The following is a 259,629-nucleotide window of genomic DNA, read 5'->3' as shown; positions in this document are numbered from 1 at the left end:
AAAAATCTTCATAAATATTCATGTGCTTATTAAAAATTAAAGCGGAGTGCCGTTTAGAACGACAAAATGTAAGAGAAAGACAACGTTGCCAAGTGTTTAGAGTCCTTTTCACCAGATTTACTTAAAGGTTATTTGAATTTTGACCCAAAATGCTTAGAGCTTAGAAAGCTTTTAAGCAATACCAAAAATTGATCATTATTTTAACAAAGACGATTGGGCTTAACTCATTATTTCAAGTATTTCCTGCGAGTTACAATAAGTTGTAACATTGGTTACAAAATGGGTTAAGACCTATCTTAAGAAATAAAGTATGTTCTTGGGCTTAACATTGTCTTTAACTTTTTAGATGTTTCACAAAGTTTTGATCAGATATACAGGGTGAGTTTCCTACGATGTTCTCTATGGGTATCTCGGAAACTACTGGAGATAGAGAGTCGGTTAAATAGGGAAAGAATTGTAGTTTTGTGGGGTCATAAATATGCGCCTTTCAGATTTTTGAAGAAGCTTATGGCTTACTAGATATTTCGAAAAAAAAAAATTTCGGCTGTTTTAAAAATTATCCCTAATTCCATTATAATCTATTTTAGACAAAAAGTTTTCATTAGAGAAAAGTTGTAGATAATCACATCCTTAATAAGATTGTGTCCTCCGCTTTTTTCTAAAGTCTGTCATTTTTGACATATGACACCTACAAACATATGCTTTCTTAAATGAAAACCATAGTTGGCTATGACTTCATAAACAGCGCCATTTTTTTAAGCTTTTTAGCGATATAAGCTATAATATGTTTTTTTCGAAAAAATTACTAGTTAATTAAAGTTACGAGTTATAGCCAATTCTTACCATTTTTAAACAATTTCACTTAGTTAGCCATGGAAACGAAGTTCAATCGAAGTTGCTCTCAGAAATGTGAAGCTGTCACATCCAAACTTTGTAAATTAAAATACACAAAAATTTGTTAAAATAAATTTTTCCCAATCTCGGGTAATATACCCACAGCTAAACAGTTCTCGAATAGTCTATTAGATCATTAGGTGCATAGAGAAGGTTTAGAATGTTCTCGTATGTGCGCCTCCATTCCATTGGGACTCGATTGTTCTCCAACGTTCGATAGATTATTACGGTGTTCCTTCTTTAATGCTATTCCAGGTCATATGGGGGCGCCACGGTGGAGTATTAGCATGAAAAAGGTGATCGAAATTCGAAAAAGCAAATGAGATTTCCCCAAAAAAGATAAATGATAAGTTAAATCAGGTCTGCCATGAATGGCGTTGCTATGGGTGTGTTTAGTTGCATTCATTTGTTTCAACGAAATGTCAAAGTTGTTATTTCTCACAGATAAGAGGTAAATGGCTAAATTTTATGTTTAAAATTATAAATTGTTGTTGTTCTTGTGCTCCTTTTAAGATTATATTATTGTTTTGATTGAAAATGGCTCAGCAAGCTGCAGGTATGTATTCTGCAAAAATATATTATTTATTTTGATATTCTCTATACCTACTAACGATTTTTTTTGCAACTAAAAGTTAGGCGTTCAGAAAATTTTATTAAATTTGTGACATTTTTATTAAACTTAGAGATTTAGTTGCGCATTTTGAAGAATTCAGCATGTTGTCTATATACGTTTTACTTAGTAAACATTGGGATTTCATAAAGTAAAATTAAATACTGCGACTTTTTGCGACTTTGCTGGTAAAATGAGAAAAACATTCTTGGTTTCCTCCAATTTGCATATCAGTGATATACTAATGCGCGGTGTAAACCGTGATGGCATTGTTGTGTACAAAGCGATCGCATTAGTGCCATTAGAAATATAGCACAATTTTGCATTAATAGCGGCTTTAGTGGTATGGGCATTGGTCGCGGGTCAGTCGCATCACTAGTAGTATTAGTTGCGATATTACTACTGGCATTAGTGGCATTGACCGTGGAAACACTGGAACAGTGATTTTTCTTTCCTTTTTTTAGAATCGACGAATTATCCTTTATTTTGTTCATATTATTTCGGTGTCAAATACCCCACTGTGGGGCGGGACATATTAGTAAGGTTAGGCCGAGTCCACACGGGTCCGCAACAATATTAAATACTATCCAAAAAAATCCTTATGGGTTTTTTTTTAAATATTAATACTGTTTTGCAAAATTACATTTTTTTGTGAAACTATGTAAAAATATCTTATTTTTACAAGTTTCTTAATAAAAATACTATAATATATCAATATTTTTTTTGTAAAATTACTTACATATTTTCATTGTAAAAAATTGGTATATAAACTATCCGCATGTCTAAGATATTATTTCCAAACTTGGCACCACCGTCACGAGCAAAAGAGAGACCCACCAACTACAGACAGAGACATAGAGTAAAGAAAGAGGACTGAGCGATCAAACGGCGCTGGAGTGTTGAAAAGGGGCCGCTTTTCGACGCGCCCTTTAAATTGGATCCCAGATAAAATTTGCACTTTCTCGTCGAATTAGGCGACGTTTCTGTCAGTTTTGCATGTCAAACGGGCGACGGGCTTTTGAATTTCTTCGGGGGACAGACCGAAGTCGAATAATTTATTTACGCAGCCTAATCAGCACGGTTCTCGGCTTTAGGTCTCCGGATGTAATGGCGGTCGTTTCTGAATTAACAAGGAATATTGATAAGCTGTTATGTTTTCATTGAGTAGAATTTTAGTTTGTCATTCATTACTAACAACTTGAGAAAACTAATAATATAAAATTGTTTAGATTTTTTAATGGGGCTATTGATCTATTACGCTACGACCTTTACAGGTTTACTGTGATCACCTTCTTATGACTCTTGTTCATAGTTAACGAGCCCCAGCTGTGGCCATTAAACCAAAATACTACTACATCTATATCTCTGAATACTACTAACTGCTACTAACCAACAATTTGTTTTGTGTGGTCTGTAGTCTGTTTTTATTTAAATGTTTTGTTCAATATTCATGTTGGGGATTTATTTTTAAATGTTAATCGTTAGGCAACTAGCATTTCTTTTGCATAATCAAAATTGTCATTCTAACTCGCTGTCTTTTTTAGACAGCTATTACTTGTCTTGTCATTATTCAATTCCTTATTCGAATTCTCAGAATGTTATTAACAAAAGTTGGAACACCCTCAAAAAGAAAATTCTACTTCTCCAACTCCCAGTGGATGACATACCAAGAATTTACAACTTTGAGAAACACCTCACTGTAGTATTGAGTAATATAAAGGATTGGGAAGAATACTCAGCATATAAAAGACCATACCATCACGTGGTATACTGATGCTTCCAAAACCAAAGCAGGGACAGGGATAGGAGTATTTGGACCGAAAACCTAATACTACGAACCAATGGGCACATACCCCAGTATCCTTCAGGCAGAAATTTACGCTATCGAAAGATGCGTTAAATTAAATAGGAACTATCGAAAACAGGAAATTGCCATCCTATCCGATAGTCAAGCAGCACTTAACGCGATCAACTCAGTAACAATCAATTCGAAGTTGGTCAAAGAATGCCTAGAAAAGCTCAATAAATTAGGCAAAGAAAATAAAGTCCTCCTACTCTTGGTGCCTGCTCACCAAGGGATAGAAGGCAATGAAAAAGCAAATGATCTAGCTAGAAAAGGAGCGAACACTCCACTAACTGAACCAGAACCGTTCTGTTTTCCAAACAGGCACCAACTGAAAGCGGAACTGAAGAATCAGGAAGACTCCATCCGTAACTTGGAATGGGTGTCCTCCAACGGTCCAAGACACTCGAAAAAGTTCCTCAGAACTTACAACCGAGAAAAATCAAAAGTTTTCCTTGATTTAAGTAAAAACAATCTTCGGATTGACACGGGGTTTCAATAGGACACTGTCTCCTCAACAAACACCTCATTAGGCTGAAGCTGAGAAACAACGGCGAATGCAGATTTTGTAGGGAAAATGGGGAAACACCAGAACACCTTATCACTGAGTGCGCCGAGACTACGACCATTCGTGCCATGAACCTTGGTACGTTTGATGTCGAGGATGGAGAGCTGGCCTCTGTGGAGCCGTCACAGATACTGGCTTTTTATAACTCGCTATAACTCAAGAAAGGGAAACACACATTAGATCTATAAGGTCGCGGTGATTAACTCCCCTCCTAAACATTCTACATTCTAACAAAAGTTTCATCTAAAAATACAATTTTAATTAATCACAATTATTTATCTCCATCATTTACTGGATTAATAATACAGAAATTACAGTTCAATTACAAACAATTCATGATATATAGTTATTTACAGTAATTTTATCAAATTATACGAACATTCTCGTTGATTATTTGGTTTGAAATAAATATGACAGTCCTCCAATGAAAATGCGAGTTACTAACTCTAAATTCTAATTCTGATCTGGCAAATGATGAGCTAGATACTTTACCTAGACCGTTATTCAGAAGCTACAAACATATACAGTGTGTCCACGGATTGACTCCCAAAGAGGGAAAATTTTTTTATTCGTGGGTTTATGAAAAAAAGTTATTCTTCATAAAAACTCCTGCTTGAGCTTAAACGACCAACAGGAATATTATTTTTACAAATGTATATACTGAGTGTTAAAAAGTCTAAAAAATATGGAAAACGCTAAGAACAAAGTACTTGTATATGTAAAAATACGATAAAAAGTTATTAATAAAAGTTCTAGGGATTGAAAAACTACACCACGTTACCAAATTTTATCTCACTACCTAAAACGTACAGGGATTGGTAAAAGATTCCTCTCCATATAAAATACCATTTACTCTAAATTAACTTAATTTCTTTTTGAATAACTTTTAAATCCTTGTTTACCTTTACGCAAGATCGTGATTAATCAATAACCAGATTTTTGACACCCTGTATACATTTTAAAAATCTTAAAATAACATAAAAAACAAAACCAAATATACGTGTTTAGCGTTTTCGGAAACTTGACGGTTTTTAAATAAAAAATATAATATTTGAGGGTGGTTTCACCCCCTTGGAACTGGAATTTCCGAAAATCCCTTCTTATCGAACTTCTACACCCTAGAATCGACCTGTATGCCAAAATTAGGCTTCTTACGTTGAGTGGTTTGAGCAGGATCGTGATTAATCAGTGGGACAGTCACTTAAGAGTTTCATGTATTAGTAGATTTTATTAATTTTTTTAATAGATATTTTTTTTTTTTTTTTTTTTTATGTTTTTTATTACCCTGTATAAAACGGGAGAAAGGAGCATGCGTTTAAATTATTAGGCTTGAAATCCTTGTAAATAAAGTAGACTTCATCATTTGTCTGCTAACAAGAAGGTGACGAACATAAATTTACTGTCTAGTAAGATTCTAGTAAGTAAGTAAGTAACTTTGCTTTCCATTTTCCATTGTTTTCAGATAGTTGATTATGCAAACTAAATACTTAAATATATTCTACAGCACACTCTTTTCTAGCGTTATCCCGTTATGTAACACAAAAACTCCCCCGAATTTTCCAAATTATTTTTATGATACCGCACGCAACTCCAGCGAGAAACACACGACGCTTATTCTCAAAACTGGACCGTATATAAGTTTTTCATATCGTATAATTCTACTATAAGTGCCCTGAACCTAATAATTTAATAATAACATACTTTTATGATTATGCGACAAACTTTCAGGCGGCTGGGTTGGACTAGCGCCAGTTTTGTTCATTAGAATGTATATGGACCACCAACTGTAATAAATTATTATAAGCGAATTAGGTTTTCTTGATTTATTTCGGTATATGTCCATGTATATTTTTATGATCATATTTTATGATAACATATCTAACTTTATGTATAATAATTGTATTATACTGTTTTTTATAATTACTTCAATAATTTATTGAAAAAATTGTACATACCACCCAGTACAATTTTTCAGTACAACCAGCCTTTTAATATATTGGTTTAAATAAAATAATTTGTCTTTTTAAAAAGAATTGAGTATCATGTACAAATAAATTATGTTCTTTTTGATTGCGATGTTCTCAAAAAGGGCAAAATGACCAACCAAACGAGAACTATAACCTCTAAAATCAAAGTTATTCGATTACAGTTATATTTTTTAAATTAATAGTAGTATCGTCTGATGTCTCTTTAATATAATAATAATAATATTAGCTCCCGTATATAGCGTTTAACGCCTTGTGAGTTAGCTTTGTATATGGTACAGCTTGCCATACTTGTGCCGTTCGGTATACAAGAGGAAGGTAATGTGGCTAGCACTACGCTTAACCGCCTATTATTACCTCAGGATCGTGAATCCCAAGTACTCATTTAAGGCTGAGTCGACCTAGGTACCCAAACTATTTTTATTTTAATAAAAATAGTCGGCTGATGAAATGGCGTGTGTAGGATTCGAACCCACACCTTGAGATTGGTAGACGAGAGTCGGTACCTCTGCGCCACACGGTGGGGTATTAGCATGAAAAAGGTGATCGAAATTCGAAAAAGCAAATGTGTTTAAGATATCTCAAAAATAGATAAATGATAAGTTAAATCATGTCTGCCATGAATGGCGTTTCTATGGGTGTGTTTAGTTGCATTCATTTGGTTCAACGAAACAAGTCAAAGTTGTTACTTCTCACAGATAAGAGGTAAATTACTAAATTTTATGTTTAAAATTATAAATTGTTGTTGTTCTTGTGCTCTTTTTACGTTTATATTATTGTTTTGATTATTACATCAACAAACCGCATTATACAAAAACGTATTATTTATTTTGATATTCTCTATACTAACGATTTTTTTTGCAACTAAAAGTTAGGCGTTCACAAAATTTGATTAAATTTGTGACATTTTATTATATAGAGATTTAGTTGCGCATTTCGAAGAATTCAGCATATTGTCTATATACGTTTTGCTTAGTAAACATTGGGCTTTCATACAGTAAAATAAAATACTGCGACTTTTTGCGACTTGCTGATAAAATGAGAAAAACATTCTTGGTTTCCTCTAATTTGCCAATCAGTGATATACTTATGCGAGGTGTAAACCGCGATGGCATTGTTTTGTACAAAGCGATCGCATTGGTGCCATTAGCAGTATAGCACAATTTGGCATTAGTAGCGACTTTAGTGGTATGGGCATTGCTCGCGGATCAGTCGTAGCATTAGTAGTATTAGTTGCGATATTACTACTGGCATTAGTGGCATTGACCGTGGAAACACTGGAACAGTGATTTTTCTTTCTTTTTTTTAGAATCGACAAATTATCCTTTATTTTGTTCATTTTATTTCCTCTTTAATTGAAAATATCAATAATTTATATAAGATCTACATAAAAAAATTTCGATCAACTATCTGTGTCAAATACCCCACTGTGCGCCACCGGGCACCATGTCTCTTTAATTATGTTCTAAATATGTAGAATGGAGAATATCAAGTCTTAGTAGACAGGGTGTCCCAGGCTGAACGTGTATTTGAAGTTTCTAGAGAACTACGATATCTAGATCGGAGATTTATTACTGTTTCACAACGAGATTATCGATTAAAAGTATTTTCAATATGGCGGCCCTTCCGGAAATACCGGAAGTTGACAACAACTTTCTTATTTTAAATGGGTACACTCATTTTTTATTACACATTTAAATTATCTGTAAAGTTTTATGAATTTTGATAACACTCTATATCTAATATTAACCGTTTTTGAGAAAAATAATATTTAAAATTTTTGGAGGAAAGAAACTGCCTCTCAAAAAATCGGTATAGCCTAAACGACAAATTTAGTGATTACTACAGCCCCTGTGGCATAAAGAGAAGATCTGTGGCTTTTTTTTAAATTAAATTGTTCGAATGTCATATAATATTGCCGTAGCTGTCATGGAATTGAGTGGATAAAAAATTATCGGCAAATCCGAAATAGATAGCCTAAAGGTAATCACTAAATTTGTTGTTTAGGCTATACATGTTTTTTTGACAGGCCCAATTTCCTCCTTAAAAATTTAAATATTTTTTTTATCAAAAACGGTTAATGTTAGGTATAGTGTTTGATATCAAGATTCATAAAATTTTATAGAGAATGCTGTCAACTTCCGGTATTTCCGGAAGTGCCGCCATATTGAAAATATTTTTAATCGATAGATCGCGTTGTGAAACAGTGATGTGCAAAAAATCTCGGATCTAGATATTGTAGTTCTCAAGAAACCTTTAATGCACGCTCAGCCTGGGACACCCTGTATACTTGAGAGCATAATTTATTTAAAGCTAAATAGGGCACAGTTCGAATCTCATGAAGATGCGTGAATATATACAATTCCAGGAATAAGAAAAATATAGTTATAACATATTGGAGGCTAAGGAGGTGCCAGAGTGGCCAGGGGCATTGGGCGGTAAAATTGTTTAATGCTCTTCTTGAAGATATCAGAGAACTTCCTCTTTCAAGGTTGAAATTCAAAGTCAAAAATATACTTTTTCAAAATGCCTTTTATACCTATGAGGAGTTTTTGGCATTCAGTTATTAACCTGAGCTTGTCACGCAGAACCTCACTGTGTTTAGATTAGAATAGATTCTTAGAGGTGACTTTCGGCCTGATCCACTGCGACCTTCTCAGATCTATTGTAGTCCTCTCCTGATCCTTAGATTACATTCTCCAGTCCTATCCTTTTCACAAAGTTTAGCAACTTGGAGACTGAACCCTCCATGTAGCTCCTTGGCAATGGCCTATCATTGCCTATTACCGGGAACCGCACATTTGCCAGGCTGTCACACCGACATAAAATGTGTTCTGACGTTTCTTCTTCAGATTGGCAGAACCTACACATAGCTTCGTCTGTCAGTCCCATCAGCTTTAGATGCCTATTTAGCTTACAATGCCCTGTTAGTAGACCTACTACAGCTTGACTGTCTTTCTGTCCTTGCTTATCAAGTCTACCGTGAATTTTGGCGAATGTTCTACAATGAACCTTTTCGCCTGTCTCTGCCCTGGTGAGTTTCTCCACCGTTCTAGAGATTTGTTGGCCACCCATCGTTCCGTAGCCATTCTCGTGACCGCCTTTGCAACGCCGCAGAAGGGTTCTGGGCCTATGAATGGCATTGATGAGCCTTGCTTGGCCCTTTGATCGGCCTTTTCGTTACCCTCATGCCCTGGCACCCAGGTCAACGTAACAGTGCTACGTTCGCCAGAAGTATTCAGGGCACGCACACAGTCCCACACTAGTCTACAATTGACCTCCGCGGAGCCGAGTGCCTTTAGCGTCGCTTGGCTGCCTGTGAAGATGGCCACAGAACGATTTGTTCTTTGTTGCCTTATTATTTCTTCTACACAATAGTGGATTGCCGTTATTTCTGCCTGGAAAATTGTGACATCCCTGGATAGGCTTACGTGAAAGGATCTCCCTTGTTTCGGCCCTACTATCCCAGCTCCTACGCCTTCTGACGTTTTTGAGCCGTCTGTATACCAGGTTGCCTCAGCTTGAATGGGTACACCTTTACTCCAGTCTTCCCTTCCTGGTATGGTTATATTAAATTTGTTGTTGAAGCTATACCTAGTAGCTGTTGCATCAATTGGTAATCTCAATACTTTGTCTGCTTTTAGCTCTTCGATTAGCTTCTGGTTTGCAGCACTATGCGTTTGGCTTATGTGCTGCTAACCGTGAATTAACCTGTGCATGACAGATCTGGCTTCGCCTTGTATGAAAATATGTAGTGGTGGTAAGTTCAACAAGACTTCCATCGCATTTGTAGGAGTGGTTTTTATGGCCCCAGTTACACCCAGGCACGCAAGCCTTTGTGTGGAACTTAACAGCCTTAGCGCACCCACTTGCGATGTCTTTGTCCACCACGCCACCGACCCGTAGGTTATCATGGGTCTTACTACCCTTGTGTATAGCCATAGAGTCATTTTAGGGTTAAGTCCCCAGTTTTTTCCACACATCCTTCTGTACCTACCTAAAGAGATGGCAGCCCTCTGTGTTGCTTTCGCTATGTGAGTATTCCAACCTCACTGTGTTAGTGCTGTGTAGCAATTCTAGTGATTCTGTGATTTTATATTTATAACGATTTTGTGATGTAAACTGTAAGTAATAATTTTATCAGAATGTTTTTTGAAAATTGTGTATGTTTATTTACAAAATTATATTATTGTTTATTCTGTATATTTGACGTATGTAACCACTGGACTAACATGCATAAGAGTAAATAGTTATTTATGGTACCAGTGTGTTATCTTACATATAAGTCACGCTGGGAAATGTTTAGCTATGTGGGCTAATTTTCTCAAGTAACTTATATGTTATAACACGCGAGTGCTATGCAAAATTTTATCCAACAGCAGAACTGTTTCATGTCCAATCTCTAAAGAATAATTGATTTAAAAGGATCTACCAGGTGCGTTTATCTTATTATGCAATATAGATGTGCGTTTTGTTTTTTTGTAAATAATAAATAGCACTGACATTAAGACGTCATTTAGATAAATCGCGATTTTTTCGCGAATTATCAATCAACAAGTCAGATTTTAAAGAAAAATGATTTAGGAAGATCTTCCGCAAGAAATTATTAACCAGGCAGAGGCTGATACAGCACAAATACTGCCAGAAAAGTCTCGTGGTAGGATAACGTATATGATAGGGAATTCAAGGCGTTTAAAAAGTGGATGAAAGTAAAACATGTCAAAGGTATAAAAGAAACTATCTTGCTTGCTTACTTATTTGAACTACAGAAGACATTTTTTCCATCATCCTTATGGACTAAGTATTCAATGTTCAAGTCAACTCTACAGATTTATAAAAATATTAATACGAGCCGTTGTAATGACAGAGCCTATTTAAAGCGGTGGGTTTATATTCAAGGTTATTTACAAGGTTTTACAATTTCTGAATCTACAAAAAAATGTCATTTAATGTTAACGTTAATTAAAATAAATAATTGAATTAGTAATTCATGAATAAAGCTTAATAATTTCTATAAAATGGTGTGGCACTAGTGTGTTATAACTTCAAAAACTCACGCGTGTTTTATTATTTATTTTATATGCATGTATACATATTGTGAGTAATGTCTGTATATTAGTGGCTGCTGGATAAGTAAATAAATAAATAAACGTAGAATGTATGGGAGGGAGGTTAATCACCGCGTTTATAACTCATCATACAGTCTTAGAGTTTTGACAAAACCAGTACCTGAGACGGTTTTACAGAGGTTAGCAGGTTAGTTCTCCATCTCCGATATCAGTCATACCAAACTTCATGGCACGAATGGATGTCGTGTCTGCGCCCTCAGTGATGAGGTGTGTGATGAGAAACGAATTGACTTTCTAATATAAAAATTTGACCTTGTATGGTGATGTTTTTAATAATAAAAAAGGTTATATAATAATCTAAGTAAAGTAAAAATGGTAAATAACCCGAGCAAATATTATGCAAGTTGTTTAGTCATGGTTTTTTTTCCCTGATTTAATTTTGTGATATGCATTAATGGTCGTGAGCAATTCTGCGTCGGTTATTAAAATTAAAATACATGTTTCGCAATCGGAAGTGCAACGTCATAAATAAAATGGGTGAATAATGTACGCACATGTAGGTCAAAACTCACTGACCCTTTAATTGGAATTATTTGCAAATAACTCCCTCGCATATATTACTATTATTTTATGTCGTAATGGCTCAAGAATGAAATTAATTTTTTATTACGTTGAATATTTCATTTTCCTTCTTTATTTAGGTTGAAAATCGTGAGATGATAAGTTTTAATGCAATAAATTATTTATAATTTATCCCCCTTTCTTTATAAAACATAAACAGTACAAGTTTCGTTCAAAAACGGCCGCGTCTGTCCATAACAGAAGACGGTCGATATGTCGAACACCTGTAGCAAAATCTCATGTCTTGGTTTGCTATTTATTTTTATTGTTATTAGATTTAGTTTAAATGTGTTGATGTTGGTTAAATATAGTTTAAATTGTTATAAAATTCTGCATCTCTCATAGCAAATATTATTTTCGTTTTAATTGATGCTCACAGCTAGATTTTTTTTGCATTACAATCGGCGCCATTCAAAGCCTACTTGTTTAAAGTGGGCGAATTTTTATAAACTCTATATCTCGAAGAGGAAGCGAGAAAAATATAAGTGTGCTGTATTTTTTTATACTTAAACCATTAAATTCTACGTATAAAGGTGCTTTGGAAATGTTTTTATAAAAATACAAAATTTTCCATGGCAAAAAAGTTACAGCGATTTGTTAAAAATGCACATTTTTGAAAAACACCCCGTAACTCCGAAACAGTAACAATTATCGATATGCGGTTTTCACCGTCTTGTTTTTGACAAAAACATGATGAAATGTTGAAGTTACACATGAAAGTTACAGCGATTTGTTAAAAATGCACATTTTTGAAAAACACCCCGTAACTCCGAAACAGTAACAATTATCGCATTAATGTGCATTTTTAACAAATCGCTGTAACTTTTCTGCTATGGAAAATTTTGTATTCTTATGAAAACATTTCTGAAGCACCTTTTTACGTAGAATTTAATGGTTTAAGTATAATTTTTTTAAAATTAATAATTTAAGAATTATCAACAGAAAATTCGATTTTTTATATGGGACACCCGGTATATTTTTACTTTATTCAAAATAATTTAAAATTACCTTTCCAAAAATATAACACGCTTGATATTTTGTTCGATTCCTCTTCGAGATATAGAGTATATAAAAATTCGCCCGCTTTAAATAAGTAGGCTTTGAACGGCACCGGCTATAATGCAAAAAAATTCTAGCTGTGAGCATCAATTAAAACGAAAATAATATTTGCTATGAGAGATGCAGAATTTTATAACAATTTAAAATATATTTAACCAACATCAACACATTTAAACTATATCTAATAACAATAAAAATAAGTAGCAAACCAAGACATGAGATTTTGCTACAGGTGTTCGACATATCGACCGTCTTCTGTTATGGGCAGACGGGGCAGTTTTTGAACATTTCTCGTGGTATTCATTAACTCAGTGGGGGTGAAAGATACCCTCTCATAACTGCTAAGTATTTTTAATTCTTGTCTAGATTATACGGAAGAATAAGGAACCTTTATTCTTCCGCAAATATATTCATCGGATTAGATCCATGGGTACTAAGTCAGGCGGCCTCGATGGCCAACGGCTGAGATCTTGGTTAGCTATCCAATTATTCTTGAAAGTGGCTGCAAAAATTTGCTGATAACTTCAGCGTTCAGAGGCGATGCGTCGTCTTGCTGGAAAAATATGTTTTCGAGTTCCATTAAAGGCATATCATCAATAAGGGATCCAAAGCCTAATAGTTAAAAGTGGCGAGCTTTTAAAAATTCTGTATTTCGAAGGGGATTATAACAAAATATCAAGTGTGCTATATTTTTGAAAAGGTAATTTTAAATTCTCTTCAGTTAATTAAAAATATATAGGGTGTCCCAAATAAAAAATCAATTTTTCTGTTGATAACTCTTAAATTATTAACTTTAAAAAAATTATACTTAAACCATTAAATTCTACGTAAAAAGGTGCTTTGGAAATGTCTTCATAGAAATACAAAATTTTCCATAGCAAAAAAGTTACAGCGATTTGTTAATAATGCACATTTTTGAAAAACACCCCGTAACTCCGAAACGGTAACAGATATTGATATGCGGATTTCACCATCATGTTTTTGATGAAAATTGAGCTCCAGACACCGATATTAGTTTTCGTCTATCTCCTATAGAAAAGGGTGTTTCCATTTAAAAGCGTCGAATTTGACCCACCCTGTACACTGTACAATCCAAAAAATAGTACTGTTTATTTTTTTATAAAGAGAGGGGACTAAATTAAAAACAATTCATTGCATTAAAAGATAATTAACGATACTTCCCGTTTATTTAAATTTGCTATTTTTGTTTTCAAACTTCTGAAGCTATAGTCTATAAAATGAATAACTTTGAATTTTGACCGTTATTTTTTACCAACATGGTAAATATAAAATCCCTCTGTCAAAAAAGTTACTGATATTCTTTAAATTGAGTGCCTGAACAAATCAGATAGGTAACTCTTTTTTCTTTCGTGAAATAGAAAAGGAAAATAATAAAACAAGTGACAGTTCTCCCTCTTCTTGCAAAAATCAACTCGAAATGTCATAATTGACAAAAGTAAAATGTCGTCAGCTTTTGACATTTCTAAATATTAGACCAATGCCGTCTCTAATAGAACAGCCACAGAGCGAGATTTATGACGTCACGCTAGTTAGATACTACGGATTAATAAATATGTTGTAGAATACATGGAAAACATAATTATTCCTCGTATTTTTGGTTTGTATTTTAAAAATGATATAGTTTACATGAAATATACACAATATACAGTTAATAAATAAAATATAATATATACCTATTTATAGTAATAAATACTTTGGCAAATAAACTATGAACCATACAAATGCAGCAAATGTTTTACAATATACAAATAATGAATAGGTGGTACATAAGATAATGGGTAAAATGTAAAATATATATATTTTAAATTTTGGGGTTTGAAAATCGATCTAATTTAACAAAAAACCTTCAATATCTACTAATAGTGATGTATTATTATTGGCATTCACAAAATTTATTTATATATTATAATGTTTACTGCAATTAATAAACTAATATAAACTTGTCAAAAGATGACCATATATTTTTTTAAATTATTATTCTTAACACAAAAACTATCTACATTGACTATGGAGTACGATTTGAGCCATATTGTAAAACATTTGCTGCATTTGTATTGTTCATAGTTTATCTGCCAAAGTATTTATTACTATAAATAGGTATATATATATATATATATATATATATATATATATATATATATATATATATATATATATATATATATATATATATATATATATATATATATATATATATATATATATATATATATATATATATATATATATATATATATATATATCATATATATATCAATCATATTTTTAAAATACAAACCACAAATACGAGGAATAATTATGTTTTCCATGTATTCTACAACATATTTATTAATCCGTAGTATCTAACTGGCGTGACGTCATAAATCTCGCTCCGAGGCTGTTCTATTAGAGACGGCATTGCGTCAGCATGGCCGCAAGTTGCTAACCTAATAAAATTAACACTAGAAAAGCCCGCGGGAACTGTCAAATTCAAAGTTATTCGTTTTACAGACTATATATAGAATTTTCTTAGCCGTCAATCAATGTACGCAAGTGAGCAGCTCGTGCCGAAATGTCCAACCTATTTTTGCGCATTTTCAAGATTTACCGCATGTTTCCTCGCGTGCATTTGATCGAAGCGAGACAAACCACACGCCACTAAATGTTAAAGTACTATGTAAAGCAATACAGGTTGAATTTTATCGCTTTAGTATGAATAAAGCATCCTATTCATATGTCAGATCAAACCTACTATTAGCACAAAAGATGTACAGCACTGCCAATTGGATTTAATGCTTTTGTATGTTTACAAAGCTTAATATTTTTAAATTTTGCATAAATTTTATTTTAGGTTATAATTAAAACAGATATATAATATTACAACTTTTAATATTATTTTTATTATAAAGATTAAAAAGTACCTTGGTTGGTTGGTTGAAGTGGCGAATACACAGTACGAGAGCTTGCCGAACTCCAATTTACGGAAATGCCGTTTTGATACCATTCACTCTCAGATCCTATCGCTAGGGATGGTACACTTGCATTTTTATTTATTTATAACTATTCAGTGGCATTGAAGAAACGGATCACTGCTGTTGTACTCTTACCGGCAACATTTTCGACATTTACAAAAACATTTTAACAAGGAGAAAAAATACTATATTATAAATATTAGTTAATAATAATTTAAGATATTAGTTATCTTAGTAAGAAGTGCGTATCATGGTGGGATAAATTATGTTTTAGTAAAAGAGTAGAAACCAACTAATTTCAATGTTATTACCTATAATATACAAATATTATAATAATAATAAATAACGCCTTTTATTGTACAAAAAGTCAAAATAGCTTCATAGACAAAGCATTTAAAAAACAAACAAAAGCACAAAAAATATGCAAATAATAAAAAATATAGAAATCAAATCATACAATTCAAAAAAATTTACGTCATTAAAATAATTACAAATGGAACATACATGGACATTGCAGAACACAAAAAAGACGTATCAATAAAATTTTACAATAGGAAAATTGTAAATGGATATAATCATTTAAGAGTTATAAAATATTAAATACTAGATTTTTAACCAGTGTGTGATATGATCAAAATTTTAAAATTCAAAATTCTTTAAGATTAAACATTACAACAACATCAACAAATAGTCGTTTACCGCATATTATAGGGCTCTCTCCAGTAAGCATGACTTCAGAGCTTTGCGAAATGCGGGAAAGAATGAAAGCGACTTGATATCCAAAGGCAGATGATTGTATATTTGTTTGGCATTGTAATTATTGAGCCTTTAACTAGTTCTGAGCTCGAAGTTGCCAGATAAAAATCGTGCTCCGCATATTCCTAAGTGGATAGTTGTGAGGTGGCCTTTCGGGAATAGCAGATATGTGCTTGCGGATTAAGCAAACAGATTCAAAAATGAATAAAGAGGGAAGAGTCAGTCAATTTAAAAAACTATAATATTTGTATGCACACTTTTAACACAATGAAATGGTAACTTTATGAAAACTTACGGTTTTTAATTAAATTTTGAAAAATTGAATTTAATTTTTATCAGCCTCTCTGTGATATATTTATCAAATCGCTTAAAAAATAATAAACTTGATCTTTTTAAAATTAAGGACCATTATAATTATTTATAATATTATCTAAACCGCAATTGTATTTAATATATGTATACCATAAAAACACGACTAGTTTTTTTTAGAAATTTCATATGTGAAATTATATTGGCAGAATCGTCATTTCTAAACAACTAACTTAAAACTTAAAACCGTTTTTTCAATCGTACGTACTTTGAAATATAAACATATTCATGTTAGCTTTATCAACAATACTTAAGAATAAAAATACTGTACTATAAAAATCTTGTAAACATGAAATAAGTTCTAATACACATATTTTTAAATCTTGCACACTATATGCACGTTAAACTACAATTTAAACGTGTAATCTTGGTAATGTGAGTCACTTTCCCCTTAACATATTTTCAGATAAATAGTCAACGCAACTAAAATTCCATGTAAAGGTCAAGTCTCTGATATACACAAGTTGCAGTTCTTGGAATTATTCCTTGTTTCCCTAGCGATATATTACCATGTGTAATTCTTTTAATAAAAAATTAACATGCATAATTCAGATTTTAATACACTTAAAACAAACTGTTAACATAAAATAATTAAGAATCTATCGAAAAATATCTATAAAACCCGATATAGGTAATTGTTGCATATACGGTTTTGTTTTGTTGGTAGACGGTTTCAGAAAATTTTTATATATTCACATTCTATTGACCTTAGAGATTGTAAATATACTAGGAGAGAAGAGAAATTGTGTTACTTTAAGTATTTTTTCAACCAAACAAACTTACGGGACCGGGGAGCGAATAGAGGTGCTGGGCGGGGTAAAAACAATATTCTGATTAAAGATACTCATAACACAACCATTTTACAATCCTTTAATTAAACTTTTAATGTAAAATTTCTTCAAAAAAACTATGAAGAACTGTTTTATTCAGAAATCATTGGATGATCATTGGCAGGTTATATTGAAGGACATGCTGACAGTAGTGAAGGTTGAATTTTGACAAACATTGTGAATTGATGCATAGTTGCCAAATCAACTAGTAAATTGTCCGGAATTTCATGCATCCTTTTTTTTCAAAGGGAAAAATGATGTCATAGGTTTTAAAATGTTTTTATTTATTTTTTTTACTTACTTTAGTTTAACTTATTGGCTAAATCGCCACCAGCGGTATGGAGAATTGCTTAGCTATAGCTCTAGCAATGAAAACACACTGAGCGGTTTGGTTTTGGTTGGTTTGATTCTTTTTTTTTGTATGTTAGAAAAATTTTTCTCTTATTTTACCAAAATTGCATTTTTCCTCAACTCAAGCTCTTTATGTTTCAAAATTATATCCACCTAATATTTAGCTTTGTTTATGTAACGTTATTTTGGTTTTGTTTTTTGTATTTTGTTAGTTTAAGGTTTTATTGTTATAATGGTTTATGAAACGTTATTTTGTTTTTTTATATTTTGTTAGTTTAAGTTTATTTCGTCAAAATAAAATATATTATTTTCATTGTTCAATGTTTGTTTTATTTAAATTAAATTTGCTTTATTTGGGTTAGTTTGATTTTTGCTACAGATATAAGAATTTTAAAGAAAATTCAGTGGGACTGGCAACATTGCTTTCCCTTCTGTCGGTGTCATGTCAAATCAAGTGTTAAAATTCTCATAACGTCAAATATGTGTCAAATATTAAATTAAAGTCATAGATAAATGCAACAAGTTTAGATTGGAAAGCCCGTAAAAATTTTAGGTCGCGAAATTATTTTGGGTCGCGACCGTTATATGCGTTCTGGCGCTGCTACAGCGGTTGCTAAGAACAACGGCAAACAAAAACAGAAGTAATTTTCTCTTGTCAAAGTCAGAATATTCAAAAATCATAATAATATTTCAAAATCTAAACCGCTCTCATTAAAGAAATTCCGAAAAGTGTTTATAGCGTCCATTTTCAAAGTAATTATTGCTATCTTGTGAGTTTAATTCAAGTTTTATTTACTCCAACCGGTGATAATTGTGAAAAAATGGCATTAAAAACTTAAAAAGCTGTGCTGTGAACTGTGAACTGCAAAAACCATCGTGGATCGTGGCATAACGTCAGTTTGCAATGTTTCATAGGTATTTCATACATGCATCCTTATATAAAATAAAGTTTCTTGTATGCAACACACTGTATTTTATTTATAAAATTAAACGAAAATAATAATAAATTTGAATAAACAATATTTGGCGATATAATTCCGGAAAAAGCCGAACCGCTCCGAAATTTTCAAAAGTTTTGGGTCGCGACCGTTGCAAGAATAGCGCCAAATAGTGTTTACATTGTCCTTATGGGCACTTTCCAATCTAAACTTGTTTCATTTATCTATGATTAAAGTTTTTTGAAATTCCGTGCATAATCTATATTTTCTCAATTTTTTTAAATGGAAAATGCGATTTTTCTATATTTGTATGTCATGTTTTACCAGTTGGTGCGCTGTTATCCCGCCTAGCACCCCTATTCACTCCCCGGACCCGTAAGTTATAATAGCTATAGCTAATATCTAAAAACATATTTTTTTCGAAAAAAGTCTGACTACGCCACTGCATTCTACACAGAAAAGTGATTTTAGAATGTTTAATTCATGTTTGCGTAGTTGCTGAAGTAAACAAACTATCGAACATCTTCAAAAAGTACAAAATTTGAGAATCCCCCTGTAGCTTCAAAACCGATCAAGATAGCCACGATCCGTTTGCACCATTGTGATTTTTTCAAAAAAAGAACCCGAGACTGCAGTATCAAAATTTGAATATTTCTCACGGTTTCCTAGATACCCTATAGAAACAACCAAAATCGTCCACCCTGTACTTTTAAACACTGGACTCGCGTATCACTAATCATATTAGCATCATCGACAGACGATTAATTTTTTTTGGGGTTTTAATAATCTGCTGATAATGCTAATCATGGTTAGCAAAACGCGCGTCCAGTATTTAAAAGTAGTGTTTTTGATGTATGTTTGTGGTGAATTATGTAGTGTTTTATTTTGCTGTTGTAACACCAAAGCTTTCAAGCTCCAACTGTAATCTAAGTATAAGTGGTGATTTGTTTGGTTGGTTGAAGTGGCGAATACACAGTACCGACAGCTTGCCGAACTCCAATTTACGGAAATGCCGTTTTGATACCATTCACTCTCAGATCCTATCGCTAGGGATGGTACACTTGCATTTTTATTTATTTATAACTATTCAGTGGCATTGAAGAAACGGATCACTGCTGTTGTACTCTTACTGGCAACATTTTCGAGATTTACAAAAACATTTTAACAAGGAGAAAAAATACTATATTATAAATATTAGTTAATAATAATTTAAGATATTAGTTATCTTAGTAAGAAGTGCGTATCATGCTTGGATAAATTATGTTTTAGTAAAAGAGTAGAAACCAACTAATTTCAATGTTATTACCTATAATATACAAATATTATAATAATAATAAATAACGCCTTTTATTGTACAAAAAGTCAAAATAGCTTCATAGACAAAGCATTTAAAAAACAAACAAAAGCACAAAAAATATGCAAATAATAAAAAATATCATACAAATCAAATCATACAATTCAAAAAAAATTACGTCATTAAAATAATTACAAATGGAACATACATGGACATTGCAAAACACAAAAAAGACGTATCAGTAAAATTTTACAATAGGAAAATTGTAAATGGATATAATCATTTAAGAGTTATAAAATATTAAATACTAGATTTTTAACCAGTGTGTGATATGATTAAAATTTTAAAATTCAAAATTGTTTAAGATTGTTGTTGAAATAAACATTACAACATCAACAAATAGTCGTTTACCGCATATTATACGGCTCTCTCCAGTAAGTATGACTTCAGAGCTTTGCGAAATGCGGGAAAGAATGAAAGCGACTTGATATCCAAAGGCAGACGATTGTACATTTTTTTGGCTTTAGTGTTTTATTTTGCTGTTGTAACACCAAAGCTTTCAAGCTCCAACTGTAATCTAAGTATAAGTGGTGATATTAAAAAATAAATTATTTATCATTAACCAGGTCAAATCAATTAAACTGAAACAGTGTACTAGGTATTTTTACTGCATATTTCATATAGTTTTATACCGCAACAAGAAAAATAATGTCATACATGGAAGTATTATAAAAATAAAAGAGCGATAACTGGTTATTTTTGGGGCACTAATATTGCTAGCAAATTATGTCGAAATTTTTACAGGAAACATGGAAACATAACATAGGTTATATTTATAGCTTATGATTAACTCAAACCTATAGAGTGGTCTAATTGCATTTAACGAATATTGTAGCTTTTGAGATAAAATAAATAGTTTTGCTAGGTTTTTAATATAATGTAATTCAAAACCTAATAGTATATAAATAATCTAACTACTACAATATTTCCAAGTTTAGTTTTTTTATTATATTCTAATAGCCAATTTTATGATAATTTTTTTTTAAAAATAGTATATATGGATCTAAATTTATCCAATTACCATGGCTAACTTGAAAACAATACATTTTTAACACTAGTGGATATTTTACTGAATTTTCATAAATCTATTAAAAAGAAAGAACATGTATTATATCCTTTTTAAATCAGAAAAACTGTGACGACTTTTTCTGTCTTTACCCAAACAGAAAGAAAGCTATTGCTCAGGGTTAGAGGAAAGCTGGGTTCGTAGGTAAGGCTTCTGGCTTGCGGTGACTTTCTAATGTTAAATATTAAAATAAAAAATGATAATATTTAGGCTGCAAAGATTTTAATACTGATGTTAAGTATTTGTATAGATATGGTCAAAAGACAGTAAAAAGGGCGCCACATACTTTGTTTATGAAAAAGGTAAAGTAAGAAACCAAAAGGAAGAATATTTTATCACAAAATAGCTAGAATACAGTAATCAACAGCAATAAGGGTCTATTATCTTCATCAAGAATAAAAGTCAGAGATAACTATCCTACATTAAACATTTATTTAAAAACGAACACAAGTACCAGTTAGTTTCAATGATCTCAATAAAACTGTAAGTTATTTTAAATAAATTCGAATTTAGTAACTGTATTCTTCGAACTATGCTACTTAATATAAAAACAGGTGAAATTTATGTATATATCAATACGATGATGTTTCGAAATATGTTGTGTACAAAAACCTTCAAGAATGAATACGTGTTAATAATTTTCATATAAAATATCATAACAAAGTAAAAGTATACTGTTTGAATCAAATTATAACTTATAACGTGAAAGGTAATTTTGACTATAATATATGGGATAAATAATAATAATTTACAGAGATATTAAACTGTTGTCTCAAAAATTGGTAAAATAAAGGAATATATTGTGTATCGAACTTAGGACTTATCTGTATAGTTTCTTATGATGTTGTAAACAGGTAGATAGGTAGTCTCTAGACTAACAGAAGTGGAAGCAGAAATGGCAGCAAGTGGAAGCAGAAACTATGGCAGCAGAAATCTTCTATATCAGTAAAAGAACAAACGTAAGGTCATGAATGCTGTCTTAAGGTCTACGTACACGGAAAAAAAGCTAAACTGACTTAAAGATTATTAATCTTGAACCAACGATATGCTAGTTTCCCCATTCCGCAAATCTAGTTATACTTCTTTTCAAGAAAATCTTATCCTTAGAAGCTAAGAATATATATCTTTTATTTAAGATTTACCTAGTATTGAAATTAAGATTATAACTACACTCCAGACAATTCTAGATAAAATCTTGTTTCGAGTACTACTTATACTTATTTGTAAATTAGCAAATTACTGCATTAAGTATAGAAATGCTTTGTGTACATGTAATAATTACTTACAAGAAGTTACAAGAGTTAATGTCTAATGATTAGTTTATAAAGTTTTTTTTATTGTTTGTGCTTGTGATATATGAAAATGGAGGGACCTTCTTCAGGCATGGGAGATGACGGATTTGATCCCAAAATTTCAAGGTAAGTTTAGCAATAATCCTACATTATTTGACAACATTTGTTGGAGGTTAGGGGGCTCCATTTTAATATGCACTATTTCGGAACCGAACAAACCCGATTTTAGAATAAACTAGGTTTTCCTAGGCCGAATATTAAGCGGGTTCGAAAAACTATATAGTTTTCATAAAATTCGGTAATTCGGCATAATAGTTTTTCAAACCCGCGCCTCTTTGGATACCCTGATTTGGCCTAAGAAAAATTAGTTTATCCTAAAATCGGGTTTGTCCGGTAACATACATGAATATAATCGAGTTGGTACATGCTAAAAATTTTAATTTCCATTTACAAAAGGTATGGAATATTAAAATATCACCAAAATAACCCCGAATACGGTTAATATTTTTTAAATTAGATTAGCCAAACATCACCTACCAAATTATATGCTTTTCGTAATAATAAAATACAATAAAACTGTGTAATTTCCCAATATAAGTAGATATTGAACAGCGGCATCGCTAATTAAAAACGAGAAACGATAATAAAAATTATTAAAACATAATTGAATCATTCCAAACGCGTACGTACCTAGTGTACCACCGGTGTATAAGAAATAATGCCTATTAAAATGGAGTCCCCCTAACCTCCAACCAATATCATCAAATAATGTAGGATTATTGCTAAACTTACCTTGAAATTTTGGGATCAAATCCGTCATCTCCCATGCCTGAAGAAGGTCCTCCATTTTCACATATAACGAGCACAAACAATAACAAAAAAACTTTATAAACCTACCCGACTAGTCGCCGCGTCTCCTTTCGCATGAGTGACTACAATCAAAATCCAATGAAATGAAGGTATAGGTTGTTGTTGGGGATGGTCACTTAATATAAGAATAGTAACTTTTGGAAATGGGGTGTTATTCTCGCGCCGAGAATAATACGATTATTTAAAGTATATACCGATTTCAAGTAAAAGTTTTTAAAAAGTTAAGAATACTTATTATATAAAAGTATTTATACTTCATTTAATAATAGTTTCTTCTTTGCTAAATGATTTTTATTCACTTGATAGTAATATAAGTTTTTCTTAAATATAAGTCATTTTATTCTTTTTTTTAGATTCAAAATTACTTAAAGTGACTATAACTATATTTAAAAAGCAAGTGTAAAAGTAAAATAGATCGAAATATTTGTTGTACTCATGGAAAGAATACTATCCTTAAAGAAAGTGTAAAATTTTAAGTATATGATTGTTCTTGAATATAGAAATTATTTTTTTCCGTGTAGGTCCATACAAAATGAAAGTGGATGAAATTTAAGCGGAATACAATTACTGTGTCCCATATAATTACTATGTATCATATAATTACTTAGATCCATATAATTACTCCATAAATAGAAGAGATAGTTCTCATAACAGACGCTTAACACAAAAAAAGACTTTATGGTCTGAAATTCACCTTTACATAAACCAAAATATATTCAAACCATATGCTGATCCAAACCAGTAATTAAATATTAATCAAAACCTTATCAAAACAAATCAAAAAACGGGAAGAACTGAAATAAAATTTAGTTAGTTATAGCGATGCAAAATGGCGGACACACTTACGGTGATATATTCCAAGAAAAAAACAACAAATACGAACTATACTCTGAACTGCATACTTTAAAAAGGTCTTCAAATCTCCAGATCGGATACCCATGCAATTACAGTCAAAAAGCGGATTCAGAGTGCTTTTTATTGAAAGATCTGTATGGACGCCGAACAACGGGTCCAATCTCTCAGAAAAAAGGCCTGCTTCTTCTTTTTCACCTCAGTTTACCTTCCTTCTTATATTTGTACGGAAATGGAAGATAGAATGACAAGTGACATCACTATAACAAATGACCGAGAAAAGTGAACAGTAATATATGAAGTTTAGCAAGTTCGACATGTAGCGAATAGGTGGCGTTAGAAAAAATATTAAAAATCTAAATATTTAAATTTAATTTTATTAGACAAGAAATAAAAACGTTACAAAACGTATAATGCATGTCTAATATACAAGGTATCCCATTTAAAAAATATAGGTTATAACAATAACTGTAACATACGATTTCGTATGACATTGGTGACAATAAAACTTTACTACAATTTGTTTTTTTAAATGTTCTATTTCAAAAATAAAAAAGTTACCCAGTTAAAAGTGGGACAAAATAAAGCTAGTGTTGTGCCTTATTACTTTCTGCGACTCAGATTTTTAATGGGGTTTGCAGTAGCTTGGGAATTATAACACTACTGGTATAATCTTCTATTTGTCTCTATAAGTTTGAAAAAACCCTATTTTAAAGCACGAATATAATTGCTGTTGTAAATTTAACCGACTATTAATCACGTCTTCATCGAATCTCAGCCACAAACAAACGATTTATTTGTGTCACACGGTGTAGAACAGGGATGATTGATGCCGTACAGCGCACAAAGTATGAACGTATCGCGTGAGACTGCTCTCTTTTACTTTATTTCTATTTTTTATGCAGTACTTGCCGAAGTGGGACATAGATTATCGTATCAGCCGTTTACGATGAAAAATTTATGCGTGATTATGCCAAGCTGGCAGTTTGCGAGGGCCCAAATAAAGACTGATTTCATTCCTGGCGACGCGACACTAAAAATGTACTTTTAATTTTTCATAATTTTCCGATATATGATATACATATCTTTATGTCTAAAAATATTCTATACCTTTTAGCCGCTGTGTTGAATTTAGCTGTATTAATTCTAACTTTACTACTTTATGTAAAGTAAACTTTAAACAATTTTATTTCCCTACATGCATGTTTGTTGACACGTAGACAGAATTCTATTTAAAAGACTGATTTTGTACACAACACTTTTTCTAATTACTCTATTTGGGCTAATGTGTTCTTTAACAGTTTTTTGTTTCAAAAATATGAATGTTTTAATTATTATTTTAATCAATTTTAAAGATTTTAGATATAGAGTGTTTAGCATTTTGTTGAGTGTTTAGAAGGTTTTAAGGAGTTTTAGGAAGAGTTTAAGGGAGCAAAAAAACACATCAGAAGTAAAAACTACTGAAATTTTTTTTAATAAACATACCATAAATAATCATAACCAAACATAGGTAAAAATTAAAAACAAACGAAAAATAATATACAGAAAGATTAAGCTTTTGGTTATACCTTATTAAGTAATTGCACTTTACTTATATCTTATATATTTTCGGTTATATTAAAGTTATTTGGGGTAAATAATAACGATTTAAAAATTTGTTTTTTATTATTTAAGTAATTTTAATAATTGTTGGCAATTAAAGAGACTGAAACAAAAAGAAATGTGTTTTTTTTGAAGTTACCTTTATCATAATCATTTGAGATCGTTGCATGTGCGATAGCCATCTAAAATATGTTGCGGAAACAAAATACGGGTCACCAGAGGTCAGTGTCGGGGACAAATAAAACGATAGCCAGTAGATCATAAATCCTCATAATAACCATATTGAACGGCACTGATAGACCAGTATTATACAATATTTGAGCTCCTTAATCCTGTTATTCAAAGGCCTAATAGATTATAAAACCCCAATGTTTCTAAAACGTACAGTGACACCTCGTTAGGTCTGAAGGAGGGAGAGCATAACCTCCAAATAAAGAAATATCTATTAGCTTTACTATTTTTAGTACCTACATCAAATATATCTTTGATCGTGTAAATACTATACTAGATTTCACTAAGAGCACGAGACTTCTTTACATTTAATAATTTATTTGGTACGGCCAAAACAAAGAATTGGATACCACATCACCGAAAGAAAAGAGATCGCCCAAAAAGAACTTGGCACGAGAAAGTTTGAAAAGCCATGAGAGAGAAATTTAGACAATAGCCAATGGGAGGATACAAAACAATGAAGCCTAGATATCCAACAACGTCGTTCTTCTAGACGAATTAAATATATACAGGGTGTCCCAATATACCGTGGACATAGAACTACTAAGTATTTTTGGAATAAAAATAAATTCATTAGATACCTTCAATTTATTTCTATACAAAAGTGACTTAACTCCAACGGACAAATACAGCACTTTTTTATAGAGGTAAGTTATGTCCAATAAACTTATTTTGATACCATAAATACGTATAGTTCATATCAAATAAACTTTTAGTCACGTGATTAATCTTGACCGGCACAGTGTTGCCCACCTTTCGATATTTTCTTTCAATCGAAATATTTTAGGAAACAAATTTAAATTAATCCAAATATAGTAGTTCTACGTCCATGGAATATTGACACACCTTGCATAATATATAAATTATATTTATTGACATTTTTAAAAGAATTCGGATTATATTTTCTCTCTATATTAATATAATAATCTAATACGAATATATCTATAATAATGAATATTAACTTCTACTTAAAGTAGCACGTTCTTAAAATATCATCCAGTTTATGATGAAACAATTATGAAAAAATGAAAATATCCGCGCCAATGGGCCTTATTATATTTTACAATCAATCAAAGCAATATCGACTTAAATAGACTGATAATGATCTAGAATTCAAAAACTGCCTGCCTTTTGCATAAGCTTGTAGCTGTGATATTGATAGGAACATTAGTAACAATATGTGACTTTTATTCCAACGGAAACGTCATTAAACATAACTCTCTGTAAAAGGTCAGCACAATAATTATTGTTTATCATTACTTTACTTGATAACCAAGTCTGTTGCAAGTTAATGAAAATTAAATTTTAATTGAATTAAAAAACTCCATTTTGAGTGATTTAAATTTTAATATGTAAGTTTTAATAATCAAAAAATAGCAAAAATCAAAAATACTTATACAGAGTTTTTGACGATAAGTATTGAACAATATTAATACCGTATGATCGAAAAAATGATATCCAGTTGGCTTGGAAATGAAGATATATGACATTCCCCATATAAATGTAAAATTATATGGGGAATGTAAAATAAGATAAGATTTTCTTTTAGTTAAGACAACACTAAGATGTAGATTATTTTTAAAATAATTATTATTTTATTTTTGACGTTTTAAAAATAATTTAACCCAAAAATGATAAAATTTTGAATGATATACTCGTATATCTCTTTGTATTCATTAAAGACTTGATCCCTCTATTTTTTAAAAGTCATTATATCAATATTTTGAAAATTCAAAATTGAATCAGTTTATTCCTTTTAACTGTAAAATTTGGTGTAGAAACTATTTTTGTTCTCTCAAATACTTTTATTTGTTTTGAAATAGCTGAATAATATTTTTTTGTTTTTAATATTAAAATCTTTTGTAATATACTTTAGTTATAAAAAAAACGTTAAACGCTAAAAAACAATAAAAAAACAGCAGATAATATAGAGAAGCTAACAGATAACACAACTTCAAATAAAAAATGCGTTCACTACCGAGAATATATTTTTTCAAACGTCACAAAAGTATTAATTTTTGCGACGTGATTGACAGTATAAAAAGTCATTTTAGCGCCTAGGCATAAAAGTACGAAAATATATTATTAAACTGAAAAAAAGTGTAAATTCAACGAGGGTAACCATAGTTTCTCGATATGTAATTTCTTTTAAATATTTTTATAGTATTTCGAACGGTTTAAAATTGTTTAAAAATTATTTGTCACGTTAAAAAAAATAGCATGTTCTATTCGGAGTAAAAATGACTTTTGTACCTTGCCTGTAATGTCAAACGTACGGCCTTGCCAGAAAAAGTATCATTTTTACTTCTAATAAAATAGTATGCTATTATTTATTACCCTAAGAATATGTTACTAATAACTCTGTTTACATATTTACGATCAGCAAAATCATCAAGAAAGAAAACTTTTGTAGAACTAGCTTTTGTAGATTTCAAAAACTCATCTACCTCAGATAAAAATTCTACCTGCCTTAGAGCAGTATTTGTTTCTTATCAACCAAAATGTGTCAACAAGTAGGGTTTTAAAGTGTCCGAATTTCTTCAAAGCTTAACTATCAACATTATATTATTATCAAAAGTATCAACATTATATATCGAAACAACAGCGAATGCAATTTCTGTGGGGAAAATCGGGAAACACCCAAAATACCTTATCACTGATTGCCCCGAGACGACAACCATTCGTGCCATAAACTTTGGTACTACTTATACCCAAGCAGCATTTGGACGTCGGGACAACGTTGTGTCACGCGACCAAACGTCGGGGCGCAACGTCGGCACAACCTCGTGCCAACCCTAGTCTGCACTAGTTTGGAGAATAATTTTTGGGTCGAAACGACGTTGGATACCGACGTTGGCTAGAAGCCTAATTTAGTACAAACTGCAACGTTGTTTAAAATCCTAATTCGCAGAAATACAAAACTAATATGGCGTCTAAGTCGCGTTTTATCCTAAATTGGGATAATTATAGTAAAAATATTATTTTTATGATTTAGGTAGAGACATATGTCAGATGGCAGTGAAGGAAGACAAAACAAAAGTTTTTAAGTGTGGAGGATGTTTGAAGATCATAATTATTGAAACACTTTAACCAACTCTGTAACTCGTTACCCAAGGCAAAAAAGTTAAACGCAAACAACTTTATTGATAAATGTATTGTTTCTACTTTGAAAAATACTAATGGGCCTTAAAATTAAAGAAGTTTTAAACATTTTCTTGAATTTTTTTTTAGTAAAATGAGAATAATTTATTCGCAGTCGAAAAAATTGTTTCCGCGTAATATTTAGGGTCAAATATTTCAAATTAATGTATTCAAAAAGCAGGAATTGCTATTTTAGGAACGAAACATTTTCTTATTTAACAACATGGCGGTTTTCACTTTGTTGTTTTGGGAGATTAAGATGGAGTAGTTCGAGTAGTCGCATACTGGACTAATAAAGTCGCAGTTCGGCCTTAACAGGTAGTATACTAATCGCAAGATTGCCTAATTTAGTCATCCTAGAATCTAGCTTGTGCCGCCTTCTATAATCTAAATAAACGAGGGAGTGGATAAACTATCGGTAATATATGTCGATGTATATTTAAATTTAGTTTTATATGTACCTTTCTTATGTCCCATTTTAATTAAGTTTTTTTTATAAAATAAAATCAGCACTGAACTGTCTGACTGAACAGAACAATGAAGTGAAAATTTAAGATTTAAGGTTATGGTTCAATACAGTTGCAAAAAGGTAGTGACTCGACGTCCTACCAACGTAAGAATAAGGAAATCTAAACAACGTTGGAATTAGTAAAACAGACGACGTTTGCATAACGTTGGAATAGGTCCTGAAACTGACGTCGGAAAACTCTATATTGTCCAACGTTGTAACTACGTTGTCCGAATCACCTAAAGATCACTTAAGCAAAAAAGGTTACAAGACAACGTTTATTTGACGTCGCAGAAGCTTCTACTTTGCTGTAGTACTAGTCCAACGTCGGCACAACGTTATAAAAACGTTTAAATTTATTTTAATACCCAAGGTAGGGAGCTAACTATTTTTTGTAACTAATCCAACGTTGTGTTTAGTAAACATGTGGTCGCAAGTCGTGAAAATGCTACTTGGATATCGGAGATGGAGAACTAACCTGCGTAAAACTATTTCGGATACTGGCTCTTATCAAAGCCCTGAGACTGTATGATGATAACTCAAGAAAGGGGGACAATAATGGGGAAACAATAGACCTGTAAGGTCGCGGTGATTAAACCCCCTTCAAAACATTCTACATTCTACAAAAGAGAGGCTTCACCGTAATTTAATTGGTAGAATTGTGCTTTATATGATGAATATGAAGATCCATAAGATACGCTAGATATCAATAAAAGTATATTCAAGTTTGTTTAGAACAAAATTATACACAAAATGTTCCCTACAATTCCTCAATTCTACGCCACTGTCTCTTGGAACGCTGGCAAAGAGGCCAATCATCCTCGAACTCTATTGGCCGCAACCTCGCCGTCAAGGACCAATCGGCGACGGTCCCCGTCAAAAACGCCACCCCGCCGGCCAGAGTCAATATTCTGAGCCGCTCTAGCCGGCAGCGAGCAACAAGTTTTATTTGGCTAGAGCGCTTTTATGCGATAGAGACACACACACTCGACGCGACGACACTCCGGAAAAACGAGTAGTCGTTAAAGATTCGCGGTGCGGTCAAGCTCAAGGCGAACCCATCCGGCCCTTCTACCAAGATTTCGATAATTGTAAAGCAAATATTTTTTTTCTGTCTTAAAATAACAGCGATACAGTGTATTGTTCGCTGGATTGTAGTCGATGAGCGGTTAGTGACCCGAGTTTATGGTAATAGGCGGCAGAAATCGAGGTTATTTATGGAAAGGTATGCAGTCGGTGTGAAGGTGTATCGCCGTTTTACCTAGTGTCGTTGAACGTTTAAAATAATGGTAAGTTTGTTTTGCTTTTATAGCGGTGGTAATTTTTATTTCTAATGGAAAATACAGTGTCAACTTGAATGCGACGTTTAAGAAACGTGTATCGTATTGTATTTTAAACACAGTATAAATTTAGAAAAATTAAATTTTAAATTAAAATAAATATTATAATATGATGATCATATGCCAATTAGTTATGAAAAATTCATAAATCACAAATCTTTTTTATTCTATTGTTCGAAATAATGGATATTTTGTTTTGTATTTAATGTGGTAATAATTTTATTTAGTATATATACAAGCAGTGCTGTTTTTAAATCATGTTTGAAAAGTATTTTTGCTTATAACTTTAAGAAATTTATTTACCTTTAATTTTTTTGCATTTAATATTACCAATTTCGTATTTTGAATTAAGCAAATATTAACAGAAATTAAATTTTAGTTTTAAACATGAAAATACATATTATAATATAGTAACCAAAGAGCAACCAGCATTATACATAAAAAATAAGTAAAATAAGTTTCCTTTTCTATGTTCTACAAAATACTGGAAATTTTAAATAAACTTATTGGAGGGTTTATTTCTGGAAAACACTCGTCTGCGTATTTCGTTATTGATAAAATCTACGAGTTGAGTATAAACAGAATAGTAAAATGCCAATGGATTGTGAATCTAAACGGATTTTTTCATTGACTATTTACTTGCATATCAAATTTGTCTAACCAATCAAAACACTTAACATTTAAGGATATAAAGTAGGAATAAAGAATAAACTAAATACAAATATATACAAAATTTTAGGATATATATTCAAATTCAAATAGTTTATTTACCTTTTTTTAAATATTAATAAAAAAATTAAACAAAGCAAAAAAATAGGTAAAAGGGACTGTGTCGCGATTATAAATATCTTTTTTGATTAATAATATAACATAAGAAAAAATTATAAACAAAAAATAATCGTATACAGAAAATTTGAGACTTTTTGGCTTTACAGGTAGTAATTTTTTTATACATAGAAAAATTTGCTTTAATACTTTTTTTAATTTTATTACCTTATTATATTACATTTATTAATAAATAAAAACAACAAAATTAAAAATATTCATTACTTTATTTTACTTAGCTCAATTTATTAAAAACGGTATATTATGAAAAAAACTAATTATTAATAGCTACTGTCACTAGAAACTTGCCATGACGACATCAGCCCTCTTGGTTGTCATTTTATTAAAAAATTGATCTTTATTCAAAATCTGAGCTAGATAGGTATAGGAAACCTAACATAGTTTGAAATAACATTTGAATCTGTTTTGGTTATTTTAAAAAATACAGGGTGTTATACTTAAAATAACAAAGTTTTTATATAAAATAAATATTCAAAAGGTGCCCGGTGGCGTAGAGGTACAGGCTCTCGTCTACCAATCTCAAGGTAGTGGGTTCGAATCCCACACCCGGCATTTCATCAGCCGACTATTTTTATTAAAATAAAAATAGTTTGGTTACCTAGGTCGACTCAGCCTTAAATGAGTACTTGGGATTCACAATGCTGAGGTAATAATAGGCGGTTGAAGCGTAATGCTAGCCACATTACCTTCCTTGTATACCCAACGGCTCTAGTATGACAAGCTGTACCTTGCTACTCCCAAGGCGTTAAACGCTGTATACGGGAGCTATTATTATTATTATATATAAATATTCAAAATAGACCAGCTATTTTTGATACTCCTGTATACATTAAATGAAGCAATCAAATTTTTCAAAGTTTATTTCTCTAGCTTACAAATCAGCACAAGAATTAACTCTGAAAAGCAATGTATAGGGTGTTGACAATTTTTATTGCTATAGCATGCAAATTTAAATATCTCTGAATATCTCAAAAACCAAAGCTTGTAAACATATTTAACCCTTATAATAAATGCCTTATTTTGTGTTCAAGGATCCCAATATGAAATAAAATACGGGGTGTTCTACAAGAAAAAATATAACTTTGTTGTGGTTTTTGTTTCTAAGATCTTTCCGTTTTCGTAGGATTTTCCGAGGCGAACGAGGTGTGCCGCCCTGTATAATATATTGAAGAAATTTTATTATGTACAGATTGTCCCATTTTAGTGTTTTACAAAGTTTCTCGTTTATGAGCAGAGGTACAAAAATGCTGTTTTCACATTACTTTGCTACATTTTTATGAAACTAAAAATGATACATGCCCTAGCCTTCTCAGTACGCGAATTACAGAGCTAATTTTAAAATTTTGCATTTTTATAGCTACTTAAACAATTCATTAAGAACGGAGCATCATAGAATAACGAATTATGCAAAAAATCTGTCGTGTTTCTTAAATAATAGTGTTAACTACTTATATTCAAACAGCTGTTCTAAACTCAGGTATTTACACCTATCATTTAAATTAATACACACTAACGAGATGGTTATTTTTAATCTACACCTCCAAAAAACAACCCTATCATAAAATTAATGATTTATTAATTAAAACTAATAACCTTCTGCTTCTAAAATTAGCAATTTATCGATTCATATTTCTGTTACGTCTTTCGAAAACATTAATTATTACGTTTTTGAATTTGAGCCAACACATGAATGCAAGTAAAAAAGCCTCGTATTTACATATATGAGGCGGTCTATTTACATTCGGAATTCTAACCTATAAAGTCGAATCCCTGTTGGCATAAATCGGTTTAATGTCTCCATTTCTGGACAGGTTTTTTATTATTTGCGATAGAGTCGCGTGTGCTTTAATACCGTGAACGATTAAAAAGATTTTATTACTCTTAATTCTGTTCTTCGAAAGGGATTTCCTCATTACACCAGTTTTTAATATACTCTGGCATGTGCCATATTTTACTTGTTACACAGTTTAATAGACTATATTTTAATATAGGTTATATTTATGTTTTTACTTTGTTCGATACTATTTATATCATGAAGTTATTAACTAAAAATAGGTTAGTTACTTAAAAATATGAAAAGATTGGATTTATAGTTTTGAGATATCAAATTTTATAGGCTTAGTGCATTTTCCGCTGGTGCTGCCACCAGCGGAGAATATCGTAAGCAGCTGATATATACAGATACATGGGTTTAAATAGCGAGTATACGAAAAATGTATTATATAATTATTCTAAAAGTGTTAGAAAATATAATTTGTGAAAATTCTAAAGAAAAAATAAAAAAGTAAATATTTTGATACCTTCAGGGGTCTTGTATTATAATTTATTATTTTAGCTATAAAAACTTTTTAGATGAGTTCAACTACGGTAGCGAGCTATCACCGGTTTTGCTAGTGGGGCATAATTGGGGCTATTTCGGCTATAACGAAATTATAATATAATAATTATATTATAATATAATAATGGTACATAATTGTAATTTTAGAAGATGTTCATAGCATTTAATCACTAATTGATTAAAAACAGTATACCATTAATATTGCCCCCAAATTATATTTTATTCTCTCATAGTATATGTCTATTTAATTTTTTGGTTATGTAACGAGCACTTTGTTTACTCACTTGTGTTCAAACAATTTTGCCTTAAAAACAACCTCCTGCAACAAAGTATATTGTCGGTAAAATGGGATAAATTGCTAACTCAATTTTTCCTAATTTTCGAGGAGAAAAAAGAAACAGTACAAAAAATATGTACACATTTAGCAAATATATTCAAGCGTTAATATGATAAAGAGATAACAATACTATTTGTTGGGGAACTATAAAACTCAATATTTCGTTAAAAATTTTAAGTAAAAATGATGTATAATAATACTTTAATTTACTTAAAATCAAAAATGGAGTTAGCAGGTTATCACGTTTCACTGACGATATAGGTAATATACCCTCCCTTTGTTTTACTTAACTCAATTGATTAAAAGCTGTGACTCAAAAGCAATCTAATTATGTAAAAATAAATCTTAAAAATGCCATGTAAATAATGACAGTGTTGTGAGCTATCGCTATATTTAGATAAAGAGAAATAAGTTATCATAAGAGTAAGAATTGTTGTTGACGAAGATAATAGTATCTATATAGTAATAGTAATATTATCATATTCTTTCTTTTCTTTAAAATTTGTTTATTCAGAACCAGAGATATCAACAATTGAATATAAAAATGTTTAACCTTCCCCCACCACTAAATTTTTAACAATAGTGAAAAATGATCTGAAAGTACATTAATGATTGAAAAATAATAACACTCAATCAGGAAAATTTAAGGGAAAATTGAGATATTTTGTGATGAACCCTATTGACCAATTTTTGAACTCGAAATTTCCAGCATTTTCCTGCAGTCATTTTAATAATATATTATTTTCCTCAAGTTTTTGCGTCAAATACCGAGTACTTTTCTTATCAGAACACCCAGTACATATAAAAAAAAAATGTTTTACCTTATAAATACTTTATTGGACTTTTCTAAGTTTACTTAGGTATTTTTCTGAAGTTGATGTATTATGTATTACCATTCACAAAATTATTTTATCTCTGTATTCTATGGAAATTCAGATAGAGATCTAGATTAATGTTCGGTTGTTAAAATATGCAGTTTTCTGTATATATTCAGCTCTGAGCCCTTATTTATCCTTTAGTTATACAGCAATAATGTATATATGTATATTCATTACGGGCGATTAAAACAAACTGCTGGGAAATTATCTACATACTGTAGCACGTAAGTTTCAAGCAAGGAAAATTCTTAGTTACAATTTAATGGGAATATAATCAAAGTAATCGTTTAAACAACAGAGGAAAATATAAATTTAAAGCTAACACTGTTCTGAATTATTACTAAATATATTTATATTAGGTACATAAATGTATTGAACAGCTTGTCTTAATCATTTTTAAGTTATTAATAACTGAAATGAGGTGCAAAATAATCTAGCTAGAGAAGGATTATAACCAAACACTCTACTAACTGGACCAGTTCTGCTTTCAAGTGGAAACCAACTTAATGCAGAACTGAAGAATCTGGAAGACTTAATCCGGAAGACACTCGAAAAAATTTCTCAGCATTTACGACCGAAAAAATTTAAGAATTTTTATTGATTTTAGTAAGAAAATTCCTCGGATTGTCACGGGGTTTTTAACAGGACATTGTCTCCTCAATAAACAAACATCTCCGCAGATTAAAGCTAAGAAACAACGGCAAATGCAGATTACGGCAAACACCAGATGAAGAACACCAACTAATTTTGGAGATGAAGAACTAACCTCTGTAAAACCGTCTTAGATACTGGCCTTTCTCAACGCCCTGAGTTTGTATGATGAGTTAACTTTCCCCCTCCCATGCAATCTACAATCTACAAGAACTGCAATAAACGAGTTTTAAAAACCTAACGCCTTTATTGGATAAAACTACACAAAATTCTAGTAGTCTAACAAAGGTTTATTTTTCTAACTTTTGGCAATTTTCCACCTGGTATGTATCATCGCTGAAAATGTAAACCAATTTGGATCACGCAAAACATAGACACAAAAGAAAAAAAAATGTCCCAAATAACCAGTCTTAAGCATATAAATACATAAATATAATCTGACAAATTAGTAGGCAATTTGTTTAAAACTTACCGTTTGTGGAATATTATAATTAAGGCTTATCTAACGAAGGTTTTAAATGTCATAAAAATATAATTTAGGCTAAAGCTAAATCACGTTCTTACTATGGTAGTCACGCAGTGTTTGTTTAATATCTGATTCAACTTAATCAATATGGAAGAATATAAAATGCAAAAAGGTAAAATAAAATATATAATTTCTAGGCAAAGTACTAAAAATCTGAGTATTTATCTATAATCTTTGTAATAAAATTAACTTAATTAATTTGTCATATTAATAATATCTATTAGTAATATGATTATACATTTAAAGTAATAATTCAACTCTTAACTGGGCAGGTAGAACTTATAAAACATGTTTCTGTCGACGATAGCGATAGATTCAGTAGTAAATCAACAACCATAAATCTAAAACAACCAAATGCGATATTCTACAAAAACATTATTATTATTATAGTTTATCGTTTTCTTTTTTCTGTTTGAGATTTTTGCAATTGTCCTCTTTTGTAATATTTTTTTTTTCAAAATCATAACAAACTACACTAAAGATTTATAAATACGTTGCTCAAACCATAAGTTAGAAAAAGTGAGTTTCTTTGTGACGAGTTCATTTCTTGAAAAATTTTCTTCAAAAATAAAGTTATTTTTTTGAAAAATACGAAGATTTTCCTTGATTTAAGAAATATCGGAGATGGAGAACTAAGCTCTGTAAAACCGTCTCTGATACTGCCTTTTGTCAAAGCCCTGAGACTGTATGATGAGTTATAACTCAAGAAAGGGGGACACAATAGATCTATGGTCGCGTTGATTAACTCCCCTATACAATCTACAATCATTTGCATGAAGTTAAACTTTTAACTAACAATCACTACCTGATCACAATTACCTGTAAAATTAAAAAAAATTCTATATGTGAAATATTTTTTTAATTTTTAATAAGATTTATGCTATGTGGTGTTGCTTAAAAAATAAAGAAAGCGATAGCCATATATTACTAATTACTAGTTTTGTAGTTTTTTTATTTAAAAATAAATCAATTTCTATTTTTCCTATTTTTGTTTTATTTTCTGGGACATTTTAAAATAAATACTAGCCAAAAAGGCAGTACATATATATTATTTTTTTATTTATAGAGAATTGTATAATTATTGTCTGTATATAGTTTTTTTATTTAATATATTTTTTTATGGGATCAATATTTATCTGTCATACACATTTTAAAAATTAAAAATAATATTATTACATTACAATAAACTTAAGAAAAAATAAATCAAAATTACTTTAAAAATAATTTTTACATAATTTGCATGGATACGATTTACCTTATTTTTCAACATGAACTTTTACTTGATATATTCTTCATATATTGCCAACTATATACGCTAGCATTTTTCTGCCTTTTTCTTGTGAGTTTTTTAAAGATAATTACGGGACGCAATTATTATGGATCCAATCGACCCAATGTTTGATTGCATTGCGTAGCCTTAGGTTATACTCCGACAGGCAATTTTTAATCGGCCGACTATTTAGTTGCATATTTGTAACCAATATATTCCTATAGAGCCGCGCTCACATGCTATCAAATAGTCGGCCAATCGGCTCCATAAGTATGTATTGTTTTCACTTTTGCAACTAAATAGTCGACCAACTAAAAATTACAGGTCAACGCGTAGGCTTATTGTTTAAGAGCCGCGCTCACATGCTATCAAATAGTCGGCCAATCGGCTCCATAAGTATGTATTGTTTTCACTTTTGCAACTAAATAGTCGACCAACTAAAAATTACAGGTCAACGCGTAGGTTTATTGTTTAAAATTTCCCTTCACAGTATCCAAACTTTTTATGACCGTAAGTAAGGGAATTCAAAGTGTCTTATTTTTCAACTTAATATTTTTTTTAGAAAATATGCGATAATTGTTTTCAGTAGTTTATTTATATAGAAAAATATCTTTAGAAACTAATCATTTTATTCATTATAATAGTGCTAAAATCTATGTAAACAACAATTTTTAACTAATAAATTAAATTAGAAAAATTACTTAAAAAATCCTCATATACCCGCCAGTGTTTTAACTGCAATTCCTCCCATATGTTCTGCAGTTAAGACGTAATTCTAATCTAACTAATTAAATCCCTACACCAACAAACGCATTATATTTATTGCTTTTCAAAAGCAGAGAACTGCGTAATTAACCTCGTAAGGTTCTATTTCTCATATTAATAAACAAAACAATTTATTTTTCATATTTATAGATATTTCTTTTTTTACGTAATTGTATGTTAGAGAATGTAAGTAATGGGGGCAGTTTTAAACTTCATAGCTCTTTTAAAATAAAATTCATAAGTTTTCTTTTCGATTAAAATATCAAGGTTCACGTAAGTTGAAGATTTTTAATGTAATTTTTAAAATAAATGGATTTAAAGTTGAATTTATAATTGGATTCTAACTCTCTATCTTCTGTATTCTTAAAATTAAAAAAGAATATATTATCTACGTCAGAGAATAGAAGTTATATTGACAGTCGTCGCTATTTTAAAAGTGAAATTTGCACGATTGAATTTCATTAAAATATCAAGGTTCATGTATGTTCTTGAAAGGATAAATTACGTCGATAAATCATATAATTACGTGTTCCAGTATTCCACGTTATTATGGTGAATCATCGTTTTTGGCGAAAATACAAAATTGTTTTCAATTACGTCCTACGTAAACATACTCGTTAAAATCGTTAAACTGGATTGCTTTTGAAAATTACAGAGAGTTAAAAATTATCAGGAAATTTTCAACACAGCAGTTATTGTAACATTTACAAAACAATTAGATATGTAGGTGCTCACAGAGTGGCAACAATGGTAGTAGAGTAGACCATATATTAAGCAACACTTAATATATGGCCAAAGCAATATTCTTAAAAAAGTCAATTGAATCTGTAGCTCTAAAAATTATGAGTTGCAAGAGTTATTTTTATTCAATCTCTCGCCATGCTGCAAATATTTACACATATGTAATACCAATTAAACTTTTAGTTACATTATAGAGGGCGCAAACATTTTTAAACATAAAAATGTTAAACATGTTTATCGGTTTCACAAATATTCTGGTACGTAAATATTTCTTTTCTGTACGAACTAAGAGGGTCAGCAAAAGACACATTGTTGCCAGATTAAAAATTTTATTAAGCATTGTGACGACAGATGAACATTTTTAAGATTTTAAGTAACGTGTGTAAAAAGAGGACTTAATAAAACTGTACTATAAAAAAGAGGAAAGAACCCTAATTTATTATAGGAGTATTTTGTTAAAATTGATGGCTGGCAATATTTAAATAGTTTTAATGTACTTACAGCAGTAAAGTCTGTCCAACGACAGTGATAGATGTGTTTGTCATTTTAATTTCAAAGTAGTTTATTTTATTTTACAAAGAAATAAGTTGGTACAACTGGAACGCATAGCAGGAAATTAATATATTTAAAATTTGACTGATAAGTGATTACTTCAAAATATTGTGAAAAAAACTGTACAAAACTGAAAAAATGTAATCGAGTTATTTTATTAAAAAAAAACGGTATGGGGAATTTAAACCAAACCAAACCAAAAAAATATAAAAAAGAACTATTTCTTACTGTCAAGCTTCAAGAAACTTCCCGCATTTATTATTATATTTATCAATATAACTTATGTACAAATACAAATTTGTATTATTCCACAGGAGTAAATAAAACGACATAAACAAAATAAACTATTTTATTAATAATAACAATTACGCTTTAATTTTATATCTTAAAGGTTGATTAATTAACTTTAATCTTAATTTTGTTAGATCAGTACCTTTTGACATTATTTTTCTGCAGTACTAAAACCCATTATTTATCTATCGTGTGATGTCGATATTTTACAGCTACTCCAGTAGTATATGTTTAGTACGATCTTTGTAGCATATGCGAGATGCACTTATCTACGACGAGATGGTATACATCAACTTTATTGATGGTAACTTTAAGGGTGTAAAGATTTTCTGCCTGGGCAGCGAGTATTAACTATAAATTGTGCTCCGGGTCTACAGTTAATTTTCCCTCGATTTTTCATTCACTTGACTTCAAAAGACACAAATCACACGTAATAACACGAATCAAAATGCATCATCTTCCAAAACGCAGATATTTTACATAAGTTGACTAAGAATTGTAACTTATAATTTGGCAAGACTTTTACAAGCCCAGGACAAGCCTCAAAAATCTTAAGGCGAGTTCATACGCATCGGCGTCCGTTTGTCGTTCATCGTTCCGTCAAACCAATAAAATTGAAACATGGTCTGTCATTTTTGAAATAAACCAATAAAACTGGTTAAAACAACAAGAGACGACGCATGACGGATTTATATTTAAACTCATCCATAGTTAACTTAAAAAATATTAGAAACTTTTTTTAGTAAAATAAATAGATTGGTATGGGACGTCATCCGCTTTTCTTCTGTCATCGTCTGTCAAAATCTTACCTGAGAAAAAAACAGAGTATATTTTATGTCTCTATAAAAAGAAATATCGTAAACTTGCCACCTCTGTGTTACTCCTTACTTCATTCTCATCAATCTCCGAAACGATTTCCCTGATTTTCTCCCTTATTTCGCAGGCGGTGGCTCCATCTCGCGCGGGCAGCCGCATGCAGCAGTACGACGACGCCGGCCTCCAGGAGGCGGTCGCCGCGGCCGCTCAGCAAGGCGAGGGTGGCGCCGCCACCGGCGCCGGTGAGGACGCCGACGTGCCCGCCGCCCCCGATCCCAACGCCCTCAGTCTAGTGCCGGCCGCTGGCAATGGCGCGCAGCACAATCAGAGAGGTAAGTGACGTTAGCAGGGGAGGGGGTAAAAACGTGGAGCGTAGTTGGCTGTGGTTGCATGTAATTGCTTGTTGTTATTTTTTATATTGAGTCAAGAGGAAAATAAACAGTTATTTGTTGAAATTAATTAATGGTTATTATTATTATAAATTTTGATCGTTTCAACTAAACTGCCGTATATGTTTTGTTTAGAAATTTAGTTCTTTTTGTATTTTGTTCTGATTTTATAAATATACAGGATAGTCCGAATTGTGTTTGGGAAACTAAAAAAGTTTGTATAAATATATGTCTTAAAATGCTTCGTTTCGGAGATACATGACATAGAAGTTTAATATTTATTTTGATTTTTTTTTCAAATAATTTCTGAACTAACGGCGTTATTTAGATGAAAATTGATGTCTGGGAGTTTCCTGACATGAGAAATTTGAGCCCGAGGTCAATATGACTCCTACTTGTAGGGGGCGCCACCTACATTTTTAACTGGTTTGAAGAGTAATGACTTTTCGTCTGTACCTGTATAAAACTACTGAGTAAAAAAAATTACGGATTTTTTTTTCGCAAAAAAAGTCCCTTATATTAAATACATGTCATCATTAAAAAAAATTTAGCATGTTGACTAGATAGTTAGACTGAAATTATAAAATTGAAATATTTTTCTGGCGAAGGTTCAACAGAAACTCTTTCATCATCATTTTTTCTCGAAAAATTTTTAATTAATTTAAAAAATTAAGAAGTTCCCAAATTTATAACTTCAGTCAAATAACTGTCTAGCCAACATGTTTATTGTTGCTCAGTAATGACATGTATTGATAATCTACATTCCAAATATCTTTTTCAACATTTTTTCACTCAGTAGTTATATATGGGTACAGACGAAAAATTACTACTCTTCAAATTAGTTAAAAATTTGTAGGTGGCGCCCCCTACAAGTAGGATTCTTATGGACATTGAAATCAAATTACCGTGTAAAAAAATACCCAGACACCAATTCCCATCCAAATATTGACATAGTTCAGAAATTATTTGAAAAATATCGAAATAAAAATGAAATTTCTATACCTTGTATACCCAAACGAAGCACTTTATATAACTGTATACGAACTTTGTTACCTATTTTTATCGGTAGAATATGCTCACGAAGTTTTCCGAATACAATTCCGACTACCTTGTATATTTGTATTTGAAACATACATATATCACTTACTATCTTGTTCATAAATCATTTTTTGCCCGATACAAATTTTATTTAAACAAAATAACATGCGAAAAATAAAAATAAATTATTTAAAAAAACATGATTATTTGTATCGTCTATATCAAATTTTGAGCATACTCAATTCTACTATTTTACCTATTAAGCATTTAAGTATAGCTATTGTAACTTAAGAACTTGGTTCTATTTAAAACACATTTTTGCAAGATTTCATTATAGTAAAGTCTATCCAACGAATCAGGGAATATTTCTATAGATGACGTCCAAAAAATGACAGAAAATACAATTTAATAAAGTAACTACACTTTATAGATATGCAGAAGGCATTTTGTTAAATTAAAATGACAGTTCTATGTCAAATGAGTTTACTTTTAAGCAACATTTTCTTTGATACTTTGAACATTTTTGTAATCTACCACCATGACGGTTCTCACATGTCAAAAAAACACTATGACATACTACTATGTCATAGTGTTTTTTTGTTATTGGGCATGCGGAATGGGTTCCTCACAAACTAGCGGATTCTAGTGGTTGTAAATTCATCTTGAAAGTTTTCACAATGTTTTCGCAAAATGGTTTTTCCGATTTTTAAGTGCTGCTCGGATATTTTGCTGCTCGGCTATTTTGGATTTCTTACTTTAAAATAACTTAACCTGGTTAATTATTTCGAAAAAATGCAAATAATAACAATAATCTATTAAAAAATGTAAATAAATAAAACAAAATATAGCACCTAGTTCTTAAATATCTGTATGTGCTATAAAAACAAACAAATTTGCGAAAAAATCATAATTATCTAAAGAGAGAGCATCTGTTGTGCTTTAAATTACCATGAAAAGAAAGTAATTGCATGTTTTGATGATATAAAGTCGGTTTTAAACTGTCAATTTTGTTTAGACGTAAGCGACGACGAGGACGACGACCATCCGGTAGCCAACGGAGGTGGCTATTGGAGGCAAGGGGCGGCCACCCGCCCCTCCAGTCCTCCGATGGCGGATAATGCCAGCGACGCATCTTCTATGCAACCCCCAGCGCCCAGATCAAAAAGCCGAGTAGAAATGGCAACCAGCAGGTTGGTATACTATTTAGTGTTTATGATTCACTTTTTTTTCATTCATTTTTTTATTTTTTTATTATTTTATTTTATGATTCATTTTTTTTAATTATTTTATTTTGTTTTTTTAATGTCATTGTCTTTGAAAAATCATACTATTATTGTCTGTTGGGCAGTTACTCTAACAGATATGGTTTTAAGTCTAAAAGTTAACCTCTACCATGATCAATTAAGCAGCAATAACCGATACTTTAGAACTTAAAATCATCTCTACTAGAGTATACGTCAATAAATAATAAGATGACTTTTCAATGACAGTAATATTACAAAAACAATATACACTATTTCATAAGTGTGCTGATGAGGACCCAAAATCAATGCTAAAATTGCTGTAAATCGTTTTTGTCTTACTCAAAAGCGAATATCTCCAATAAAAATAAAGGTATTGAAATAAACAAAAAAATAGACTATCGGGAAAAGACATACCTAGATGATAAAATGATTTTTAAATTCCTTGCATTGTTAACATATCCCACAGGGTGTTTGAAACTTTCACCAATATATTAACATTTTGTTTTCCCTCGTATAATTGACAGATAAGAAATTTCAGACACTAAAAAGTTAGATAATTTAGCTGCAAATTGCTTAAAAAATTATCAAAATTGGCCCACTAGAACAAAATATATTAAACTTTAAAATACATCAATATTTTGAGTGAGTGTATTTTGATATTTGAACATAGAAAACCTTCATTGATATTATTTTATTTTTTTTGCTGTAGTGGTTTTAATAAGTTGATTAGAGATATTTTGAACAAACAATAAAAATATTTTAAAAATACTTTAATAATAAGCATTTTTTTTTCAGATATTCTAATTTGGGATATTGGAAAGCTCGTAGAGTACTTTTTTACAAAAATGGCGACCCATTCTTCCCCGGAGTTGAATTTAGATTTAAACCAGGACGTGATATTGTTAGTTTGGAATCTTTATTGGATAAATTGTCACTTAGAATGGATCTTCCAAGAGGAGCAAGGTATAAGAAAATTACTTACGTCTCGTCTGTTTTATAGTGACATTCAAAAATTTAAAGAAACTACAACTACTTTTGGATAAAAATGACAAATATTAATTGCAATTGTCATTTATTCTCTTGGTGTACAAACTATATTCATAATCTATGTCTTTTTGAAGAAACATTATATTTTTTACCACATGATGGCTATAACTTGAAATTGAAACTTTTAATTTATAAATTAGATATCAAATTGAAATAATACAGATACAATCGAAGTGTCTTACAGTTTAGAACTAATATATCTATTATAAATTTATTCATTTGTAGTTTTTCTTTGAAAAAATGGTGTAATTAAATTGGTGAATTTATTTGTAAATCTAAATTACGTAAAAACTTATTTTTATTTACAACCACATATATAATACTGACATTACTGACTTATAAAAAATTTGAAAGTGTCAAATTATCTACATTTCTTCCCTCTTCCATTTCCCTCACCCATTTCCCCCACTCGGTTTTTCTTATTTCTCGCCTCATTTAATTAAGCAAAATATTCTTGTAATATCTTTTTTAAATAATTATCTAACATCAACAAAAATAAACAAGAAGATTAAGAATAATAATTGAAGATTTTAATACATTTATTTGTTGAAATTAGTGGTCAAGTTTGACAGTGGATGGTGTGTTTCACTCAGTGACATGCTGTACGTAGTCCAAAGAGTAGATGGCTTTTTCTGCCTTGCCATATCGCTAAAATATGCCATCAAGACTGTCTCCGAAGCAATATTCTTAGTATTTCTTTCGGCACACCATTTTTCGTTTACTTTCAATGCTATTTCATATCGCCCCCTACTTTTCTCTGGAAGTAAACTGGCTTCTGCTCTTTTTGCAGCGTCTGTAAGTTCTGGTGGAGTACCAATATTAAAGTAGTCTTCATTATCAGAACTTTCCGACAACACTTTGGCTTTCTATGTTATATAAATTCAAAAAAGCGAACAAGAAATTCAAAACTGTCACTTAGTTGTTTGTTTTGCTGTTGAAGGTTTGCGCCATAACAACCACTGGTACCGGTAACTATAGATATGGAAATGCCAAATCAGAAAACGACAAATTTTCGCATATTTATTTTTTTTCAAAATAAAATACTGTCCCTATTTTTTAATTAATGATGTGGTTGTAAATAAAATAGTATACAAACCTCGGAGGAAAATTTTCATTATCGTCTCGATTTAGTTAATCTCTCGACAGTAATGATGCACTTTCCTCCTCGGTATGTAATATACTATTATTCGAGAAAAATATAATTTAAAAAATAGGTCAAATAATCATAATTTAATGATGTACGATTTACGTTTCTTATATTATGTCTTATTTTTTTAAGATATATTTTTTCTATGGATGGAGATCGGAAATACAGACTAGATGAACTAGAAGATGGAGCTTCTTATGTCGTTTCGTCATATAAAACGTTTAAGGTAAGTGAAACAAATATTTGGATGAAAGCTCAGAAAAGAAATACACGCATATAATATTTTACCTGTTCTTGTAGTGATATTCATGACTACAAAAAATATCCTTTATAATAGTAAGTTTACGTAAAGTTTTTTTTCATAAAGTTGCGTGTTTATATTATGAATTAATGCGTCCTTATTGAAAATGGAATGTCAAGAAAATGAATTTATTGTGACAGAAACCTAAAAAATAATTTTGCAGAATAATTTGATTTATTTTTAAAAACGTTCTTAATATTTTTAATACTTGATCCTTGTGATTTACTAGCTTTTACAAGTACATTTTAAAAGTTTTATTTTCTATTTTGAATTTTTAATTGTAATATTTGCTTTTTGCTTGTCATTATTTTAATTTGTTCTAATTGTGTGTAAAAAGCTTTATATTTTAAAAAAAAATCTATAAAGCTTCAATATCAAATAAATAATATAGACAACATATCAGACAATTATCAATTATCAATTCACGTGTCAATTTTTGACAGATTCGCATATGGTTTATTTGAAATTGAAATATGCTGTTCATACCGACAATTTGACACGAAATACCAAGTGTGTGATACCAAATTATTCGTAAAAAATGTTTTTTTTCCAAATATGCGAATGAGTCACCCACGTTCCATTGGAAAAGATTGAGATATGATTAAAATACAATTTAGGCATCTTTTAACCGACCAGTACAGGACACTAAAAACATTAGACGATGCCTAACCAACCCAAATCTATTTTTCAAAGGCTCCTTGATTAAAAATTTATGTTTTTAACACAGCCAGAAGACTCTAGATTGAAATTTAAAACACGTTTTTAAGCGAAAATGTCTAAAGTGTTGACATATGATATGTCATTCTATCCAGACTGTCATTTTCTATATAATAAAGTAAAAAAATACCGAGGGTGCCATTTAAAAATCAAAAGTTATAGTCATTTCCGGCGAAACAGGAAGTGACTAAAAATAATTGAATACATCAATCAATCCTAATTTATACACAACATACCATATCTCGTTTTTTTGCGCCACTTTTGAGACGGACCCAGTATAAGAATTTTAGGTAATTTTGGGTAGTAATTAAAATTAGAAGTACTTTTCATTGAAAAATAAGGTATGAATATTTAAAGTACGCTATTTTTAAAATTAAAAACAAAACAACAAATATGTTTCCAGAAGAATATAATTTTTAATAATTATATTTCAGAAAACTACACGGTTATAAAAATAAAAGAAAACACAACTAAATAGGAAAAATATGAATAGTTTTATTCAAATATATAATTGATGTGGAGTTTATCAGGCGCATCCTTTTAAACGCACCCTTTATTAGACCGCCGCTATTTGTCCGCCGTGTCACCATATTATGACAAGGGGGATGGGATTCACCAGAGAATTATACGTTAGACGAACCGTTATTATTGGTTGCTAGGTTTTATGTTATTTACTTGGGGTGGAGCCTAACAAACCTTCCGCTCTGCTGCGGTAGGATATTGAAAAAATTATAGCCAACCGGAAACGAGAATAGGCGGATACATAGACGCAGAATCTGTCGTAAGAATCTCATTATAATTAAATACAGAGGTTATTTTTGTATTTTATCAAATTAAAAATGTTTTTGTCACAATTTTTCTTTAAAGTTTATAGGTTTTTTTATTGATAAATAATGTTTTATTTGTTTCTCTATAAATAATTCATAATATAACTCAGTTTGACAAAAATATAGTTGTTTATATAAGGCGTTAGAATTTTGGCATTGTAGGTATACGTTTTTAATGAATTCGAAATTGAAATGTTTGAGTCTTATTTTTTTTATGAAAAATATGTATTTGGACGATGTGAGACATTCCTTTTTATCAAAGTAAGACAAAAACTTTGTACAATGGAAGTGCATTATTTATGGAAATTACAACAAAACATAATCTTCATATGGCATTTTTCACAATAATTTTTTATCAAAGCCACCCAATGATTTTTCTCTCGTATTTTACCGTTGAAAGAGCTATATTATGAAATAATACCGCGAAACTCTCTGGTAGTATCTATATAGGTATCTGCGAAACCGCTAAAAATTTTGAAATACTCTAAATACAAAAAATGTTCCTTAATTCTCCATCTAATAAAAAAATAATTTATAGGGTGTACCATTTAAAAAACGAAGAAAATTATTTTATATTTTAGAAAGTTTGGAGTAGAATTTTGAACACCCTGTATGATTTAAGATTACGATATTTATAGCAAAGTACAGACAATCTAAAGTAAATATCTATTATAGTTTTGATTTCAGGACAGTTCTTGTATTTTTAATAATTTGTTTAAGAAAGGCTGAAAAATATGTATGTTTTATGTATTTATTAATATATCTAAAAGTATTGAAATATATTTACTCATATCTTAGAATTATGTAAAGTGGTCAGAAAATAGGCCAAAAATTCAACAAAATACAGGGTGTTCTATTTAAAAAAAATCATCCCGATCCACTCAGACTTTTTTGAGCCGCCGCCTTGTAGAAGTTAAAATATTTTCCTGAAATACATTCTAGTACATACTTTAGGTTTGCACTTGAATAAAATTCCCAAGTTTTTTATTCTAGGAGCCCGACACATTACTGCCGGACCCTGTATAATTTGCTTTTTTAAGAAATAATCTCTAAAAATAAAAAGTTGCGGTCAGTTAAAAGTGCGACAAACTAAAACGAAAGCACTGTACATAGGTTTAATAAATAAAAATTCCAAATATTTTATAATTTATCTTGCCTCAAAAAAGCCTTTCTACTAACGATAGTTGCGCCTCGGTGGTACGAAAGTAGTACCATTGCAAGCAGGCTGCTATCTCCCGTGCAGGACTTAATATCTAACCGCCACTTTCCGACAAGTCCGAATTAGGTACTCTGCGCTGTATTTGTCATTTTGTGGAATCGACTAATGATGGGATAACTCAAGCGAAAATTCGCTCTCAAGTACTCGATTATTAAAATAACCGACATCGCTCGACTATGAACGAGCGATGCAAGTGACGAATACCAAGCGACGAACGCAAACGATCCTAGAATGAAATAAATTGAAATACGATTTTAATGTGACATACTCGATAAAAAGCCGATGAGCGAATTTTCTACATACATTGCAGGTAGCAAATTTATACGACGCCGATTTATCCGTTGCGTATCTGAGGGACAAAATTTTACGACCTACATCGACAATGATTTGAAATAAACTACATCAAGTGATCAAGCGAATCGCTCGCCGCTTGCTACTTGTCATTCTTTACTGCGCACGCAACTTACTGCTTGGCGCTTGGCGTTAACGAGTACTTACAACAAGCGACGGGTGAAAAACCGTATTTTTAAATACGAGTGATATTTCGCTCGAGCGATCACTTGGTTATTGCAATCGCTTGAAACTCGAGTACTCGATTATTGAAATTAATCGGTTTTTCCCATCACACTATGGTTTCTAGAAGCTACTTTTTTGGCCAAAATTAAACAACTTACATTTAATAGAAAATATTGACTGTAAATTTGTATTTTGAATAAAATACGAATAAAATGAAGTTATTTTTAATCTTCTCATTCAACGTGTGATTAACTTTTACCTACGAAGCATCTTTTGTATCTAGTTCCAAAAAAGAAAGTTGACCAATCATCAAATTACTGCTGCAAAAAAAAATCTTCTTTAGAAATATCTTCTTGCTCTTCTTCTGTTTGCATTTCTTCTTCTTGCTCTTCCTCCTCGTATTCCTCTTCTTTTTCATGCTTCTCTTCAAATTGTTCTTCATTTAACTTCTTTTCGATAAAGTCAGGTACACGAAATAGGTTAAGTACATCGGCAGGATAACTAAATTTACAAAGCAGCCTGCACAAGTAAAGTATTTTGCAGCCTGCACAAGTAAAGCCCAATCCTGCCTATGTTCCTCGGAAACTTTTGAGGCCGTTCTTCTCTGGGTTCTGGAAGACTGCTCCGAAAAAGGTAATCATGGGCAGCCGACAGATGATGTGGATGGAAGGGGTTCATTTAACTCAAGGATAAAATCCTCCTTTAACCAGTCTTCATTTTGTTTTAAAAATAAATCTTTAAGCCGCGAAGCCACCTGCCATCTTCTTTCAAAATTTATACAAAGGCGATTTATCTTTTTTCCATTGTGCCTGATAGTTCTTGTTCATTATTCTGAAATTTCTGTCTTACAAAATTTGAAACAAACCCGTTTTTCTCAACTTTATCGGCCCCTTGTAGCCATTTTTCCAAAATATCTATTTTTTTCAATCGATACATAGGAGAAAAAAAATTCTTTTAAAAAAAAAGTTGCAGCTAGTAGCAGTCAATTTTTTCTGTGATATGTTCACAAAGGATTGTTTCAAATTTTACAATAACATCTAGCATGGAGAAACATGGAGAATTTTTTATAAGTCAAACTAAACTTTTAACTTTTTATTTATGTTCTGTCTTAAACTCATTATTTTTAATTAATTAAAAAATAATAGACGCTGATTCTTATGTACAATTGTTAGTGATTTCTTAAAAATACATACAATAAAGTGTAAAAATAACAGTAATCCTTTTTTATATCCCACTGAAATATATCACTTAATATTCACCAAAACTCTTCCGAAAATAAACAACACTGAATAGGCACAAATACTTCACTAGAACGTCTAAATATAAATGCTGATAAGGAATAAAAATGAAAACTAAACAAAAATATACGCATGTGGTCTTCTTCATTTGTATATCTGCTTGCATTCCACTTACAAAAAAAGTCCATATACAGTGGGTCTAAAATATGTATTTTGGCCAAAAAATAGCTTCTAGAAACCATAGTGCATCATTAGAATCGACTCAAGCTCACCTGACAATGGAGTAGAGCTCCGAAACCCCGGTAGTGAGAGCAAGTAGATCTACATTATGACAAACACAGTGTGGAATTAAATTTCTATATCAGCAGTTAAATGGCAAGAATTCTTATATACTTTATGGTATAATAAATATAGACATTAAAATATTTCCTTTTTGTAAGTTAAGGTAAATAAATTAGCTTTTTTTGGCGATACAACACGAAGCGTCACACATTTCCACAAATAGTCTGCCCCCAAAATCGTGTTAATTTTAGACTCCAACCCAGATCTGGCTGGATTATTATGAATGAGGTTTTTTCGCGACCAAACAACCTACTTTTTCACTTTAAACGCAAGGAGGAGATTTTCGACGACGATATACAAGAAATCGACGGTAAACTGCCCGCTAACATGTCATTCCACTTCTTTGTTCACGTGAGACATATACAGAGTTCGGCACGCACTCCCTACTTTAATAAATCTAGTAAACTGTTCATTTGGTGCAAAACTTTATCTAGGTCAAAGAGAAATTTCAACAAATAATTTATTAACATAATATTTTTACAGCCCAGGTTTTTTAATATTTGTAAACGCTAATTTCGCGCCGTGCTTCAGTGGCAAGTGTGTCTGCCTTCTATCCGTATGGTCGCTTTGATTCTTTTTAAATAAAAATATTTATTTATCTTTAATATTTCGCCACATACTTACCTCTCATCGTTGACATAAATTAAACATTTGGCCTAAATAGTTATTAGACTGAAATCATAAATTTGAAATTATTTTGTGCCAAAAGTTCAACAGAAATTGTTTTTTCATCATTTTTATCAAAGAAAAATTTATAATTAATTTAAAAAAAATAAAAAGTTCCCAAATTGATAATTTCAGTCAAATCACTATTTACTCAACATTTTATATTCTTTGTCAATAATGACATGTATTGACTGTTCCCATTCTAAATATCTTGAGAACGGTTGCTCGTAGCGATTTTCACCAAGGGACATATTTTACGTAAAAAACACGGAAATGTATATTTTTTCACTCAGTAGTTTTATACAAGTACGGACAAAAAGTTATTACTCTTCAAAACAGTTAAACAACATGGAGGTGGTGCCCCTTACAAATAGGAGTCATATTGACATCAAAATCAAATTTCTCATGTCAAAAGACTCCCAGACACCAACTTTCATCCAAATATTGACATTACTTCTGAAATTATTTGGAAAAAATCGAAATAAAAATGAAACTTCTACACCCTCTATCTCCGAAACTAAGCATTTTAGGACATACATTTATACGAACTTTTTTACATATTTTTATCTGCAGAATATGCTGCCAAAGTTTCCGGAATACAGTTCGGACCACTGTACAAATACAAAAACTGTCCTGAAATCAAAACTATATTAGGTATTTACTTTAGATGGTCTATATTTAATTTGCTATAAATATCGTAATCTTAAATCATACAGGGTGTTTAAAATTTTAAGCTTCAAAATTCTAAGCCAAACTTTTTAAAATATAAAATAATTTTTCTTTGTTTTTTTTTATGTATATTATTTTTTACTAAATGGAGAATTAAAAAATTAACATTTTTTGTATTTAAAGAATTTCAAAAATTTTAGTGGTTTTGCCGATATACGCAGTATTATTTCATATGGCTCTTTCAACGGTAAAATACGAGAGAAAAATCATTGGGTGGCTTTGATACAAATTTACTGAGGAAAATGCCATATATGAAATATAAAACTGCGAATATCTGCGAAAAATTATTTTATATTTTAGAAAGTTTGACGTTGGATTTTGAACATCCTGTATGATTTATGATTACCATATTTATAGCAAAATAAGAACAGATCATCTAAAGTAAATCCCTAATATCGTTTTGGTTTCAGAACAATTCTTGTATTTTTTTTAAATATATATTTTATTTATTTTTCTCTAAAACTATTATTAAATAAATTTACTCATATCTTAGGTCTATGTAAAGTGATCTGAAAGAAAGCTAAAATTGCAATAATATACAGGGTTTCAATTTAAAAAAATCATCCCGATCCACTCACACTTTCTTGAGCCACCCTGTAGAAGTTAAACAGAAAAAATCTTTTCTTGAAATACATCCTTGTACAGACTTTAGGTTTGCACTTAAACAAAATTTCCAAGTTTTTTATTCTATATGAGCTACAGATGCCCGAAGCACTATTGCTGGACCCTGTATATCAAAATCCTAAAGTACTTCTAGATTGTGTGTCTATGATGCCATTAAAATAAACACACTATATATCAGTAACAAAAAAATGTCTTATAAAATTAATTCAGTTTTTTAATAAACCTGCCGACATTTTTTACGACTTTAAGAAACCAGCTTATGTACAAAGTACTTAAAACAACCCTATTATTAAATAAATGAACTAACAAAAAAGAAAGAAACGAATGTTCGCCATAAATTTCAAGCTCCACTTAGACGGTGAATAACGGTTTTGCGAATACTCAGCTAAATTAAATCAATGACAAACCGCGCAGAAAAAAGTGTTAAATATTCATGAAGAGTATTCTGCAAACGCTAGTTTTAAGAATGGACTGGTCAGAAATCGCCACAGTTCAAAATCGATACTCCGTACTTCAGAGTAATAAAAAAAACAAATTTTTGAAACAAGAAATTTCGAACTTTTATTGTCTCTATGTATTTTAATTTATACAAAGTTTTGGTCAGATGTTTCAATAATCGTTATCAAGTTGTTATTTAAAAAAATATCTCTTATCCGGAATACTAACACATTTCTTACAGTGTGTAAAAGCCTTCATAACAACAACAAGTCCAGAGTGTCACATCATGGATGATTGAGCGATCCCTTCCTAACAAATACAGGAGTTAGGCAGAGATGTGTCTTAGCGCCTCCCCTATTCAATATATCAACATATCATGGCAGCACTCTATTATAGTGGACAGCATCTGTAGAAAAGATGATTGGACATTAAATACAGATACGACAGAGGTCTGTTCAACATAAAGAGACTCAGGGCAAAATCACGTATAAAATTCATCACAGAACTTTAATACGCTGATGACTGCGCTCTAGTTTCAAAAATGTTACAGCAATTACAAGAAATACTGAACATAATAGCTTACTTTGGGTTTCTCTTATTACCGATTCTGAACCGTCCTAGAACTGTGATGCGTATGCGCAGAAGGAAATATGAAGACATTATTTCATTTGCGCATGCGCTGCAGAGTTCTAGGACGGTTTGGTTTGGTTTGGAGAACCCGAACAAAGCTTATATATACTAAGGGCTGGCAAACGTTAGTCTTGGCTCGAGATTTCCGTATGTAAGAAGAGTATCCCGATGTGTTGATAATGTACTGAACAAAGAGAGAACAGCAAACACATTGCCAAACGTACGAAATAAACCGAGAAACTGCGCCAATTGCTAAGTGTCGTGGAAGGGGATATAGCAGATTTTGTCGCAGTCCACCGGTCGACCCAATCTGTACCTCTGTCAGTACTTAAAGTTCTAGGGAAAGGTGTACATCATGCGTTCAGCTTCACGATTTAATTACGTCTGGCGTTACTTTATTTGTTTATTTATTAACGAGTCGTTGTAATTTTTCCTATAGCTTGAAAATTTTTAAGTGCAAGTTAGAAACACTTGCATTTTTGGTAAAAATAAGTGGATCTGAGTTGGTGTTCGACAGTGGTTGCGCTATTAGAACTCTGAATTGAAAATGAATCGATATCTCAAAATCTATTAAAAATAATTGATTGTAGTTTTTTCAAAAACTTTCTTAACATTTCTGCTATATTTTCTTCGCAGGCAGTATGTGAAAATCTTTATAAATAAAAAAATTATACGATTGCTGAAAATTGCTATGCACTAAAAGAAAATGGATGGGTTGTTTAAAATTTTTGAATGGAAAAAAACATTATCGAAATTTTCTTATTTAAACATATTGTAAAAGATCCGATCTTCAAAATAAAAAAAGTTTCAATATCTAAAGTGGTTCTTAAGTTATAACGTGTTATGTGTTAAAAAGTTGAGTTTTTAAATTATCGCGATTACTGACGTTTTATCGTTGTAAAAAAATGGACATCCTAACCATATCCTTATCATTCATCAGATGCTCAGAAACATATTAAGTATTTTACCTAGTTAGCTTTTCGAAAAAAAAGTCGTTTAAAAATAAACGGTTTCCGATCGTGATTTTACTTTACCTGATAGGGAAAGGCGTACCGGCAACGCCGCAACAGCACACCGTCGCATTTCTCTCACTCCGTCTTAATAAGATCCCTATGCGATTTACTTCCACACATGTAAGTACCGACCAAAAAGTAACAGTTGCCAGCACGGTATATACCTGGCCATACGAGGCTTTGGGCCTTAAGTTGAACATCCATAAAACTAAAATAATGTGCACTTTCCCGGAAAATAATAACAATGCTATAAAAATCGAAGAAGAACTATTGGAATATAGTTATTATATGCATTCAATTACCTTGGCAGTTTGATTTCGGAAAATGCCAATATCAACTAAGAGCATTCTGGAAACTGAAAGACAGGGTTTTCTGCAACCATGAAGAGCGCAAAAAGAAGAACAACTTAAAGGGAATAAGCATGCAGAATCAGTGGGAAGAGAGAATAGTTTCTGACCAAGGATAGATAGAGTTGCAGTACCGCGCGTGTAATAAAGAAAGAAGATAATAGCACCTCCCTTTACAACATGTTTTTCTAATCATTTACTTATCCACCTAAGTGTATATGGTCTAGGGTTTATACATATTTGAATTAATCTACGTTTTTGTTACTCTGAGGTGAGTACACAACCGAATAGAAAGTCTGTTTCAGTGGTATTCACTTTCGTTCTGGTCAATTTAATGGCCTTTTAATGGGGAAAGGTCGCTTGGGAAAAGGTGAAAAATGGAAAGTATTTTGCAATTCTTAATGAGATATAGTTTATAACTGCGAGCACATTTTCCATGTAAACATCGTTGACTTAAAACAAAGCACCTTTTTTAAGTAAGTAATAAAAAAGGTAAAAGTTTGTATGGGGTTTCTCTATAAAATTAAGTAACTAATACGATCTTATCTAAAAACGTATTTATCCAAAATAAACAAATTATTCGTTTAACCTACATTTTTGAAATATTTTATCACTTTAATCAAAAACATTTTTGACTAAATGTGTTTTTAGAGAAACATCACATGGAAATTTAAAATATTTCTTCATCTGCATATTTTTGAGAAAAATCCTGTTTTCTGATTGGTCACATCACAGATGGGCCTCTAGCGTACATTTTTCGAACTTGAAAATAATTTCCAGCGATATCTCTTGGTCGTTTTACTTATAACAATTTTTCCTTGAAGTTATATGATAAGTAGTTTTTAAGATACAATCGGCGTCCATTCTTAGTTGGCCACCTGATACATACATTTACTTCACACCAGCTTCACGCAGACTGGCATAAAATAAAGACATAATTATATTGTTTTTTTTGTTGAAAATTTAAGTAAATGATACTCATATCTTAATAAGTTATGAAAAACAAATGTTTTTAATCATTTTAAAAAAGTAGTATTAATATTTGTTCCGTACATTATTTTATTAGCTTTACCCTGATTTAAGCTCACCTATATTTTCTCAATTTGAAGCCCAGTGAAAGTTTCTTGGAAAAGTTCGATTATGCAGGTACGTTAGATATTATTCTAGGTGTGGTGGATTATAATGGTATTGGCTCGTTCTAACGATATTTTAAGACTTTAATGGACTGAAGATTATCTGAATTCTTGCCGTTTTCCATTATTTATGGGCGGTTACGATCGAAAAAGTATTTACAGAGTATATTAAATTAGCATTACATAAAATCAAACAATGGAATATTTTTAATAATATAAGATGTAATAAAATAAGCAGAGTTGGGTTTGGTTTGGTTAGGTGATGTCGATGTTGTCAATATCAACAATGTCGACAACTAATAATTTGTATAGTTCTATATTATTGTACAGGGTGTCGCTTCTGTGAGCATACGTTGGTTAATTCAGAGCACTTTTTAAAAATATAGAGAGTTTTACAGGTTGTACTCAAAAAAAGTTACATATCAAAGTTATTTTTTTTTGTAATGAGACACCCTATATAAAAATTGATTTTCGGATTCTGGGAGAAAAGTAAAGGTAAGTTTTATAAGAGAAGTATATGACTAAAATGTAAGGTTTTTGACATATTTAACATTTTCTAGAAATAAAAAACAATTTTTAAATTACAATAAAAGCTACCTAAATTGGAATTTACCCGGTATAGCCTAATATATAGTTAAATTAACTATTGTACTTTAGATCAAATTAAAACTTGATACAAAAAGTTATACAGGGTGATACAAAATTAATATTGAACATTGATCACCTTTAAAAGCATGTTACTCTTTTACCCAGTATATTATTCCGAAATTAAATGGAGAATTCATGTCTCTTCAAAATACTATTAAGGTTGCCTACCCCTTAAACAAAGATTTTCCTAAATATTTTCATTTACATGAATTGATCTCAGGAGATCTTTATTATTTAATAAAATCTAGGTGGCTGTGATATGTCTGATGTTACTTCAACATAGCTGTCTAATTAGTCCAAATTTAACAACTAGTTACTATTTTGTGTCAGTTAAAACAAAAAAAATTCTCAGAAATTTGCCGAAAATCCAAACTTATCCTACATCAGAAAGAATTAATAGAATACTTAAATTCTCTTGATTTTATCTAGTCTTTTGTATGGGGATATGACAGCATTTACAAAATTCGACCAACTATTGTCGACAACATGAAAGAACTTATTGTAGCTGCTTTTCGAGGTAGAACTCCACATATGCCTTTTAAAATGAAAAGATTCTTTTGAATAGACAATTATTTTATGCAGTTAACAGGAAAGGAAGCATTTTGAGCATTTGATTTTATCTGGCTAATTTTTTTCACAGCTCATATGCAATAGTTCATTTCTTTCTATCATGCCAGTACTTCTTGAATAAGTTAATTGGTAGTACTACAAAAATATTCGGTTAAAAATACCCCCCCCCTACAATATTCTTGTGTAGTTATATAAAAAATAAGAGAGTTGACTAACAATTTATTCTACTGTTTTACTTTATAAGATTATTTCCTACCCAGGCTTCCTAAAATTTGTCGCTATTTCTCTTAATTTTTTAAAAATTATTTTTTCAGTTGATGAAAAAATAAATAACTTAAAATCACATCAATAATGATTTTGTAGCAGGACATTCGTTATTGTCATTACAGCAAATAGTAAAACAAAGTCTTAATTTTTGCCATTAAGACAGAAATTAAAATGTTAAAGTGATATATGATTTTAAGTTCTTATATTTTGTCCTTAATGTTGCTCGTAAATTACAATGGGGTAAAATTGCTTCAAGCCTTTTTTTAATTTTCTTCCCCTTATGGCTATGTGTTTTAATGCCCGTATCATTAATATGCAGTTTCGTATTATAACCGTAAGTTTAAAAAATGTGTTAGTAGATCAAAACCTCGCGCACTGATTTTATGCAAATTGTTGTTAAGTTCCAGTTCAGCCAGGGTTAGCAATTTATGTGCTAATATTAAAGAAATATTTTTGCTTCATTATCAATTACCATATTTCTTTCAATTTATTTTCATGGTTCTTTGCGTTAGATTTTTCAATATATGTGACTCTATCTAAGATCGATTATTATGCTAATACATTTTATATATATCATAAATTCAACTTATATACCGAGAAAAATCAAAGATTTTCGTTGATTTAATAATAATAATAATAATAAATAGTTTATTATTCAACAAAATATAAATACAATACGTATTTGTGCTGCAAAAAAAATATTGTTAAACAAAAGGCAGTGCAGACATCTCAATCAGTAGTTGATAGTCTGTTGAAACCTACAATATAACTAAAAACATACTAAAAAACTACCACAATACATTACTAAAAAAATTTACATTAAAAGAAAATTGGCATCATGAATGACATTCAGCTTCTAACAAGTTTTAAAGGGAAAAAAGGAAAGAAAGAAGGGAGTAGATGTAATTAACTAAAGGGGTATCGTATATATAGCATATCAAAACAAAACAAAATGAACCATTTAAGTCTCATGCCCCTCCACGCAACGAATAACGGAAAAGACAAGGTTGCCACCTGAGGCAACATCACGACGTCACTGCTGGAGCAACAGCCCCAGCTTAATAGACTTCTTAAAGACTGGTACAGACTGTATATTGATGGTAAGACCGCAGGCATTTACAAGTTTTGTTACATTTGTTACATTATATCGATAAGATCTTTTGAAGATTTCTTTTCTATGCCTAGGCACTTTAAGAAGCCCTCTCGTGCGTAAATCATAACTGCCCAAACCTTCGTTAAACAGAAGCTTGGAATATAAATAGTTTGGTAATTTCAACCTGAGAATTTTATAAGCAAAAAGGGTGGTATGCAATCGGAGTCTGTTATACATATTCAACCACTTTGACCTAGTTAGAGATGGGGTTATGTGATCTCTCCGTCTTACACCATATATCAATCTTAGGCATGAGTTTTGTACCTTTTGAAGCCTGTATTTGTCTGATGCATCAAGACAAGGAAAATATACGATGTAACAATGCTGCGATAAAACGAGACTCTCACACAGAATTTTTCTGGTATCAATTGGCAGGTATTGTCTATGGCTATATATAAGTTTCAAATTTCCATAAGCAGACTTGAGTTTTTGTGTTAAATGTTCTTTGAAACGAAGTCTGGAGTCAATCACTAAACCCAAAACTTTACATATTTAATTTATATTTAAGACCCTATAATTTGCTTTTCTAAAATTTTTTCCATTATTTTAGAGAGCGTTGGTAGAATACTAATGCATCTTAGATCACTGTAATATGTTGGATTTTTTACTTTGGCTAGAGGAATAATTTGCGCTTTTTTCCAAGCCGAAGGAAAATAATTCCTTAAAATACATTCATTAATTATATTAGTGATTATTGGAATTATGAATGGAGTCGCAAGACTAATCATGGATATATTAATCTTCAGTATGGCACGGGGTTTTTAACAGAACACTGTCTACTCATTGAACACCTCAGTAGATTGAAACTAAGAAACATGGCGAATGCATATTCTGTGGGAAAAATGGGGAAACACCAGAACACCTCATCACTGAGTGCACAGAGACTACAACATTCGTGTCATAAACTTTGGTACGACTTATAATGGAAATAGAGAACTAACCTATGTAGAAACGTCTCAGTTACTGGCTTTTGCCAAAGCCCTGAGACTGTATGATGAGTTATAACTAAAGAAAGGGGAACACAATAGATCTATAAGGTCGCGGTGATTAACTTCCCCTCTCCCATACAAACTACATCTATCACATACAAGGTGTCTCAATATTCCGTGGATATTGTAAGTCAGTTGAATACAATTCCGTTAGAGGGACATCGGTCACTTCCTGTTTCACCAGAAATGACTCCAATTATGATTTTTAAATGAGAGCCTGGGTATTTTTTGCTTTATTTGAAATGATATTGTGAATAAAGTGACATATGAATTCAATTTAGTCAACTTTTGACATTTTCGCTTAAAAAATGCTATTTTAAATTTCAACCTAGCGTGCAATGGCAGTCTTCATAATGACAATTTGACTCGAAATACCAAGTATGCGGTACCAAATTATACGTAAAAAATGCTTTTTCCAAATATGCTAACGAATTACGCTCAAACCATTTGAAAAAATTGAGTTATAATTAAAAATACAATTTGAGTATCTTTTAACCGGCCAGGAAAAGTCACGAAATACAATAAACAATAATTATTTATCTTTGATTAAAAATTAGCAGTTTTAACACATTTATGGCCACTTTAGATTGAAATTTAAAATACTATTTATTTTTAAGAGTAATTGTCGAAAATTCTTAAAATTAAATTTTACAGTAGACCGAAAAAAACGTCTTTTGGTGTAATCTAACAGTCCTTAGTCAGTTACGACACTGTGATCGTAACTGTAACAACAAAGGCTCTTATGCAAACAAAATAAATGGCATATCTAACAAAAGTTAATTTTTAGATCGTACTAAAAGACGTTTTTTCCATCAAAAATAGTAGATAAAATAGTACTTTAACCGCAAGGGTAGATTAAATGATACTTTAACAGCGAGGATAGGTTAAAAACTTTATTTCTTCTCGCACGTTTTTTAAATGCTTCCAATTTTGAAAATTTTTGTATTCCTTTTCATAAGTTATTCGGGATTTAAATGGAAGTACTTTGGATATGGCGTTTGTCGCCTCAGCCTGAATATCTGTTGGTAATTTACTTATTTCGTTTTGAGCCATTTCTGGCTCCAATTCGATCAGAGAAGAGAAACTGTAAATTTTTTAAAATGTCAGTTATGACATTTTGTGTAGAGGCGGCGATATGATATACCCATAGATAAAAGAAAATAATCTTCTATTAAGATAGATATGAAACTTAATAGTAAAATTTTGGGTCAAAGCGCCCCTCCGTGTTCTTAGTAGAGACTACATTTAACCCAGCGCCTTCGCCTTTTCTGCTGTAAATATATTTTATGTTATATTTGATTTAAAAGGATTTAGTTTTAAAGTTACACTGATATATTAGTATATCAGAGTAACTTTAATAAAACATAAGAATATATATATATATTTTACAGTTTATTAAATATAAATTTTGACTACAAGGTAGAAAGTAAATCACAATATTTGATAAAACTTATAAGTATACCATTTTTACAGTTAATAAATAATAAAACTATTTCTGACTATGATATTTAAAATTTAGATAGATAGAATATTAAAAAACATACCGGTATTCGCAGACGCAGGCCCAAATTCAATAAAAACCAAAATTTTTCCTGCGAAAATCGGGCTTTTTTTACAGAAAAGGTATTTTTTGATTTATCAACAATCATTGTCAAGTTGACAATATACAGGGTGTTTTCTAATTAGTCTAAAAAATTGTGGTGTGATTCCTCATGTGTTCTTAAAACAATTTTTATATAACCATTAGGTCTAAAGTACTTCCTTTCTGATCTACAGGGTGTTAAAAATTAAAAAAAATCGATATTTTGCTTAATATAAATGGTACGCTACTGCTTTTTTAAAGAAAATATATATTTTTCTTGACTGGCCATCCTTTTTCAACAAAATTGATCTTTTGAGTTTTTCTTGTTCATCAAACGGTTGTCGAGAAAAAATAAATATACTTATTAAGAGCCCGCCTTAAGCGATTTTTATTTTTTAGATTAATTAGGAAACACCCTGTATATGCATATCACAGGCAACCATATAAACTAGTAACCTCTAAAACATATTTTTCCTACCACTAGCGACATACCGTGTTTTTAGTGAGTACTAAATTATTTTATCAAAATTTCGCCATATAAGTTTCCAGGCAATGGATATACCATTCTATTCAGGATGTCAATTTCTATATATACCAAATGTATCATTTAAAAATCAAAAGTTGTAGTCATTTGGGGTAAAACCTTTGGGGTAAAACAGAAAGTGACCGAAACTAATTGAATATATCAATCAGTCTTGATTTGTGAAATACTAATGTATGAAATCAAGTATTTTTATCTAAAAAAAACTAAAAAAGGTACAGGGGTTAGCCGCTTTTATAAAACACCCGATATACAGGTGAGTGTAATTTTCACCCTCCTCGTACTATTTCTGTTTTTTTTTTGAAAGCCAGATGTTAAATAATTTAGTAAAACATAGATACCATACAGGGCGTCTCAGATTTTAATCGGGAAAATTTAATAGACGACAGAACTTTCAAAAATAAAACAAAAAGTTTATATCAACTTGTAAGATTTAAAGTTTCCTTTTCGAGATACAGGGTGTTAAAATTACTTAAAAAAGAAAAAAAAATTAAGATATTTGAAAAACTATTTAATCGATTTTGATATAACTTGACCCGTTTATAATACTTACTATGGGACTTAATTTGATGTAATTAGATTTAAGTTTAATGGCCAGGGGCGGCGGTGGGGCATCACTGTTAAATTATTTTAAAAGATAAAATAGGCACGCCACTGCTTTTTTAGAAGTTTAATATTATTTTTGGATTTAGTAATTAAAAATATTATTTTTTTGTCTCCTGACTTTTTTGTCTATCTTGCTTACTTCTTGCGAAAAAAATTAAATTCATTTATTCAATCCACTCTGGACAACAAATTAAATAATAATGGTTAGGTTATAGACAAAAAAGTCAGGAGACAAAAAAAATACTTTTAATAACTAAATCTAAAAATAATATTAAACTTCTAAAAAAGCAGTGGCGTGCCTATTTTTTCCTTTAAAATAATTTAACAATAATGCCCCACCGCCGCCCCTGGCCATTAAACTTAAATCTAATTACATCAAATTAAGTACCATAGTAAGTATTATAAACGGGTCAAGTTATATCAAAATCGATTAAATCATTTTTCAAATATCTTATTTTTTTTATTTTTTTAACTTTAACACCCTGTATCTCAAAAAGGAAGCTTTAAATCTTACAAGTTGATATGAACTTTTTGTTTTATTTTTGCAAGTTCTATCGTCTATTAAATTTTGCCGATTAAAATCTGAGACACCCTGTATATCTCATTCAAATCGAAATATTATATCTCTCAAAATTTAAAATGAAATATTAGCGCTTAGAAAAAAATGTAAATTATATAAATAAACTACAAGATATTTTTAAAGGTACGCAGTTTTGTAGCTGCGATAAATTATATTGTAACAATAAAATGTTTTAACAAAGCTAAACTGCTCTTTTATAGCCTTTTTATTACGAATTTCAAACTGGGTTATCGTGCATTTCAGTGTCCTCAAGTCAATAAGCAAAGGACACGTGTATCGGATTTATGTAAATTATGACAATTTAGCCGAAGGTTAAAGATGAATTTTTGTGCTAATGAAAATGGAAAAAACGTAGCCCAAAATGTAGCATGTTTATCGGGTCAATATCGCTGTCCACGTCTAAGACGCCATTGACCTCAAAAACACCCGAAAGCACACAGTCACTTTCGACCTTGGGTCAATATAGGCGTAAAAAGTGTTTAATCTTAAGGCTCTAAAATAAAATAAACTATCGTAACAAAAAAAAACAACGCTTTATTGTACAAAAAGCCAAAACAGCTTCATCGACAAAGCAAAACAAAAAAAGCACAAAAACAAATATACAAATAATACAAAAAATGTCATACAATACAAATCAATTAAAAAAAAAATTTACGTCATAAAATTACAAATAAAACATATATGGACATTGCAGAACACAGGCGTATCTAGAAAATTTTACAAAAGGAAAACTGTAAATGGATGAAATCATGTAATAATAACATAAAATCAAGAATTATAAAATATTAAATACTAGACCTTTAACCAGTGTGTGAGATGATCAAAATATTAAAATTAAAATTCTAAATTGTTCGTGATTAAACATCAACAAAAAAGTCTCCAGTAAGTATGATTTCAGAGCTTTGCGAAATGCGGGAAAGAATGAAAGTGACTTGATATTCGAAGGCAAATGATTGTACATTTTCTTGGCATTGTACAGTATTGAGCCCTTAACTAGTTCTGAGCTCGGGGTTGGCAGATAAATATCGTGCTCCGCATTCCTAAGTGGATAGTTGTGAGAAGGCCTTTCCGGAATAGAGAATATGTGCTTGCGGATTAAGCAAACGGATTCAAAAATGAATAAGGAAGGAAGAGTCAGTATTTTGAAATTTTTAAAGAAATTCTGGCAGTGAGTTCTACTGTTTAGTCCCAATAAGTATCGAACTGCTCTCTTTTGAAGTTTGAAAATACGATCAAATTTTGTCGCGCAGCAAGTACCCCAGAATGGAAGGGCATAACGAAGATGCGACTCAAAAAGGGCATAATAGACCATTCTAGAGGTTGATGAGTTAAGTTCCTTAGACACTGATCTTAGCGCAAAACAGGCAGAGCTTAGTTTCTTTGATAAGGCTTCGATGTGCAAGTCCCATTTTAAAGAGTTGTCCACAACAAGTCCTAAGAATCTCACAGAGTCCACGACGTCAATAGTGGTGTTATTAAGTACAAAAGGTTGTACAGTACTTTTATATGACAAAACTTTAGTTTTTGAAAGGTTGAGACATAGGAGATTAGAATCGCACCAATATTTAATGGTGCGTAAGTCACTGGATATAGTATCATATAGTGCCAAACCAAACATCTGGGCCGCTCCAAGTGAAACTAGTATCGTCCGCAAAGAGGCAGATTTTACCGCTAATGTCTAGATTTGCAATGTCGTTGATAAACACCAGAAATAAAATAGGGCCAAGTACTGAACCCTGAGGGACACCACATTCTACAGGCTTACAAGAAGACATAGACGTATCAATCCTCACAAGCTGCCTTCTGTTGCCAAGATACGACTTAAGCCATTCGAGCGGCACTCCCCTGAATCCATAGTTTTGCAATTTGTTAATTAAGATATTATGATTTACACAGTCGAAAGCCTTAGAGAAATCACAGAAAATTGTAGCTGTAGAGTGATGGTTATTCAGGCTAGAGTATACATTATTAAAAAGGTCGAACATAGCATCATTTGTGCAACTGTTACTTAGAAATCCAAATTGATGGGTAGAAAGTACTTTATATTTAAGGAGAAAAGATAGAAGCCTTTTTTTAACCAATCTTTCAATGATCTTAGATAATGTGGGCAGGGGAGCAATTGGGCGATAGTTCGAAGCTGGATCTTTATCTCCTCCTTTATGCAGAGGAATAATTATTGCTGTCTTAAGGCAGTTTGGAAAAACTCCTTTTTGGAATGACTCATTAATTAAAGTAGTAAGATAGATTAATGTGCATTCCGGAAGTTCAGAGAACATTTTGAGAGTAAGCCCATCAGTCCCAGATGAGAATTTATTTTTAATACTTTTAATTGTACTACGGAGCTCATCTAATGCTACGGGCGTGAAGAAGAAACTGTGTAAATTCTCATTTGCTTTAGAGAGATATGAAAGTGAATCATGAGAAGGAGTTATGGTGTTCACTAAATTTTTAGCCACATTAACAAAGTAAGTGTTTAAATCTTCAGGTGAATTAAAGACTGTGCCAGACAAAGAAGTCTTATTCCTTAAGTCATTTACAATAGCCCAACAGATATTTCTATTTGTTTTCTATTTTTGTAGTTGTTTAGAAAAAGTAGTATTTAAGAAAATTGAAACAAAAGGTATTTTTCCATTTTAAAAAAATTACTGAATGAATTTTGTATGTATGTCCGGTTTTACAGCGTCCTTCGTCGCCCTCCAATCTCCATGCGCCACCTCCGTCTATTGTCCCAATCTCCTGGTAGTAGGTTCCTTTCCGACATGGCTCTGTCGATTCCTTGATTCCAGGAAAGTTTAGGTCGACCTCGTTTACGTCTGTCTGAATGGGTCCACTGCAACACTTGCTTTGGTATTCTATCGTCAGCCATTCGTTGTACATGGCCGTACCACTGCAGTTGTTTTTCTTGTATATCTTGTACAATGTTACCCTCCACCTTCATTTTTTCACGTATTCTCTCGTTCCTAATTCTGTCTAAACGAGAGATTCGGGCTGATCTTCGCCAGAAGTCCATTTCGGTCGACAACAACTTCTTTTTATGTTTTTCGTTTAACTGCCATACGTCAGAGCCATATAACATTACGCTTTTCAGAATCGCGTTATAAATCATTTTTTTTTCTCTGATCCGAGATATCTGTAGACCAAAGCACCGAGTTCAGCGCTCCTATCACCTTTCTGCCTTTACCAATCCGTTCTTCGATTTCATTTTCGCATCTCCCTTTGCTTGCGATTGCAACCCTGTTTTAGACCTTTTGATATTGGGAATAATTCAGATAGAGTTGAGCCTATTTTAATTCTTGCGGAACGATTGCAATAAAGTTGCTGTAGCGCTTTTATTAGTGTTATATTTATTGGGCTTTTTTCGAGAACTTCATGGAATCTCATGGGGACTAAATTCATCTTCTATTAGGGTTTTAAATATTTTTCCGTACAGTCTGCTAAGAGTGTCAGACACAGCTATACATCTGTAGTTAGTGCACATACCTTTCCTTCATTTTTTGTGGATCGGAGTTATCTATGACGTTTTCCATGAATCAGGTATGGGCTCCCCGTTAATATATGTAGTGAAAATACAAGCGAGAATTTCTTTCAAAATTTTCGGTCCGCATTTCAGAAGTTCCGCTGGTATTCCTTCAGGACCACCAGCATGAATTTTGCATCTTGAATTTAAAAAAATATTAAGTTCACGTAGAATAGTCTTATCTGATTTGATTGGTAGAGGGAGGGCTATTGAAAGGCATGCATCACCTAGAAGTCATTAGACATTGAGTGAGCGGAGCAATGTTATTTTAGTCTGAGTACCAAGGCATGAGGGTCACAAGTGTAACGAAAAATTGAAAGCTAATTCAAATGAATATCGTTTTTTAAAATATCTTAAAAATGTATTTATTTTTTAAAAATTGATGCCTTCTAACAATCAAACTAAGTACTTTTCTATAACGGTAAAGTGTGTTCAATTAACTTATTTTTTGATTCCAAAACCACCAGTAGTAGTTGTATATCCACGAAATATTGGGACACTCTGTATAAAAGGTCTATTTTATATACTTGAAGTAAAAGGATTTAATAAAAATTATAGTTTTATTACCTTTTCGGATCTTTATTTCATTGGATTACTACTGATCTTAATTCTAAATTATAGATTTGTTTATTATTTGTTATTCTATACATATCTATTGTACTAAAGTATTTGGTTATTCGCAAATATAATAATATTTGTATTATTCTATGTGACATTAATTATATAGTTACGTGTACTACTTCATTAGCGATTTGATAAAAATAATTTAAAGAAATGTAATATAAAATGTATAAAATTAGTGTCATTTACAGTAATTAATTTTAATGAAAATTAGCATTTTGATACCAGATAAGATTATTTGGTTATAATGTTTCTTTTAATTGAGGTCAAACAGTTTTATATAAAGTGAACACTAAAGGAAATACATTCTGATATCCTGGGAAATGTCACATAGGCGTAAAATTATGAGGAATTTGACCCAAAAAATTATGACTAATGTACAAAGATGTAATGTATAAAAAATAAAATTGAATATGCATATTTCAAGAAAACGTGTAATAGAAACCAGAAATAACTCACACGCACAAACACTACAATTTTTTTTCCGTACATAAAAAATAGTAGGAACAAAGAAGTTGATATTATTCGTTTTTCTTAAAGTGTGTTAGAAGGCAGTTACTTTCTTCTAATAACGATAGCTAATAAATTATTAGTTAATCATCATAATAATACATATTTTTCCTTTAACACTTAAAAAATTAAATAATACATTAGTAAATATGCGTTCTATACTCTACATTTTTTTAACAATATTCGTTAGAGAGCAGAGACCATTCCTACAGATATAAAAATTGTAAAATATTTTCTTCTAGTTTGTTCTTAGCGAACAGACTTTTATGAAAATGGATATAAAAGTTAAAAAATAAAGAAGTGTGGACCATATACAGTAAAATTGCGTATCACTAAAGCATTATTAATTTCTAAAGATAAAGAAGGTACTTTTACTCATTTAGTATTTACGAGTTTGTACCGTATGATCGAATAAAAACGGCGTCAGCGATGGATATGAAATGAAGATCGCTGTCATTTTATATGTAAATTTAAATGGGAAATATCATCGATCGTCATTTTCAAGCCAACTGGACGCCGTTTTTATTCGATCATGCGGTATTTATAGTAGAATATTTATATTGGTACACTCTTTTTCGTATTAATAGCCTTTGTACTGTAATATAAATATTCTAAATTCTTTTTTAATCGTTAAGGAAAATACACAGTGTAGAAGTACCACTTTAGTGATACAAACAGATATATTTTCTATAATTTGTTTCAGACTGTACAGGTTATCTCAAATATATTATAAGAATGTATTGCTAGTGAGGAACAGAAATTGAAGGCAAATTGAATATCCTTTTCGTTCAACAGCTTTGAACTACGCAAGCGTGAGAAGTAGTTTTCTAAGTTTATTTACCACGTAAATCAATTTAGCGTCTGACTATTCGCTCCTTTACTTATAAATTTAAATTAAATCTCTGACATATTTAAAGAAAAAACATGAAACGGATAGATATGATGAATATCTAAAATAACAGGTTGAAATAATGCCATTGATATTCCTAATTCTTTTCATTGGCTTCACTTTCCACTCATTGTGTAAATACGGTACTAGCAATATAGTCTTATAATATATTTGGGTTATCTGTACATGACCTTCCTCCTCTATAACCACTCGGTTTTTCTTCAGCAAGATCTCTATAAGAAAACATTTCTAGGCAATCAAAAGGGATCCCTACACTAGTCGCTCTCTTTTACTTAGAAGGGAATATCAAACTATTAATAAAAATTGCACGTTCAACTAAAAAACGTTTTTAATAAACATATTTAATCACAATCGTAAAATCAACTGGGTCACCGGTAACCACCTAACAAACCAATTCCAATTTCTAAATACCAGGTCAGCCTCAGGGCCATACACACAACTTAAATAAGGAACCCGTAACAACGTCCCAATTAAAATAATTTCATTTCTATATACGATTTTTCCGGCCTGCGACGCGACGGCTTACATGCAAATAAGGCGGAAAACGCCACTGGATTGGTTTGTCGAGAAAAGGAAAAACTCAGGGGCGTAGGTTAAATAGGACATGGTCACAAGGAGAAAAGGAAATTGTGCCACTGATACGTTACCGAGCTTGGCTAATTAATATTTATATGTTCCGTAATGAGTGCTAAGGAGATTTAATCAGGAGAATAAATCAGGTAACTGTTTAAAAGGAAATTCCACACTTTTTCTTTAGCGATCTGCAAAAAGATAAATAGGACATGTTTAAATACTTTGCAAACATATTCTGCGTTCAGGCACCTATTTAAATTATTCCTTTTTTTTTAATACTACAGTATCAAAGCAAAACAGAATAGAAAATATACGAGTATTGTGAGTTTTTTATTATTATCTTGGGTCTTGTAGATCTACTATGTCCCCCTTTCTTGAGTTATAACTCATCATAAAGTCTCAGGGCCTTGACAAAAACCAGTACCTGTGACTGTTTTCCATCTCCGAAATCAGTCGTACCCGCACGAATGTGGTTGTCGTCTCGGCGCACTCAGTGATGAGGTGCTCCGATGTCTCCTCATTTTCTCCCTGCATTCGCCGTTTTTTCTTAGTTTTAATATATTTAGATGTTCATTGAGGAGACAGTTAAATAGTCCTGTTCAAAACCCCCTGACAATCCGAAGATTGTTCTTACTTAATTCAAGGAAAATCTTTTATTTTTCTCGGTGGTAAATCCTGAAAAATTTCTTCGAGTGTCTTAGACAGAATTAAAATATTAAGAAATCCACATCAAATATTTAGACACGGAATGTTAGGAAGATGAGTCAAAAATGTATAAAACAAAGAGGTATGCATCATATACAATTAAATTGTGTAGTATTAAAACAAATATGTATATAAAATTACATTACATCAACATTAGACCATTTCTGTATTCTGTTATTTTATTTTGTAATACTTATAAAATTCTGATGATTTTTTTGCACTAGTATACAAAGATTTAGACAAAACTACTATTATAATAAAGAACTACTATTAAATAATGAGTTAAGTTAACGATTACATTAAAAAATATAGATATCATTTCGATTTCATTTAACCAAAATTCCTTATGTACTACAGCACAACATTTTCATAATCTTGATATTTGTAATTGTTTTCTATCATTTTTATTCCATTATAAGGAGATAAGATAAACAGGAAATTTCTCTACAGTATGTCGACGGATTGTCTTTACAAAAGGAAACACTATTTTATTATTGATATTTTGAGTAAAATGGTTAATTCCGTTTATATTTTTCCAAATTTCTATACTGTTTTAAAGAAAATTAAAAAAAAACATAAAAATACGGTTGAATTTTCAAAAATAAAAAAAAATAAAAAAACCAACTGCGTTTCTATGGTAATATAATTTCGTTTTCATTCTTTAACAGATTGTTAATGATATAATTTTAATTAACGTCATATTTTTTGCTGTTTTAAAATTTTAAAGAAGCACAAAATCCATTTAGTTCAATGCTACGGAAAGGGTGATAATAGTTATCGGAAAATGTGATACTTTAACATCAAAAATATGACGTTAATCAAAATTAGTTATAACCATAGGTTATAACGATCTATCAGAGAATGAAATCGAAATTATATTACCATAGAAACGCCTTTTAATTTTTAGGACTACATTTTTTTAAAAATTCAACTACATTTTCATGTTTTTTTTAATTTTCTCTAAAACGGTATGGATATTTGGAAAAGTATAAACGGGATTAACCGTTTGAGAACAAGCACACATTTTTATGAAGAATGAAATTTTTCTCAAAATGTCAAAAATAAAAAAGGTGAAGAAAAAAAGAAAGCAAGGAAGGAAGTTACGTTACGCTAAGTGAACAACTGTAAACTGGAGCTGTTCTCTGATAAACATGGCACAGTGACTGCATCATAATTTTGCCAATTTCAATTCAATATTACATGTGATATGCAGTTACTATTTATTTATTTATTTGTCCTATCTATCCCCCTCTATTTTCAAATCATGGATAGAAAATATTTATGTGCATATTTAAGATTTATTTTGAGATTCACGAAAACATTTTTGAAATGATATTTATTCTGATATTTCTAGGGATAGGATTGAAATATTGACTTAATAGTTTTAAATATTCAAAGAGTTGCTACCATTTGTATTATACATTTAAAAGTAGGACAATGCCACTAAAATCGTGTCAATTTGAGGTTAAGATATGCAGAATTAGATTTCAAACTAATGCAAACTAAATAGTAATGTAAACCGTATATATTTGAAATTACTATTAAAAATTTTTTATATCTTTATTTCTTCAGTAGTAGGTAAGAATCTAAGCAGTTTGTAAGATCATTAAAAAATCTTTAAGTCTTACTAAAAGCACAATAAATGCAAAAAAATTGTCGGTAAACCTGTCATAGATAAATTAGATATTCAATCAGTAAAAATAAATAATACACATTATACATGTTACGGTTAAAGTCCAATGTCCGGTTAATGTTGACATTAACAGGTTAATGTTTGGGTTAGGTTATGTTTTTAGTTGTGTGTTATTCTCGATATTAACCGGTCAATGTCGATATTATCCGGACATCGAACCATAACTGTAACATACACATATTCAATCAGTAAAAAAAATAATACACTAAAACACAACATTAATTACATAATTTAATTCTTCTAATTAAAATATCTAACTTAAGAGAAAATAACAAAATCAACGTGCTAGAATTACAAGAATAAAATTATTAATTTTGTTCAATAAAAAAATTCTTAAAGGCATATTTACAAATATTGCTTGCTTATTTAATATAACAAATAAACAAATACTTTTATCAGATATTATTCCATTCATTTATATCGTAGTAACCAAAAATGTAAATTAATGAAAAATAATAATAGAACGTTCATGAGGGCTTAAGAAATTATGAAAAATAATTGCACTTTATAAACAAGATTAAAAGCTGTTATTTATTTGTATTTTAAAGTATATGCAAATGACTTAATGTAGTTTCATGCAAATACGCCGCAGGCGAAAATTCCCAGGGCGCCGTAAGAAAAAATATAACCAAATTTTATTTTTTGTGTATTTACTCTTAATTTGTAATAAATGATTTAAAATTAATATGATATTGTATATATTTTTCTAATTTTGTTGTTCAAGCTTTCAGACGCTGTTTTAGTGTCAATGTTTCAAAATAAACCAATTTTAGATGTTTACAGAAAACCCACAAATACAGATAGATACTTAAATATCACATCTAATCACAGTATAAGTGTAAAAAAAGTTGTTATAAAAAGTTTATATGATAGGGCAAAAATAATATGTTCAGACGACATTTCACTAAACAGAGATATAAACCACATAAAAAAATATATTAATAAAAAAAGACTATCCACTATATTTTATTGACAAAACATTAAACGAAATACAAACCCCAAATCATATACACAATGATAACAAGGCACAATATATACAATTTACAATTCCATACATAGGAGGCGTTTCGGAAAAAATAAGAAGGATAAGAAAACAATATAACATACGAACATCTTTCAAAACACAAAATACACTTAGATTCATTTTATCACATACTAAACCAATGAATACAGAACAACAAACAACAAATGTAATATACAAAATACCATGTGAATGCGATAAATTTTACATTGGTGAAACATCTAGACCCTTAAATGTTCGAATTAAAGAGCATAAAGATTATTTAAGAAAGGGAGATTTTCACAAATCTAAGATTTGTCAGCATTCATGCGACACAGGGCAGAGAATAAATTTTAATAACGCCAAAATTATAATGAAAGAAGCGATAGCCTCTAAAAGAAAAATAAAAGAGGCTTTTTTAATACAATCTAATAAAAATAAATGTATTGCTCATGCATCTGTAGATGTTAGTAATGTATGGCAATCGCTTCTTTGATTTTAAAGAACATAACATAAATAAACATAACATACGTAAAAATTAAAAACAAATTAAAAAATAATCATACAGAAATTTGGAAGCTTTTTTATATTGCTATGCGCTATTTTTTTAAAAAGAAGCTGCAATGTTACAGAAAACTTAAGTCTTTTTATATTTAAATCATTTTAATGACTTAAGTCATTTGATTTCAAGTCATTTTTCGAAATAGAAAAGGATTTAAGTTTTTTTAGAAAAATCTTTTTCTACTTCGGTATAAAGATTAAATCTCAAATAATTTTCAAAAAGACTTAAATTTTAAGTCAAAAAATGACAATAAAATACAATAAAATCAAATGTCTTAAGTCATTAAAATGATTTAAACCAAAAAAAGACTTGAGTGTTTTTTAACTTAAGAAACGCTTAAAAATGGTTCAAGCTTCTTCTTCGAGGTTTGGAATCGACTATTTTCCCCCTACTCACACCGTTTAGCGACGCCACTGCCTACGTCCGTGCAGCCATCGTCATGCGAGCCGCGCCGCCGAATCCCTGCCGTCCATCCACGATCCTTCATATTTGACCTTGAGGGACTCGAGTCTCATTCCCCGGCCCCCCACCGCCGCAGACCGGCAGCCGAGCGAGCCGCTCATTAGCACAAATCATTCGCGGCCGCGAACGTAGGTGGCTCATTACAGCCGCCCAAATCGTCCGTCGTCTTCATACGAGCTTGGAGATCGGGATCGTTCGTATCGCGAGAGTGTGAGAGGTCCAGATTTGAAAAAGAGAAACTGTATATTATTTCTATCAACCGTTGTTTTTATTTCGTTCGCCATTTTTTACTTGCCAATGTTCAATTTTGAGTTTGATGAGGATACGTCGTTCGCTGTCGTTACCGTACCCAATATGGTAAGAATATTTATTAACTTTAAGTTGATTATCTATTTAACAATAATTATAAAATAACAAACTATATAGAAATACACTATTATATTTATAACAAAAAATGACAAAACGCAAGGGAGATACCAATAAATCATGTATTCATAAAAACACAGTTTACACATATTTTTCATCATATTATATTATTATTCTTTTAATAAAAAAAATTGTAGGCGTAGAACATGTATTAATAATTTGATCACGATTTTTTTTTAATTTTCTCTTTCTTATTTTCTATATACACTTAAATGCAACACAAAAACGCAACGGAACATTTTTTCGTCAAGTTTAAAATTATTTTTTTACTTTTAGCCCTATTTTCATGAATTTTTTAGCAAACTGTACATAAATTTATGACCTTTAATTCATTAACTCAGTTTTATATAAACTTTAGTACTTGGCTTATTATACAGGGTTAATTGAAGGGTTGTTTTTTACCCTAACTTTATAACACACTGTGCAATAATTTCATAAGTAACTTTTCCTAAACTATTATTTATCGATCAGAGCTATATCTCCTAAGCATTTTGTTTTATGACTCATGTCAACACATGTCTTGGTTAATTTTTAAGAGCGAAATGAACTTGCCACCAAGAATTTGCAATTTTTTCAACTATCATTACATCATGATGTTATTTTTTAATATCACAAAGTGGCTTTGGTGACTATTGTCGTAATGTCATATGATACTGATTAGAACTATATATTGAAATTTAGAAAACGTTAAAAAGTAACGATGCAGGCTTGGTTTTAAAAAATGTTAGTAACTCTAACAGAACTAAGGATATTAAAAAAATAACAACAAATGTACAAATAATCAAAAAACTTGTAAAAAATAGTCTAATACTTTGTATTGCCTCCTCCGGCTGCTATAACTCTATGTAGACGTCGCCGTCGGTTCATACTGTTACTGAGGCTGCAAATATATTTTGTTATGTGTTTTCATTCTTCAAGAACCAAGAGAATATTTATAATTTTGGCCATCTTCAACAAGATCAATGACTTTTGCACAACCTTCGACACTAAGAACCATATTCAATCGCACACAACAATAATCACCAAAGTCACCTCGTCATTATGAAGAATAACATCAAAAAGTAACGATAATTGAAAAAATTGTAAAATGTTAGTGTCAAGTTCATTTTGCCCTTAAAAATTAACCAAGGCATGTGCTGACATGAGTCAAAAAACAAAATATTCAGGAGACATGGTTCTGACCGAAAAATAATGTTTTAAGAAAATTTTCTCACGAAATTATTGCACAGGGTGTTTTAAAGATAGGGTAATAAACAACTTTTCGATTAACCCTGTATAATAAGTCAAATACTAAAGTTTATAATAAACTGAGTTCATGAATTTAAGTTGATATATTTATATACAATTTGCCAAAAGAATCAAGAAAATAGAGCTAAAAATAGAAAAATATAACATTTTAAACTTGACCACAGATTTATCCGTTGCGTTTTTTTGCATATGAGTGTATAAAATAAAAAGTACTATTGATGTAAATCGAACTATATTACTAATAAAAAATTAAATTTTCTTCACAACTAAGTACAGTACAAAATAGAAAACAGAAATTTCATATAATTAGAATTCTGTATTTTTTAATTCAATCCTTTAATAATTTAAATTTAAAATTCTTTAATCTATTCCCTTCTTATATCTACGAAGTTCTAATAAAAAATATATTTTATGTAAAAAAATGTTTAAGAAAATGTAGATCAGAGGCAGTAAAATTATGGAAATTATTATGAAATAATTCTTCTTCTACTTATTTGAGATCTAGTCTGTTAGTTTTAAGGTTGCTTCTGTAGGAGTTCTTGGGAGATGGACTGCGGGAACTCTCTTTCTATCTATTTGATCTTTGGAGGTCTTCCCGGCTGTCTCTTACCCATGGGTTTTCCTTCAAGAACTATGTGTGGTAGCCTGTTTTCTTCCATGCGTTTTACGTGTGTGAACCATTGTCTTTTTCTTTGCCTACCCCATCTGACTACGTCCTGTATTCCACATTGTTGTCTGATATTTCTGTTTCTAATTCCGTCTCTTTCAGTCTTTCCCATTATGGTTCTTAGGTTCTTCATTTCAACGACCCTTAACATGCTTTTGGTTTTATTTGTTTCCTCTCGGATGTCTATGCCCATTATTGGTCTGAAGGGGTTTATCCACACTATTTGCCTCACACATCCTGACATAGCCGTTTCTCTGTTTATTTGTCTCCTCAGATCTTTCTCTGGATCATGGTAGTACGACACATCTATTCCTAGGTATCTATAAACTGTGATACTTGCTCAATAATTTTGTTTTCTACTACAAGTTTGCATCTTACCTTACGTAAGGATAATCATATTTAATTCTCCGCTTACTTGATAGAATTTATGCTGTCTCTGCATATGGTCCTCTTGTCTCCACGATAATGGCAGCCTCATCAGCGTAAGACACCACTGCTAACTCTGTTGTGTCCCATACGATAACCGATATTCATCGAGGTCACCTTTTCTATGATGATGTCCATTTAAAGATTGAATAAGACGGGGCTAAGGCTGTCTCCTTGTGTAATGCCTCCTGGTGTTGGTATGTCTCGTGTTAGATTATTCCCTGCTTTTACTTGAATTGTGTCATCGATATTTAGCTTTGTTATGATTTTCACTATATTATCAGGCACTTTTTCTCTTTTTTTTTAAATAAAAATAATTCAGTTCTATTAATCCCTGCTAAAAGGAAAATAAGAATTATCTTTCAATAAAAATTATCTTCAATCTGCAAACAAAATTTCAAATGATTCGTTTCTTTGAAATTTTGTTGTTCCATTTCTTCTTTTCTTTATGTATTTGACCTGCTGCTCGACCCCATTGTAAGGAATCAAGCCTAATAAAATTGTAGCATTTGAAAATGTTTTGAATCCACGAAACGTGTATGTTCCTTTGTCCTATAATTTATAGATCAGGTTTTCAGCATGCACCTTCCTAAAGACCTATTCATTTATTTTGTTTATTTGAAAATTTGTTGTTTTGGGCAGTTTTGTATTATTTTTTATGTTAAAATGTTACACTATTCACAAAAAAATCGTCAATACGTCAAAACACCCTTTTGACGTATAATACGAATCGTATTATCAAAAAATAAGCGTTAAGATGACATGGAAATGACGATCGATGACATTCTTTATATAATTTTATATATAAAATGACAGCGATCTTAATTTCCAAGCCAACTCTGATGCCAATTTTTTTTTGGATCGTATGGCATTCTAGTTTGTTGACTTACTCTTTAGATGACTTACTTATAGGCCTCTACAAAAGCAAATTATAATTTTTAATTTGCTTTGCTTCAACTTTTAAAAAACAATATGTTTTGTATAAAAATCCACTCTAGTATTGTAATATTAATATTCCTAGAAGATTTCAATTATGTATTGATTTAGTTGCAGTATATCAGAATGCAACAAATAATTGAATCACAACACTTTATGGTGTAATATATTTTAAGAAAGACATTACTAAAACGGCAAAAAAAAAGTTATGATATTTAATGTTAACACCTTTGGTTAACACTTCATCCCTGTCGTATAAAAAGTCTATAATTTGTTTTATTTTCATCTATTGTGTCAAATATCGAAAATTTTAATTTAAATCTTTTTTTAACAATTATCAACTGAAAATATTTTGTTAATTTTAGGCTGCTAGTTATGGAAAGAAAAATGGTATCTGGTATGCCGCGCCAGGAGGTCAAGGTTGGAGCAAAGCTACCAGCAGGAAAGCCTCCATAGTAGAGACCGACGTCCCTCCACCAGGAGGTGGAACCATCAAACCTTCTTCGGGCAGAGTCATTCGCATTATTAATAATATGGACCATACCGTTCAGGTATGTATGAAATGATAAATGTAACATTATAATTATTGTACAGTATTGCAATTAATGGTAAAATACTTTAAGTAAAAATCTCCTTTTTACTGCTAGGGCTAACCTAGCCGACCATATAATGGCCTAAAAACTTAGCGCGCATCTAAATCGGTCTATAAATAGGATTAATAAGATTTGTAGGGCCATTTCATCTGCCTTTTTTATGTCCTTGTGATACTTGTGCTCAGATACTCGAGCTAACATAACATTGTTGCGTCCCAATGTATTCAGAGCACGCACACAATCTCACGCTAGTCTAGAATTGACCTATGTAGATTTCTTTCTTCTACACTAATAAGGATTGCGATTTTTCTCCCTTGTAAAATTATAATATTTTTGGATTGGCTTGCAAGGAAAGATATTCCTTGTTTCAGCGCTACTATTCCAGCTTCTACGCCTTCTGATATTTTTTAGACATCTGTATACCAGGTCATGTCAGCTTGAATGGGTAATAAATTTATTGTTAAAGCTATACCTTGTGGCTGTTGCATCTATCGGTACTCCTAATACCTTGTCTGCTTTTGGATCCTCAGTTAGTTTTCGATTTCCAGCACTGTGCGTCTGGCTTATGTCCTGTTTATTCTGAACTAACCTGTATATGGCAGATCTGGCTTCGCCTTGTGTGAAAGTGTGTACTATTGGTAGATTTATCAGGGCTTCCATTGCAATTTGCCCACTGATTTTACGGTCCCCGTTACATACAGGCAAGCAATCCTTTGTGCTCATTTCTCCTTCTTCATTTGAAATTATTCAGATCTTCTCACTACCATAATTTCTTGTATTTCATACACAAAGTAGCCCATATAATTTGAAAAGCATTTAACAGCCGTACATCTGCTGAAGTCGTCCTGATGATGAAGTATAACTCCGAAACCTATCGACAAATGGGTGGTCTCCTTGTAGTTCTTCATTATTGAATTTTCATTATTTTTTAAAGCTAAATATTTAAAAAAAGAACAGTTATATGGCAAGAAATATCTTTATTTTAAATATTACATATTGATACTGCAAGAACCTTTTACTTTTTATTAATATTCAATTGATTACAATTTTTGGGACTGTACAGTATGTCCCCGGATTTGTATTTACTAGAGAAAAAACTTTTTTATTATTGACATTTTGAAAAAAATGCATTCTCCATAAAAATTTTTGCTTGTTCTGAAATGGTTAATCCCGTTTATACTTTTCCAAATTTCCATACCGTTTTAGAGAAAGTTAAGAAAGATATGAAAATATTGTTGAATTTTAAAATCAACTCCTAAAAATCAAAAGGCGTTTCTATAGTAATTTCAATCCGATTTCATACTTTGATAGATGGTTATTAATAATTATAATTAACGTCATATTCTTTGCTGCTATTAAAGTACTAGATTTTTCGATAACTATCATCACCATTTCCGTTGTATTGAACTAAATAAATTTTGTGCTTCTTTAACATTTTAAAACAACAAAAAATATGACGTTAATTAAAATTCTATGAATAACAATCTATCAAAGAATGAAACCCAAGTTATATTACCACAGAAACGCGTTTTAATTTTTAAGACTTCAACAATATTTTCAACAATATTTTTATGTTTTTCTTAATTTTCTCTAAAACCGTATAAAAATCTGGAAAAGTATAAACGGAATTAACCATTCTAGAACAAACAAAAATTTTTATGGAGTCAGTAAGTCAATTTTTCTCAAAATGTCAATAATAAAAAAAAGCTTTTCCTCTTGTAAAGACAATACGGGGATATACTGTATATGATTCCAAAAAAATCCTGTATGCGTATTTCGCCACTGCACTGCAAGAAAATCTACAAGATAAAATAATTATTTTTTGTAAACACTTCTGCGTTAAACCTAAACGGACGCTGCTTGTCAGAAGTTATGTTTACGGTAATATAAATTGTATTAACGTTTCGGAAAGTTATCTGTTTCCGTCGTCGGAAGCAAAAAAATACAAAGTATTCTTTCTATTTTTTTGCTTCCGACGACGGAAACAGATAACTTTCCGAAACGTTAATACAATTTATATTACCGTAAACATAACTTCTGACAAGCAGCGTCCGTTTAGGTTTAACGCAGAAGTGTTTACAAAAAATAATTATTTTATTTTGTAGATTTTCTTGCAGTGCAGTGGCGAAATACCCATACAGGATTTTTTTCGAAAGATGAATCCGCCACATAGGTATAGACATTTTTTACTGTATATGATAATTTTTGACCCTAATACTGTGGCCAAATTGTAATAAATATAAATATTTTTATTACATTTTTCATATTTTTATAATTTCATGTAAAATGTATAGGATCACCGCGACCTTACAAATCTATAGTGGCCCCCTTTTTGAGTTTCTTAATAACTCATCATAACTCACGGCTTTGTCCAAAACCAGTATCTGTGACGGTTTTACAGCGGTTACTTCTCCATCTCGTGTCGTCGCACTCAGTAATGAGGCATTCTGGTATTTTCCCATTTTCCTCACAGAATCTACATTTGCCGTTGTTTCTTACCTTCAATCTATTGAGGTGTTCATTGGGGAGACCTGTTAAAAACCCCGTGACAATCCGAAGATTCTTCTTCTTCTTCTAGTGCAAATCCATTAATGGATGTTTGCGATAACATTTTCCATTGCTTCTCTGTTCCGGGCGGTGTGTATTAATGACTGAACATCGAGTAGCCCCGTCCACTGTCTGATATTCCTCAGCCAAGACATTTTCTTCCTTCCGATACCCCTTCGGCCTTCGATCTTGCCTTCTATCAACAAATGCAAGAATTGATATTTGGGGTTTCGCATTATGTGTCCCAGGTATGCGGTCTTTTTCTTTTTAATCAATTCAAATAATTCACGCTCTTTGTCAACGCTCTGAGAACTTCCTCATTTGTCAATCTAGTCGTCCAAGGTATCTTCAGGATTCTGCGATATGGCCCCATCTCAAAAGCCTCCAATTTGTTGATGGTAGCTGCTTTCAATGTCCAACCTTCCATACCATAAAGGAGCACAGATCACACATAACACTTTACGAATCTTAATCTAAGGCTAAGGTCAAAATCAGAACAGACAAGTATTTTTCGAAATCTCAAGAATGCCTGCCGAGCTTGTTCGATGCGACATTTAATTTCCTTGTCTGATGTCCAATTTTCGGAGAGCCAGATGCCCAAGTACTTAAATTTATCTACTCTTTCTATGGGCCTTGAGTTAAATGTTAGGATGGAGTTTATAAACACATCTGGATTTCTGGATATAATCATAAATTTGGTTTTCTTGATGTTGATGTTTAAACCCATTGCTTTGCTCTGTTCTCCTACCTTGTTGACCAGTTGTTGTAGGTCGTGTATATTGTCTGCAATTAAGACCGTATCGTCGGCATAACGAATATTATTAATCCACACTCCATTAACTTTGACCCCCATTTCCACGTCCTCCAGACCTCTTGAAAATAGCTTCTGAGTATAAATTAAATAGGAGTGGAGACAGCACGCAACCCTGTCGCACCCCCCTTCTAACTTGTATGGGATTGGACATGGTATTGGACAATTTTATTTGTGCTGTTTGGTTCCAGTATAACTTCTCAATGCATTGGATGTCTTTATGATCTATATCAAGTCTTTCCAGGAGCTGCATTAATTTGTGGTGCTGTACGCGATCGAATGCCTTTTCGTAGTCTATGAAACACAGGCACACATCCTTTCTCTGATCGTAGCAGTTCTGGACAAGCACCTGTGTTGCAACTATCGCTTCCCTGGTGCCTTAACCCTTGTCTGAACCCCATTTGCGAATCGCTCATGTCCCTTTCACATTTTTTGTAAATTCTCTGGTGTATTATTTTCAAAAATATTTTTAGGGTATGGCTCATCAGGCTGATAAGTCTGTGATCTTCAAACTTTCTGGCATTGGTCTTCTTAGGCAGGGGTATAAAAGTAGAACGCAACCACTGTTTGGGGTAGTGACCTGTCTCATATATAATATTGAATTAAGTATTTCTGCTTAAGTATTTCTGCAGGAATTTCATCTGGCCCAGCCGCTTTGTTATTTTTCGAATTAAGTATGGCTTTTTCAATCTCATCTTTAGTGATCGATGGGCCGGTTAGTGAGTTATTGATATCAGTTGAGGGTCTTTCATCGTCAAAAAGTTCTTCTATATACTTTTCCCAAACATTGTTCTTTTCTATGCTTTCGAGGACAATCTGGTTGTTATTATTGACTGTCACAGTTGATCTCATTTTTTTATATATGCCAGCAGTCTCCTTCAGCTTTTTATGCAGATTAAAATTGTCATGTTGATTTTGCAGCTGTTCTAATTCTGAACATTCACGTTTAAGCCATTCGTTCTTTGCTATTCTAATCTTTGTTCTTATGAGTCTTTGAATATCTTTGTACATGCCATCTGTTTTGTTCTTTTACTTTCGACGTTCATCCATTAACAACAATATCTCATCCGTCATCCATCTTTGCTTTTTGTTTTTTGCTTCATATCCTAACCTGTTTTGCATTGAATTTGATACAATGTCCATTATCTTTGTCCAAGATTGTGTTGGTTCTTCTTCCATATTCGGTATTCGAAGATTGTTCTTACTTAAATGAAGGAAAATCTTTCATTTTTCTCAGTCGTAAGTTCTGAGAAATCGTATACAATCAAATAATTTCATAATTTCAGCATTTTCTTATAATTATTAATTTTTGAGACACCAAATAGTAGGTATGAGTAAATATTTTTATATATATATTTTACTATTTTGAAATCCAGAATTTTTGCGTGAGCGACCTGATTTACTCAACTTATTGATCATAACATGGTATATTTAAACATGTTAATTTTCGAACCGGTAAAAATATTAATATCTTCATGCATTTAGACCAGAAATAATCCTTTCAGTACGTGCGATATAGGCGTTGCATGATTTTAATATGCATATGGCATACATTTTTCTCTAATATCTCGCGCTAGCTGCCATATAGAAACGTAATTTCGAAAAAGCCTTCGGACCTTTATTAAGGCCATTCCGTTTAAAAACTATTCAGGCAAGTCGGAGCTGTGGGCTAGAACGCAACGTGCTGTGTACGATGCGTGTCTATAAACTTGGCCCTTATAAATTATTCATATTTCTGTAATGTTCCCTAACGGACGAAAGTCCGAAGAAAATTCGGCAAAATACCAGAAAAATACTAATCGAGAATGTATTAATTTATTATTTGGTTTAACAAAAAAAAAACTATAACAATTTATTCATTCTATTAAAACATAATATACAGTGTTCTGCTATAGTGCATCGGACATCTATACTGCCGTGTTAACAAAAAATACCTTATCTGGGGTGTTGAAAAATATAATTTTTTGTATGTTAATATTTGTAAATAGGACATTTTTATATAATGTAACCGTCGGATTTACCCTTAAGGTGAAACTACACTCAGATGTAAAAAACGCAACGAAACAATTTTTCGTCAGATTTAAAGATTTTTTAAAGATGCTTGGCAGTTCAAAGTGCTATATAATTCACAATAATTACCAAAGTCACCTCGTCATATTGAAAAATATCATCAAATGATAATTGAAAAAATTGCAAATTGGTCGTGGCAAGTTTATTTCACTCTTACAAATTAACTAAGGCATGTATTAACATGATCCAAAAAACAAAATGCTCAGGAGACATGGTTCTAACCGAAAAATAATATTTTAGGAAAATTTGCTCAAGAAATTATTGCACAGATTGTTTTAAAGTTATTGTAAAAAACAACCCTTCGATTAACCCTGTATAATAAGCTGTATAATACTAAAATTTATAAAAAAAACTGAGTTTACTAATTAAAGTTGATATACAGTTGCTACACAACTAAAAAATTCATAAAAATAAAGCTAAAAATAAAAAATATAATACCATAAATTTGACGAAAAAATATTCCGTTGCGTTTTTTTGCATCTGCGATATTTTTGCGTTTTCATGGCAATACAGTTCCTATGAAAAAGAAAATACCGTATGATCGAGAAAAACGGCGTCCAGTTGGCTTGGAAATGAGCATCTATAACATTCCCCATATAATTTTACATATAAAATGACAGCGATCTTGATTTCATAGCCATCGCTGACGTTTTTTTTTCGATCATACGGTATATTCCTTACATATTGAAAACAACTTCATACCATTATAACGTGCTTATATTTTAGACAACGTGGTTGTCAGATTGTAATATAAATATACCTACTTTTTAACTTTTTTCAAATATTTTTCATAATTTTATTGTATATTATTGTCACTTTACTATTTTTTGTATTAATTAGGCAATAATAGTACAATAATAAGTGAAAATGTTCTTTAGTTTGGAAAAAAATAAACAACTCTACTACTAGTACTTTAATAAAACTTAAAGAATGTTATGATAAGGTTAGAAAGATTAGTTTTAATCACAGGGTTGGGCGACGTTGAGAATGCCACGTCGACAATTAAATTGTTGATGTCAACGTCGACAATGTGGACAGCTAATAATTTAGTACAAAAAGTATAGCTACAGTTAGAGTAAAACTCTATATGATTAAAACTTAAAACCATAGAATAAGCATTCTCAGCTAAGCATAAGATATAATAAAATAATCTTTATCCACGACTCGTCTATAATTTGATTATTATACATGAGTTTATGAAATAATAATAATATTCATTATTCACCGCTTCCACGGATATCTCGATCCAAACTCCAAACAAGAGCTGTGCTCGATCCAAACCGGCTTAGTTTTGTTTTAATTAGTTAAAGCTAAATTAGTTAGCTACCTCCTTAAAGAAAATTTCAATTTTTTGTTTCCATGTTTCCACTTAAGCTTGATTTTCATGCATCCGTTATCCGTTGATACGATTTAGAATTTTTAGAATGAGTGGGAGGGGGGTTAATCACTTCGACCTTACAGATCCATTGTGTCCCCCTTTCTTGAATCATAACTCATCATACAGTCCCAGGGCTTTGACAAAAGCCAGTATCTGGGACGGTTTTATAGAGGGTAGTTCTCCATCTCCAATATCAGTCGTACCAAAATTCATGGCACGAATGGTTGTCGTCTCGGCGCACTCAGTGATGAGGTGTACTGGTGTTTCCCCATCTTCCCCACAGAATCTGCATTCGCCGTTTCTTCTTAGTTTCAATCTACTGAGGTGTTCATTGAGGAGACAGTGTCCTGTTAAAAACCCCGTTGATACGATGGTCCGATATTAATTTTATTGGTTGACTTTAAAGACTTCAATTTGTTAGAAAAGATTATCCAATCGAAGTCTTTCGAAATTCAACCAATAAAATCAATATCGTATCGTCGGACAACGGATTCATGAAAATCGAGCTTTACTCGTTATACTCGTTCAATATTTTTTTGACATTAAAAATAAAAACTTATATTAATATTATCTAATTTTTTTGATAGTCCTGGATAAAGTATAGTGTTCTACTCGCATATAATGGCTGTTATTCACGTGGATGAAGTTTATGACACGAGCCGCAGGCGTCCCAAGTGTGTCATAACTTAAATTAACAGTGACACTATTGCGATTTATCGAAAAACACTAAAATAGTTGGTTGTACAGCGTGCGGTAGATCTCGGTCAAAAATCGAGGAAAATAATAGAGGAACTTTTCACTGATAAGTGACTATATAATATACGTTACATGTAGTAAGCCGATCATTAATGAAATTCACTTAAGATACATTCAGGCTGAGAGCGTCGAGCGTCGCGTCGCATTTGCGTCGCGTCCGACCCATTGAACTCGAACCCCGACGCTCAGCGGGCGCTAGCGCAACGCCAAACGCGACGCTGGCTGTCTGCATGAACGGTCTAATTTAAGTTAAGTGAATTGATTCCATTTCGACACGCGGACGCGACGCAAACGCGACGCGATGCTCGGCGCTCTCAGCCTGAATGTACCTTTAGAATTAACTATTTATAGGTTATGAAATATAAAGTTGTGTTTTATCAATGTATAAAACAAATATAATACAAAACAAACGCTGAGAAAAAAATGGAATAAAATAATTACAAAAAAAGGAATATGGAACATGTAAATTATTCGCCTTAATTGTACAGCTCATTATACACAAAAGAAAATAAACCGCATACATCAGATTATTTCTTTATACCCTACTTTATACACTCTTATAAACTTGATATTATATTTATGCGACTCGGAGTACGTGTTTATAATTTCATTTCGCCAGGAATCTGATTTGCAATTCAAATCGCGTTTGAGGACTTTCTTCTTGTAACACCTATTACCTGCGGCAACGATGTATACGGTTTTGTTTTTATTTCTTTTGTAAATACTCGCAGTGTTGCAAAATCTAAGTATATCGCTACAAAAACACAACATATAAAAAGAAAAATATTTTTGAAAAATTACACTGTGTATCTAAGTATTATCTGTATAATTCAAGCTTCGAATAAAAAAACTATTTTAAATTAGTCTCCTTTTTGCTGCTAAAGTTAATCTGACAAAATTGATTTTGACTAAAACAGTTTTTTTTATTTCTGTGCGTCCAGCCAAGTGTAAAACAGCGTACACACTATGCAAGAAACAATGCGAAACATGTCAAGGTCGCATTTCGTCGCCCAACTTTGACGCATTTCGATTTATTTCCAGTTGTCTTGACACACTTCGGTTTGCCTCGACTTACTTTCGATTCTTAAAAGCGCCTGAAAACTACTCGTGGGGGATTGGCGTTTTTTGTTACCTCTTTCAATTTTGTTTTGTTTTGTGCTGTTTCCAAAACGTGGCGGTATCTGTATCCAAGGCAAAGGATTTTTTTTTCATAAATCTCAGTGAAATAAGTAAACCTAGACGTTTCTAAAATAGCTGTTGTTACGATGATATTTCGTTAATTACATCTCGTTTTATGCTATATCGATATATATATATATATATATATATATATATATATATATATATATATATATATATATATATATATATATATATATATATATATATATATATATATATATATATATATATATATATATCACAGTATTATTCTATGCATAGTAGATATTCAGGAACAAAACTTATTTAAATTTATATATTTAATTTAATTTTTTAAATTAAATTTATTATAATGAATTAGTATATAAAATTGTATATGATATGTTTGTTTACGGCCTTTATTGATTAATATAAGAGTAGTATTGCTTGATGACTAATACTGGTAACATTATCAATATATCTGCTTGGGAAATTATTAATTGACCCGATATCAACAAAAGTATGGTCTACGGATATTATTTAAAAACAATGTTCTTCGATACTGGTAACATTATCAATATATCCGTTTGGGAAATTATTAATTGACCCGATGTCAACAAAAGTATGGTCCACGGACATTATTTAAAAGCAATGTTCTTTTATTGTTCTTAAGAGAAATCTGTAAATGACACTTTTATTGGCACCCAGCATGGTTTCATATAAATCCATTCAACCCAGATTAACAATAAAAAACAAACAACCAATCACGGCGCGTCTCGATGAATTTCAGGAAACGTGGGAACTAATTTTTATAACACAGGCTTATATTTATCGTACTATTTTCAGAAATATTTTGCGAAATGTTTCACGAAATATTTCCAGAAATATTTCGTAAAGCATTTCGGGGATAGTGTAGCAGCTGTTTAACAAAAACACTTTATCTGAATAAAAACACTAAACATTTTGTTAAAAATTTGTTAATACTTACAGTGTCGCGTGCTTCTAAACTTGAGGACCTCGCAACCGTTCGAAGAAGTTCTAGAGGATTTAGGACAAGTACTGAAAATGAACGGGGCTAAGAAAATGTTTACGGTCTCTGGACAAGAAGTGAGAAGTTTTTCGCAGCTGAGAAACGAATTTGCCGACGAGGACACATTTTATTTAGGTAAGTTATTAATAATTATGTTATTATTAAGGGTATTAATATCAAATCTATTTCCAAATATAGTAAATTTGAAATATTAACCTCATTTCATTAGGTTAATATTATTTATTAATAGGAGTAATTAGGGTTTAAATAATAGGGTGACAACATTTTATGGTGCTTTTTTTTAGTTTTTGTGCGAACTTGTTCTTGAATAAAATTTATTCAATAAATAAAGATACTGTAAATCCTGTACTGCATATACCATTATTTCTCTCAATTAATCTGAAATATAATATTTTAAACCAGAACATCCACCTTTCATGCAAAAAAAATCAATAACACCAGTTATAGAAAAATTTAGAATAAATTTAGACCATAAGAACTCAATTAAAAATGTAGGATAATAGCCCAAAATTAGTTATATATAAAGTAGTACATTTAAAATAATTGCAAGGTTTGCGTAGCCATAACATTATACTTAATATTATTAAATTACAATGACAAATTTAAAGAATACATACTTAATGAAAAAAACTGACTTTTAAAAGATTGTTGAAATAATAGAGCATTTAATTTAAAAGTGATTTTTTAACGATCTTATATAATAATATTTCAAAAGCTGGTAAATCATATTCTGATAAATTATGAACAGGTGACAATCTGCCATGGAATAGAGAGCATAACATAAAGTATTTTGGTATATTATAGTATTATTGCTTGGTATCTTTTTTGCTTTTCTAAATTTTCTAGGGTAAATGCCAGCTCTTTCTCTAAGACTAACTTTTGCCATAACTTTTAAACTAACCAAGTTGATCAACAATGTTCAGTATTCAGTTACTAGAGTTCAGAAAATGTCACAGCTAACAAACTATTTATGTGATATAATAAATAAATCTTCGTCGTACTATAGATATTATCGAACGCACAGTGTTTTGGAAATTGACATGTTGATACACTTTTTTAATTATTTTAACATTATTTTCATTATTTTATATTCCAATTTTAATTTTGCTTGTTTATGAAAATGTAATTCTAGCGAAGCTTTGTAATTAGTCATTTATTCTTTTTAGGTATTGGTAGTGTTGGTGCTGTTGCTGTTGCTACTGCCAGTCCTGGCGTGATGCTTTCACCCGTAAGAAGAGGGCGTTCCAGAGCCCAACAGACTGCCATTGTAGAGGACATGAGTAAACAGCAAAGAGCTAGGAGTAAAAGTAGACCTAGAGCTTTGTACGCGCCGGAGAGTGAAATTGTTAGAACAAATGGTATGGAATATATCATATATCTCAAAATATTCCTTAAATTCAATTGAAATTTTTCAATATACAATATTGATAAACAATTCCTGCTATAATGTTGGTGTTTTTGAACTTTTATTTTGTCGTAATTTTTTTTTAAATGTCGTATTTTGTCGTGTTTTTGTTGTAAATATAAACTTTTTAAAAACATACTGTATATAATATATTATGGTACTTCAGATATTTGAAATATTGGAAGGGAACTATTTAGAGAAAAAAGTTTTTCCAGATTCTTTTTCAAAAATGTGTCACTACCTCATGAAACTGTAATCATCTAACCAGAATTTAAGTACATTGATTTAAAATGAAGCTTCAAATATGTTGTGTTTTTCCAAATAATTTTTGAAGTAACGTCAATATTTAGATGAAAATTGATGTCTGGGGTGAGTTTTTTGACATGAGAAATTTGATTTTTATGTCAATATAACTCCTATTTGCAGGAGGCGCCAATTAGATGTGTTTAATTATTATACAAACTTTTTTACTTATTTTTATCTGCAGAATATACCGTATGATCGAAAAAAAATGGCGTCCAGTTGGCTTGGAAATGACGATCGATGACATTTCCCATATAATTTTACATTTAAAATGACAGCGACCTTCATTTCATAGCCATCGCTGACGCCGTTTTTATTCGATCATACGGTACCACCGAAGTTTCCGAAACACATTTCGGACCACCCTGTTATTTGAGTTGCATGGTTTAAACATTATTTTTTTAACGATATTATTTTGTACTTTCATGAATTAAAATACAGAATTGAAAATTGTCTTGGTAAATAATTTTTAAGAGGTTATCGTTCAGAAGAAAATGTAACGATATTATTACGAAATAAAACTGTTTGACAGCAGCTCACTAGATTCTTTATCTAAAAATGTTTTTTGTCCTGACATATAATGCTTTACATTTTATTTTTTAATTTCAAATCGGTGAGTTTTATCAAATAAACGCAAGAGATAAAAAAGTTTTTAAACAAACCAAACTATCCAAATTATTTTTTTTGCATGTGTTTGATAAGATTTTTCTTTATATTTCGTTAACAAGAATGATAGGGGTAGTTTATTTCAACCCCTTTCACTCATTTTAAAAAAGTGAGAAAATTATCAGAAAGTGTGTTTTCATAACAGTAATGCTAAATTTCATTAGTCTATCGCTTTTCGTTTTCAAGATAAAAATAAAAACTTTTTTTTCCGCCATCTTTGTACCGCGATATCTCCCTAATGGTTGACTTTTGACCCAACGTTTATAAGGCAAACTACCCTTTATTTTGAACAAGGATTCACCCCCTGAAGTTTTTCGCATTTGTTTTGAAACACCCTGTAGAAACTACCTTGATATTGATATTGCTAATATTTCAGATTACACATTATTAGAAGTTTTAAAAGAAGAACCAGTTAGAGTTACAATCAAAGGCCTCCGAAGAACATTCTATCCACCAATTCATCATGCTCCTATGGACAACGCCCCTCCAGAAAAGAAAATGCTACTAGAATGGGTGTATCCTTTTTTACATACTTTATTTCTACTTGAAATAAAATTCAGACAATATTTAAAAATACTTATAAAAAGAAAAACAATTAAAACATTATCATACATTTTCATTCATGCAAATGAAAGGGATATTGAGGCAATTTGTGAACGGCAAGGTTAATTTCTGGGCCTTGCTTTAATATGAAAACTGGAGGTCGATATGATAATATACCTAAGTTCTTTATTTTTCCATTAATACGAGACCGTTAAAATGTCAAATTTTGCATTTTTGGTAATAAAACACTTCTGAACTATTAACATTAGTTTTAGGTAATGAATGAGTAAAGTATTAAGAATAATAAGTAAGTAGTTTTATGATTTATTCTATAATTTTTTAATAAGAAATCCAATTAAGCTATTATATGAATGAGCAACATAGACTAATGTCACGTGATCAGCAATAATATATTTATTTTTTCCATAGCAATTGTTAAAATTCCTTATATCTATCAAAAATAGTAGATAAAATAGTACTTTAACCGCAAGGGTAGATTAAATGATACTTTAACAGCGAGGATAGGTTAAAAACTTTATTTCTTCTCGCACGTTTTTTAATTGCTTCCATTTTTGAAAATTTTTGTATTCCTTTTTATAAGTTATTCGGGATTTAAATGGAAGTAGTTTGGATATGGCGTTTGTCATCTCAGCGTGAATATCTGTTGGCAGCTGTTGGTAATTTACTTATTTCGTTTTGAGCTTTGAATAAGGTTTTGAGCCATTTCTGGCTCCAATTCAAACAGCAATCGACACGAAAGAGAATTAAAAAATATTGACTCAAAACTGACAACTAAAGAGACAGCTTTATTTATTTCCACAAAACATCCCCCTTTAGAACTTTTTCTTTAATGGTCATAAGCGGGAGTAAAAGACCAACCGCCCGAACAAACACTAGAGGCGCCACCGGTCATCAAATGGTGTAAAAATTGCGAAAATTTAATCATCTAATTTCGATACAAGGGGTCGCGCTTCACTTTTTTAATTTTTATTTTAATTTTAATTCAATATTCATTGTTTTCAAACTATAACTATTATTAGACTTTGTTGTATTTTGTGAATGTATAAATGTTTTCTTAGTATAAAGTTGCATTATATTAACTTAAATTATATTACATACATATTAAAAATTTAAATATTATGACATATATGTATTTATGTATGTCAACAAATCGCTTGCCCAGAGTTACACAGTTGTATGTACACTGGGGTAAATTGTTCAGGAGAGGCATTTGAAATTTGGGGTGTCTCGACTAGGCACATATGATTTGGAAATAATCATGTTACCAAATTCCTGCTTTAGTCTGATCACCAATATGTGTATTTAACAGACAAAACAAAGAAAAAGCGGTTTTTAATGAAAATATCGTATATTAAAAAAGTAACATACAATTTGGTTACTCTAGATACCATAGGAAAAGGTATTTATTGGTACATACAACTAAGTTAAAAAAAAAACTAGGAACAGTAGAAAACATAACATAACATCATTAACCTAATAAAATTGAGCAGTTAAAACAGTTCAGTTACTACTATTTAAGTTCACAGCTTCAAAATGGTAGTGTAATATTGCCTATCAACTTCGGGCATATGGTTCATCATTGCTTTGATGGCAGATATTTTCTCTGCAGATATAGAGTTTTTTACATCTGCAGGTTTTGGAGTTGGTACAATTGATACACTAGCTGTCCTCGTACGAACAGAAGACTTTAGATTGATTTTGGTCCAGTTTTTATCTATGTAGGAAGTTTTGTATTCCAATTCAAAAAAGGATTGAGTAAATTTCAAGCATTTAACTTTGGAATACGGAACTTTCTTATAATCAAGTAACCCTGTACATGCCTTAAAGTCTTTAAAATGGCGAGCCTTCATCTGAATTATACAGTATGGTTTTCTGAGGTTGACTTTCAAGAGAAGTCGTATCAATGACACTGGAGAAAGGTACTCACTTTTTTTAAGGACTCGTTCAATGGCACTATGGACACTATCTATCTCCTGGACACAAGAATGCCCAGGTGTTGAAAACTTCATGGTAATGATGCCTAAGTTAGGGTGCTCTTGTAAAAAATATGATACTGCGTAGGACATCAAAGAGTTTCTGTTTTGTGGAACACAACTATCACTCCACAATACTAAGTTGGTGAGATTTGGATTGTCATCAAATACCCTTTCCAAGATTGTTACCACAGCACTGGCAATGTCATTGCCACTTCGTCCCATAAACATTTCGTGCCAAACAGCACAGTATACTTTCTTTGTACTTGACAGGATAGCTGTTAGATTATATACATTAAACTTCTCCTACAGTAAAACTACTGATTTCTGCTCGAGGACATGACAGAACATTTTGTAAGTCAAAACATAAAATAACAGTGTTTTCATCTTCCTTGTCAGTATTTTTTTCATTTCTGCATGCTCCCTTTTCTATGGAATGTCTTGAATACTCTTCATTTTTCTCAGTGGATAGTCTGTTCTCTATTATTTGTAGCTTTACTTCCTCACACAAGTCACATCTGTCCTTCTTTGGTGTATGGAAAAAAAGATTATATTCGTTGCTAAAAACATGCCTATAAAATGACTCCTTAACAGGTTGCTTATTTTCTGACTTGCAGAGATCCACATAGAGCGAATACATTTTTGCAATGCTAAGGTTTGATTCTAGGTACTCTCTACTACTATTTGCCCGGCAGTAGTGAGATTCCACTTTGGGGAAACTTTCGATGTGCCTTTTAAGAAATGTTTTGTCATCATCATTGATACTGTGTTTCACATGTCTTCCTTGCCTGCTCTCTTTAGGTGTGTTCGACACGATGTCCTTTCCTAAATGTACATTATATATTGGAGTCTGACTAATACATAACGTCCCCAGATAAAATAGCTTGCACACCTCAATCCTTTGATCCGAGACGTTAAAATAATAGCGAAAAGTATTTTTCCGGCGACTGTTTTGTGCATTTTTTCCTTTTCTATGCCTCTCTACCAAAAATTTTTGGAAAGTGGTGAGCAAAAATAATTTCTTTGCCTGTTCATCAAGGGTATAATAGTTTTGAAATATGATGTTTCTCTCTTGATCAGAAATAAATTTTTGGCATCCGTGAACGCAACTAGTTAAACAGTTCTTTTTGGTCAGCACGCCTTTTGCAGGAACTAGTTTTTTTCGTACAGACATGTACTCTTTTCCTTCATCATGAGCTTTTTTACTCACATTGCACGCCCAAGACTTTGGATTCCTTGTCCTTTTTCGAACATTTTTCTTCCCCTTGGTTTCACGTTCACCATCTTCTGCTGTGATAATATGGCCCCTTCCTTCCATAATTTCTTGGTCTGAGCTACAAACACATAAATTAAATAAAAAAATAAAGATTGATGATGATATTCAAAATAACAAACCTGCTAGTGTCTGGCGATGAATCTGGAAGATATTCCTTGTCTACATCAGAATCATCACTGCAGTCAAATAATCTAGCATTTTGTGAGCTCTCTCCCATTCTAAAATAATATTATCTTATAATACCCTGATTCTATAGATTTGAAAAAAACTCACGTGTCTTGTTGAAGTCGACGTTTCTCTCGCATTTGAATTGTTTTGAGATCATCCTCACTATCTGAGAAACTATCCATCTTTAAACTACTACTGATTCACCCTTCAATCACGTATGCTTCGGCAAATGAAACTATAACATAACCTAACTATTGAAAAAGTTGAAAACACACATACAACTATGTAACTCATGTAGGTACTTATCCCAGAAATTTTCAGTGTGACAAAATTGTATGTGGCACATACAACTTTGTGCTATTATTTTATATGTTTAAATACATACACTTATGTATTGCTGGTTGTCTAACCCTGAACATTTCAACATACGACTTTGTTATACCAGGTATAGATAGACACATGCACATACAACTTTATAATCCCAAAATCTCATTTTTAAAAAAAGTGGCGCTTACAACTGTGTAACTCTAGGCAAGCGAAATGTCTTGAAAACAAAAAGTTAGTTATTGTCAGAAATAGTTAAAATCATGTTAAAATATTAAAATTTACAAGTTATAATTAGATATTTTATATTATTTCAAAAACAAAAACATAATGGTACCGCGTAATGTTGATATGCAGGTCCAAAACAAAAAGTGCCGTTATATTTTTCAGTTTTCGTTGAGCCGCGGAAGTTTCAGTGATTTTAGTGTTGTCGGATATTTTTACTTGTGAAATAGAAATAATTGCGTTTGGATTGCAAAACTAAAAGTGGAAGTTTTATTGCAATGTAAGTAAGCGTTTGTCCATTTTATATTTTACTTTTTTCATACCTAAGACAAATATACATTATATTGAAATTTTATAATTCGTTTTATTTAAAAAATGTTAGAAAACAAGCTTGTAATCCTGTTATTGGCATAATTGTTATGTAATATATTCCATTCAAATGTAATATATTACTTTACAATTAAAAAAATGTAAATATAAAAAATATATACAGGCAATAATTGAAATTTTTAGTGTGCGAATAAACACGAGAGGCGCTTTATTATTTACTTTCATTTCTTAACATGACAGACGAAGTTCTAAAGGGGGATGTTTTGTGTTTATTTGTCAAAATACATAGAAACCAACGCCAACCCAGCACAATATTTTTTTCTACTCGTAATAAGTTCCTTGAAATAATAATTTCTGAATATTTTTTAAAACGTAACTCGCTATGGAAAAAAATTAATTCACTCGCGATTTCATCGCCCGTGAATTAATCTTTTCGGTCGACGAATACAATTTTATCGTCTTGTATAAAAAATAAATATTATTGTAAAAAATAATAACGATTTTTTATTTTATAGAATGAAATGAAAATTTTATTATTTACCTTTAATTTGAATAGGACAATGTTTTACAATTAATAAATATATTTAAACATTCAAAAGATAGATTGTAATGTGATATATGTATGAATAATGTAATATATTAAAACATAAATGATTAAAATATTTTTATTTTTTTTAAAACATTTTCTTTAACATCTGAATCATAGTTATGGATATCGAGGTACAGATTCCAGAAAAAATCTCTGGGTACTTCCCACAGGAGAACTGTTGTATTACGTGGCAGCTATTGCTGTCATGTTCGACAGAGACGAAGAAACACAAAGGCATTATACCGGACATACCGAAGACATTCAATGGTATGTGTATGAACTATTTATTTCAACACCGTGTATATTAATAACGTGTTTTAGTATGGATCTACATCCATCGCGAGAAATGGTAGCATCGGGTCAACGAGCTGGTAGAAATAGGAAGACTCAAGCTCATATTAGAATATGGAGCACAGAAACGTTACAGACACTGTATGTTTTTGGAATGGGAGAATTTGAAGTGGGAGTAGCGGCAGTTGCTTTTTCAAATTTGGTAAGATTATGTTTAATTTAAAATCCAAATAAACAATACCAATCTTAATTTAAAATTAGATAGCTCAAATAAAATCTTCCTCGCAACAGTGCAACGCATTGCAACCTTTTGCAATTAATATATTGAATAAAAAAATTATTTTGTTGTAGTTTAGATTTATTTTGAATAAAAGTTTTTTTCGTTTATTTCTTACTTTCAATACTTTCGGTACGACTTAGTTGTATGCTTATTTATATTTCTAGTCTTTATTATGTTTTAAATCAAATTTAAATATACAAACTAACTAAAAATATGAAACTCCTTTTCAAAAGTTATTTATTATTCTTAGACTTCCTTGGTTTATGTTTTTTTTTCTCTCCTAGTGTTAGCTGCTTTCCCTAAAACTTTAGCTGAATGTTCCTCTTTTTATATAATTTCTCTATCCTCCAAAAGCTTTTATCAATAGTTTGTAATAAATGAACAAAAGGATGCAGTAATGACGTCCATAGTAACATATTAACAAAAAAAAATACTTTTTAGCGCATAGCATATTTATAAAATTTTGAATAGTTTACGGTTCAAATGATATCCGATTTATGTGTTTTTTAGAATGGTGGAAGTTATGTTCTTGGTGTTGATGCTGGTAGAGAAAGTATACTCTCTGTATGGCAATGGCAATGGGGCCATCTGCTAGGAAAAGTTGCAGTAAGTATTTTTTCTAATAAAATATCATTCATGATATAGTCACCAAATTCAAACTATAGTTTTGTCTCTGTTTTTTTTTAATTTTATGATAACAGAGTCATTCAATAACTTGTAAATGTACATATTCTTATTAGTAGGAATCTACAGTGACTAGTGATGGGTTGTTATTTAACTATCTGTTATTTTATAACAATTATTTAGAAATAACATAACGCAACCGTTACTGCTTTTAAAAAATAACAGATATAAAATAACGACACGCAGAGATCGAGTGTTCGTGACACGAAGTCGGCGCTCTGCACCGCCACGAAATTCGATGCTGCTCGAAGCAATTCCAAAAAACAACTAGTATGGATGGAAAACCTATTATTTCGACAACCATCGATACAGGCGGCGAGATACAACGGACAACGGAGTGGGGTATGCGCTACGGCGCGGCGCGTCGTGTTGGGCTGACAACAGCTTAAAAATAATAGGATATAAAAAGAAGCAGCTTTTTTTGAAACAGTTGCGGGCAAACGCCTGGCTGTCGAGATAACAGGAGTGGGAAAGGAGCGCTGCTGCATCGGTCGATTGTCGATGGAGGCTCGCAACGGGTTGGAGAATAACGCATCAGTTGTTTTAGCTATGTTGTTTTTTTACCTGTTACGAGCATAACAGAACGGCGTTCGAGATAATCGGAGGTTTGAAACAGGTTGGAGAATAACGCATCAGTTGTTTTAGATACATATTGTTTTTCAACCTGTTACGAGCATAACGGGCGGAGGTCGAGATATTATGGCGCTGTATGTTTCAATACTTTGTTATTAAGTTTCAATATTTAAGTATTTATTTATTCTGAAAAATTTTCAGAATAATATTTTAAGATTTTTTAAAAATGTATACAGGGTGTTTTGAAAAATCTGGTCATTGATTAATCACGATCCTGCTTAAAGCCCTTGACGTAAAAAGCTGATTTTTGGAAAACGGATTGACTTTAGGGTGTAGAGGTGCGATAAGAAGGGATTTTTCGAAACTCAAATTCTAAGGGGGTGAAACCACCCTCAAATATTAGAATATTTTTTATTTAAAAACTGGTGAGTTTTTCGAAAAAACTCTTAAACACGTATATTTTATTTTGTTGTTTTACATATTTTGAGATTTTTACAAAATATATACAGGGTGTTTCATAAAATATGACCACTGAGTAATCACTATTCTGCTTAAACTGCTTGACGTTTAAAGCTGATTTTTGGTAAACGGATTGACTGTGGGGTGTAGAGGTGCGATAAGGAGGGGTTTCTCGAATCTCAAATTCCAAGAGGGTGAAAACGCCCCTCAAATATTACAATATTTATTATTTAAAAAACGGTTAGTCTTTCGGGAAAACGATTGGACACGCATAATTTATTTTGTTTTTTTACATATTTTGAAATTTTTTAAAAAATAATACAGGGTGTTCCAAAAAGTTGAGTAATTGATTAACCACGATTCTGCTTAAACTGCTCGACGTTTAAAGCATATTTTTGGCAAATGTGAGAAAATTTTATCCAGTTTGTATGTTAATGGAAATTCTTGCTTTGCTTTATCATCACCATTACAAATTAATAATTCGATGCGAACGAAGTCGCGGGTACAACTTAACAAGTATAGCTAGAGACGTGAGAAATATAAAATAAGAGACGCCCCCCGATGCGCAGTGGACATCCCACAAATTTGCTTCAATCAGATTTTTCGTAGCGTAACTGCATCTCTCTTCCGCCGAATGCGTTCTCTCTCTATCGTGTGCGCGACCGGTGCTATCCCCAAGTCTCTTCCTATATTTGTCAAACTGTACATGCTAGTTTAAGTGTAAAATTAATTCGAACTCTAGTGTGTAGTTGGTTTACTTATGAAGAATATACTACACATTTTCTTATATTGCTATTTTTTGACCGCAAATGGTAAAATCATAACGAAGAGCTTCTCGCCCGTCGAGTGAGATGCACCCTGTACACTGCTACGCAATTCAGAATCTACGCGGATCGAGGGGTAGGGCGTAGGTAGATCGGAATTTATAGATATAGACGAGTGGCGGCATTTTGGCTTTTTTATATCGCAATTTGTAAACAGCGCTTATTTGTAAACAACCCCCGTTTTTAGAGAGGTATTTTAGATAACAATCGATATTTAGAAATGTTATGACACCCTGGAAATACTACCACCGAGCACGTCTGCAACTGCGTTAATACGCCTGGCGGTGACCGCCTCATATTCTTTCAGATATTTAGCAATAAAATAAAGAAACCTGTTATTTTTAAGCTGTTATTTTAAGCTGTTTTTTATAAATAACTATAACAGTTTCAACTGTTATCTAAAAATAACAGTTTTGCCCATCACTAACAGTGACACACTTATTAGTGTGCTCGACCATGAATCTGCTTAACTAAAAATAAATTATTTAACTTATTATGAACAAGAATATCAAGAAATAGTAATTCAAGAATCAAAACTAAAATATAGAAAAATACTAGTATGTCAACAAGTATATTAAAGTAGTGTTAAAAAAGATTCCTTTTAACTTCATTGTTTTATTACTCTGAATCTGAAATGTTAGATCTGATATATTTTTTAAAAAATTGAGATAAAATTAAAGAATAAACGGGTACTATAAAATGGTGCTAAGATTGAACTATTCATAAAAACAAAAATATGTTAAAATACCGGATTTTATAGGAAAGATATACCAGGTGTTGCATCGTCGGACGGGACATAGAAAATCCCATGTAAATTTTAATGGGGTCAATTATTGGCTTCCCTAATTATTTTAGAGAATAATTCTATTTAGGTTTATCGAAGAGCACTAAAACCCACATTCAAAAGAATAACTTTAGATATTTTTGATTAGCTCGTTTACGAGTTATCGCCGATTTCTTTTTAAATATTTCTCCTTTCTTATGGCCCTGTATTTACTTATGAACACCAGTCAAGGTAAAAGATAACTGTCAAATGAAGTTGTCATTTCAGAAATTTACCTATTTAGTGCTTTATTATTATTGAAAACTCATTCCTACATCGGAAATCTTAAAGATGTATTTATAAATACAAATTAATATGAATTAAAGTAATCAATTACAAGGTTAATTATAGTATTATTACAAAATTCAATAACTTATTAATTTAGGTACTATTAAATTGTTAGAACTTTAGGATTTAAGAAGATGTTCAAATATTCCTCCATCGACTGCAAGACAATAACCCAGGCAATCATAAAATTCTCTTCTTACATTCGCTAGTTGGTAAACTGAAATTCTATTGCATTCGGCAGAAATAGCATTTTTTAACTCGTCTAGATTTGGGTATTTTTTATCCTTGAATATCCTGTTTTTTAAATGGCCCCAGAGAAATAAATCATTTGACGAAATATCAGGAGACCTTGCTGGCCAATTTACTGTATGATTTAGGCCAATAACGTTTCCGTTAAAACTATTGTCTAAATATTCCCGAACAACCAGGGTACTTTTTTTTCATTTGGTACCAAACTTCCTGATTTTCCCTAGCGGCATCATGTAAAGCAGGTAAAATATGATTTTCGAGTAGTTCCAAATAATATTCTGCAAATTTCGCGTAAGAAATAATGGCCCGATAATATTGTGTCCGAATATCCCTGCCCAAACATTTAGTTTCTGTGAATATTGCGTCCTTGTTTCGACAAACCTGTGTTGGTTTTCTTTGTTCCAATATCGATAATTTTGAACATTGGGTTCATTATTTAAGGTAAACGTGCCTTCGTCAATGAAACATATGTTTTTTAAAAATTCCCTATCCGTGTTTGCTCTTTCCATCATATCAATTCAAAACGCCTGCCGCATGCCGCCGTATTTCGTCCCCATCTCGTAGCTCTTGGTGCTTTTCATATTTGAAGGAATAGTATTTATGTCGTTTCAAAATTCGAAACGCTGTAGTGTAATCTATTCCTATTTCATCCTCAAGTTTCCTTGTGCTGATCTTTCCATCGTTCTCTTCCACGCACAATAAAACTTCCATGTCGGTATCATTTCTTGCATCTTCTCTTTGTTCTTGCCTTGCTTCACATCTGCAGTTATTTATTAGGGTACCTTTGGTCTCAAATCTCTGGATATTCCTTACGGTTATAGATTTTCCAGGTATCGGTCTATTCGCATACAGAGCAGCAAACATGTCCGACACCTGTTGATAACTATTTCCTTGATAATACCATTTAATCATCAATACTTTTTCTTCGGTACTGTAATTCATGGCTAATATTTTCGATGTAGGTATGAGTTTTCAATAATAATAATAAAGCACTAAATAGATAAAGTTCTGAAATGACAACTTCATTTGACAGTTATATTTTACCTTGACTGGTGTTCATAAGTAAATACAGGGCCATAAGAAAGGAGAAATATTTAAAAAGAAATCGGCGATAACTCGTAAACGGGATAATCAAAAATATCTAAAGTTATTCTTTTGAATGTGGGTTTTAGTGCTCTTCAATAAACCTAAATAGAATTATTCTCTAAAATAATCAGGGAAGCCAATAATTGACCCCATTAAAATTTACATGGGATTTCCTATGTCCCGTTCGACGATGGAACACCCGATATAGATAACTTATACAGCAAATCGAAATATCTCTTTCAATCTAAATAGTTTTAATTATTGTTAAGATTTATTAAAAATAAATGGTACAAAAATGGCTTCCACCCAAGAACGGTAAACTAATAGGATTGCTCATCCTTATAAGACGTACGTTCGCCTCTTCCCGCGCTTCAGCTGACAGTTGTGACGTCATTGTAGCCCTTGTCAAAGCTTTCGTGGCCTTGTCATGATAGTGTGTATTATTAGTTGCCTATGGTAAACTTATAAAAATAACAGCTGAGAAATTTTGAGTTAATTATTTTGTTAATTTTAAATATGAAAAAGGTGTCTTGAAAGTTTTTAGAGCTATAGAGTGTATAAATACGTTCATTTTGTGTTGTGGATTGTGACAAAGTGCATACTAAGTGCCCACGATTTTGTTTATTAATTATTTTAAAGCAAAATATGGAAGTACTCTAAAAAGAATGCTTGCAAAAGTGATGCTGGGAACTGCTGTTCTTAAAAATGCATTATCCGAGTATTTAATACGATTTATACAGTTAATTTTCTATACTGCATACATATAAGGTGTTTAAATAAATAAACTAAATAATGAACGTTTTGCATTCGGTAACCAATAATGCACGTGTGTGTATTATTGGTTGCCGGATAAGGACTAATAACCATGACAAGGGCTACAATGACGTCACAAAGCGAGTAGTTTTCGCATGCACCTGGCGGACACTTTTGGCTGAATGAGCAGTCGTATTAGGTTAACTGTTCTTGGCTTCCACCAATAGAATCTTGATACACATAATTCAAGACACTCTGTATATAGAGAACAATATTAGTAAAAAATAGCGATTGTTTTGTCATGACATATTCTATTTTTTGTACACCAATTTAATATGAAATATAATTCAGAAGGATGGTCATTTCTTAAATTTACATCTTCCTATCATTAATCATCAATATCCAGCGATCATTATTCGACACGCAATCCAAATTCTACGTAATCCCTCACCTTGTACTTCGAAATATGAAACATTTTGCACAGTCATTCCCAAGAAAGTTTTTCTGGCAATTAAAATATCATCAGAACCGCCCACAGCAAAGTCCGCCTATTAAGGTATGTTTATAAAATTATTTTTTGTAATTTGAGGTTTTTATTTATCTCTGATAAAAGGAAGTTTGTTTAGTTAGGTTAATATAGTAAATTTATAAATCTAAATATAATTAATCGCGTAATAAATCTGTTTCTGTAATAAAGATTGATAATTTTAAATACTGAATATAAACACTGACACTGAAAATAGAAAAATGCATATCATGATTACATTCTTAAAAATAAGGAATTTATAGTCATTCATTTTATTTTGACCCAGTTCTATAAAATCACGTTAAAACAACAGAATTAATGTAAATTTCTTGTTGTAGAAAGTAATGTAATTATTTATTAATAATTATAAATTATACAGGGAGTCCCAATATTTTGTGGACGTAGAACTACTACGTATTTTTTGAATCAAAATAAGTTCGTTGGACACAATTTACCTTTATATAAAAGTGCTTCGTTTGTCCGCTAGAGGGCCATCAAACTTTAAATAAATAAACACACTTCAGATATTTTAAGAACCCTTATTCCGATTTGAATGAGATTTTTGGTGTCTATCTTTTGCTAAGTGCTTTTATATTTGACTTTCTTAAAAATCAAGAAAAAGTACGAGAAGGATGAAAATTACCCCCACCTCTACATAAATTTTACCAGAAGTATTTTTCAACTCCACCAATGACAGGTTTTTAAAAAATATGTAGTAGTTTTATGTCCACGGAATATTGGGACACCCTGTAAATAATTTAAATATGATTCAAAATCGGATAATATTTACTGAAAACCTTTTTAACTATTAGATATTTATTTGAGCTATGATACTACCATTTCTTATTAATCTATATTATTTAAAATTTTCTGTATGACATTAATGGCCGTATTACTGATATTATATGTCGGCTAAAACTTGACTAAGATTATTAAATTGCACAACAGCTCACGAACCCGTCTATTATGTAAATAAGGAAATGAAATATTTCGAGTTTGTGCCAGAAAAATACATTCCCCAAACGTGTACAGGTCCTTTGCTTGTTAAGTAGTAAAAAATTCCTTTCGCGAAGAAGGTGAAATATGACTTTAATTAGCAAGGGCCTTAAGTAGTACTGCAGAAGGTAAATAATCTAAGTAACCCTCTATGTAAAATAACGAGGGCTATAGTAAAAGTAGGTTAGACTGATTTGCTAGAAGTTATTGCTTGAAATTAGAAAATAAGAATGAAAAGTAAGGTTATATTATGATTTATATCTATCGATATAGGCTCTTTTCGGAATTACTAAGTTTCTTTAATACACTATATTTCTTCTTTCTATATTTCACAATCAGAAAATTTAAGTCTATCTACAACAAAAACTGTCTACAAAATATTACTTTTTTAAATATGCTCCAAAAAGTGGAATACTAGGTATAAAAAAACAAGTTATCAAACTGATAGCTCAGTGTCATCAGAATTCTTGTGTCAGTGTCACGTAATTTTTAATAAATGCCTTTAACTTCATAGCAAAAATCGATTATATTTACGCGATTAAGGGATGGGGTTCCCATAAGGGACATTGTAGATGCATTAGGGATAAACAAAAAAACAGTGTTGTTGGCTAAATCCAAAATTCAAGAACATGGAAGTATTGTGAGATATCCTTATATAGAGTTCTATCTGGGACTACTAATTCTTGTACTACTTTTTTTATCGCAATGGTACGTCAAACATCTACAATATAACAATACAGTGTATGCAACGAGAAGATGACTTGACATTGTTGTGTCTGTCATTTTTGTTGCATCTTCCCTGACTCGTTGGACATGCTTTTTTCATAATAGTATAAAATATGAGACGCATTTTATTTAATATTATTTTGCTTAACTAGGAATACAAATTTAGAAGAAGCTCAATAATAGTATGTAATTTTTCTTATATAATTTTAAGATATCAGTATAGATATACCTACAAGTTCATACCAAATACACTTTTAGTCACGTGATTAAGCTTGGCCGGCACAGCGTTGCCCACTTCTACATATTTTCTTTTAATCAAAATATTTTAGAAACAAAAATAAATTAATTAGAAATATATAAACAGTTATTATTTACATCAACAAAACTCACCTTCTTAACAGCACTTAAATGACATAAAGGGCCATTACTACCGTTTTCCCGTTCAAAATATTCTAATAAAGTTGCGATGAGTTTTTTACGGCTATTAAACTATATTGTACCCTTCGCATTAAAATAGGTTCTAAAAGAACAATGTTCGATTGCAAGGTCTGCTAGTAAACATTTTCAAGCTTAAAGTATCACAACACTATTTATTTAAACCAAAAACTCGTAATACAAAACTAAAGTGTCAAAACGAATGACAATGTCAGGAAATAAATAAATAAATGCAGCAATTTGACATATTTACAGCAGAGCTACCACCTCAATCTCCAGTGCGAAATTTAAATTCCAGTTAGTCAACACGGCGCCGAATATGTCCATGGTTGGCAACAATTAATTCAAAAATCGCGCGGTCGATTACGTAACTAAAAGTTTAATTGATATGAAATAAACTCATCGGCAAAACTCTTGCACCCCCTTACTATTTTAATAAAAAATTACATTTCAAACTAATTTTTCGTGGAAATCAGTAGATTCTAAAGTTATGTTAAAAAATAACACAAAAAAGAGAAAACTTTTACCAAGTTTAATAATATATTTTGACAAAATACAAAAAAATGCAAATTCCATAAAGACAAATGTTTGACAAAAAAGAGAAAATAAATAAATAAATAATAAATTATGACAAAATTAAGGTTGCTAATATAAAGTATTGCCTCTTCGATTTGTTATGAGTGCATCAAGTCGTCGGGGCATCCCCACTATAAGGTTGTTTATGGTTTCTTGAGGTAAGTTCTGCGATTCCTCTTGAACGGCAATGATCAACTCCTGACGATTTCTTGGTGGGTTATTTCTGCGAAATACAGCTCTGGTGATGTAGTCCCAGACATGTTCAATAGGATTCATGTCGGGGGAGAGTGGATGCCAGTCCAGACGAGTTATTTCCCCTTCATTTAATGCTTCCTGGACCATTCTAGCTCTGTGAGGACGAGCGTTATTATTCATGAGAATAAAATTATTGCTGATTTCTTCTCGCAGTGGATAAATTATTGGTCTGATTACAGTTTCCACATACAAATGGGTGTTCATCACCTCAGGAATATGAATGAGCTCTGTTCGCCTATTGTACATGATGCCACCCCAGGTTCAACATCAAGGTTCCTCCTTGATAAGGAGCAACAGCAAGGGCTGTATTCAAGCGATGCTGTCTCCCTGCCTCCTTCCACACTCGCCGACGATAATCATCACTGATCAAACCTATCCTGATTTCGCCAGTGAAAATTACGTTCCTTCACTGAGATAATAACCAGTTCTGGTGTTCTCTAGCCCACTGTAGCCTCTTTTGCCTACGGTGTAAAGTTAATAGAGGGACTGGCAGTGGACGTCTACGCCGCAATCCAGTATTAGAAAATCGCCTGGAAATGGTTCGGCTTTATATCACTCGGTGGTAAGTTTGTTGAAACTGAGATCGTAGCTCTCGAATTGGAACTGACTCGATTTGGAACTGTCGTTCAGTCGTTACCCTTATACGGCCCAACCTTGGACGAGATCTTACGTTTCCGGTGTCCATATACCGTTGTATAATTCGGCTTACAGTACTTCGCACTACCTTCTTCATGCAAAGCGATAATTGTGGCATTGTTGTCGCCTTTCACAACACTTACTACAAGATTGAACTCGAACTGAGAAACAAAATTTGACCGCAAATAGCTAAACCATACACATTCCATCGTTAAGGTTTTTTAGCCGACCATACCAATAGGTATGGTAGGCCATTAAGATCGGCAAAAAAAAGTTTTTTTAATTTCACTCAAAATGAGTTATTTGGGTCATATTTGGGTCATAAATGACCTAAATACAAAATATTTTTATAGTGTCTGTCTGTCTGTCTGTCTGTCTGTCTGCCGTCTGTAACACGATAATTCAAAAACCGCTGAACCGATTTTAACCAAATTTGGCACAAAAAAACTGTGGCACCCGAGAATCTGGCTATTAGTTTTTGGTGGGGGTGGGGGGTTGGTAAGGGGGTATGGGAGGGGGTTAAACATTTTAAAAAATCGTAACTCCAAAATTACAGTAGCTAGCGAAACGCGGTTTTCAAATTAAGATTAGGAATAATATTTGCAACAAAATTTGTAATAACATCAAAATCAGTCAAAGTTGCAGTTTTCGAGATATTAACATATTTTAGTATGGGCGGCTATACGTACGTCCCGGCGCAAATTTTTTTTTCATTGCTTTTATTACAATAATTAATATAAAAATAATACCAAAAACTTAAGAATTTGTAACGGTAAATTGCAAAAAAAACTGTCTTACAAAGATGTTGAAATATGATACATTTAATATATTATTGTGTCCGTGTTTTATACATCAATAAATAATTTAATATTAATAAGAAATAATTATTGAATATTTAATGATTTATCATATTTTACAGACTTTACAAGAAGAATTAACAGGGGCTGTGTTCCATCCTCTTGATGACAATTTAATGATCACACATGGAAGAGGCCACTTAACTTTTTGGAATAGAAGAAAAGATGGATTTTTCGAGAGGACCGATATTATTAAACCGGTAAGAACTCCCGAACACCCTATATAACATATTATATATAATCTTTGGCCAGTAAGATAATATATAACAGTGAGAGTTGTCATTTTAATTCAAAAGGATGTTAGTTTAATTTTTCTGATATTTTTTGGACCTTATCTGTCGAAATGAAATACTCTCTCACTGGTCAGAAAATATGAATTATTCTGTTGTAGAACAACACGGTAATTATATTAAATTTCAAAATTTTAGCCTTCCAGGACTCTAATTACTTCATTACAATTTGAACAAGATGGTGATGTTATAACTGCAGACAGTGATGGCTTTATTACTATTTACAGGTTAGATAGAGATAGACTATTATAAAAATTGCATTTTTTAATATTTTTATTTTAGCGTTGATGCCGATGGGGCATATTTCGTCAGAATGGAATATGAAGCTCATAATAAAGGTGTAGGGGCATTAGTAATGTTATCAGAAGGAACTTTGCTGTCTGGTGGAGAAAAAGACAGAAGAATCGCTGCTTGGGATTCTTTACAAAACTACAAAAGGATAACAGATACAAAAGTAAGTTTTCCTATTTCTGAAATTCGAAACACTATTTACAAAATTCTTTAACACTTTCCGACAACTCCAAATGATAATAAATAATCATCTAATATATTTTTTTAGCTTCCTGACATCTTTGGTGGAGTCAGATCAATCTATCCTCAAAGACCTGGAAGAAATGATGGTAATATTTATGTCGGCACGACTAAAAACAACATTTTGGAAGGCTCTCTCCAAAGAAGATTTAACCAGGTAACTGAATTCATAACTTCTATTTTGGTGATACTTTCATTCGTCTGTAAAGATAAAGATCTAAAAATTTAGTATCAAAATAAAAAAAAATTATCAGAACAATATGTTACTTACAAAAAAAATACGTTTCAAAATTAGAATATGATTATCAGAACTCACAGAGACAAATTTTAGAGTAGCTCTTTATTTGTAGTACACAAATTTGCATAACAATTAAAATCTGTTACAAAAATACACAACTTTACAGTCTATTCAATGAGACAAGAAATTATTTTGACAGGTAGCATTCAAAAATTGACAGTAAAACAATACTTTTAAACTAAAATGACAGAAAAAACTGCCATTGTCTCTATCTGTTATACAGGGTGTTTCAAAAAACATGTGCCATCTCTCGCGGGGAGATTCCTCACGTAAAAATATGATTTATTTTTCATATTAACATAGGTCCCATTCTGCTTTGTTTCGTAACTACAGGGTGTTAAATTCTTAATAATCTTTCGATTTATTATAATTTTCTTCCAAGTACTTTTAGTGATTCGAATGAAATTTTGAGGGTAAAAGTTACTATAAGTGCTACATATTTTAATGCTAAAAAATTTCGATAAATTCATCAGGGACGTTCATATGGGTTATCACTGGAACATTTTTCCAAAAAAAATGAAACATGTGCGCCACTGACTTTTTTCTTTTTATATCAAAATTGTATAGCCCGTTTAAGGCCAATTAAAAGTTAACTCTTGATATTTTGTCGAAGTCGATCTCCTTGATGAGGTAAACGCAATTTTATTAATCACAATTAACAAAATTAAAATAAAAATAAAATTAATAAATTATATATTTTACCTAATTTATTATGAAATATTATTAATATTAGTTATTGTTACTATTAATCCAACCTAGAGCAATTTCAAATAAAAAATAATGGTATTTAAGATAATTACAATAAAACTAATTTTAATAAGTTTTAACATCCTGTAACTCTAAAACTACTTATGTTTATAGGAACTTTTTTTGATATTTTTGATGGGGAATCAATAAGTACTTATTTAAAACTTTCGCAAGTTAATGATAATCTTGCTATTAGGTATTATAAAGGTTGCTATTAGACTTGGATCAAGGATTATACTATTTCGCTAACAAAAGAAAAAAAGTCAGTGGCGTACACATGCTTGTTTTAGAAAAATATTCCAGTGATAACCCAGTCCCTGGTGAACCTGTCGACAGTTTTTTAACTTTAAAATATGTTGCATTTCTAGTAACTTTTACCCTCAAAATTTCATTCTAACGCTAAAAGTACATGGAAGAAAATTATAATAAATCGAAAAAATATTAAGACTTTAACACCCTGTAGTAGAAACAAAGCAGAATCAGACCTATGTTGATATGAAAAATAAATCTTATTTTTACGTGAGGAATCTCTCCACGAGACATGGCACATGTTTTTTAAGACACCCTGTATATTCTTTCTCGTTGAACAGACTATACTTATCATGACAACTTGACTTTAGACTGAGATAATTCATAATTCTGATGGATATGATACTCAATTGGCTAATAAACCTATGACGGTCTACTACAGAACTAAGAAAATAATTTTAAAGAAAGAAAAGAAGAAGAAAATTTTAATTAAATTTTTTAAGAAAATTATAATTAAATTTTTTAAGAAAATTATAATTAAATTACCACACAATACAGTCAATATTTACCAATATTTTATTTCATGTCAGCCACAGACTACTTTCGTCAACCAAGAAGTTTTAAGGGGTGGGTTAGCACGTGAACGTAGTAAATTCAAATCGCGCCTTAAGGGCTACGACAACCCTCATTTCAGACAGGTTAGAGATAAAAATAAAAGTATCAACTCATTTTTGAATGCGAAACATTGATCGTTCTCTTCTTTCCACTCAATATAACGTAGTCATTCTAGCTCTATTTTTTGTGCTTGGTTTTATTTTTAAATTATTCAAGACATGTCATTACTTCATTGAATCTGTAAAATACATTTAAAACTCTCTTCTTTGTATAGAACTTTTTTCTTTACAAGTGGGTATTCTTTGTTAATCTACGTTATATTGAGTGTAATGCTTTCCTGTATTGATAGGGGATCGCATCAAGATAAAAGCAAGCCGCATGTTTCACTTGCTCCCATCCCTTGTTACGTCACTATTCAAACACCACGCTTTAATTGGATGACATGAGCAAAAACAGGAGATAATGTACCAATATTACTCATAGTACTTACATACTACAGTCAAAACACTCAGGAACTTTATGTTTACAAGCAACGATCGATTTCAAACTCAAAAATACATAAAGTTTCTTATCAAACACATAAATTCACAAGCATATTGTCAAGGGTTTTCACTCATTTGGTTTTTTGTTCTTATATCAAATTTTAAAGGCATTTTGCATATAATACTGTAACAAAAATTAAAGAGATTTTGAAAAGATTTAATTTATGCTATGCAACATTTTTCAATATACAGGGTTGTTCACCACATACGACACGGAGTATTGTAGCTAAACGATTAGATTCTATGATTGAAATAAAGATTAATTTGATTAAGGTTTATCACACTTAAACATTACCGTTTTTGAAATATTTTCAATTTTGTGAAATTGCAGTAAAAAATTAACGCTTCATTTCTACAAGGGTATCGAAGTTTTTAGTACTAAATATTTACTGAAGATTATTTATTGATCAGATATTGTGTTGCAACAATAAAAATTATACTACCTTATAGAGAGTGTCCAAAAATTTATATTAAATAATTACTAGCTTTAAACGGCAATAACTTGTTTAATTTAAATTGAACACCCTGTATATTTTACGAAAATCAGATGCACAATTTAATTGTCTTTGAAATTTTATTATACGATTTTTTAACTACCTCTTCAAGTTTTCATAGAAAATGCATTTTCTTATAATTTAGACCTCATTTGTCACTATACCCATGGAATATTGACATTTTTACTTTATTGGATAGAAAATGTCACTCTGAATAGAATGGCATATCATATGTCAACTTTTGACATTTTCGCATAGGGTTTATTTTAAATTATAACATGCGGTTCATAACGAAAATTTGACCCGCAATACCAAGTGTGTGGTATCAAATTATTGGTAAAAAAATGCAAATATGCTAATAAGCCACCCTTGTTCCATTTGAATAAATTGAGACATGATTAAAAATACGATTTGGGCATCTTTTAACCGGCCAGGACAACTAAAAACATTAGACGATCAAATCTATTTTTCCGAGGCCCCTTGATTAAAAATTAATGTTATTAACTTAGCCATGGCACTCTAGATTGAAATTTAAAATACAATTTTTTATTAAGCGAGTATGTCAAAAGTTGACATATGATATGTCATTCTATTCAGAATGTAATTTTCTATCGAATAAAGTAAAAAAATACCGATGGTGCCATTTAAAAATCAAAAGTAGTAGTAATTTCCGGTGAAACAGGAAGTGACCAAAAACAGTTGAATACGTCAATCAATCCTAATTTAGGTCATATACTACGGTATACCAAGTCTCGTTTTTTTATCTGAAAAAATAAAAAAGTTATAGGGGGTGAGCCACTTTTGAGACGCACCCGGTATATCTATGTCCAAAAATCAGATTAATGGTATAATTATGCAAATTTAAATAAAGTATGCCCAATTGAGGGAATAAAAAGTACGTTTATTTAAATTTCAGTTTCCTTGGATTCGGATTTGAAATTGATCTAAGCCAAAGGTTCTCAATTAAAATTTAGATTATTTATTATAATCCTTAAAAAATAAATGCTAATTAATTACTAAGAAATCATTCTTTTCGATTAATTTCTGAGTCACAAAAATAGGATTTCTCAAAAATGAGGTTGACAATCTATGGCTAAATCTACTAAAATCGAGTACGTTACAAGTATGGAAGTATTATTAAAGCACTCCGGTGGTTACAAGAAATAAGTAAATTAATGTCTGTATTTTATTTTAGGTCGTTTTTGGACACGGTAGACAACTTTGGGGACTGGCAGTACATCCTGATGATGAAATATTCGCTACTGCTGGACATGACAAAAATATAGCGTTATGGAGAAAGAACAAGCTTATCTGGACAACACAGGTATAGCAATATTCATGTTATTTTGTTTTTAATAAATATTTATATAACTGTCATATCTAAATGCTATCTTATTTTCGCAGGTATCATTCGAATGTATATCTCTAAGTTTCCATCCGTTTGGAGTAGCACTAGCCACCGGTAGTACCGAAGGACATCTTCTGATCTTAAACTCAGAAAATGGACAAATCGTCAACACTATACGTGTGTGTGGATCTCCTCTGAGCTGCGTTGGATTCAATCCGAGTAAGATTTTTTTAAGCTTCTTTGATAAAAAATTACACAAATCATCCATAATACACCAAAACACTTATTTTAAAGAATGTATGCACATTTCGCTATGCTAGGAAACTTTCCTTCTTTAGATTTGTTTAAAATATGTTTTTATTTTTTTTTTTAGAATTTTAGAATGAGTGGGAGGGGGGTTAATCACTGCGACCTTACAGATCCATTGTGTCCCCCTTTCTTGAGTCATAACTCATCATACAGTCCCAGGGCTTTGACAAAAGCCAGTATCTGGGACGGTTTTATAGAGGGTAGTTCTCCATCTCCAATATCAGTCGTACCAAAATTCATGGCACGAATGGTTGTCGTCTCGGCGCACTCAGTGATGAGGTGTACTGGTGTTTCCCCATCTTCCCCACAGAATCTGCATTCGCCGTTTCTTCTTAGTTTCAATCTACTGAGGTGTTCATTGAGGAGACAGTGTCCTGTTAAAAACCCCGTGACAATCCGAAGATTGTTCTTACTTAAACCCAGGAAGATCTGTGATTTTTCTTGATCATAAGCCCTCAGAAACTTCTTCGAGTGTCTTAGACCGTTGCAAGATTTCCATTCCAGGTTGCGGATGGAATCTTCCAAGTTCTTGAGTTCCGCCTTGAGTTGGTTACCACTTGAAAAGCAGAACGGTTCTGGTCCAGTTAGTGGAGTGTTCGCTCCTTTCCTAGCTAGATTATTTGGATTTTCATTGCCTTCTATCCCTTGGTGAGCAGGCACCCAGAGTAGGAGGACTTTGTTTTCTTTGCCCAATTTATTCAGCTTCTCTATGCATTCTTTGACCAATTTCGAATTGATTGATACTGAGTTGATCGTTTTTAACGCTGCTTGACTATCAGACAAGATGGCTATTTCTTGTTTCCGATAGTTCCTATCGAAGATAAGTTGTACGCATCTTTCGATAGCGTAGATTTCTGCCTGTAGGATACTAGGGTAAGTGCCCATTGGTTCGGAGTATTTAGCTTTCGGCCCAAACACTCCGATCCCTATTCCCGTATTGGTTTTGGAAGCATCAGTATACCAAGTTATGGTATGGTTTTTTAACTGCTGGGCAAGCGTTTCGCTCTTCCAATCCTTTTTATTGCTCAATACTACATTGAGATGTTTCTCAAAGTTGTACGTTCTTGGCATATCGTCCACTGGGAGTTGCAGGATGGTATTTCCTTTTTGAGGGTGTTCCAAGCCCCTGATCTGACAATTCTCCCAGTACTAATTCCGTTAGTGACCATTCTAATCATTGTCGCATTGGCATATCTACCAATGACAATGTGCAGTGGTGTTAGATCTAGAACGACCTCCATTGCTGCTGTTGGACAGGTTCTCATGGCTCCTGTGATGCAAACACATGCTAGTCTCTGGACTTTGCATAGGTTTAGCCTTGCCGTCCGTTGCTCTAGTTTTGTGTACCAGGCAACTGCTCCATAAGTAATCATGGGTCTTACTATCATGGTATACATCCAGCGCAAAATGTTAGGGGAGCAGCCCCATCTATTTCCGGCCAGTCTTCTGCATATCATGAGAGCCTTTATGGCTTTGCTGGTAGTGTTCTTAATATGCCTGTTCCACAGGAGTTTACTGTCCAGGGTTATTCCCAGGTATTTAACTTCCTGTGTTGGCAGTATTTCCTTTCCATCTAGTTGGATTCTTTTCAAGTTTTTCAGACTTCGCCTTCTGGTGAATGGCACTATCGCGGTTTTGTCTGAGTTGATACTCAGCCCGACAGTCCTACACCATCTCTCAGTGATACGGAGTCCTCTTTGGATAATATCACACAAGGTGCCTTCATGTTTCCCCCGAGCGATCATGACTATGTCATCTGCATACCCAATGCAGTGTATTCCCGCTAGAGTTAATTCATCTAGTAGTTCATCCACCACCAAGCTCCACAGCAAAGGGGAGGTTACTCCACCTTGTGGAGTTCCTTGCGTTGTTTTAACAGCTACAGTTTTGGTGCCCATCTGAGCCTCTGCTGTTCGTGTTGACAGCATTTCCCAAAACCAGCGAATAATAGTTCTGTTCACCCCTCTTGTTTCTAGAGATCGCCTGACCACCTTATGTGGTATATTGTCAAACGCCCCCGCAATATCCAAGAAGGCACAAATTGCTGTTTCTTTGCTATCCAGACTTGTCTGTATTAGCTCCGTTAATTGGTACAGAGCAGTTTCTGTGGATCTGCCCGTTCTATATGCATGCTGACTATCATGCAGTGGTTTAACCTTTAGATGATTTTCTCCAATATGGTTGTCAACTACTTTCTCCAGCGTTTTTAGTATGAACGATGTGAGACAAATAGGCCTAATGACTTGGGATTTGTCCAGTCAGTTTTGCCTATTTTGGGTATGAAGATTACTTTTGCTCTTCTCCATGTGGTTGGTATATATCCCATCGCTAGACTGCTTCTTGTAATGCTTAGTAGATGGTGAGTAGCTATTTGCTGACCTTCCTTTAGAAGGGCAGGAAAGATCCCATCCACTCCTGCTGCTTTATAGGGCTGAAAGGTGTCGATTTATTTTTTACTTCTACAGGTGGAGATTTAATAGCAATAGCATCCCAAAATGGCAGCATCTACCTGTTCAGAGTTAGCAGAGATGGTTTCTCTTATAAGAAATCTAACAAAATACGAGGTTCCCAACCTCTAATGCAAATGGACTGGAGTTCAGACAGCAATTACCTACAGACTGTAACAGCCGATTACGATCTTTCATTCTGTAAGTTGAAATCAAGTAATTGAACTGAAGTAATAAGTAACTAGTACAAGATGTTCCAAATTCGATAGTGGTCATTGTAATTATTTAAATTGTAATTACTTAACTTTTTTACCTCTTAAAGTTTCCGATAGCTCAACTATCATCCTCTAGTTTAGGACATTTTCTATTTTTAAGAATGGAAAATATAAATATAATATATCATTGTTGTGTTTCCAGGGGACGTAAAATCATTATCACCCGAAAAAAGTCCCATTGCCATGAAGGATGTAAAATGGTACACCCATAATTCTACAGTAGGATTTATGGTAGCAGGTAAAGACTTCATTGTGCCACAAAATGTGATATCTATGAAATATCGGAGAGATATCACGTTATTAAATAAATATTAATACACTACTCAAAACAATTATCGCATGTTAAAGAATGTGAAGAAAAGTAATTATTACATATTTCCTTTGAATAAGAATACTAAGGAAGGAGCATAATGCTATCCATGTATTCATGCATGGTGGGCGGAAAAAGTACCATAAAAGCACTCTAGGGTGGGGATCCTTGACAGTTCTGTTTGACGATTCATTTGACACATTTGAATTTGATTTGACATTTTGTGGATTTGTCAGTCTTTACGAAGCTTATTTTATGTTATTTATTATTTGTTCTGCTACTGATAGTTGTATAAAGGTAGTAAATCTAGATGGAAATTGTGGCAGAACTTAAATTAACAGTGACACTATCGCGATTTATCGAAAAAGACTCTAAAATAGTTGGTTGTGTAGCGTGCGGTAGATCTCGGCAAAAATTGAGTGAAATAATGGAACAACTTTTCGCTAGTAAGTGACTATATAACATACATACGTGTAGTAAACCGATCATTTATGAAATTCACTTAAATTAACTAATTATATATTTTTTCTTGCATTTTTGCTTTTATTTACTACTTGTCAAAGATTAGATGTCAAAGAATTTAGATACGTCAATTTGACTTACCTGCTTCAGTAGCGTATCGGATGTTTGTGTTAATAAATAATTATTAAAACTTATCTATTTTTATTAGAATTATATATTTTTATAACAATTTTAATAACTACCAACATTTATTCACAACGTAAAATAAAACAACAAATTATTGAGTCTACCCCACGTCTACCCTACATCATAGTTTTACATTTTTTAAATAAAATTAGAACGACACTGATAAACCGGAATTTAAGTCGGCCATATTTGAGGCCCATCGCGGTGTACCTAAGATTTTTGATATGCTCCTTCCTTAGTCTTCTTATTCAAAGCATATTTCTAAATTAAGCATGCATTTTTCTGCCTTTCTCTTGTGAGTTTTTTTTAGGATAATTAGGGTACGCACTGACATGTCATTTTTAATCGGCCGACTATTTTGCTGCAAAAGTGAAAACAATACATTCTTATGGAGCCATTTGGCCCAATATTTGATTACATTGCCTTAGGCTATGCGCTGACAGACAATTTTTAATCGGCCGACTATTTAGTTGCATGTTTGTAAACAATAAATCCTTATGGAGCCGCGCTCACATGCAATCAAGTAGTCGGCCGATCGACTTCATAAGTATGTATTGTTTTCACTTTTGCAACTATATAAATAGTCGGCCGACTAAAAATTGCAGCGCGTAGGCTTATTGTATCGAATTTTCCTTCACAGTATCTATACTATTTAAAATCGTAAGTCAGAGAATTCAAAGTGTCTTGTTTTTCAAATTAATATTTTTTTACAAAATATGCGATAATTGTTTTGAGTATTTAGTATCAAATTCCTCCACCAAGTATAAGAAGTACTGATGAACAAATGCAGGATCATGACCAAGACTTTCTTGGTCTTGGTCTTGTTCTTACAGGGTCCTCTAAAGTAATAAGTAGTCTTGGTCTTGGTCATTGCGCAAGACTCTTGCAAGTCTTGTCAACGTCGTGTATCAACTCGATGGGCAGATTATATATTTAATAAATATATGTTAAACTATTTATGAAAATTAAAATGTTTATAATTTCCATAAAAAAATATTCTAACAAAATACCAATATTCGTTTAGGTGTATGGAATAATCGATACTATCCAATGACTTCCATTATCAGTACAGCAAGCAGATCAGCAGCACATGACCTGCTCATCACTGGAGATACTGATGGATACTTGAGACTGTTTAGGTATACATAACACAATATTTTAAACCTTCTGACATAGTAAATTCAATTATAAATTATGTTTAAAAATTAATTATGTTGATTATCTAATCATATAGTATAGGTTCCGATCTTTTTCATGTGATATGATGCAATGTTTAACATTTTAGATATCCTTGTTTAACTCCCAAAGCTGAGTACAACGAAGAAAAAGTATACAGTGGAACAGTAGCTTGTGCCAGGTTCCTGTTCAATGACAGAAATATTGTGACAGTTGGCGGCACTGATGCCGCCTTGATGTTATGGCAGTTAACGGAAGAATAGGTAATTATACAGGGTGTAAACAAATAAGCACAGAAAAAAATCGAGAATAATACGAAGTGTTTTTGTTTAAGCAAAGGTTGTTTCTCTTAGAACATTTTTTAAGTTCGCGTTTTCTTACAAATTCTTACAAATACGCGAGCTTAAATAGCTAGTACATTAAACATTTATTGTAATATTATTTGAAAAGTATTAGCGTTGATTGAAAAAATTGGGAAGATACGCAACCTAATGAACGAATTCGTGACAAGGCTAATTTGATTTCCTCTTACATCTCAAGTGCTGTACGGTGGAGACACCAATCGTTCTGCAGCCAACGCATGAAACACTTATTTTCTCTAATTCGGCCAACGAAGGCATATCGAAGACGATGTGGATCTGAAAGCGACAGTGTTGCCATATTAAAATGTGTAATATCTGTAATACCTTTGACAAAAATATATTTGGATAAAAAGTCCGCGTTTATGTATTGAAAATTTAAATGTCGTTTAGTTGGCTTGGAAATAACGATTATTGACATTTACCATAATATTTTACATAAGAAATAACCGCGATCTTCATTTATAAGCCAACTGTGACGCACAAAAAACTAAATAGTTTTTTGTGCGAGATTTTCTATGCATCGTTCAACAAATACAAATTCACATTACATTCATTCACACCCTAAAAATATAACTAAAATACAATATGTTAATCGTTTCTATAATATAAGTCTGACCACTACTTATTTTTTCTTATTTTTCTATAACTTGCTACTGCTATCTTTCTTAACATTTTTCTATAATGCTTAAAAAAAATAATTCACAGAATAATTATCAACAAAAAAAATATAAATAATATAAACATATTAATCTTAATCTATAGTTAAAAATAATATCCTAATCTTTTTACAACGGTTTCACAAAAAAATAATTTATGAAGATTTGTTGTAATTCGCTCGCGTCCGATACGGAGGTGCTCGTTTCACATCCCTTTCAGTAAATATATTAGATATGTCTTGCACCTTGCGTTTTCTTTCAGAACCCGGTATATCTTCTCTTGGTAGATCATACATAATATTTCCAATATTATTATGATTTAGTAATTTTCCAGTTTTTTGAGTTTGCAGTTTTTCGACCTGTCTGCGATTGTGGATAATTGTATTCATTTCTTGGAGAAATGACAACGTTCTGGATCCGGATGCTTCTTGATAATACTTTTCTTTAAAATCGCCACTAGTATAACTAATACCATCAATTACTAATTTATTTCCTTTTAGCTTAGCGTTTATGTTTTGAGCTTTTGCTTCTTTCAATTTTTCGACTAAAACCTTTTTGTTCACTCTGTCTTCCGCTAATAAATCTTCGTCTATAAATATATTTGTTCCTCTGAGTTTTCCATTATTTTTAAGGAGTTCCGTCTTTTTTAAACAAGACACTAAGCTTATAAGGATAGGTCGATCTTTGGTTATATTTTTTCCAGTCTGAAAAGCTCCGATAAATCTTCTATCTTCAAATTTATATCGAGTTTTTCTTTTACAAGATCTATTATGGATTCCACAAGATGTTCACTATTTCTCTCTGGTATTCCATATATTATCAAATTGTTTTTCTTTAAAAGTTTTTGTGTGAGATATACTTGATGTTTTAATTTCTTATTTTCTGTTTCTAATACTTCAATTTTACTTTGAAGAGAAAAAAGCTGCTTATCAACTTTAGAACTGAGATTATCTAGGTCTGTCTTGATGTTATCAATCTTATTGCAAACATTTTCGTTAATATTATTCAAGAGCGTGTATAAATCCCCTAATTTAATTTCTTGGGTCATTTTATAAACAGCAGTAAATTTTGAGACACTTGACAACACCGTTGGGACGACTAGTAAGATTGCTTGCTAAATATTGCAAATTCTTTAAATTCTTCTATGTGATAGTATTTTAGAGATATTCAAAAACTACTTTTCGTGAAGTCTGAATCAACTGATTTTCACTCACCCGTTCTATCTTAATATACTTTATAACTTGTAATTTGAATTTTCTAATTTATTTCATAAATAACTCCACTTTTTGAATATATTTAACGGATAAAATTTTAATTCATATTAACACTTGCCCTGCGACGTTGCCACACATTATATAAATATAATAAATAGAAATTCTGTATTATTACCGTACTGTGCCCAAAATCAGTAAATCTACGAAATAATCAGTAGTTCTGGCAACGCTGTCTCCGGCAACCACTCACTCTGTCGACTAAAAGCAGAACTACGGTACAGTATTCTTTATCCGCAGCGCTGTAAACGATCAGGTATCAGCGCGCAGCGGCGCAGAGCTAAACTAATTCTCGGAATTCTCGGACAGGTTGACGGTAACGCCAGCTACATCTCGCACAGGTTTTCTGCCACGAAATCGCCCATAAGGTTGCGCATCTTCTTATTTCTTCAATCAACGGTATTAGTCAGCGCAATTTGTGAAAATTCTAAAAAATTAAAAAGGTAAATCTTTTGATATCTTCAGAATATCCAACTTGTATTACAGTTTATTATTCAAGCTAATAACTCAATACTACCACTAGTAACAACCAAAATACTTAAATATTATCACTTAGTTCAATATTATTTCAATGCGATCAGCATGAATGGTAACCGATACGGCGTGAAATAAAGTTAGTCGGACAGTTCTGATTTCTGCCGTACCGAGCGCTGCTGTTGGTATTTCAAAATCGGTTGATATGCTCCAAGCCTATAAAAAAGCAAAAAAAAAATAGCAGTAACAACTTATTTCTCTTCAGACTAAAGACGCTTTAAATATTGTTCTTTGTAGCATAAGCCCTCATCAGTTTACCTACCGGTTATAAGAAATACCCCTCAGCGAGTGAGGGGTTGGAGAGGCGAGAGAGTATATCAGAACGACTACGAAGAAGAAAGGGAATACTACGATTCCGACGTAGACAGTACAACCTTTGAAGTTTTGAATTTGCACTTCTAGCGACGTAAGGATTCTCGAAAATTGAGGTTTGCCATCTAGGGAAGATTTTTATCAGTGCTATAGATTTATAAATATCATATGAACAAGAAATGTTATACTTATAATAGATTGAAGTGCCGAAGGTTCACAAAGTCATGTTTCATACGAAATATTTTGTTTATAAAAATACTTTTTTAAAATTAGTATATATTAATATTTATAATTTAGTTTGAGAAAAAAAATTTGTTTATATTGTTAACATAATTCACACAAATTATAATATATTACTCTTAAATTCTAATTTAGTTTCTCATCATTCAATGGACAGGCAAAACAAATAAACTCTATTGTAGGTTATAAGACACTCTTAACTATGAAACTTTTCGATCATACGGTATGATTAGTTAACATACATTGAGAGTTCCTAAAATGATTTTGTTCACATGTAATTACTTAATTTTAACAAATACAGACGAATTCTGAGGATTTTTATAGGAAAATACCATACAATCCAAAAACGACGTCAGAGATGGCTTAGAAATGAAGATCTGTGTCGTTTATATATAAAATTGTATAAGAAATGCCATCGATCGTCATTTCCACGTTAACTGGACGCCGTTTTTTTTTATCAAAAAACTCGAAGAAACATTACTGACTACAAAGTTGGAAGAAAAAATCTTACACAAAACAATTGTTAGACTAATGTCAGAATGCCTAATATACAGGGTGGTCCGAACTGTATTTCGGAAACTTCGGCAGCATATTCTGCAGATAACAATAAGTAAAAAAGTTTGTATAAATGTATGTCCTAAAATGCTTAGTTTCAGAGATACAGGGTGTAGAAGTTTCATTTTTATTTCGATTTTTTCCAAATAATTTCTGAATCCAAATTTCATCCAAATATTGACGTTTGGTTTGGTTAGGATGATGAAAATTGGTGGCTGGGAGTTTTTGACTTGTGAAATTTGATTTTGATGTCAATATGACTCCTACTAGTAGAGGGCGCCACCTACATGTTTTTTTAACTGCTTTGAAGAGTAATAACTTTTTCGTCCATACCTGTATAAAACTTCTGAGTAAAAAATATACATTTACGATATTTTCTACGGGAAAAAGGTCTCTTGGTAAAAATCGCTACGAGTAATGGTTTTCGAGATATTTGGAATCGAAATTATCAATACCTGTCATCATTGACATAAATTATGTTGACTAAATAGTTATTAGACTGAAATTATAAATTTGAAATGTTTTTGTGTCAAAAGTTCAACAGAAACTGTTTTATCATCATTTTTTGCAGAAGAATTTATGATTAATTTAAAAAAATAAAAATTTCCTAAATTTATTCTACTCAACGTGTTTATTTTTCGTCAATAATGACATGTATTGACTATTTCCATTCCAAATATCTTAAGAACGGTTGCTCGTAGCGATTTTTACAAAGAGATATTTTTTACAAAAAAAGTCACAGAGATGTATATTTTTTCGATCAGTAGTTTTAATCAGGTACGGCCAAAAAGTTATTACGCTTCAAAACAGTTAAAACATATGTAGGTGGCGCCCTCTACTGGTAGGAGTGATATTGACATCAAAATCAAATTTCTCATGTCAAAAAACTCCCAGGCACCAATTTTCATCCAAATATTGACGTTACTTCCGAAATTATTTAGAAAAAATCGAAATAAAAATGAAATTTCCACACCCTGTATCTCTGAAACTAAGCATTTTAGGACATACATTTATACGAACTTCTTTACTTATTTTTATCTGCAGAATATGCTGCCGAAGTTTCCGGAATACAGTTCGGACCACCCTGTATATATTCACTGATATATTTTATTGTTAAATTATACAATAAATATGGTGCGCAAATTGTATTGCCAAAATTTAAAAAAAATTGTTAAAAAGCGCACAATCAAATTGTATAGTATAAACCATCTGTCCATATAGTAATTCGATTATAAGAATATATGACAAGGACATGAAATTTTCTTTCTAATTTAAAAGTAGGTTGTATTTTCTGTCATTTTATGGATGTCATTTCTTGAATTCATATATTCTCTCATTGGACAGACTGTATAAACTTTTCATTTCAATATACAATCATAATTATATACATGTGTTAAAAGAACATTTAAAACTAATATTTAAAATAATGTAATTTATACATCATATTGAGTTTACTTCTAGTACAGAAGACATGCGTAGCAATATCTGAAAATTCGAATATATACCGGGTGCGTCTCAAAAGTGGCTCACCCCCTATAACTTTTTTATTTTTTCAGATAAAAAAACGAGATTTGGTATGTTAGTATATGACATAAATTGGGATTGATTGACGCATTCAATTGTTTTTGGTCACTTCCTGTTTCACCGGAAATGACTACAACTTTTGATTATTAGATGTCACCCCCGGTATATTTTTACTTTATTCGATAGAAAATGATGTTCTGAATAGAATGACGTATCATATCTCAACTTTTGACATTCTCCCTTAATAAAAAATTGTATTTTAAATTTAAATCTGGTGCCATGGCTATATTAAAAACACTAATTCTTAATCAAGGAGCCTTGGAAAAATATATTTGATCGTCTAATATCCTTAGTGTCTTTTCCTGGCCAGTTAAAAAATGCCCAAATCGTATTTTTACCCATATCTCAATTTTTTCAAATGTAACGAGGGTGGCTCATTAGCATATTTGGAAAAAGCATTTTTTTACGAATAATTTGATACCACACACTTGGTATTTCGAGTCAAATTTTCGTTACGAACCGCAAGTAATAATTTCAAATAAACCATATGCGAAAATGTCAAAAGTTGACGTATGCCATGTCATTCTATTCAGAGTGTTATTTTCTATCGAATAAAGTAAAAAAATACTGAGGGTGCCATTTAAAAACCAAAAGTTGTAGTCATTTCCGGTGAAACAGGAAGTGACCGAAAACAATTGAATACGTCAATCAATCCTAATTTATGTCTTATACTAACATACCAAATCTCGTTTTTTATCTGAAAAAATAAAAGTTATAGGGGTGAGCCACTTTTAGACGCACCCGGTATATCTATTATTTACCATGATATTAAATATTACGATACTTTGATAAAATATCGTTGAGTTTATAATAATGCATGTTTAAAATACCTCAAAAATAAGACAAAATTAGAAACAGAAAAATAAATAAAAAATTGTAAATAGAATTTTAAATTATAGTTAATCACTTTATTTCAAATTTAATGTATTCTTAACACTTAAAAATAACATATCAAACTTGTTACAATATCTAAAATAAAAGAAAAACATTGCATGAGACATCAAACCAAATAAATACAATTAATTGTAACATTAATCTTGAATCAATTATTGCCATTTTATTCAAATAAATTTCCAACTAATTATATTTATATACAGTAACAACTGTTTTATTTTTAAATCTTTCATGCAATGCCCTTAAAATTTTGGATAATAATTAGAACAAGAATTGTAATTGATTAAGTAATTTAAAAAAAACTTTTACATATCCCCCTAGTAAGCAAATTTGTACAGTGAACTAATCTTAATCCAATTTAAAAACTAAAACACTTTGGATAGTGTATAAGTACACTAAAACTGCCATTAGATATAAACATCGCTTGAAAAACACCAACAAGAATCATACTAATAATGCTCTAGAAAATGCTTTGTATTTTTATAGATTACTAATTATCATATTTAAATTTGTTTACATGTTATGGAGAGATGAATTTTATATTGGTCAACATTTGTTTCGCATGCATAAAATAGTTTGAACAGTCCACACTATTTTAATAATCAAGTATTTTTTTTATAACGACGAATGTATGTATAAAGATACCAACAAATACTCTGCTTCCACATAAGAAATATTGTTTCATTTTATTAATCCTATTTTCTAAAAAAAATGTTAAATAAATGTTTTGACCTTTTAATCGAGAGTTGTTTTATTTCTAAAAATTAAGATTATAACATAAAAATGCCAACAACAGCAGACACACTTGCCACTGGCCAGCTACTTTTTTAGCATATATTCAAATGCGTAGCTATACCGGGTGCGTCTCAAAAGTGACTCACCCCCTATAACTTGTTTATTTATTCAGATAAAAAAACGAGATTTGGTATGTTAATATCTATACTAATACATAAAATCCTTAAGTGACTGACATACTGATTAATCACGATCCTGCTCAAACCACTCAACGTAAAAAGCTCAATTTTGGCATACAGGTTGATTCTAGGGTGTAGAGGTTCGATAAGAAGGGATTTTTTGAAATTCCAGTTCCAAGGGGGTGAAATCACCCCTCAAATATTACAATATTTTTTATTTAAAAAACGGTCAAGTTTCCGAAAAAAACGCTTAAACACGTATATTTTTATTTTGTTTTATTACATGTTTTAAGATTTTTTAAAAATGTATACAGGGTGTTTCAAAAAATCTGGTCATTGATTAATCACGATCCTGCTTAGAGCGCTTGATGTAAAAAGCTGATTTTTGGAAAACAGATTGACTTTAGGGTGTAGAGGTCCGATAAGAAGGGATTTTTCGAAACTCGAATTCTAAGGGGATGAAACTATCCCTCAAATATTAAAATATTTTTTATTTAAAAACCGGTGAGTTTTTCGGAAAAAACTCTTAAACATGTATATTTTATTTTGTTGTTTTACAAATTTTAAGATTTTTTATAAATTTATACAGGGTGTTTCATAAAATATGACCATTGAGTAATCACGATTCTGCTTAAACTGCTTGACGTTTAAAGCTAATTTTTGGCAAACGGATTGACTGTGGGGTGTAGAGGTTCGATAAGGAGGGGTTTCTCGAATCTCAAATTCCAAGAGGGTGAAAACGCCCCTCAAATATTACAATATTTGTTATTTAAAAAACGGTTGTCGTGACTTAGTCTTCCGGGAAAATGCATGGACAAGTATAATTTATTTGTTTTTTTTACATATTTTGAAATTTTTTAAAAAATCATTACAGGGTGTTCCAAAATGTTGTGTAATTGATTAACCACGATTCTGCTTAAACTGCTTGACGTAAAAAGCTTATTTTTGGCAAATGGATTTTTCGAAAGTCAAATTCCAACGAGATGAAACTACCCCTCAAATATTACCAAGTTATATAATAATATCGCCATATTGTTTTTTCTCATGCTGACATAAATGTGAGAAAATTTTATCCAGTTTGTATATTAATGGAAATTCTTGCTTTGCTTTATCATCACCATTACAAATGATTAATTCGACGCGAACGAAGTCGCTGGTACACGCTAGTATGATATAAATTAGGATTGATTGACGTATTCAATTGTTTTCGGTTAGTTCCTGTTTCACCGGAAATGACTACAACTTTTGATTTTTAAATGACACCCTCAGTATTTTTTTACTTTGTTTGGTAGAAAATGACATTCTGAATAGAATGACATATCATATGTCAACTTTTGACATACTCGCTTAAAAAATCTTATTTTAAATTTCAATCTAGAGTGCTGTGTTGGTTGTGTTAAAAACAGTAATATTTAATCAAGGACCCTTGGAAAAATAGATTTGATCGTCTAATGTTTTTCGTGTCTGGTTCTGGCCAGTTAAAAGATGCCCAAATCGTATTTTTTATTATATTTTTAATCATATCTCAATTTTTTCAAATGGAATACGAGGGTAGCTTATTAGCATATTTGAAGAAAGCATTTTTTACGAATAATTTGGTACCACACATGTTGTCATGTACTACACATGGTACTATACAATGTTCTTTATCAACAACATGTGTTAAGAAAAATAAATCTTATTTTTACGTGAGAAATCCCCCCACGGAGAGATGGCACAGGTTTTTTTGAAACACCCTGTATAAACGCTCAATCTGTAGATATTAGTTTAGTTTTAATCATCTGCTGATGATGCTAACATGGTCAGCGAGATGCGTGTCCAATGCAAAAGTAAAGTGTTTTGGTGTATTGTGGTGAATTAGTGTTTTATTTTGATCTTATTAAGTTCAGAAAAAATCTTAATTTTAATAAAGTCAAGCTCTGTTTACACTACTAATATCTTATTTTTTGCTTAAAAATACCAATTTTTTCTTTGACGTATAGTGCTTCACCACAATGAGAAGAATGTATTGGTACGGCTGATGTCGAAGATGGAGAGTTGGCCTCTGTGAAGCTGTCTCAGATACTGGCTCTTGTTAAAGCCCTGAGACTGTATGATGAAGTCTAACTCAAGAAAGGGGAACACACAATATAGTCTGTGAAACGCATTACTTTGAATTTGACAGTTCCCGCGGGCTTTTCTAGTGTTAATTTTATTAGGTTAGCAACTTGCGGCCATGCATTTCTCTTTGTTGTCTGATATTTAGAAATGTCAAAAGCTGATGAGATTTTACTTTTGACCATTATGACATTTCGTGTTGATTTTTGCAAGAGGAAGAACTTTCATTTGTTTTATTATTTTCCTTTTTTATTTCACGAAAGTAAAAAGAGTTACCTATCTGATTCGCTCAGGCACTCAATTTAAAGAAATCAGTAAAATTTTTGACAGAGGCAACATGGCAAATATGACAAACCAACATGGCAAATATGCAATGTTGGTAAAAAATAACGGTCAAAATTCAAAATTATTCATTTTATAGACTATAGATCTGTAACGTCGCGGTGATTAACCCCCCTCCTAAATATTCTACATTCTACATGGGAAGAAATAAAGTATATTTCAAAAGGTTGAGAATTAAAACACAGAAACGATTTCTAAAAGGTTTATAAATAAAAATATTTATACATATAAAATGACTGTTAATACTTTATTTTTTTCGTTCTAATATCGAAGAACAAAGGCGAATATATTACAATTAATCTTTTTCCAGAAAAAAATCATAACAATAAATATTTACAAAATGTATACAAAATCCGGGTGGCTCGATTACAATAGATAACATTATACTTAACTTTATCGAACTTTACAAATACGACTTAAGTATTATCCACGATTAAATTCTGCCGATCTGGCGTCCTTAACACCTTCAAAGTCGGACTACTCGAGACGTTCTTTTGCGCACTAATACTACGCACTTGACTGTTTTTATCTTTGTCTAATGACGTACTGTCATTGGTATTATCGGGAGTAGCTTCACTGGAGAGTCTATCGCTACAATCCATCACGGTTTTCTCGTTATTGTCGATATCACTCGATTCTTGGTTGTAGAAATGGTCGACATCCTCGTGGCCGTTGGACTGGTTCATTTTTTCTTCGCTTTCCAAGCTTTTCGCGATGCTTTCGTTGATTTCCAGATTGTCTTCCGCGCTTTCGCAATACCGTGGAGTCGGATGTAGTAACTTGGTGTAAACATGTTCTACGCAGTCGGCAGGTTGAGATTCGTATTTACCTGTAATTTCAAAATAATCATCTAGAATCATAAGAAAAAAAGTTAACTACCTCTTTAAAAGTTCTATTGCAGAACTGAATAAAAAAAAGGAAGGAGCATATCAAAAATCTTAGATCGAACGCGACGGGGCCCTAGAAGGGCCAACTTAAATTCCGGTTTGTCAGTGCCGTTCTAATTTTATTCAAAACGTGTAAAAATATGATGTAGGGTAGACATGGGGTAGACTCATTAATTTGTTTTTATTTTATGTTGTCCATAAATGTTGATAGTTATTAAAATTGTTATAAAAATATATAATTCTAATAAAAATAGATAAGTTATAATAATTATTTATTAACACAAACATCCGATACGCTACTGAAGCAGGTAAGTCAAATTGACGTTGATTGACGTATCTAAATTCTTTGACAAGTAGTAAATAAAGGCAAAAATGCAAGAAAAAATATATAATTAGTTAATTTTAAGTGAATTTTTCTCATAAATGATCGGTTTACTTCACGTATGTATATTATATAATCACTTACTAGCGAAAAGTTATTCCATTTTCCTTCGATTTTTGACCGAGATCTACCGCACGCTACACAACCAACTATTTTACAGTCTTTTTCGATAAATCGCAATAGTGTCACTGTTAATTTAAGTTCTGCCACAATTTCCTTCTAGATTTACTATCTTTAAACAACTATCAGTAGTAAAATAAATAATAAATAACATAAAATAAGCTCAGTAAAGACTGGCAAATCCACAAAATTTCAAATCAAATTCAGATGTGTCAAATGAATCGCAGAACTGTCAAGGATCCCCACCCTTGGGCCCTCTCTGCGTCTGCGGTGCATGAACACAAGGACAGCATTATACTCCTTCCTTAATCTTTTTATTTTAAGGTTCAATCTAACCTCCTATCCTCCAAACAGGGTTGAAAAAATAACAAGTCATTTATATTTTTTTTAAAATGTGTTTTTATGGTTTAAAACAGTTCTTATTGTTTTAAACGCCATTTTATAACACTCCAAGTTGTAATTATGTTTAAAAAATACTTGTTTTAAACAACATAATGTAAATGGCATTCAAAATTAAGAAGTAGGTTGGGTGAAGATAAGGCGGCAAAACTTATTTCAATTTTTTGAGAACTTAATCCGAGTTATAGTACAGAATAATTGTTTAAGTATTTAAGTACCATGTTTTTATTAGTACTGTTATCAGGGTTAAGCACTTTTTTTCTATTACAATGAGTTGATCGTTTTTTTTTTCTGAACAATATTAGACTGAGGTGTGATCAGTGCGAGTTTACGTTTACAGTGTGAGATTTTTATAAAATAGTTAAAAGAAAGTGCCTTTCTCATATTTTTTATTGAAAAAAAAACCTACACACCAAAGATTTTATTTTAATGCTTTAAACATGTCTTAAAGAGAATGTTAAGACTTAACAACCCTTTTTACAGAGCTGCATTTGTCGGAAGTGTTCAATCTAACACCATATCCCCCAATATTGTGACATTTTTTTTATAAAATTGTTTTATAATTTTTGTTTTAATTTGATTTACCTTCACATATAGTGCTATTCTTCAGATAATTGTTTGTTAAAAAAGTTTATTTGTAGAATATCTTTTTGTTATTAGTATTTTACTTATTATGTATTTTAAGTTCAAAATAAAAATAGACTTATGTAAAGATTGACAAAAAGTTAAATATAATTTTTTTTGTCAAAAATAAGTTTAATAGATTTTTTTGTTTTGTTTATTATTTTTTTTTGTTTCATAGAAAATTTTATTTACTTTCAGTTTAAAATAAATGAAGATATATGTATAAACTGATAAAAGTTACATATCCATACATTTATTTAGTAATTATTTCTAATACCAGACCAATAACAAACACTAAAGTGAATACAAGTACAATTAATATATTTAAAATTGATATAATTGCAATTAAGACTATATTAACCAGTTAAAAATCTATTAATTATTGATTATTGCCAAATGTCTGATAAGGATATGAACGATGTGTTCCAAAAAAATCGAATAACTGGCTATGTGCATTTCTTACCTGTGTGCATTGTCTTTGGATACGCAGAATCACTATATACAGGATTGCCAGGCGTCGCTTCTATCCTTTCACTTGGAAACATCGTGCTTTTTGTAAAAACCTAAAAAGGGTTATTTTCTAATCAAATGTCTTATTTTAAATAAAATTATTTTATGAATATATATTTTAGTTTTTAGGGTTCCGTATCCGAAGGGTAAAAACGGGAACCCTATTACTAAGACTTCGCTGTCCTTCCGTCCGTCCGTCTGTCAAAAAGGTCTATCTTATGAACCGTTATAGCTAGACAGTTGAAATGTTTACAGATAATGTATCTGTTGCCGCTATAAGAACAAATACTAAAAACAGAATTAAATAAATGTTTATAAATAAAAAAGTACTTTCACTAAACATTATCTTTTAAGTAAGAATTTTACATAGAATCTTTCAAGTCCTCGGTGGCCGCGTGGTTTAAGGCGTTAGGACCATTGCCTGGAAACTTATATGATGAAATTTTGATAAAATAATTTAGTACTCACTAAAAACACGGTATGTCGCTAGTGGTAGGAAAAATAATTTTTAGAGGTTACTAGTTTATTTGGTTGCCTGTGATATGCATATACAGGGTGTTTCCTAATTAATCTAAAAAATAAAAAATCCTTTGAAAACGGCTTAAGGCAGGCTCTTAATAAGTATATTTATTTTTTTCTCGGCAACCGTTTGATGAACAAGAAAAACTCAAAAGATCAATTTTGTTGAAAAAGGATGACCAGTCAAGAAAAAAATATATTTTCTTTAAAAAGGCAGTAGTGTACCATTTATTTTAAACAAAATATCGATTTTTTTTTAAATTTTTAACACCCTGTAGATCAGAAAGGAAGTACTTTAGACCCAATGGTTATATAAAAATTGTTTTAAGAACACATGAGGAATCACACCACAATTTTTTAGACTAATTAGAAAACACCCTGTATATTGTCAACTTGACAATGATTGTTGATAAATCAAAAAATACCTTTTCTGTGAAAAAAGCCCGATTTTCGCAGGAAAAATTTTGGTTTTTATTGAATTTGGGTCTGCGTCTGCAAATACCGGTATGTTTTTTAATAATCTATCTATCTAAATTTTAAATATCATAGTCAGAAATAGTTTTATTATTTATTAACTGTAAAAATGGTATACTTAAAAGTTTTATCAAATATTGTGATTTACTTTCTACCTTGTAGTCAAAATTTATATTTAATAAACTAAAATATGTATATTCTTATGTTTTATTAAAGTTACTCTCATATATTAATACATATATCAGTGTAGCTTTAAAACTAAATCCTTTGAAATCAAATATAAACATAAAAAATATTTACAGCAGAAAAGGCGAAGGCGCTGGGTTAAACGTAGTCTCTACTAAGAACACGGAGGGGCGCTTTGACCCAAAATTTTACTGTTAAGTTTCATATCTATCTTAATAGAAGATTATTTTCTTTTATCTATGGTTAGGACTTTACGTTGCTATGACGTTGGAGCCGTAGTAAGGCAAGTTTGAATCCTAGTAAAGGCGACTTTTTTTGAATCGTTTTTTTTTAATTTTTAAATATGTTTACATATTTATTTTTACTTTTTACATATTTATTATTGATTAATACAATTTTTAGTAATGTGTTTCTTCATTTTTTTTTAAATTACTTATACGCGCATTCAAAATTTCAGCTAAATCGGAAAAAAGTTTATAATAATACAGTGTCTAATGTTGTATAGATAATGAATGGTACGGAACCCTTCGTGCGCGAGTCCGACTCGCACTTGACCAATTTTTTTAGATATAATCTTACATACAAACTCTTTACCTAGTATTAAAATAAAATTTAAAAAATCTTAGAGCATGTTTTCCCTGAGTTAATAAGAAGATACTTACTTGTATAGGTCTCCTAAATCCAGAACTTTTATGCTGGGGATAACCAAGAATTTCACTCTTTGCAAAACCTACAGCGGGCGACAGAAGATATTCAGTAAACTTGTCAGGGAAGAACTCTATAGCTTGATAGTTCCTGTAGATGGTTTCCTAAAAAACACAAAAATTCAAAATATTTAAATATAAGAAAAAATTAACAATGAAGATTTCGTACCGTAAGATTTTTCTTATTTTTATAACTGGCCCAATGCTGTGGCTCTAAAATCAATCTTCCGCCAGGCCTTAACTGTTCGTACATCCTCCTAAATGTTAGTTTGAGACCGTTGTCGCCCCAGTTCATGTGAATCCATTTTGTGATGCTTAGACATAAGATAACGTCAAATTGGGGCTGTTCCAATGCGAGTAAATTTTCATCTTCTGGGACGTAGTTACACTAGAAATAATAAAATAATTTCGATATCAATTAAAAAAACTAAGAAAGAATTAAAATTGCGAATTTAAAAAATAATTGGTACCTTTTTCATATACAGAGTGTTTCAAAAAACATGTGCCATCTCTCGTGGAGATGATTCCTCACGTAAAAATAAGATTTATTTTTCATATCAACATAGTTACGATTCTGCTTTGTTTCGTAGCTACAGGGTGTTAAAGTCTTAATCATCTTTCAATTTATTATAATTTTCTTCCAAGTACTTTTAGTGATTTGAATAAAATTTTGAGGCTAAAAGTTACTATGAGTGCTACATATTTTAATGCTAAAAAAGTGTCAAGAAATTTATCAGGAACGTGCATATGGGTTATCACTGGAATATTTTTCCAAAAAAAAAAAAAACATGTGCGCCACTGACTTTTTCTTTTGATATCAAAATTGAAGGGTACGGGAGAAAACGGACTAAGTCAAATTTTACGATTTTGAGATTAGGCAATTTTAAAGTTCAAAACGCTGCAAAAAATACAATACTTCAATTTAAAATTTTTTTCTTTTACCCATATTATGTTCCCTATCTCGGATCTTTGAGTAATAAAGTTTTCGCTTTTAGAAAAAAAATTGAAAAATCAAAAATTTATTGGTAAATGGTTATGACGTTTTTTCCCTGAATTTATAAGACTTTTGTATTTTGACGTATTTTATTTCACTCAATAATCAGATTTATGCCTACATAAATAATATAGAGAAACAGAACAAAACTACAAAATAATCTTCGTTATTCTGGCATTGATCCGATCATCTAAAATGGAAAATTAATGTTTTGATTTGTGTAAGAAAGTAAAAAAAAATTTACCTTGAAATTTGTTTTATAGGAGAGAAGTCACCAATTTTCTCAATTAATTAATTATGCACCAGTGAGGTAAAATACTACTGAGCTTCCTTTCCACAAAACTTTTTCAAACTGTGCAAATTGGCAAAACGATTAAAATGGCGACCAGAACGCTATCGAATAGGCGCGTAAAAACACGACTTAGCCCGTTTTTGCTCGGTACCGTACGGACTTGTCACGTTATTCCCCTGTACGGGATATTCTTCTTGTTTAATACCTTCTGACTTATCGCGTTCTTGCCATAGAAGCTATCTTTAGAACAAAATTTAACATATTTTCTATCCGATGACATCAATATCACAATTTTGCTAAAAATTGACTTAGCCCGTTTTTCCCCTGTACTTCAATTGTGTAGGCCGTTTAATCCCAATTAAAAGTTCTTTTTATATTTTGTTTTTTCTTCTCGATATTTATCAATCTCTTGATATTTTGTCGAATTCGGCCTCCTTGATGACATTAAGGTAATTTTATTAATCACAATTAATAAAATAAAAATAAAATAAAATTAAGAAATTATATATTTTACCTAATTTATTATTAAATATTATTATTATTAGTTATCCTTAATATTAGTCCAACCTATAGCAATTTCAAATAAAAATCAATGGTATTCAAGATAATTACAAAAAATCTAATTTGACAAATTTTTAACATCCTGTAACTATAAAACTATGCATTTCCATACCCATGTTTATAAGAACTTTTTTTCATATTTTTTGATGAGGACTCAATGAGTACTTATTTAAAGCTTTTGCAAGTTAATGATATTAACATTTTTTAAAGGATCAAGGACTTGGATCAAGGCAAATTAATAAAATTGCGTTTATCTCATCAAGGAGGCCGAAATCGACAAAATATCAAGAGACAACTTTTAATCAGCATTAAACTGCTTATACTTCCCTAAAAGATAAAAGAAAGTCAGTGGCGTACATGCTTTTTTTAGAAAAATATTCCAAAGATAACCCATATACACGTCCCTGGAGAATATGTCGACACTTTCTTAACTTTAAAATATGTCGCATTTATATATAGTAACTTTAACCCTCAAAATTTCATTGGAATCGCTAAAAGCATTTGGAAGAAAATTAGAATAAATCGAAAAAATATTAAGACTCTAACACCCTGTAGCTACGAAACAAAGCAGAATCGGACCTATATTGATATGAAAAATAAATCTTATTTTTACGTGATGAATCTCCTCACGAGATATGGCACATGTTTTTTGAAACATCCTGTATAAATAGTTCTAGTGTCCCAAAATAAAAATAAAAACTTTTAATACCTTTACCAAAAAAAATAGTACCTATAGTCTGTCCAACGGGAGGATCCATGGCAGTAACATTTGTGCCTGTCATTTTAATTCATAGGTAAAGATTATTTCTGTCATTTTTTGGATGTCGTCCGTCGTAATCTTCCCTGAGCCGTTGGACATACTATAGTTGAATTTTCGTTTTTCTGGAGAATTATGCAAATATTTTCTGAAGTAATGAAAGCTAATTATATAAGTCATTTCATATGTAGATATACAATCAATAAAATATTCAACATAAATCCAGATAAAAATTTATGTTAAAAAAGAATAGAGTCTTTACCTGCTTAAATGTGACGTTGTACGGGAAGCCCCTGCCTTTTTGGGTCTCATTGAATCCTGGAATGTCAATTGGTCCATATAATATAGGCAAAGATATAGGGAAAAACTCACTACTACTTAATACATCTGTCGACGTCAGTTTAGAGCCGTTCGAGGTACGCTCTAGCCTCGCAGGCGAATTTTCCGTTTTAACATAGTGCTTTATGTTTTTACGGGCAATACTAATTAATTTCGGATCGATATCTATACCTGGAACAAAATCGAGATAGGAATTTAGTCAAGACAAACTTGCTTACACAGGGTGGTCCGAACAGTATTCCGTAAACTTCGGCAGTATATTCTGCATATAAAAATAAGTAAAAAGGTTCATATACATGTATATATGTATTAAAATGCTTAGTTTCGGAGATACAGGGTGTAGAAGTTTCATTTTTATTTCGATTTTTTCCAAATAATTTATGAAGTAACGTCAATATTTGGATGAAAATCGGTATCTGCGAGTTTTTTTGACATGAGAAATTTGATTTTGATGTCAATATGACTCCTATTTGTAGGTGGCGCCACCTACATGTGTTTTAATTGATTTGAAGGGTAATAACTTTTCGTCAGTATCAATTTTCATCCAAATATTACTGTTACTTCATAAATTATTTGGAAAAAATAAAAATAAAAATAAAACTTCTACACCCTGTATCTCCGAAACTAAGCATTTCAGGACATTTATAGGAACATTTTTTAATTATTTTTATCTGCAGAATATGCTGCCGAAGTTTCCGGAATACAGTTCGGACCACCCTGTATAAATAAATTCATAATGTATTTTTCGGTGTCCGAAATTAAAGAGCAAATTAAATTGAAACTTTCAAAGAACATCTCTCCAGTAAAATGAGATAACATTAAAAAAAACAATATTTTCTCATATATTCAGCTACAGATTTGCCGTTTTAATTGGCAAATTGCAGTATGTAGTGTAAATAGTTACTCTGCAGTATAAATATACCCAGAAAGAAGAATAACGTGTTCTGAATACCTATTAACAATTTGGTTCTTCTTGTTGTTCTAGATGTTCTCAAAATTCTCATTTTTTCTCAAGATAATAAGAAACAATAAAACGAAAAAAAAATCAAAATAAAATTTAAAAATTAACTGATTGGTTTCCCAATCTATTATCTTTGCGCTAATTATAAATCTCAACATTACTCGTTTTTGCTTGTTTATTCTCGGGTAGCGCTCACCAACAATAAATTCTCAAGCATTTTATAACAACACAGTAGATAAATTAGTTGAAAAGTGTTTGAAAATGGTTTTAAACAGTTACTCAGCATACAAAAAATACAAAATAATTATGAATGATTCCTACCTGTGACTGTTTTAGCTCTAAAATCTCTTGCTACGCTTAATGTAATATGGCCAATGTTGCAACCGATATCTAAAATATCTTTGCCCTCAAAAAGATATGGATGATGTGAAAAAACCCTCAACCTGTGATCAGTCTCATTATTGGGATTCCTATATCCATAATATCTAGAAATCAAGTAAAAAATATACTGTTACATATAACTGTAACTAATTAACATAACATGATACAATTAAATAATTGAAACAAAACATTAAAGCTAAAAATAATATTTATAAACAGTCTGGAATTAATTTTAGCTTTAAATTACCTTTAGTAATAAAATATTTTATAGGACGTATCTATATATTCGTTATTGACCCATTAAAAAGGTAATTTAAACTATTAAGGCTGAATTACTGTTTTAGCAGCCAAACACATATTTTACCACTGGCAACGGTAATTACTGTTAAATGTCCCAGTATTATTATAGTTTATAGAGAATACGACAAAAAAAACCATAAAATATATAACAAAAAAAAAACTTTGTTAACGTTAAGCAATAAAATACCGTGTTTTAATTATACTAATTAAAGGTCCGTCTACACTTAACGTTTTACCTGTCAGTCTTACCTGGTCAGTTATAATGTATCAAGTAAAACATTGCGTGTAGACGAAAAAAACGGACCGTTTTACATGAACTAAATTAAGGCTGGAGACCGTCTAAAGAACTAACGACGGGATCATTCAAATTTACAACAAAACTAACTGTTGTTTTGTCTACACTAAAAAAATATAAGTAAATTTACAAAAAAAAAATAAGCATATATTAGCATCTTTAACGAGCGACTTTTAAGAATCTAAAGGTGAGTTTATATGAGAGGCAGTCTTACTAAATACATTTAGTCCATTTTTTAAGATTTTCAAACAGAAGTGGCATTGCAAATTACATACACAGAGTTACATACGATACCAGAAACGACGTGTTAAATACATTTTATCCCATTCGAATTAAATGGAGAAAATACCTTAAGGACGGTCCACACTTGCTATATAACACTGCTATATAGCAAAGTTATATAACATGTTACATATTTTTTAGTTATATTTAGCAAATTTCGATGCTATATAACTTGCTAGATTCAAAAGATGTTTTGCAACATTGCTATTGTAACATGAAACAACGCGTCCACACTTGCTAAATTTCTAGTTTAGCCGCTCATATTTTCAGGGACGTGCGCGACAGAATCTTAGTGTAATGAGCTGATATTGGTTTGTTTATTTACTGGTCAATAATACCGTATGATCGAAAAAAACTGCGTCCCGTCGACCTCCCGTCCAGTTGGCTTGGACATGACAATCGATGACATTCCCCATATAATTTTCCATATAAAATGACAGCGATCTTCATTTCACAGTATTTGGAAAGAGAAAAAGTTGAGAAAAAAATGCGTTATCTAATAGGCCAGTTCCAGTGGGAACAAAAGAAATGCAAATCAGGTACTGCATGGTTTAAATGAAGTGGATAATTCAAAATGGTTTGCTTTTGCTTTTAAGTTATTAATGGTTTTAAAAGACAGAAACACACCACGAGAAACAGCCGAGGCAAGTATTGAAAAGATAAGCTAATTGAGTTCAACTGTATCTAGATCTTGCTGGTAGGCTATGGCGGACTCAAAGCCGCCTTTTTTTCTCGACTTTCTTTCTCTTTGTTCAAAAATAATTACGCACGCCGCTGCTGCGAGCTGAACCTCTTTCTCGCCAAAACGATTCATGACTACGAAAACTATAATGTGGACGGCTCCCGGTTTTTTAACATGTTACATGTAGCTTGTTAAATAGCAATGTTATATAACATGTTACTAAATGTGGACCCTCCTTTAGACTTTCTATGTGCTGTATGTCCATTGGCGGTAGACAAGCAAACAGAAATATGTCCACTGTGGAAATACTGCTGTTTGTCATTGCCAGATGAAGAGTTTTTTTGTACTATAACTTCTCTATTTTTTGAATAATACTACTTTAGGAACTAATTGTGAACCATGTAGTTTAAACATAGCAGAAAAATAAAGAGAAATTTCACGTCTAAAGAACAGTCAACAGTTTTTTTTTCAATTTTTTCAGATATCATCAAAACTAGATTTTTCAAATGTAGGTGTACTATTTTTATAATTTTTTATCCATTTTTCAAGTATACTAGTTTTTCGGTAAGTTTCTTGCAAAAAGCGTGAGTTTTTTTTGTTTGCCAAAATTCGAAAAAATGGATAAAATGCATCTAGAAAGTCTGCTCCTCATATTATATCCGTATGCGTCGTCCGCCGTTCCACCACTCCAATAATATTAAAGTATGAGTACTTTTGACGCGGTTAAGACGAGAGCCCCTCTACAGAGGTCTTCCATGTTAGCTCAGAGGCAGTTAACACAGAACCCGTTATGTGAAGACAGGGCTTAATAGCCAGCTATATTAACAAATATTTATTAAAGGATTTTTAATTTAGTTCAGAGTAAATTTAAAAAAAAACCTCTTTAACAAAGTCAGTATGTACGTTTATTGTAAGGTAATATCTCTCAGAGACCAGTGGTAACTTACCACACTAAACCAAAATGGTTTGGTTTAGTGTTGTTACAGTAAATAATTTAACATCATAGTAGAACAGTTTTTTACTATAGTAGGAATCGCAAAAGCGATTTTCACTATACTGCACTCCTGAAACCAAAGGTCCTATATGCAAAATTCAAAAAATTAGATTGTTATCCTAACTGGCTCATGAAAATAGTCCCTATATACACTTCTATTTGCAAAATTCCAAAAATTAGATTGTTATCCTAGTTGGCTCATGCATATAGTGCCCTAGATACGGTCCTGGACACTTTATCTCAGTGATCTGTATTTTAATGCATGCGACAGAGATAAATATAAATGACCAGTTGTCAGACAGAGGGACAAAATAAAAAGCGGCATACATCGTTGCTCTGTAAATTATGGATTTAATGTTTAAATATTTTGTCCTGAATAACAAAACTACACCTGATGCTAATTTAATTGTACTATATGATAAAACCAGCCTAAATCGTTTGATTATAGACAAGACCTTTGGTTTTAGAGGGCAGTATAGTGTGAGAAAATAAATATACCGTTACATCTCTTATAATACTACTCTTATAAGATAGTTACGTACCTGTTGTAGTTTCCATACTGAAATCGTTTATTCTTCTCTTTAAACATAGGCATCTTCTCATCTGTAGTTTTATTCGGCCTAGGCCTCGATATCTTCACTGAATTAGACCTTTTCAACCAAGCTCCTGGCTGGGGAACCACCGGACTCACGATTTTGTCCATAAAGCTCTTGAATTTTTTGGAAGCATGATTGGGATTTCCCTCCTCTGACCTAAAAAGACTTTTATTTGCACTAAAAAGTTCGTAACAAACGGAAAACATATCGATATTTTGAAGAAAAAGTTTATGAGAAACTAGTTTAATAGAGAGAGCGTTCTCTCTATTACGCGAACGCTCTCGTTACGCGTGAGCATTCGCGAACATTCACGAACGTCCAGGATTTTTCTTATCAATTTTCTTCTTTTTGTTGTAAATATTCTCAAATTTCTAATTTTTTCCAAAAATAAAACAAAATAAAAAAACGGCAAAATTCAGAATAAAATTGAAAAAATTAACTGATTGATTTTCCAACCTATTTTTTTTGCGCTAATTATAAATTTTCGACATTTCCTGGATTATTTTCGTTCATTATCTGGGAACATCCTCCAAAAATAAATTTTGGAGCATTTTACAACACTATGGAAACATGGAAACCAATTCAATAAGACCAATATCAAAATTGATGCTTTTAGAAACCCTATCATCTAATTGCGAGTCTAATTGCTATTTAGAAAAAATCTAAATAAAAACTTTCCGCTATCACAATAATCATAAATCATAGCTAATAATATTTCTGTGAAAAATAATCAATAAATAAATACCTTCGTTTTGGCTTCTCTTTCTTTTCTTTGCTTAAATCGATCGACAAATTTTTGCACACTTTAGATTTAGGCGGTTCCTCTTTCTCGTCCTTTGTTTCAACAGTAACATTCTCCGCTATACCTAGTATCGGTACTTCCGGTATCTTTGCCGAATCCGTGGTAGCTTCTGGAGTTTTGGCCTCGGAATTGCCTGTGATGTCGGCGTCACAACCCTCTGCGGAACTAGAGACGGTACGGCGTTTTTTAACGCGTTTTTTGCGACCTGAAATTTGACAATAAATATTTTATACAGGGTGATTAACGGTGACGGTAGGTTATACGGAGAAATATGATTGAAATATAGTCTGTCCAACGACTCAGGGAAAATTTCGACAGACGACTTCGAAAAATGACAGAAATTACAACTTGCCTGTGAATTAAAATGACAAACACAACTGTCACTGTCAGAGATCCTAGCGTTGGAGAGATTATATTTGGCTGTTCTGATTTTGCTCGTTCGATTGGCAACGAATTTAAGAAATTCAAATATATTTATTGGCTGTTATCACTAGAGGCCAAACAAACCAAAGATATATATAAATTCAATAATATGATTAATTTTTTGACAATATTTAAATTCGTTTTCCATAATAAGAGGCCAAACAAACCAAGAATTAAATAATATGATTAATTTTTTAACAATATTTAAATTCGTTTCCCATAATAATGTGAAACTAATGAAAGCGAGATGAGAAATAAGTAGGTTTAATCTGAAGGTTTTCTAATTTAATTATGAAATAAGTGTATGCATTAAAAAATATAGGTTAGGTTATGTGCACGTAATAAATTTTGATAATAAAACACATACTTCTTTACAACCTACTTCTTAAATTTAAATGCCATCTACACTATACCGAGTGCATCTCAAAAGTAGCTCACCCCTATTATTTTTTCAGATAAAAAAACGAGATTTGATATGTTAGTGTATGACATAAATTAGGATTGATTGACGTATTCAATTGTTTTTGGTTACTTCCTGTTTCACCGAAAATTACTACAACTTTTGATTTTTAAATGGCACCCGCGATATATTTCTACTTAATTCGATAGGAAATGACACTCTCAATAGAATGACATATCAGATGTCAACTTTTGACATTTCTGTTTAAAAAAAATCGTATTTTAAATTTCAATCTAGAGTGCGATGGCTGCGTTAAAAACACTAATTTTTAATCAAGGTGACTTGGAAAAATAGATTTGATCATCTAATGTTTTTCGTGTCTTGTCCTGGCCAGTTAAAAGATGCCAAATCGTATTTCTAATCATATCTCAGTTTTTTCAAACGGAACAGGGGTGGCTCATGAGAATATTTGAAAAAGGCATTTTTTACAAATAATTTGATACCACATACTTTATTTCGAGTTAAATTGTCGTTATGAACCGCATGTTACAGTTTCAAATAAACCATATAAGAAAATGTCAAAAGTTGACATATGATATGTCATTCTATTCAGAGTGTCATTTTCTATCGAATAAAGTAACAGAATACCGAGGGTGCCATTTAAAAATCAAAAGTTGTAGTAATTTCCGATGAAACAAGAAGTGACCAAAAACAATTAAGCATGTCAATTAATCCTAATTTATGTCATAGACTGACTTAAAAAATCTCGTTTTTTTTGTCTGAAAAAAAGAAAAAAGTTATAGAGGTGAGCCATTTTTAAGACACACCTGGTATAGTTTAAAACAGAATATAAAATAAGTTTGAAACAAGTTTTAGACACAATCCAGACATTAGAGTTTAAAACAATACAGACTGTTTTAAACTAACGATGGGAACTATCGAATGAATTAGACTATCGAATGGTTACTGAATGAATGATTTCAACTATCGAAGTAAATGCCAGTAAAAGTAAATAATATTATTTTTAAATAGTAATATAAAGCACCTAATATTTTTTATTTTATTTTATTTTTATTTTAAACTACTCCTTACAAACACCAAAAGAATAGTTGTTACAGGTAAGGGAGTTAAATCTAAATAAATTAACTTAACAAAACTAAAACTACTGTACATACAATGAATGCAATAAATATAAAAAAAAATTGTTGAATTGAAACTAAAATATACAAAGTAAAAAAAACAAAAATTACTGATTATGATTTAGGATCTTATTTATTTCTTTTACATTTGTATGGAAAATATCTATATTAAACTGACTTAACACTGCATTACATTCGTCCAGGATGTGGCACATATAAGAACTGACCGTATATATATTAAATGTTTTATTTGAATTTGTTGTGCGACGTAGGCTGATTTTTGGGACATGAAATTTGATATTATTATTAGATCTGAATTATTGAGTTTATAATTATTTATTATGTTATATAATATTATTAAACATTGTACGATTCTTCGGGCGTGTAGATCCTGGAAGTTGAATGAGCTTAACATGTTTTTATATGATACCAGCAGAGGGAAAACTGGATAAACACCATTTTGTTTAAAATATAGATATCTTAGAAATTTTTTTTGGATTTTCTCAATCAGATCGCGATTGCATTCCGCTGTAGGAGTCCATATAATTGATGCATATTCTAAGTGAGGCCTGACTAAGCAATTGTACAGTTTAGACAACGTACTAATTTGTTTGAAATGCTTAGAGTTTCTAATGAGAAAACCCAGCATTTGATATGCTTTATTAACCATGTTTCGATAGTGTAGATTAAACCTTAAGTTAGATTCAAACGTTATACCCAGATCTTTGATAGCCCTACTTTCAGTCAGAGTTTCACTATGTATACGATATTCAAAATTTATCCTGGTTGATTTACGTGTAAAGCTCACAAATGAACATTTTTCGATGTTAAGAAACATTTTATTGTTTGTAAACCAAGTCATAACATTTGTCAAATCACTCTGAAGATCAATACAGTCACTCTCGGAGGCAACATTTTTGTAAATCTTGAAATCGTCCGCAAACAAAAGACACTCGGAGTGCATTATGCATTCCAGAAGATCATTCACAAAAAGAATAAACAGCAATGGCGAAATGTTGCTCCCTTGTGGAACTCCTGAAGTGACAGTAAATGCGTCCGATGTTTCGTTGCCTATTCTAACAGTACAGGTCCGATCTGTAAGATAGCTTTTGAGCAGCTCGAAAGCCTTTTTGGAAAGACCAAAATGTATAAGTTTGTTAAGTAGTAGTTTGTGGCTTACTTTGTCGAATGCTTTTTCAGCATCGGTATAGATGACATCTAATTGCTGCTTATTATCAATCACAAGGGATGCTGAATTTGTGAAAACGCTTAAATTAGAAATAGTTGATCTATCTTTAAGGAATCCATGCTGTTCTTTCACAATGTGTTCATTGATTAAAAGTTGCAAATTCTCATGCAGTATGATTTCAAAAACTTTAGCAAGTGGACTAAGTAGATTAATAGGTCTGTAATTTTGAATTTTATCAATTCCGCCTTTTTTGTAAATTGGAACCACTATTGATTTTTTTAATGTATCGGGAAATACTCCCGTATTAAGAGCGCAATTGAATAAATGAGTCAAAGGCTTTGCTAGTATTTCGGCACATCCTTTAAAAATATAAGAAGGGATATTGTCAGTGCTAACGGACTTTTTCGATTTTAATTTCTTTATAGCTGCTAGAGTCATGTCATTTGTTATTTCAACGAAGTCAAAATTGTTATTTTTATTTTCATTTGTTATTTCAACGAAGTCAAATATAAATAATTTTGATTTCTAATTTTTTATTTATATTTTCCTTCCATTACACTGCATGCTTAGAAAATTAATAAATGTTGATATTTCATGATTTTAAAATTTGTTGTTAATATAACAAATTAGTTCAGTAATTATTATTTAAAAAATAACCGTTGCCAAAAAATTTAGAGTCTATATTATTTTTAAATAGGATCTAATATAAATAATTTTGACATCTAATTTGTTGTTTATATTTTGCCACTACTTAAAAAAATGTTTATATTAAATGATTTTAAATTTTGTCGTTAATAGGTATAACAAATTATTACTGTGATTATTATTTATTAAACCAATCTCTTTGCTTAAAAGCATTAAAAATCATTTTCCTACATCCAAAATAACAAGTATTATTGTAGTGTAACAACAGAATATTAATAAAAAAAATGCAAAATATATAGACGTACTATCCCTAACTGACTAAAGCCAGACAATAATATTCTTTGCTAATATCAACTAATACCAATATATAGCAACAGCGCCCTTCATAATGTAGTTTTTGTGTAAACACTAACACCTCAATAAAAAAATAATGTGTCCTTATCTACTCCGCAAAAAATCAAAGATGCCGCCTTCTTTCATAGCATTGCCACCGACCGCTGTCAGGTTTCTCGGAAAGAAACCTACGTCGCCGGGCGACAACTAAAATCCAGTTAATATTTTATTATAATCGATCATGATGAATAAATGAATTTCATAAACGAATGAATTTTATAAATGAATGGTTTTTGCTGCCGAATTACTAGAATACAATATTTCAAGGCAGATGACGCGCCTATTCGATAATTTTTATTCGAATAGTTTTCAACGAATGTTTTCTTACTAGCTATCGAATTATTCGAATGAATTGCAACTATCGAATGTTTCGATAGTATTCATTCGATAGTTCCCACTACTATTTTAAACCATAAAAAAACAAGTTTGGTTTAAAAATAAAAAGAACATGTTTTTTACCCAGTTTTTACCATTTTTATGACTAAAATTTCCAAAAAAATAATGGAATATCTCGATAGATGCCATACAGAAAATACAATTTACCTTTGAGTTAAAACGGCAGGGAATAACTGTTACTGTCATGTATCCCCCTCATTGAAAACACTATATCCGCTTTGATTTGTTTACCCTACTTCAATGACAGCCTGTGTACAAATACATAATTTATAATAAAAGCATGCTGTTGGTTCACACCTGTTGGGTTACTAAATTTAGACATCTCAAACCAAAAATATCCGTGTAAACAAATAGTATTTACAGCAAAAGGGAAATCAAATATCAAGGAATGTTGCCAAAACACTTTTCATATTTTTTAAAATTAATTGATAAAGCTCTGTTGGATAATATTTTGATAGTTTTGTTTAAACAAAGTTAGCTTCTAAAAATATCATTATTTCCTTTTAAATGTATTTATTTATAGAATGTCTTACACTGTACTAGTACATATAGAATTTTCCAGTATTACAAATAATTTTGTTATTAACTATCATTTTTAAGTACAGATTAAAAGTAATATATTCAGATTTATTTTTAAACTTTATAAAGATCCACATCCTGTCAAACTGCAAAAAATTACTAGCAACTAATGAAAGAAGCAAAAAACGCGGTTTAAAATATTCATATCAAAATACCATATAACCAAATATGTCACAGTAGGTATAGAAACATTACATGTATCATTTCATTTGATCATAAAGTGTCTATATATTAGAAATAATTGTACTCATAAATATGTTTAAAATGTTTATTTTTAAAAATATTTCTTATTTTATCAATAAACAAACATCTGTAATAAAACAAGGGACAACAGTTAACTAACTAATCATTACTATTTACCTTTTTTAACTGGAGAACAAAGGTGTTCTTCATACTCTTCGTCATTATCGCAGTCCATTAAATGCAAAGGATCGTGTGTATTTGGCGGTATCATTACCTAAAACAACAATATACAGAGTGAGTCAACGATAGAGTAAAGTCCATTATCTCATTTGTTTCGAGGTTTACAAAAAAAGTTTAAATATAAAGATTGTAGAGAAGGTTAAGATACAGATTTTAAAATTATTATAGAGTATACAAGGTGCTTCAAAAAAGTGTGGCGGATATAACATATGTTTTTTTAAATGCAACACCCTATTTTTTTTTATTTTTATATTCTGCGTAAAATTCCATAACTTTTTTATATATAATGTTATATACCTAAAATTAATAGTTTTTGTAATATCTTAATTTGTTTAAACAAATGTTAAATTGCAGTGTGGTAAAAAATTGTCAGTGGTGCCATTGTTTTTGAAGTTGGAGTACCAAAACTTGGTAGGAGAGTTTTATAGAGATGAACAAAAAGATATATATAAAGATATTTTAGTTAAATGATACAGGGTGTTCAAAATATATTTATGAATTTCAACTACTTAAAATTAAAAAATTTCAATTTTTTTAAATTTAAAACCCTATATATATATAAATTTTAAAAAATTTAAAACCCTATATATTATAATTTTTTCTGATAGATTTTACAAAACTCTTCAACTTTTATTAAGTATGTCATATATCTATTTTTAATAGTTTGGCGATTTATTCCAATTTTTTCTATTTTTTACCCATATTTTTAATACAATCTATACTAATATATAAAATCCTTAAGTGACTGACATATTGATTAATCACGATCCTGCTCAAACCACTCAACGTAAGAAGCTCAATTTTGGCTCATTTTTTTTTATACAGGTTGATTCTAGATTCTAGGTGTAGAGGTTCGATAAGAATGGATTTTTCGAAATTCCAGTTCCAAGAGGGTGAAACCACCCCTCAAATATTACAATATTTTTTTATTTAAAAAACGGTCAAGTTTCCAAACAAACGCTTAAACACGTATATTTTATTTTGTTTTTTTACATATTTTAAGATTTTTTAAAAATGTATACAGGGTGTTTCGAAAAATATGGTCATTGATTAATCACGATCCTGCTTAAAGCGCTTGACGTAAAAAGCTGATTTTTGGAAAACAGATTGACTTTAGGGTGTAAAGGTTCGATAAGAAGTGATTTATCGAAACTCGAATTCTAAGGGGGTGAAACTATCCCTCAAATATTAAAATATTTTTTATTTAAAAACCGGTGAGTTTTTCGGAAAAACTCTTAAACACGTATATTTTATTTTGTTCTTTTACATATTTTAAGATTTTTTATAAATTTATACAGAGTGTTTCATAAAATATGACCACTGAGTAATCACGATTCTGCTTAAACTGCTTGACGTTTAAGAGGTGTAGAGGTTCGATAAGGAGGGGTTTCTCGAATCTCAAATTCCAAGAGGGTGAAAACGCCCTTCAAATATTACAATATTTGTTATTTAAAAAACGGTTAGTCTTTCGGGAAAACGCTTGGATAAGCATAATTTATTTGTTTTTTTTTACATATTTTGAAATTTTTAAAAATATCATAACCACGATTCTGCTTAAACTGCTTGACATAAAAAGCTTATTTTTGGCAAACGGATTTTTCGAAAGTCAAATTCCAACGAGATGAAACTACCCCTCAAATATTACCAAGTTATATAATAATATCGCCATATTGTTTTTTCTCATGCTGACATAAATGTGAGAAAATTTTATCCAGTTTGTATGTTAATGGAAATTCTTGCTTTGCTTTATCATCACAATTACAAATTATTAATTTGACGCGAACGAAGTCGCTGGTACACGGTAGTTACCCTATAAAATCATAGTTGCCATGACAAAACTAACTATTTATTACTTAACAAGTTTAATTATTCTTTAACAAGTAGCTTAATAATTAGTTACAATTGCTGGTATTAGTTAAAATTAATTATCTTTACTCAAATAAACTAAAATCGCCGTCGTGAATTTTTTGGTGTATTTCTATATTATGAAAGATGACACTTGGATTTTCCGTCAGGGCGAATATCCCCAGATTAGGGTAATACTAGATTACCTAATTGTTGAAGACTACTGATATAGGAATTTTCTTCGACATACAGTAAAGTTTTTTTTCTCGTAGTAATTCTGGTTTATATTTCATTTGGTAAAGCCAATATTACTACTGCCGCGAAACCGTCCCATTACACACTGAAGATGTTTCCTAGATAATCTACATCTATTCTTATACTACTTAGCAAAGTACTATATAATATATAGTACTGAACCAAAAAATATATTTTTTTTGGCTTGTTTGTGTATATCAGTCACATTGACTAATTAATTTCAGGAAAATCTGTAACTATTATCTCTACAATTTATACTTATTACAACAAATTAAACTAAAATCCAAATTTTGTTCTTAACTTGCTTAACAGACAAGAAATTTTGATAATTATTACTTTTTGTTATAGCAACTATGATGTTATAGGGTAATTGTATTAAAAATATGGGTAAAAATAGAAAAAATTGGAATAAATCACAAACTATTAAAAATAGGTACATACATAGGTACTTAATAAAAGTTGAAGAATTTTGTAAAATCTATTAGAAAAAGTGATAATATATAGGGTGTACCATTTAAAAAATTTGAAATTTCTTAATTTCAAAGTCGAAATTCATATATATATTTTGAACACCTTGTAGGGCATCTAACTAAAATATCTTTACATAGGTCTTTTTCTATAACTTTAAAATTTTAGTTCTACAACTTCAGAAACAATACCATCACTGACAATTTTTTATCACACTGCAATCTAACATTTGTTTAAACAAATTTAAATATTACAAAAACTATTAATTTTAGGTATAAAACATTATATATAAAAAAGTTATGGAATTTTACGCAGAATCTAAAAATAAAATAAAAAATAGGGTGTTCCATTTAAAAAAACATATGTTATATTCGCCACACTTTTTTGAAGCACCCTGTATACTCTATAATAATTTTAAAATGTGTATCTTAACCGTCCCTATATTTTATATTTAATATTTTTTTGTAAACCTCGAACCAAATGAGATAATGGACTTTACTCTATCGTTGCCTCACCCTGTACATATAAATATGTACTAGATACTCAGAGAAATAAGTAAACATAGCGACGCTGTAAAATATAAATAGGCATTGCTTTGTATTCAAATGAAACATCACTTTATTAAAGTAAAATTAAACACCGACACCTGACTCTCCTCTAAGTTTACTTATTTTTCTGGGACTTATCAAAATTTTTTACCTCAATAGGCATTTTTCTGCGTGGCGGTGTTGGAACCGGTGAAGATTTTGGAGTGACAGCGTTCATAGCTCGGTTAATATCCTCATCCTGCAGACTGTTTAGGTTCAAAGGGTCGTTTATGTTCCCTCCCAATAAGAATTTGGTTGGTAAGACTGGTTTGGGGTTTAACAGGATGCCACAGCCGGAAAAACTACGAAAAAATAATTTAATAACAATCAGAAAAAACAGTAGGATGAAGTATTAACTAAATAGGTAACAAACAAACATCAATAACCTAGATTGAGTCAAGATCGCACGTGGAGTTTAACCTTGACCTGACCATTTAAACTACAATTAAAATTCTAAAGGAGCGCCTTATTTTATTCTAGGGATCTTCTGAAAACAAAAAGACTAAACCAATCACTTAAAAATCAAAATAATTGTCTGATGTACTGCTCAATATTTTCAATAAAAATTTTCAAAATATGTATACAACTGTAAATTACATTTTCAAAATATTATTTGATTATTTAATCCGATTTAATCTTACTTTTACTGTAAAGTTGTGGTTTTAAGTTCAGATTATAAAAATACTACGACTGAGTAGTTTTTGAATTAAATAACATTTTTGGAGATAATTTAAAATGTGTATAACATAAAGTTAGACAAAGATTTATGATGTATCATAATATAAAATACAGGATGTTTCGTTTGTAACAGTGCAGTAAAATACAACATTTAGTTTTAACCACCACCACAAGCCAAGTAATATAGCCTCAAGACAAAAAAAATCTCCAATTCAAAAACTTAGAACTTTAGTGTGAAAATATGTTTTAAACTACCCAGTATATTAAGAAGAACAGTTTTAAATGTTAAAAATGTCCGGTACCATAGTACAGATATTTTTTTTGCATAAATGGCAAAACTGGAGTTACAATTTCAAACAGGAAACCTGATATAGTTATTTTTAGATCAGTTAGTCACCCTGTATGGGTAATTGGTATATACAGACACGCCAAAGATTAAACAGGCACTAAAATTAATTGACGTGTCCTTGAATTAGTTTGCTTATACTTTTTACTTTTTTTTTTACTCTAAACAAAAAAAGAGTAAGAGTAACATTCACTAATTTCTTACTCTTACTAGAACATTGTCGCAGGCGTATCGAATAACTCGGCAATTTGCAAAAAGACTAGGCATATTATAAAACGCCAGGATGTTTAACAAAAGAAGAATATTTTACAAAGAGCCTATCTGTTTTCAGTCGTTTTGCAAAATGCCTAATGAAGACTAGTCAGATTGCACAAAACATTTTACGCGGGATTGGTTAACTAACCTAAATTTATCCAACGACATTCCTTGAACTTCTTTTTCAAAATTTGGAAATAATGGCACAAAAAGTGATAATTCTGTTAGAGTATGGTTGAGGATGATTATTATAAAGATCTAAATTCATTTTATTCTAAAAAAAGCAAAGTTCCACAAAGAATAGCAGCCCTGTACACATAATCGAATTACAGAGTATAATAATTAAATGAAATATTAATATTAAGGTTTTAATGTATTTTGTATTTAAAATTATGTTTTTTTAATTAAAATTTATGAAATAGGATTCAAGTTGTTTTCGTCTACAACACATAATAAAATTTTGACATAAATAATTATTGTTTTTGTATAGGAAAATACGGGGTATTTTTATTAAAGCGTAAATTATTTTGATCATTTTTAAGGTTCCGTACCCAAAGGGTAAAAACGGGAACCCTATTACTAAGACTCCGCTGTCCGTCCGTCCGTCCGTCTGTCACAAATGTCTATCTTATGAACCGTTATAGTTAGACAGTTTAAATTTTTACAGATAATGTATCTATGTTGCCGCTATAAGAACAAATATTACAAACAGAATTAAATAAATGTTTATATTAAATAAATGTTTATAAATAAAAAAGTACTTTCACTAAACATTATCTTTTAAGTAAGAATTTTACATAGAATCTTTGAAGTCCTCGGTGGCCGCGTTGTTAAAGCGTTAGGACTTTACGCTGCTATGACGTTGGAGCCGTAGTAAGGCAGGTTCGAATCCTAGTCAAGGCGACTTTTTTTTAATCGTTTTTTTTAATTTTTATATATTTTTACATATTTATTTTTACTTTTTACATATTTATTATCGATTAATACAATTTTTAGTAATGTGTTTCTTCATTTTTTTTTAAATTACTTATACGCGCATTCAAAATTTCAGCTAAATCAGAAAAAATAATTATAATAATATAGTGTCTAATGTTGTATAGATAATGAATGGTACGGAACCCTACGTGCGCGAAAACAAAAAATGTATAGTTCGGTTCACTAAAGAAGACTATCGCGTCATTTATCACCGTCATGCTTTGATTACTTAATTACCTATGATGCAATCACGGGTCATCATTCCTAGATCGGACTATATACTCGCCAAGTCGGTAGGCCATTGATAAATGACATTGCCGAGGACCGCGGTTTAGATTCCGCGTAATCCAAGTAGGCCCCGTCTAGATTAGCCTTAGCGCCAAAAAAGAGACTACTTAAAATACTTTTTACTTTTCATTCCGCATGTCTTTTGCGAATAAACATATTTTGACGCAATAGTCTTCTATTGCGAACAAGACTTTATATGCACTTCTAACTACAGTTAAGTATATATTGCTCACTAGTTATGGTAAATACTCGGTAAATATCTACCTTTTTGAACGTTTCCTAGCACCTCTGTCGTGCTTGTTGCGTCGCTTGTTGTTCTGCTGTTTGCTTCCGTAATTGCGACTGGTAACGGTGTGATTTTGAGTGGGTTTCGGCTCCGGCTTGGCCGCCGGAGGATTCGGAGGATTTAACACTTTTGCAGAAGACATAGTTTTTACCTGTAACACTAACAAAACACAAATTAAAATCTTTGAATCTAATTTACTATAAATAACTGGTATAGAGAATAGTAAAAAATTAAACAAAAATGTTACATCTGAATTTTTCCAAAAACCTGTTCTTTAAATATTTGCCAGAATTTAATTTAGATATACAGGGTGTCATACATGTGCCATTTCTCGTGGGGAGATTTCTCACGTAAAAATAAGATTTATTTCTTATATCAGCATAGGTCCGATTCTGCTTTGTTTCGCAGCTACAGAGGGTGAGTCTTTTTTTATTATAATTTTTCTCCAAGTGCTTTTAGCGATTCGGATGAAATTTTGATGACATATTTTAATTTTAATGCTAAAAATCTTTCATCACTAGAATATTCTTTCTTCATATTTTTTATTAATTTAATTTTAATTTTATTGTGATTAATAAAATTGCGCTTATCTCGGCAAGGAGATCGAAATCGACAAAATATCAGGATACAACATAATCGGTGTTAAAACTGTTAAACGGCCTGAGAAGAAAGTCAGGAGTGAACATGTTTTTTTAAATATTCTACTGCAACCCCTTGCCACCAATTCCACTGGCACGTCCCTGGTAAATCTGTCGACATTTTTTTAGCACTAAAATATGTAGCACTTATAGTAATTTTTACCCTCGAAATTTCATTCGAATCGCTAAAAGCATTTGAAAGAAAATTATAATAAATCGAAGAAAAGCGGAATCGAACCTACGTTGATATAAAAAATAAATCTTGCTTTTACGTGAGAAAGTAGTGAGAGTAATTAACGAAGTAATAATTTTACGAAAATGCATGCTAGTATGTATTTAAAATGAATAATTATCAGCAAATTGGACATAAATAAAAAATACACACAAAATACCGGGTGCGTCTCAAAAGTGGCTTATCCCTATAACTTTTTTATTTTTTCAGATAAAAAAACGAGATTTGACATGTTGGATATGACATAAATTAGGATTGATTGTATGATGTATTCAATTCTTTTCGGCCACTTCTTGTTTCACCGGAAATTACAACTTTTAATTCTTAAATGACGTTCTGAATAGAATAACATATCATATGTCAACTTTTGACATTTTCGCAGAAAACAAAATTGAATTTTAAATTTCACTCTAGAGTGCCGTGGATGTGTTAAAAACACTAATTTTAATCAAGGTGCCTTGGAAAAATAGATTTGATCGTTTAATGTTTTTCGTGTCTTGTCCTGGCCGGTTAAAAGATCTCAAATCGTATTTTTAATCATATCTCATTTTTTTCAAATGGAACGAGGGTGGCTCATTAACATATTTGGAAAAACCATTTTTTCGAATAATTTGGTACCACACACTTGGTATTTCGAGTCAAATTGTCGTTATGAATAGCATGTTGCGATTCATTTTGACATTGTTCAAATAAACCATATTCGAAAATGTCAAAAGTTGGCACACGATATGTCATTCTATTCAAAGTGTCATTTTCTATCCAATAAAGTAACAAAATACTGAAGGTGCCATTTAAAAATCAAAAGTTGTAGTCATTTCCGGTGAAACAGGAAGTGACTGAAAACAATTGAATACGTCAATCAATCCTAATTTATGTCATATACTAATATACTAAATCTCGATTTTTTATCTGAAAAAATAAAAAAGTTATAGGGGGTGAACCACTTTTGAGATGCACCCAGTATATCGCTTAAAAGTAAAAAAATCAACATTGACCTCAAATTAAACCTCATCTTTTCGCTTATCCGAAATAAAATTCGACTTATTTTGTCACAAAATGGATCAGCACCTATGAGACATCAGTTTATAATTTCAGAATAAACTTTCAAGGCTAGGTGCCATCTCAAAATAATTATTGTTAGCATACAGAGGCGTGTTTATTCCGAACTAATAATAATAAATTGCAGACAAAGTACCTAAGTATGTTTTTAAACATGTAATAATAGTATTTTAATGTGTAAATAGCTTCAGAATGTTGGAAATAACGAAACAAACATTACATATACTAAAGGACATGTTACATGTCGTGAAAATTATTATTTTAACGACATAAATCTAAAACATAATTACATATCTTTAAACGAATGGATTTTTGTCAGAAATATGAACAAGTAATTATTATCAAACTTGATTTATACAGAGTGAGTCTTAAATAAGTGAAGAAATTTTCAGTTCAAAATCAGAAACATAATACATATATTATCTTTACTGTTTTTGAATAAAATACTTCAAAATAACCGAGTTATTTTATTTAAATTAGAAAAAATTTTTTTTTTGGTTAAATTTTGAGAACCACTGGATATTTTCTGGATTTTCTTACTTGCAAATTTAATTTAAACTACCTGTTGCCATATTATCAAGATATTATGTTTTTTTAACTTAAAATTAATGCGTTTCCAAAAAATCCCAAATTTTCAAAAAAAAAATCCCACCCTGTATTGTCAAAATAATATTTCATGCGATGTATTCGTACTCTCACAATAATTATTTTGTATCTATTGTCAGTCTACAATAAAATTTGTGAAATAATAGCAGGAACTTTAATGTAGATTCTACTTCATGACACATGGTTACCACTTTCTCACATAAATTAAATAAGTAACTGCCAATTTGCTCATTTTACATAGAACTTCTTAAATATATACTGTATATGTACTGTAAACAAAAACAGTCTCAAAGACGGCTGGAGAATGGCAATCGATTATAATTTTGGCGACGTAAAGCCTTAGAGGAACTTGATCTGTTCTTAATGTTTTAACGGCACTTGCTGCTAGTTGCCTTAAAAAAATTGCAATTTATTTTTATATTGAGTAAAAATGATTTCTAAAAGGTTAGGTTTGGTTTGGTTAGTTGTGTGTCTGGAAGCGTTCTATCCTTTTTTAGAATTTCTATAATTAATGTTAATTTTGACCAGTTTTATGTCAATTTTTAGTAAATGACGTCTAGAGACTGACCGCGCGAAAATTATCATCGATTGTCATTACCCAGCCGTCTTTGACGGCGTTTTTTCCCCTAGTGGTCCGATTTTAATGAATTTTTAAGTAATTTGTAGCTCAATCAGTGTACTTTTTAATAGCATATTTTAAAAAATTAGAATGTTTTACTTCGATGGTTTTCAGTTCAGAAGTTGATCTCTAACTTGTTCAATTAAAGCAATATTAGTGAATACAACTTCTGGACTTCAAACCATCCCTGCTAAACTGCCTACAAACAATAATATATGCAATGTAATCAAAAAAAAAAAAAGAAACGGCGTCAGCGATGGCTTTGAAATGGAGATCGCTGTCATTTTATATGTAAAACTAGCGTGTACCAGCGACTTCGTTCGCGTCGAATTAATCATTTGTAATGGTGATGATAAAGCAAAGCAAGAATTTCCATTAACATACAAACTGAATAAAATTTTCTCACATTTATGTCAGCATGAGAAAAAACAATATGGCGATATTATTATATAACTTCGTAATATTTGAGGGGTAGTTTCATCTCGTTGGAATTTGACTTTCGTAAAATCCATTTGCCAAAAATAACCTTTTTACGTCAAGCAGTTTAAGCAGAATCGTGGTTAAGAAATTACCCAACTTTTTGGAACACCCTGTATGATTTTTTAAAAAATTTCAAAATATGTAAAAAAAACAAATAAATTATGCTTGTTCAAGCGTTTTCCCGGAAGACTAACCGTTTTTTAAATAACAAATATTATAATATTTGAGGGGCGTTTTCACTTTCACCCTCTTGGAATTTGAGATTCGAGAAACCCCTTTATCGAACCTCTACACCCCACAGTCAATCCGTTTGCCAAAAATCAGCTTTAAACGTCAAGCAGTTTAAGCAGAATCGTGATTACTCAATGGTCATATTTTATGAAACACCCTGTATAAATTTATAAAAAATCTTAAAATACGAAAAACAACAAAATAAAATATACGTGTTTAAGAGTTTTTCCGAAAAACTCACCGGTTTTTAAATAAAAAATATTTTAATATTTGAGGGATAGTTTTACCCCGTTAGAATTCGAGTTTCGAAAAATCCCTTCTTATCGAACCTCTACACCCTAAAGTCAATCTGTTTTCGAAAAATCAGCTTTTTACGTCAAGCGCTTTAAGCAGGATCGTGATTAATCAATGACCAGATTTTTCGAAACACCCTGTATACATTTTTAAACAATCTTAAAATATGTAAAAAAACAAAATAAAATATACGTGTTTAAGCGTTTTTTCGGAAACTTGACCGTTTTTTAAATAAAAAATATTGTAATATTTGAGTTGTTTCACCCTCTTGGAACTGGAATTTCGTAAAATCCCTTCTTATCGAATCTCTACACCCTAGAATCAACCTGTATGCCAAAATTGAGCTTCTTACGTTGAGTGGTTTGAGCAGGATCGTGATTAATCAGTATGTCAGTCACTTAAGGATTTTATATATTAGTATAGATTATATGAGGAATGCCGTTTTTTCGTTGTGACTTTTTAATAAGAGACATTACAAAAAAAACACTACAAGTATATAGCATGTGATGAGCATAATAATATAGTGTTTTGATTAGGATCAAAAGCAAGGCGTGCTTGCTGCAGTGCTAAAACTGCTGTAAATCGTTATTGTCTTCTTAAAACGCGACTATTTCCAACAAAGAAACAGCTATTGAGATGAATCCAAAAACAAACTATGGAGAAAAGATGCACCTTGACAAATAAAATGATTTTCAAATTTCTTGCTTTTTTAACATATTCCCCAGGGTGTTAGAAACTTTCCCCAAAATAACCATTTTGTGTGTTCTCCCATATAATAGACAAATGGGAACTTTAATTTTTAAGTTGAAGGGACAAGTCAGTCAAATAATTTATCTGCGAATTGCTTTCACTAGAATAAAATACAATAAGATAAAAAAAAACGGCGTCAGAGTTGGCTTTGAAATAAAGATCGCTGTCATTTTATATTATTTGTAAAATGGGATGGGGAATATATTCCTAGCGAACTAAACGCCGTTTTTTTTCGATCATACGGTATATTAAACCTTAAAATCCATTGTGTCCGTTTTTCGTTTATCGTGAGATTATATGAGTAGAGAAGAGTATATAAAAATCGATTATTTTAAATAAAAATCTGCTTTTTACTATTTATATTTAATTGTAAAGATTTTTGATCTTTAAACATGTAAAAATAACTGGATCTGTAATAACCAAAATGTTGAAAAATAATGTATATAAAATTTACCAAATAACGAGTTCAAGATAAATTAAATTTTTTTTTTCAAAAAGTAAATTAGGTAACTTAGTAGAGCCACTTAGTAGGTAAAAAAGTAATTAACTCTACAGACGTCTGTTTCTTCACTATGTAATTTATTAGTTACTAGATAGATACACATACCTATTGACGTCTTTTACCGCGTTTAAATACATTATTTCATTTGATTGACGTGATTTTTACATTAAAATTTCATTAAAAAATTAAAACATACTTATAATAATTACGAGTATAGGCAGGTACTCATATTCTAACATGTTTCAACAGGAATATTATGATTTCACTTCAAGATTAAATTTATACCATGATCTAAAAATGTCGTAGGTTGTACTGAACAGGGTGTCCCATTTTCGTGTGGGGTTTCTCGCTTATGAGTAGAGGTACAAAGATGCGGTTTTCACATCACTGTGCTAGTTTTTTATGAAACTGAAGATGCTACGCATAGATTTGTCCTAGCCCTCAAGTTCCTGAAATACAGGGTGAAATTCATCGGTTATCTTTTAAATTAAAAAAAAGCGAAAACTGACAGCCTCGTAGAGTAATTTACGTAGAAACCAGTGGCGTAACCAGTTTTTCGCTGGGAGCTGTCATTTCCGAAATATGACTCAAACATGTTTTTTTTTTAAATTTAAAAACTTGTTATTTTATATTTTCCTTGTCATTAGCTTTCTAAAAATATAATTTATTCTATAGATACTTATTTTCATAAACAAGGTAAAAAAAATTGGCGTCGGGAGGCACGTAAATAGCCGCCCATACTAAAATATGTTAATAAAAAGTTGGTAGGCAGTTCTTTTAGTTTCAAAGTAAAGAAATTTTTCCAATTTTGGTCCGCAGTTATTTCCCCTATCCGCCACCTGGGGTCGCGTCCGATGGGAGAGTTTGGAGTTCTCCACACGGATTTTCTCAAAAACGGACTACGGAAACATGGAATATCTCAAAAACTGCGACTTTGACTGATTTTGATGTTATTACAAATTTTGTTGCAAATATTATTCCTAATCTTAAATTGAAAACCGCGTTTCGCTAGCTACTATAATTTTGGAGTTACGATTTTTTTAAATTTTAACCCCCTCCCATACCCCCTTACCAACCCCCCACCTCCACCAAAAACTAATAGCCAGATTCTCGGGTACCACAGTATTTTTGTGCCAAATTATGTGGTTAAAATCGGTTTAGCGGTTTTTGAGTTATCGTGTTACAGACGGACGGACAGACAGACAGACACCATGAAAATATCGTCCTATTGCTGCCAAAAGTCACTAACATTTTTCGAACAACCTGAAAATTCAATCACTAACTATATTTTGAAGCGGAGAATCGATTGAGAAAGTAATTAACTACGATTTCTGGCTATGTTTTCTATGTTTTATATTTTAATACAACCGAATAGTTACTAACTATAACATCTTTATGCAATGCAGTTATTCATCTTTAGACGCGTTTTTCTCGGAAGTAATAAAAAGTAAGTTAGTGACTTTTGGCTGCAATGGGACGATATTTTGTATTTAGGTCATTTATGACCCAAATAACTCATTTTGAGTGAAATTAAAAAAACTTTTTTTGCCGATCTTAATAGCCTACCATACCTGTTGGTATGGTCGGCTAAAAATGCATTTTTGATTTTGATGCACTTGTGCACTAATTCGACACACAGAAACTAGCATGGAATAGTCAATAACCAAATTTGACGTCGAATAAGTTATTCGATTGTTTTGATTACCTAATTTAAACCGGCCGCCTATGTTAAAAAATTAAATAAATGCATTTTAATACCTTATCTGTGAAAATAAGTGTACCGGGTGCGTCTCGAAACTGGGTCACCCCAATAACTTTATTTTTGTAAAAAAAACGAGATTTGGTATGTTAGTGTATGACAAAAATTAGGATTGATTGACGTATTCAATTGTTTTTTGTTACTTCCTGTTTCGCCGGAAATGACTACAACTATTCATTTTTAAATGTCACCTTCAGTATATTTCTACTTTATTCGACAGAAAATGACACTCTGAATAGAATGACATAATATCATATGTCAACTTTTGACATTTTCGCTTAAAAACAAATCGTATTTTAAATTTCCATCTATAGTGCCGTGGCTCTGTTAAAAACACTAATTTTTAATCAAGGAGCCTTGGCAAAATAAAAAAAATAGTTTTGATCGTCTAATGTTTTTCGTGTATTGTCCTGACCGGTTAAAAGATGCTCAAATCGCATTTTTAATCATATCTCATTTTTTTCAAACGGAACAAGGGTGGCTTATTAGCATATTTGGAAAAAGCATTTTTACCAATAATTTGGCCCCGCATACTTGATATTTCGAGTCAAATTGTCGTTATGAACCGTATGTTACAATTTCAAATAAACCATATTCGAATATGTCAAGAGTTGACATATATGATAAATATGTCATTCTATTCAGAGTGTCATTTTCTATGGAACAAAGTAGAAATATACCAAGGGTGCCATTTAAAAATCAAAAGTTGTGGTCAAATAACTCCGTTAAATTTTTGTTAATTCTGGTGAAAGAGAAAGTAAAAGTAAAAAAAGTTTTTTATAAGCTCATAATAAGACAAAGGAAATTAAAAAATAATATATAGGGTGTTCCGTTTAAAAAAAACATAAATTACGATATTTAATTAACGATAACGATTAACCATTACGATATAATTAAATTAATACGAAATATGACTCTTTCGTAAATGACAGCGCTCAACGAAAAACTAGTTGCGCCACTGGATTCTACGTCAAAAACTCGACGGAACCATAGACGGAACTCAAAAGTTTCACAGACAAATCTGTGTATAGAGCCTTTGATAGAGCAAGGAAGGAGCATATCAAAAATCTTAGGTACACCGCGATGGGCCTCAAATATGGCCGACTTAAATTCCGGTTTATCAGTGTCGTTCTAATTTTATTTAAAAAATGTAAAACTATGATGTAGGGTAGACGTAGGGTAGACTCAATAATTTGTTGTTTTATTTTACGTTGTGAATAAATGTTGGTAGTTATTAAAATTGTTATAAAAATATATAATTCTAATAAAAATAGATAAGTTATAATAAGTATTTATTACCACAAACATCCGATACGCTACTGAAGCAGGTAAGTCAAATTAACGTATCTAAATTCTTTGACATCTAATCTTTGACAAGTAATAAATAAAAGCTAAAATGCAAGAAAAATATATAATTTAGTTAATTTAAGTGAATTTCATAAATGATCGGTTTACTACACGTATGTATATTATATAGTCACTTACTAGCGAAAAGTTGTTCCATTATTTCACTCAATTTTTGCCGAGATCTACCGCACGCTACACAACCAAAACAAATAGCAATAGTGTCACAGTTAATTTAAGTTCTGCCACAATTTCCTTTTAGATTTACTACCTTTAAACAACTATCAGTAGTAGAATAAATAATAAATAACATAAAATAAGCTCCGTAAAGACTGACAAATCCACAAAATTTCAAATCAAATTCAAATGTGTCAAATGAATCGTCAAACAGAACTGTCAAGGATCCCCACCCTAGAGTGCTTTTATGGCGCTTTTTCCGCCCACCATGCATGAATACATGGATAGCATTATGCTCCTTCCTTAGTCTTCTTGGTCTTCTTATTCAAAGGATAGAGCTTTAGTTTAAAAAATGTAGCACAGCACAGTAGTGAGTAGTGTGAAAACCGCATCTTTCTACCTCTACTCATAAATGAGACACCATAAGCATAAAATTTAGTTGACAAATAGCAATATTTCAGTATTTGCACTTTAAACACTGCAGTAGGTATAAATTATAAAAAAAACATATTTTAAATAATTAAGTACTTAACACACATTAGTGCAAAATTTTTTGATGCGAAGAAAGTTTGACTAACGCTGTATTATGTAGGTATATTATCATAAATAAAATAAACTTATTCTTTAATCCTTGTTAAGTCAATATCTAACATCGTATAAAACCCAATACTTTTTTACTTAAATATCGCTGACGTTGAATTAGGATTTATAGGTACATTTTATCTCGCATTTTTTAGTTACTTAATTTGTCTATTTCTCTTTATTAAGTAATTAAAAATCAAATGCTGACAACTATTAACTCCCACGAATAAGTCTAAATAGAAAGACAAAGACGCGAAAGTTTAGGGAAACAGCCTTTTTTCGTGTCATTTTCCTGCTGCATTTCCTTCTCCAATTTTGGATATTAACCCCCACCAATAAGAATACCCCAGTGGGGGATAAAAAGTAGGGCAAAATGATAATAAAAGCGACGATGTCGGATTGGTCAAACCAGCTTCAAAATTACCGCCGAAATAAATTCCCTCTTTTGTGCAACTTCTGCTTTGAATTAATAGAATGGTAACAATAAATCCAAACGTGATGAATTATTACTCAATAAATTAGCATATGTGGCAAACAACTACACAAAAGGTTATTTAGTAGAGATAAAATGTTAGAACTAGTATACAAATCCTAGAATTAAATACAATAAAGAAAGTGTATATCGTTAAAATAGCGATGAAAGAACAAGAAAAATATACATGACAAATTATTACTCAACAATTCAACATAATATTTAATGTAAAACTCCATAAAGTTATATTATTATGTAGGAGATAAGAAGTTAAAATTAGTGTACAACTACAGCAAGAGTTGTATATAATCGTTCCAGACACATATTTATAATTACAAAAGTAAACATACATCGTTAAAACCGCAGAAAACACATGAGAAAAAAAAATAGAAAAGATAATGTAGAGATTGTCCAGCAACATGAAATACTCCTTGTCCGACATGGCAACAACGTAAACCAATGCGGATTGCGGAGTCTGTAAAATTAATATTTTCAAACTGAAATTTATCCTGTTATATCCCATGAAATGTTATAATTTTACCTTTTTTGAATTCTTTGACGTTCACTCCATCACTTTGGACACTTTTCAGAAGTCTCTCACTTAAAAATCCGCTGACAAAATACGATTAAAATCTCAGGTTCGACTAGCACGATGTACTCTCACTGTTCGACTACAAATCGTTGGCGCTTGTAAACGGACGCCATTTTAATAATCGCGCGAATTGACACGATTACGGCCGGAAATAGGCGAGCTCTTCTTACTGCATTTCCGGATTTTTTTTATAACTATTTTTAAATTAATTAATAATAAATAATGTAACCGCATTTTATAAATTTACTTAGGGGAAAGTCATTATCAATATATAATAAATGTATTAATAGAATTTATATGTAAATAGCATTTTCTGTAAGATTTTAAAATCAATTTAGTCAGCGCATCTTTCAATTTCCGCGCCACTAAAACAAATGAATAAATTGAAATTGAAAAGCGAACAAGAACAGTTTTTAGAAGTTGTTAATTGAGTTTTCTTTGCAATTGATATTAGAAATTAAATTTAAACTTTGATTAATTTATTTGTGAACCGCCGCGCGGTTGGTAAGTTTTTTTCTGTTAACGACATTACTATAAACGCGCTAAAGATATTGTGAAAACAACACAGCAAAAATTATATCTAAAATTTTTTGGTCAGATCTTAGATTAAAAATTGGTCAGATTATGGTCATTATTAATAAAAATATAGGTGTACCGGGTAATTCAAAAATATTGTACGCTTAAGTTGAAGTTGGTAAATGCAATGCTGTAATTTTCTTTCTTTGTACCTATTTGCCATAAAATTCTCATTCTAAAAAGTAGGTAATCACAGTGACGCTTTTTTGGCACTAAAATATGTAGCACTTATAGCAACTTTTACAAAAATTCTTATGTTATTATATTATATTACTCAAAATTTCATTCGAATCGCTAAAAGTACTGGGAAGAAAATTATAATAAATCGAAAAAAAATAAGAATTTAACCCCCTGTAGCTACGGACCAAATCAGAATTGGGCCTATAACACCCTGTAGAACATTATTTTTTATCTTTACTTTAATTGGATAAATGTACCTACTTTATAATATACTGTCCTTTTGAAAACCAATATAAATTGTATGGTTATACAGGGGTGTGTCAAAAAGTATGCACGGTAGCGTTTTTTTTACAAGAGACAAAAAATGTAGTGAATTCTAGAGGGGCCATTTTACGAAAATAAAATAGGCCGTCAATGGAGTTGGAAAATACGTAAACTAAAATTTACATAGGAGTGGGGGTAGTTTTCACCCTTCCCGTATTTTTTCTTGATTTTTGTGAAAGTCAAATGTTAGAGCACTTAGCAAAACATACACAACGGACGGAACACAAAAACATACACAACAAATACGGACCCCATCACCAGAATATTCCAGATTCCATCACCAGAATATTTTATGCAAAAAAAATAAAAATGCAATACGGAATTTAATTGAGCTTCAAATTGCGCAACTTTGCCTCCATTTAACCGATCCTGTATCTCTTACGGTTTCCGAAATCCCAATGATGAGCGTCGAATTCGAGCCACCCTGTACAGAGTGTCCCAAACCCTTTATTTTGAGACTTTATTTTCATTGCGCCTCTTTTGTACTACAACATGATGTTTTTGAGTTGCTATCATCAACTAAAAAAACTAAATATAGATACCGTTTGATCGGAAAAAAACGGCGTCAAAGACGGCTGGGAAATGACAATTGATACTTTTGGCGAGGTCAAGCCCGGGGATATCATTTACTTGGCCCGTACTCTTCTTTATTTTTTAATGGTGCTTACTGCCAGTTGGCCTTAAGAAAGTTGTAAATTATTTTTAAATGGTGTAGTTGAAAATTCGAGAAGAAATAATTTGTTGGAAATAGATTTGTGTGTCTGGAAAGCCGTCTTTGACGCTGTTTTTTTTTTCGATTATACGGTATTATACGCTAACATATTTTGATTTTTAGATAAAATTACCGAAATGCCACTCTACAAAAAATCCAACTTTAAAGCCCACAGTAAAACTCAAAATTCATTTATATGTCCATTTGGAAACAAAAATGCCAGTTTCATGAATACTCTCAAGAGCGATTACGACAATTTAACAATCCCTACCAAGAAAAACATTATAAACAATTTAATAAACTTACCCAGTAGCGGAGACTTAATGTCAAAATTAAAAAAGAAGCCTTTTGAGAAAAATCATTCATATGAAGAAGAAAGAAAAAAAATTCATAAAACTAAATCAAACAACGAATTCGAAAAACTAGATTTAACTGAGAAAAATTTATCAGAATTGAGAGCCATGACCGAAACACCATCTTCTATAAGCAGTGCCTTAACAGACTGTGTATTAACAAATTTAAAATTGAACCAAAGCATCAATGCAGACGTTGCTTCTGTGATCAGTGACAGTGGAATTTCAAATGTCATCGAATCCAGCCAAAGTCTGTATAACGAAAACATTTTCAGCCAAGCCTTACACGATATGGTTGTTTCAAACATGAGACTATCACAGGATACGTTCAAAAATAACACAGCTAAAAAAACAGTGACAGAAAAATCACCGAAAAACAGGAATAAGTTTGATTTTTCAAAGAAAAAATCTGGTGAGTTGAAGAAACGACTGAAAAGCTTTAACAATTCTGAAGATGAAAATAATCGAAAAATTAAACAGAAAAAAAGTGATGTTAAAAATAATAAGGATGAATTTTCAAAGAAGAAGTCTGGTGATTTGAACAAAAAAATAATAAGCTCTAATTATTCTGAAGAAGAAATTAATCGAAAAATTAAAAAGAAAAAAAGTGATAACAAAAATAACAAAGATGAATTTTCAAAGAAAAAGTCTGGCGATTTGAACAAAAAAATAATCTCTAATAATTCTGAAGAAGAAATTAATCGAAAAATTAAAAAGAAAAAAAGTGATAATAAAAATAACAAAGATGAATTTTCAAAGAAAAAGTCTGGTGATTTGAACAAAAAATTAATACGCTCTAATAACTCTGAAGAAGAAAATAATCGAAAAATTAAGCAGAAAAAAAGTGATGTTAAAAATAATAAAGATGAATTTTCAAAGAAAAAGTCTGTTGATTTGATGAAAAAATTAATAAGTTCTAACAACTCTGAAGAAGAGAATAATCGAAAAATTAAACAGAAAAAAATTGATGCTAAAAATAATAAGGATGAATTTTCAAAGAAAAAGTCTGGTGATTTGAACAAAAAATTAATAAACTCTAACAACTCTGAAGAAGAGAATAATCGAAAAATTAAACAGAAAAAAATTGATGTTAAAAATAATAAGAATGAATTATCAAAGAAAAAGAAGTCCGGTGATTTGAAGAAAAAATTGATAAGCTCTAACAATTCTGAAGATGAAAATAATCAGAAAATAAAAAATAAAACAAACAAAACTAACAATAATACTTCTAAAGATGACAAGTCAGCTAGGGATAAGTCTGAACAAAAGAAAATCTCCAAAAAAACTGGCATTAAAAAAATGAATATAGATAACTTTATTGCAAAAAATGAAAAAATAGATACCTCCAAAAAACTAAAGAAAAAAAGCCGTACTGAAAAACATATTGAAAATGGTGAGAAGAAACAGAAAGATAAGAAGGAATCGATCGAAGACCATTTAGATGAATTAATTGAGTTACAACAAGATAGAAATGTTGGATTATATGTTTATTGTGACCTATGCGACAAGGTAATACAGGATGTTTTTATACAGGATGTTCAAAAAATAAACGGCCAAATTTCAGAGGTGACTCCGTCAAAAAATATTGGAAAAAAGTTCTCATAAAAATATTTCCGGAAATGTGGGTAGTTTTAGAGATACAGAATGTATTAAATTTTTAAAAAAAATAGGTTCTTTATTCTTTGTAATTATTTATGGGAACTTTTTTCATACATTTTTTCAATTCTTTGACGTAACTATGAACTTTTATATAATATTTTATTTTATGTAGAGTTTTTCTCTATAAGTTATCTCTATAAAAGTTTTTGATAATTTGTACAGGTACTTAGTAAGTTATTTTCATTAAACTGATGTTGTGTGAATTACAGGTTTTTAACATGAGAGAATGAAAAGCTCTACAAAAATGTCCTATGACATTTTCCCATAAAATTGATAGGTCAAAAAATTGAAAAATTGTGTCATCAGTCAATATTTAGCCTTGAATAACTTTGGAACCAATAAATATATCAAAAAATGATCAAGACCTTTTTTGTAGAGCGTTCAATTCTCTACAAGAATATGTTTCGACCCAACTATACCGGGTGCGTCTCAAAAGTGGTTCACCCCCTATAACTTTTTTATTTTTTCAGATAAAAAAACGAGATTTGGTATGTTAGTATATGACTTAAATTGGGATTGATTGACGTATTCAATTGTTTTTAGTCACTTCCTGTTTCACCGGAAATGACTACAACTTTTGATTTTTAAATGGCACCCTCGGTATTTTTTTACTTTATTCGATAGAAAATGACACTCTGAATAGAATGACATATCATATGTCAACTTTTGACATTTTCGTGCCATGGTTGTGTTAAAAACAAGGAGCCTTGGAAAAACAGATTTGATCGTCTAATGTTTTTCGTATCTTGTCCTGGCCGGTTGAAAGATGCACAAATCATATTTTTAATCATATCTCAAGTTTTTCAAATGGAACGACGGTGGCTCATTAGCATATTTGGAAAAAGCATTTTTTTACGAATAATTTGGTGCCACACACTTGGTATTTCGAGTCAAATTATGGTTATGAACCGCATGTTACAATTTCAAATAAACCATCTGAGAAAATGTCAAAAGTTGACATATGATATGTCATTCTATTCAGAGTGTCATTTTCTATCGAATATAAAAAAAATACCGAAAATGTCATTTAACAATCAAAAGTTGTAGTCGTTTCCGGTGAAAGGAGAAGTGACTAAAAACAATTGAATACGTCAATCAATCCCAATTTATGTCATATACTAACATACCAAATCTGTTTTTTTTATCCAAAAAAATAAAAAAGTTAGGGGTGAGCCACTTTTGAGACGCACCCGGTATAGTCCGAAAGCTCGTTAAAGAGTTAAAAAAATTCCAAAGTTGTAAAAAATATATTCAAATGGAAAATAGAAATTTCCGATGCAGCACCTCTTCTCTTAATATTAATATTTAAGAGTTGAAACTTTCACAGTATTTTTTTTTTCATTTCCAACAACATTTTTGGTATAATTAAGAAAAAAAACAGTCGATTTCTTTAAACAGTCTACTATTCATAGTATGTACACTTATTAAAGATAACAAGTTACTGGAAACAATATTGTATTATAAAAAATTGCACTGATCTGTTTGATGTGTTTTTTAGGTAAGGTACTTACCCGACTGTAAAGATCCTCTAGACTTACCCGACAAATGGTACTGTTACATGAATCCAGACCCAGAATACAAATCATGCGAAGATCCTGATTATCCCATAGAGCCAGAAAAGGAAGAACTACTTATCCATAATAGGGTGAATGATAAAATAAATTTGATTACATACAGGGTTTTCCTTAATAACATGCTAATACTTAAGAGTTTTTTTAGATCCTATTTAGATCTATTTTTTAATTCGCGTTATTTTTTATAGTTCAACGCTGGCAGTATTGTGTGGGCTAAATTGGAAGGGTATCCATGGTGGCCAGCCATGATTGACGATGATCCAGATTTTAAAAGCTACTTTTGGATGGATGATGAACACAGCATTAAACCAGTAAGTATCTGCAGGTCTTGTAGAGTGTTTTGGTTTTGAAGCGGGCCTTAATACAGGCGATCCACTTTTCTGAAAAAGCTCAATATCGTTGATCGAAAGAATTTGGAAGATGCGCAACCTAATGGGCGAATTTGTGACAAGGCTGATTTGATTTCCCCTTACGTCTCAAGTGCTGTACGGTGGAGACACCAATCGTTCTGCGACCAACGCATAAAACAGCGAAGGCATATCGAGGGCGGCGTGGAACCGAAGGCGACAGTGTTGCCATATTAAAATGTATAAAATCTGTAATACGTTTGACGAAAATATCTTTGGATGAAAACTCCGCGTATATCTATTGAACATTTATTCGTTTTAAACATACAATAAACAACAAAAATAAAATTCTTTTATAGACACTGAATATGTCGAATGATCGAAAAAAGTCGTTTAGTTGTCTTGGAAATGACGATTCTTGATATTTACCATAATATTTTACATATGAGATATCAGCGATCTTCATTTCCAAGTCAACTCTGACGCCGTTCTTCTTTAATCATATAATATTACATTAAATTGTTTAATGATAGAAAATCCGTATTATTAACGTACTGTACTCAAAATGCTACGGATCCTTTAAAATACGGATTAATCCGTGGTTCTGGCAACACTGTCTCCGGCAACCACCCATTCTGTCGACTGAAAGCACAACTACGGTACAGTAGTATTATTTATTCGCTGCGCTGTAAACTTTGAAGCTGTAAACGACTACCAGCGCGCAACGGCGCAGAGCTAAACTAAATCTCGGACAGGTTGACGGTAACAACAGCTACATCTCGGACATGTTTTGTGCCACTATCGCCCATAAGGTTGTGCATCTTCTTATTTCTTCAATCAACGGATTCCTTTGGTAAAAATAGCTACGAGCAACCGTTCTCAAGATATTTCGAATCGATATAATCAATACATGTCATTGGCAAAAAATAAACATGTTGTCCGATAGTTATTTAGACTAAATAATAAATCTGGAAATGTTTCTATTTCAAAGGTCCAACAGAATCAATATTATGATAATTTTTTCTAGAAAAATTAATTTTAAAAATTGGCGCCGGGAGGCACATATAACCGCCCATACTAAAATATGTTAATAATCAATTATCTCAAAAACTGCGACTTTGACTAATTTTGATGTTATTACAAATTTTGTTGCAAATATTATTCTTAATTAAGATTAGGAATAATATTTGCAACAAATTTGCAAACGCGGTTTTCAATTTAAGAATTGAAAACCGCGTTTCGCTAGCTACTGTAATTTTGGAGTTACGATTTTTTAAAATTTTTAACCCCCTCCCATACCCCCTTACCGACCCCCCACCCACACCTAAAACTAATGGCCAGATTCTCGGGTGCCACAGTATTTTTGTGCCAAATTTGGTCAAAATCGGTTTAGCGGTTTTTGAGTTATCGTGTTACAGACGGACAGACAGACAGACACCATGAAAATATTTAGGTCATTTATGACCCAAATAACTCATTTTGAGTGAAATTAAAAAAAAATTGCCGATCTTAATAGCCTACCATACCTGTCGGTATGGTCGGCTAAAAATAAACTGTTTCCGAATCATTTTAGTCAAATAACTATCTACTCAACATGTTTTACCAAGAGACCTTTTTTGTGTACAAAATAATGCCGCAAATGTATAGCTTTTCTCTCAGTAGTATAATACAGGTGCGGACGAAAAGTTACTACTCTTCAAAATAGTAAAAAAACATGTATTCTACATATGTGGTCTCCCTAAGTATGAATCACACTGATATCGAAACAGAATTTCTCATGTTAAAAATACAGAACCCAATTTTCATCCAAATATTGACGTCTGTTCAGAAATTATTTGGAAAAAAACCGACATAAAAATGAAACTTCCACGCCCTGTATCTCCGAAACAAAGAATTTTTAGGGCTTAAATTTATACCAACTTATTATAGTGTTTTATATTCAGATTACAATTCCAACCACCATGAATATTTTTTTTCATTAAGAATGAAAATTTCAAATAGGGAACCTTATATTGAGCCACTCTGTATAATACACACTCACTGTACCTTTATATTTTCTAGTCTTGGTACAACGTAACCTTTTTTGATACCGCCAAAGTGACGAGAGCTTGGATCAAGAATAAAGATTTAGAACCGTTTGAGATAAACTCAAGAAATAAGTATTTTTTGCCCAAAATCACCGACCATTATTACAACAGAATAAATACTGCAGTAAACGACGCTAACTATGCTTGCAAGTTACCTTTGGTCGATAGACTTAAGACCTTTAGTTTCATTGGCCGATATTTTAAAGATAAAAATAGCGATAGCAAAAAATACAACAAAAAATCTAAATTACAAAATCACAAAATAAGAAAAATTAAAAAAGATAAAAAATTAAAATCGAAAATTCTGGTTAATCTAAATGGAGTTTATTCCAAAGAAAAATCTGAGTTGGTTGAAGTACAACCTGATTGTAACATAAGTGAGTTAACATTCACTTCTGAAGATTTATCAGATATTTTGAAACCGAAAAAATCTGGAAAGTTCAGAATTTTGTCTGATGACGATATTCTGAATTCTATCGATTTGACAAGTTTGTGTGATGAGAAAAGTTTTGATAGTTATTTATAAAAATAACAGGTTTGCTACTGTTAGAAAGTTTACGTTAAAAAAATTGTTCTAATATTGTTTATTGTTATTACATTATTTTATCATTTTAAACATTTTTGCTGTTGCCATTTAGAAAAAGTTCGGAATCTTGGTTATAGATTCTTTTAATTGGTAAAAATGTTGTAATCGTTGTATTTTACGTTAAATTTTGAATAATTGTCAATACGTTAGATATTTTGTTATAATATTTCAAAATATATAATAAAAAATATTCTTGTTTTTCAATAAAAAATGAATTAAAATGTTTTTCATTTATTTGTACATAATAATACAGAATAGTTCACATAAAAATTCCTTGATAAGCAGCGTTATTAAAACATGACATTAATGCATTTTTGAAAAAATACATTTCCGAATTATTTTATAATACAAACTTATGTCACATAAACTTCAATTTTCAAACAAATTAATTTCTTTGATTCAATGCACAAAACATCCCCCTTTAGAATTTTGACTTATATGTCATGAAATGAAAGTAAAAGAAGCGCCCCCTTGAGTTTGTCCGGGCACTAAATTCATGAAATATCGATCCCTATATTTAATCTATTTTTTTTTGGAATATTATGGAAACATATTTTTAATTGTAATGAAATTGGTATATTAAAATTACATTGTATATTAAAAATTACAATTTATACAGGATGTCCCAGAAATAAGTGCAAGTATTTTAACTGGTCAACCCCAGAAACACGCCTATGAGGTTTTTTTCGCAAAAAAAAATTGAAAATTTTTTAATTTTTAGTTAAAAAACAGAAATTTCTTGATAATATGGCAACATATAGGTATTATATTAAATTTACAAGAAAGAAAATCCAGTAAATCCCATAAGTAAAATAACTCCGTTATTTTGGACTTATTTGAAAACCGATAAAGAGAAAATATGTTTCTTTTATCGAGATCCACCACCCCTTAAAATACTTGCACTTATTTCTGGGACACCCTGTATATACCATATAATTTAATTTTAATATACCTACTTTGTTACAATAAAAAAAAAATGTATATCAATACCCGATCTAACGTTTATAAAAATAAAACAATTATTGATGTTATTATAAATTATGTATTTTACATACCTATAAACTGAAAAAAAACGTACAAAACAATTCGAATCTTTCCTTGGATTTGGAAAACGAACAAAACTGCCATTTTTGTTTTTGCAATTAGGAACTCAAAACTGGCCCAAAATATACTAGAGGCAAAATACAGCGAAGAGCAGGGGTAATGACAAAAAAGGAACAGTCCGGCGTCTACTTGAGGAGATGCGTCCAGCGGGTCCAGGTAGACGTGGCAGGAACGAGGGGGTGACGTTTAGTGGGTAGTGTCCTCCAGGCAGCTTAAGGAGAGATTGAGTCCCACACTTCGTACGTAAAGGTATTTTACACCTCCCAAAAAAAAAATTAGGAACGCTACACTTCTTCACAGGTTTGCGTTCTCGGTTGAAAAAAGCCATTGCATTTAAATATGAATAATTAAAATAGAATGTATTTAGTAAAATAAGTACAAATACACCAGTAATTAATGAGAAAATTGCCAAAATCATACACCGAATATTCACAAAAAACAACGAAATAAAAATATTGACACATTTAAAAAACAAATAAATATTTGTTAACTTTTAGACTTTTAGAAGACTAGCAGCGCCTCTAGTGTTTGTTCGCCCCAAGCTTTTACTTCCAGTCATTGCCATTACAGAAAATGTTCTAAAAGGGGATGTTTTGTGATTCAATGTTATTTCTACTAGAGATTTGTGCACTAATCTTTTTTTTAAAATGTGGACAATTTTAATACACACTTTTAATACAATAAGATTATATTAAAAGTTTAAAAAAAAAACTACAAAATTCTAAATAAATTTATTCTTTATTGTACGATTAAAGTAATACATATAAAATTAAAATTATAATTTATATGAGAAATGATAGATTTTTATTGCCACAAATCAACGCCAACTGAGCGAGTAATATTTTTTTATCAAATTTTTATCGCAAGGAAGACGATACAAACAACGAATTTAAATTTTTCATTAACAAAAATATAATCTAAAATATATCATATAATTATTCTTAATGATAGAAAAGTTTCAATTTTAGACGAAACCATAGCTCAAGCTGATTGTTGAAAACTAGATATAGCAAAACTTATCAAATACAATTTTGAAAAATCCTACACATTTAAGAAAACCATGATACAACACCTTAATGGAAATTACTTGTGATCAGCCTATTTTGGATTTGAGATGCATATCAATTTATTACATTATAGAAATTTATGAAAACAATTTCTTACATATATTTTTGACGCCTATAATGTCAAATACAGATAATTTATGTCAGTAATTATACAAAAAATTAAAGCTACTCAAATTCAAAATGGCTAATCGTACTCTAAAGATCTGTCATAAAATGCAACACTTAATAATAAAGTGAAAAACATCTAATAAACAGTAGATCTTACCTTATAAACCTACATATAATCTAAAAAATAAATGGCATTTAGTATTACAATATACGAATATATTCTTATTCTGAGTATCACATGAACGGTATCATCTTTACATGACGTACACCTTCTCCACTTTCTTGAACGGAAATATTTCTTTCGTTTTGGGGCAAATAATTTGGCCATTGTTCTCTTTAGCCATCACTTCGAGAGCCTAAAATATATATACTTCGTTTTTATAACGTCGAATAGTGGCCGGCCGTAGCTCCAGCTTAGTGTGTCGGTCTGCGGAGCGGAAGGTACTGGGTTCGATACCGAGCCAGTACGGTCGCTTTATTTATTTCAATAAAAATATTTATTTATCTAAATAGAGCAACAAACGAGCCGCCACCTCAAGGAAGGTAATGGCAAACCACCTTGAATATATTTGCCTTGTACAGCCTCTAAAATAGTGCTGTTCGGATTCGGCAATAAACTGTAGGTCCCGTGTACTTGTGAAACACTGATAACACATCACAAGTACATGCGAGAGGTAGCCGACGCTCTATATAGAGTATGGCACTGTAAGAAGAAGAAGAACGTCGAATAACGTTATATAGTAACGTCGAATAACGTATGATAGAAAAACAGCGTCACAGTGTCCATTGAAATGACAATTTCGGATATTCAAGTGATTTATTGAAAACTAGCATAAAAGTTTTTCAAAAAAATAGATTTTACTTAGATTTACGTGTAAATGATTATCCTGTCTCGAATGTCCAAACGTTCATGTTGGCATCAATGATTATAGTTGTTCCACTATTATTTCTTGCAAAATAAACTTATATTATATTTCGACTATTAACAAATAACTCCTTTCAACATAAAATTAATATGTAAACCAATGATCCTACATTGTAAAAAGGGGTTGTTATTTAACGATCTGCTATTTTACAACTGTTATTTATAAATAACAGTTCGCGACAGCTGTCCCTACCAAAAAATAACAGGTATGAAAATAACAGCGCGCCACCAGTTCCAAAAAAAAATAGAAAAGCGGGTGTTATGTAACGATCTGTTATAAATAACAGTTTTTAACAACTGTTACTTCAACCACAGATTAGGTATCCTATAAGTATACAGATAAAAATCTTGTCCCTAATTCGTGGTACGAAAATTGTTTTTTATGACGATGTGCAAACGAGTCAAATTTCCTGTGCGCAAAAATAAACTCGCGTAAAATAACAATAAACAGCGTAATAGAGAGATATCGCTAAACCGAATAGCGTGCATGGACGTTAAAAAGGTCAGGTGTTATTTCCTTTACATGAGGTGGTATTAACTCTCTTCATTTATAGTTATCGGCGTTATCGGACCGGAAAGAATTCGGATCGCGGCGCGTCCGCTATTTAAACTTAACCTAACTTTGAATTTAAAACTTTGAAATTGTTTTGTTTACTAGGTATTTTAAAACTAAAGGGCTGCTTATTTCCAGTGCTTTATTGTTCAACGTCTGCCTGGGTTTAGGGCAACAAGCAACAAATTCTCTTAGAAGGGCTAAATCGTCATCTGCTGAAGGCCTAAGACTCTTTATAGGTTCTTTAGTATTGGAAGAGGTGGAATCCATATTTTGGGCCAATTAAAACTAATCGCAGCTACTTAAATATCAAATTACCTAATAAAACTAAGGCAATAATTCAAAACAACTCAAACATAACCTAAAATAAAAGATCTCGCCGGCCGGCTCCGGTTGTCAAATACCCGCACATGCCCATTTAAGCAATTTTTAAACGTTATTTAGAAATAGCGCTTGGTGTAATTGATCCGCACATTACGTCAGACGGTAACGTTATTAGCGGGTGTTGCGTTAAAAATTGACTCGCGCATATCGTAACCATGAGAAGGTACGCGTAAATACTGGATGACGTTATTCGGTTTTCCGATATCTCTCTAATAACTGTGCCGGTCAGGCGCTGTGCACAATTTTAGAGGCCATACGTGGGCGGGCTATGTGCGCAAACTAGTCACCTAACTAGTGGCCGATTCCGAAAATTGGAACCACGAAAAACAATAAAGAAAAAACAAAGATTATAATCTGTATAATCTGTGCTTCAACACTTATAACAGTATTTAACAACTGTTACTTCCAAAAAATAACAGGTATAAAAATAAGTTCCGCGGCTGCGATCACTCGCGATGTGATGCCGATGCCGCATCACGAAATTTTAACAAGCTAGTACAGCTCAGTCCACATGCTACCACTTATCATATGATATGTGTGCGTCGAAAAATGTTACAGATTAAACGGACCGACCAATATGTGTCTGCATTACAATGACATAAGATGACGCTGCTGTAGCTAAAACCTAAAATATGCGGCGAAAAATTTTAGAACAGGAAATGATTCAAAAGAGATAAATATCTGACTGAAAGCGCAGGTTTTTTCAACTGACATTTAAAAACCCTGTAACTTTTGTATTTAATTGTTTGCGGTACCTCGTATATTTTACCTAATCATCGACTGTTCCCATACATATCAGCAACCCTGTATTTAAAAATTACAGATTTTGAGGGTGTCTGTACTATCATAATAAAATCTTTATTGAAAAAAAAATCATATTTTATATTTAATATACTTATTCACTGTTTAACACTAAAATCAATAAATGACAGAAACCTGTTATTTTAAACTATTATTTATAAATAACAGCAACAGTTCCAACTGCTATTTAGAAATAACAGTTTTGCCCACTTCTACTATCTGTTCAATGAACTATGGAAAAAGTAGTGATAATAGAAATAGTTTAATTTTAATTTTTGAATTAAACAAGTTATAGTCCGATATTTTAAATCATGTAAAAATCAAAACAAAAAAAAATATTAAATAAATACGAGTATTTATACGCTGCAAACATAATGCCATAATAACTTTACCTGCTCCCCATAAATATAACCATTAGGTAACATCATAGGCTGGTTATTTTCGTTCAATGGTAGGCCAGTAATGTGACAATATAACCTAGACTGTGAGCAATGAGCAAATGGTAGAGGATCAGCCAGTTTATTTAAATCCTCTTGACACACTGGGCAAGCTGGATTCCTGTTTTCATTATTTTCCGAATAACACTGAGTGTTTTCCGTTAAGGAAATTAATCAACTTAAAAATTAATTTGTAAGTAACTCTATCACCTGGTTATATGTAAACTATGTATCCTTATATTAAAAAAATGTAAAGATGCACTACAATTTAGATGTAATGTAATTACAGTTGGGGGTTGGAACCTTTGGTGTTACACAGCAAAATAAAACACTAAATCACCACAATACACCAAAACACATTTACTTTTACACTGGACGCGTGTTTCGCTAACCATGTTAGCATCATCAGAGAGAGGAGTATTGATCATCTGCTGATGATGCTAACATGGTTAGCGAAACGCGCGTCCAGTGTAAAAGTAAAAGCGTTTTGGTGTATTGTGGTGATTTAGTATTTTATTTTGCTGTAATGTAATATATATGTTCAACTTAAAAATTAATTTGTAAGTAACTCTATCACCTGGTTATAATATGTAAACTATCTACCCTTATGTTTAAAAAAAATGTAAAGATGCACTTCAATTTAAATGTAATAAGTATAAAAAGGATATGGTGTCTTCAATGCTGACAGTCCAGCCTGAAGAGTGACTGTAAATACGGATTGCGAAGACAGCTGGAAAAGCTTGTAGTTTTCTTGCCTAAACTGCTCAATAAGTTTGTCCCATCTGCGCATGTCGAATAGAACTGCATAATCTGGCAAAGCTTAAGAAAAATATGTCTTACAGTACAAAAAAAAAGGTTAGAAAACTACACCAACAATGTAAAAAATAAGAGTAAAATAGAATAAGGAGTACTAATATTAATAAATTCTACTTACTAGTGCCTACTGAAAAAGCTAACAGAGCCATAACTTTCTGGATTGTCACCAGATGTTCGTCCTCAAAACTAGGGAAATATTTGCGTGCGTGCTTTATGGCGTCCATTCTACGGTCCTAGGTTAAGAATCAAAAATAATATAGAAAAAAAATGTATTAAAATAACACATTCTTTGATGATTATAGTAAAATATTTTAACTGGGATATATCCAAATAAAAGAAATATTTTAATTATATCATATCTCGAAAATTCTGCTAAAAGTAAGTAGCCAACAAAAATACAGGGTGACTTACTGATCCCCACTGAAAAGTTCTTCATTAATTTCACAATAAATTTTTCATTAAAAATATTAGTATTAGATATAAAAATTAGTTATTAAAACATAAAGTTGGATAAAAACTACGTTTTCTTATAAAATAGTGATCCATTTGAAATAATGGATAAAAACATCCAATTTTAATCCACCCCGTATACAGAGTGTTTCAAAAATTTGTGCCACCTCTCGTAGGGAGATTTCTCCCGTAGAAATAAGATTTATATTCTCCGATTCTGCTTTGTTTCGTAGCTACAGGGAATTCAAAATCTTCATTTATTTTTCGATCGTTGCGGTTTGGTTTGGTTTGGCAACCAGTAATAGGCAACCAGTAATACATTTTAGCGCTACATACACCTTGACAATATGTAGCACTTATAGTAACTTTTACTCTCAAAATTTCATTCAAATCACTAAAAGCACTGGGAAGAAAATTATAATAAATCGAAAAATTAACACTTTAACCCCCTGTAGCTACGAAACAAAGGAGAATCGGACCTATGTTGATATAAAAAATAAATTTTATTTTTATGTATCTCCCCACGAGGATGGCACATGCTTCTTGAAACACCCTGTATAAAATAACCGGGTTTGCAAAGTACACTGTTATAAAATATGTAATTCTCATAATTAAAAAATATCCATATTCTGCCATTCTATCATTTAAACAGAGTTTTTAAAGTATAGAAAATTTAGTCTAAAAATTAATTTCGAAAAATTCCACTGGTAAATTTTTTGAATTTGTTGTAATCGTTTTTTTTTAAATAAAGTCTGTCCAATGAGAGTAGACATAATAATGACAATTGACATGTCATTTTAATTCGCAGGTAAATTGTATTTTCATTAAATCATCCGTGGCTCGTTGGACAGACTTCAGACCTTAAAAACATGACATAAATTTGACATTTGCAAATTTGCCAATTTACCATTGTTGTCAAAAAGCATTATATGATTAAAAAGTTTAATGACCAAGCAGACTTTGACAATGACAGTTAAAAAACTGACATATAAAGCACACTTCATCATAAAACTTTTTGATTATACTATAATTTAAACCAACAAACCTTCCTGATAAGTTCTACAAATTCCTGAACTCTAATATTGAACTCCATAGTCGATTTGAGCTTGCGCAATTTGGATTTATTATCGTGACACCAGGCCAAACACTTTTGAGTTTCATGACTGGCTAAAGATTTCTCTACCTCGCGAGAATTCAAAAATATATCTACAATAAAGAATTAATAATAACTGTTTACGTTAAATTAATTGTTTAATTTAATTACCAATGTTAGTGTATTCTTTAATTTCGCTTCTTTCGGCCAGTTTAATAGCGGCATTGTAAAAACCATTGCGCAAGAAATATTCAACCACCATTCTATCTAGTCGTTTTTTCCTCCACTGATTCAGTGTACCTGTTATAATATAAAAAATTCTCAAAATCCAGTGGTACAATTTAAAAATTAATTGTAAAATTTTGAAGTATGATTGATGGAAAAAAACACTCTTATAAATAAATTTTTTTGAGAAACCTCAACAATTTGAACACACTGTATAAAATAATTGTTTTATTATGTAAATGAATACCGCAGAAGTTCCATTTGAAAGTCAAGGTTATTCGCGTTAACAGCTAAAATACAGGGTAGTACAGTTTTTTGTAAAAGGACAAATTTTAAGAACCTATTTTAAGATGGTGGCCGGCCGTAGTTCCAGCGTTAGTGTGTCGATCTGCGGAGCGGAAGCTCCTGGGTTCGATCCCCAGCCAGTACGGTCGCTTTATTTATTTAAATAAAAATATTTATTTATCTAAATAGAGCGATCAGCAAGCCGCCACCTCAAGGAAGGTAATAGCAAACCACCTTGAGTATATTTGCCTTGTACAGCCTCTCAAATAGTGCCGTTCGGATTCAGCAATAAACTGTAGGTCCCGTGTACTTGTGAAACACTGATGACACACATCACAAGTACCGGGTGGCCAACTAAGAATGAACGCCGGCTGTATCTCAGAGACTACTTATATAAATTTGGGAAAAAAATTCTAATAAGTAAATCGACCAAGAGAAATCGCTGGAAATTATTTTCAAGTTCGAAAAATGCCCGCTAGGGGGCGTTTCTCTAATAGCCATATTTAAAATACCTGTTCACCTGCATATTTTTGAGAAAAACCCTGTTTTCTGATTGGCTATTAGAGAAACGCCTTCTAGCGGGCATTTTTGGAACTTAAAAATAATTTACAGCGATTTCTCTTGGTCGATTTACTTATTAGAATTTTTTTCCCAAAATTATACGATAAGTAGTTTCTGAGATATAGCCGGCGTCCATTCTTAGTTGGCCACCCGGTACATGCGAGAGGTAGCCGACGCTCTATATAGAGTATGGCACTGTAAGAAGAATTTTAAGATGACAGTTTCATGTACAGTCTGTCCATAAAAAAGAATATTTTTAATACAGTATGACAGTTCTGTCTGTCTGCCATGACATGCAGGGTGTTCCAATATTCTGTAGACATATAACTACTATGTTATGAGTTATGGAATTAAAATAAATTCATTGGACACAATTTACCTCTATATTCGATACCAATTAAACTTTTAGTTAGTAATCGAACGCGCTATTTTTAAATTCATTGTTGCCAACCATGGACATATTCGGCGCCGGGCTGACTAACCGGAATTCAAATTTTCCGCTGGGGATTCAGGTGGTAGTCCTGCTGTAGAAAATGTCAAGTTGCCACATTTATTTATTTATTTCCTGACATTGTCATTCGTTTTGACACTTTAGTTATATATTACGAGTTTTTGGTTTAAATGAATTGTGTTGTGATATTTTAAGCTTAAAAAATTCTACTAGCAGACTTTGCAGTCGAACATTGTTCTTTTTAGAACCTCTTTTAGTGCGAAGTGTAGAAGATAGCTTAATAGCCGTAAAAAACTCATCGCAGCTTTATTAGAATATTTTGAACGGGAAAGCGGTAGTAATGGCCCTTTATGTCCCGTAAGTGCTATTAAGAAGGTGAGTTATGCTGCTGTAAATAATAACTGTTTATATTTGTAATTAATTTAATTTTGTTTGCTAAATATTTTATTTAAAAGAAAAGATGTGAAAGTGGGCAACGCTGTGCTGGTCAAGTTTAATCACATGACTAAAAGTTTATTTGATATGAACTATACTTATATACAGGGTGTCATTGAAATGGTGTAAAAAAATCAGGGGGTGATCAGTACATACTCCTAAAAATGGTAAAAAAATTTCCTATAAGTATAGGGCGGAACATGCATATTAAGGGAGTTCCCTAACTCCCAGAAAGGGTGAATTTAAAAAACGGTTGTTTTGAAATTGTAGGCTTAAAAAACGAGATAAAATTTCGAAAAAAAATTCTCTGCCATAAATTTTGACCCTAAATCAAATGGTGATACTGAAAAATTATTTGGAAAAGCGGAAAGGGTAGTTTTTGCAAAGGTAGGGGGTTGTTTCGTGAATAACTTTTTTGAGGTTATTTTTTTGCAACATGGGTTCATTTTTTGAAAACGATTTACCTACTTTTTCCTACAAAAAAGGCACTCTTGTTGCACATCGCCCAGAGCTTTCGAGAAAATTGAAGGCAAAGAGTTTGCTCTGATGGGTAGCTAACTGGTTAATCAACATAAACTTATGAAAGTTATGGCGGTTCAAGAGTAACCAAGTAGTTATCAAATAATTAATTGAAAAATTAAAATTTCATGATTTTTAAAACATCTTATTGCTCTAAAAAACGAAATAATCCACTAGATCTCTACTTCTGGGGCCACTTGAAAGCTTTGGTTTACTCAGTGCCGATTAATACTGAAGAACAACTACGGCAACGCATTATTGACTGTTTCGATCAAATTCGGACAACACCAAGAATATTCCACAGGGTACGCAGATCTTGGAATTGAAATGAATGGTGTGGTCACTATAAATATTTACTATGAATGAATTAAGGAATGCATTATTTTAATAAGGAACTTTGGTAATTGGTTTATTTCGTTTTTAAAGCAATAAGATGTTGTAAAAATCATGAAATTTTGATTTTCCAATTAATTATTTAATAACTACTTGGTTACTTTTGAACAGCCATAACTTTCATAAGTTTGTGTTGATTAACCAGTTAGCAACCCATCAGAGCAAACTCTTTGCCTTCAACTTTCCGCTTTTCCAAATAATTTTTCAGTATCACCATTCGATTTAGGGTCAAAATTTAAGGCAGAGGATTTTTTTTCGAAATTTTATCTCGTTTTTTAAGCCTACAATTTCTGTGAATGGGTTAGGGCTGTGACGTTTCGGGACTGGTATGACCGTCCATGTATGACAATTATGGCATTGTAATGTAATGATTTATGAAAAATGTCTCTACTATTAATATAGATAGTAAATCTGTCAAGAGGTATTTTGGAAAAGAATAAACTGTCAAGTTAAAATGTAAAATTTTATTTTACATCTTATGTTGCCTTACAGCAAACCCCATACCCTGACACTTGAATATCGTTTTGTAGTTTAAATATTTGCAGAGGTTGAAATAATTCAATTTTAAAAAAATACTACATATTTTTATAACAAAAGATGTGCTGTCATAAATTTATCTTTATTAAAAAAGTTTTTCAACATGTTGAAGTCTTAGCCCAAATAAAATGTTGGACACCCTGTATGCTTGTATAACATTTTTTAATGTACTCTAAGTCAAGAAATGACACAAGCAATAATATAAATTAACAATATTTTGCAATATTACATCATAGTTCAGTACATTATAATGATGTAATGAAAATATCAGAAAATGTTTATAAAATATGCATTGAAATCTGACTGTATCTTACCTGTTGAAACTGTGTTACTGGCTGTAACAGTAGCATGTTCTTTGAGATGTTCTAATCTCCTCTTGCATACATTAGCAGCTGTCAATTCCTCTAATATACTCTCATCAGCTTTGCGTTTTAGGACATGAAGTTTTTCAACCATACCACCTAGATGGAAATCAGTTTTAATTTTTATGTTAATGAAATAAATATTAGTTTTATCTACAGGAATTACCTAAAAGATTAGTGATATCTTTAGCCTTAACTCCACCCTCGGATGAAAGGCATTTTTCAACTTCACCCACTCCCTGTTGCACATGAGATACCTCCCTGTCCAAGGATTTTTGTGCCGTACGAAATTTCTTGTTTAAAATTTCATAAGGAACCTAACATATTATATATTATAATATACTAATTGAAATATATAACTAATAAATCTACTTAATATTTAATTAACAATTAAACCTCCTGCTATAAAATAAAAACAAACGTAGAGATACATTTTATGAATATGGATATGTTAGTACACCCTTGTTTGTCTCTTTATGACATCTTATCTCAACTTTATTTTTTTAATAGTTTACAAAATCTATTAAAGAATTATTAAAAATGCACATCAGTTTCCAATCAGTTTTTGCCACAGTTTATTTATTAGATTTGCTTCTTTTATAACTTTTTATGTCTACATTATATTAAACTACGCCATAAATAATGTGTATTTACTATACAACCAACCATAATTTATATTATTTGTTTTATACTGTACAGCAATAAGTTTACAAATTATGTACCTTTAAGGTGGGATGTTCCAAAGATTTCACATCTGCCATGATTACTACAAAATTCCAATAAGCAGAATACCCAAATATTTCCTTTTTTGATAAGAACCTGTAAGCCCAAACAGCTTTACGAAACTTCAACAATAAACAGCTGATTATGACAATTTACGACTGATTTTTGACAGATAATTCTCAACGTTGCCAAACTTTCTAAAAATATAAGTATTAATTACTTATCAATTTTATACAAAAACTGTTTTTATACAAATATATATTTATAAATATTCATTAATTTATGATTTATTGATCTTGTCAGATACAAAAATGCATGAGTAACCCTTTTATATCAATTAAAATTCGCCCACTGATTGTTAAATGTCATGGGGTCTCTCCCACCCACACCCTGCTCTGTCAAAAACTAACCAATCAATACAAGCTTTTAATTTTTATATTTGAGCAAGTGATTTATTATTTTCAAATATTTTTTACTATATATTTTATATGGAGTTTTAATCGAAACAAGTGTTTGCATCGAAAAATGCATCAATTTTACATCGACATGTTAGAAGACAAGTTTGATGTGGGTGGTTTAACTGCATAATATAACCTTTTAAATCGAAATTATTTCCGCAAAATCTGTGATGCCCGAGCAAAGTAACGACTACCGTGTGGTAGTTTTTGGAGCTGGTGGTGTAGGCAAGAGCTCCTTGGTGCTTAGATTTGTTAAAGGCACCTTCAGGGAGAGTTACATACCTACCATCGAAGATACATATCGACAAGTATGTAGAGACCAAGATATATACTGTTAATTTGTTGTAAAAGTCATAGATTTTATACTTAACTTTATTCTTTCGTACATTTATTTATGATAATGTTTTTTAAACTTAGTGTACATATTACTCTGATACCATATAGGTTCAATATTTAATACAAACTCTCATGTTTTATGTTCGTTAGAAGTATATTGATTTGAAAGGAGTATTGGTACTAGAAGTTATGCATTTGAATTTTTTTGATACATTACATATTATTCTTTGCCCATACTCATAAAAGTAAAGTTGAATCAGTAATATGCATTTATTGTTTTTATGTTTTATTTTTATATTTATCTGTTGCAGTATTTTTTGTTGCTTGGTTTGACTTGATGTGCCTTTTATTTTAGTTGATTTATTTTGGTAAGTGTATTTTTTTAATGTCATTATTACCTTTCATTTTATATATAAATTATAATAAATATTTCAGGTTATTAGTTGCAACAAAAATATATGTACTCTACAAATAACAGACACAACAGGATCACACCAATTTCCAGCAATGCAAAGGCTCTCTATAAGCAAAGGTAATACCATTTTAATAATATTCTTTACTTTTTTAAACTTTGGTTTATTATAGGACATGCTTTTATCCTTGTATACTCAGTATGCAGTCGGCAAAGTTTGGAGGAGTTAAAACCAATTTTTGAAGTCATAAAAGAACTGAAAGGACCAGACTTAAGTCAAATTCCCATTATGTTAACTGGTAATAAATGTGATGAAAGTGCAGAGCTGAGAGAGGTATGTATAAAAAGAATCAAATTTATGAATATTTGCTCCAGTGAAAGATTATCTGTCAGTGGAATTTTTTTTATTATAATTGAAGAATATACTTTTTCCTGACATTTTTTGGATGCCATCTCTCAGAATCAGATATGTTTTGCTAGGCAGATTATAGCCACCAGACTGATAACAACTTCACAGAAGCTATTCATAACTACATAGTTGTTATGTAACTTTTATCAATATAATGGAAAATGATTCATCAAAGGCAGTCAAAAGTAACCTGTCACTTTTCACTGTTATTTTTATGAAAACTGGTATTTTTAAATAACACTTTCAAATCTAGCCCTCATTCAATCCCTTATTCACTAGATTTTTTTCTTTAGTTGTTTATTACTGTTTTGTTTATTGCTGTTTGAAACATCATCATCATCATTATAAGGGTGTCTCAGAAATAAGTGCAAGTATTTTAACTGGTAGTATATTTCAAACCTAGAAACACGCCTACGAGGTTTTTTTGTGAAAAAAAAATTGTTGAAAATTTAAAATTTTTCTTGACATTTTCCGGGAAATTTTAAAAAACTTTTTAGTGCCACTTGTTTATTCACCTGATATTTCTCTACGGTGTATCATGGGTGTATCTAAACCTTGCAGTGTTGCAACCTCCTATGTTATCCACATTCTACATAGTTCTATATTTATAAATTGACAGACAAATTTCTACATAAAAAATTAGGAATGTTAAATTTAATCTTTTATCAGTGATCATTACTAATAATTCTTTGTAATAAATCGGTTCCATTTTCGTAGCGCCATCTCTCGTTGTAGCTGACATTTACAGGATAGCCAAAGGGGTGCGGGGCCGGGGGGAACAGGCGGGGATTGTAAAATACACGTTTTTATTTTAATTATTTTTAATCGCTATTTGCCATTTTATTTTTAAAACATATTATGTAAAACAATCACATAATATGTCTTAAAAATAAAATTACAAACGGAAACAAAAGGAATTAAATAATCTGAAAATCTACAAAGTTTAGTGATAAAAAAGTTATGCTATGCAAATTGATATATTAAGTATAACCTCTTTGGTATAACATTGTTAAACAAACTTTAACAAATCATAACATATCAGATCATAGAACTAAAAAAAGTACTATTACATAAAAACAGGTGATACAATACTTCAAAATGAATTTAACATAATATCAAAACCGAAAAATCAAACTGCAAACACAACCACACTTATCACAACAGAAATTAACACACACTTCCACAGCAATTGTCCAAGAAAGACTGACCGTTCTGATTGACCCTGGTCCGATCGTAGCTCACGTCGTATTGTCGGTAAACAAAATCCCTGTACAAACATTTTTACATGATTTTGACGATCAGCGCCAACAGTCGTCGTATATCGAAAACTTTTGCTGGAACCATTTTGAATATTTAACTTACATGGCCCTGGTGCCGCGTGTCAACTGGTTCTTTGTTCTTTGAGACTCAGAGCCGCGCCGCCGTGTCGAGCTTGCGTCATGCAACGATATTAAGCGAGGTTGCCGTAGTTTCAACAATTTCAAATTCCAGACATTTGAAGCAATTAAGTTCGTATTAAATTTTAAAAATAAAACAGAGAAACATGAAAGGAAACGAACAAAACAAAAATGAATTGATTATTGATAAGGTCACAAAAAAGAAATTTCTAAAATGTTTATCGTAATTCATAATTCAATATATCGAAAACAGCCCGACGAATTTAGAATTCTTAGATTGAAAGTAGTTCGTAAAGTGGCGATAAGAGACAATAATTCTCAACATTTATTCATTCAGAAAGGTATTCAAAGTAATGTGCGCTTTTCAAGGTGTTTTGTAAATCAGTGGTTTAAATTGTGATGAAGCCTATATGAAAAGAATTTAGAATTCTTAGATTGAAAGTAGTTCGTAAAGTGGCGATAAGAGACAATCATTCTCAACATTTATTCATTCAAAAAGGTATTCAAAGTAATGTGCGCTTTTCAAGGTGTTTTGTAAATCAGTGGTTCAAATTGTTATGAAGCCTATATGAAAAGAATGTGTTAGAAATGGGGACTGTTATTTTAGCAGTTATTATAATAGCATGTACAAGTAAAGCAGCATGGTGAAGTGTATTTTAGTTAAGTGTGTATCAAAAAAGAGAACTGTCACAGTTACATCGATCTGTCATAAGTGTCTTTTTTTAATGTTGTTTTTTTTATTTATTTTCTGTAATAATATCACAATCTTAAAAATGTAATGCATCTCTGCAATCTCTGCCAAACTTCTCAGGTGGTCTGATTTTATGACTTTTTTTAAGCATATACTTTCTTGTCCATATGGCCACACAGGTTGTTGAATTACCTGAGATGCGGGCTTGATTCGGGTAATTGGAGTAGTTGGCGATATCTGCCGTCGGTTCTCAAAATGTTGCTATTATTTTTTTAAATTTTCAAGTTAAATAACTCGGTTATTTTCAATTTATTTTAAAAATGGTAAAGAAAAAATGTGTTTTGTTTGACCAGATCTACCGCCCCTTAAAATATTTGCACTTATTTCTGAGACACCCTGTATAGGTAACTTTTATCAATATAGTGGAAACTGATTCATCAAAAGCAGTCAAAAGTCGCCTGATACTTTTCACTGTTATTGATACATTTCACTGTTATTTTTAAATGTGGAAACTGTTATTTTCAAGTAACACTTTCAAACCTAGCCCCCATTCAACGTTTTATTCACTAGAATTTTCTGACCAATCGAAGTCTTTAAATTCAACCAATAAAATTACTATTGTATCATCGTATCGTCAGACAACGGATGCATGAAAATCAAGCTTAAAGTGGAGCTGATTTAACCTGTGAACGACGAGTTTAGATAATCTATTACCTATTCACAGGTGTCAACGTCGGAGGGCCAAGCCCAAGCGGCCGAGTGGGGCATCAGCTCCATGGAAACCTCCGCCAAGACGAATCACAATGTAAAGCAATTATTTCAGGAACTGCTGAATCTCGAGAAGTCTCGAAACGTAAGCCTTAACGTGGGCGGCAAGACCAACAGCCGCGTGGCCAAGGACAAATGCGAGGTTATGTAAGGTTCTTCTGTTTGTCGAAAGAAAATTTTGTTGGTTTGGTTTATCGTAGTTCATATATATAACGGTAGATTTCCTAGACCCGCCAATAAGTGATAACAATAACGTTTTTATTTGAGGGCGCTCTTTTTGACACATAACTGGCCAACAATATTTTTTTGGCTTAAAAAATTAAATATATTTGTTACTAATGGCAATATTGGAAGATATGCGGGAAGATTTTGTACCGAGAGCGGTATTTTTAGAAACTGAAGTGGAATTACTTTTGAAAAGGTTTTTTCTACACATCTGAAACTCTTACAGTATTATACATAGTGGATCAAGTAGGATTTTTCAATTTTTAGTCGCTGCTGTTAATGGATAAGTTTTTATTTGAATTACTAGACATATCTGTTTAATTAAACAAAAAAAAAATTGATTATACTATAGATATTTACTTAGTAATCCTAGAAGTTTACTTTAAAACTTGTTGAATCAGTATTAAAGTAAACTTTCTAATAATACTAGATAAAAATTATATGAACAATTAATTGTTTTTTTATAAACAAAACAAATTTTTCTAACATTTTTATAGACTTTAAAACATAATAGATGCACAGGGTTATAATACAAAAAAATATCTCAATATCTTAAATTGTTTTATACCACTTTTGACTAGAATATTTTATAGAACACATTTATTCAGTACTTACATGTTTGAGAATGAGTACGGTTATGAAAAATGTGATTGGATATACAGGGTGGTCCGAACTGTATTCCTGAAACTTCGTCAGCGTATTCTGCAGATAAAAATAAGTAAAAAAGTTCTTATAAATGTATGTCCTAAAATGCTTAGTTTCGAAGATACAGGATGTACAAGTTTAATATGTATTTCGATTTTTTCTAAATAATTTATGAAGTAACGTCAATATTTGGATGAAAATTGGTGCCTGGGAGTTTTTTGACATGAGAAATTTGATTTTGATGTCAATATGATTCCGACTTGTAGAGGGCGCCACCTACATATTTTTTAACTGGTTTGAAGAGTAATAACTTTTTGTTCGTACCTGTATAAAATTCGGGAGTAAAAAAATATAAATTTACGACGTTTTTTACGTAAAAAATGTCTCTTTGTAAAAATCGCTACAAGTAATGGTTCTCGAGATATTTTGAATCGAAATTATCAAGACCTATCATCATTGACCTAAATTAAACATGTTGACTAACAGTTATTAGACTGAAATTATAAATTTGAAATGTTTTTGTGCCAAAAGTTCAACAGAAACTGTTTTATCATCATTTTTTCTCAGAAAAATTTAGATTAATTTAAAAAAATAAAAATTTTCCAAAATTATTATTTCAGTCAAATAACAACTGTCTACTCAACGTGTGTATTTTTTGTCAATAATGACATGTATTGACTATTTCTATATATCTTGAGAATCTGAGAATATCTTTCTATTTTAAATATCTTGAGAACGGTTGCTCGTAGCGATTTTTACCAAGAGACATTTTTCACGTAAAAAGTCACGAAAATGTATATTTTTCACTCAGTAGTTTTATACAGGTACGGACGCCCCCTACAAATAGGAGTCATATTGACATCGAAATCAAATTTTGCCAGATACCAATTTTCATCCAAATATTGACGTTACTTCAGAAATTATTTGGAAAAAATCGAAATAAAAATGAAACTTCTACGAGAAATTCTATCTATTTCAGAAACTAAGCATTTTTAGGACATACATTCATACGAACTTTTTTACTTATTTTTATCTGCAGAATATGCTGCCGAAGTTTCCGGAATACAGTTCGTACCACCCTGTATATTACAAGGAGGTAGTTACAAATTTATTTAACATGGTTAAAAATACATTTTTTAAAAGTAAATTTATGGACAAGGAAAGAATAATTATATACAGGACAATATTGGCCAGAACAAGTATTTGTCAAAGTCTTCCAAATTATAATTATTGTAATTATTTAGTAAGTTACAATTAATTCTTTTGTCAAATTAAAATTTTATCAATAAAAATATACTACAACTATAGTTTTCAATTTTTGGTACATTATTTAATATTTACATGTATTAAAAAAAATAAAAACTTAATAAATAATTTTTTTGGATAGTGAAAGATATTTTGTTCTTTATATAAATATTCTTTTTTTGTATATCCCAAGCTGTGACACAAAATTGACGTATGGAGTCACTGCGAGACCAAGCGCCCTTTAGTTCCCAGAAAAATGGCGCCCCCTTTAACCAAAGTGAACGATCGAAAACAGAAAGATGCAAAGGGTGATAAAAACAAACGAAACGTTCGTTTAGAACAGCGTTGTCAGAGCTAGTACAATTTATTGTAATAATCTTATTAGATTTATTAGAATGTTTTAGATTAATATCTAGTAATTGCATTTTTACGATGACTACAAATCAAAATGAATTAGGCAATAAAAAATAAATTACTTTTTCTCTTATATACTTAAAATCATAAATGAAATTTATTCTATTAATAATAATTAGTAAGTTCGTAGCAAAAATAAACGTTCTTTAAGCCGGGAAATTTGAATTTTCTTACTCTCGGTTTTTACTGATATTCTAGTAGTATCTGATATACAGTGTCGCTGAAAAAGTCCACATAATATAGGATTCTTTTTATTTATTTAGTTTTTGTTTTAAAATAAATTAACTAAAAAATAATTAAATATAATATAAATATTTACGCTCTTGCTGTCGGGTGTCTGTCAAATTTGACATTTAAAAAAATAAATGGCTAAAACACGGGTTTATTGGTAGAATGTTTCATTTGAAACAGTTATTTCTTTTTAATTTTACACAAGTGTACTAATTTTCAACCATCTAGATGAAAATTAAAATGAATTCAGTAATTTTTAACCAATATCTCTCTAAAACAAGTTCAATATGATGCGGACTTTCACTGTGACACCTATACAGAACTCTGGCAACGCTGGTTTAGAAGCAATCGTCATCAGAGAAGACGCGAGCGAGTTTCTTTGCTGTCCTTTAAAAGATAAGTGCCCACTTGCGGACAATATTTAGACATTTTTATTCCGTTTGTTGTTTAGACTTCTTGTACAATACGTATATAGTTGGGTATTGCACCTACCATGATGAAACACTTTCCTGAGAGATAAATGCTATTTAAACGTGAGAAGTCTCGGCACGCTAATTCAACAAAGTCATTTTTGCAGAAATTGTACTACATTTATCTATTATCTATGCTATTAAATATTGTTTGATTATTTTAAGGCAGACTTCGTTAACAAAAAATCATTATGATATTCTCAACTCATGGTTTGGTTTGGTTTGGGTAGGAAATTCACTGCTCTACAAAAATGGTTTCTTATGATTAGTCGCTTAAATTAACCGTTTAAAAGATATTCATCGTCAAACTTTAATGCACAGTAATTTTAACAGTTTTTGATTAATAATTTTCAGTTTCTATGAACAAAGAAATGTTTTAAACTTTTCTTCTAGTTTTTCTATTTAGTCCTAAGTATGTTTGGGTGCATTGAAAAATATAATTATGGCATTTTTTCTAACTTAGAGTCAGTGATTCATTAAATTTCTAGTAAATAAAGTTTTTGTGACAAATTTATAAGAATAATAAATTTGAAATAAATTTTCGAACAGAGAACTTCTATAGTAGTTACTTTCACGACAAAAATTTGTAAAAATTTTCCTGAAACTCATTCAAATTGAAATTGTTCGAATTATTAAGGGCTCTAACTCACTGACGACCAGGTCTATGTATGACCAGGATGTATTGCGTTTATAGCTGCGGCCAGATGAACAACCAGTTTCAACAGAGTTGTCAGATCTAACGTTTTTTTACGTTTTACCAATTAGAAAATATTGTTTCAGAGAGAATTAAGTTTCAGAAATGTTAAAATATCCGAATTAACTAAAAAGCGAAGTTGTTATTCATGAGCTTATTAAATGTTCTAATATTAAATAATGCATTTAAAATATTCTTGGATTTTTCGTTAATAAATACTGGTGTGGTAAATGGAGTAAGTAAAATCTCCAACCCCGACTACACGATAACATCGTTATTTCCATGTTTTTCAAATCCGTGATGCCTGCTGTTCCATCAGTCGTTTCATAACAGAATATTCTACATCCTACGTCTATGTAATTTAATATGTGTAGAGTGAGACATGTAACTCGTGAGATTTTCAGCATTATATCAATAAAGGACAAAAACAGTATTGTTCCTAAAGGTGCGTCCAGACTTTCGCATTTTAGCCCGAACGAACCGAGCGCGCACGAACAAGCAGAACAAATAGGCCGAACAAAAAGCATTGTGTACGCGCGACCGACAAAAAGGGAGATATTCTGTTTCTTTTTTCTACTGATATGGACTTCTGCTGATGGCTCTTATCGACTTTAGAAGTAAACATATTAGGGCCATCGTAAAAAAAGGTCGTCAGGCACATAAGCAGGTAGAAAATTTAGCTTCCAGTTATTTCAATGTTTACAATGTAAATTCCTCTTTTTTATTGTTACTGAGAATCTACAACAGTAAATACTTCTATTTTTATGAATGTTTAAGTTACTTTTACTCTTAATTTTTTTTTAAATAATGTACCTAGTAGAAATATAGTCTATTGAATCCTGTTTGAAAAACGTTAAATTAAATATAATATTTAAAATACAGTTGTCCTCCTTGTACATGACTACAATACAATACAAGTGGTTGTAGAAAAACTTTAAATATGATTTTTTTATTTTTTAACATCGAAACTCGAAGGTATAATAACAGGTATCATACCAACCATAAATAGAGTATGTCATATACAAATATTTTGAATTTTTACTAGAATCGACCCTTGATAAAAAAAAGGGACTAGATTTAAGTTTCCCTTTGATCCAGTCTGTATATTATTTCTTTGGATTTTCTGCACGTGTGCAAAAACTACACTAAAACACTATATCTTAAATATAATAAAATATTGCGCGTTGAATTTGAGGGATTTCATCTGAAAAATTATTAATTTGGAAGAAAACCGGCAACAAGCGGCAGAAAATTATAATATTTTAGTGCAGTCTACTGGTCGCAACGACCAACGGACGGCCAGGACGTTAGTGTGCGCGGTATCATTTGATTTAATGGTTTTAGAGGTAGCAGCGGCCTGGCCGGTGCGACCTGGTCGTCAGTGTGTTCGAGCCCTAATCAAAAACTGTTAAAATTATTGTACATTGAAGTTTGACGATGAATATCTTTTAAACGGTTAATTTAATCGACTAATCATAAGAATCCTTTTTTGTAGAGCAGTCAGTTTCCTACAAAAACCATGAATTGCGCCTATATATTATTAAATAGAAAAAAGTATCAAAAGTAATAAGAGGACAAGGAGTAGGTTTAAGCATTAAAGATATGCCGAGACTTTCTCAGCCGACTGCACACTTATTAATATCTCTCAAAATCTCAAGCATTTAAACTGTATGGTGGTAAAAGACCCATATTCATGTCAGCTGAATCTTCTGTAAATGTCACTACTAGAACAAATAGTTAACATTTCATTCTTTTTTCTTCTCGTTGTAATTTTTAAGTGTTCATTTTAGTGTTGATGTTTCTAGAAGGTCCAGCTGAAATAAACCCACTGGAAAGATATAGACATTACTTACCCACAGTCATGTCTCGATTAGTAAATACAAATTTTATCTCTTATATTAATATATCTAACATTTTTAATATCCTACTGTATGCTCTCCGACTGTTTTATGTAAATGTAACTTGTTTGTAAGGTGCTCATCTTTGCACTCCATCCGTTTTAGAAGTCGAGCATTTATACATAGTTATGGAAATACTTCTTTTGCCTAAGGATATTAACGCTTTAAACAGCAAAACAAGGGAACTTGTAGTTCGATCTTAACTATGCTGCAGCCCTATGATCGCCATCGACATAACTGTAGTCGGAGATATATCATTTCATGTTCGATTTTACTATGTCTAATGCTGAAGTACTTTACAGTGATAGTTTTTATAAAAAAAATACTGTTTTTTTTACATTCAAAAGGCGTAAATACAGAGAGACAAACTGATATTTATACACCCACTGTATTGTTTTTTAATCCGTTGCAATTTTTTTTAAATATGTGTTTTTTACTCTTTATACATCCCTGGTGATCCTAAATCCTTGATTTTAGCGTTTGAGATAATGATGAAGATAATCTAATGGTAAAATTAAACAGGTTAAAAAGAGACAAGTAGTAGGTTAATCCCATATACATATAAAAGAATATACTACCGATATCGCATAAATTGTTGTCCCAATGTTGAAGGATAGATATACTAAGGGCCGGCAAAGGTTAGTTTTGGGTCGAGATTTCCGTATGTAAGAAGAGTACAATGCGTTAATAATGTACTGAACAAAGAGAGAACAGTAAAAATGTTGCCAAACGTATAAAATAAACCGAGAAACTGTACACATTGCTAAGAGACATGGAAGGGGATATAGCAGATTCGGTGGCGGTCGACTCAATCAGTACTTAAAATTCTAGGAAAGGGTGTACATCATGCGTTCAGCTTCACGATTTAATTACGTCTCATGATACTTTATTTGTTTATCTATTAACGAGTCGTTATGTTAGTGTAATTATGGCTTGAAAAATTTTAAGTGCAAGTTAGAAACACTTGCACTTTTGGTAAAAATAAGTAGAATTGAGTTGGTGTTCGACAGTGGTCGCGCTATTAGAACTCTGAATTCAAAAATCTATATCTCGAAATCCATTAGAAATGATTGTAGTTTTTTCAAAAGTTTTCTTAATATTTCTGCTATATTTTCTTCGCAGACAGTATGTTAAAATCTATAAATAAAAAAGTTATACGATTGCTGAAAATTGATATGCACTAAAAGTACATAGGTGGGTTTTATTAAATTTTTGAATGAAAAAAAAAAACAAGCGTATCGAATTTTTCATATTTAAACATCTTGTAAAAGATCCGAACATCAAAATAAAAAAAAATAATTTCAATATCTAAAGTGGTTCTTGAGTTATCGCGTGTTATGTGTTAAAAAGTTGAGTTTTTAAATTATCGCGATTCCTGACATTTTCTGGTTATAAAAAAATGGACACCCTAACGATATCCTTATAATTCCATTTCAGGTGCTCAGAAACATATCTAATAATTTTATCTACTTATTAATGTTCGAAAAAAAAAATAAGCCGTCTACGATCGTGATTTTACCTTACTTGATAGGGAAAGGCGTACCGGAGCAATGTGGCAACGCCGCAACAGCACACCGTCGCATTTCTCTCACTCCGACCTAATAAGATTCCTATGCGAATTCTTTCCACACATGTAAATACCGACCCAAAAGTAAGAGTTGCCAGCACGGTATAATATAAATGCATTTCCCACGTAAGTCTATCCTTAAGTTAAAAGTTTTCTGCGCTTGCTCGATGCTGTGAGCACTTTGATTAGACAGTTTCAAATCATACGTTTGAAATTGAGGTTTAAAGCGTTCAAATAAATCCAAAGATATAAAGGGGATAACCACATCCATATCTTTGAATAAAACTAAAACTATCGATAAGCGACCTCGACGCTAATTCGATCAGTAGGAAAATAGCATTTTCGAGCAAGCGTATTACTTCCATCTCCTAAACAAGGACGAACTTATGTGCATAAACCATACAAACTCGATGTTCTTTCCTTCAATAGCACAATGCGCAGTAGTGAACGCAACGTCTACCGGCAGCCAGACGGCCCGCACGCTGTACCAGAGAGCATAGCAAAAGATATATTAAAGAGCCAGCTTTCTTAAAATTCTCTCTCGAAAACGTTGCTAGCTCTTAGACTATTAGTAATGAGAATAAAAGGAATACCAAAAAGTGTTAATTCTGTAGGCAATCGAATATTTTCATCGCATATATACACACCAACATTCCATTTACTTTTGTTAATATTTAATCGTACTTTTGTTTCACGTCACCAATAGCATATCAATAATCGTAGTTATCAAGTATAGAGGTTTAGTCTTAGATCAACCTATAGTTAATAAGACAAGATTCTGTAAAAGTGCTTCATAAAAACTCTTCTCGACACTTCTTATCTTCATCTAACGTAATAATTCTACCATGTTTCTCTCTAGTCTACTTCTTCATTATGGATTATTGTCGTTGCATTTAAAATATAAATTTTATATTTGATAACGAGTTTACATAGTATATTTAAACGAAACTATTTTTATATTAGTCGTTTATATTAGATCGGGGGAGATCGCTCTGTACTTTGAATCGTTTGTGCAACAGTTTGCGTCACACTAGCAATATGAACATGTAGACAGGAAATTTGACGTCAATGATTGATATTACAGGTTATAGTAAGCGAATGGTTGTGTACAAAATGTATTTAGTGGAAATTTCAGAGAGGTCAAATATATTTGCACTAGATTTAACTCAATAGAGACATAATGACATATCAATCGACCACAAAGAATAAACGAGAAGTTGACCAAAATGGAAGATATAGTAGTATAATTTTATTAGGGCTGTTATGTATTAATATACCCCTTTATTTTTTATTGGGGACGTAAACCTTTACATCACCAACTGGTTACTAACGAAACAGCTAAGATTGGCAGCTAATTGAAGATATTCTTGGATTGCTGTCATTGTTAAAACTTGGGGAAGCAGCGTACAAATGAGGCGCACACATAGCGGCGAAGCTTTTGATGTGGGTGATGCATCGGCATCCCTTCAAAATATTGTTATACATACGTTTTTATTTAAAAAGAGTTCTCCTATAATAAATTAAAATTCTCAGTAAATTTATTAAAATAACTAAATTCAATGCCAGTTATTTAATGTGTGTATTGGTCGAGCTTTATACAGAAAAAAAACGCAGCGGAGAAATTTTTGGTCCAATTTAAACTGTTATATTCTTGTTATTTTTAGCCCTATTTTCATGAATTTTTAGCAAACTGTATATAATTATATCAACTTTAATTCGTTGACTCAGTTTTTTATAAACTTTGGTAATTGGCATATTATACATCGAGGGGTTGTTTTTTATCCTAACTTTCAAACACCCTGTACAATAATTTCATGTGTTAAATTTTCCTAAAATATCATTTTACGGTAAGAACCATGTCCCCTGAGCATTCTGTTTTCTTGGATCATGTCAATACATGGCTTGGTTAATTTTTAAGAGCGAAATGAACTTGCCACCAACAATTTCCAATTTTTTCAATTATAATTTCTTTTTGAATTTTTTTTTTCATTATGACAAGGCAGCTTTGGTGATTATTGTGTACTATATACTACTATAAATTTCCCATCATGGTCGACGTTTGGGAAATGCGGGGCAGGAGGGTTAGAGGTCGCGAAGCGGTACCAGCTTCATTAAATGAACTTCGCTTGGTTCTTAAAGAATAATGGAAAAGCATAACGCAATATATATATATATATATATATATATATATATATATATATATATATATATATATATATATATATATACGCATATATATATATATATATATATATATATATATATATATATATATATATATATATATATATATATATATATATACATATGCAGCCTCAATGATAGTATGAACGGACGTATACAGGCAGTTATGGCAGCAAGGGGAGGCAATACAAAGTATTAGGGTATTTTTACAATTAATTTTTCTGTTTGTATACTTCAGTATTACAGATGTTTTCTTTAATATCATTAGTTCTGTTATCGATATTAATGTTGTTAAAACCAGGACTGTATCGTTAGTCTTTAGCCACGTACAGATCTGGATAGAATCGCTGGCAACATTGTCGGCCGACTGCATTTTTCTTGTCGCTCTCGAGTCGGCCGATTCGCCGCGGACACAACCACAACATCGGTCGGCATTTTATCAAAAGAATCGAGGAGTCGCTTGTTTTCCGTTTTTAATGGGAAACATCGGCAGGTCTTTACAGATTTTTTGATAGATACATCATTTAAACTAGTAAAGGGATGTTTTATTAATAGAAATTTGATGAATTAGTTTGTATTCATGAATCGGTTTAAGTTAAAATCAGCAAAATGTGGTCAACTAGAAACACGTGGCCGACCGTAGCTCCAGTTGGAGGAAAAAATCCAAAATGGAGGAAATAGCACGTTTAGCAGAAGAATTTTCCACCACTACAGAAGAAATTACAAAAAAAATGAAATCCTAAAACTAGTTGCAAATTAGATGTGGACGCGATACAATTGTTTCAACAGTCGGCCGATGTAACATCGGCCGACTGTTAAAAAGAGAAGCTATAAAGATACAATCGGCCGACATGTTGTCAGCGATTGTATCCAAGCCTGTACATGGCTTTTAACGTTTTTTTTTTAATTTAGTATAGAGTATCCGATGCAGAGTAATATGATATTACGACAATAGTCGCCAAAACCATCTCGTCATATTAAAAAATTATCAAAAGTAATGATAATTAATTGAAAAAATTGCAAATCGTTGATCGTGATCGTGATCGTGATGTATTGACATGATCCAAAAAACAAAATTCTCAGGATACATGGTTATTACCGCAAAATTATATTTTAGGAAAATTTTCACACGAAATTATTGCACAGGGTGTTTCAAAGTTAAGAAAAAAGAAACAACCCATCGGTCAACCATGTATAATATGCCAATTACTAAAGTTTATAAAAAACTTAGTTTACAAATTAAAGTTTATATAATTATATACAGTTCGCTAAAAAAATCATGAAAATAGGGCTAAAAATAACAAAAATATAACACTTTAAATTTAACCAAAAATTTCTCCGTTGCGTTTTTTTGCATCTGAGTGTAGAGCTATGCTAAAGGCTAAAAATAAAAATATACCGACAGCGCGATAATGCGACTGTCCTTGTTACATCTTGAACGCCCCAAACGCGAGCCGAGGTCAGCGAACTTTCCGGTCACGATTACGTCTTCCGTACCCTGTTTTAGTCGGTGGGTGATGCGGTTTCTGAAACACATCGCGGTATAAAATAAGAAAATATCGTCGCGGTTACCGATTCTGAGTGCGGCTGTAAAATCGAAATAATTTTGCAATCATCCTTCAGTTCTATGGTGTATTCAGAAAAATTAAAAACTATTGAAGAAGGACCTCCAAAGTAAATTTTGAATATTAATAGATAGATAGATAGATTTATTTTATTGTTCAAATATTGTAATTACAGTGTGGAACAAATGTCATATTATACATGGAAAAAGTTGCAACAGCAACAAAAAAAAAGAAACAATCCGAAAACCACAACTCAAAGATTACATAATCAGTAGTTCAAAAATACATAAAACAACCACAATAATCAATAATTAACCAAAATGCACCTTAAATAACTAATAAATGATTAAACATTAAACAAAAAAATTATCAACAGAGTAATCTAATAATAAAAAACTAATAAAATAACTAATACTAAATTAAAATCGCGTATTCGTGAAAAATGTATGGAATACTACCGGCTACGATGATTTATGATAAACATTGAAAGTTCATTACTAGAGAGTTCTTCTCCTTCATTTGAAGAAAATGTATTAGAAGTTTTCGCAAAGATGCAAATTAGGAGAATTGATGTTAATTTTAAAATTTAAAATCTAATGCCGGGTCCAGACCAAGCAGACAAAATAACAACGAGACACTAATGTCATATTAAAATAACTGGTCATAGAAAATAAGGGGTATATTAATCTCAATAAAGAACTACTATTTTTAAAATTATAGAAATACCATATTGTGATTAAATTATTTAATTTGTGTTCTATGTTCTATTTTATTAAATTTGGTTTCTCCATACTCTGTCATATAGTTTCTCCTCGCTAGTTAAAGTGGACCACGAAATCGTCGAAATATATATACGTATATATCATGTATGTTTTCCTTGTGAAGCCCTCTTACACGAATAAAAAAACTTTTAAAATATTAGACTGGGTGCTAATCGCAAAATATTGTTCATGTTATCGAATTTTACGTTGTCATAGTGTCGACTATAATTTGTTCAACAGACACTGTAGAATAATATTAAGTATATCTTTTTTTTTGTTAAAATATGTAGTTTATTGTATCTTGTTGTGGTGTTTTATTTTTCCAAACCTTTTGTGATAAAATCAACAAGTAATCAGTGGTACTACAAGTGGTAAGCGATATAATACATGTTTTATATAAACACATAAAAATTGAGTGGGAAAAGTTTTGGAGTTTACCCCTAAAACTAATATTTAATACATTATACCGTTGATTGAAAGAATTGGGAAGATACACCACTTAATGGGCGAATTCGTGACAAGGCTGCTTTGATTTCCCCTTACGTTTCAAGTGCTGTACGGTGGCGACACCAATCGTTCTGTGGTCAACGCATAAAATACTTATTTTCTCTAATTCGGCCAGCGAACGCATATCGATGACGGTGTGGAAATGAAAGCGACAGTGTTGTCATATTAAAATGTGTAATATCTGTAATACGTTTAACGAACATATCTTTGGATGAAAAATCCGCGTTTATGTATTGAAAATTTATTCGTGTTAAACATAGAATAAACAATAAAAATTCTTTTATAAGTACTAAATATGTCGTGTGATCGAAAAAAGTCGTTTAGTTAGCTTGGAAACGACGATTATGGATATTTACCATAATATTTTACATATGAAATAACAGCGGTCTTCATTTCCAAGCCAACTCTGATGCCGTTCTTTGTTTAATCATATACTATTATATTAAATTGTTTAATGATAGGAAATCCGTATTTTTAACGTACTGTACCCATAAATCCGTAAATCCGCAGATTAATCAGTAGTTCTGGCAACACTGTCTCCGCTCCACTCACTCTGTTGACTGAGAGCAGAACTACGGTACAGTATTCTTTATCCGCTGCGCTGTAAACGACAGAGCTAAACTAAATCTCGGAATTCTCGGACAGGTTGACTTTCTTCAATCAACGATTATACCTACACCAGTGCGACAAAGAAAAGATTAACTGATTTCATTCAACTGGCAAAGTAAAAATTGTTATATGTTTTATGATATAGTTTAAGGTGTGTCTTAAACAGATTTTATTCGACACTGGACAACGTAAGTTAAAACATATTTGTTATATTCACGCTTTATAGTGTTCACTATATGAACTGCAATTGTGATCCAATTTGTAAAACGTATTTTATGCAACGAAATATGTTAAATAATATTTATTAACAGTAGAAAATTCTAGATTCGAAGTTTGTAGATTCAAAAAGAAAACCGTAATATTATTTTTACTTAAAAACCAAGCAAAATCATTTTTCATATGCACTACATGCTAAAAGACTAAGTATCATCGAAATTGTTGTTGATATTATATTCTAATAAAAATGTGTAAGTTATTTATAGTACAACTGCATATAGAGTGTAGTTTTTAGGTAACAAAATGTATTTGGAAGAATATTTCAAGTTATTACAGGATACGTTTATGTACGACGTGTAAAACATTTTGACTCGTACTGTACTATATCTATCGTTAAAGTTCTTTACAGTGAGATTATTTAGTGATATAATAGTTGAAAGATAGTTGGCACCCTGTATATTGCAGTATACAGGATCGACAAGAGAGAGTTTTGAGTCGGTATTTATATGTCTAGGAGTGTATGTTACATTGTGTACATTATTTGTACGCTTACTTTGACGTTGTTTTTTTTTTCGATCATGTAGTATTATCTGGCAAAGATATTGAAAATATGCCTTTTCAAAAAAAAATATGATAATTCTGTTTGAATAATATACGGTTTTATTTTTGAATAGACTACTTAACGTACAACATAAAAAATGATTAAAAGTAATATTTCTGCTCTTTAGAAGCTCTTTATTCTTTGCATTACTTTCGTCAGCGAAAAGTCATTTTGATTTTTTAGTTTAAAGAATGACAAATGAAATATACTACAACACACATGAAAAAATTAAAAAAAAACGTTTCAGAATTTATTTAAATTGTTCATGAACTAAAAAACCATTTTGATGTACTTTCGACCGTTTTTAATATTGATAGAAATATTTTTGCTTAATTCGTAGTTATATAAACTTGATGTCAGTTATGAATTGTTTTTTGTTTATGTAATAATGACGAGATGCTGAGTAATAAAAAAGGGGCATTTATAACTGATTTCAAGTTTAATTAAAATTGTTATTATATAGTGAACTTATGGAACAAATTTGTATACTTGTAGATAATTTACCTAATGTTTACTCAAAAATACCTTTAAATTTATTAAACAATATTCCTACCAAGTTGTGTTTTATTTTCATTCTATGTTATTAACTCTAGACAAAGATCTCTATATATATCTCAATATAGAGTCTGTTCAACACGAGGCTCCCTGACAGTGGCAATTATGTCTGTCGAAATCTTCCCAGACTGGGTGGACAAACTTTAGACGTCTTCTTTGGTGAGTTTACCTAACCGAACAATTTGGTTAGTGCTGAGTCAGTATTGGATTTTTAATGTTTGAGATTGAATTTGGAAAGTTGAAGCATGAAATAATAATTGATTACAACTTTTAGAGGTTGGACAATCAGTAAAATAATAATTTTAGAGAAACCCCACTCTCACATGACAATAGAGTCTGTCCAACCAATCAGGGAAGATTTTAACGGAATACATCCAAAAAATGACAGACGCAAGTGTCAATGTCAGGAATCTTGTCGTTGGATAGACAGTATCTAAATTATCAGTCTAATAATTTGGAATCAACAAAAAAGGGGACAATAAAAACAAATTTATAAACGGCACGGCCTATTCATTACATTCAGGCATTTTAAGTCATTTAATAAAGACACTACTGGTCTACTTTTAATAATGAATGTACTGTCTCATATATCAGGATACTTGAATAGCTGTAGTGAATAAAAGTCCCGCACTTCTGTAAGGTGACAATAATAGATATAAATAAATAGCCTTGGAAAAAATAGTCTTGATAAAAATGTAATCTAATGCTGAAATTAACAATAATCGATATAATTATTGTACTCCATAATATTTTTGGTTTTGGAGTTCAAGCAGTTAACTTTTTAAGGAAGGTCAGACTTCATATTATAAACTACAATTGATAAGAGAAAGGCATGTTAAAACTTATACGACTATAAAATCACATATTTCCAATTTATTAAGAAATCTGTCAAAATTACAATTTTCATTGTCAATTTCAACAGTGTACTTGGCCTAGAATTGGTATATCAAAGATACTGAATTACTCAACTGTTATATTTTTTATTATGTCTTATACAGGGTGGGTCATATAGACAAATGCAAACATTTTCAGTTTTCAAATCTTTGACGTTTTTCAAATGAAAAATAGCCTTATTTTTGAAAATTAAAAAAAAATAGTTTTCTGTTTAAATTTTAAAAACCACTGTTTTTTCCTTTTTTTTCCTTCCTCTATACCGGGTGCATCTCAAAAGTATATAGGAGTTATAAAAATAAAAAAGTTATAGGGGTGAGCCACTTTTGAAACGCACCCGGTATATTATATCAACCCTATTTTAAGAAGACAATTTTAGGTCATTAGAAGTCCATAAAGGTTTGGTTTTGTAAATACTATTACCATTATTTTTTGCAATACCTTTATCTGTGAAGATTGTAGGCTACCATGTTCAGCATTCACCAGCAAGCAGTGCCGGCGTTGTAATATTTCACTACCATTAAATTAAAAAAGGACGGTCTTGCCTAAAATCATCTTGATATTTTTTTTTAATTTAAATATGAGGGAGGTATTGTAAAAATATCGATATTTTTTCAGCATTGCATGGTTGTACTTTTAACACTAAGCTACTAGGTTTGTTGTAAATAAATGTGTCTTCTTAAAAAAATTCTTTGAAAAACTACATCTCAGAAGTAAGAACAAGAACTACACCACTCTGTATATAATCAAATCGAAGGTTTTGTATACGTAAACAGTGTATCTTACATATTTTCATCTAATTTATAGGAAAACGTGATATTTTAAATATGTGCACTTGCTCCGATATCTCTAATGTTATTATTGTCGGAATACGGTCATATAAATTGATATGAATATTGTTTTATTTAGTAATTTATATTATCGACTAATTATCGTATTAAATTAATTGCTCAATTTATTTATAAACGACGTTCGTATGTCAGGATTCCGGAGTTTTCACATTCGTAAATAATTTTTTTCGATATAGCGCCAGTCTTAAGAAATGGAAGATTTTGATATTGTATTTGTATATTAATTAATTTTTTATCTCTTATTAGATATACTATTTTTTTATTCTGTATGTTTTTATCGATGTATATTAGTTTTGATATCAAATTAACCATTTTTTTAAATGCCTGCAGACTGCAGACAGTGGCGTAGGTAATGAATACCGATGGCTCTTATAATAATAGAACTTTTAAATCAACTAATAGATTAAAAAAAGCAATTATACATTAAGTTGTAACTTTTATTGTTATAACAGTAAATTAGAAGTAAATCCCCTTTTTATCGTCTTTAAAATTTAATAACATTGGTCCTAACCAATAACAATGTACATATCGTTAATTTTTTGTCGGGCCTCGGGTTGCCTCGGCGAGTGTGTACTTCCAGCAAGTAGGTAGTTCCAGACTTAAAACACTTTTAAGCCCGGACCCCATTAGCCAACACGCTACGCCACGTGATGCCGTGCTACCCCACGTCTTGAAGATCTGTGCGTATGTTTTTTCCATTTAATTACATGTATTGCGTACACACTAGGCAACACGCGACGCCATCCGACGCTATAACACGCTATGACACGTGTGATGGTCGATTCGTCGGTCCCAGATCTCACCGACGCGGCGTGTGTTACGGTGTTATGTTCCCCGCTTGCCTCTCTAGTCCCGCAGCTATCTACTTTTGTAGTTGATGTAGGGATGCCCCAAAAATAAAATAAATCGATATTTTGAATCGATTCAACATCGGATATAACAAGATAGGTCCAGAAAAAATCGGCAACAAAAGATTGATCCCCAAAAGATTGATTTAATAATATCGATATTCGATTCTGAATATATTGGTGTACTGGTATTTTGATTATAATCTAATATCGGTATGGATATCGATACTTCTAGTATTTTCGTAACCCCACTGATAACTTTTTTAACTCTAATAAAAATTTCAGGCGTGTTAACACGTGTTACCTAATGGGTACACCCATTCCCACGTCGCAACACGTGGGATAGCGTGGCATCGCGTGGCATCACGTCGGGTGTTCATCAATGGGGTTCCGGCTTTAATGTTATACTATTGGCTACATTTGGCTAATCGCTTGATCTTCTCTGATGTTCTTTTTATAATGAACCGTCAAGAGAGGGTTTACGCACCAATGAGTCTGTCAGTTCGCAATATCCTTGTCGAGAGACTTCTCAGAGTAACCATTCTAAAACAAATCTGTTTTATTATTAGTGATTTTAGCATTAAGAGATGGTCAACATAGATATATAATCTACTGATAATCTAATTACACACCAATGAGTCTGTCAGTTTGCAATATCCTTGTCGAGAGACTTCTCAGAGTAACCATTCTAAAACAAATCTGTTTTATTATTAGTGATTTTAGCATTAAGAGATGGTCAACATAGATATATAATCTACTGTAAACTATAAACAATTTTCAAATCAACGATTCTTATTATTTCTTATTCTTAAAAAACCTTCTGATGATTTTTTTGTGTCAAAATCTAAAAATACTTATTAATAAATTTATACAGCGATATATGTACCTATATACCGGGTACGTCTCAAAAGTATATATAACTTTTTTATTTTTTCAAGTAAAAAACGAGATTTGGTATGTTAGTATATGACATAAACTAGGATTGATTGACGTATTCAATTGTTTTCGGTCGCTTCCTGTTTTACCGGAAATAACTATAACTCTTTATTTTTAAATGGCACCCTCGGTATCTTTTTACTTTATTTGATAGAAAATGACACTCTGAATAGAATGACATATCATATGTCAACTATTGACATTTTCGCCAATTTGACTCGAAATACCAAGTGTGTGGTAACAAATTTGAAAAAATTGAGATATGATTTAAAATACGATTTGGCCATCTTTTAAGAGGAGGCAAGGACAAAACACTAAAAACTTTAGACGATCTAATCTTTTCCAAAGCTACTTGATTAAAAATTAGCATTTTTAACACAGCCATAGCACTCTAGATTGCAATTTAAAATACGATGTTTTTTTAAGCAAATACGTCAAAAGTTGACATATGATGTGTCATTTTAATCAGAGTGTCATTTTCTATCGAATAAACTAAAAAATACGGTAATGGTGTGGATCCGGTGGCTGACCTTGAAACGAGTTTTTGCTGCATATAGTCACAGACACTACGCATGCGCACATCTTTGATGTTGCCAGATTGCGAGTTATTTTGGAATTATTTTCAGTAGAAAACAAATAGGTATGTGCTTTTCAGTGTTTTTTTGTCAATATATACCGTATGATCGAAAAAACAGCGTCCAGTTGGCTGGGAAATGACGATTGAGGACATTTCCCATATAAAATGACAGCGATCTTCATTTCATAGTCATCGCTGACGCTATTTTTTTTTCAATCATAGTACGCGGTATATTATTATTTATATTATTATTTTAATATTTCGCACAACACGTGAACGCTTATTACATATGTATTATTATAGTCAATAAAATTATATAGAAATAAAACTCTAGATTCCTATCTAGATTATTATGCTACGTTTAAAAAGTGCTTTATTAAAAATTCGGGAAATTAAAAGGGATGTGTCCAAGTTTTTTTCTTTTTTTTTAATTTTTAAATGCTGTAGCTCCATGTCATGTTCATAATGGTTTTTTTAACATTCCATCACAACAACGGAGGCCTTAAAAGGCCTTTTAGCCTCCGTAATTAAAATTGTAGAATCAGCTTCAGCAATAGTTACCTTGTTTAATTCTGCTTATACATATATTGCATTAATTTTTCCGCTACATTAAGATTTCTCTATTCTTACACCTCATTTATGTGATTTTCTTAGCATATATGATTTATAAGCCATATTTTTCCTAATGGAAGGATGGAATAGGATATGCAAAATTAAGATATTTTAACATTTATTTTCCAGACCAAGCATAATATAGTATTAAGATTAAGACATAACAAATATTATAAGAAAGATCTTAATATAAATCACAAACTAAGTCTTAATTTTCTCTTGTATAAACACAGGTATAAAACTAATCAAAACTCAACCTTCACCATATTGTCAAGATTTGACATTATAGGAAACGAAATTACAGTAAATTAAGAAAATAATATCAAAGTACACGATATTAAATACTGTAATGTATTCTACGACACAAACCATCTCCCTTCTAAAGAGAAAAAAATAAAACATAAAGCTTATTTTAGTCTTATCAACACACTCTTCGATAAAATATATGTCTAAACAGGTCTAAAATTGCTATTAATCCACTAACTTGATATTTTTAAGAAATTATGATACAAACATTACAATCAAAGTATATTATATTAGTAACATTATAGGTAAAATATGTTACCTCTATCTCCCATTGACGTGTATTGTTCTATAAGACTCGTCATGGTAATTTCAAAACATCAATACAAATAATCAAAGCTATTGTTGCCTGTCTGTAAATAACTAGAAATTAAATAACTTGAAAGAAATAAAACAGTTCTAATAAGAAAAAATTCGTGTAAATATATAAATAAATGTTATTATTATTCAACCACTTCCATATCTCATCTGTGATTATTACAATAATTTTATATATTCATATTACTTTCATTTCACAATCTTCATTATCCTACTTACCTTAATTATGGATATTAAGATAAATCTGAAATTATAAAATTAATTATAGAATTTGTATTATTATTGATTAACACTCAAAAAAAATTTTTTCAACTGCAAATAATTCGAAAATAAACTGCAATTTGGCAACATCGACGATGTGCGCTTGCGTAGTATCGATGATCAAATCCAGCAAATATGGGCTTCAAGGTCAGCCACCGGATCCACACCTTTACCAAAAATACCATTTATTGCCATTAAAAATCACAAGTTGTAGGCATTTCCGGTGAAACGGGAAGTGACCGAAAAGAATTGAATACGTCAATCAATCCTAATTTATGTCATATACTAACATACTAAATCTGTTTTTTTTTATCTACGCACCTGGTATACCATACCAAAAGATAACTATTAAACATTTAATAAACATAACAATTCTTATTACACTAATTTTTACGTAGTTTCCCTTTCTGTTGAACTATTTGTTGTATCATCTAAATAATGTTTAATAAATCTTTAGTGCGCATATACATTGTTATTTCAAAATGCCTTAGAAAATAAGATTAAAAAGAAAACACTTTTAAGATCATAACAATTCTTATTACCCCAAATTCTTAAATAACTTTTCTTTCCACTCTTACAGGGTGGCCCATTAGTGCGAGAAAGTCCAATATCGTCTTTGTTGTCGAAGATATGAAAAAAAAAGTTTTATACAGATGTTGCATGGCACGGTTTATAATGATGCATATCCTTGAAATATTTTCTTGTATACAGGGTGACAAAAAAAAATTATGATAAAGTTTTAAGTTTTTTTTTAAATTGCAGTTCCTATTTTTCTGTAAACAACTGGATGTAACATAAAATTCTGCATATAGTACCCTATTTTACTTGACTCGCGCACGTAGAGTTCCGTACCATTCATTATCTATACCAACATTAGACACTATATTATTATAAACTTTTTTTCCGATTTAGCTGAAATTTTGAATGCGCGTATAAGTAATTTAAAATAAATGAAGAAACACATTATTAAAAATTGTATTAATCAATAATAAATATGTAAAAAGTAAAAATAAATATGTAAAAATTAAAAAAAAAACTATTAAAAAAAAGTCGCCTTGACTAGGACTCGAACCTGCCTTGCTACGGCTCCAACGTCATAGCAGCGTAAAGTCACGGCACATAAAACAATCGGCACGCCAACTCTACTCAGATTCCATTGTTTAAAATTTCTATAAAATTTGACCTTGTCGGCGCCATTATGGTTTCCTAGTCAGGGCCGGATTAAAACGTATCAAAACATTTCTCAGAAAATACGACAGGGTCGTATTAAAAAAATACTGTAATTGACTGAAACTGAATTTTATTTACAATACTTTTGTCCAAACAAATGAATCGTTAACCGCGCATACTTTTCGAAAAGTAAAAATGAAAAAATCAATTAAATATTTCACTGTAGAGAATAGACAATTAAAATTAAAAAACATGCAACTAACAAAAACATGCCAGGAGTTACAAACAAGAATTAAAAAAATACCAATAAAATATTTATTGAACAATATAAAGAGGCTACGTACAAATTATGCCCATCAAGGGGCGTAGCAAATTTTATTAATATTCAAATTTCACAAATTAATAAATCCACAATTTTTTTGAGAAACTTCTATTTTTTTCATGGCAGGAAACAAAGTAGGTACCGCATTGTATTTTATACGGTTACAAAGTGAATTGGTAAACATTTTAAATTCAAAGTGAACAGAACACAACCTGTACCTTTTCTGGGCCTTATTTATATTTTCAACCAAGTCTTCTCTATTAGATGCAATTGCCCATGTTCTTGCCCTAAAAATGTATTGTTAACTTATTTTCGATATACTCATTTTATTTATTTTTTATAATTATATTTAAATGCATAATATAATGATTTTTAAATTTAATTTTTAATGTCTAGATTCTAGATACAACATTAAATTTTATTTTACTAAATATTTAACATTAAATCTTACTAATATTAAAGTTTGTTAAGATTTTTAATTAGATCTACCTATTTAGCTGAATGTCCTAATATGTATACTACTGTTTTTTTAACTAAAATATGTTAAAATAATTAATCACATATGTATATACATACCTAATCGGATCTGTAGGAAACAGAAAGAAACTTTTATTGCAGTTTAGTCCTCTACTCGAGCAGTTTTTTGCTGCACAACTTCGCCCAGGCATTTTAAAAACACGTAAAAATTAACGATTTAAAAATGTTCAGAAAAACAAAAATAAATTATATAACACAAGAAACGAAAATAAACTAGAAAAACCAAATATATAACACAATAAACAAAAATAAAACAACAACTATAAAATATAACTCAAGAAATAAACAAAATAAATTAATCCGTACGCTACTGACTCGAATCAGCCGAAAGTGTGCGCAGTCGATGAAACAAACTACGACACTGGTTACTTTCTGTTGATGGAAACCCTAATGGCGGCGCGACGATATGCGCGTAGCGTTCCCGCCAAAGAGAGTTAAGGCGTTGTCGCCTATTCATTCCGCGGCGCTGGGAAGAGAATTTTTTCCGGCTGCGTAAAACTTTGTTGCCGCTATAAGCGCGCTTTTGAAACGCGGCAACGCATATTTATTAGTTATAGTCGAAGTGTTTTTTTACATTTATTGTAGTTTTCTTTTTAAAGCAATGAGTTCAAGTACGGACGAAAGCCAATTTTTTGTGAAGAAATTCTAACAGAGGAAGAGGAAGAGGGGTGAGAAAAGTTTTGACTCATACGAACTCTCAAATTTACGAAGTTTGGAGAGTTTTACCATCTTTTGTCAGATTTAAAAGACATAATCATTTTTTTCAGTATTGTAAATATAAAGGAAGTATTTTTCTCCTAATTGAGGGTTATAGAAGCAAAACACCGAGCATCTCTACTCATCATATTTTATTCAAAAGAGACAAATTACTAATACTTTTGATAATTCTTATTTATTCTGATGTGTATATTAAAATGGTCTTCTAGAATTTAAAATAACGTACAAGAGATTTTAAAATGATATTACATTATGAAACAATATTTTTAATATACCGGGTCGTCTCAAAAAAGTGGCTCAACCCTATAACTTTTTTTATTTTCAGATAAAAAAACAGATTTGTATGTTAGTAGGTATATGACATAAATTAGGATTTATTGACGTATTCAATTGTTTTTGGTCTCTTCCTGTTTCACCTGAAATGATTACATCTTTTTGATTTTTAAAGGCACCCTCGGTATATTGCTACTTTATTCGATAAAAAATGACACTCTGAATAGAATGACATATCATATGTCAACTTTGACATTGTCGCTTAAAAACATATCCTATTTTAAATTTCAATCCAGTTTTTTCAATCCACTAAGTTTTAATCAGGAGCCTTGGAAAAATAGTTTTGATCGTCTAATAGGTTTCGTGTCTTGTCTAGGCCGGTTAAAGATGTACAAATCGTATTTTTAATCATACATATGTCAATTTTTCAAATGGAACAAGGGTGACTCATTAGCATATTTGAAAAAGCATTTTTTTATGAATATATTGATACCACACACTTGGTATTTCGAGTCAAATTCTGTCGTTATGAACCGCGTGTTACAATTACAATTAAACCATATGCGAAAATGTCAAAAAGTTGACATATGATATGTCATTCTATTCAGAGTGTCATTTTCTATCGAATAAAGTAGAAATATACCGAGGTGCCGTTTAAAAATTAAAGTTATAGTCATTTCCGGTGAAACAGGAAGTGACCAAAAACGACTGAATGCGTCAATCAATCTAATTTATTTCATATAATTAACATACTAAATCTTGTTTTTATTTGAAAATATAAAAATTATGGGGATGAGCCACTTTTGGACGCACCCGGTATAATAAAGACAGTACCGAGTTAAATAAATGTAGTTTTATTTTATCCACTTCCTATCTACCTTCCTTGCTTTAATGGAACAGATTTATGTTTTCTCTAATTTACATAATAAGACATGACTTAACCAGAAAAAAAAATTACAATCATATTTTTTTATCTATTAGTCGCCGATTAGAATTATAAATTGGAATTGTCACTTTTGTTAAAAAGTTAATATTAGGGGTTGTAAATGTTTGACTACAATTAATAATTTATTATTAATTTCAAAAATTACCTAATTTCGATTATAAAAATCTCTTCTAGTAACGTGTAGACTTATTATTTTTTATCCTTTTGGACTCTAAATTGTTTTTGCCTAAATTTACCTTTAAAATACAATTCTAAATCTTGATACGTAAAAGTTTAAATACGATATAAAGCCAAATTTAAAAGAGCTTCGATTAAAAAAAAAATTACCCGGCTATGAGTACGCACAGTTCAGGCAACGCGCCAAAACGCGGGAGACGGAAAAGTTTCTAGAGAGTCGTCAGGACTTCTTGACGGAAATCCCGCGACGCGCTATCTATCGCTGCGCGCACTGTGCGTTTTGGTCCATTTAAATACATGGCAAGCAGACAAAAGAAATTTTGACATGACCGCAGCGCCGTTCCAGCGCTGCGGTCTAGTGGGCGACAACCTTTAGCCTGCCGTGTGATTTATATGCCGTGGTAAAGTCCTAACGCTTTAACCACGCGGCCACCGAGGACTTGAAAGATTCTATGTAAAATTCTTACTTAAAAGATAATGTTTAGTGAAAATACTTTTTTATTTATAAACATTTATTTAATTCTGTTTTTAGTATTTGTTCTTATAGCGGCAACATAGATACATTATCTGTGAAAATTTCAACTGTCTAGCTATAACGGTTCATAAGATAGACCTTTGTGACAGACGGACGGACGGACGGATAGCGAAGTCTTAGTAATAGGGTTCCCGTTTTTACCCTTTGGGTACGGAATCCTAAAAACCGGCTTGAATATAACTTTATTTACTTAGCTATATTTTCCTAAACATCAAGGATAATAGAATATATTCGCGAAGAAATATTTACATTAACTTATACAAGGGCTATACTAATAGAGAGTATTTTTCATGGCGTTTATTATAATTATATTAGTTATTTTGGCCTAGAAACATGTTTTACTGTAAATTAATACGATTTTCCCACATTTTTATATTATGTTTTACCCCAAAAAAATTACGTAATGATCTTTCAAAACCCCCTGCCTTCCCCACGTAAAATTTACTGAAATTTTACTTGAACCCCTCCTCCCTTGATTCCCTCAAGTAATTTTTGTACGCCCCTTTGTAGAAACATCCTGTATTATTGAATAAACCTATACAGCAAGTAAACATTGCTGTTTTGACATGCCCCGTTTGACACCGAAGATAAGCGTTTATTTCTTGGACGTCGTTTACACCTTATATGCGATTACAATTCTATAAATCTTTGATTCTACCGTAAACAATAATTATTGTTATTCTTGAACCCGGATAGACTATATTAACATACTCTACAAATACATACATCCACTTCGGAGATATTCGAATTCCTTGAAGACAAAACATATAGATTTTATTATTTATTTGCTTTTTTCTAAGTTTGATCTTTTGGGACACCCCTCCGTGGGACCCGGCTATGACCTACGGACTTTGACTCCGAAGATAAAACAGATATTGTGATTTGTACTGGGTTTTGAGTAAATTTGTTGAATATCTGTCTTGTCGGTAGCTTTTTTTCTTGAAAACTATTTGGCAGTGTAGGCTCTACATTTTAGAGGTGTTTGGTGAATTCGTTTAGTCACATGGATTTCTATTGAATGAGGAAGTAGTGTAAAAAAGTGTTTTTAAACAGTGTTTGTTAAGGTAATTCTGTATTTTTATGTTATTTTGTGTATTTTACTATTTAACGTTAATAAAAGTATCTTTATTTTGGGGTTTTGAGAAGGTAATTTAAAATCTGAGTTTAATAAAAAGAATCTTTGAAATTTGTGTGTTATATAGACATTGTTATACGAAACGGTTAAGAATTATTTATTTTCTAATAAATTATCTGTTTAGGAAATATGAAAAATTGGATTTTCACAGAATTGTCACTTTTAAAATGTATCGATCTCTATTAACCGTTCAAGTGGTGTAAAAAGTGTGTTTAAAATGTGTTCTGTAAACTAATTTGGTATTTTTATGTGTATATGCATATACAGGGTGAGTCTTAAATACGTGCACATATTTTTAAGGGTGGTATATTTCGATCCTCGAAATACGTCTTTGAGTGTTTTTGGCGAAATTTCCTTATAAAAATTCTATTTCTCAATTTTTTTTATTTTTTGAAGTGAAACTTCTTTACGCGCGCTGGGAGTAAAAATTCAAGGCCTTGACACACGAGCTAGCGAGACGGCCGTGATACACGAGCTAGTGGTAACGGCTTAGAAATACGTAGTGACGCGACGTGTATTTGTGAGTAGTCCACGTGTGTATCAAAAATATTGATATTTTAATACAAATTTTGTGAAAGTGACTCAAATTATTTATTATTTCTTTATTTTACGCGTATAAAACTATTCGTTATAAGTAAAAAACTATTTTTTACGCGTAAAGAACTATTTGTTACACGCAATAGCCTGTGCAAAAGCTATTTTTTACCCGTAAAAAATATTTTTTTAATTTATTACTTTTTCAATATTATTCAAACTTTTTTAAACATGTTTTTCAAATACTACAATTTAATATCTGTTAATAAGGAATTTCATAGTCCGCACACAATTTTTTTTAATTTAGAGTTAAAAATCATAATACCTTGATAATATGACAACATAAACAGTAAATTAAAATTAGAGGAACAAAAAAAAACAGAAAAAATCCAGTGGTTCTCAAAATGTTAGATTAGAGAGTAGATATTAGATATTAGAAAAAGTCATATTTTTTGGAAGTATAACCACAGCTGCATAGGTATAACACCAAAGAAAACATATATTTCTTTTAGCAAGATCTACCAGATACTATACAGAATACAGGATATTTGCCGTTATTTAAGCTCACCCTGTATAAGAAAATCATGGAAAATTTGTATAATATCAAGTTTCTAGGACTAAGGAAAGTGTTTTAATTCTCTACTGATGATAGTGCAATTGATAGTGCATTAGTGCAAAATGCAAAAAGAATAATAAAAATAAATGTTTTAACTTAACTCTACAGGGTGAGTCTTAAATAAGTACAAATATTTTCAGGTCTGGTAGATCTCGATAAAAGAAACATATTTTTTCTTTACCGTTTTTCAAATATTATGTCCAAAATAACCAAGATATTTTACTTTGAAAATTTCAGAAAAAAATAATTTTGCGCTTAAATGTTCAGAACCATCGAATCTTTTTTGGGTTTTCTTTGTTGTAAATTTAATCTACTACCTATGTATGTTATGCAAATAATGTTTTTTAACAAAAAATTAAAAACAAATTCAAAGAATTTCAAATTTTCATTTTTTCTTTCGCAAAAAAACCTCACAACCGTGTTTCTAGGGTCGAAATATATTACTCCTAAAAATATTTGCACTTATTTAAGACTCACCCTGTATATAACTATACAGTATTTATACCTAGATATATATTACACCCGCTTTTAGTATAGTTTATTGAGAATAATTCAATAATTCTCTTATTAGCCACAAAATGCTACTTCTTCTATTCTAAATCTAATAATGCACATTAGATACTAATAATCTTCAATAGTGATGCATGAATGAAAAGGATATTTTAAAAATATCGATTTTACATTTTACATATCGACTTATTAAACAGTTAACAAATATTATTTTACATATAAATAATAAATGAACTATATTACACTATTAATATTTTAGAGAAAATGTTTTCTGTCTATACTTTCTTATAATTTTCATTATTGGAGTATGTATTAAGTAAAACTAATACAAACTAAAGATACTTTTTGACTTCTGATTAAAAATAGCGATAAAATTAATTATAGAATATCATTTTATATGTAGAAAAATAAAAGGGTAACTATTAATGTGATTTCGAAACAATGGTTGTTGTTGGTAATAATGGATCCCTCGTAGTCTACACCCTCATGTATGTTATGAACCAAAGCGTCATACAAGATGACAGATCATATAATTATTATCTAATGCAGCTTGGCAAAGGTATGATAATTTATACATGTCAATTATGGTATTCTTATTTTTTTTAATTGTAGAAACCCCAGCTGAACGATGTTATGGTATGTACGGATGTTTTAAGTTGGATTCTCCATGGACGTCAGAACATAGACCTGTATCGCTATTCCCTAGTGATATTAGGGAAGTAAGTAGCTTTTTATTAAGATAATCTTCAAGGAATAACATCAATGAATATCACTAAAATAAGCAATTAAGAATAAACATATAGATTAAATTATTCAAAACAGAATACGATCCTATAACATGTTGCCACTATAATTGTTATTAACAAATAACAAATTAAAATTAGACGATTCTGCTATTTTTTAAAATACGACAAAAGTTGCAGAATTCGCTGTTGTGCATTAGAATTTAAAAAAAATAACAGCGGCTGACTAGTAAAACTTCTTGATACGGCGACCCTAAACTCACATCGTGTTATTTTTATAACTGTTATTTTTGATCTATATAACTGTAAAGTTGTAAAATATCAAATCATCAAAATATCAACCCATCGCTAATTCAGTAATGTATAGTTTGGAGTCAAATCAATTAAGAACTCGGATGTTCGAAAAGTGTACAACCAAGAGTGAGAAATGTATCTTTAATGTAATTTTCTTTATAGATTGATCCAAATTATTTTCTACACACAAGAAGTAATCCGGAGAAGGGTGTCCATATCGATGTCAACGAATATGAATATGTATCAAACTCTAATATCGATGTCACTAAACCTATTTATGTTATAACTCACGGATACATGGAAGGTGGAAGCATCCATTGGGTAAGTGACAACTTTTCATAATTGTCTTAGTGTTCATATTTTTAATTTTTATGTTTAGATACAAAGAATGGTCCAAGAACTACTTTCTGTAGAAGATTGTAATATTATAATAGTAGATTGGCATGGCGGGTCCAGTCCACCTTATACTCAAGCAGTAGCAAATATAAGGTTAATAGGTAAAACCATTATTATTTATTTTACACTGATGAGCCAGCGGTGACTTAAATTTGGACTAAAATGTTATATTTAAAAAACATTTTTATTTATCTATCTAAGTATATACAGGTCTGGACATTCTAAATCGGTGGTCTGGATTTTAATGTGAAACATAATGATGGAGATAGCATAGTAGAAAAATCAAATAATTTAAAAAGAGACATAAAGTGGGTTGATATATTTCTGATATGGCATTGTCAGGTTTTCTATCAAAAATTTCAGACCGCCAAAGTAGGCATGTCAAAATTCTCAAATATACTAACTGTAGCTAGAGTTGAACCATTAATATGTCAACAATTCATTATTACTTTAACTACACTTACAATACCTTTTATAATTTTCAAAATTTTATCATTTACATAAAGCTCAGCTTTGACCATGCCGTACATTCAAACTGACAACTCTGCGTTTCTTTGCATCTCTGTCTAGCAATTGCTCCTTTATTATCTCTTGTATCTTGTTTCTTAAATCTTCTTATTTACGCTTAAATAAGATAATGAATTACAGAGCACTGATTTACAATGACCAGCTTCATCAGAATTGTAGTCACAGTTTATTGTCCTCGGCGAGAGAATATATGACAATCTGTCATTTAAATTTAATAGCAGATGCTTTTTTCTGTTATTTTTATCTTCCATTAAAATCATAAATTCTCTCTAAAGCTACGTCCACACCGAAAGCAACACCTAGGAACATTATGTTACTAGTTTATGTTGCTTGTTCCTGGAACTTGTTTATGAATGTTGCCAAAAGTTTATTTAAGTTCGTCATTGTTTACGGTTGCAGCAACAAAACTTTCTATAAGTTGCTTGTTTCCATATTTAGTGGAAAAGATCAAAGGAAATATAGAAACATTGGTAAACATTTTATGTTTCTCGATGGTATTTTTATAGCGTGGGCAGGTCGTTGGTTGTTTCCAAAACCCGAAACTTGTGTCGTGAAGCCGTCGCATCGCTGAAAAAAAAAATCATCAGTTGATTTAGTAGTATAATAATAAAAACAAACATGCCTTTTAAATGGAGAACAGAAAATATATGTTTAATTGAATTATACCGAAATGCCGAGGGTTTGTGGAATCCACGGGATAAAAAGTATAAGACCGTGACCAAAAACAGGATTTATGGGCGGACTCTTTTCTTTGTAAAATAATTACAATTGCAGCTGCTGCTGCTGCCTGCAAATCTTCGTCGGACCACATTGTAAACTAGAAACAGAAATACACACTGCACTAGTGTGGACACATGTTTTCTGTTGCAGCAACACAACGAAACATTCACAAGAAAGAGTTACCGTGGTGTGGAAAGAATGTTTACGGAACTTTTGCTGTTTGCGGTTGCGGCAATCTGCAACAAAATGTTCCTCTGTGTTTCTTTGGTGTGGACGTAGCTTTAGACTACACCTTTATACTGTATAAAAATAAATGTATGTTCTGTGATTTTAGGTAGAATGACAGCTCATTTACTAGGAGACATAGCTCAGCATACAGAAAGGTATAGCTTGGAACATGTCCACTGTATTGGACATTCTCTTGGTGCCCATTTGTGTGGATATGTAGGCTATACAGTTCAAGATGTAAGTATTATAAATTATTTAATTATTATTATCTTCAACAGTATTTTTCTTACCTAATCCTAAAATCAAATTGTTATAAATTGTTTCGTTGTTTTAATAAGTTAGAAGATATGCATGTTAAAAAATAAACTTTGTAGTTAGTTTTTACAATAGATTTCTTTACGAATTAAATGAAAATACGACAGATTAAGATAGTTGAATTTGAACACTTGAATATATTTTTTGTTTGACAAAGGACATAAGAACAAGTAAAGTCTATCCAACGCGACAGGGAAGATTTTAAGACATCCAAAAAATGTCCGAAAATACAATTTACCTGTGAAATCAAATGAGACAACTGTCACTGTCAACTGTCATGTTTAAAAAAACAAATTATTCATTTTCCAAATAATCAATGCCTATAACTATATAAATTGCTATTATTATGTTTAAAAACAAAACTACTGAAAAAGAAATAAGAAAATATCAAATAAACTATAATTAAGTTTCTAAGTATATAATAATATGTTAGCAATTTTCTAATTATGTATTTGTAAATACGTTTAAAACCGAAATTATATTGATAAAGGAACGAAATATCAATAAATAAATTAATATTTTTTCAAGTATCAATTGTTATTTGCAGTATTTTATATATTTATTTCCTATGTTTCATTTCTATTATAAAATACATATTAAATATAATATATTAATTTTCAAAAGTTAGATATGCACTACTGTTTACAGGAATTTAATTTAACTCTAGGCAGGATCACGGGGCTGGACCCGGCGGAGCCCCATTTCGCAAAGACACACAGGCCTGTCAGACTTGATCGGAGCGCGGCGCAATACGTTGACATCATACATACAGACGCCACCCAGTTTATCACGGGAGGTCTGGGAATCACAGAGAGTATAGGTAATGTTATTGATAATATTAGCTGTTATACAGCTGTTGTAAAAGTTTCATATGATGATAAAACAAAAATAAAGTAATAGATTCTTTGTTGGTACATCATAAGTAATAAAACTAGTAATTTAAATAAAATAAAAATGTGTAGATAATATAACAGAACTAGATACACAATTTTATACATAAAATGATGAAAAAGTGTGTTTTAATACAAACTTTTTTTAGGTCATGTCGACTATTTTCCAAACGGTGGAAACAGACAGCCTGGTTGTGAGAAAAGCGTTGTTCAATTTATAAACGACCAAAAGGGCAGCTTTTTTAATGGTAAGTTTGTGTTATTTATGGTATACCTATATTAGGGTGGGTCAAAAAAATCGAATCTACCAACGAAAAAAATGTTGGTAGACACCTCAAATAATTCTCTCCAAAAAATCTGCCTTAAAATAATCAAACTTCAACCTTGTGGCGTGGAAATTCATATTCAGAATTTTTTCTTCTTAACCAGGAATTAAACTGCTTACAACTTTATTCTAGGAATGAAAAAGTACCTTGGGTGCAACCACGAAAGATCGCACCAACTGTTTATTGAAACTATCAACCCTAAATGTACTTTTTTGTCTGTGATGTGTACATCATATCAGGTTTAACAAAATCATCTTGGTAGAGTGAATGTTCTTTAAAATAATTTATTTTAGGACTTCCTAGATGGAAATTGTTGGGGCTGTGGAAAATACGGGGAAAGGTGTATACAGTTTGGCCACCAAGGAATGAAGTACTATAATAAATATTACGGTCCTGGCTTGACAAAAAGTTTAAATCAGTATCTGCTTACTGGAAGCAAGAGGCCTTATTGTAGTAAGTAAAGTAGACCATTATTATTTCTCTAGTTATGTATTATTAAAACGCCATTATTTATTTATTAAAAATCAACTACAGTGTGTCCAGCGAACAGGGACAAAACATAGCATGTATGAGTATGTCCAACAAGAGGATACATGACAGTGAAAGTTGTGTATATTGTTTTAATACATCCCTAAATTGTATTTTCTGTCATTTTTTGTATGTCGTCTATCGAAATCTCTCCTTTCTCGTTGGACAGATAATCAAACTAATTAACTGATAAATCCTCGTGCATATAATTAAATTTTAAAGAATAGTTTTTTAGTATATTATTTTAAGGCCAAGGCTAGTCAGTTACTTGTCAGTACCGTGGTATTATTGAACTAAACTGCAAAAACAACTGTCTGATTGGTTTTTGGTCAGGTTAGGTCATTTGTCATTTTAAATTTCAATATAGAGTGCCATAGGGTGGCTCATTAGCATATTTGGAAAAAATCATTTTTTACCAATAATTTGGTACCACACACTTGGTATTTCGAGCCAAATTGTCGTTATGAACCGCATGTTACAATTTCAAATAAATTATATGCGAAAATGTCAAAAGTTGACATATGTTATGTCATTCTATCCAGAGTGTCATTTTCTATCGAATAAAGTAAAATATTGTTGCGGACCCGTGCCGTGTGAACTCAGCCTTAGGCCTGGCCACTCGCCTATGACTCATACGCCCAGCGATGCCGACATTCTAAGAACGAATAAGAATTGGCTAGACAAATCTGGATTGTCTGTTTCTCTCCTATATAAGCAGACGCCGGGGCCGAAGAGAGATAGAGATAAATAACCGATCGACGCGTAGAGTTACAATCGCCGCGCTAATTCAAAATAAATTTCTGTTAGATAAATAATTAGATAAATTGTAAATAAGTTATAAATAGTTCTTTAAGTCTTTTAATCGTTATTGTTTTTGTTAATTAGTGTTAAATAAATTGTGTTTAAATAAATGGTAACTTTCTATCCACACGGAACCGACGAAAAACGTAACAATATACTGAGGGTGCCATTTAAAAATCAAAAGTTGTAGTCATTTCCGGTGAAACAGGAAGTGACCAAAAACAATTGAATACGTCATTCAATCCTAATTTATGTCATATACTAACTAAATCTCGTTTTTGTATCTAAAAAAATAAAAAAGTTATAGAGGTGAGCCGCTTTTGAGACGCACCCGGTATAGACCTAGCTGGGCTGATAAATTTGGAGTTCTGATTCAAATGTTTTATATTATCTGATACATGTTTTAATCGTTTTTAGAGGGTCACTATAGGATCGGCGTTAGAGTATCTGACAATGAGGATAGTAAAAAACATGGCGGTGAGATTGGACAGCTGGTTCTTACAATTCATAATACGACTGATGGTACCGGTCACAAATCGCATCCTGTCGGATTTATCGGTGGCTACTACGAACCAGGTAATTATTTACTGAAAAGACTTGATATTTTCTCGCCAGTTTAACTATTTTTAATTATTTTTTCATTCCTAGCATTATATATGTTGATGCGTTGCTTCCATGCAAGCACTAAATTTAATGCTCCATCTTCTTGTTTTATCTGAGTATGATATGCACAATTCCCCATAAGAATGTTTTTACAATCTAGAACTCTCTGACCTATCCTCTCTGAACCTCTCTATTGCAGCCTTATGACATTGCGTTTAGTATATGTTATATAAAACTAAGCACCAAATCAAAATCTTAGAATGACCTAATTCTAGGATTCAATTCAACTACGGCTGCAAGGGCCTGTTGTGGCTAACTTTTATAATTAATTATATTTCACCATCCAATACTTGATATAAGTAGGTACATTCCAGACTCTCCAAGATCCGCTAGGTCTTCTTCTTCTTTCTTCTTTCTCAGCCTGGTTCCATCCAGTGTTGGATATAGGCCTCTTCTAGGTTTTTCCATGCTTCGCGATCTCTAGCCAATCTTATCCATTGTCTTCCCGCCACTGCCCTGACGTCATCGACCCATCTCTTTTTTGGTCGGCCCACACTTCTTGTTGTTCCCCTAGGTCTCCATAGGATTACTTTTTGGGGCCATCGGTCTGGATCCTGTCTTGCCACATGTCCTATCCATTGCCACTTCAGACTTGCCACTCTTTTAACGACATCTATTAATTTTGTTTTTTGACGTATGTGGGTATTCCGTATTTTTTCTCTAATGGTGACTCCCAACATGATTCTTTCCATGGCTCTTTGTGCTACTCGTAGTTGTTCTGCTGTTTTTCGAGTAATTGCCATAGTCTCTAAGCCATACGTAAACACAGGTAGAATGCAGCTGTCGTAAGCCTTTTTCTTTAGGTTCATGGGCACCTTTTTATCCTTGAAAATATCGCTCATATTTCCAAATGCTACCCATGCCAAATGGATCCTGCGTTTGATCTCCGTATTTTGGTTTTCCTTGCCCAGGTTGATTTTATGACCTAAATATATATAATGGTCTACGTTTTCAATAATAACGTTATCCACGGTAATGTTATGGATATTGTTGTTCATTATCTTGGTCTTCTTCAAGTTCATTTTAAGGCCAATTTTCTGGGATTGGTCATTTAGCTCATTTAGCATGATGTTTAGTTCTTGAATGTCGGTGCTCAGCAAGACAATATCGTCTGCAAACCTCATATGGCTAACGTGTACCCCATCAATGTTTAGACCTCTATTTTTCCATTCTAATTTCTTGAAGACATTTTCCAGTGCCAGTGTAAATAACTTGGGAGAGATGGTATCTCCCAAGTTATTTACACTGGCACTGGTATCTCCTAGTATTTTTTCTGTTTTGAGGTCATCATCTAATTTAACTTGGAAGGTTGCACTATCCCACCCGCTAGGTCTAACATAGTTTTACTCAATCATTCTATATTCCTTGCATGTTTTCATATGAATAAGTACCCGCTCCTTAGTTTCTTCACTTTCCTTGTTTATTTCCTTTAAATAATCCTAAAATCGTTTCTTTTCTTGAAGTGTAAATATATTGAGGTATTTGTAGGTGGATCTTATATGCGAGTGGTAGCCACAGACGAAGTTAAACATTTGAGAGCCATTGAAATCGAATGGAAATACAACAGCAGTATATTCAATCCTCTAACGTGGAGATTGTTGACCACACCGATGATTTATTTGACCGATGTAGTGGTGGAATCTCTTGAAGGTCAACAAAAGTAAGTATCTATTACTTCTCCTTAGATGCTTATCTTTAAAATTCAAAATGAGAACTGATGCCCAGTACTTTAGATTACAATAAATAACACTACACTTACGTTAACTATTATCACAGCTTATTCGGTACTCAGCTGGTTATCTTCTGGTGGATAGTCTTATTGAAGCGAGAATAAAAAAAATTAATAAATTAAATTTGTATTTATACTTGTTATGGCTTCTTGCTATGAACTACAAGTATTCTTGTCTCAGTTTAATACACACAAACGTCGACGAGTGCCAATGATCAGCAGTGAAAAGGGTATATGCGTAGCAGGTTCTCATATAGCTCTCTAAAAAAATAAAATGCCTAGATAATTAGCCTATATATCGACATATTTCCTACAGGCATGTGCATATAGTAACTTTGAGAAGTCCTTCTTTGAAAAATTTGAAATGAGACTGTGACTTGAGGCTTGAGGTTTAATCAATGACAGACCCAAATGGACACAAGAAAGATTCTGTGGAAGAATCATTCTTGTGTCCATTTGAGATAAATTGAACTGAAATAATAAGAACTAAAATTCTTAACATATAGCAGTCACTTACAACCCTAAGGTTCAAACTGTCTACTGAATTTACATGGGAATAATGTTATTAAACACAAAAAAAGCTTTCAGATTGGCTAAGAAAATTAGCTTCAGCTTAATGTCTATCGCAGCAATGAAATATAAAATCGCAGCAAAAACATTAACGTACTCTGATAAAAAAAAAGCAATTACACAATATGTGCTACAGATATTTTACAGTATCCCAATAAAGGGAATGTAGAATGTTTAGGGGGTTAATCACCGCAACCTTAGAGATCTATTGTGTGTTTCCCTTTCTTGAGTTATAACGAGTTTTAACTCATCATACAGTCTCAGAGTTTTGACAAAAGTGAGAGAGAAAGAGAATTTGATTAATGTCGCGTCAGCATCTAGGACCATTTAGCGACCACTTGACAAAAGCCATGCCAATAAAGAACCAATAATGAAATTTTTGGCGAAGCCTAGAGAGTCTCTCTTTGAGTAATCCTCACTGTAACTGCGATTTAACTTTGACATTACCAACTCAATAGACACCTCAAAAAATAAAAATAAGTGATATGCAGAGAGGACCTTAACTGGAAAACGATACGGTTCAGCATGCCATCAAACAAAACTTTCAGATACTCTTTTCTGAGTGGTCTGGCTTTCTGTGGCCGATTGACTGGAGAGATAGAATAGATAGAACTATCTGTTATTGAATAAGTTATGCTTTTGTAATATCATTAATTTTGATTTTTTTATATAAACTTCAAAATGATTGTTCTTAAAAACAAGTTATTTATTAAACCCTTGATAACAGTTAAAAAAAATAAAGTGTTTTATGTTTTTACTCACATATTTTCTCTATAAATGAAATTTAGAATCACTGTATGCCCCAAGGAAAAGAAACCTCTCGTCACTGGCTCTCCACAGCTCATGATTCCTACTTATTGTTGAATAACGAAGATCATCCCTACGCAAAACGAAAAGTCAATGCAAGAAGAAGTGATATATAAAACTAAGAGTATATTTTATGTAACGAATTTCGTCCTATCACAAACCATTCCTGAAAACTTTTTATTTCATCCCATTCTAGTATTTATTGTAATTTAAGGTAAATAAGAATATTTTGTTTAAGTTTTACTATTTTTATTGTGAAATAATAAAACAAATTTATGTTAATAATGTTTTATTTTAATTTTAAAAATAACAAATATATTTTTTCACATCAAGCGAACTTACAAAAACATATAAACAAGTAACACATTTTTTTGAGTAAGCACAGACAACTGTTAGTATATAATTTGATCGTGGTGGAAGTTTTTGAAATATTTTATAGTTTTATTGTCATATGCTTTCTACTCAACACTTTTTACGCATGTACTTTTTCGAGAATACCATTGAAATAATTTAAAAACATTAATGTAATTATGTAGTATCGATTTATTTTAAGCATTTATTTACAATTCTTACTGACAAGAAGTAGAGGAATAAAGTGTATATATGTATATCCTGAAAAATATTAATATTCTTTTTTAGGTTAGGAATTCAAATCCATAAATGTACGAAAATACAGCTATTATAATCTTGCGATAAAATCAAGTAATGCAAGCAAGTTTATTACAAATACTTAGTATATCTTAATTATTATTCAACAATTTATTTCTATATAATATACAGGTTGTTCCAAATTCGAGTCTCGTCATTGGGATCTTGAAAACTAGAAGAGATCGAGGTCGGTTAAATGGAGGCAAAGTTGCGCAATATGATGCTGATCAAAAATTCCGAAGATCTTTGGAAAGGACCGAATATTCGCGATTTCGTTATTATTTTTTGTGACTTTGGGAGATTTGGTTACAGAATTCGAGCCCAACTCTCAATAAAAAATCTAAAAAATTTTATTGACATTTTCTGATTTTTATACAATCTGGTACGTATGATCCATGCTTTTCATTAATTGCAGGGTTGTCAAGTTTTATGAAATTTTGTTAATATTAAATTTTATTATTCCTATGAGAATTATACAGGGTGGTCCGAACTGTATTCCGGAAACTTCGGCAGCATATTCTGCAGATAAAAATAAGTAAAAAAGTTCGTATAAATGTATGTCCTAAAATGCCTACTTTCGGAGATAGAGAGTGTAGCAGTTTCATTTTTATTTCGAATTTTTCCAAATAATTTCTGAAATAACGTCAATATTTGGATGAAAATCGTTATCTGGGAGTTTTTTGACATGAGAAATTTGATTTTGAAGACAATATGACTCCTACTTGTAGAAAGCGCCACCTACATATTTTTTAATTGGTTTGAACAGTAATAACTTTTCGTCCGTACCTGTATAATACCATTGTGTAAAAAATATGCATTTGCGACGTTTTTTACGTAAAAAAAGTCTCTTAATAAAAATCGCTACGGGTAATGGTTCTCGAGATATTTGGAATCAAAATTACCAATACCTGTCATCATTGACATAAATTAAGTATGCGTTGACTAAATAGTTCTTAGACTGAAATCATAAATTTGAAATGTTTTTGTGCCAAAAGTTCAACAGAAACTGTTTTATCATCATTTTTTTGAAGAAAAATTTACGATTAATTTAAAAAAAATAAAAAGTCCCTAAATTTATCATTTTAGTCAAATAACTCTATCTACTCAACATGTTTATTTTTTGTCAATAATGACACGTATTGATTATTTCCATTCTAAATATCTTGAGAACTGTTATTGCTCGTAACGATTTTTACCAAGAGGCATAAAAATCATGAAAATGTATATTTTTTCACTCGGCAGTTTTATACAGGTACGGACGAAAAGTTATTACTTTTCAAAACAGTTAAAACACATGTAGGTGGCGCCCCCTACAAATAGGAGTCATATTGACATCAAAATCAAATTTCTCATGTCAAAAGACTCCGAGACGCCAATTTTCATCCAAATATTGGCGTTACTTCAGAAATTATTTGGAAAAAATCGAAATAAAAAAGAAACTTCTACACCCTGTATCTTCGAAACTAAACATTTTAAGACATACATTTATACGAAGGTTTTTACTTATTTTTATATGCAGAATATGCTGCCGAAGTTTCCGGAATACAGTTCGGACCACCCTGTATATCTGCCATCGCATCGTCCAGAGCATACTTAACTGTAAAATTTTTGTTCATTGTTGAATAATAACATTAGTGTAATTCGCAATCTAAAAATTCCGAAATACATCTCAAGAAAACATATAGATTATCTCTTAAAAATATAGATTATTTTAAGACGTAATTAGGTACAGTTTGACACTAGGAAAAATGGCGTGAAAACGGCAAAGTGACAAGTGAAAATGGCAAGATATGTCGCTTTACGTCACATCGAAGAATCATAAGAATAGGGAAACATTTTCTCAACACCTCGGTACACCGTCGTCCTTACTTATTCCATCACAGTAATTGACAGGTTTTTGGTTTTGTGGTTATCGAACTTATCCATGGTTTTAATGTCCATGATGGCGGTCAGAGCCACTATCAGTCCCACACCTATAACAACATTTATTTTGAATATATCTTTGAATAAAACTTTGAATAAAAAGATTAAGGAAGGGGCATATAAAAAATCTTAGATCGACCGCGACGGGACTAAAATGGCCGACTTAAATTCCGGTTTAAGGTTGATTCTCACTATACCTTCCATATCAGCTCCATTCCGTTTCCCTTCCGTTTACATAAAATATTATATCATGTAAATGAATGGGACAATGCACACTATCCGTTCCGTTTCCCTTCCGTTCCATATCCTTTCCTTCCATACATTTTTTTGGCGGATGGACTGAAACGTATCCGAAACAACGTTGTCAAGTTCTTACATTTGTACCAGCTCTATTAAAATTTTGGTTAGATTTATTTATTCTTTCACCTCTTAATTAATTACATTTTTCAAAAGATACAAATTTTTAAAATAAAACTTTCGTAATGATATAAATTGTACAATAAAAAGTATGGAACTGATACGGAACGGAAGCTTACGTATAGCGTCAATACAATAAAAAATACGGAAGGGATATGGAATGGAAATAGAATGGAAACTGGAACTGGAAGGTATACTGAGAATCAACCCTTATAAGTGCCGTTCTAATTTTATTCAAAACGTGTAAAAATAAGATGTAGTGTAGACATGAGGTAGACTCAATAATTTGTTGTTTTATTTTACGTTGTCCATGAATGTTGGTAGTTATTAAAATTGTCATAAAAATATATAATTCTAATAAAAATAGATAAGTTATAATAATTATTTATTAACACAAACATCCGATACGCTACTGAAGCAGGTAAGTCAAATTGACGTATCTAAATTCTTTGACATCTAATCTTTGACAAGTAGTATATAAAAGCAAAAATGCAAGAAAAAAATACATAATTAGTTAATTTTAAGTGAATTTCATAAATGATCGGCTTACACACGTATGTATGTATACTAAGGGCTGGCAAAGGTTAGTCTTGGGTCGAGATTTCCGTATGTAAGAAGTAAAAAAAAGTAAAGATTTCAGTTAACGTCTCCTTTTTGCTGCCAGGGGCGCTATTCTGTAAAATCGTCGGTAACGGTAAGTTACGACAGCTCTCGATACGTACTTGTGTATAGTAAAAATGTGTTAATTGTTGTTGTCATAGTTACCGATCGGTCCTATGGCAGATATCGCAAATTTGTACCGACGAAAATCGGTATCTCTACCGTGCCCTTGTCAACCTCACGGTAGAGATACCGAGAGTTGTCGGTACAAATTTGCGATATCTGTCATAGGACCGATCGGTAACTATGACAACAACAATCAACACGACGCTCATTGGCCGTACGTGCCGATAGCTGTCGGTAACTTGCCGATACCGACTATTGTACAGAATAGCGCCCCAGGGGCGCTATTCTGTAAAATCGTCGGTATCGGTAAGTTACGACAGCTCTCGATACGTATTTGTATATAGTAAAAATTTGTTAATTGTTGTCATAGTTACCGATCGGTCCTATGGCAGATATCGCAAATTTGTACCGACGAAAATCGGTATCTCTACCGTGCCCTTGTCAACCTCACGGTAGAGATACCGAGAGTCGTCGGTACAAATTTGCGATATCTGTCATAGGGCCGATCGGTAACTATGACAACAACAATTAACACATATTTACTATATGCAAATGCGTACCGATAGCTATCGGTAACTCCCCGATTCCGACAATTGTACAGAATAGCGCCCCAGGGCTAATCTGAACGGGGCCTACTTTGTTTACGCGGAATCCGAACCGCGGTCCTCGGCCATATCATGGTCAATGGCCTACCGACTTGGTAAGTGTCTAAACCGACTCTTACTCACGAGATATCCGATCTCATCCGGCCTCGAACCGGCGTGAATGAGCAGTGTGTGTCAATAGATTTTACACTTTTGTCCTTTTTTTGGACAACAGCACGATACATAGTTTCGAACCGGTCACCCGTCCATCCACTACTATCGCCTTACGTCGCTTAACTTCGGTGTTCTAATGGGAACCGGTGTTTCGACGTAGCTGGGCCGTTGTCCCATGTAAGAAGAGTACAATGCGTTTATAATGTACTGAACAAAGAGAGAACAGTAAACACGTTGCCAAACGTATGAAATGAATCGAGAAACTGTACACATTGCTAAGAGACGTGGAAGGGGATATAGCAGAAGTGCAAGCTAGAAACACTTGCATTTTTGGTAAAAATAAGTGGAATTGTTTTTCGTCAGTGATTAGAACTCAAAAATCGATATCTCGAAATTTATTAGAAATAATTGATTGTAGTTTTTTCAAAAACTTTCTTAATATTTCTGCTGTATTTTCTTCGTAGACAGTAAGTGAAAATCTTTATCAATAAAAAAATTACACGACTGCTGAAAATTGCTATACCCTAAAAGTAAATAGATGGTTGTTTACAATTTTTGAATGGAAAAAAACAACCTTATCGAATTTTTCTTATGTAAACTTCAAAATAAAAAAAAGTTTCAATATATAAAGTGTTTCTTGAGTTGTGGCGTGTTATGTGTTAAGTTTTTAAGTTAAGTTAGTTTTTAAGTTATCGCGATTACTGACGTTTTCTCGTTATAAAAAAAATGACACCTTAATATTCCATTTCAGATGCTCAGAAACATTTCTAATGATTTTATCTAGTTATTTTTCGAAAAAAAAGTCTGTTAAAGATAAACAGTTTGCGATTGTGATTTTACTTCACTTGATAGGGAAATGCGTACCGGCAACGCCGCAACAGCACTCCGTCGCATTTCTCTCACTCCGACTTAATAAGATTCCTATGCGATTTACTTCCACACATGTAAATACCGACCCAAGAATAACAGTTGCCAGCACGGTATTATACCGGGTGCGTCTCCAAAAGGGGCTCACCGCTATAACTTTTTTTTCCAGAAAAAAAATCGAGATTTGGTATGTTAATATATGACATAAATTAGAATTCATTGACGTATTCAATTCTTTTCGGTCACTTTCTGTTTCACCGGAAATGACTACAACTTGTGATTTTTAAATGGCACCCTCGGTATTTTGTTATTTAATTCGATAGAAAATGACACTCTGAATAGAATGACATATCATATGTCAACTTTTGACAATTTTTAATCAAGGAGCCTTGGATTAGAGCATTGGAGTACTCTAATGTTATGATATTAATTTCTCTTTTTGAATTGTCTCCCACCCACCAATCAAATCACGGTATTTATAAAGAAATATACGTACCTAAAATGGTAAATACAAAGAGCCCAGACCAAATAGGAGCAGTTGTAAACGGTACGCAATCATTTACGTCTCCGAATCTTTTCTTTTTGGCGTCGAGCTGGACTTGCAGATCGTAGATGATCAATTTGGTACCGCTTTTCTCGTCGGAGAACACCGAACGACCGTTACAGTGGTACGAAAAATCTGCAGAAGCCATTATGTTCTCGTCCGTTGTCAGATCGTAATTGAAATTGTCATTTGATTCGTCGATCATTTCAACTTTTACTGTTTGCAAGTACCTGAAATTATTCAATACAAATCTGTTTAATATAGGAATATGTAATTCTAAATCAATTGTCTGTATTTTAACGTCTAAAATAATGATGGAATATCGTAATAGAAAAATTAACCATTAAAGCCTCCATAGATGGTCAATTTTTTAGCACAGGCTCACTGACCAGATTTGTATATGTATATTGATTATTAGGTATTCTTTGTATTTTGACACTTACCAGTAACCGCTGATCCAGGATATACCAAACCTCAAGGTAACTTTGCCCTTTTCTTCCAAAGGAATCGGAATATTAAACCTTTTATCCACCGTTATCAACGAATTATCGGTATTTCCCAGATATTTAGTGGTATTATTAATTTCCAGTTTTAACGGTTTTGAAGAATACAAAAGTGCGTATTGATTATCCTTTTTGTTCTGTCCAATGTATATAACCGCTTCTAGAAAACATAACCTGAATATATCTAATAGACAGGATGGACAGTGTTAGGAAAAAAATGCCTTTACTACTCGAAACATTCACTTCATTTATTTTACAAAGCCAGCTACACACGTTCCAGCATACTTGCGCAAGTATACTTGAACGTGTATAGCTGGCTTTAAAAGTGCGGTCAATAGCATATTTTAAAAAATTCATGAATATCCATATCAAATATATTTTTAAACTACAGTAGAGTATTTTTGAGTATACAGTGGGGGGGAATTTGTCATAAAGTTTTGATTCCAAAGATACCGTCATGTCACCATTAATGTTTTTTGTTAAATTAGATTTGAAAGACGCTGTAATAAAAACTCATAGCAATTTAAAAAATAAAAATTTGTAAATTTATAATTTTAAGAGGGTAGAGAATTTAGTCTATTATTACGTATGCTAGCATATTTTATGAAAGGATTTTAGTGAAAATCTGAAATAGGTAACTTGATATAGAGCTTTTCGGAACGTTGTATCACCTTGTAAATCTACTTACTTACCTTTTGGAGTCGTTAATGATTTGGTCCTGTCATTTTCAGGTGATTTTCCGACAGCGCGCTTTTTTCTTGGATACGTCACATCAAGCACGCATAAGAAATCGGTAGAATTACTTAGTTTTCCTGTAGTTTTTTGAATCTTGTTCGTGTCTATACCGTTACAATCCTCCGACAAAAATAGCTCTAAAAATAGTTAATTTCGAGATAAATATCACATCAAAGTACCTACAATCAAAAGGTGGGACAATCTTTCTAAAAATATCTGTCTCCAAAACAGAACAATAACTCAAAAAACAAAAAACAATAAGTTTATCACTACATAAAATAGTTTTTTCGTTTTCATTTAGAAGAGTGTTAAATGAATGCGTGAAAAATTTGGATAGGTGATTGATTTTCAAAACATTATTCTGTTTTTTTCAAATATTTTCTTGAATCTGAGTTCCATTACTATATTATTTGCTTATATCAAGTGAACCAACACAGTCTACATTTAATTACTAGGTCATATTACTACAATATTACTAGGTAAATTTACTTGATAATGTTGACAGTCACCTACTGTGTATTTTTTTCAAATTTCGTGTGCTGCAAGTGTGCTGTTCTAATATTAAAATTAATTTTTCCTTCAATGTCAATACAAATGTATAGGTAGCTTAACTTAATTAAATATATTAATTTCAAAATAATTAGGTGAAATTGCGAAAAGATCAAATTCAGTGGAATCTATGAGTGGAATAATATTGTTTGGCCACCCTGTATATGACATAATCAAATTACAATTTCATCTAAGAATGCAATTTGATTATTCACATTCACACCACACACTAAACTTAAACTTTTCAGTGAAAACTGTTTTTGAAAAAAAGTACAGATAATATTGTGTTTTTGGTTCAGCTTGTATAAGTAAATTATGAAAAAGAAAAATTGAGAAAAAAATTATGCGATGAAATCCGTATTTTAACTAAGCAATTATAAATATTGCTATATCTAGAATTATTTAGAATCGTTCTCTACCCTGTATACCGGGTGCGCCTCTAAAGTGGCTCACCCCTGTAACTTTTTTAATTTTTCAGATAAAAAACGAGATTTGGTATGTTAGTATATGACATAAATTAGGATTGCATGACGTATTCAATTGTTTTTGGTAACTTTTTGTTTTACCGGATATTACTACAACTTTTGATTTTTAAATGACACCCTCGGTATATTTCTTAAAAAAGTTGTAGTCATTTCCGGTAAAACAATTGAATACGTCAATCAACCCCGATTTATGTCGTGTACTAAAATACCGTATGATAAAAAAAAAAACGGCGTCCAGCTTAGAAATGAACAATGATAACATTCCCCATATAATTTTACATACAAAATGACAGCGATCTTCATTTCATAGCCATGGCTGACGCCGTTTTTTTCGATCATATTATGGTACCAAATCTCGTTTTTTTATCTGAAAAATAAAAAAAATTATAGAAGTGAGTCACTTTTGAGATGCACCCAGTATATACCAGTTAGTAAGTGATATAATAGTATTATATCAGATAGCAGTGGTGATATTTGGTGGTCATACAGAATTTGTGTTTAAGCAAAGAACCACCTAGAAATCTGTCTTTTGAAAATGAAACCACAACAAAAATAGGTAAATAAATTCACAAAAAAAAATAGGTGATATACTTACCCACAGCATTAGAAGTAGCGATATTCCCATTCGGATTATACGAAGAGTGAAACCCATTCATAACTTCTTTCAAATTTTTCGGTATAGCGGCATTCCCATCTTTTAGAGAAACTTTGAACAGATAAACTCTTTCTACACCCAGCGTTTTTACTAATTTCTCCAAATCTTCATCATCAAACGGTAATAACGGGGAAATTTCTACCTTTTTGTTACTCCAAGCTATTATTGCTGCATTAATTACGTAAATATTTAAGAAAATTGTTAATAAATGATGTGTGATATGCATTTTCTTTGTTGTGTGCGATAAGGGTTACACCTGTAGGAAAATTAGGGGTTGAAGGAAAATCAATATTTTCCTTGTTTGACATTTTCCTCACAAACAACCGAAAAAAATATATATTTGCAATAAAATACTAAGAATTTTATTAAAATTACTTATATTTTTATTCAGAAATGTTTGTATTAAACTAATAATTTAATTCAAAAAAATATTTAATTTGTGAAAAAATTCAAAAAAAAAATACATTTAAACAACATTTCCAATAAAAACGTAAAAAGTTATTTAAAAAATACATTTAAACAAATTCAAATCTTTCAAAAGGGTAGAAATAAAATAATTCATATATAAAAAAAAGAAAAGCTTGACGGATATTTCGTTTTTGACGGTTGGCGACATTTTGTTTGACCGATTTCAAAAAATTGAAATTTGAGCGCCATTTCTTTCATTATTTTTACAAATTAAACAATATTAAATTAAAAACTGGTCATTTATGGCTGACGCAGAAGGTAAAGAACCCAAAGAAGAACAAAAAAAGATCGTCCATACTTACCCTCTGATCCGAGTGAGTCATTCCGCACAATATATTGATCTAGTCTTATTATTTGGGGTTTCACTTTACAGCATTCGGACATGGCAGAGGAAATTAAGACTGAGTCAATGGAATTAGTTGTAACTGCTTGCGAAAAGCATTCAGCTAACAATGAGGTATATTAATTTTATGTTGTTTACAATATGGATTAATTAATTTTGTTAATGTGTTATAAGGCTGCGGCAAAAATGATCAAAGAAGAAATGGACAAAAAGTTTGGACCGCCTTTTCATGTAGTGGTAGGCGAAGATTTTGGTTTCGAAATATCCTACGAATGTACAAATTTACTTTACATGTTCTTTGGGGGAAATTTAGCGATATGCATATGGAAATGTTAAAATATACAAAAATAGGAAAGTAATAACACACCAAATCAAAAAAGAAGTGACATACATTTTAACTTATCTAATATATTTATTAACTTTATATTTTTATATATTAGGATATAAAATAAGTTTTGTATAATGGGCAAAGTTATAAATACAGAACTGCTATGATAAAATTATTTTACACATTTTCTAATAAAATATTCTTAAAAAAACAATTTTAGTTTTTTTAGTAAGAAATACTAAAGTAACACACACACACACACAAACTCGGTAGGTAACAAACTTCCAATCATACCACTGTTCATATTAGCTACTAATAATTATGTAGAATGTAGAATGTTTAGGAGGGGAGTTAATCACCGCGACCTTATAGATCTATTGTGTATTCCCCTTTCTTGAGTTATAACGAGTTATAACTCATCATACAGTCTCAGGGCTTTAACAAAAGCCAGTATCTGAGACGGCTCCACAGAGGTCAGCTCTCCATCCTCGACATCAGACGTACCAAAGTTCATGGCACGAATGGTCGTCGTCTCGGCGCACGCAGTGATAATGTGTTTTGGTGTTTCCCCATTAATAATTATTAAATTGTCTATTTTATTGTATTAATATTAAAGATAATTTTCGGCATAATTAAGAGTACGTGCTAACATGCAATTTTTAGTCGGCCGACTGTTTAGTTGCAAAAGTGAAAACAATATATTCTCATGGAGCCGATCGGCCGACTATTTGATTGCAGAGATTTTTGCTTTATGCAATCATTACCAAATTACATTTAGGTAGCTTTTATTGAAATTTAACATTTATTCTCTGTTTTTAGAAAATGTTAAATATGCTAAAATTCAATTAATATATACAGGGTGTCCCAGAAATAAGTGTAAGTATTTTAACTGGTAGTATAGTTCAACCCCAGAAACACGCCTATGAGGTTTTTTTTCGCGAAAAAAATTTTGAAAATTCGAAATTTTTTGAAAATTCTTTTGGAATTTTTTTAGTTAAAAAACATAATTTCTTGATAATATACCAAAATAGGTATTATATTAAATTTACAAGAAAGAAAATCCACAAAAGATCCAGTGGTTCTCAAAATTTTAGCAAAAAGTCATTTTATTTGGAAGTTCAAAGTAAAATAACTCCATTATTTTGGACTTATTTGAAAAACGATAAAGAGAAAATATTATGTTTCTTTTATCGAGATCTACCACCCCTTAAAATACTTGCACTTATTTCTGGTTGCGACACCCTGTATATAGTTGTCTAATTAATATAGACTTGTCCATTACAAAAAAAACACAACTTTGACTTGTAACTTTTTTGCGAACACATAGTATGTTCCCAAAATGATATTTCAGTACAAACTATCGTTCTCCTTGGAGCCTCCGCGCGTCCTTTGGCAGCATATTCTACAGATAAAAATAATTAAAAAAGTTCGTATAAATGTATGTCCTAAAATGCTTAGTTTCGGAGATACAGGGTGTAGAGGTTTTAATTTTATTTCTATTTTTTCTAAATAATTTCTGAAGTAACCTCAATATTTGGATAAAAATTGGTGTCTCGGCGTTTTTTGGCATGAGAAATTTGATTTTGATGTCAATATAACTCCTATTTGTAGAGGGCACCACCTACATATTTTTTAACAGTTTTTTTTTAGTAACTTTTTGTTTGTACTTGAATTTAAGCAAAAAAAGATACATTTATGACGTTTTTTGCGTAAAAAAGGTTTCTTGGTAAAAATCGCCATGAGAAATGATTCTCGAGATATTTGGAATCGAAATTATCAATACCTGTCATCATTGACATAAATTAAACATGTTGACTAAATAGTTATTAGACTGAAATCATAAATTTGAAATGTTTTTGTGCCAAATGTTAAATAGAAACTGTTTTATCATCATTTACTTATTTTTATATGCAGAATATGCTGTCGAAGTTTCCGGAATACAGTTCGGACCACCCTGTATACATTTTTTTTAAATGGCTACATTAAGAATGATTAAGCAAATGGTGGACCACTTTTCATGCTATTAGCTACTTAAATTAACCAAGAAATTCGTAGGATATTTCTGTATTTAAAATAAATAACGTTTTTTAGCAGAAATCGTCGTAATGCGTCGTCCGTCACACATATTTAAGAATGAACTGTCATTTTCTAAATAAACCAATAGAATTGCCCTCGTCTAAACACTTACCTGGGAATTAAAATGACAGAACAACTGTCACACACATGTATCCTGTTATTGGACAGACTATTTGTAGGCGAAGAATTCTGTTTTGAAATATCATCTGAATTTACAAATTTATATGTTTCTTAAGGGAAAATTAAAATTATACAAAATGAGGATTGGGCTCAAAACACACTAAATAAAAAACATATGTTTAACTTAATATATTTATTAACTTTATATTTTTACCTATTAGGATATAAAATAAGTTCTGTATAGTCAGTCAAGTTAAAATACACAATTGCGATGATTATAAATTATAACATTATTTTAACACACTAAATAAAAAACATATGTTTAACTTAATATATTTATTAACTTTATATTTTTACCTATTAGGATATAAAATAAGTTCTGTATAGTCAGTCAAGTTAAAATACACAATTGCGATGATTATAAATTATAACATTATTTTGTACATATTTTCTAATAAAATATTCTTAACAAACAAGACCATTTCTTTAAATAACAAATAAAGTAACAAAATTTCGATTTTACCACTGTTGTGTATGCGTAGTATTGTTATATATTTTTTATTTCATTGTTTATGTTTAAATTGCACATAGTTTCGTTTCTTGGCAAGCGTTTAAAATTTGGAGATACTTTTCATAAATTTATCAGTCTGAAAATGTAACATGAATAGTAATTTAAAATAATAAGAATGGGTCAGATTTCAATAAATAAAAGTTTCAATTTATTTTTTTTTGTTCAAGTTTAGGAGCCTTATAAAATATATAAAGTGGTACTAACCCTACAAATAAAGCTTAACATATTAGTACAAAATAAGGGATTTTTTTTAATAAATAACTTAGTGCTTTACTATTTCACGTTAAAGAAAAAGAAACTTTTTAAAAGCATATTTTTTCTTTTGAAATTTGATATAAGATGTGATTAAAAAAGTTTTATATCAAATAAGTGGCAAATGGTGACAGCTAAACAAAAATGTAAAGAAGAGATAAAAAAGTTTACACTTAAAAGATTGTTAAAATGTGGACGCGAGAGATGGGAGAATTTCGACAGACGACATTCAAAAATTGACAGATAAAACAATTTACTGTTGAATTAAAATAACAGACAACAACTGTCTCTCTCTCACTGTCATAATATCTTCTCTCGTGGGACATACTATTCAAGGCGTGCCAAAAAGTTTACAACAAATGGACATTTTGCGTTTTTTTTTATTACAAAACGTTATTAAAAACAAGTTTATGCGGATTTACTTGAGCATGCCCAATAACAAAAAAATATTTTGGCAATCATATGGGACAACTGTTATGGCGCCAAATAACAAAAAAATTATGTAAGCAAGAAGTGAGGTTAGGTGACAACGATGACAAATTATCGAAAAACGTCAAAGACAAAATGTTGCTTAGAACTCGATTTTCCGTCTATATACCAAGAATCATAAATATACAGGGACTATCAAAGAATATAACATTTTTGATATTTCACAGAATATTTTCAAGAAATCGTATTCTTTCATTAAAATTTCATAAAACAAAATGAATTTCTACAAATACAATATTTTATCTTTACAGTTTCGTAAATAATAGTAGAAAATAACAAATGTCAATTTTTAAGATACCAAACATGACATATGCTCATGTTATGTCTAAATTATTATTTTTTTGTAATAACAAAAAAATAATAAGACAGACTGAAGAAATTCTGAATAAACTTTTTTCCATAACTTAATAATAAAAACAAAAAGTTTTGTTGGGAACTTTTTGGTACACCCTATATACAGTATGTCCCCGTTTTGTTCTTTACAAGAGGAAAAACTCTTTTATTACTGACACTTTGGGAAAAATGCATTCTTCATAAAAATGTTTGCTTGTTCTAAAATGGTTAATCCCGTTTATACTTTACCAAATTTCAATACCGTTTTAGAGAAAATGAAAAAAAAACATGAAAATATAATTCAATTTACTCCTAGAGAATTTGCCTATAAAATTATAAAAACCAAAACGCGTTTCTATAGTAATATAACTTCGTTTTAATTCTTTGGTAGATTGTTATTCATAGAATTTTAGTTAACGTAATATTTTTTGCTGTTTTAAAATGTTAAAGAAACACAAAATTTATTTAGTTCGATGCTAGGGATAGAGTGATAATAATTTATCAGAAAATGTGATACTTAACAACAGCAAAGAATATGACGTCAAGCAAAATTAATAAGAACCATCTATCAAAGAATGAAATCAAATTAATATTACCATAACCTTTTGATTTTTAGGAGTTCAGGAAGGAAAAATTCCATATTTTGATGTTTTTCTTAACTTTTTCTAAAACGGTATGGAAATTTGGAACAGTATAAAGATGATTAACTATTCTAGAACAAGTAAATTTTTTTATGAAGAATGCATTTTTCTCAAAATGTCAATAATAAAAAAATCATTCCTCTTGTAAAGACAATCTGGGGACATACTGTATAGTAGTATTACGAATCTTTGGAAGACTTCAACGGAAACCATTCAAAATTACTCATTAAAAAAATTAAATAACGCTGAAATTAAAAGAACCAGAAAATAATTACTATTAAGGTCTTATCGATAAAACTGTAGATTAATATTGGAATTACTACCTAAGTTTAATAAAAAAAAACTACAGAGAATAGAATATTTCTAAAATCGACAGTTTGATAAAAAATATTGTTAAATCTTAATTATTGCCGGTTTTTGTCTTCAACTACTGGAGTATTTCAAAGCTTTTAAAGGATCCTACTATATCGAATTTAAATTAAGGGGACTTAAAAATCTATCATTGGTTCGTCGAATATTTTGTCACGATCTCCTTTGTTAACTTGGCAAGATTGAACGCTATATCTCTGATGTTAACAAAGTGAAGATCGACCGCCTTCGTGTCGGCGTTCAGTTTAGAATTTTGCAACTTCTGACATTCGGGAAGCAATCGACTAGCCACTTCCAGCATCAATTTGATTTTTTCACTTTCGGGATCCTGAAAAACATGAAATGGTGTAAATAATTATGAAAAAATGCAGGTTATGATTGATTTGTTTAAAAATAAAATGTTTTCGAGTAAAAAAATCGATTATTTGGATATAAAAAAAAAATATTTGGATATACAGGGTGTCCCTGGCTGAGCGTGCATTAGAAGTTCCCAAAGAACAACAAGATCTAGATCGGAGATTATTTGCACATTACTGTTTCACAATGAGATCTATCAATTAAAAATATTTCCTATATGGCTGAACTTTCGGAAATACCGGAATATGACAGCAACTTTCTTATTTTAAATGGGTACCCCCATTTTTTATTTCATACTTAAATTCTCTGTAAAGTTTTATGAATCCCCTTCTATGAATTTTGATATTAGACACTCTATACCTAACGATAACCGTTTTTGAGAAAAAAATATTTAAAATTTGTGGAGGAAATAAACTGCCTGTCAAAAAAATGTGTATAGCCTAAACGTCAAATTTAGTGATTACCACAGCTACTGTGACATAAAGAGGAGACATGTGGCTATCTATTTCAAAAATTAAATTGTTCGAATGTCATATAATATTGGCTGTAGCTGTCATGGAATTGAGCGATTAAAAAATTATCATAAATCATTTCTTTGAAATGGAAACCCACTTTTTTATTTCACTATTGAAAAGGTTTTTTTTACTTTTTGATTATACATATTGCTTCGCTATACCTAAAACAAATCGTTATTAAGTTATTTTAGATTATGTTTTAAAACGTAGGTCTATTTTTCTTGATTTTATCTAGCTTCCTTTGACATTAAGTGTCAAACAATCAGACAATTTATTTCCATCTGTGAGAAAAAGCTGCTTAAGAGTTTAAAAAGTGTATTCATAAAAATATATCTGGTATTTTCGCTCTTTAGTGATATTTAATAGTTGATATTGTCAAGGTGTATGTGGCGCTAAACGGTATTACTGGTTGCCTACCTTACCGCAACGTGTCAAGAAAAATGGCGCTTTCGCCAGAAAGTAAAAGAATATTACAGAATTCTTTAGAACGTTCTAGAAACACTCGCCAGAGAGTATATAAAGCTCGCGCTTGGCAGTTGGACGAGTTTGAAGTTTGAATATACCGCGTTTGGAAATTGTGAATTAATTGGCGAAGGTGCCAGAGTTAGAGTAATAGTAGTTGCATAAATTGTGTTTTATAATTAGTATAAATTGTGTGTACAGAGTAAGAAAGAAATAAATTCGTTAAGTATTTTATCGTGAGTTTAAATTAGTGGACCCACGGAATCCGTAACAATATTATTAATAATATACCGTATGATCAACAAAAAAAAACGGCGCAAAGTGTTGTCTTGGAAACGAGGTTAAAATCAATCAAATCAAGAAAAATGTACGCTTTAAAACTAAATCTTAAATAACTTAAAAAACAATTTATCTTAGGTATAGGAACATGTATAGTCAAAAAGTATCGAATTGAAAAACCTTTTCACTAGTAAAATAAAAAAGGGGGTTTCCATTTGAAAAAATGATTTATGAGAATTTTTAATCGCTCAATTCCATCACAGCTGCCGCCATTATGATGACATTCGAACAATTTAATTTTTGAAATAGATAGTCAAGTCTTCTCTTTATGTCAAAGTGGCTGTGGTAATCACTAAATTTGACGTTTAGGCCATATACACATTTTTTGACAGGCAGTTTTTTTCGTTCAAAAATTTTAAATATTATGTTTCTTCTCAAAAACAGTTAATGTTAGATATAGAGTATTTGATATCAAAACTTATAAAATTTGACAGAAAATTTTATCCTGTAATAATAAATGGGAGTACCTATTTAAAATAAGAAAGTTGCTGTCAACTTCCGGTATTTCCGGAAGTGCCTCCATATTGAAAATATTTTTAATCGATAGATTTCGTTGTGAAACAATGATGTGCAAAAAATCTCCGATCTAGATATTGTAGTTCTCTAGAAACTTCTAATGCATGCTCAGCCTGGGACACCCTGTATACGTATAAAAACCCTAATTAAAATACATCTAAGTTTTTTATATGTAATAATTGATAACTAATAAATTGTTTACTTACTTTTGATAATGTAGTGGCCAGTTTGACTATAGCTGCCTTCACTTTTTCGCCATGAACAACACAATCCTCATTCTCCGGTACCTGGATACTTTTATACATTTGTTGAATCGTTCTTGTCACTTGCTCAGTGCATTGTAACACTATCTCTCTATCTGGCGACATCGAATATAATCCCGGCGATGTATTTCTAATATTATCGCCCTGTTTAAACTGCAATAAACAAATTTTTGACGAAAATACAAGTTGGTTCATTTGAACTACTCACTTGTGCTTTGATTGCATGCCAATTAGGCACTTTGCCGATGGCTTCTCTAGTTTCAAACATGCTATTAGGCCTTTGGGATTTTCTGTTGGACCTTAATTCTACCACGTCTGTGCCCTTTCCATTTGATATTATCGATGAGTCCAAGGTTTGATTCTTCAGAACAAAAAAAATATATTTGTTTCAAATTGTAAACTTAAAATGTTAAATGTAATATCAAGAATATTAAGAATAAATTTAAGAAATATTTTTAGGAAAAAAAAGAATTAAAAAAGTACAGGGTGTTCTGGAAAGAAGACGCAGTAGTTTTTAAATTATTAAAGAGGTATAAATATTTAATACACTATATACCGGGTGCGTCTCAAAAGTGGTTCACCCCTATAACTTTTTTACTTTTTCAGTTAAAAAAACGAGATTTGGTATGTTAGTATATGACATAAATTAAGATTGATTGACGTATTCAATTGTTTTTGGTCTCTTTCTGTTTTACCGGAGATGACTACAACTTTTGATTTTTAAATGGCACCCTCAGTAGTTTTTTACTTTATTCAATACAAAATAACATTCTGGATAGAATGACATATATCATATGTCAACTTTTGACATTTGAGCATATGCTTTATTTGAAATTATAACATGCGGTTCATAACGAAAATTTGACACAAATACCAAGTGTGTGATATTAAATTATTCGTAAAAAAATGCATTTTCCAAATATGCTTATGAGCCACCCTCGTTCCATTTGAAAAAATTGAGATATGATTAAAAATACGATTTGGGCATGTTTTAACCAGTCAGGACATAAGACTATCAAATCTATTTTTCCAAGACTCCTTGATTGAAAATTAGTGTTTTTAACATAGCCATGGCACTCTAGATTGACGTTTAAAATACAATTTCTAATTAAGCAAAAATGTCAAAAGTTGACATATGATATGTCATTCTATTCAGAATGTCATTTTCTATAGAATAAAGTAAAAAAATACCGAGGGTGCCATTTAAAAATCAAAAGTTGTATTCATTTCCGGTGAAACATGAAATGACCAAAAACATTTGAATCAATCCTAATTTATGTTATATACTAACATACCAAATCTCGTTTTTTTATCTAAAAAAATAAAAAAGTTTGGTTAGAGAAGGGGTGAGCCACTTTTAAGACGCACCCGGTATACATATATACGAAAAGTTCATTTAAACTGCTTTTTTGACTTTAATTCTCTTATTTTCTTCTATACAGAGAAACTTTTTTACACTGTTCCGTAGCAGATTTCCAGTTTTTTGATATTTTAACTTTTTTTATTCAAAATTATGTAGACAATACAACAGAGAATTTAAAAATATCAGTTTTATTTTTAATGAAATTGTGTAAAGTTATTTGAAAAACACCCGGTATACAAAGGTTCCCAGATAATTACTTTTTTATCTATTTAAAAATAAGTTTTTTTTCACGAAGAAAATAGGATGAATCAAAAATAATTGTATTTTTTTTAAATAGTAAAAAATCTATGGAGAATACCGGGTGCGTCTCACAAAAGTGGCTCACACCTATAACTTTTTTATTTTTTCAGATAAAAAAAACAGATTTGGTATGTTAGTGTATGACAAAAATTAGGATTGATTAATGTATTCAATTGTTTTTGGTCACTTCCTGTTTTACCGGAAATGACTACAACTTTTGATTTTTAAATGACACCCTCGGTATTTTTTTACTTTATTCGATAGAAAATGACATTCTGAATAGAATGACATATCATATGTCAACTTTTGACATTCTCACTTAATAAAAAATTGTAAAATTGTTTAAATTTCAATCTAGAGTGCCATGGCTATGTCAAAACAATAATTCTTAATCAAGAGGCATTGGAAAAATAGATTTGATCATTTAATGTTTTTAGTGTCTTGTCCTGGCCGGTTAGAAAATGGCCAAATCGTATTTTTAATGATATATCAATTTTTTCAAATGGAACGAGGGTGGCTTATTAGCAAATTTGGAAAAGCATTTTTTTTACGAATAATTTGATACCAAACACTTGGTATTTCGAGTCAAATTTTTTAATAAAGTAAAAAAAATACCAAGGGTGCCATTTAAAAATCAAAAGTTTTAGTCATTTCCGGTGAAACATAAAGTGACCGAAAACAATTGAATACCTCAATCAATCCTAATTTATGTTATATCCTAACATATCAAATCTCGTTTTTTTAAATGAAAAAATAAAAAAGTTATACACACACTTTTGAGACGCACCCGGTATAAGACTGATTTGTGTATATTACAAAAAAAATACTCAATATATTAAAGACCATTGAACTTACCTCTCCAATATACTCTAAAGAATCAAAACCACTATCTCCATTGGCGAATGATACTTTTTGCGACAACCTAACTTTTAGCTCAGAATTTTCGTTCTGCAGTGCTTTTAAACACTGTCTCAATTTGGTCACTTCCGTTCTGAGATCGGTTATAGTATTATCTGAATTTCGTAACTGTTTAGTTAAAGCTTCTAAAACTTGGTTGGTTTTATTAATATTGTCTATTGAAATAATACTGTCTTTTTTATTCATCTGAAATAGAAATATAATTAGGCATAGTCTAATAAAAAAAAATTAGTTACCTCTTCTTCTTTTGACATTGGAACTGCGTAGTCTTCATCTTCGGCCACTGAATCATAGAGGGGATCATCGTCAATTTCTGAGGTTTGCCTCAACTGTATCATGCTTCCTAAAAAAAAATCAGGTGAATGAATAAACACGAAAAAAATCGGTAGATGACTGGTTTAAAAAAAAAAAGAATATATTTTTCTTGTTTTTTAGATTTTTATTGCAATTATTTGGGGAGGCTAAATACGTAAGAAAAATCCAAAAAAGGCCCATTGCTATTTCAAAAATAATATCATATAAAAAATCGACTTTTTCGTTTCCATATAAAAATTTTTCTTGTATAGGGTGAACGAAAAACACATTTTAAAGCTAGAGCATCATGATAATGGGAAAACTGTAGAGTGTAGAATCATATGAATCATATCATATTACTACAGCCTACTGCGTTTTTTTAGCCGACCATACCAACAGGTATGGTAGGCTATTAAGATCGGCAAAAAAAAAGTTTTTTTAATTTCACTCAAAATGAGTTATTTGGGTCATAAATGACCTAAATACAAAATATTTTCATGGTGTCTGTCTGTCCGTCTGTCTGTAACATGATAACTCAAAAACCGCTAAACCGATTTTAACTAAATTTGGCACAAAAATACTGTGGCACCCGAGAATCTGGCCATTAGTTTTTGGTGGAGGGGGCGGGGGTTGGTAAGGGGTATGGGAGGGGATTAAAAATTTTAAAAAATCGTAACTCCAAACCCGATTTTTTAAAATGCGGTTTTCAATTTAAGATTAGGAATAATATTTGCAACAAAATTTGTAATAATATCAAAATCAGTCAAATTCGCATTTTTTGAGATAATTGAAACTAAAAGAACTGCCTACCAACTTTTTATTAACATATTTTAGTATGGGTGGCTATACGTGCCTCCCGGCGTCAATTTTTTCAAATGGAACAAGGAGCATATTTGAAAAAAGATTTTTTTATGAATAATTTGGTACCACACAAATGGCATTTCGAGTCAAATTGTCGTTATGAACAGCATGTTACAATTTCAAATAAACCATATGCAAAATTTCATTCTATTCAGTGTCATTTTATATAGAATGAGGTAAAAAAATACCGTGGGTGTCATTTAAAAATCAAAAGTTGTAGTTATTTCTGGTGAAACAGGAAGTGACCAAAAACAATTGAATAAGTCAAAAAATCCTAATTTATGTCATATACTAGCATACCAAATGTTAATATATCGGTTTTTTTCTCACTTTTGAGACGCACCCGGTATACCAAATTTCATCTTGTTAATATGAACCATTTTTGTAAAAAAAGTTATATCTAATATTGTTACTTTGGTTCGCCCTATATACCCAAATAACTTTGTAGAAAAACTCTATATTGAGAAATTTTATACGTAAATAACTATTACATTTTGTATCAAATACCCCTAGATTTTTTGTACTGAATCATTTACATACTAAATTGTGTTTATTTGCAAAACTATATTTTTTACTACATAACAAAATGTAGCACCCACCTTTATCAGCACTTTGTCTTCTTTGGGTATCAACAAGAATTTCATACACTAAACTTTTCAGTTCAGGTGTTGTAAATCTAGCCAACTTTTGTCTACCTTGATTCCTCGTTGTTGACAGTGTGTTATCCACAGGTAAGAATGGAACATCACTAAGTTCGGTAGTATCTGCACAACTTAACCAAACTGTGAAAATACAAAAACATTTTTTTACTGAAAGTACACAAAATAAAGATAATATTTAAAAATAACTAACTAAGGATTCATTAATAAACATTACAAATTACTCATCAATGTGAATCATCAATTAAACCTAAAGGAAATCACACACCTACCTTTGACTAAATGGAAAATCTTCATTTTTTTTAAATTGCTTTAAAAACTATACACTAAACACAAACCCTATCTACTTAAAGAGCACAATAAGACTGTTTATGTACTTACCAAATCCCTTAATGGGAAGCCATTAACAAAGATAAACACAAATTTAGAAAGTGAATAACGTTATAGCCTCATGCTAAATTATTTTTAAATTATATTAGAATTAAATAGCTTACTTGATTCCGTTTGCCTTCTATCCACTTCATCATAAACATCCATTACTAACTCTTCAAAAACATGATTTGGAAGCTAGGAAAAATAGATTTATTAATGTATGAATATTTTATATTACATTTTGAAAGATTACTTTCTGTAGTTTGGCCAATGACGCTGGGTTTGATTTAAAACCAGTGGAAGGTATAAGAAAATGCACTCCAGTGGAATGTTCAGGCTTCCTTAAAGAAAGGTAATAACTAAACAAATCAGTAACCTCATACTGACTTTCTATCAATCTGTTCATTAGTTCCTTGTTGTTTAGTTGTCTGAATCAAATACAATAAATATTATAATTTGAAAAAATATTGTCTCAAAAGAAAATAAACAATGTTACCTGGAATAATCTAAAGGCGTTCTTCTTTGACTATCTGGACATGTAGGATCAGCTCCATATACCAACAGCAGTTCTACTTGCAGTTTTTGGTCAGATTTTATTGCAACATGCAAAGGAGTCGATCCCTTTTCCTAAACAAAACAAAAAAATAAGAATACTAATTTATCAGTGCTTAAATTACATTAACTCACATCATGGAAATAATTTGGGTCAGCACCAAGTGCTAAGAGCCTAAAAGATGTTTCCAGATTAGGGGTTCGTACACTGGCATGTAATTGTTTTCCCAATTCATTCTCCACACTCAATAAACCATCTTCATAGTTTTCTCGAAATGCATACAAACACTGCTGATGTTTTGCTTTAATATACTCTTGCTTGACACTAAAATTTTAGAGTTTTATAATTAAAAAGTATTTATAATTTATGATACAGAGATTCTTATAAAATTCAAATATCAGATAGATTACACACAAAACCTGTCATACATTCTCTATTAATAGATAAAATAATCTATAGTATAAATTATTTTCAGTACATTTACCTTACAGGATCTTTAGCAGTGGGTTTCTTTTTCAAAAGTTTAGCTCCATTTTCTAGTAGTAGATGTTCCCAAATATTATTGGCACCATTATTATTTAAAGTCATAACCATCTAAAAAAGTCACAATCAAAATACCTGTGCAATGAACGAAATAAACATCTTTACATTAAGCTGATTTTGATTCCAACTACTTTTCAACAATGATTTTACTTGAGATATATGTCTTCCTAAACTGCGATGGATACTACAACATTGAGTACATAATAATATCCCTTTATTAACTGAAACCCAGGTAGCATCTACGAATAAAAAAATCATAAAATTAATTCAAATAGATTTCATAAATTTTAAAGAAAATACATACCTGTCGCCCCGCAATCGCCACAAATTTCAACATTTTGTTTGGATTTTGTGCGCGACATGCTAAAGATGTTTAAATAATAACAATAAAAATAAACAAAATATTAAAATTAATTAACAGATTCCAAAACAATTACGCCATTTTTTATTCTAAACACCTGTCATCTATCAAATATTTTTTGACAGCAAGATAAATCTTGAATCAGAATGTCCAACCAAAATAATATGATCTATGTACCCAAGCTATGAACCATCACCTGTACCATCACTGTCAATAACCATCGATATTATTAATCAAATTGAAAGGCATTGGATATCATATATTGTTAGCTGTCAAATCAAATTTTAACCATACATTTCAATAGTCACATAATCTTAAAATTATAAATAAATATAAATAAATAATATGAAAAAAAAATTGAGAAGTTAAGATATGTTTTATAAATTTCTAGTGTTTATCATTATTTAGAAAAAAGAAGTGAAAATATAGAATAAACATGGATATTTTTGTAGAAAGTGTAGCGTTGGGAATAGATGCAATAATTCTAATTGCATGTATGAGACAATATTACAAAAAGAAAAACGATCTCACAATGATAGCGGTATGAATTCTGATTGTATATTTCTTTATTATACTCTTAATTGAAGTATTTTAGTCTGCACCTGTGATAAATCTAGATACAAATCTTAAGAAAGTAGTAAAATCTAATCCTGAACAGAAATTACCATATGTAGTGTTACGGGGCACGGTAAAGGCTTTGGGAAAACCCATAATTAGTACCCATAATCCTAACGTTTCTGGTGTTATTCAGTCACTAAAAATCAAAGAACATGTAGTCAAAAGAAGCTCAACTGGATTTTGGGCCGATTCTGAACGAACCATACAAGAGATTCAGAATGTTATGCCCTTTGCTTTAGAATCAAAAGGAATAATTGTTGAAGTTAGGGAACCATTGGCTGGCGAATATTTAGGTAAAAAATGTTGATTAATTATATAACTAACTAGTAAAATAAACATTCATTTGTAGATATGGATATCATATCAGATAGTTTTCATCCTACCACTCCTACTGTTTTTGATCACATTTGGGGATTTTTTGCTGGAATAAAACAAAAAGGAGTCCAATCAACAGAGAAGATGTTAAAAGAAGGCACTCTCCTAACAGGTGTTGGAGAATTGGTATACGACGATAAGTCACTGAAACTACAGCCTCCTGCCACAGACAATTGTCCATACTATTTAACAACAATGCCAATTATGACTTTATTAAAAAAGATAGATAATTCTAAACACAAGTATTCTATGCTGTGCTATATTTTTAGTGCGGTGGGTACAGTTCTAGCCGCTCTTATTATTAGAAAATATTTTAACCACAAAAAGCAGTTGAAAATGGACGAAGAACGAAAGAATCAAATGGATGAGGAAAGGAAAAACAGGAGAAGATTGATTAGGAATGTAGAAAGCTTATCTGATAATCAGATTTGTGTTGTTTGCAAGTCCAACCCTATAGAGGTAAGGAAATAATCACTATTTTATGAAATATATATGATTTCATTTTATTAACATAATAATTTAAAGCTATATTTGTATATTTATACCTGCATATTTTTACCCATATAGTCTTTTTATTAAATAAATAACAGTATATGGATATGGTGCATGAATTCAATTTTTTGTCTATATATTTATAGAACATGGGTTGCATCATTATTTAGTAGACTTCTAGATTTGATCAAAAATTCTGAATAAATATTTCTTCTTTAGATGATTATATTGCCCTGTGGACATGTTTGCTTATGCGAAGACTGTGCAGATGACATAACAGACTTATGTCCAATTTGCCGAAGGAATATTGAGATGAAGTCAGTAGCTTACGTGTTATAATGTGAATAAATCTATCAATGTATGTTAGAAATTAAAAACAACTATGAAATATTTATAATGAAGAACTAATAAAATTGTTTCTGTTGGAAGAAGAATTAAAATTTATTTGTATATATACATAATATATATTGTAAAAAATATAATACATCTATTATTAATTGAAATGTTAACTTATACTTGGTATAGTAGTTTTGCATAGACAGTGTGATTTCTCTGGTTTGGCATTACAACAATTTTTACTGTTACAACTGGATGTTTTTTCTTCGTTCTCCTTTAAGAGCCTTTTCACTTTACTTGATTTTCCAATTCCTAAACGTGGTAGTCCTTTATTTAAGCCCTCTAGAAGTATACAAGCCTTACAAACATCTTGTGATGAAACATAATTGCATCTAACACATCTTGTAAGAGTTGGTATTTTAGTTGTTTCAGCAACCTTTAAATCCTCACCTAGAATTGTATATTGTTGAAAAACTAACTTATTTTGTTTTTAAAGAAAATAATAACCTGATTTAATTATATTCATGATAATAGTTGGATCAATTTTCTCTAAATCTTTAAGCAGTACTCTGGCATGACCTCTATAAGCATTCGGTGCAAATACACATTCCGTAGTGAAATATATGAGTTTTTTAAAGTAAGCATACATTACTATTTCCTTTTCAAAAGCATATTTTAAAGGCTTTACACGGGGAATTCCATCTCCGCTATCCTAAAAACAAACATTAGAAGTAGTATGTTAGAGTTTGTAATAGAAATATTTATTTACTGTAATTATTGAAGTGCATCTATTCAATCTAGCTATATCCCCACGTAATATATTCATTAATACTGTTTCAGCAATATCATCAGCATTATGGCCAGTAGCTACATAATCTACTTTTAATAAATATGCTCCTCTATCTAATGCTTGCCTCCTAAATACACCACAGAAAGTACAATTATTTTTTCTACCTATCTGTAATATATTATTTTGTGAGAAATGACATTAAAAGTTTAAAAAATATATGTACCCACCTCTGCTACAATTTCATCCATAGTCCATCCATATAATTCTTTATAAGATAATATTTTTAAATCCATGCCATAATCTTCCTTGTTTTGTTTAACTGTGTTCAAACTATCATCTCTGTAACCTGTAATTCCTTCATCAATGGACAAAAGCACTAATTTTAGCTGGTAATTAAATTTTTCATTTAATAATTTTAATACGTAAGCTAATACAGTCGAATCTTTGCCACCTGATGCTGCTATAGCTACAGTTGAACCAGGTCGAAATAATTTTGCCCTTTCAATTGTATAGTGAATTTCATTTTCAAACGCTTCAAAAAAACATTCTTTACACAAGGCATCCCCAGTTTTAGGTCTCTGAAATAAGTTATGGAGACAATATGGTAAAATACATTTGTTTGTCTGTTTGAAGATAAGGAAAACTTACTTTCAGTATTGCCGTTTTACCACATTTTGTAGAACAAGCAGGCATGGTTTTTAAACAATTTAAAATATAATAAATTAATAAATATTTAACAAAATTAACAATAATTAACGAGGGTTATGTTAACATTAACCTTATTTCTCCTTTTTTCTTTTTATTATTTAGGCGCACACATAGCGCACAGTCATGATAAGATTTTTTAGTAACGATTATCATATATCAAATAATATGTGTATTATTAGTTGTGAATTTATATATGATCCTGGTCCATCAAAATTGTCATTTTTATTATATCGCCATATTGGTTATCGGTAAATTGTTGATGTTTTGTGTATTTGTGTGGGTTTTTGTTGGCCGGTTCAGAAATTTAAAAGAAAACCAGTAAAATTTAAGGTATGTCTAGTAGATTTTCTTTGATCTTGCAATTTACATTGATATAATAAGGTATTTTTGTATATTTCACTAAAAGGGTTACGGAAATTTCAAATCGTTTCATTTATTGAGGCCGCTTATTTAAACTCTTTGTACTGAAAGTATCCTTCTGTATGTAGGTAGAGAATAAATTTAATTGAAAATTATTAAAATTACTTGTTCTGTTTAAAAAGTAACCAGCATTTACAGAAATATAATTAATACTAACAACGTGTTGCAGTCAAGATCAACGAACTCAAATTTTCCGGTAAATTAGGGAAACGTTTTAATTTCGGTATTATTTTTTAAATAGTTTGTTAATTAATTTTTAATCTAGCCTGTTAATTAACTTTTTAATGAACTTATAACGATCGTTACAAAATTTTGTGGTATCATTCTCTTGATGACTTAAATTTAAACTATGTTTAAAGCTGAGCCAGGCTTGTATATTAATAATGAAACAACTAGTGGTTTATATTGCAGTATATTATTAAATAATAATGTAAGGAATGCGTTGCATCACATGTTCTAACGGGCACCGTTAGGTATTAGATAAGAAAAAGACTCTTTAAACATTTAAATTTAGCATTTTTATTCAAGTATTTTATCTCTTGATCGTAAACAAAACGATACTGATAATTTAATTGTGGTTTAAATTCAAGGACAGGCCGGCTTTCAAGCATTCCATTAATTATATAGTACTGCATACATACTAACATGATAGCTCTTTTTAAAAGGAAGCCCAGCCTTAAAAACGTTTATTTTTATTCTTAACTGGAGTGCCACAAGGGGAGGGGACGTCTAAACATAGAGGCGCGTTCCATAATGGCAGGACATAGACCTCAAAGTAGTACTTAGTTTAAAATGGGAAAAACAAGACGCATCGTTATCACAAGTAAACGGAGATTTAATTGTTACAGTGGCGCGCGTAAGATTATTATAAAGTTGATACAATGTAATCTGTGTGTTATTTTTTCTGAATTTAATTTTTTAAATAGTTTTTTAATTTTTCTGTTGCGTTGGAATAACATTTAGCAACTTACAAGATTGTTAAGATTTTTTGTACTAATGATTTACCTATTTATTTATTTACCTAACAACGTACAGGGTCATCACATTTTTGCTTTACTAAAGAATTTAGAATACACATACATTATAATTCACTTCTCAAAATTATTTGCATATCCCTGAAAAAAACTTTTTTATGTCTGTAAAATTATAAAAAATTAACTTTACCTTTTTCAATAGAAATCTACAGGCGTTATAATCTGTTCATATAAACACTTATTATAAAAGATTTATTTATATTATTTTAAAAGGAAACTTATTATAAATTGAATTATATACCTAGGCCATTAAACGGATTTATTTTTAATTATTAATGATTATTAATAAATTAACATGATTAGGGAAACCGCTAGAAGTATAAAAATGTCTTTCAAACTCCCTTTGAAATAATTTTAATCATTTCTTTTTATTGTTATTAAGTATATTCATATATTTTTTTTCATATGTATCTTGTAGTAGGTATTTCAAACTTGATGTTGATGTTTATAAAAAAATCAAATTTGCCCACCCTGAAGAGGGGTTCTATTTTGGTCCCAATTGATGTTCTTTCGTTCATTAGTGAAAAAAGAACCTTGCGGTTTTCAGGAACCCAAGTTACTTTTTTGTGAATCCCAAGATGCCATCAAAGAAATTGTTACGACCTAAGTCTGTTTACTACAGGTTTCTTTACTACAGTACTTTACAGGTACTAAGTTTCTTTACTACAGGTGGACATGGAATGTTGCTTGAGGTATTCATTGTATTGAGAAATTGAGGTGTTCAGTGTATCTCAGTTATCTTGTAACTTATCAAAGAGCTAAAAGGGAATCCTTGAGAACCTGGAGAAGTGACATATTAATTTCTTGATAAATACACTGAGTTTCCCATTAAGAGAATTAAATTCCTCATTTGTAACCAAAATGACACGCACTGTATAATGTGATTTAAATGTTTTACGGCGAAATTCTTTTTAGATGACAGGTTTAGGTAAACTAATTATGTAGGAAAGATAATTTTAATTTTAAAAATGTATTCTTAAAAATATATTTATATATACTTGGTTTTAAACCTATTTAAAATGCTTTTCAACAAAAATCTATTCATGTATAAAAATATATGTATATTATTAAGAAAGTTATTTAAAATTATTTAAAAATATATAACTTTTCATGTTTTATTTATTCACTAATTATAAATACACGAGAATATAATTAAAATTAGCATCTGATTAGAAAAAGTGGATTTATAACTGCACCTGTGCCTACAGACCAATACTGTAAAGGCATTTTTGCATGGGCATAATTTTAATTTATTAACTTTATTACCATTTATGAATAATAAATATTATATGAAAGCATAAAAAACATAAGGGTAAAGGATATATAATTAATCCAATATAATACCCACATTAAATACAGATTTTTTTAATATAATTCTAAATTGGTTATAAATATCTGCATGTAAAGAACAATAAATCATTTTATTATAATAGATAGTGAGATAAATATTCAGGAAAAACATCCAGACATAATGTATTATTTTGGTTCGTTTAGAAATACTGTAAAACTACTTGCGAAGATAATTAAGATAATTTTAGGTGGTTTATTTCGGTATTGGTTAGATTAAACCAAACTGGTGTCATTTTAAACAAAGAGGGTATTAATTTGTTGTAGCGCTTATGTACCTTAACATAACGAAAACCACAATTGAATAAATTATAATATTAGTTCTATATTTCCACATTATTTAAGATCTACTGTGTGCAAATTTGTTGTAACTTAAACGAACGTGTTACAATTAAAAATAAAAAAAGTCACTTGTTATTAGGTACATAACAACAGAATATATTCATTTTTCCAGATATATTATTCCCTGGACAGTCTATAGTCGCTTCTGCAAAGGAGAGATGGTATAGTCTATTCGGTATATATGCTAATAGTGACATTGTTTTGTCATTTGAATTCTAAAGTAGTTTTTCCTGTCAGTTTTTAAATTTACTTGGTTTATTTTAACATGTTAACAACTGAACAGGCTTAGACTAGCTTTTCTTGTGCAGCAAACGCAGCAAAATAGTTTATTGGTTAGCTTGAATTAATTTACTAACCATTCATTGCTGAATTTTTAAGTTATAAACTATATTTGATTTATGCAGGGTTGGAAAAAATCATGATTAAAAAAAATTTTAAAAATCAGATTTTTAAATTTAAATCAGATTTTTTGATTTTAATTCAAAACAATATTTAAATCGGATTTCCAATTGACTAGGACTTATTTTCAATTAAAGTCCTATCCTAAATGGCTAAATCTTTTTTAACTCTGCCCGATACCAATAACATTAGCAATTCTACGGTGCGTGTCATTTTTCCACATCGGTCACCAATATATTCCTCAAAAAAAGTCGTCCGTTTCAGATCAAAAGGATTTTTTTTCAAACGTCTCAAAAGTATTAATTTTTGTCATTTTAACGCCTAGGCATAAAACCACTGTTACGCCTAAGCACAAAAGTACAAAAATAAATTATGAAAAAAAATTAAGTGTCAAATTCAACGAGTGTACAAATTGTTGCTCCATTACTGTTTATATTATTTGCAATGTTTGAAATTAATTAAAAAATTATTTGTAATGTTTAAAAAAAATAGTATATTCTATTCGGAGTAAAAATGTACTTTTAGTGCCTCCCAACGTCAACGTCGGAATAGCTTTACGATGGGCCTTCAAAGGTACAGCATCGCCAAAAAAAGTATAATTTTTACTCCTATTAAAACAATAAACTATTGTTCGGAAATAGTCTTAGTAATAGTCTTAAGAGAATGAAATTTATATCTATCGTATAGTATATATTATCTAATGTCAAAATGTAAAGTACTTACAGCAGATCAAAATGTCGGTAGGAATTTGGAAACATACAAGTGTTTCAAAAAAAAAAATATTAAACAACATATTTTCTGACAACGATTATAGATTCTCTGGAATGAAGATATAGTCTCTATATCAGAAAAACCTAGTTCTGCACTAGACTGCGAATGATATGTATTCGAACAGCGAATTTTTGTCATTTATATAAATAAATTTTAATATAAATCCCTGCGTTTAGCGATCTAATTACTTCAAAAATCGGTCCAACATTTAAATTGCTGAATATATATTTTTATATAGTTTTACAACATTTACACTTTTCAATAAAATTATTTTTTTTTATTTAAATCGCACGATTAAAATTAAAAAAAAATCACTTGATTTAAATGACGATTTAAATCATACCAACCTTGCTTTATAGTATGTGTAGATTATTTGATTTCGATTTATATTTAAAAATATATAACGATATATTATACAAGCCAGTATTTTTTTTTTGCAGGAACAAAACATATGGAGACGGAAACCCAGCCAAAGGCGCCTCATGAAAATGGGGCCAAAGTTGAGGAAAACTCCGAACCCGTCGAGGCAGCAAAACAAAATGAATCACCTGCCGAGTTAAAGCCGGTTAAAACTAAAACCCCTTCCACTCCCACTACCAGATCTAGATCCAGCAGATCCAGGACACCTCAAATTAAGGACGGGAAAAATGACGAAACGCATAAACCTAAGAAAGACGACAAAAAATCTAGCCCTTTAACCAAAATTGATGAAGACTTAAACGGTCACGATGAGATCAAATCAAAAAATGCAGAAACTGAAAAAAAATCACCGTCAAAGAGCAAAAAGAAACCGGCCGAAAATGGATCAGAACAGGAAAAACATGATCTAAAGGAAGAGATTGCTCCTGAAACCAAAGAGACGAAAAAGACTCCCATCAAGTCGCCTAGGAAGCGAGAAAAACAAGAAGATCTAGGTAAAAACGGAGACCAAAAGCCCGAACCTGAGGATAAACTCGTTAAACATAAGTCTGAAGGTGAAGACATGGACCCTCTGGTTATAGCTTCAGACGAACCTGATCCAGAACTCCAATTCGACGAAACCTCAGATTTGGAGTCCGGTAAAGGCTCCCCGTTGATTCCCAGATGCAAGACTCGCAGATCACATACTAGAAACATCCCCACACCTAAAACTCCCAAATCTCTCGACTCAGACTCTGATAAAGCATCCGTATCAGCCACACCGGACATCCCGGATACCGAAAGCACCAAAGCTGAAAATTTAAACGACACCCACGACTCACTGGAAGCTGAAAACGCGTCGATTATTGCCGAGGCCGGAAGTGACGTCACGAGGTTAAACTATACTGCCTTTGAGGACTCTGAAGTGTCAGAGGACCAGAGTTACTTCAATTCTGTAAGAGAAAAGTCATTGCGAGATACACTACGCCATCTGTCGCCTAGGAGACCTATTCATGGTTCAGATTCGTACAGGGTTCGAGCGATGAAGAATAATAAATCAAAACTGGAGACGTCGTTGAATGATTCACTGGATCGTGTGGTTGGTATGAAGAGGAAGAGGAGTTTTACTCCAGAAGAGAGGAAGAAATTCAAGGCCGATTCTCCTGGTCTTGTAGGATTTTTTTCGAGTCCTTTGAAGAGTTTCGGCAATCGGTTTTTGTATACCGCCGAAGATGGAGGTTCTACTCCGAAACTAACCGGGTATAAAGACGAACACAAAGATATTCACGAAGATATTAAGGGAATCGTTAGCGTAGATGACATAGAAAAGAAAAATTGGTGTTCAGTTATGTAATTTATGGTATTTTTTTATTAATTTAATTGACCGGAGTATGCAACTATGAAAAACGACTAGAGTTTATTTTCAAAACAGTTTGGAAATTGTGTATTGTTGAGTTATTCTATTTTTCATTGATGTATATACAAGTTTTACTTAAAAAAAACTATTTATTTCGTTCAGTGTGTTATTATATCATTAAAGAATTTGACTCTTCTATTACTGGTCGCTTTTCATCAGAAGGAAGTCGTTCTTACCAAATTAAGCATGAACATTTTTTATAAAAATGTTAAAGCGCAGTGGATAGAGAATATCAAGTTTATATTATTAATAGTTTTTTTATGTAATGGATATATTATGTAAGATTCTTTTTGATGCTATACAGGAAGTTAGGCACAGTTATTTGTTAGTTAACTGATTTATATATTATGAATTTTTTATTCGTCATAAGGTCGTCTGCTAGTTCTTTTTTGTACGATTTTACTTTTATTGATCATTAAACACTCTCCAGCCAATATGTTGTCTTTTATTGTTGAATTTCTAAATAAGTAATTTTTAATAAATTGATCAGAACTCCAATTCGACGAAACCTCAAATTTGGAGTCAGGTAAGGATTCCCCGTTGATCCCGAGGTGCAAGACTCGCAAATCACATACTAGAAACGTCACCACACCGAAAAGTCCCAAATCCCTCGACTCAGACTCGGATAAAGCATCTGTATCAGCCACATCGGATATCCCAGATACTGAAAGCACCAAATACTACCTATAAGAACTACGCCATCTAATCTGTTGCCTAGAAGACCTATTCATGGTTTAGACATCAGTATACATACACATATAGGGTTACCAGATGAAAACGTGTTCACCCAGGTTTGACAAACCTTCCAAAAAAATCCGGATGTCTAAATTTTTTAGCAAAGTAACATTTTTTACATTACATACTTATTGATGTTCACATATCAATATAAAACACGAGCGGAAACATTTATATTTAAACTGTCAAAACCTAAAATTTGCAAAGTAAAACAATAAATTTACACTGCTGAACTTATCTACGATTTGTTAACATTCAGGAGGTGTTAATTAGTAAATTGGAGCAAATTTTGATTTTTTTCGTTGATGACAATGCACTACCATGCAGGACAATGGAAGTGGGTCACTTTTGTAACGAAGAGGGAATAACGTGTTTAGGATGGCCCGCTAATTCATCAATAGAACATGCTTGGGACATCCTAAAATCACGAATAAAGAAACGAAATAACCTACCCTTAACGAGAATTAAGAATTGCAGCAATCGAAGAATGGGAACAAATTACACAGGCCTACCTAGATAATCTGATAGGTGGCATGCCAATAAATGGTCTGAGAGAGTGCATTAATGACCGAGAAGGAAATACGGTACGTCTGTCCGTTCTGTAGCTACGGGGTATCCGTGAGAGGGGAAACGATCTTCTTTCGATGTTTTTCGTAAAAAATTCGCGTCCCATCAATAAAAATTCGACAAATTTTCAAGTAGCGAATAAAATGAGTGGGCGGAGCGATTTGCGATGACGTACTCGTCAAGTCGACGTATAAAATATATTGCTGCTTATTTAAATGTTTTTTGTCCGCATTCCTTTCGTAGACACAGATCCAGCAGATGTACTGTACAGACAATATTAATTTCAATACTTTTCATCATTCTTTGTTTTTACACTTCAATTTTTCGAAAAACACGAAAAAAAAATTTGAAAATTCGGAATTTTTTGAAAAATTTTTTGGAATTTTTTTTTAGTTTGTACAAAAATAAATAATTTCTTGATAATATGGCAACATAGGTAGTAGATTAAATTTACAAGAAAATCCAGAAAAGATCCAGTGGTTCTCAAAATTTTAGCAAAAAATCATTTTTTTTGGTAATTTTCAAAGTAAAATAACTCCGTTATTTTGGACTTATTTAAAAAACGATAAAGAGAAAATATGTTTCTTTTATCGAGATCCACCACCCCTTAAAATACTTGCACTTATTTCTGGGACACCCTGTATATAACAATATTTTTATTAAGCGGTATTATTGGTTATATTATGAATTATTATTGGGTGAAAAAATTGCTTTTTACTGTGGTAGAACCGTAGAATTCGTTACACTACCTTTCAAGAAAATATAACCGGCTCAGGTATAGAAAGATATATCTCGCTATTCGAAAAGAATACAGCTAAACGATAAGAGTAAGGAGTCTAGTATTACCATTTCTTAGATATTAGTACATTTTTAAACGTCTGGTATACTAGACTTTATTATGGTCCATC

At 31.2% G+C, this 259,629-nt stretch overlaps 12 protein-coding genes and 1 pseudogene across 17 annotated transcripts; 7 read left to right on the top strand and 6 right to left on the bottom strand.

The window, feature by feature from the left end:
- The first annotated feature begins 30,957 nt into the window (after positions 1–30,957).
- On the top strand, positions 30,958–121,622 carry LOC115888562 (echinoderm microtubule-associated protein-like CG42247). Its single transcript, XM_030908315.1, has 23 exons — positions 30,958–31,070; positions 41,260–41,464; positions 43,575–43,749; positions 44,599–44,766; positions 46,130–46,223; positions 78,295–78,480; positions 88,215–88,389; positions 89,442–89,633; positions 91,026–91,164; positions 96,216–96,365; positions 96,420–96,591; positions 97,180–97,275; positions 107,478–107,615; positions 107,844–107,932; positions 107,988–108,159; positions 108,265–108,393; positions 112,377–112,505; positions 112,586–112,748; positions 115,304–115,486; positions 115,703–115,798; positions 117,543–117,657; positions 117,804–117,957; positions 120,755–121,622. Exons 1-22 carry the CDS (start codon positions 31,068–31,070, stop codon positions 117,955–117,957), a joined length of 3,123 nt encoding a protein of 1,040 aa, XP_030764175.1. The 5' UTR covers positions 30,958–31,067; the 3' UTR covers positions 120,755–121,622.
- Positions 121,623–127,683: 6,061 nt separating this feature from the next.
- LOC115888544 (probable RNA methyltransferase bin3) lies at positions 127,684–162,502 on the bottom strand. Of its 4 annotated transcripts, none has more exons than XM_030908297.1 (13): positions 162,353–162,502; positions 152,045–152,225; positions 149,351–149,540; positions 146,021–146,117; positions 140,440–140,701; positions 139,641–139,850; positions 136,486–136,649; positions 135,237–135,374; positions 135,127–135,182; positions 132,430–132,648; positions 132,219–132,365; positions 130,331–130,430; positions 127,684–128,284 (listed from the first exon to the last, which is right to left on the bottom strand). In XM_030908297.1, exons 2-13 carry the CDS (start codon positions 152,206–152,208, stop codon positions 127,872–127,874), a joined length of 2,160 nt encoding a protein of 719 aa, XP_030764157.1. In that variant the 5' UTR covers positions 152,209–152,225; positions 162,353–162,502; the 3' UTR covers positions 127,684–127,871. The 4 variants fall into 4 exon arrangements, with proteins under 4 accessions (XP_030764157.1, XP_030764158.1, XP_030764154.1 ...); XM_030908298.1 differs by having other exon boundaries at positions 135,240–135,374; XM_030908294.1 differs by having other exon boundaries at positions 135,127–135,374.
- Positions 162,503–162,801: 299 nt separating this feature from the next.
- Positions 162,802–170,910, top strand: LOC115888584 (MATH and LRR domain-containing protein PFE0570w-like). The gene is made up of 5 exons (XM_030908347.1): positions 162,802–162,907; positions 164,319–166,057; positions 167,706–167,852; positions 167,970–168,092; positions 170,190–170,910. Exons 2-5 carry the CDS (start codon positions 164,333–164,335, stop codon positions 170,739–170,741), a joined length of 2,547 nt encoding a protein of 848 aa, XP_030764207.1. The 5' UTR covers positions 162,802–162,907; positions 164,319–164,332; the 3' UTR covers positions 170,742–170,910.
- A 2,395-nt stretch (positions 170,911–173,305) lies between these two features.
- LOC115888543 (E3 ubiquitin-protein transferase MAEA) lies at positions 173,306–183,189 on the bottom strand. Of its 2 annotated transcripts, none has more exons than XM_030908293.1 (9): positions 183,030–183,189; positions 182,474–182,624; positions 182,260–182,406; positions 178,711–178,839; positions 178,492–178,652; positions 177,115–177,229; positions 176,849–176,999; positions 176,136–176,331; positions 173,306–173,436 (listed from the first exon to the last, which is right to left on the bottom strand). In XM_030908293.1, the coding sequence occupies exons 1-9, from the start codon at positions 183,066–183,068 to the stop codon at positions 173,335–173,337; spliced, it is 1,191 nt and encodes a 396-aa protein (XP_030764153.1). In that variant the 5' UTR covers positions 183,069–183,189; the 3' UTR covers positions 173,306–173,334. The 2 variants fall into 2 exon arrangements, with proteins under 2 accessions (XP_030764153.1, XP_030764152.1); XM_030908292.1 differs by having other exon boundaries at positions 182,465–182,624; positions 183,030–183,183.
- A 272-nt stretch (positions 183,190–183,461) lies between these two features.
- Positions 183,462–191,045, top strand: LOC115888542 (GTP-binding protein Di-Ras2). The gene is made up of 5 exons (XM_030908291.1): positions 183,462–183,796; positions 184,260–184,356; positions 184,410–184,570; positions 187,458–187,648; positions 189,810–191,045. The coding sequence occupies exons 1-5, from the start codon at positions 183,659–183,661 to the stop codon at positions 189,859–189,861; spliced, it is 639 nt and encodes a 212-aa protein (XP_030764151.1). The 5' UTR covers positions 183,462–183,658; the 3' UTR covers positions 189,862–191,045.
- Positions 191,046–212,746: 21,701 nt separating this feature from the next.
- LOC115888553 (pancreatic triacylglycerol lipase-like) lies at positions 212,747–224,777 on the top strand. Its single transcript, XM_030908304.1, has 13 exons — positions 212,747–213,226; positions 215,361–215,516; positions 215,570–215,676; positions 216,157–216,315; positions 216,374–216,491; positions 217,973–218,103; positions 218,830–219,001; positions 219,221–219,319; positions 219,530–219,636; positions 219,691–219,850; positions 221,144–221,302; positions 222,878–223,049; positions 224,477–224,777. The coding sequence occupies exons 2-13, from the start codon at positions 215,399–215,401 to the stop codon at positions 224,550–224,552; spliced, it is 1,578 nt and encodes a 525-aa protein (XP_030764164.1). The 5' UTR covers positions 212,747–213,226; positions 215,361–215,398; the 3' UTR covers positions 224,553–224,777.
- Positions 224,778–226,644: 1,867 nt separating this feature from the next.
- LOC115888588 lies at positions 226,645–233,566 on the bottom strand. Its single transcript, XM_030908354.1, has 5 exons — positions 233,246–233,566; positions 231,574–231,753; positions 230,822–231,041; positions 230,331–230,608; positions 226,645–227,116 (listed from the first exon to the last, which is right to left on the bottom strand). Exons 1-5 carry the CDS (start codon positions 233,529–233,531, stop codon positions 227,013–227,015), a joined length of 1,068 nt encoding a protein of 355 aa, XP_030764214.1. The 5' UTR covers positions 233,532–233,566; the 3' UTR covers positions 226,645–227,012.
- LOC115888590 lies at positions 229,020–229,140 on the bottom strand (annotated as a pseudogene).
- A 348-nt stretch (positions 233,567–233,914) lies between the features above and the next one.
- Positions 233,915–234,658, top strand: LOC115888578 (dynein light chain 4, axonemal). The gene is made up of 3 exons (XM_030908339.1): positions 233,915–234,087; positions 234,147–234,230; positions 234,291–234,658. Exons 1-3 carry the CDS (start codon positions 234,016–234,018, stop codon positions 234,450–234,452), a joined length of 318 nt encoding a protein of 105 aa, XP_030764199.1. The 5' UTR covers positions 233,915–234,015; the 3' UTR covers positions 234,453–234,658.
- Positions 234,659–237,465: 2,807 nt separating this feature from the next.
- On the bottom strand, positions 237,466–248,080 carry LOC115888545 (ARF GTPase-activating protein GIT2). The gene is made up of 13 exons (XM_030908299.1): positions 247,915–248,080; positions 247,716–247,849; positions 247,552–247,661; positions 247,202–247,391; positions 247,011–247,141; positions 246,768–246,942; positions 246,637–246,709; positions 246,083–246,265; positions 244,565–244,671; positions 244,266–244,514; positions 241,956–242,108; positions 241,691–241,900; positions 237,466–239,623 (listed from the first exon to the last, which is right to left on the bottom strand). The coding sequence occupies exons 1-13, from the start codon at positions 247,970–247,972 to the stop codon at positions 239,426–239,428; spliced, it is 1,971 nt and encodes a 656-aa protein (XP_030764159.1). The 5' UTR covers positions 247,973–248,080; the 3' UTR covers positions 237,466–239,425.
- A 169-nt stretch (positions 248,081–248,249) lies between these two features.
- LOC115888566 (mitochondrial E3 ubiquitin protein ligase 1-like) lies at positions 248,250–250,021 on the top strand. The gene is made up of 4 exons (XM_030908325.1): positions 248,250–248,512; positions 248,567–248,882; positions 248,939–249,423; positions 249,676–250,021. Exons 1-4 carry the CDS (start codon positions 248,408–248,410, stop codon positions 249,793–249,795), a joined length of 1,026 nt encoding a protein of 341 aa, XP_030764185.1. The 5' UTR covers positions 248,250–248,407; the 3' UTR covers positions 249,796–250,021.
- Positions 249,904–251,378, bottom strand: LOC115888565 (cytoplasmic tRNA 2-thiolation protein 1). 2 transcript variants are annotated; one of them, XM_030908323.1, is made up of 5 exons: positions 251,231–251,378; positions 250,810–251,160; positions 250,562–250,750; positions 250,300–250,504; positions 249,904–250,242 (listed from the first exon to the last, which is right to left on the bottom strand). In XM_030908323.1, the coding sequence occupies exons 1-5, from the start codon at positions 251,273–251,275 to the stop codon at positions 249,962–249,964; spliced, it is 1,071 nt and encodes a 356-aa protein (XP_030764183.1). In that variant the 5' UTR covers positions 251,276–251,378; the 3' UTR covers positions 249,904–249,961. The 2 variants fall into 2 exon arrangements, with proteins under 2 accessions (XP_030764183.1, XP_030764184.1); XM_030908324.1 differs by having other exon boundaries at positions 249,934–250,134.
- Positions 251,379–251,513: 135 nt separating this feature from the next.
- LOC115888563 (proteoglycan 4-like) lies at positions 251,514–257,853 on the top strand. The gene is made up of 2 exons (XM_030908316.1): positions 251,514–251,620; positions 256,044–257,853. Exon 2 carries the CDS (start codon positions 256,055–256,057, stop codon positions 257,354–257,356), a length of 1,302 nt encoding a protein of 433 aa, XP_030764176.1. The 5' UTR covers positions 251,514–251,620; positions 256,044–256,054; the 3' UTR covers positions 257,357–257,853.
- The last annotated feature ends 1,776 nt before the right edge of the window (positions 257,854–259,629 follow it).

Source organism: Sitophilus oryzae, unplaced genomic scaffold (assembly GCF_002938485.1).
Source record: "Sitophilus oryzae breed Bouriz unplaced genomic scaffold, Soryzae_2.0 scaffold_801_pilon_pilon, whole genome shotgun sequence".
Classification (NCBI taxonomy): Eukaryota; Metazoa; Arthropoda; class Insecta; order Coleoptera; family Curculionidae; genus Sitophilus; species Sitophilus oryzae.
Note: the sequence above shows the minus strand (reverse complement) of the source record. Positions and strands in the feature narration are given on the sequence as shown.

Excerpts from the sequence above, each read along its gene's own strand:
- LOC115888544 (XM_030908294.1), bottom strand. The coding sequence starts at position 152,208 with ATGTCTTCTGCAAAAGTGTTAAATCCTCCGAATCCTCCGGCGGCCAAG. Across the intron at positions 149,541-152,044 it reads GCTAGGAAACGTTCAAAAAG|TTTTTCCGGCTGTGGCATCC; the intron begins GTAGATATTTAC and ends ATTTTTTCGTAG. Across the intron at positions 146,118-149,350 it reads GCAGAAAAATGCCTATTGAG|GTAATGATACCGCCAAATAC; the intron begins GTAAAAAATTTT and ends TTGTTGTTTTAG.
- LOC115888565 (XM_030908323.1), bottom strand. The coding sequence starts at position 251,275 with ATGCCTGCTTGTTCTACAAAATGTGGTAAAACGGCAATACTGAAA. Across the intron at positions 250,751-250,809 it reads TGGATGAAATTGTAGCAGAG|ATAGGTAGAAAAAATAATTG; the intron begins GTGGGTACATAT and ends AATATATTACAG. Across the intron at positions 250,243-250,299 it reads CATGAATATAATTAAATCAG|GTGAGGATTTAAAGGTTGCT; the intron begins GTTATTATTTTC and ends ATACAATTCTAG.
- LOC115888553 (XM_030908304.1), top strand. The coding sequence starts at position 215,399 with ATGGTTGTTGTTGGTAATAATGGATCCCTCGTAGTCTACACCCTCATG. Across the intron at positions 219,320-219,529 it reads AAAGGGCAGCTTTTTTAATG|GAATGAAAAAGTACCTTGGG; the intron begins GTAAGTTTGTGT and ends ACTTTATTCTAG. Across the intron at positions 221,303-222,877 it reads CGGTGGCTACTACGAACCAG|GTGGATCTTATATGCGAGTG; the intron begins GTAATTATTTAC and ends AGGTATTTGTAG.
- LOC115888578 (XM_030908339.1), top strand. The coding sequence starts at position 234,016 with ATGGCTGACGCAGAAGGTAAAGAACCCAAAGAAGAACAAAAAAAGATC. Across the intron at positions 234,088-234,146 it reads ATACTTACCCTCTGATCCGA|CATTCGGACATGGCAGAGGA; the intron begins GTGAGTCATTCC and ends TTCACTTTACAG. Across the intron at positions 234,231-234,290 it reads AGCATTCAGCTAACAATGAG|GCTGCGGCAAAAATGATCAA; the intron begins GTATATTAATTT and ends ATGTGTTATAAG.
- LOC115888563 (XM_030908316.1), top strand. The coding sequence starts at position 256,055 with ATGGAGACGGAAACCCAGCCAAAGGCGCCTCATGAAAATGGGGCCAAA.
- LOC115888545 (XM_030908299.1), bottom strand. The coding sequence starts at position 247,972 with ATGTCGCGCACAAAATCCAAACAAAATGTTGAAATTTGTGGCGATTGC. Across the intron at positions 247,392-247,551 it reads ACTGCTAAAGATCCTGTAAG|TGTCAAGCAAGAGTATATTA; the intron begins GTAAATGTACTG and ends CTAAAATTTTAG. Across the intron at positions 246,943-247,010 it reads ACGCCTTTAGATTATTCCAG|ACAACTAAACAACAAGGAAC; the intron begins GTAACATTGTTT and ends TATTTGATTCAG.
- LOC115888543 (XM_030908292.1), bottom strand. The coding sequence starts at position 183,068 with ATGGCAGATGTGAAATCTTTGGAACATCCCACCTTAAAG. Across the intron at positions 182,407-182,464 it reads TAATCTTTTAGGTAATTCCT|GTGGTATGGTTGAAAAACTT; the intron begins GTAGATAAAACT and ends ATTTCCATCTAG. Across the intron at positions 178,653-178,710 it reads TAAAGAATACACTAACATTG|ATATATTTTTGAATTCTCGC; the intron begins GTAATTAAATTA and ends TCTTTATTGTAG.
- LOC115888562 (XM_030908315.1), top strand. Across the intron at positions 43,750-44,598 it reads GTAGAAATGGCAACCAGCAG|ATATTCTAATTTGGGATATT; the intron begins GTTGGTATACTA and ends TTTTTTTTTCAG. Across the intron at positions 91,165-96,215 it reads AAAATGCTACTAGAATGGGT|TTATGGATATCGAGGTACAG; the intron begins GTATCCTTTTTT and ends TCTGAATCATAG.
- LOC115888584 (XM_030908347.1), top strand. The coding sequence starts at position 164,333 with ATGCCACTCTACAAAAAATCCAACTTTAAAGCCCACAGTAAAACTCAA. Across the intron at positions 166,058-167,705 it reads ATTGTGACCTATGCGACAAG|GTAAGGTACTTACCCGACTG; the intron begins GTAATACAGGAT and ends TGTGTTTTTTAG. Across the intron at positions 168,093-170,189 it reads ATGAACACAGCATTAAACCA|TCTTGGTACAACGTAACCTT; the intron begins GTAAGTATCTGC and ends TATATTTTCTAG.
- LOC115888542 (XM_030908291.1), top strand. The coding sequence starts at position 183,659 with ATGCCCGAGCAAAGTAACGACTACCGTGTGGTAGTTTTTGGAGCTGGT. Across the intron at positions 183,797-184,259 it reads TCGAAGATACATATCGACAA|GTTATTAGTTGCAACAAAAA; the intron begins GTATGTAGAGAC and ends TAAATATTTCAG. Across the intron at positions 184,357-184,409 it reads AAGGCTCTCTATAAGCAAAG|GACATGCTTTTATCCTTGTA; the intron begins GTAATACCATTT and ends GGTTTATTATAG.
- LOC115888588 (XM_030908354.1), bottom strand. The coding sequence starts at position 233,531 with ATGCATATCACACATCATTTATTAACAATTTTCTTAAATATTTACGTA. Across the intron at positions 231,754-233,245 it reads CGCTACTTCTAATGCTGTGG|AGCTATTTTTGTCGGAGGAT; the intron begins GTAAGTATATCA and ends AACTATTTTTAG. Across the intron at positions 230,609-230,821 it reads TCCTGGATCAGCGGTTACTG|GTACTTGCAAACAGTAAAAG; the intron begins GTAAGTGTCAAA and ends GAATAATTTCAG.
- LOC115888566 (XM_030908325.1), top strand. The coding sequence starts at position 248,408 with ATGGATATTTTTGTAGAAAGTGTAGCGTTGGGAATAGATGCAATAATT. Across the intron at positions 248,513-248,566 it reads ACGATCTCACAATGATAGCG|TCTGCACCTGTGATAAATCT; the intron begins GTATGAATTCTG and ends GAAGTATTTTAG. Across the intron at positions 249,424-249,675 it reads GCAAGTCCAACCCTATAGAG|ATGATTATATTGCCCTGTGG; the intron begins GTAAGGAAATAA and ends TTTCTTCTTTAG.